This window comes from Camelus dromedarius, chromosome 19 (assembly GCF_036321535.1).
Source record: "Camelus dromedarius isolate mCamDro1 chromosome 19, mCamDro1.pat, whole genome shotgun sequence".
NCBI classification, from domain to species: domain Eukaryota; kingdom Metazoa; phylum Chordata; class Mammalia; order Artiodactyla; family Camelidae; genus Camelus; species Camelus dromedarius.
The window spans coordinates 11,629,889-11,859,278 of NC_087454.1; the positions used below are offsets into that span (position 1 = coordinate 11,629,889).

A 229,390-nucleotide genomic window follows, 5' to 3' on the forward strand; every position below is an offset into this window, starting at 1 on the left:
CAGAGACTCCAATTTCAACTTACCTTTCTCTTTGTAAAACATTCACTGTTCTATGAATCAGCCCCTCAGTGTCTTCATAAACAGAGTCCCATAAGGAGTCAAGAATTTCTTTCTCAGGGACCCAGTCTGATGGCTGAGAAGCCTACAGCAAGCTCCAAGATGACGGTTGTTGCCAGCTGGGCTCAGATTATGGTGACGGAGGCACCCAAAGCATCTACTTTGACCTACAGAATCCTAAGAACTGTATGCAGTGACAAAGGCACCCCTCACAAAGGAGGAAATAACTTATTTTTCCAAAAACACAGAGGTGAGTGTGTGTCCCAGAACATCAGAAAGTTGAAGACTAGGTGGGGAGCGTACAGCTCAGCGGTAGAGCGCATGCCTAGCATGCATGAGGTCCAGGGTTCAATCCCCGGTACCTCCTTAAAAATAAATAAATAAATAAATACACCTAGTTAAGACTAAGTGTTATTTCAACTTAACTTACTGTGTCTGTGGGAAAAAAAAAAAGACCATTAAGTGGCACGCAAATCTAAAATTACCTTTGCCCTTGGCTGAGGGGATTAGAAACAAATGACAAGGTTACATGGAAGACTTCGGGGTTTTTTCACTCCCGTCAACTCCAGTTCATAACGTGTTATGGGCAGAACTTGCCTCCTGGCATTCTCGTGGAGTCCTCCATGTTCCAGGTTCCCCTGCTGGCAGGATGCTGTCCACCCCGAGATGTCTAGTGGGTGCTGCTGGGCTTGAGGAGACAGCCTTTCCTCCAGGTTAGGAGAAAACTGAGACGAACTGCTGTAGATTACAGGGTGAATTTCTGTTGTTGTTTTTCTAACTTGGGAGGTAGGCTCAATATTACAGAAAGACACGTGTGTTAGTGTTAATGCAATAAACTCAAGGCTGAATACAAAGATCTCTCTACATGGTTGTGTACCGTAGCAGCCTCTTCTGTTTTTAGCTCTTAATCCAGAAAAGAATGCAAGAACTCTTATTCATTTACATTGTCTTTTAAAGACTTTTCATTTACATGACCAGAAACTTTTTAAAAATAAAGATTAATCATGTAATTAGTAATTGATCACATAATCTTTTTTCCCTAACGTAGTTCTAAAGCTTGAATATTATTTTCAATATTATTTCAATATCATTTCAATATTATTATATTGGCTAGAACAGGATAATTTTTAAGATAGTATCTTGCCCTCACCTACCCTAGAATTTTTTTTATGGACAGTTATTTTTCCCATAAGTTGATGCCCTAGAAACACAAGTCTAAATTTTCGCTATGACAAAATGTGTGTCCAAATAATGATAAACAAATGTGATGACAGCAGTAATACTGTACTTTGGAAATTAACTGTTAAACACATTGCCTATAGTTAAGTATCCAATATGTCCTAAAGCCAGTGTGCTCTCCCACAGTTAGTGACAAATGACGATGCCACTGACCAAATGCCACTGATCACATAATAGATCACATACTAGTAAAGTGAACGACAATTGGCTTATTGTGTCTTGAACTGTATTTGTAGTTGCCATGATTTATTTAACTATTAAACAGCTGCTTTCCTCCCCCAGCCCCCATTCTGTAACATTCAAATCCTTTCTACTTTCTCGTGGAATTCCCTCTGTCCAGAACAGACTAGCTCTAGTTCCCGACCACATCAGAAAGGCTATTGTGAACAACGGAGATTTTTCTGAAAAGCTTCTGTAAAGCTGTTTTTAGATGACACTTTCATACTAAGCTCTCTTTAGCCGCCCCTCCTGGGTGGCAGGTGCTGCTGCTTCCTCTGAAGACCTTGAGCACCGTGACCACGTGGAGCACACCCCGTCCCACCTGTGGCAGATCGTCCCCACTAATGTTGGTCAGTCTGGACTTGTGACCCTTACCACAGCCCTTCTGCTCTCTGAAGGGGGGTGGTCCTCCCTCAAGAGGCCTGTCCCTCCCCAACATGTCACCAGACAGAACACGGAGAGAAGAGGCTGATGGAAGTGTTGCCGCCCTCCACCTCTGCCTTCCACACGTCCACCACTTAGTAACAACAGCACCAAAGGCATCTGCTGCTCTGAGGATTAAGTGACATAAACATCACAAGTTGGGAACAGTGTCAAGTACACAGTCAACCCCCAATGAATGTTCGCTGTTACTATTACGGTTTAAGCTACAGGGACACACATGCATGCAAACAAATATGGAAAACGGATCTGAAACTAATGGCAGAGTTATTAAAGACAAACAACCGATGCTTTAAAATCCGAATTAGACAGTCTGTATTCTAAAACACACACACACACATACCATCTGTACCAATTAAATACAATAAAGTTGAAAGGGGATATAAATTACAGTTTTTCTTCTTTAAACAGACAATAGTAAAATACTACAGTCAGCTCACTATACACAAAATTCATGACAGCAGCTTTTCCTTAAAATCTCCAATATCTTACCCATTTACTGACGCTAAGAACTTGAAGGAAACAGGTACAGCAGGCTGTACACCTCCTCTGGCTCCCACAATACATTTATTGCTGTACATCCAGGCCAATCGTACAGGCATCTACATGATAGGTACACAAAGTACTTTTGGAAAAACTTCCGCACACATACTCCTTCCGTCTCCATCAGTAAGAGCATCTTACAAATGAAGACAAGGACAGCAGGTTGTCTGTACTCAATCATCTCCTGCGAAGACAGCGAAGTGGGCACCCGTGAACGGTATTTATAGCTCATTCCAACTCTTCAGCATTTTCCCGAATGTCAGTAAAATAACAACGGCAAAACCACACCACAACAAAACCTACCAATCCCAAACAAAACCACAAAAAGACGAAAATCAACACCCTCTCCTCCCCTGAACCCGACGCTCGGCATGTCCTTGTGTTTTCTTAACAGTAATACTGCTCCGTGCATCCCACCTGCCTGGCTGGGCTGAACCAAGGTACCGGTAATGCTGGGGTCAGAGCCCCCGTCACTACCAACGGCCAGAATACCACGTCACATCAGCAGGTGGCAGGCCAGGTGGAAGACCAAAGATCGGGGCTGTGAGATTGTTCAGTGTGCTTATGAAACCAGGGACAGAGAGTGGCAGCACTCAGCCTGGCGGCCAAGGGGAGTATGGCACCCAGCTTGCAGTCAAACACGTTTGTACACATAAAACAGGAGAGGACAGCAGAAACGTTCAGTCTTATGTAAGTTCTTTGGTTATAAAGAACGGCATCCTGTAACCTTAGCTGCAGAGAGGGATTTGCAGCCTCACTCTTAGGCGATACAATCTTTCTCATCTGCTCATGTTCTGAGAGATGGCCCAAGTTTGTAACAAAGTCTAGTACCTTACGATTCTCTACAAACCACTTTTATCCGCATTTTAGTGTGCAGTCTTGTCTGTCGCCAGACATACTATAGATACACATTTCATATACATCATATATATTATTTATAAAAAAAAATTAGAGCATTGACTCCAGACTCTACAGTAAGAACCAATTAAAATTGTACAAGAATAAAGTCTGTTTGAATCTGTGGAGGTTTCTACACAGTGGGGGTGTGTAGTGAGTGCAAACAAAAATACTGCCACTTAATTCATCCAGGATTTTCGGTTCTCTGGAAAAAAGCAGAGGCTGCTGGTTCAGCAGAGTGACAAAGTGCCGCCCCTCCCTGCTCTGGAGGGGAGCGGAGGTGGCCCCGGGAAGCACACGGCTTCTCCATGCTGGTCTGAGGTCCGATCCGGCTGCCGCAGGTTTTAAAGATGGGGCTGGTGCTCCCGCGAGGCGACCGGAACACAGATGCTGGGGCCTTCGGAGGAAGGGCGTGCTGCCTCTCACCGAGTGCCCGCGCTCCCCTGGAATGCAGAGGCTGGTGAGTTCAAGCTCCTGTCCCCCCCACCCTTCCCCACCCACAGGGACCACCCTCGGCCAGACCCTGCCCACCCCACACCAGGGGCTCTTCCTGCAGGGACCCACAGGATCCTGTTTGCTATGGAATCAAGTTCTAGAATTTACACTCTACAAGGGAGAAACCTAGCTCCAAGATGAAGCTTCTAGGAAAAGTAATGACAGCAAGACCCAAAGTTAAAGTAAAAACATGTTATTTCTGGGTCCACGTTCTCAGTCATACCAGGGTAAGAATAGAAGTCAAACTTTAGTACTTAAAAGTTCTCAAAACACTGTCAAAATAATCTATTAAAACCAATATAAGAAAAATACTAAAGCAACTTTTTTTAAAAAAAGAAAAAAAAATCCCCATAGTCCCACATTACCCTGATACAAAAACTATTTTTTGTAAATTCAACTTTTAAAGCAAGATCTTTGGCAGGGACACGCTATTCCAGAGCCTTTCAAAAGCAAAAATTAGGTACTGTTCCTGCTATTGGACAAATAACCCAGGTATTGAAACAAGGTGGGGGGGGGGTGTCACTGCCCCTCCCTTTTCTATGGGCCATGCTTCAAACAGTGCAGCCCCCAGACATCCCACCCATATTACTTTAGCAGAGGGGTTTGTGAAAATCTTATCCCCTTCACTGCTCCTCATACTGAAGCAAAATCTTAAGGTTTGTAGGACAGTGACTCCCAGGAATTTGAATTTTTAAGAGGCATCTTCACGCAACACCCCACAGTGAGTCTACTGTGCATTTAGGTTTGGTAAGTGTTGTTCTAAGGTGAAGACTTAACCCCTGGACTTCCTGACCACGTTCTTCCTGGACTTCTTGGAAGGACTGAAAAACTGAGGCAGGACAGCAACATGGATTCTGTTCAAGAACAGTATAAAGGAAGCTGAAGACTTTTAAACAAATGAATGTTCAGTTTGCAAGAACAGTAATAGTAACTTTATTTTATTTTATATTTTGTTGGGGAAAGAAGACTTTTTTTGAGGTGTAAGAGACCACTGTTTGGTTTTTGCAGTTTCTGTATGCATATGCTGTATAAATGATCACATACTGAAATTTTAAAGACTAGCATGGAAAACTTGGGGGTAAAGAGCCACCAAACTGGAATGATAACTTCCTCAGCAAAACAGAGGGACTGAAGGGCACCCCAATTATCTTGTCCGTCACCGAGCTGCCTTCTGGTTCTGTCAGCTCTTTGTTTGGCTAAGCCTGGAGCTCCCCTATCTCTCACACAGCTACAGCTAGGGTGTGGGACCCCAAATGGGAAGAGGCAGTGGTACCCAGAAGTAGATAATCTCTTATTAATAAAATTCACTATTTTTCTTAGGAATATTGGCAAAACCCACTTTGTTCCAATATGAAAATGAAACACTATAATAAACCTAAAAATAATATAATAAACTAAAAAATAGACTCACAGACAGAGAATACAGACTTGTGGTTACCGGGGGGTGGAGGGTGGGAAAAAATTAAAAAAAAAAAAAAAAAAAAAAAGAAAGAAAGAAACACTATAATAAACCAACCTGGGTAACTTCCAAAGCCCAAGTTTGAATTGCGCAGGATTTCACCTACACTTCCCCAAAGCACTTTTTATCCTATGGCACCAAATGTCTGTATTTTACCAAATCTGCAATGCATGCCTCCCCCACACCGAGCTTTTCAACATCGCTGAAATTGCTGATAATGATAGTTTAATTGGAAGTATTTTTTTTAATGAGACATAAAATAATGGTAAATCTAATCATCAGAAAAATCACAGATTTGATGGCATATGGTACGTGCTACTGCCAAGATATTCTTGGGATGGTCAGTAATTATATGTTTCAGGGAAGGAACACAAGATCGATTGACTAATCCTTACCCACGTGAATGCTTAATTCAACATGAACCCACACACCAGCTTAAAAAGCCACTAGTCCACTAGTATATTTCACAGTTCCACTCTGGAACAAGCAGACTTGGGGACTTGCTCCCCGACCCCAGCCAGCTGGGCAGGATGTGAGCCTGGTCCCCAGGTGGGCTCATCTTCCCTGTCAGAAACACCTCAATGAATCTCTCCTCTTAAGTCACTATTTTCAAGGGCCTCTGGGGGTTGGGGCACAATTAGGTGCCCTCACTGGTAGCCCAGGACCCAAAGGACTGCCCCTGGAATTTATTACCTGGTCATTCTCTGCCAAAGAACACAGCTGGCCAAGGTCCTGTGGCCCATCTGAGACACTCTTACTGTCCAATGTATGTGGTGGGTTCCTCCTACTTGAAAGTTCTCCAGCAGAAGGGTCTGTCAAGCCATCAAAATCTTTCCCGTCTGACACTCCCATAAACTCTGTGAAAGAATGGTCCTCGAGGATGTTGGTGGTGTGCTCTATGGTCACTTCCCTGGGGCAGAATCCTCTGGCTGGCTGGCCACTTTTGCTGGAGCAAGTCTCTTGCTCAGGACATGAGCCGGTCCTACAGAGCGTTTTGGAGTTTTTCTCAGGGATGCTTTGGGATAGTGGGCTCCCTTTGGCTAAGGCACTATTTTCCTTGAGTGGCACTGGAGTCATCTTATCCTTCACCGAGCCTCTTTCTAGTTCTGTCAACTCTTTGTTTGAGGATGGTCTGAGATCATGCACAAATGATGGTCCGGGATGTTCGCTGGAGTCTGTGTCCTTCGTCTGAAGGGCCAGCTGGTCTGAGCTGTCACTAGAAGGGACCACCATGTCAGACAGGGTGGCGTTGGAGGCACTGTGGGAGAAGTAGCCACTGGTGATGCTGCTGGTGGTGGGACTGCGGGCCACTTCTTTCTCCAGGACCTTGGAGTTCATCAAATCCACTTTGGAAGAAAACCACTCTCTGTTCTCCAGGCTGGCATTGTAAACACTGAAGTCAGCAAACTCCACAGGCACGTAAGGCTGTGAGCTTATCAGCTTCCGGTTAAGAGCTTCCAGATCACTGTCCTCCTCTTCAGAGTCCTACAGAAATGAAGCAAAAGTCAGCCGTGAGCTCCTTATAGCACGTGTACTGTTGAGACAGGTTGTAAGTGCTCTGCTGTTAAAGGCATTCACCTTCACGTGTTTAGTGTTTTTTGTGTTTCTGAATTTGGTTAAGTCTAGTCACCTTTTGTGGACACAGGTCTATTATCCTCAGAGGTCTGTGAGTGTGAACCCAGTATCATCCAATATTAAGGAGATTTATTTTTTTCTGTGCTCACTCAATGCTGATAATTAGAAACCTTCCCTCCCCTGGTTTAAAGGAAAGGACGGAAGGAAGTGCAGTGGACTTTTAATTAGTTCCTTGCAATTAGTTTTCAGCTAGATGTGTTTCCTTTCCTAATTAAGTGAGTAGAAGGGCAGCCAGAGGCAGAGAAGAGCTGCCGTTTCATTTGTTCTTACAGTCCGCACCTTGGAGAGCAAAATGCAGGTGAATAAGATGATTTGCAAAAAGTTTTCTGAGCTATTTTATGGGGAGGAAGGGCAGTGACACAAAGACCCCCCCCCCCGAGAGCAAAAGGGCAAAGAACATGATTTCAACATCCATTCTCAGTATTATACTAAATAGTGCAAGTCTGTAAAATACTGAACTAATCTGACTGTTTACTAGGGCTTCTGAGAAGCACGGATAGAGAATTTGACTAGCAGGTGAGGAAGATAGTGAGATTTAAATGAAAATCTCCTTTGTCAAATAGTTTTAGGGTCCTGTTTATAAAGATTGGTAAACATGCAAGTGTGAGCGTTATCAACTTTCAGTCTCTCTCGCTGAGTGAATGATTCTTTTATATTTGGTGGGAAACAATGTAAAACACACGGCATCTTATTTTCAAATAAAAATCAATGAAATTATCTAGTCATTTAAAATTAACGTCATAAGCATCTGATGCCATTGCAAATATTCCTTTTCTCTTTTAAAATGTGACTTTCATTCGACAAATGTTCATCAAGCAACCATTACATGCCAGCCATTGTCCTAAGAACTGAGAATACCAGTGTTGAGCAAAGACAGGCATGGTCCCTGCCCTCAGGGAGTTACAACTGTGGGTCCTCGCTCTAAAAACAATCCTGGATGCTGCCTGGGTGGATGAAATTTCATTCAGTATAACAACAGGGTCACTGTAAAGACCTAGAACCAAAACACTAACCTAACTCATTAAAGTGTCATTTCAGGGGAGATAGAAAGAGAAGCAAGGAGAGGGGGAGGGAGAAGATGAGGAGGGGGATGGAGAGCAGATATGGCTGATGGGAGTTTACAAATGGAGAAAAATTTCATCTACTTAATTCCATAGCAATATTTTCTATCTTATAAGATGCTAAATACCTAAAAATAGCTTAATATTCTTCAGTGCTTCTTGGGTTTTAAAATGACTTGAATACAAATTATTTAAAAGCATCAGGAGCCTTAATTCCTTGGCTATTAATCAAAGGTGACTATCAAATGTCAGTGATAAAGTTGCAGAAATTAGCAAAACAAAACTTTTAGCAACACTAACCTTGCTATCTTATCTTTAGCTGCATTCTAATTAAGTAGCACAGTTAAAAAGGGGGTAGGGTAGAGAGATCTTTTCCCGGGGTTGGAGGGAACACTGGTAAAGGAGCAAAAATTGGACAGAATTACCTGAATCAGTAACTTTTGCTATATTTTCTAGATTCCCTACTTCACTTATTTAGACTCAAAATTGAATTTTAAGTGTTTGTTCCTCTTACATTTCTTTTTGATTTAAGCTGCTTTAATCCCCAAAGCCCAGGAATCCCTAATGCAATTAATTACTAAGAAGTTGTTGCAAGGAAAACCAAATTTGAAGATGCGGATTTGTAACTCGGGGCCCCTTTTATGCCTGAAGTTATTTCTTCTGAACACTGAGGGAAGGTCTGTCATCCTAAAACACAACTCTGCCAAGTGAAACATTCACTCGTGAGTTTAATGTGTAGAAATAGGTATACACTTATTAAAATCCCAAAGATAAACAATTATTCCTAAAGGATTAGAACGACCTTGGCAAAATGGAAGAGTCTACAAAAACCCTATGAGATGAAGTTCAAACAGGGATCAGCACGTAGTTATGCAGTTGGGGTGGGGACAGGGGTGCGAGAGTGACCCAAAGAGAAAAGTGAAAGGAGTAGGGGCAAGTAGTTCCAGAAGAAAGAAAACTGAGGAGCGAGGAATCATTTTCCAGCATGTAATAAAAGGAAGCAGAAAGTCTGTAAAGTTATTGCCTTCAAGGAGAAAAGAGAGGACTTAATTGGTTTAAGCTGTATTTTAAGGGAATTTGGTTAGACATTTTATACCAGAAATATTATTTATCACTGTATCTTAAAGGGGACGAAGCATTTTCCTACTATGTCTGAAGGACCGAAAAAAAAATGAAAGCTCTTCCTAAGAGTGGAGTATGGCGTCAAGTTCTCAGGCTTCTCTATGGCTACAGCCTTCACGATTTGATTTTTGAGATTTAGTTTATGCAGCTGATATCCACCTACAGACAAAATACCTTGATTTTAAAAAGGGATCAAAACCTACATTAAAGCAGTGACCTTCTGCAAAGACGTTCACCCAATTAAAGTCATTTTCACTCCCACTGTAATCAGAGAGATGGTCTCTGTTTTCAGGAAGACCCCACAGGCCCAGGGTCCCCAGGCACTTCTGTCCATGGTACTGAGGGCAGGGCAGACCCTTTTAAGAAGCAGCAGGAGCAGCAGGGTGACTGCATCTGCACTGCCTCTGGGAGCCCCTGGAGTCACTGGGGTCAGCCCAATTCTGCCAAAGGATGGGGCCTTAGTTCTCATGCTCTTGTTAACTGTGAGACCTTGGGTAAGTCACTCAACAAGCCTTGTGTTCCTTCTTCTGTAAAACAAGAGACATAAATCATATGCTGCCTATGCAAGACCTAGGAGAGGGCGAACTGACTTTCCTTCTGCTCTTCTGTCTACTTCATGACTTAAAAAGAGTCTCCAGAGGCTTATTGTTGCCTTTACTTATTCATGGGAGACACAAAGTGCATTTGTGTATCTTCTCAAATTGATCAGACAGCAACATGTTGCTTTAAGAATCAAGCATAGCTTACACAAGATCTTATGGTAGTTCACAGAGAAAAACAATGTGACAATGAATATATATACGTTCATGTGTAACTGAAAAATTGTGCTTTACATTGGAATTTGACACAACATTGTAAAATGATTATAAATCAATAAAAATGTTTAAAAAAAGAATCAAGCATAGCTGTATTTACTATACTTTCTGTGAAATTACATGTTACTTTGGTAATAGATGGGCTGTAAAATAAAAGCAACAATGTCTCAATATTGCCTCTCAAAAATGACTGCCAACTTACTTGATCAGAGTGAACCACTGATTGACCCTCTAATTTTTTTCAAGAGTGGAAAAGGAAAAAGAGAGTAGGGAACACCGGAATAAAGCAGTTTATACCCACTTACAAGAGGAGAAATAAAATGAAAGCTTCTCCAAGAGAAACTAGAACGTCAGACCAAGCCAGTAATGTCCTTAAAATCTACCAAAACATCCTCGAAAAGCTGCTGTCTGAAATATATCAGACGGTCCAATGGTTTTGGAGGTGAAGAGCAGATGGAGGGCTAGACAGCTAAGGAGCATAGAGGCAGATCTCTCAGATAAGAGCCCAGCAAGAAAAATGGTACCATCAAACCCTGCTTAGTGGGTTTCATGGTGTGTTTGATCACATAGAGTCTGCTACTCAAAACTTCCTACATCAAGAGAATCTGGTTCCGTCCTACTCTCTGCTAGCTCAAAGCCCTGAGACAGGTTTTGTTTTAAAATAATAAAAGGAAAGTAAAGAAAGTAACTATGAAGCAAACTGTGAACAGTGGAACGAACTATCTGCTGGGGCTGCCCCAGAAGGGCCGTCTAGCAGTCCCACGGTGGTGTGTTCTACCAAAATGTGTTGTTAAAACAGGTTTAAATTTAGTGCCCATGCACCATGGTGAGAGGTGCCACATCAAAGACAGATATGAGCAGCCAGAGAACAAGCAGGAGTGACCACTCAGCCACCTGGCCTTGTTAGCCCTGTGCTGCAGCAATGATTAATTAAGCAGGGGGAGGGCAGATAAGTGACTGAGCAGCTCATTGAGATTCGGAGAGATGGAGAAGCAGCTGTTGATATGCACCCTTCTCCGGCAGGAATGAGGGTGGGGACTTTGGGACAGAAGGACAGGGAGAACACAGGGACAAAGAGGAGAAGAGTGACAGAGAGGGGAGGGGAAAATGGTGCCTCTTCTTCCCTCCTCAGTGGACAGGAGGAACGAGGTCATTTGTGAAGCTCCCAGCGCCTGGAGCAGGCAGGTGAGGTTCCAGCCCACCTCATGCAGTGTATGTGACCACATATTCTAGCACTGTTAAAGGGCCTCACGCCGACGACCCTTTGGAATGGGTCTGACGTGGAGCAGCCAGGAAAGGAAACGTCCCACGCTCTGCGCACAGAGCCGACCGTATGTGGACGGGAGCATCAAGCTCCGAGCTGCCTCACGTCCTCAGAGTCTAGGAAACCACAGGAGAGTGAAAGCTGAGACAAAATCAGGGAATTCTTTCCAGGCCTGAGAATACACAGTTTTGTTTTTACATTGAGGTATCGTTTCTAATCCAAAGTGCCTGGTACATAGCATCTTACAAACTATTTCTCGAATTTGAAATTTGAAAACCAAGTGCTAGGGAATGAGGCTTTACAGGTAGAGTTTCAACCTACCTGTGGGAAAATACAGATAAGCAATCCTGAAAGCAGGACTGATACCAAGGGAGTTGGGATCTATTTTGCCAGAAAATTAAAAGAGGCCACCTGAGCGGTACGGATGATGGGCGGTGACGGACTGCGGAGCAGCCACAGGCTACAGAATAATCTTGGCAATAGCATCAGGCAACATGAAAAAAGCTTTCAAACACACCCACAGCTGAATGCATGATTACTTACTCCAAGTGAGTGCAATTCCTCTAGGTAGATTAACTTCAGAATCTGGGCAGTGTGTATAGGCACATTAGAAAGATTCAGTGTTAGTTAAAGTGATCGCTGGGTTACACCTTTTAAAGACTAGAATCATTACAAGTGCCTTTTCCCCCTTTTTCGAAGCAAATTTATACTAAACAAATTAAGTAATCAATCATTTAGAAAAATCACAGGTCACAACCATGTTCATGCAAAATTTCATTACCAATGATCATGTGTTTTTTTTTTTTTTTCAAAAAAAGCCAAGACCTAATACATATCTTAATTTCTTCTAAAGTATGTGGATGATTCTCTGTGATGAAAGGGCCTTAAACCCACCACCAGGCAATATGACAGAAACGGTTCCAGCACTTACAATCTTCTTCTCACGTTTGCTATTGTGTTCTACTGGCATGCTGCTGCCATTGCTTCCTGGGGGTACAATGCAGCCAGGGTTATGTGCCTGAGATGGAGGCATGCTCTGCAAAGGTTAAGACACACAGATGCATCACACACAGGAGACGACGGCCCAAATACACATTAAGTCCATGCAAGTTAGAAAAGCAACACCAACACTTCTACCACACGTGAGTAGTGCAGCAAACAATTCTGCAGGCTTGAGTTACATTACTGATGAAATCGGACAAGACTACGTGGATTCTACAGCAAATAGCATCGCTGGATTTATCAAATTGGAAAAAAAAAGCCTTTAATACTTTCAAAACACCTAGGGAACATCTCTTTCTCACGTAAAGGTAATAAACACTTTGGGAAAAGGCATAATAAACACAAAGAAAACAAGGGCAGTAACAACAAGCAGAAACTTCTACTCTGACCCTGTGTGCCTGAGAATGAGGTATTCCAGGACAGGGTCCGTGGAGTGACAACCCACACACGTCAGCGTGCAGCTTCTGACTTGTTAATGCAAACCGTGACTTCTCGGCAGGCGTAACGAGTCCACTCTATCGTACACGGTGCGGACAAGTCAAGCATTTACCTCCTGGCTTAGAAGAGGCCTGGCTTCCAGAGCTATCCTCTTCTTATGCTCCTCTTTTACAGGCATTAGGGGCTTGAAAAACTTTGGCGGCTGAGGAGAGAATGCTTTAAAAGGGCTGACTGTTAAGGCATGAGGATTCTCTGACGTACAACCTGGGGAAAACAAAAGGCATGGGTTTACAGGCACAGAGCACTTTAACCAACACACGGGAAGCGTGGTACTGACCGAGCCACCGGGATAGCCGGTATGACAAAGAAATCAATGTGCTAATACAGTTGACCCTTGAACAACATGGGGTTTGAATTGTGGTGGGTCCATTTACACGTGAATGTTTTTCAGTAAATACACAGTTTTTGCATCCGAAGATTAAGGAGGGCTGGCTATGGGACTTCAGTGTACACAGGGGCTCCTAGAGCCAGTCCCCCGTGGATACTGAGGGGTGACTGTATCTGGCTAAGCATTAAAACCGAGGTAGGCAAAATGGAGATGTAGCTACAAAGTTACAGTCATCAAAGGGCAGGACAGTGGCAAAGAAATCAGAAACCAAATCTTCTACCTTCTTTCAAGATCCAGCTTAAGCACCACTTACCAGATCAATTTCAACTCGTGCTGATTTTCTACTTCTTTGACTTCTCAGAGCTTTTATTATCTACACGTACATTTTGGCACTTTGTCATTTACTAGCTTATTTTCTATATATCTCATTTCCACAGTTGGATTTTAAGATCGTAGCACCGTTTGGTATCTGTCACTATATATAGGAAGTAGAGGCTCAATATTCACTCAATGAATATATACTGTGAATATACTAATATTCTCAATGAGCATATGCTGTGCACATACTAATACTGAATACTGTGTAAGTTTTTCTGCAAGCCACTTGTTCTCTCAAGCAACCCTGCTCCATATGCCTAAGGAAGGACAGCTCTTCTTTCTCACTTTTATTCATTTCTTACCCTTTGGGGGCCTCTATTTCTCCTTCTGTATTTTCCCCTCAATTCACTGGTTCAATGGCACGTGGAAGGTAAAACACAAGGGCTCAGGTCACAGAGCTGAATTACATATCCAAAGAGCGCTGTTCCCTTCAGGGCACTGGGAGATTACATATTTAGGTAGTAATGCTGTCACTGATCAAATTCATTTCTGGTATCGGTTTTTGGAATTCTTTCAGTAATCAGACATACGTTCTTCTAAAACATACCCTAATTAGAGTACAAATCCATGATGGAGGTAGACATTCTTTTGGTAAGGAATAAAATCTAACCAGAATGTAATGAGATTTGTGTGTGTCTCAAAACTGACCTCAAAATCAGGAGATAACATATGAAATGTGACTTGAAAATTCTAAAGTGTTACACAAAAAGCCTATTATAATTTGGATGCTATAATGGATACAAAGCAGAAAAAAAATCAAATATGTGGACAGGATAAGTTCTAATCAAGAAGACAGTTTTGTTCTGCTCCAGAGGCTTCATTGGTGCCTTCCAGGAAGCCCTCTCCTCACCTCTGACTGGAGCTTCATCCCTATGGCTGAGAAAATCCCCACCTCCTTGGGTTGTGAACTGAAACTCCTGAGGTTTCAAGTCTGGGACCAGGACTCACAGCTGAAAGTCAAAGACCTCAAAAAAATGTTGGCAGACAGATGTTTCTGCCCACTCTGTGAAAAATGAAGGGGTCCCCCTGAGCCCAACCGTACCCTGAATTGTATGATGTATAAAATTCTTTTGTTATTCTGAAATTCTTTCGAAATATGGAGAGAATAAATCAGCACTATACCAAAAAAAAAAAAAAAAAAAAAAAGACAGATTTGGATCACTTAGCATTTAGCAAACTAGAATTTTAGCCTCCCATCTTTTTATATATGTCATCTCTAAAAGAACATCCCCCCATGCTTTTCCTAAGAAATTATAAAGAAATAACACAGAAAGCCAATCTCACCACTACCTTCTTTACTTCTTCGAGGTGAATCCCTGGGTAAAGTTCCATAACATGATATGTCCTGGTAACTGGGGCTACAGTCAGACATGTCTAACTGGTTCTCTTGCCAACCCTACAAGGTAAAAACATGCGTTAACTGTAAGTAGTCCCTCTAAAATGAGAAATAGAGCCCAGATTTGAATTTTTCTACTTTTTAGTGGCAGTATGTGCTCTTCTTTATTTTTATTACACAATGTATCAAACATGTAGAAAAGTACGGGATAATATGACAAGTGCTGTCATAACCGAGGTAACCTGGAGTGAATAAATGTTGATAATTTATTATACTTGTTCAAGAGTTTTTAGAAATCATTACAAATAGAATGAAATTCTCTTTTCAACCCCTATAGGTCCCATTCATCCACTTTTATAAATTTGGTTATGTATCTAGGGAGACCAGATAATTTAAAGACCAAACCAAAACACTTTTGAGAGTAAACCTGTTCGATTAATAATTTCTCCTGGGTACTAGGCATAAACCGGGACTGCCTCAGGCAAACGACTTGAGATTTAAAAGGTTCAAGCCAGCATAAGATATTGCATAAGATAAAGGGAGAAAACTCCTCTTAAATATCGTATAAACTTACTTAATCTTACTTCAACTTCTCAGGAGACGGCTATCTCTAAGGACTAGATTTTCAACTTCTTGAAGACATAATCTGTGTTTATACTTTTGAATCATCCACAGTCCCTAGTATAGTAATTCACATACATGTTCAAGAAATATTTGAATAAGATAATGCTGCAAAATGTCCTTAATTTCAAGTTCCTAATTTTCCCCATTTGAAATAATTTTGACCTTGCCATGGTAGACGTATACCTTCTTAAGTCATTTAGACTTAGACCCATAAACACACAAATATTTATTCAATCATGTGTGCTATCATCCTGATATGGAGAGTATCACACTAAGTAACAATGTAACACTCAAAGTTTTCACAGCAATTTCACATCAAGTATTTGAACCTGGAAATGGATGTGTGGAGACAATGATCTGCGTTAGATTAAGATGGAGTGTCCAGAGATTTTAAAAACACCAAGATACCCTAACTTTCCAGACTTAGATTCTGCTAATAACCTGGCCATGCCCACAGGTACACACCTTATCATCATCGTCAAATCCAGAAAGGTCTGGTCGACTAGAGGAGACCTATAAGAGATGAACGGTTTTATCAATGTGGCTTATATATTTAGCATAACTAACTAACTAAAGTATCACATATACAGTTGGAGGCTGATTTTCCTTCCCCTCTTTTTTCTTCCAACATTTATTATTTCCTTCTTTATTTGAACTTATTATAATTGTATTCTAACATTTGTTATTACCTTCTTTAAAAATATTCTAATTTTCTTTTTCTAACTTAAAAAATTGTATCCACAAATATTTCTCTTTAACTGGAACTGCTTCCCTCAAGTATTGGTATATGTATCTTTTTTTATTATCACCTAGTTCTAAGCACATCTTAATTTCCATTATGATCTCTTTGATGCCTAAATTAATTAGAAGACTTTTTTTTTTTCAATTTACAACTGTATGAGTTTCTTACTGACAATTTCTAATAACTGAACTGTGGTCAGAAGAAGTAATCTGTACGAAAGTGATTATAGGGTTTGCTTTTCAGCTTACTGTAAGACCAGTTTCATAAATGTTCACTGTGTTTTTAATCCTTATCTGGCAATTCTTGAGAATGGGAGGGCAGATAACAGTTTTTCTTGAGAGAACCTGACTTTTACTCTGCTGCTTCTGGAAAAAGCCTACTCTAAAGTGGTCCATGGACTGCTCTGTCCTTTCTTCCCATGTTAGCATCTCCCTCATTTGGATTTCCCAGATGGAATGATTTAGGAAGGTAATAAAAAGAAAGAGACAAGGCTCTGCGGGAGGGTCTACGTGGAGGTGGCCAGCGCCCTCTTACACTGATGGACAGCACAGTAAAATCCATCAGCAAAGCTGGAACTGGGCATCTAAACAGACTCAAGAGCGGCACCAGGACTGTTAGCTGATTCTTCCATCCTTAAACTGCATTCCATTTAGATCTCAAGAAACTTCTTTCAAGGATATAACTTTACAGAGAGAAATTTGCAAGATTGCCCTAAAAGCTTGGTCACAGCACCTGTAACGGCTCTCTGGCGTGCTTCCCTAGAACAGAGGAGTGGTGTGGGACGCCCACCCCAGTGCCGAATGTTCTGTTCCCACCTGTAAACCCCAACCTGAGGTCCCCTCACGTGCCACACCCCGAACCCTGAGATAGGTCACGTGGGCAGCAGGCCCTGGCGGGGTGCTCACGTTGTGAACGTTTGGCGTGCTGAGGCTCCTGCGCAGGTGCCGGGCCTTGGTGGAAAGGGCTTCCTTCACCGTGACGGCCTATAAGTTTGAAAATAACATTTACTGTTCTTCCTCTGCTGACAAAAGTAATATATGGTGGCAGTATACATTGTGGAAGATTTAGAAAACATAAAGATCATTTCAATCCTATACCCCTCCCCCCATATATTTAACAAAACTGGAATCTTACTGTATCTATTCTACTTTTTTTCTCTTTTTTTTTTGGCTTAATCTATCAAAAACATTTTTTATAAATAAAGCCAGGAAAACTGCTCAACTAAAAACATGTTGTGGATTTTTAGACAGATGGGCAGAGAAAAACGTGGAAGAAATATTGATAACTGTATGTCTCACTTGCAAAAACTACAGTCAACTTTTATGTTATTTGTGCTTCACTCGTGCAGCAGTTTGGGGAGAATTTCTCCGAAGGGAAGACTTTTCGGACAGACGCCAGTCTTAGTCCGCTTGTCATTCAAAGCACACTTCACATGACTTCAACTAATGACACCTCCCAGGTAGTGCCACTACCTAACGGATTATTTTCACCTGAATATCCCACTTTTCCCACAGAAGTTAACCTGGGGCCAGAACTTAGGGAGACAGTACATGGTTAGGCATGTGGACTCTGGAGTCAAGCTTCTTGGGTTTGTATTTGACTTTTGCCACTTCTTAGCTGTGTCATCTTGGGCAGGTTGGCTAACTTCTGTCAGTCTCAATTTTCTTATTTATAAATGGGAATTATGATAGTATTTACCTTACAGGGTTATCTCAAAGATTAAATGAAATAATGTATCAAAATGACAGGCTCACAGCTTCAGCAGGAGGTATTCAATAAAATGTATTTAAATTTTTGTTACTATTTTGTCAAAGTAACTATCTTGTCTAATGAGATGGCTACTCAAGTTTTCCTTCTCTGATAGATTTAGAGAGAAGGTGTTTGATAAATAAATACATCCTTGTCTGTCTGGGGTGAAGGCTGGTCATTTCACCCTCCAGTCCAGATGCTGCAGGTACTCACCTGCCGGAGCCGCTCAAGGCTCAGAATGTTCTCCACCTGCAGCACGCCCCGGGTGTACTTCTCAATGTATGTCTCCCCGTCTGCCGTGCCTTCATTTTCACTTCTTGCTGCCATGAGGGCCAGTGTTTCCCGGTCCTCAATCTCCTCTGTTGCCTGGCATGACAAGAAGGCAATTAGAATACATTTATATGAACAATACTCTTCTCAAAACTGTGGTGAGAAGACGATTTAATAACCTTTAATGGGAAAAAAATACGAAAACGAATATATGCATGTATATGCATGACTGGGATACTGTGCTGTACACCAGAGATAGACACATTGTAACTGATTGTATTTCAATTAAAAAAAAAGTTTTGAGAATTAATGCATTCTCCATTACTTATATTTTGATAACTTTACAATATAATATACACTTTACCTTTGGTATGTTGGATACTATTTCATAGGTTACACCACAGGAATAAAATATGTTTTTCAATGATATTCGCCTCTTCAAACTCTGGGTGAAACTCTGGTAGAAAAGGAAAGCTGAATTAAGTGATGTGGAAAATATAAATTGTTTAGTATTTTACAAACAGTAAATGCATCTTCACTTACTATGTTTCTGATACACACACGATACTCAGCAAAACAAACAAAAAAAACTGAGCTAAAAAAATCCTTGTCTCCATCCTAAAGGACAATAATGTCCAGCTGTTATTTGGAGATTAGAATCCAGGTGTTTTTGTTTTTGTTTGTGGTTGCTCCTTCCTCCTACTTGCTGTCTCCTTGATCCTGTTGGGGTTTCATCAGTCTATCCTGGCAAAGCCAGAAGAAAACTCAGGAGCAGTGTTGCTGACAGCACCTCTGAGATGAGATCTAGGGAGGCATCAGGTTAGGAATTTTGCCCCGCTTGGACCTTGCATTTAGCCTTTTTCAAACAGTGAAATGGCATAACTCCACTGCCTCGTAGGATTATGGGTCTCAAATCGGTCCAGGTGGAAAAGTCCTTTAGTGGATGACATTCACCTCTGCTATCCTCGTGCTCTGTTACCTTTGATAAATGAGGCCAGGATGGTAGCAGTTTGCACAGCCCCTGTATTAATGCCCCAGAACACTGCTTTGTGATAGAAGGAAACGGCTTTGAGTTCATACACGCAATGGCAGAATCAGGCCGTTACTACCTGTTTGTTGTAAATATTGGCCGCAATCCGTTTTCGTAAGACTAGCTCCATAGCAGCTGGGTGGCTGAGCTGGACTGTGGTCTTCACGATCAGGTAAATCCTTTCATTCTGTGGGGTGACCCTATTCAAGTGGATAGAATCATGCACCGAGGAGTCCCAAGAGGCGGTGGCTGAAACCTAAGGGGAGGGGAAGCACGGGGCCACGGAAACAAGACATCACACACTAGAGAAAGACAGTAAGGGCAGCTCTACTGAATCCCAGATGTTCTTCCTTGCCTTTTACAACAAGCCCATTCTATTCTTTTAAAGTTCCCAGTCCTCTCCCCCAATGCCCAGACCACAGCAGTTTAATGGGAATACAGGCCCACAGGCATGTGCACTAACCTGAAGCCCTCTGAGAGAATCTTAAGGGCCACTGACCTCCTCATCACTGTGCTTTATGATGGGCAGGTAGAAAAACTGGCTGCCATGCTCCTTGGGGAGGATGGAGTTCACGCCTGATGCATGGGGGCCCACGAGCTGCTCGTTGGCACTGAGGTCATCCGCTGGCCAAGTGCAGGGCACAGAGACAAAAGTGGGGGGAGGGTCAGATTTTAAGCAAGCACCCGAAATTTTTAAACATGCTTTTTACAGATGAAGTTAACATGCAACGTATTTTTATTTATTCATTCATTTCTCATTCTGCAGTTGAAACTGAGATTCCTATGCTCACAGCAGCTTTTATCTTTTACAGAAACAACCCCAGGAGCCAGAAAGGTGCCTCTGTGACTCTCCCATAAAATGGACTGAATATATTCTGTATGCAGTACTAGAAGCAAATATTTTCACTACATAAACACACCTTAGAATTTTGATGCTTTCAGATGTCAATTGCTCCTACAACCTAGTGTTAGGTTTGTTGTCTACTTACATAACTTACACTAAAGTAGAGATCTGAGTGATTAAATGATCAATTTAGAATCAAAGTTCTGAGCACTTACGAGAAATCTGAAGACTATCTTCTTCCAGTGCCCTACCCACTGTAGGAGTCACCCTTCACAAGTCTCTATATATAATCATCCAGCCTTTGCTTGTATACCTCCAACCACAGGGAACTCACCACTTGACAAGGCAAGCAGTTTTTTAAAATGCTCACAGGAAGAGCCAAAGCCAACCTCCCTATGTCTTCCATTCATCCATTACTGGTCTTCCTTCCAGAAGAGAGGTTTTCACCATGCTTTGAGGATCCCAGGGGCCCAGCAGGAGGGCCTGCCAGAGCCCGCCTGTCCCCAAACTCAGCAACTCTGCTGCCCTACTCCACACATGTGGTTCTGTTCACAATTTCACTTTGAAAATGGATTTCACTGCTAAAACACATTGAAAACCCTTGTACTAGGTATGACCAAGTTCAATTTAACTGCTATAGTAAAGTACAACCCTTCATATAGGGTTGCAGGTGATCATGTTCTGGAACCAGCACTGTTGGGGGTGGGGAGCCAAGGGCACCAGTCAGAAACGCAGACTCCTAGGCACTCGCAACGTGTTAAGATTCAGAATCTCTGAGGGTGATGACTTTCTTGGGTAATTTCCACGCCTGTTAACTTTCAGAGCAGTAGCTGCTCTCATGTTTTTGTATGCAGTTTTCAATCTCTAAAGTGCTCTCTTTTTAAGAATAAATTTCCACTATGTCTTCTAGTGTCATAGTTTTATATATTTGGTTGAACTAAAAATGTCACCTAGTTAAGGCATGTGCGTGATCAGAGAAGAGATTTAAGGATCAAAATATGGTGGGTTTGAATAGATCACAAGCCGGGATTCACTGTGATAAGCCCTGCAACACCAGGTGTCACCTTACCGTTCAGATCTAGGAAGAGAACCGGGATGTGGGTTTCCATTCCAGGTGGCGGGATCCTAAATGTAACAACAATATTTAATCACAATGAAATATGTGTTTTATATCTTGTAAGGTAATCAAACACCACAGAGGCATGGAAGCAGGAGAGAAACATCGTGGAGACAGAGGTTCTATAAATGAAGTACTTTCACATTTCTTGACGTCCTTGTTAACAGAAATCATGGGAACCACATGACTTACCCAGAGAACTACCACTTAAGTGAATTATACGAGGTTAATTGAAATAGATTATTCGAAGCCTTTCTGAGAATAATTCTAGTGATGGGAAGAAGGGAAGGGACTGTAGTTACTGGGGGCACAGGGGACAGGATCAGAACCCAGGGGAAGTAAGCAAAAGGGACAATATTTAAAAAGCTCAAAGGAAGAGAGAATGAAAGATGTGTGGAAGGAGGCAGGTTGTGTGCAGAAAAAAACAAACTGTATTGTATCAAAAACGGACCCCTCGGCATCAGAATCACCTCAGGGGCCTCTTACAACGAAAAGTCCTAAGACTTTCTCTCCCACATCAGGACAACGAGGGATGGGATTCCGGACTCGACATTTTACAAACACTCAAGATGCTCTGAAATTGGAAGAAGAAGAACTGTCTGGAGAGGGACTCAAAGAACAGGGCAAGCCTGGGAACGAGCTGGCTGTTTATAATAAGTGGCTGGCAGGCACACTGCATGTGATCTACAGGATTCCAGCACACAGGGGACTCTGCAGGGAGAAACACCAGGTTACAAGTTACAGTCCCAGGAACTTGGATTTTCTAGTTTCATAATACCATGACATCAATTACACACCCATTTGTCATAACGGACACAACTAACATCACTGATGTCTCTACGCATATCCAAGAGAGACTGTCTGGGCAAGTATACCCTGTGTTCAAAAGGAACCTGATTTCTCTTTAATGTCGAGAACACATTCTTGTAAAACGAATGAGAATGAGAATAAGAAGCAGCAGAAGCAGTTACATTTAATGAATGAGCACTGTGGACAAGGTGTTTTATATATATATAATATATACATACATATAAATATATGTATTTATAATTATATATATAAATGTATATTAGAGATATATATCTAATCCTTACATCAAGTACCAAAAAGGTTGCTCCATTAATAGATTAAGAATAAAGCCTCTGAGAAGATAAGGAAACTTAAGATGTTAAGTGCTGCAGCTGGAAGCTAAGTCCAGATCCATCTGGCTCCAGAGCCTAAGAGAACCTGCTGTTTCTTCTGAGTATCAGGACTGACTGACTAATCGACTGACTGACCAACCAGTGTGTGTGCAGTGCTGAAGTGCTGACTCTACGTTGGTGACCAAACTGAAGAGGCACGAGGGCAAGTAGGAACATATCTTCCGCCCCTTTCAAGTATCCTTTGGAAACACCCTTCTTTCAAGCCAAGATAGGAGAATTTCTGGAGATCAGGAAACCATGTCCAAACTGCTCTCGCCAAGGAACTGAGGAGTGTGGTATCTGATTCCTGGCCAGTGACACATGCTCTCTGGCTTCCTGTGAGAGGAAGGAGGCTTGCAGGGGGCGGAAGAAGGGGGAAGGGAGCACTGGAGCCGGGCAGCCCTTCTCCGGCAGCCCATGGTACTTAACACTTCCTGTGGCCATCCTGGAAGGTCACTGATACGACTCGCCGCAGGCCACGGCACCAGCCGTCAGGCTTGCGCAGAGGGAAGAGGGACTCACCAGTCGGCAGGCGCCCCGGGGATCCCGCTGCCCGGCGCGGGCACCAGCACAGCATTCCTCTCCTCCGTCAGCCCCACCCACTGCTCCACAAGCCGGGCTTCCCGCTCCACATCGTCCTCCGTCTTCTCTGAAGGACAAAAGGAAGGGATGAGCGCCAAGAGGGAGAAAGTACTACTTCTAAGTTTAAAATAAATCCACTTTCACTCGGTGATGCCCACAAGTGGCTTAAACACCCATGATGTCCCAGAAAAGGATGGGAGGCTTTGAAGTTTAAGCTCAGAGAGGCTAGGACACATGCCTAATGGACCATATGCCAGGAGGAGTAGACAGAGCGCTGGAACAGAGGTTAGAAGACTTGGGTTATTTTACAGGTTCTGCGATTTGGGAAAGTTATTCAACAGATGAGTCTTGGCTTCCTAATTTGTCAAACAGGGATAATACAAGTCAGGTCTACTACTGTCAGACGGATCAAGTGAAATCATGGATGTGACCTTGCTTTATAAAACTACACATCACTTGATAAGGACAGACGATTAAAAAAAACACCATGTACCGTACTCTGCAAAACAAACTTATTTTTCTTCATGCCTGTTATAAAAGGGATATTTTATATGATCTATTTTGAAAGTTCTCTTACCCTAATTCAACTCTGGAGCCACCTGGGCATAGGCAGAGTGAGTTTTCATTAGCAGGCTGAGCACACACGCAAATGGAGACCACACGCGGACCGGGGGGCTGAGATGTTTTACGGAGGGAGAATGTCTGCTAACTTCTGCGTGAGGGGGATTAACATTCATAATGTGTCCTTTGGTGTAGAAACAAACATGCTGAATGAATCATAAAGCCAGGATGAGAAACCAAGGTGTAAAAGCCTACTTCTACTCTAGAATCCAAGTGGCCGTGGCCAGCACACGCAATCCGATCCCTGGCGCTGGGGGGCGGGGAGTGGAGCTGCAGGCTGGCTTCAGGCTGCCCTGGACGAGCCGAGTGCACGGCCGCCGCCCAGCGGTAGTCGGGGCCGACCTGCCAAGGGCTGTGGTTTCAGCAGTGACCCTTTATCTGCTGTCAGTCCCAGGTTCTGAGCCTGGAATACCCCATCTGGAGATGTCGGCATACTGATGGCTTTTGCACTCATCAAAACAAAATTTGAGTTTAACTTTTAGTGTCACAGTTAACTCCAGAATTTTATGAAAACTTACTATTTTCAAATTCAGAGCCTCCGTACACTAACCCTGTCCGGTAGGATTCGCTAATAGCTGTAACTGTTACAAGGTCAAAACACAAAGATGCTGCTGTCCAGCTAAGGGAGGAAACCAGCCTGCCACCATTGTCTAGAAGTGAAAAAGCTGCTCCCAGCAAAGAGTTTAATCTCACATACCTTTTTTATTGCTGACTTTTTTAATCTGTTCATCTAAGTATTCTCGCCGTTTAATGAGGGCATCAGACCACCTCTCTCTCACACAGTTTAAGTCTTCTTCCTGACATCAGGGAGGGAAAACATTTTCCTGTAGAGTGCATAGATAACTATTTCTTTTTCTTTAAAAAGATGTTTAAATTGATTAGGGAACTTTTCATTGGGAAAGGCCATTGAACGTTGCCATGGGATTAATACGCCAGAAAGCAGAGAGGCCTCAGGAACACCGCATGCTGACTGAGGATCCCATTACTCAGAAATCGGAGCCCGTGGATTTCCAGAAGGATAATTAAACTTAAAAGCAAGAGAAGCTCAAACTACACCAGCTGTCTGATGAGTCTTAACGTGGTACGTGCACGTACGTATTTAAGTTGTAGCTATGCCTTTGAAGCGTTAGCGATTCTAAGCAGAAGGGCACCATCAACAGAGCCCAAATCACAGAACAGCAAACGGAATGGAAAACGACAGGCATTTTCACCATTCATAGCTCAATGGCCTGACAGCAGGCATTTTCTGAAATGCAAAGGACAGATCAGCGGGGAATCTTTTGAACTTGCTGCAAAGATTTTACCTCCAACCACTACCACGAGGCTAACCGAAAATTTCCCATGCAAAAAAGCCAACATGCAGCCAGCCATGCTAAGAACCCCCAGAAGCAGCCGCCCGACTTCACTGTGAACCACGTGGCAGGAGGCGCACAGGCAGCCACAGGACGTTAGTAAATGGCGATGCTGAGATCCAAGGGGACACTGGTATTTCCCTCAACATTTGTTTTACTTGCTTGTTTTCTTTCTTAGTAAAATTATGAGGAGGGAAAGAAACCTACCAATTCTATTCAGGTTGCTCTTTGACTTGCCTAATTCCAGTCTAACCCTTCAGACGTTACATTAAGAGCCAGACACCTGAGGACTCCTGAGGCTTTACCTACATGGACCCACTTTCTACTTATAGGAAGGCACACTGGGGGAACATGCTTCTAAAATTTATATAGCGAATCAGTACAAAGACTGGGACCCAAACCCAGGAAACGTCATCTTGGTCTGCCACCCTGACCATGACTCTTATCCCACATCCCCCTGACAGTGGGCCAGTCAGTGCTGACTAGGTAAAATTTCACATTTGCACACATATATATATATTTTTTTTCCCTAGACTTCCAAAAACAAAAAGCTGAGATGTAAATTCTTCAGGTTAGGAATAACTAAGGTTGGCCTGAAAGAAAGGAGAAAACTGACTAAACAAAACTGTGTGCTTAAAGTGCCTTCAGTTTTGCTATCCAGCAAAAGTCTTCAAAAATAAAATGGCAGATTAGAATGATGCCACTTTCTTGGGTGTAAGGCACTAAGCGCAGGTTTTTATGTAGAAGAGACAAGTCTACTTAAAGATGACGGATGAATAAGGACAATTCTTAAGACCACCAATTTAATACAGCGATGGTGGTCCTGTCTAGAAAAGGCTTTACAAGCTAGCAGTTTGCGACGGCATAGCAAAAATGCAGTATCTGCTTATACACTGTGAACTGACAGGGAAGCCTACAGAAATCGTACTGTACCCTTGATTAAGTTTAAAGCCAATCAAAAGCGAGTGAAAACTGCGTATTTCCTGCACTAGGGTCCTCCTCCTCCTCCCTGCCCTCTGCTTGGCGGATACTGGCAATTAGCGGCAGCTGTGCCCCATGCTACAGGATTGACAGCAGCAGTAATTAATACCTGGTAACTATCCATATCATCACCATCCTCATCATCTCTCTGGTAGGAAAAAAATAAACACAGAGGACATGCATTTTGTTTCTCAAACAGCACACAAGGAAAATACTTCTACAAGCTTAACACACACATTACAGTGGATAGCACACACAGTATCAGCATAATAAAACATTTAACGGACTCTCAAACAGTGGGTTTAATTCACTTGTCTACAATGACTTAAAGAATTTAAGATTTTTTTTAATATACAGAAAGGCAGTTATTTAAAAATAGGAACTCTCAGGACCTCTTGGCTGGAGACAGGAACCAACACCACTGGGTCAGGCCTCATTCCACTATTATGCAAACAGCTGTTACTTGTTTCTGGGTGAGCTATTTGAGATTCTGAATGGGCTGAGAAGGACAGATGGCAAAACTAGAAAGGACTTCAGGGAGTCTCTTGCTCAACCTCTTAGTTTTAGCCATGAGGCAGCGAAGGCCTGAAGGATGAAACAATTTAACTCAAGGCTCAGGACGTGGCAGGGTCAGGATGGGAAGCCAGGCCTCTAAGTCTCCCACCTCCACACCCCCTTCTCTGCACCACCCCGTTCACTGCGAAGTCAGCACAGGGGAAAACCCGCTGGGAACCTAAGGCAGTGTACAAACTGTCAGCCCTCTGCACCCGCCAGTTCCACCGTCCGCAGAACCTTCCTGACCCGGAGGGCTGAGTGTACTCAGTCACGTTATAGAAGGGATTTGAGCGTTCTCAGATTTTAGCATCCAAGAAGGGGTTGCAGAACCAATCCCCCCGGGTCCCGAGGGAAGACCGGTTCTGTGGACGACACCACTACAGTAAAAGCACAGCTCACTATCTTAGGTACACGGCTGTATCATTGTCCACTATCTACCCTATCAGTAGCCACACCAGTTAGGTGAGAAGAATCAAAACTGTCCTAAACCCATGGCAATATTTTACAATAATTACATAAAATAAGACTGCTGGCAAAAACACCTGCAAAACAAAACCATCATGTTGAAAACAAAAGGGTTTTAGTTGAGGTGATTTTCCTTGGAAACAAGAATAAAGAAATCCCCATTTGCAGAGGGTAGCCACCCCTACTGGCTCTACTCAAAACGAACACTGGGCCATGTCACAACCTTCTTTCATTCCTCTACTGTTATTGGTGGGTTAACATTCAAACAGGAAGCAAAGTGGCCTAGTCATAAAAATGACAAATTTTTCTCAAGTGCTTACAAAATATAATTACATTATTTTCACATCTACGTAAACTTCAAAGTATACTGCTTTTAAAAAAATGCTTTAAAAATGCTGTTACAGGTATTCTCTGCGTAGACTTTATAAAATACACTTTAGTTTTAGTTTGGTAACCATCATGTTCATTTGGATAACTCTAACTTATTAAACACAAGCTTAACACTGCAGTAATTTTTCTTGAATTAATTCCCCATGTTAATGAATAAAGCACAAATAGCTCTAATTTATCATTATTTTTTAGACTAAGGAGGAATTTCTATTAACCGAAAACCAGCCTGAGCTCCCGTGATATATCACTGTTGTGAAATCAGCATATTCTGGGTTGCCTCGAGCTATTGCATCAAAATAATTCTACAATACTATGTCAACAACCAAAATGGTCCTGGACAGGACTGTGAGCACGGCAGCAAACAAAAATAAAAGGTTTAAAACAGTCACAGTTTAATTTTGTATGACTGGTACTATGCTCATTAAAGAGCATTTAGCACCGGGGGAAGGCGGATATTGGAGAGCTAGATTTTTGACAAAAACCTATTTTAACTCAAGAGGCATAGCTGTTTTAAAAAGAGCACACAATCTTTCTGATGTTCCTAAAAGGGGAACAGTCAGTTGGTGACCCATGTTCGTAGGTCATGGTTTAGGACACACAGACTCAAAAGTTTTACCTAAGATCAGAGATTTCTTAAGCCACAAAATTTTATGGCAGAAAGAGACCTCAGAGAGTTATTAAGTCTACCTCATCAGTTTGGAGAGGAGAAAAAGGGAACTTGAAGTTTAAATTACTCAGTTAATTCAAACGAGACTTAAGAACTCAGGTCTCCCCACGCCAAGTCTGTGCTCTGTCCACTGGGCCCCGCAGTGGCTCCCAGAGTCGACAGCCAAGTGAGGGGCTGGACTAGGTTAAGAATACATACAACCAAATTTTTACTCCACACACAAGGAAAAGCCTGGTGGAGGAGCCTCCCCTAAAACAGCAGACTCCAGCCTTGCGCCTTCATTTAGACTCTCCCAGGTTTTGAGTCGGACGCAATTTTGGCCTGGGATGGGAACGGCAGTGTCTGACAAAGCTGTGCCTTCTTCAGGCCCAACAGTCTAAGCCAATGCTCTTTTTAGCTTTCAGGAAAGTCTGAATTTCAGGCCACTGGGGACATGTTTATTCTCACAGAGTCCTAAACAGTTGTGACTGGTAATCAGATGAATTCTTAAAGGTTGCCATCTTTCAGTTTTTTGAAGATGATAACAGAAGATTTAGTAAAAGGAGATGTAATGAACAAAAATGATCATGAGGACAAGTTTTAATTAAAAAAAGAAAAAAAGTAAAGCTTTGAGAGAGTTGGTTAATGATGCCAGTGTATGGGGGCAATTTTATATTAAGAAAAGTGGATCAGGCCAGGCAGTAATGCCAAATATCCAATTTAATTTGGGCAATAAAACCTGTCTAAAGTAAATGAGCACTATAGCATTAATATGTGCTTATAAATAAAATTATTATTAATGAACACCAAGCCAATAGAGTATTTTAAACCTAATAAAAAGGCAATGGATGGAAATAACAAACTGGGGGCTTGGGGAGGAGGGTGCTGCAGATACAGGGTTTAGGCAAAGAGTTCAGTTCTATTCCCAAACAGGTCTCCATCAAAGGTCACTGACTGCCTTCATTCTGCATTAACCAGTCTTTGTTAGGTACTATTTCAAATCTGTTGGTCTTACCTGGTAACTGTCCAGCCCCCTCTGGAGCTTGGTGGACCGGGCAGTCACGCAGCCAATGCATACGGACAAGATGGCTTCGACCATGAGTGGCAGAGTCCCGGAATGCTGTACCGGCTTCACCGTGACCTGTACTCTCCGGGAATGGCCCTGCAGAGGTGGGGGTGTGATGGGGACAGGGGTGCCAGGGATGGGAATGGCGAGGGATGGGGCAAGAGGATGAAGGAAGGGAAAAGAATTAGGGAACAAAGAAACAAATCACTAGAAAATTCCCAGAAACTGTGTGTAAGGTGAGGGGGACAGGGAGAAAACATGAAACGAGGAAAGACAAAGCTGGTACCTGTCTGAGTTGAAAGACACCTCCCGTGTTGACGTCCCTCGCCTGATGGAGTTCCACCGCCGCGTACTCCCCCAGCTCGTTCAGCTCCAGGATGGAGACCCACATCTCTATCCTGCGCGTGACCTCGCTCCACCTGCAGAACACGTCCCACCAGTGCCGCTGCCCGCGGACGTCGTGGCAGGACTGAGCCCCCTTCTCTGAGCACTACGCGCACCGCACTGTGCTCTCTGAATGTCACACGGACTGTTTTCTTACTGGCCTCCCCAAACAACCCTGTAGTACGGGTTCTGTTTACTTCACTGAGGTATAACTTACACTCAGTGAGCTGTCCAGCTCTCAAGAGTACAGCTGACGCGTTGTGACAGACACACACACCTGGGTACCTTACCCACCGTCACCGTGGGAGGTGGTGTCAGGCCCTTCCCGCTCGGTCCCTACACCGCCCGCAGCAGCTGTGCAACCTTGCAGATTAGCTTTCCCTGTCTTACAGTGTCATTCGGATGGAATCACACAGCACTGTCCTCTTCGAGGTCTGGCCTCTTTGATTCAGATCAGTTTTTGTGATTCATCCAAAGGGGTGTCCACAGGACTTTTTTATACATTGCTGAACAATATTCTATCATGTGACTAATACTACAATTTGTTTATCAGACATTCTCACATTGAAGGACATTTGCACTGTTTGCGGTTTTAGGATATTATGAATAGAACTGCTGGGAACATCCGTGTATACGTCTGCTTATGGACTTAAGTTTTCATTTTCTGGGGTCAATATCTAGTAGTGAGATTCCTGGGTCACAGAAGAGGCAAACGGTTAGCTTTACAAGAAGAGATCCTCCTTTTTTCTCCTATAAGCTTTACAGTTTTATCTTTTACATTTAAAGTCATGCTCCATCTCAAATTAAGTTTTATGTATCATGTGAAGTAAACATCAAGATTGGTTTTTTTCCCTCCACATAGATACGCAGTTGATTCAGTCTCATTTGCTGAAAAGACTGTCCTTTCCCCATGGAATTTTTCCAATACCTGGAAGTTCCTTTTATAACTCCCATTTCACAAAGGAGGAAACAGGCTCAGAGAGTCCTTACTCTCAACTGCTGTCCAAGAGTTAGCCTAGACCCTGAGTCTAAAGCTCACGGCCAAGTACAAACCTGTCATGCAGCGTTCTTGTCTTCGCATGAAGGGAATCGACTTCCCAGACGGAGCTGCCGTTCCCAGCACACCGGTGGCCCCACACTTCGATCGCCAGCGCGCCATCTGAAATGAACTCCAGGAATTCTTCGGTTACGTTCACCACATAGTCCTGGGAGAAGTGGGGGAAGGAAAGAGCGACAAGAATTATGCATCTGTGAAATTTTCTTGTTACCTTTCAACTGTATACAGATTCAGTTCGAAGTATGTTGGCCTGATCCCAACCTTAAAACTATTGCTGCTGTTTTATAGAAAAAAGCAAAGAATATTACATTGAAAGGGATATTCCGAGGTAATTTAATTCAACTCCTTTCTTTAAGAAATGAGGATCCTAAAGAAAGCAACTTGCCCCCTATCATACTGCTTGTACCCACAGAGCTGAATCTACCTTCCCATCCTCCTGGTCCATTCTCAGTTCACAGGACCTCTCTGACTTTCAGCTGGAATGGACTAGTCAGCACATCAAAAAAAAAAAAAAAAAAAAAAAAAAGAAAGAAAGAAGGAACTTCTGACTGTTCCTTGCCATGGTTTAGGAGACTAAACACAGAATTAAGTTGTATACAATTAGCTCCACGATTCTGTGCTCTTGCTCTTAAACTCTCCCATTTCAGTTCTGCGTTGTGAAATGCCAACAGGTGAGAGTGAGGAAACGGATACTGAACCGATTGAGATGTCTGGCAAATCACCCAGAACAAAGCAGCAGGCAAGGAACCACATCGATTTTCTTTCCAGTAGCATCTCAGTGGAATCTCAGGTGAGGACAACTCTGTGACTCTAATTTCTGGGAAGGACTGTGCTATATTGATTTAACCTTATACTATCTACCTTTTTACTTATTTTATATGGCTTTATTTGAGACAGTCAGAATTCTAGAAGGAAAATAAACTTAATAACCAGTTGGCACAATCTACTCATTTCAGAGATGGAAAAAGTCTCAAGGTCACAAAGTGAGTCCAAGGTCTCTGAGACCAACATCTGTTATACCAGCGTTAAGTAGGATGCACTTAAAATTCAGGTTTGACCCTTCTAAATGAGCAGCTTTTTAGAGCCAAAGAAAGATGGGGATACTTAAAGCAGTATTTAGAGAATAACAACAAAACAAAAATTAATAAAGAATTGAGAAACAGATTTGGTGAACTTGGGCTAAAAAAATGTGGGCCGTTTGTTTTCAGAAAAAGAACGACTTGACAGACTTTACATATGTGAAATTTTACAGGTGGTGATATGGATTTGTTTTCTATGTATAGAACCAGAAAGAATTTCCAAAAGAAAGGGTCTTGAGTATCTATGAAGAATTGTCCAAGGCAAAACAACGTGACACAGAAGATAGAGTCTGGCTGTCAGAAATGACTTGCTGGCAGTCTAATATGAGTCAGGAAGGGTAGCTGATGTCACAAAAATAGGTCCAAACAATATTCACCCAAAATTCACCTTTCTCACTTTATATTTTCTTTAAAAAACTCATATGGGACGTTAGAATACCATGCTTAGAATTTCAAAAGAATGAAAAGTATCTACAGCAACTCACATGGTTAGATGTTCACATATATTAAAGTAACAAAAGGCAATTCTGCAATCTGTATGCGATCATATTTTTGTATAAAAATATTTTCTAAAGAAGTTATGCATGCGTGAGGGTAAGAGTGTTGTATCTATGCCCATTTACGTGTATGAACACACTGTTTACCACACACATATAAAAGCTGTAGAGCATAGAAAATTGTTTATTAAAATAGGCAGCAAACTGTCATTGGTCATCAGACCCCTAAGGATTAAGATTTCAGGCAGAAGTCTTTCAGATTTTATTTTAAATACTTTCAAATAATTTGAATTTGTATTAAAGTACATTTTGAGGTTAAAAAAGCCCAATAAACATACTACGTTTATAAAACATTCATATGGGGAAAATCTCTAAGTTACAAGTAGTTGTAAACTGCCCAGGTCGGTTGCCTCCCACGTAGCTCACTTTGTAATGGCATCTGTACCTTACAGTGAGAGAAGGTCACGGTGTACTGCGCATCCTTGGACTGCGGGGAAGGCACCTCTGGGTCCACTACTGGGGCAGCCACTGTGGATTCACACTGGTCCCAGAATGTGTATTGACAGAAGACGAAATTTGAGAGGTTTAAGGGCAGCCCTGTTGCCTCTTTAATTTTTACCTGAAGAGATTAAAAAAAAAATGCATAGTAAACAATCTTACGGTTACCAGGGAAAGGGGGTGGGAAGGGATAAACTTGGGAGTTTGAGATTTAGCCACTAAAATGTTAGCCACTATATAGAAAAACAGGTTAAAAAAAAATCTTCTTCTGTACAGCACAAGGAACTATATTCAATATCTTGTAACAACCTGTAATGAAAAAGAGTATGAAAACAAATATATGTATGCATATGCATGACTGAGACATTGTGCTGTACACTAGAAACTGACACATTGTAACTGAATGTACTTCAATAAAAATTAAATTAAAAATGCAAATATAACTCTCATGAAGAAAACATTAAACTATGCTTTCTTTTCACACCCAACTACCTCAAATTTCAGGGTTAGTGATGAAATAAATCAGTCAGTCATTTACCTGACATCTGAAAATATTTGGCACCATTTCATTAAGGATTACCTATCTGTGATGAAATCTGTACCATGGCTCCAAATCACAGTAGATGAGCTGGCAACAAACGGACACATCCCTCTCCAACTTTCCCAGTGACCGAGTTTCTGATACAGGTGCAACCTTTACTAGAGAAGCACGCCACGAACACAGACTTTAGAAATTCCATACAACTGTCATCAGAAAGTGTGCTTCACCTCTGGAAACAGTCCTGTCCATTACTGTATTTACTGTCAGAAAGTTTAAATTTTACTATGTTGTATGAAAAACTCCTAAGATTTTCTATAAAGCTGTGTTGAATTAAAAAGGTCATCTATCTGAGGCTCGTTACCACTGCCCTCTCACCCGGCACGTGAGTTTCCTGACTCGGTGGATGATCTCCCCGCTGCTGTCTACGACTTCAAGGCTCCCACTCTCACTGGAGTTCTCCGAGGAGTCGTCCTCCACCACGCGCTCCGGGACAGCTCCCGTAACTCGCATCACTTCCACGTGGAGGCGCCCTGCAACCTGGGGCAAGGGAGCAGAGCAGCGTGGGGTTAAAAGGCATCCCATGGACAAAACCGACCTCAGACAGAACGCACCCTACAGTATCTCCGGTGGGCAGCTCGGCTGCGACCACTGGGCCATCTCTGGCAACAGGAAACTCATTTCCAGAGCCAGTCCACTCCATCGCCTGCCCCTGTAATCATCCTGCCTTACTCTGAGCCAAATTTGTCTTTATCCTTGCATTCTGGAGTCATCTTCATCCTTATCTTTCTTCTGCAGGACAGCCCATGAGCAGCGTAAAGGCAGCGATCATATTCTACCTGGAGTCATCTCTTCCCCCCCATCCTGTATCCACTCACTTACTCACTTGATCAAACACCTGGCCTCAGGGGAACACCAAGATAAAGTCTGGGCACTTACAGTCAAGTGGGGAAAGACAGAGAAGTAAAAACCCGGCACCAACAGTGTAGCTAGCCACTGCAACAGAGGTGTGTGCGGGCTGCGATGGGATAAATTTATTCACTCAACAAACGTTTACCAAGAATTGAGTGTGTACCAGGAACTGCAGTAAGTGCTGTGTTTACAAAAGTGAACCAGGCAGACGTGGTCACTGGGCTCACGGGGCTTCTATTCTCTTGGGAGCAGAGAAAGGAGAATGGAACTCACACGGGCTGGGAGCAGGGTGAGGGGGTGGGACCTATTCCAGGAGGAACGACAAACACAAAACAGCGAACTTACAAGGGAACAGTTCCTTTAAAACTAGTTTTCTACCAAAAAGGGGGAAAAATAAATATATACATATATATATATAGAGAGAGAGAGAGCGAGCAAGCTCGTTTCCAGAACACCCTGGTGGTTCTCTGGGTTGGTGCTGGTTAGCAGTGCCTTTCTCACAGTCGGTGGCATAGAACTGAATTTAAGGACAGGAATGAACCTGAAATTTGCATTCTCAGAGTGCTGAAACTGGCCGAGTTATCTTTCATGACACAGGTGAAGGGCGTAGTGACTGGTGCCGTGAAGGTGACACATGCCGGGCAATCTGCCGTCATCTAAAGAGTGAGGCTTATTTTTCAACATGGCTCAGATCCAACTTCCAGAGTAACTGGCCCTGGCACCAAGGACTTAAGAGAAATTAGTTGGTGGTATCTGACAAGTAAGAGAAATACAGAGGAAAGACCAAGATTGGGGGTGGGGAGGAAACACGAGAAATCAGAAGACAGAGTTCTTGGAGGAGGGCAGAGCTCAGTGGCAGAGGGGGTGCTTAGCATGCATGAGGTCCTGGGTTCAATCTCCAGAACCTCCTTTAAATAAATAAGTAAAAACGTGCCCCCCCTCCCCAAAAAAAGATAGGGTTCTTCTTTTGAATTTTTTTTTAGTGTAATTTCGGGGGATTGGTGGAACACTTAAAGCTCACCTGGACCCCTAGCTCTAGACCCCCTAGCTAGGGACTCAGTGACTAGATCTCTTTGCCATCAGAGCTGTGCCCGTTTTTAACATGGGAAAAAGCAACTTAGCCCATTAGTTTCCTAGAGAGAATGTTCGCACTAGGGTGACCACATGTGGAATGTGAGCTGTGTACTTACGTACACAACTGGGAACCTATTTCCTGGATTCACTTCGGGCAAAATGGCATCCTGTTCCCAGCCTGTGCTAAGAGTCACACAAAACAACTCAGTATTTCAAGCCTGCATGTTATTGAAGGACACGCTAGGAAATAAGGGTGCTACTAAATTTAAAATGAAAAACATCAGTTGACGAATGGATAAAATTAAAAAGTTTGAACTTGAACAGTTTCTGAAATGCCTTAGGCCTACAAAAGGCCAATAAATTCAAATAACTGAAATTTTGTTCTTTTAAAGGGGGAGTCAGGGGAGGGAACAGCTTCCCTGTGTAGTGTGTATTTAGCATGCCTGTGGTCCTGGGTTCAATCCCCAGTACTTCCATTACAAATAGATAAATAAATAAACCTAATTACTTCTACCCCCTCCCCCCTCCAAAAAATGGGGGTGGGCGGAGAAAGGTGGGATGGTTAAGCTTATTTTCTTAGCATATTTTGGATTTCCAAAACAATCCTCCCAAGTTGTATCTTGTAAGGACCACTTAGGGGCCAGGAAGAAGCTAGAGTGTACTACAGAGGTAAGAGATTAAAAGAGAAATAAATAGGGGGCACAGAGCTGAATCTGGTTTGCAAAAGATTTCTAAGTTGATTAAAACAAAGAAAATACTTGTGAACCACAAATTTAAAAAAAAAAAGTGATAATAATCTTTTAAAACCATGACTTAATTTTGGTAGTTTCTACTGATACTAGTAGAGAAAAAAGAATGTGATCCTCATCCAACAGTTGGATCCTTCATCCAACTGTCTTGACCTACCTCAAGATCATAACCTAAATCAAATTAAAAAAACAGAAAAACAAACTTCAACCACTCCTCCGAGGCTGGATTGTCCTTACCTCCCCCTGCTGGCTGATGATGGGGACTGCATACTGAAGCTTCACATCACAGAAGAGACACTCCAAGAACACATTAGCCACGCCAATTAGGTTGTGATTCTCTTGGGCTTCATAGAAAGGGTCACCTCGTTTCCCATACAGTCGCTTTACCTGAGTTGGTAGGAAAGAGGTGGGGAAGCGGGGAGGAGAGTAGAAAACGAAACATCAACTTACACAATGCTATGTAAAATCAGTATTTTAAAATGTTTTAAAAATAATCCATTTATTCAAATAAATTGAGAAGTAAAATTAGAATCCACTTACTCAAAGAAATTGAGAAGCAAAATTAGAATCCATTTATTCAAATAAATTGAGAAGTAGAATTAGAATCACGTCACACAAATAAGTAAAACAAAACAAGCACCTGGCAGTCGGGGACTACGTGATCTCCACAGGGAGAGCCCTTCTTGGGTTGCTGCCCCGTCTCCCCGTCACACCCCACCTGTGTGGCTTCACTCCCGGTGCTTTGCCTCACTTCCTTCGCCGAGTCCTCTTTTCCATTACTAGTGCCCCCAAAATGGGCTGTGCTCCCTAAACTTACCCTCAGTCACCCACCCAGCCATGGCCACAGCTAGGGGACCGTGAACACATGCCAATGAGTACACAACCCAGGCCGGCTCCAACTAAGCTGATTTTTCACAGCACCAACAAAACAGCACAAATCTACTCTGTCCTACTTCATTGCACCTGAAATGTAGTAAAAATGCAGCCAGTGAGAACATGCTGTGGGTTCTCTTGTTTTAGTTCCTCTCTGTGTGGGGGTCACATGTCTTATGACTGACCCAGCTGATCCTCTCAAGATCACTTTCACTTTACTTTTCTAATGTCAGTGTCCCAGGAACCACGATAGACATTCACGGATGCACGTGCAGGTGTTCTGAGAATTAAATCACTTATATGCTGTCCTTTAAACATGACCAAAGCTCCTTCACACTTGGTCTCTTTTACCTCAGGAACTCTTTCTTTCCATTCTTGATAAAGGTCTCTCATATCAATTAATTTATTTTCCAGCTTCTCAATGGTCCACACTTGGGTGCTCTTCCCTTTCCTCCTCACTTGAATAGCGGGCTCACTCACGATAGCTCCTCTCTGCAGAATGAAGGAAAACAAAAATAAAAAAAACAAAACAATCCTTGCTGTAACTTATTGGATCGCTGAAGCAGTGTGTATGATCATAAAGCAGCAAGTATGAAAAAACACATGTATACAAAAGAAGATGAAATTCTATCACCTAGGGAATATTCTGGTTTATTTTCAGTCTTCTATGTATACACACATATTTTATTTATTTTTTTTAATGGAGGTACTGGGGATTGAACCCAGGATCTTGTGCATGCTAAGCACGTGCTCTACCACTGAGCTATCCCCACCCTCCCAACACATTTTCTTTTTATCACAATCAGAACCTAACAAAAATATCCATTTCCTATCCCAATCCTCTCTCCACAGTTTTTATATTACGTTCACCTTGTTGTGTTGTTGAATAGTCTTCATAAACACGCTGTATTGTTAAATAGTTTTCATAAACATAAGCAGTCCATTATTTGACTTATTATTCTACCGGTCAACATCATGGCTGTTTCAGATTTGTGGTGTTAATTACAAAGGCCACTACGGTAAGCATCCTTGTACAAAAGCACATAAATCTTCATGGACACTTCTATGAGTATGGGTTTAGAATACAATTCTCAAAGGAGAACTACTGGGTCAAAAGACTAAAATACAGGAGGAAATACCCTGACTCATTCCTAGCTTGCTCGCTGGAGAGAAAAATGAATGGATGAAAAGTGACTTTTTCAAAGTTTCTCCTTAAAGGAAAAACTCTTCAAGTTGAGCTGATGGGAAACTTCCCAATGACTGAAAAAAATCCTGTGTACATAAAACAGGTATCATACGAGGCTTTTTTTTTTTTTTGTAGAATTCACTCTCAGAAAAATACTGTAACAGACACACATTCCCTATTTCAGGAGGCATTTATATGAAAGAGAAAAGCAGGAGGAATTCCTGATATATATTTCTAGTTTCAGTGTTTTAAAGAAAGCACCTAAATTAGTCAGTCCCTCAGCTGCCCAAATCCCCATATTCTGATCATAACATACCTAAGGACATACGCATGCGAGGAGGTCTGTAGGGGAAGTCTTAAAAAGAACGAACGCCCCGCTCACATCAGGGTCTCCTCGTGGGTGTTTTGTGAATGTCAGGTTTACATTTTATCTTACAGTAGCTACTGTTGTACCTCTTGCTGGCACTTTCTGTGAGAACATTCTTACCTTTCTGTTGGCACTGAGGTTTGCAGCAGGGATCTGCAGAGTCACCTGGTAGTCAGTGAGTTTGCTCATTTCCTCTGCTAAGAAGTTTGCCTCCCTCACCAAGGTATTAGCTTTGACCAGCTGCTCCCGCAGTTTTGCCAGGCTTTGGCGGAAGAGTTCATCCCTGGGGCATAGCACGAAAGGAAATGAGAACATCCCAAAGAAAACTGCAATCCTGTTTCTAAGTGAGTCCTATTTTTAGAAAGTGATAGAAAACTCCTTTCAAACGGTATTTTTCAACCTATTTCTGCCAATTCACCTCTTATCCTTCCGTCCTCCCAGCAGGGTTCTGGGGGCTATCCATTGGGAACCACGGACAAGGAGCAAACATGTGGGGTGACTTAATGAACAAACCATGTTTTAAATTATATAACATTTAAAACCAGAAATAGACTCATGGACATAGAAAACAAACTATGGTTACCAAAGAGGAAAGAGGGGGAGGGATAAATTAGGAGTTTGGGATTAACAGATACACACTACTATATATAAAACAGATAAACAGCAAGGACCTACTCTATAGCACAGGGAACTACAGTCAATCTCTTGTAATAAGCTATAATGGAAAAGAATATGAAAATATATGTGTATATATGTACGTATATGTATAACTGAATCACTTTGCTCTACACCTGAAATTAACATTGCAAATCACCTACACTTCAACAAAAAATAAGATTTTTAAAAATACATTAAAAATAAATTATGTAACATTTGAAAATGCCTAGATTTTGATATGGTAATGTAAACAATAAAATAAAATGAAGGAATCCCTTAGGAAAAATAAATGATTATGACTTTTGTGTGCTTTAGGGTGGGAAGCTGGGCAAGTGAAAGTCCTGGGTTTAGTGCAGAGAAAGTGTTTTATTTATCTGATTTCTTTGGTACGTCTGTGGCAGCAGAAATTCTTTTTTTCAGCTCTATCCCATAGCATTTCCTGATAAAAGCTTCTCTAATATCCTGATTGGGTCCAAATCCTATTATATGTTTTCCCAGTCTAACATCTTTTGCCTCAGTAGCCTTCATCATAGCTATAATTTTTCATTTATCTGTATAATTATTTGACTAATAATGTCCATATCCTCTGCAAAGCTGTAAGCGCGCCTAGGGCAGAGAACATGCCCTTTTTTTTTGCTTGTTGTTACACCTAATTTCTGGCCAAGCGCACGGCCCATCATAGGATATTCAAAAATTACCCACTGAATGAAAGAGTACAGCTGAGCCCTGAACAACATGGGTTTGAACTGTGGTTCACTTACAGGTGGATTTTTTTTTCACTAAATACTGCAGGACCGTGTGACCCGTGGGTTGGTTGAACCCGTGGATGTGGCACCTCGGATAGCGAGGGCTGACTGCAGAGTTATACTCGGATTTTGCACTGTGCGGAGTGTTGGCACGTGGTAAATGCTCAAGAAATGGCAGGTGCTATTATTACTATAACATAGGAGTTGTTACTGTTTAGACAGACCCGGGTTCAAACCCTAGCCTTTTCATTTACTAAATGGGTGACTGAGAGAGGATATTTAAACTGACTGTCCTACCTACAAGATGGGAATAGTATTTCTGTGGCTTGGTGCTGTCGGGAGCACTAAATAAAATAAGCACGATGCCAGGGCTGCGGTAAGAACACAAAGAACTTAGCAATAGTTTACTGCCCTTACTGCTGTTGGTACCTTTTCCTCCACCACTACCTCAATTCTGATATAAATGTTTTAAAGTCATAAATCTAAAAAAGTCACATTTTTTAGAAGTTTTCTTAATGTTAATGTTGTATTTAAATGGACTCCAAAGTAAGAGAAATAAAAGAAGAGAAATGCTTTTATGCTGAGGAACGATTCAGATGCTCTCTACTTCCAAACCCAGCAGTGGTGTTCTAACATGGCGGTACCATTCTTCCTGAAGGGTAAGGGGGCAGTGTGGTCTGCAACAACTAACATCCCAGTAAACACACTAGGACAGACAGCATCTCTGAAAGGAAAAGGCAATCACTAACGATCCGGACAGGGGAGTAAGATTTCCTTCTTTGCTACATCTGTCGCCCTTCAATATGTCACGACGCCCGCCCCCAAGACCCCAAGGCCCCAAGGCCTTGACTCTGAACCCCGCGGGTCCCCTTCCTACCTCTCCTCCGCCCACTGGGTCACCTTCTGCTGGGCCGTCTGGCTGCTGTAGGCCAGGCGGTCGGGGCCGCTGCTCTGGGGCTGCCTCTCCGGGGACAGCTGCTGGCGGAGCTGCTCCAGCTCCCGCTCGTACATGAGCCGCTGCTCCTCCAGGGCACTCCTCTTTTCTTCCAGGTACTGTTTCTCCAGCACCTGAACCACGTTTTGAACTGGGTCTGGAGCCAAGAGACAAGGCAAGGTGTCTTCAGTGCTTCTTCCAGCAAGAACCTTGTCCTTCCCCAGAACTGAGCCTTTCAGCATGCTTTCTGTGAGGGGCCTGAGGGGCCCGGTCAGATGGAATCCTCTCAATTTTCTTTTTCTTAACATCTTAGATAAATGCCCTGCATGTAAACTTTCCCCACAGCTACTACGTGGCTTTCTTTAATTTGATGAGCTCATCCTAATGCTCAGACAGATCACTAATCTACAAAAAGCAGATGGCAGTGGAAAAGGGGATGGGATCCTACCCACTGAGAAGAAAAACACGATAAAATCTAAGGCAGCTTCCAAGACAGAGCTACACAAGATTTGATTTTTATGGTAGTCAATTTTTATGCTCACGTAGCACTGGTTTTCATACACAGCAAAGGGTTTATTTTTCTGATTTTAACCACAAATTTATTACTCTTGGATTTCTCTAATGTGGGAGGAAAATTACAGATCACTGCATATGTTTGAAAACATGGATTGAATATATGGTATGGCAATTTCTCAGGTGTTAATACCCGAGAGGGCAATCAATTCACTTGCAAAAATAAAAAGCTATTGCTGATTTTTCTCTTCTGCAGATTTAGAGATCACCAACATACACGTGGGTGAAGAGGTATTAGAAATACTAACAGATCTTGCTCAAAGAGGCCAGGACTATGACTAGTGGTGGTTGCAGTGTAGGCAGGACTCAATCCTAAAGAGCCGACTGGCTGTGGCAGGACATTATCTTGGTGATGACCAATGACTTAGATGCCCTGGAGAAAAGTTAAGGAAGGCAGTGACCACATGTACAAAAGAAAAAGTTACTGACACCTCTGAGTAGTCTGCAGGGGAACAGTGTATTAGACAATCTGGATGGTACACAAGGAAATCACCATAACAGCAAATACTTCCCCAAAGTGGGACCTTGAGGAGTTGTGTTCATACTCTCAGACCAGCCTGGGAGTCACACATTTGCCTGTTATTCGGTGCTATTTGTGTTGTAGTCCTACATACTGAATCTCGGTTTAACTTACAAGACAAGAGTGGGAAATTAAGGTAAGAGGAATTTTTTCAACACCTGTTGATGGCTATTGACTGACTTTACCAGAAGACTCCATCAGTTTGTGAAATAAACATATAAATTGTACTAGCTTCATATAATGAAAAGAGGAAAAAAAATAGCATGTTAGCTTTTAAAAAAATAAGGTTAAATAATACAAAACAGAGTAGAAAGCAATTTTTAAGAAAATCACTAGGGATGCACAGTATAGGTGAGTTGTTTTAATAAAAATGACAACCACAATGGCAATAATAATCCAGCTAGCTCCTGTATCCCAGGTAGAGCACCGTATGCTTTGCATGCATCATCTCATAAAAGCCTTGCAACAAAACTAAGGGCGGACATCCTTCTCATTTTAAAGATGAGACAACTGGGGCTCAGAAAGGTTAAGCAGCTGGCCTAAGACTGCACAGCTAATAAGCAACAGAGTGGGGTTTTGAACTCAGATCAGCACTGGAGTAGATGAACTTAGAAATAAATTGATGCAGTACTCTCACCTCCAATGGTTTCCTCAGAATTAGTACTCTCTGAAAGAGTACATTAAAAAAAACAACACTGTTCTTGTTGACATAAAATTCTAAAATTCATTATTTTTCCAAAGCAGAACAGTTTTCTTCATAGAGCCCTGACATAGAGTTCCTGAAATATGTTACCTGATAGGCCAATGGAAAATGGACGCCTAAAACAAATCCTTTATACAGAGGCAGACCCTGCGTGGGTAAGACCTTTTCCATAGAGTGAAAATCAATACACTCCAAAGCAGTAGACATTCTGACACAGCCCTATGACTTCTGAAAAAAAGATGAATAATACCGTGAACTTTTTTGGAGGAGATCAAAGAAATTTTACATATAAGGGCTAGAGAAGAAAAATTCTCTCAGAATTAAAAAATATATATGTTTCTCAAACAGTATTCTTTTCTCTATTTAGGCTCTAGGTTTAAAAAAGAAAAGACAGGGTCCTCACCATCCACCTATATTTAAAAGAGCTGTATTTTCAAGGGCCCTACCTAAGTGTTTATCAATCTTTTCCAGAGAGAGAAAACTGGAAGACACATCAATTTTTTAAACAGAATTATATTCTAGGGTTTTTGGCAAAAGACACTGGACAAGATGTTCAATCGTTATTTCCACCTGTTAGTCGGTGGTGTGTAGAAACACACATGACCGCACATGGCTGAGACAGGGGTTCCACGCCAACAGACACGTCACCGAGGCTTTTATATACTGCTTTAGCAGCTGCCTCAACAGAGCACCCCTACTACTTGCCAGGCTTCATCAATGGCCACAGATTTGCAAGAGAGAGCAGCTCGAGCATTGCTCCCCGAACCCGCCACAGACCAGCCTGGGAAGCCCTGCCTGGGGACTCGGGCCTGGCCACGCTCCACACAGCCCGGCAGAGGTACAGGGGCTGAGGTTTCCCTCCCCACCCCGATCTCACCACAAGTCTGGAAACACCTTTCTCTTAGACATATTTGATAACATTTTCTTTTCAAATTAACTAACCATTAATTAACCAGTTTCTGGCCTTTATCACTATACAGCATATCCTTAAAAAGATCATCCTACTCACCAAGTCAATCTGACTCTCTGCTACCACCTAGGACAGAAGCTGAAGATGACGTGGTCTGTTCTCAAACAACCAATGAACTATCAAGACAGTGTCTACAGTTTCATTTTTCTCCCTATTGAATGAACTGTTTTGAAACTCAGTGAGTCTGGTGCCTCAGGTCAAGATACCAAAGAGGTAGGTGTTTCAGGACAAGAGAAAGGATCCCATTTACTTTGGGTAAAGCATTTTCTCTTTCTTCCTTAGTTTATTTTTGCCTGGTATGGAACTATGCAATGAGCTCAAACTTACTCATCTGTCCTGAGAATGGAAAAGAGAGAGGGTGATGGTGTAGAGGCTGAAGGGCATTTATGTGATACAGAGAATTAGAATTAATTCATACCAAGATGCCCAAGGCACTAAATTAAAGGGAAGTAGGTCCTCTGGGGTAAAAAGAACCTTTTAATCCCAGATGGAATAATCTCTAGGATCCTTCACCAACCAGCCCCTTAGCTGCTCTTTACTTTAGAGCTGCCACTGACTCTGTGAAAATAGCTGAGTGTCTGATTCCTATTTGAGCCTCCGGGAAGAACGCATTAAGGTCTACAGATACCAGGTTTGCTTTTACTCTTAATTCAAACGAAATGGGTTTTAGATCGTTATTTACTCTAGAGATCTGAAAATCCATGATCCGAGTCTATTACTGGGATAATGCAGGAGCATATTTATCCACCAGCACTCTGTCCTGAACTGTTGTGCTGTCGACAGCAACACAGCCGTTAGTAAGAGTAGCAGTAATAGCAGGGAAACTTTTGTGCTGTTGGACGCATGGGGAAAAGAACGGCCACTAGATTTTCACCACTGGGAAGGCAATGGAGCTGGAACATGGGGACAAGGGGTCATAATTGGAAAGGGAACATTCCCCAATCAAGAATTCAGAGCACCTCTGTCAGGCAGAAAACATCAGCTTCTTCCCAATCACGTTAGTTAGATTTTGTCAAAGCACGTAGCACAGGCACCCATCAGCAGCACTGCTACAACCCAGTCACGCTCCGCCATGCCAACGCCAATCGCTTAAAACCTTTATCCCACTGTTTGTGCAGGAGCTTCGTCTGAAACCACATGAGAGGGAAGAGAATCTTCAAATAGGACCACCAAGGGGATGACCACCAGGCAGGCAGGCTGATCATCGGGAAGCCACCTAGCAGTAGACGTGAAGCACGTGAACACTGTCGGGCCACCAGCATTTCAGCATCGTTATCAGAGAACATCTGTGTGCCCCACAGGGCAGCTCCATTTAGCAGTGAGATTGGATAAAGTATAGGAAAGAGGGAAACATTACTTTGAAATAGAGAAAGTCAACACTGGAGAGCAAGGCCTGATCTGGAACACAAATGGTTAACTCATGTCAACACCATGAGCCAGGCCACCAATGACTAACTGCCTGATAAGAAGACCAGAGGAATTAACAAATATTAAATACTCACTGGTTATTCAGGGGGTTAACATGTATATATACATATGATAATGAGGTAGCAATTGGAGAAAATCAGAAATCCGTGAAGTGGGATGATACGCGATTAAATGGATGCCACCAGCATACTCTGCAGAGTTAGAGAATCTTGTAACCTCATCTGAAGAAATAAGCTCTCTTCCAGTAGACATTCCTCCTCCTGGAGTTTGAAGCCTGCACCCTCTCGTCACACCCTGTATCCATTTGGGCTTCCAAAAAACCACTTACAGGTGACGCTGTTAAATGGCCCACTAATGTGATTCTGACATCTGAACACCACTTGGGAAGGTCTGTCGGGATTCCTCCCAACTCGGCAAGAGTGGACTGAAGCCTGAGTGCCAGCTGTGGTCCACCCTCTGCTGCACTGTCAAAAGGTCCAGTAGCTAATCCTAATTCCTATTCTTAGTGATGTTCTTTTTTTGTTGCTATTCTATGCCCTTCATATAAATACATCATGCTTATTTTTTCTTCTGGCCTTCTCTTCATACTTCATCTTTATAATTAAAAGGGGGGGGGGCGGTCCTTGAGACTAAAAATCCAGAAATAGGGATAAATAAAAAGGTCAACATCTTTATTTCTGCAACAGAATCCCCAATTTGATCTGCCAGAGATCTGACTGACAGTCCTCCAGCCACGCTCAAATTCTTCTCACACAGGCTTGTTCAAAGAGTAGAGTGAGAAAATAAATGTTTAAGGAAAAGGCTCAACTGTGAAAACCAAAATTATCTCCTAGCTTCCCATCAGGCAGAGGCTGGCTACCTCAGGGATCTCAGGGCTCCGGAGGCCCTCCCTGCTGTAAGTTAGGGATGCTTAGGTATTCTGGGTATCCAAGGAACAGATGAATGGGGAAGTGAGGTTGGACAAAGTCCAGAAACTAACTTTCTCAGGTGCTCCAGGATCTTGCCTCAACTATATCCTTGTGAAATAGTTCTGCTAGGAATGCTGTCTTGTGCCTGTGACCTGGGGAACTTTCCTGTCTTGTTTCTGGTTCCCAGGCACAAGCCTGGAGATGAGGATGCTGGGAGATGGGAAAAGGAAAGGACAGACTTACAAACTAGCAAGCAAGGAAAACACTGGTGTGTATTTTACTTTATGCATGTAAGTGTGTATGAAAAGGTAAAGGATTTCCTTTTAGACACAGAGAGGAAGAACTTAAATACGAACACAGGAAAACTTCTGAAAAGAGGGATCTAGAAATAATGCTTTAAGGAGCATCTCTACCTTAAAGATCAGAGACAGGTTCAAGTGTAGGTCAGGCAAAGAGCCTATAAAGTCTTTCATTCCAGCTATCATGTTTGTAAAAGTGACCTGGGCTTATTAAATAGGTCTCTTTGGCTGCATAATTTCAACTGAGTTTATGGTAAAATGCAACTTTTATCTTCCCATTAGATTCTATTTGAAATTCCTCAAGTCATACTCCCTTGGGGATTTTCACACGCTAAAGAATTCAGAAATGATAAGCTCAAAAATGGGACATTTGAAGAGGAATTCCATCACAGTCATTCTGTACTCTAGGACCATGGAAACATTGCCACAGCCAGCTCGGGAACACAAGGTGTCATGGAAGTGACCACCCGCTCTCTGACTATACCTGAGGAAGCAGACCAGGCCCTGGGGTATTTTCATTAGCTCCTTGACAATAACCTTCCTAAGAAATTAGCAATTTTACATGTCTAAGTTTCAGAATAATATGCTGACCCCTTACTGAATGGTGTGTGGTAAGGAAGTGCCCAAGATGGAGGAATCCAGAGTTAGGGTCTTACCGTTACTATTCAGCGTTTTCATGATAACTTCCATCTGTGCAAATTCATAGTTGTAGTCTGGTTCCGAGGAAGCTTCACTGGCTGCATCCAGGTCATGCTCTGGGGGGCCCACTTCTTTCTCAAAGTCTTTCAACCAATCTCGCCGTTTCCTCTTAGGCAAATTAATTCTGTAGGGTTTTTCGCCATTAAAGAACATCAACGTGGTGTACGCTCAGTTAACACAAAAGACGTATCAGTGAAAATATGAGTGACCACAAAGCTGTTACCTGAAGAAGTGGTTATTTCCCCACAGGATTCTGTCCCCGTGCCAGAGCTGGGTGGTGCTGCACACGAGGGTGCCGTTTACACAAGACCTGAGGGAACACCAGGGGCTGTGTCAGCAGTATGGTAAAAGGCACAAAACCCAGACCCAGGAGCCAAAGAGATAACTGGGGGAATTTTTTCTTAATAGATGTATTCGACTAATACCTAGAGAAGGAATAACAGAACTACAGCCACTATTGAAACACACAATCCAGGCGAAGATGAACAAGGGACGCCAATATCCCTCAAAGACAGACGCCTGGACATTATGTGCTCTTGGTGGAGATGGAGAACAATGCCTGTGGAACTGAACCTAATGAAGCTTGTAGATCTAAATACCAATTTAGGAACACACAGGGCAGTGGAAGGTGCTAAATGACGTCATGGATGCAATGAGCAAAATGCTGACTATGGGAAACAACCAGGTGTCTTCTTCAAATAAAATGCAAGGAAAAAAGGAGGGGAGGAGAGAAATGGGGACCCACGGGCTAAAAGAGACCTGAGAGACATAACAATCAATGACAATGGTGGAATCTTATTTGGATCCTGATTCCAAGAAACAACTGAAAAAGAACCTTTATGAGGTAACGGGGGAAATTTGAACACTGACTCAATAGATGACTAGTAAGGAATTACTGTTTATTATTTCAGGTGTGATGGTATCAGAGCTATGTTTAAGGATACTGGTCTTTTAGAGATACAAGCTGAGATATTTATGGATGCAAAGTTATAATACCTGGAATTTGTTTAAAACAATCCAGAGGGGAGGGAGGAGGCAGGAGATGTGGAAAGCATATAAATAAAAATAAAACTGTCTATGAGGTGTTCATTTTTGAAGCTGGATGACAGGTATATGGGGGCTTGTTATATTATTCTTTCTACTTTTTTTATATTGGAAATTTCCCGTAATAAAAACTGGGGTAAAACATAAAAAGAACAGTAAATTTAAGTCCTAAATGGCCACCAAAGAATTGTAAAATCAATCAAGGGAAGGGAGGTCAGAAGATGGGTGAAATAGCTGAAGAGGATTAAGAGGTACAAAATTCGAGTTTTAGTGACAGATGGTAACTCTAATAGTGATCATTATGCAGTACATAAAACTATCAAGTCATTACGTTGTATACCTGGAACTAATACAATAGTGTAAGTCAATTATACTTCGAGAACAATCAAACAAACAAATGATTAGGGTTGGGGAGGACAACTCTGGCAGCCTCTGTATACATCTATATACATCACACCATTTAAAATGACATGCATTGTGTCTCTGGGTTTGTGTTGGTCTATGCACCGTGGACTGGTCTGAAACAAATCTTGAACAAGCCAATGCCCAGCAGACGTTTGGAAGTGGTCTTTCAACAGTGCAGCTTTCCTTACATTGCAACTTTGCTGTAGCTTACCAGCTATCAAAGGGCTGTGAACTCAGTAGCCTAAATAAGTCGCTGTACAAGATTTTCATGGGATTTTCTGCTTATTAGAAGATCGTGTCAGCTGATTTGACACAGTTAAAGCACTGTCACTGTGACTTTTTTTAGGGGGAGAGGGAAAGTCCTCCAGAAATTTTAGCATGGGTAATTTTAGTCTTCTTACAAATGTTTCTTTCACCTAAAAAAGAGATTTTGCTGGCCTTTAAAAGCAAAACGAGGTAATGTGGTAAAGTGCATGTCCAGCATGCATGAGGTCATGGGTTCAATCCCCAGTACCTCCGTTTAATAAATAAATAGATAGATAAATAAACAAACAAACAAACCCAATCACCTGCCCCCAACAACAAAAAATAAAAATAATAAAAGCAAAGCAAAACAAAACAGTAAGGGGATAATGAAAGTTTAATTTGCTAAAAGACTCTCAGGTAAAGTTTGGTGGAGAAAAATAATGAGTATTATTTTCAGCTTTAAGTTTTTAATAAGTGACTTTTCTCATATACTCTCGTTATCTGGTTCCTAATCTTTAGGGGACTCTTAAGCTCAAACTTTCAGAATAAGGAGAATTCACATATGAAAACAATCATTCCTTTGCAGTAATATTTCAAGTCTGGTGGCTAAGTTTTTATTGATAAAAGTACCATGGAAATACCATCTTCAATGTTTTTAATCCGTCATACACAAACACCTTGGTGTGTATATTTTACACTAACACACTTGCTTTATTCTTGCCAATAAAAATGACTCTCAATATTCTGACTCAAGTTTCAAAAGTCTGTCTCCCATCTATTTGGAATTATGGACTGACTTATTCATCTGCAAAAATGGAAAATGAGATAAAAATAAATATGCGTGTCTATATCTATTGTGAAAATTAATAAAAGGAAACCTCAACTAAAGTTGGAGTCAAGAAGCCTGAAGAGGAAATGCCCACACCCTACCACTCATCGCCAGTTGGATGGATTCACAAACAGAACAATGTACATTACCCCAACAGAAAGACCTCAGTCACTGACCCCAACAGGCAGAGACCTACCCCGCATTCTCACACAGAAGGTGCAACCACTGTCTCAGCAAGAGCAAGTCTTCCTTCCTGCCCAGCAACAAGCCCAGCCAATAAAGAAGCTGCAGCTCAATGAGAAGCTGTTGTCACCTGAATTTTTACTTTCCTCCAATGAACTTCCACTTTTCCCATGTTGATGACTTCCTTACCTTATCCCACCCTCCTTACTATGAGTCTTCCATGTTGTGTAACCCCTCAGAGTGTCTATTTGCCGGAGATGCTGCATGATTCACTAACCATTTAATAAAGCCAATTAGATGTTCAAATTTACTCAAAATTTGTTTTTTGACACTATAAATATATACACAGGTACACATACACACATTTTTGTCAAAAGGATGATAACGGGTTTAAAAAAAAAAAGTTTTTTAGAATACTTATCTTTTCTACCTAAAAACCAAACATTCAATAGTCAGTTTTTAAGGAAAATATTTTCCCATTGTTTATTAAGGTATCTAAAAAGCTCCCTAGAAATTCTAAGAATAGCAGTATGATCAACAGTAAAAATGTGTCACTCAGTGTTCTTTATTATTTTAAACTCTGAATTATAATTAAAAAAATTCAGTTCCTCATTCTCACTAGCCATATGGTAATTCTCAAGAGCACCATCTCTTGGTAGCGGCTACCAACGTGGGCACAGCAGACACAGAACATTTTCATAATCTCAGAAAGTTCTACTGGGCAGTGATATTCTAGAACAAAACTAAAAACAGAGCAAATCAGAGAAGAATCTAATAAGCTTCACCTCTCTTATATATAAATAATTTTCATGATCATTTGTATCTTTAGAGGACCCCTATCTAGGTGCTTACACACACACACACACACACACACACAACCCTGAACACACATACAAACAAATCACTTCGCCATTTGTAGTATGCTCTTATTACCATAATATAAAAAGAAAAAGTTACGGAAACTGCCTGGTTTGGTAATGTACCCAAGCCAAGAAATCAGCATTAAAAAGTAATTTCTAGTTGGACACATGCCTGGGGTACTTGGAAGAAGCAAATATAAAACCTCTTTGCAGGAATTTATGCAGCCTCAGCCAGGCCACCAGACTCCTACAGATAAACTGCTGAAGATGAACACACCTAAAGAATCGTGACCTGCTCTAGGAAGCACAGTTATCAACAGATAAAACAAACAGTTGGATTGAAGCTCCAACAACTTCAGAGAACAGTGTTTTCAAACAAAGGTAACAAAATGAGTAAAAATAAAATTATTAAAACACACAATGGAGTAAAATCAAGACTTTACCAATAGAGACCAGGCCTATCCAAAAAAGGACTTCCTAAACTTCTACAAGTGAAAAACAGAGACACAAAATTTAAAACTCAATAGAATGGTTAAGCACAGATAAAACATGAGAGGGAATTGGTGGACTCGAGGATAGGTTTGAAGAAATAATGACTATCCCTTCTTAACCCCATGTCCTGCTCTTGCTGTGTCTCCAATCCCATTTCCACCTTCACATCCAAGATTCTTGGCCCACTTCCTCACCTCCCATTCTTTCTTTGCATTTTTTCCTTCCATATCCACACCTGCATGCACCTAAGCATCCCGTGGTTGTTCTTGTCTTCCTGATTGCTATATCCCATTGAACCTCTTTTAGCTGCTATTCTGACCTCTTCTTTAAATGTTCTCTTCCCTTGGATTCCATCATTTTATCCTGCATCCACTGCCTCTCTGACTCCCTTGTCTCAGCCTCCTCAATGGCTTGTCTTCAGGCTATCCCTAAAACATTGGTTTAACCCTTTCACTATACACTCCAGATCCACTTCCAACACAGGCAACACTGACAATGCCCAGTTCTACATCTTTAGTGTGCAGCTCTACAGCCCTAAATCCAATGTGCAACTGGAAATCTTCACATTGATGTTCCAAGGTATCCCAAAGCGAACTCATTACCACTCAATACCTATCATCCTCCAAACCTGTTCCTCCTCTTGAATTCCTTATTTTGATTTAGTAGTACCATTGTTTATCCAGTCTCTTAAGACAGAAATCTGCGACCATTGCTGACTTCTCCTTTTCTTTTACTAAGTGAATTTCCATCCCGTCCCCATGCACATCATTAAACTTTGCTGACTCTCAGATAATTCTGAAATACATTTTGTTCTTCACTTCTTTTGCTACTTGCTGTGTTCCCATGACAATATCATAACAGTATCCTAACCAATCTCCCTTCCTCCAGTCCTGCAAACCCAGATATTTTTACACTGATCAGCTTTGCAGGTTATAAAGATCACTTTGGAAGAAGCACTTATCTTCCTGTGTAATAATTATTATTTCTATACCTTCTCCACCAGGCTTTGTGTTACCATACTTGGGCATTCCCAGCACAGAGCCTGGAGCAAAGTATACTGAATGGATGAACCAACCACTAGCCTGAGGTCATAGGAAAGGAGGAAACTGGGCGGGCTGGGGAAGGAGGAAGAGCAGGGTAAAAAGACATGGAATTAAAATTGGGTATGAGGAAATCTACCAAATAAACTCATTTTTAGATATAGTGTTAAAAGAGAACATGATCAAATTACCATGTTGTATGTATGTGTTTTATCTGTCAAGTTTATAAAAAGAGCATGAAAAAAAAAAATCCAGAGTTTCTAATGGAGGATGCAGCATAAAGCTAAATTCTATTTGAACTCGGAATAACTAAAAATTAAAGAATAGTATGATTTGACCATTAAATATCTTAACAATATATCATACAACACAAAGCCTACAAATTCCATGAATCACACATGCTATTATTGTTAGTCTCAGTTTTTCATCACTTAGAAGTGTCTGTGGCTAATATTAACAGAATAATTTGAAATGAATGTAGTTCTCTTCATAAAAATGTATGTTCTGAATTATAATGTTGTGCATTAATGAATACTGTTTTAGGACTTCACTTTATACTTGATTATAAAATAATTCAAGACATCATTAAAAATATATTATCCTGTCAATTCTCAAATTTTTACATACTATAGCCCAGTTTAGGAATTTTTCATACAATGAAGTTATCTGATTAACTGCTTTTTAAACAATACAATACCCTGGGTAACAACAACTAACTTTATTCAGTATTTGTATGTCAGGCACAGAGCCAAGTGATCTACATGTTTTGTCTACTATTAGCCCCATTTATCACAAGTTGGAATTGAAGATTAGATAAAAGAAGTATCTTATCTAAGGTCACCCAGCCAGTCAAGGCAGAATCAGCTACCCCGAGGCCAGTTCTCTAAATACTGCTCACACAGTGCTCTGCAAGCAGAAAGCAAATCCTTGAGAACCCAGTATGGCCCTACTTTTGGCACAACTGAGCAAACAGACAGAAAGGGCCAGTCTATTCCTGAAAACAAGACACTTATTTTCATATATTTTCAAATAAGATATGTTAAGCAGCCGTTTACTTCTCTTACCTCGCATTTTCTTTTGGAGTGAGGGTGACCTCTCCATCAGAAGCAATATCAATTTCACAGTGCTCAGGCTGAATTCCTATGCCAAAGAGCTGGATGTCCTGAGAGGTGTCTGCACCCACCCTGGTATGGTCCTGGAAACAGACCATTAAAGAAAAAAACGTACACTGACAAGTAGCTCAGCAAAAATGTATCGCAATCAATTTGAATAACCCAGCGGCATATGCATGACAGTATTAGATGAATCAGACAGGAGATGCGAGACCCAGCGCATCGTAAGTCAAAAGCTTAACTTAATACACTAAATTTAAAATACATTTTAACACTACAGGAAAAAAAGAAAGAAAGAAGAAACCCAATCAATAGGGATTAGCTATTGTTTTAAAATATAAAGAAACCAGACTCGACAGCAGAACACCTTGAGCTTCAATTTTTTTTTTTAATTAAAAAAAATTTTGGGGGGTGGTAATTAGGTTTACTTATTTATTTATTAATGGAGGTCCTGGGGATTGAACCCAGGACCTTGTGCATGCTAAGCAAGCACTCTAACACTGAGCTATAGCCTCCTCCCTGCTTGAGCTCCAATCTTACCTTGACAGACTTAGTATTATTATGACCGTGGTCAAGCCATTTCACAACTTCTTTCTCTCTCTTTCCCTTTTTTTTTTTTTTTTTTGGCAAAACCAGGACAATATTATTAATTTGATCTAATAAACAGAATTCTTTCAAGGATCACCCGAGCTACCAGTGAAAGTGCTTTGAAAACAGCTGGATAAATTCAAGAACCACTAAAAGTAGTTTCATGGAAAGTCCTATTTTCAAGTACATAACTTTTAAAATGATAACAAAGGTTGAGCTGAGTTCTGAATACTGTTTTACATGGTACTGAAGCCTGCGGGTTCTACAATGTACAGATTGGCATGACTTTAAGTACCTCAAACCCCAGACGTATGAGCACTGTGACACCTCGTGACTCAAGCCCACCGCTCCTCCCCTTTGTTTGTTCTGTTGCTCTAAAAATCATCAAGTCACTATGATAATAATACTTCCTTATTCAACAGAGAAAGCATAAGGTTTGGTCTTTCAAAATTAAGACTTCAGAAACCATTCCTGACCCCTTCACCGTTTCCTAAATTAACAGATCTTCAAGTCCCTTAGTGGCCTCTGAATAAACCAGGGGCTACTTAGTTGTTTACTGTTTGTCTCTGGAGAAAACAGAATAGAAAGGATGACAGAAGACTGAGGATACTTTCTTCAACTCTAGCTTATTCTCCACCGCATTCTGCAGAGTCACCAGGCAGGTCAGCATCCTTGGCAAAGCAGCTGAGACCTGCAGCAGTACACTCTGCAGTGATGTCAGTGGTATCACCCTGAGGCCCGAGGGCCACATCCAAAAGGCGATACCCCATCTCCACATTTGAAGGGTGATTATGGGACCAAAAGTTATTTCCTGAGGATGCAGGTGTAGAAGGGATGGCCATGGAAGAACCCTGGCTGTCTAATCTACCACAAGAGTCTGCTTTAGGCTTGTGCCCATCTTGAGATCTCCTTAGAATTACTCAGAAGCATAATGGTGACTCTTCAGAGCGTCTCAGGATCCTTGTTGCTATCACCAGGGACCCCCCTCACACCCTCAGCTGCTCACTCGTGCCCCTCTGATGCCTGCACAGGAAATCAGCCCAACTGCACAGCGCCAGGATGACACAAAATAGCTGGCTTTCACTCCCAAGGGTAACCTGATGATACTCCTAACTCTCTCTCTTTTCATGAGGGCAAAGCTGGGTACAAGAAGCAAAATCATTGAGACAGGCATCCAGACTCAAGTGGAAATCATACAGGAATGAATCTGGGTTGCAACTATCCATTAATATATTCACTTACCTTTAAATAGTAAACCAGAAGTTCATTGAGAGCAGGGTCTGCATTTAGGTTGACTAAGTAGCACTTGTCATCCCCCACCTTGATACCAGAAGTCTCCAGGGAAATCCCCATACTTTCAAGTTGTCGTTGCCTCTCCTGTGCACAAAAACAGACAAAAGCAGGGAAGCTCTATTTGTTGCTCTATTCATGAGCTGTATCCATGGAAAGCTTAAGTCACTGTTTCTGGGGACAATGCCAATGAAATTACACATTCTATTCAGCTCAACCAACTTTACTGAGAGCCTAAAATGCACGACATCTTCTGTTGGTGTCTTAGGGGCACCAAGAGTGAACCAGACACCATCTTGCCCTTAAGGGGCTTACAGTCCAGTGGAGGGGATAAGACCACACAAGTGAATCTAAAGAGGAGAGCCCTGTGCCACTGGGGAGAAACAATGTGCCGCAGGGCTTCAAAGGAGAGAGACTGTGATGGGTTAAGAGTTCAGGAAAGGCTTCAGGAAGAGAATACACTTGAGACGGTTCTTGAAGCGTAAAAAGAATTTCAACAGGAAGAACTGGGGGAGCAGCGGGGTTAAGAGCAGAGTGTTCTTGGGGAAGGGCATAGGAGAGCAGAGAAAAGACTCTGGGCATCCTGGATGGTTTCAGGGGTCAAGAACCCCTAGTAAATGTGGGAAAGTAGTGGGAAATGGGGCTGGAAGAGCAGGCTGGGTTCCTATTGCAGAGGACCTTGAATTCATTCACTTATTCAAGAAATAAATATGTATTTAGGTATTGATCTAGGGCTGGGAACACAACAGCAAAAAACTTAAGTTCCTTCTTTCATGCAAACTTATATTCTAGTGGAAGGAGACAGACCATAAAGAAACCAGCTGTGTAAAATACAGAATTTCCAGTGATGTTAAGTGCTCTGATGTGACTATAAAGCGATGGAGGAGTTACAGAAAGTTAGGTGTGTGTCTGTGGTATCTACAAGCAACATATAAGCAGAGGGCTGGACTAGGTCCCCAGCTACTGATTTCAAGCTACCCGATTGGGATGGTCCAATACTTATAAGTGGTCAATAAGATTAAAACGTTCATGAAATGCACAGTGTAGAGATTCATATCACACACACATACTCACGCGTGTCTACAGATTAGTCCTTGCTTACTATTTTAGCTCAAGTAAAGTTCACACAGCATTTTCTAACAAGCCCAAAGAAGCAAACACACTGAAAAAACTAGGATGCGCCGTCTGTTATAAAGTCTCTGCCAGTCAGGTATAGCTGCGTGCTTCGCCAGGTGATCTAAAATCGCGGAACAGACTTTGGTTTAAATGTGAAGAGCAGGACGCGCTAAAGCCATTTCCTGCACCACGCCTGCACAAATCCACTGCTCTCCAACACTTCTAGCAGATACATGGACCAAACTGTACTTGATAAAAGACAATGAAGTCAGTGTCTGGAAAGGATCTTTGCAGGCTCTGGTTCAGCAGAAAGAGGTCCTCAAAGGTCTTTTTGAGGATGACAAGCGGCGAGACAGAAAAGATGGCAAATGCAAAGAATCGCAGTATTTTAGGCCTAAGTTATCAAGCTACCTGTGCAATTTCTTCTGTTTTCCTCAGCTTCTCCTCCCAAGTCACCGTTAGTTCTTTTATCAGCTTTTCAGACTCTTCCAGCTTCTCCTTCAGTTCAGGGGCCTTCATAGCCTTTAAAATGAAAGCAGAGATACCCGATTTTCTAATTTTTTCCACCATTATATACAAGACAACCCCTTACTGTCCTTCTTAAGCGGTTACCAACAGTCTTTTGGAAGCAATTAAGCCACACACTGTCGGGGGGGTTTTAGACCTGTATTAATCAAATGAAATGAAAGTAACTTTTTAAAGGAGAAAAAGAAATTCCAGTGCCCTGAATTAAACTGATACAAATCATCACAGAGTAATTTTATCCATCATACTTTAATTTCATATTTAAAGACCTAAAAGATGCTAAAGGTCGTCTTCAAAACAGAGAAGTGCGAGAACAAATGACTTAAGTAGGTTTCTTTCTCAATCAGACAGAGATCAACACCCATCACCAACACACGCATTCCAGTTATACTAACCTACCAGGAAAGGTGGAGATTCTTCTCATTCATTTTAAAATTTGAGTCCGGGCCATTTAAACTACTTTTCTTAGAGATGGTAATAAATCTAAGCATATTTATTACTCACTTGGAAACAGGACATCTGGTGAAAAGGGCAGTAATTTCCCTCTGAGTTTGCTCAGTGAGAATAATTAAGGGGTCTAAATATAGATCTATGCAGCCTAAGAAATCTAGGCGGGGGGCCTTTACTTGGCCACAATGTGCTTTGACACCCTAGAGTAACAAGAGCCCCTGCAGAGTGTAACTCTCGTTCGGACAAGAAGTTGAAGTGGTGATGAACTGGAGGCTGGCTGAGTATGCCTGGGTCTCTGTGTTCACAGAGCCCGAGAGGGACATTTAGTGCTGGGTTCCAGGGGACACACATGAAAAGGTGAACCTGCTGTGGCTCCTCTTCTCTACCCTTTGGCCAGGCACTGTTCTAGCTGCCTGACCTGTCACAGTAAAAATGCAGATTCAGAGACAAGAGGGAGGCCAGAGATCATCCTCCTAAAAACAAGTTTCAGAGCCTTTACACTTTCCTCCTAGGATCATGACTCTCGTCAAAGTTTATCAGCATTTTGATGTCTCTGGTGTTCTGCTGCCCTTCTTGGCATCAGTAACAAAAATTATGCTTGATGTACTCAGTGATAATTATAATGATGATCATAACAAAAACAGCAACATTTATCGAGCACTTAGCGACGGGCAAGGCATTGTGTTAAGTCCTTTCCAGTATCAGTGTTGTATTAGGGGTTAGAGACAAAAATAAAATTAATAAAACACAGCATCCTGCACTTTAGGAGCCCATAGCCCGGAAGAAGAGAAAGACATGTAAACAAATATTTACAATGCCACTCCACGATCACCAGTAAATGGAGTATTCAGATCCCTGGCTTTGACTTCTTTTTGTTTGTGGAGTCAGAAGAGAGTGGTATGAAGGAATGTGAACTTAGAAGCCCTAGGTGCACACCCGAGCCCCAGCATGCAGAAGCATGTGAGTGAAGTCAAGGCACTTGGCTTCCATCTCAGTCTTAATATCTATTCAATGAGACAGAGCCTCAACCGGTAACAGCTATTCGGAAAGGAGTATGGTTATTAAAGTCTAAGTAAAGCCCAGGAAAGAAGGTAACAATGCAAAATTATTGATATTGCTCCCTGTCAGCAGCTGATATAAATGAAAACGTAAAAGGAGATTTCTGAATTATTCCTTATGTTTAATTATTCTTGATCATCTTGTCTTCTATGATTTAGTGAGGAGGTGACACAGAACTGACTTCTCTGAAAACGGCAAGGCCCAGTGGGAATATAATCTACAATGCTCATCAAAACAGCACACTTGGTTCTTACAATTTCACATCGGAAGAGATCTGGGCTCAAGGGCAACTGACTGACAGAAGCAAACAATTAGGCAGTGGTAGGACCTCTCCCTTAACTGCCTGCTTCCTCCACTGCCAGGACCTGACACAGCCCTGTGCTACACTCCTGCGGCCCCCACGGTGCTTAGCACAGAGAAGGTGCCCTTCAACCACACGGAGATGAACTGCAAGTGAGCATGTCCTCAGCACTCAGACACCATAAGCCGGGGAGCCTGGAACACAGGGAGCACCAGGCTGACAGTACCTCCGCCTGCGAGAGCTGCTCTCTGAGTTTCTCCACTTCCTCCCGCAGCTCCCGGATGACTTTTGCATTGGGGTCCTCATTCACAATGGCATGGTTAACGATTCTTTTGGCCCGATCTGCGTATCTTAGTGTGGAGAGGGTCTCTTCATAGTTGTCTGCTGCTGGGCTGATGGTGGCGATCATAGAGGTCTGGCTGTTGCCCCCCAGATTGTCCTGCAGAATATTTCAAAGATCATATTTGGAAACGAGGCTCATTCTATGCACAACACACATGAGGAAAGCAGTAAACATGCACGGGTGACATTCTCAGCAAAGACAACACGACATGGAAATGAGTTTGTATTCCACAAATAATTTTATAACAAAATGAAAGGAGATCTCTCTTCATAACAATGCATAGTGCCTGTCGAACAGCATTTTAATGGAAAAGGGCTACAGGAATGAGCTTTCATTCTGCATGTTTAGGAATCAGGATAACAGCATTGTCAGGAGTTCTCTGTGTAGTTATCTCATTAGCTCTGCACACATCTCAGCTGTCACCCCTGAAACAGCCAGTTTCTGGCTGGAAAAGAAACACTGGAACAATGAATTACCTTAAGAAGCCAAGTGAGGACCGAATCCCGATAAGGCACAAATTTGTTTTTACCCTTGCCAGCTGCCTGGTCAGCCAACGATGAGATAACCAACCCCAAGGTTGTAAGTGACCTGCCAAGAGAAAAAGACAAAAGTTAGCTTTATGAAATATTGATTTTGTTTCCATAAAACAATAATCCTTCTAGGTGATAAGTATAAAATATGCTGAACAATAAGTCCCTAAAGTTGATAGAATCAAGTCTATGTTAATTTGCCAAGAGGCTGAGAAAAGGGAAAGCAAGAAGTAACCCCATTAATTTAAGAGAATGAATTTAGAATCCCCATAAGGATCTATTCTGTTCAATCACAGGACCTGTGAAACATACATTTTAGAACCTGGAAACATACATGTAAAAGATCACACTAGAGAATTTTAATTAACTCCAAATATATGTTAAAGGTCTGAACCATTTTCTCTTTGGGTCTAATCTGGGCCATTCTGGACTCTGATTTCCCCACAATAACCATGTAACTTGCAGAGCACCCCTCCACTACATGTTAAAGGTATATCCTGTTCATCTGCTTAAAGCCGGCAAGCTTGTTTCATTATGGAGTGACTACAGTTGAACGAAGGCAAAGAACTACCCAAGCAGAGTCTTGGAAGCCTTCCCAGGCCTATTGGGTCAGAACCAGTGAGCGTTATCTCCAGGCGACTTACATGCACATTAAATTTTGAGAAGCCCTGGCTGAACAATAGTCAAAGTGATACATGCATTTGGGTGCCAGGCCGATGAGTCTCAAAATGTGGCGCTAGGACCAGCAGCACCAACATGACTTTGGACCCTGTTAGAAATGCACATTCTCAGGCCCCACCCCAGGCCGACTGCATCAGACACACATAGTGAGACCCAGGAATCTGAGCTTGAACGAGCCTTCCAGGTGATTCTGATGCAGGTAGAGTCAGAACCACTGGTCTAGGCTAATGAGTTTTCCCTGACAGTTAATGCACGTTCTCTGCACTTGGAGAAAAGATCGCAGCAGAAACAACAGATCTGTGGAGCTGAGGGACTGAGAACACCCTCTGGTTAAGTACCAACTGCTCTTTTGAAAGAAAATCGACTGGATCCCAAGTTAAGCAGCCAGAAGAGAGCAGTCTCAGGGCACCTCCCAGGACTGCAAGGGTGGTTACAATTTATCAGAAAGACAAAACCCTTTGTAAATGGTTAAAAAATTGAACATTTTACCTACTTACAAAAACAAGGAAGGGCACAAATCAGCACGTGACTAGAGTTTAGCAAGTGTAAGGCTACACAGCTTTCTTTCTAGTGTTAACAGTAGATTTCCATTAAATAAAAGAACAGAAAAGAATAAAGGCGTATTTCTCACAACTCATAATTCTCCAAAGGTGAGTCACTGGAAAAGTCATTGAAATACAGAGCAATTCCAAGAGGCAGAAAATGAGCCAGGATTTTAATAACTAACAGCCATTACTGCCAAATGACATAAATATGTACATCATAATTGACAGATTTAAAAGTTAAACAAATCCACCCCAAGAAAAATGAAAACATATGTCCACCCAAAAACTTGTGCAAGGATTCTCATAGCAGCATTATTCACCACAGCCATCATGTGGAAACAGCCCAAATGCCCATCAAATGATGAAGGGAAGAATAAAATGTGGTATGTCCTTATGTTGAAGTATCACAAGGGAGGAATGAAGTTATGATACATGCTACAACACGGACGAGCCTTGAAAATTTGTGGTAAGCGAAAGGCGTCAAAACAAAAAAGGCCACTGTCCTGGGTTGAATAATGTCCCCACCAAACTCACATCCACCAGAACCTCAGATGTGACCTCACTTGGAAGTCGGGTCCTTGCAGATATAATTAGTTAAGATGAGATCACACTGGCTTAGGGAGAGCTCTGATCCAATGACAGACATTACTTATTTTATAACAAAGCCATGAGAAGACACAAAGACACACGGGGAGAACACTCTGTGAAAACGGAGACAGAGACTGGAGTGATGCACCCACTAGCCAAGGAATGCCAGCAACCACGAGAAGGCAGGAGAGGAGCAAGGAGTAGATTTTTCCCTCTGAGCACCCAAGAAGGAACCAACCCTGCCAATCCCCTGATTTTGGACTTTTGGCCTTCAGAGCGGTGAGAAAATACATTTCTGTTGTTTTAACCCATCCAGTTTGTGGTAGTCTATTCTGTAACACTAGGAAACTGACACGTAGTATTGGATCCCACTTATATATGAAATATGCAAAACAGGCAAATCTATAGAGATGGCGGCTGTGGTTGCCTAGGGCTGGGGAGGTGGGGTAAATGGGGAATGATCTGGACACAAGGTTTCTTTTGGGGATGAAGATGTCTTAAACCTAGATTGTGGCGATGGTTACACAGCTCTGTGAATATTATAAAGCTACTGAATTGCATGCTTTAAAATGGTAAAGTATATATGGTATATGAATTACTTCTCAATACAGCTTTCTCAAAAAAAAAATTCAAGTTCAATCACTCCTCCCAAAGGTAACAATTTTAAGAAAGAAAATGGCATATGATATATATGAGATAGAGGAAAAAAGGAGTTCAGTATAAGGGGAAAAACACATTTTTGCTTTAATATAGAATATAGGCCGTTTTCCACATTTTGCATCTACTGAAATAAAATTTTCATTTGGAAACAATTCTTCAGACTATCCCAGATTTTTAATAACCGAACGCAACAGAAATTAATTCCTATAAAGTATAAAGAGCTTAGTGACTCATAGGTCAATATTAGCAACTCAAAGGTTAACAGTGGTCCTACAGAGCTATAATTTATCCACTTAGAGAAGCTAATCATTCATAGGTGCCACGCCCTTTACCTAATAGTGTGCACACATTCAAAACAAGAACTTCATCTAAACCTATTACGGTCCCTTTGAAAGAAAAAGAAATAAACTGAAGAATGAGTGGAACTCATTGATGATTGAGAGGTCACCAGGTTAACCCAGTAACAAGGGGTCCATACCATCCCCTCCTTCTAGGTTTCCCCTAGAAGCAGTGATCCAGCGGCTCTGAGAATCCCAAGAACCATTTGAAATTTTGCAAGTTCAACGTCTGAAAGTTCAACACCAGGCATGTATATTTTGATAAGAATTTTATTTCCAGGAAGCTCAAAAACATAACAAAATTACTAACGATGGATCCTAGGAGCCTGAAGGCAAATGGGCAGCTCACAGGTGTCCAGAATGGGGTGGGAGGTTGCCTTCTGTTGGTTTTCGTTTTTGGTTTTTTTGCCAATTTTAGGGGCTGAAAATGTTACTCTGAGAATCTTTATAATTCTACCAAAGCACTGCTCCTTTTCTGAACCTGTTGGAGGTGGAGATGGTAAGGAAGCTGCAAATCTCCTGAAATCTTTCACCACTAGTTCTAGGGCAGGGGTGGGGCAGAGAAGGGGGAGGGGCTGACTGGAGAGGAAGGAAGACTTTGGGGAGGGGATAACATTTATAAACAGACAGCCATCTAAACAATGGAGAAATCTGGATCAAAAGGAAAGTAAATAAAACAAAATAGGATTAAAAACAAAATAAAAAGGCTTACTGAAAAAAAAAAAACAACACATTGACATGATTCAACCTTCTTTTGCTTTTTTGTTTGTTTTTCTATACCTTTCTCAAACCTACATAGTTTCCCTTGAAACCCTAACCACTAGATTCCTTCCCTTAGGAGCAGATCTGATGTGATGTTGAGTTATTCGTACTGTCTAGGATGGATTTCAAGCTATTTAACCCATGTTTCCAACCATCTTTTTCGGATCATTAGTGTAGTCCTTACTAAACTTTATTAGAGTTAGATATATCTATATATATATATATATATATATATATATATGTTCTTTTTTTCCCCATCTCTTTCTACTTAGATTGTGATCACCCTGGAGGCAGACACTACTGTGCCTGGCTCACAGAAAGCACTCAGTCAGTATTTGCCAAGTTAAACTGAGTCTAGAACAGAACATGGACTTCTCTTTAAAAAGGGCTAATTCTGTGATGGTTTCGGTACACTCTGCGGGTGCTGGCCCAATAACCATTTCTCCCTTCGTACTTGCTAACAGAAACCTGATTTTCCTGGGAAGCATGTGCCAAGCTAAACGCTACTTTCCAGAGTCCTCTGCAGCTCGGAGGAGCCATGAAACACAGTTCTCTCATGAGATGTAGGGAGGTATCACCGGGAGGGGCTTCTAAGTGAGCTCTTGTTCTCCTGATAGAAAAGGTACATTTTTAGCTGACAAAAGCCAGTGGTTCTTTCCCCTTCCTGTTTGGAACACAGATAGGGAGACGATGCCTGGAATGGCAGAGCTGTCTTGAGGTCACGAGAACCATGTGAACACACACTAAGGTTAGTACAGCTGTGTGCCTGACAGCACTTCTGAGACGCTGTCCCAGCCTCTGGACTTACTGAGAAAAACAAGCTCATCATTTGGTTGTCACTGCAGCTGGTTTCTGTTACAGCAGAATACAATTCTAGGCTTTTACAGAATTAGCTGAAAGGTGATGAAGTTAGTGGAAATGAGTTTAGCACTCTTCTCCAGGAAATCCCCACTCTTTATAGGAAAGGAGGAATACAAAGAATATAAGTGGCAAATCATGGGGAAAGGACAGTGCCACCACATGACAGGAGAGGAAAGAAATCTACATGATATCTACAGCATGGGCCTCATTTCCACTCACCACTGTTTCCCAGGGGCTAATGCAAATTATTAAACCCAAATGACATTCATCCAACGAATATCATTCCCAATCTCGTTTCCATTTAATTGCCATGGTTTAATTTAAAAAAGTATATACGAACACTTCCAAAAACACATTTGTTCTAGAGATGTTAATATGTGTTACACCTAGAATTCTGTCATCACATAAGTTCAGGGAATGATGAAGTTACAGAGGATTCATTATTGCAGGACTTCTCAGAGCTTTTAGCACTGTGAATCTCCAAACAAAGGTTTTATAAGAAGCCTTTTTCAAAACTATTTATCTAGGATCTTTTTTTTCCCCAGAGCCACCTGAGAAATTTGTATTTCACAAGGATGCTTTGGGAAACACTGAAGGAACAATGGCACGTGCCCCAAAAGATGTGGCTATTGCTTTCCCAGGAGATTCCTGCTCTGTCCTTTGTGGTCTTTGGTGTGAAATACAGAGACCTTCCTTCAGATTTTTTTTTCCCTCACATGTGGACCCTGCAATGTACAAGTGGTAAATTAACAAGGACACCCCCACCTGCCCTTGAATAAGGGACAGAAGGCCGGCCACTTTTATCACCCCTAAGTACAAGTGCACGTTTGGTTATTCAGGAATACCCATGTACGTGAGGTTTCTGAGAGGACATGGACAAGAGCCATGGGGAATACTCAAGAAGGAAAAAAGGAGGATTGCACCGTAAGAAATACTAGAAACATTGTGCTTGTAACTTATTATAACATAAATTCTATGACAATCCTAAGAGTAACATATATTAATATCCCTAGAACAAGTGTTGAGTAGAACCCATTTTTGGAAACGTTTAACATATGCTTTATTATCGACTATAGTAATTGAAATGGAAATGAGACTGGGAAAGATAGTCATCAGACGAATACTGTTTGCATTTAGTGGCAGGCAATGCTGAGAATAAAGCAGAAGCATTTTCAATTCCATTCCTGGGGTTATCAGAGAGGGTTCTGTGAGCTAAGTGAGTTCTCAGAGCAGCTGAACCAGCCAGACTGCAGCGGCAGGGAAAGGCTTCGTCCTCCCACCCTCAGTAGACAGGTGCAGCAGCAGACGAATTTTCCAGATGCGTCCCCTGAAAAGATGGCCTGCAGACGACCTATCGCCCTAGCCCTGAACAAGCCATGGCGGTGCGGCCACCCAGCGCATCAGCGCTGCGCGTAAAGGAGTAACGTGCGCTGGAAAGCTCTTAAGAGCTTAAGGGGAGATGAAGCTCCTAAATCCATAGCTCATTAAGCAGACACTAATGTCTGGGTGAAGTCCCGGACAGGTCTGCTTAAGAGGATTATTAACGTTCCATCCAAAGAAGCCCCAACAGGAGGTCGAGAGAAAGCCCAGGAAACATGTTAGCGATTTCTTTAATCCTAGCACTCGACTGGCCACTGACTTTAACGCTTAAAAAGGCCTTTGTAGAACTACTGGGCAGCCGTTTCAGTATGTTATTTATTTTACCTTATTTGTACACGCTTACACAGAGCTTACTATGTGCAGCTAAGCATGCTCTAAGCACGCTACAAACAGTTACTAATGAATCCTCATAACAGCCTTACTCACAGTGTCGTTTCCTCAACTGCATTTTAGAGTTGAGGAAACTGAAGCTCAGGAAGGTCACACACTTCGTTTTTGTAGCTAAGAAACTCCAGTATCTCCTCTGGGAAGCCCTCCCTGAAACTTCCAGCTATTTTGTGACCCACGTTCCCACTGCACCTTGCGTGGAACTTTCCACAGCACTTAATGTCTTAACACCCCCCTCCAAAGGTGTCCTTCCCCACTGGACCTTGAACTTCCCGAGGCCAGGGCCTGATCTTACTCATCCCTTTCTTCTTACGCCCAAGTCAGTGTTCGAAACACATTTGCTAAATGGAGCAAAAAAGCGCAGGTCCATTTATCTCTTGTCTGTAATCCTTGGGGCCACGTGTGCTTTGAAATTCAGAATATTTTGGACTAGAGGAAATCCAGTAGATACACTACACATGACCACCTGGGGCAGCACCTCACAGTAAAAATTCATTAACATTTCTACAGTTAGGGGGAGGGTATAGCTCAAGTGGTAGAGTGCATGCTTAGCATGCATGAGGTCTTGGGTTCAATCCCCAGTACCTCCTCTAAAAATAAATAAATAAATAAACATGTCTACAGCTAAACTTATGAATGGCCACACTAAATGAGTAAATAAAGACCATAAACGAAGATAAAGACCTCATCAGAGTTCAGATGCAGGTTCATTAACAAGTGAGCTGTGAAGAAAAACAGAAGAGCACTGGGTTTTCAGAGCACTCTGGATTCTGGAATTGCAGGTGGAGGACTGTCGGCCTCTCTTTCCATAAAGCTCTCTAAGACAGCTGCGCAGAGCCCATGGCATGGTCTTACTGTAAGGAGATGTCCCATTCACTCAGTGACTACATACCAAGGACCACGCTGAGAACTTGGAGGCCACCTGGTGGACACCTGGATCCATGGTGGGCTCCCGGAGCATATGCACCAACTCAGGGAGATGGGAGGGACGTGTGCAGTAAAGAAAACAGCCCTGGACTAAGGTTCAGAGGCAGCTCCACTCCCTTCAAGCCAGTTATTTTGGGAAAAGCATAAGAGCAACTTGGCAAACACTCACAGGCTGGTAAACGTGTCCTAAAAAATAGCTCCACGCTTAAATGCTGGGTTATGTAGCACTTCTCAACAATACCTGGTCAAGAAAGTCGCCCCCCACCTTTTGCTTTTTCAGATGAAGAAACTTACTGCATCTTAGCCTACATGTTCCTTGAGGGCAGCAGTCATGCTGTAACAAATGACCACAGACACAGCAGATTAAAGCAACATAAGGGTATTACCTTCCAGGTCTGGAGGCTAGAAGTCCAGAATGTGCTTCACTGGGCTAAAACCAAGGTGTCAACAGGGCACATTCCTTCTGGATGCTCTAGGGGAGAATCCGTCTCCTGGCTTCTTCAAGCTTCTGCAAACCACCCCCAGCTCCTGGCTCCTGGCCCCTCCTCCATCTCCAGTGGACTGTGAGGTCTTTCTCCCCCTATATCACTCTCACTCTGCTCTCCCACCTCCTCCTTTTACCTGTAAGGAGCTTTGTGATTACATCAGACCCACTGAATAATCCTCTCATCTCAAAACCTTTAACTTAATCACACCCGCAAAACCCCTTTGTGAGGTCTCAGGTGCACAAGTTTTGGGAATTAGGACCTAGATGTATTTGGGGAGCAGGGAAGCAATATTGTGTCTATGATGGTATCTAAATTCCTCTTGCATCTGCAGCATCTAGTGCAGTGCTAGACACAAGCAGAGGCTTATTACTAAATGTCTGCTCAGCTTGTATTCATACGGCTTACATAACTCCAACCATCAGTTTCCTCATCTTTAAACAGATTAAAAATACATATTAGGAACCTCATATGAAAGAGTGCATATGAAAGTGCACTGAAAACTATAAAGAGCCCTAAAAATGTAGATATCTCATAGACTAGTGGAAAGGAAAACATCCATCCATTTGTGAAAGAGCTAATATATGTATAAGGACAGACAGCAGGATGCTCCAGAGAATTCCATTCAATGCAGCAAGCCATCATGGAAAAGAGCCAGTTGCTGGAGTATCTAAATTACGTGATCATGTGGCTATGAGGTAGTCCAGTTTGGGAACCGCATAATTTAGTGTCCAAATTGAAGTGAGCACTATGAATATTCACTCTGGGACAAAAGTATCAATCAGGACTCTTCCAGGCAAACAGAACACTTGGGCACCCCCCGTACAGCACAGCGGGTGAGCCTGGCTCTAGAGCCAAACTGCCTACAACCAAATCTAAGATCCACACTTAGAGCTTTGTGACCCCGGACACGTTATTTATCTGCTCTCTGCCTCGGTTTCCTCATCTGTAAAATGGGGATAACAGACCCATCTCACAATGCTGATCAGATGAGTTATTACATATAGAGCATTGAGAACAGTGCCTGGCATATAGTAAGAGGTCAGTAAAAGTGATCATCATACATCAAGGCCAGCCATACTCTAAATTCCCACAAATCCATAGCACAGAATTCCCAGTGTCTTCCTAAACGCCCAGCCACAAATCTATAGGGGGTGACAGTCTGCTCGTTGGTACCTGCTTCCTCAAACTCCCATTTCTGCTTTCCCATCCTGGTTCTTGCACTCACTGTGGAACGCAGAGCTGCAGTGCCAGTCTGGGCTCCTGCAATGCCTTGTCAGGAAATAGAGCAAAATCCTTTGTTATTAGAGCAGGAGACAGAATGACTGGAAGTTAACCCCCTAAAGAAGCAGCTGCGCAGTGAGCATGGCTGTGTCCATCTGATAGAGGGGGTGATATTTCACTGCTAATTTTTAACTTTTGTAAAATTACAATGCGCTAGCATCATGTTAAAATGCATGCTGCACAAACATGTTCCTGAATATATTACCTCTTGTCACCTTCTGTCCTATAGAAAACTGCATATTATGTCTCAACAGAAAAAAATATTGTAAGTACAAAGGAAACTACTTCCTGCTGAACTTGGAATAATGATCATGCTGTTTATACAGATTATACAAATAATAGCTACAACAATTAATATTTATTCAGTGCATACTACGTGCCAGGCATTGTTCTAAGTACCTTATGGGCATTTAGTCCCCAACAATTCTACAAAGTAGGTACTGCGATTATCACCATTCTACAGTTGGGGAAAATGAAGCACAGAGAGGTGAACTCACTTGCCCATGACAAAGATACATCCAGTAAGCGGGGGGCGGGGGGGGGGTGCCCGCAGGATCAGACTCAAGGAGTCCTGCTCAAGTACATATTCTTTTTTTTTTTTTTAAAGTGTACACACTCTTCAATGCAAACTCTGTCCCCTCTCATGCTGGAGAATAGGGGGACTTCTCTTGCATATCAGCAGCCCCCTGGGATACAGCGCGACTGAAAGAACAAGCCCTTCATTTGTGCCCCGCTGTACCCTCCGTGTGGCATGCCTTCATCTTCTTTGCCCACCCGTCCAACTCCTATACGTCCTGCACAGCTGGGCTCTCCTCCAGCCTTTGCAGCATCCCTGGGCACACTGCAGGCACTCAAGGCAAAGGGTGAGATTTCAGAGTGGCAGTTATTCAATAACTGTTACCTTTTTTGGGGGGCAGTATTGATGTTTAAACAGTATCAGCCTTATAAAGGGATCTGAAGAGCTTCTATTCAGAATAAGCACTTCGAGGGGGAAGGTATATGTAGCTCAGTGGTAAAGTGCATCCTTAGCATGCATGAGGTCCTGGGTTCAATCCCCAGCATCTCCATTAAAATAAATAAATAAATCTAATTACTTCGCCTCTCAAAAACAAACTATTAAAAAAAAAGAGTAAGCTCCTGCAGTTAAGATAGGATTTGATTTACAGAACTGTGACTTGTACTTACCTAAGACGACATGACACAATGACACAATGAGTTTGTACAATGTTTGAGCCGAGCTGCACCATGCAGTTTTACTCAAACGTCACGTATCTCAGTAGAGGCAGGCGGATGTTTTTCTTGAAACCAGTTTACTAAAGCTACACAGACTCTGAACCACCTGTGACTGGAACCTTCTGACCCCTGACCACACAGTAAGCCCCCCCAGACACACAAGAGCTGGATGGGATGTTCCAGTTTCACACGGAACATCCCCAGCCCCCTTACTTGTTAATGTTGCTGCCTTCTTTCAGTCGCTCTCCTGCGGCTCCCGTCTTAGACACCCTTTCGCTACCCGCCAGGTCTACCAAGCTGACCTTGCTGACTTTCTCTCCCGAGTTCTAGTTGTGGGAAACAAGAGAGAAACAACACACGTGAATGTGAAAACTGCACAGGTGACTACACGTACGTCAGCCCTGTAACTGACACCATCCTGCGCCAAGAAGGCAAACTCCTCAAGAAGTCTCTTCTTCTTAAGTGGTAAGCAGGGCTCTTTGGACGAGCAATTTCAGGGTAAGAACTGAAGCTGGGTGGCAGTACAGCATTGTGTTTTGCACCTGGGCTGCAAGCTCACTCAGTTTTCCAGAATATAGGCAGAAAGCTGGAGCTTTTAAGTGCCTATGAGAACACACTGGGACATGAGGATTCCTGCACATTCAGATCAAATTCTTTTTTTCAGGCTAAATGTTGTGGTTTCCTCTTTAATATCCCTTAACAACCATGAGGCAAACTCAGCTGTTCTTAGGGGAATTTCAGTATGGAAGGATACATAGTAAAAACTGTATGGTGACATCATCGTGCTCTTTAGGCAGTTTACACAACGAATCCAATTTTTTTAAAGAAGTTATACGTAAAGGAAGACCTAACAAATTAAATGACTTTAGCAAAGAGGCTCATCTAGTAGGTAGAAGAGCCAGCATAAAATCTCAGCAACTGAATCCAGCCAGGAAACAGCTCACCCACGCAGGTATTCTGAGTTCTTTTACTGCCATCAAAGGTTCCCCCGGTCCCTCACCCCAGACTGCAGGTCATAGAGCGTCTGTGTGATTATGATGTTGAACACAGCATGGGAGCGGCTGCTTTCTTCATTCATGTTGGTTGCAGCTACTGTCCGGGACTTATTTCCCTCAGACATCAATGACTCAATATCCTAGAGGCAAAGCATAAAAAAATGTTATAAGCAAAAAATATGAGAACACAATCCCGCCCACCAGGACAGGACATGTACTAATTATGACCCCTCTGACGCATGTCACCACCCTTCCACGTGCACCTCCCTGCCCCATCTCCACCCAGCCTGGTGTGAGCTTCCACTCTCTCAGTGTATGAATGTTTCCCCCATTCTTCCCCCCGCAATTGCCCTCTTTCACTGTTAATTACCTATTTTCCCTCTGCAAGTTCCTAAGGCGAAAAGAGCTAATATTTATTGAGCCTTCCAGATACCCAATAACAGTGGTTACTTTATTTCCCTCTAACTCTTCCGGACAGCCATCTACTGTGTGCTGATCTGCCTCCCTTCTCCAACACTGTGGCTCTCCAAGGACAGGGACCTTTCCTTATTTGACTTTGTACACCTGCCTTAGAACACCCGGAACCTATGGGGTCTTATACAATGTCTGAAGAATGAGCCTTTATAAAAGAAGTATTTTCCTGATTTCGCACACAAGGACACTGAAGTTCATGGAGGTCAGATAATTTTTCCCATATCTAGTACGAGTTAGAGCTGGATGCAAAGCACAAGCTCCCCAGCTCTTACTAGTAAGCGACAGGAGGAAGTGGACACTGACCCGAGACACTGAGCTACGAGCCAGGCATCTTAGCAAAAGTGCTGACTTAGCGCCTTCCTGCCAGAGAGGGGTTTCAGTTCATTTCCGGATCTCAATGTGTTTAAAGTGGTGACTGCACTCTATTTCTGATTTAAGCAATACTAAAACTGTCTACATTCAATTGTCTGGAGCGGGTTCCCCTGCAGATGAATTTTAGTCACACTGAGTGTGAAGTGATGCAAGAACTGCCACGGCACATCTAAGGAGGGGGGTGAACTTGCTCATTTATTTATCAGCATTCTTCAGCAACAGACAGCAGTTTGTCTTAAGGGCTTTCTAAAGCAATGACAATAAAAGTAGGGGTAAAACATCGAGCCAGGACGTCAAAGAGTAGGACAAGGAAACGGGTCAGTCAATGGAAGGAGGATCCAGTAGGGTGGAAAGGAATGGAAACTGAAGCAGGAGACCCTGTCAAAGGGAAAGGGCTGAATTAATTACCAAACAGTATTCACGTATGTCCAGATTTGTCCAGAAGGACATCCTGGCAACCTCGGGGAGAAGAGTTTCAAAGAGTGGCATTAGTGTAAACACTCAGCAACGTCAAATCGCTGGGCCTCTCAGCCACACTGCACAACCTTCACAACCAAGCAGGTTGAAGAGTGCCCTTTCTGTCTGTTTGGGGGGTGCTGATCCTGGGTTTCTGAGACCATGAATGGTATCAATATGCTGTAAAGCATCGCATAAAAATATATTCAACATTACTTATACACGTCGATTCACTGCCAGTTTTTTAATGACATTTTTTAAGAATGACACTTACCTCAAAACTGGTGACAGCCAGTTGGGATAAACCATCTACATATGGTCCTAGAACTTTATGCTCCCGAACTTTAAGAGACTGTCTACTCCTTTGGGAGAAAGAAAAAAGGAATGAATGAATCAGACCCAGCTTGAAGCTTTTCTTTCTAAAAAGAAGTACTTTAAAAAGTACTCAGAAGCTTAAGATTGCCATTCCGGTAGAATTGCTTTTAACTATCAAAAAATAGTCTAAAAGCTACTTTATTTGGATTAGCAAAACAGCATTCCTTATGAGGAATGTCTTTTATACTCTGATTTCTATTTATAGTAACTTACTATTTTAAAACTTCTATCTCTACTCCCAAACTAAACAGCCAGCGCACAGAATACTAGGTCAGGCTAACTTGCTTTAGTAGATGAACTTCAGCTTCACACAGCAGGGGGGAAAATTAGAAAAAAAAAGAAAATGAAGCAAAGAACATGCCAGAACTGAATTTAAACTTCAGACTATTTTATTAAAAAAAAAAGGCTGTTTTCTAAGCTGACAATTTTATACAGAAAGTGATGTTAAATTATAGTAATTGTTTGTAGTTACTGATATTTATCCTACATTTAGAATTGGCTCTGCTGATGAAGACTTTAGGGCTCTTCTGAATTTTTAAATGCCAAACTTGGTCTAGGACCCATCTGAAGAGCTTATCAATAGATAAGTGAAGACGCAAAGCAAAGCTATGTATTGTGGCCATACTGTGTATGCCACCTTTTTCACGGCATCAGATACTGGTCACCTTTCAAATCAAGAGTCAATGCTAGACATCACTCAAGTGTGGAGAAAAGTAACTAAGAATGACTGAGTACTTCCCAAAGTCTAGGCCTTGTTCCCTAAGAACTTCTCAGTTACCTCACTTAATCTTACAACAATCTCACAAAGTAGGTTCTACTAACTCTGTTTTAAGGATGAAGAATGCAAGGTGACAACAAGCAATTCTGCTGTACCCTAAACAAGGGCAGACCAAACACACGTCTTCAGAGCTGCTTGGATGCACAAGGACCAGAACTCAGCGCGCTCTGTTTGCACAACCAGATTCTTTAACACTCCTCATGAACAAGAAAAAGTCAACCTAACACCATATCAAGGTGTTGTGATGGTGTCTAACATCTGGAGTTCTTGTTACATGGCTAGTGGGAGTGTCAACTGGTACAACCATGTACAGACTCTTGGTACAAACTCCTGCATTTATATACCAGGAGAACCGTCCAAGAGTGCTCAGAGCAGCACTGAGGTGGTAAGAAGTGGAAACCATATAAATGACAGAAGATAGAATAAATAAATTATACTATAATCATGCAACGGAATACTAAAGAGCAGTAAAAATGAATGAATTATTACTTCATATATCAGAACAAGTGAATTATTAAGGGGAAAAGTAGCCATTCACCAAAGGACACATATTACGATGCCACTTACACAAAGTTAAAAATTGTGCAAAATTATGTGTAAACTCTTAAAGAGGAGGAAGACAATGAGAAACATAAAATTTCTAATAGTAGTTACCTTGGGGAGTGGTAGAGACTGAAATAGGATCAAAGAGGAACATACAGGTGGCTTCAGAAACATGGGTCATGTTCCATTTATTAAGCCAAATGGTGAGTAGGGCAGTTGTTGACTTTATTATTCTTCATACCTTACATGTATTATAAATGTTCTTTCATATGGATTAAAGAGTTATTAACTTTAAAGTAAATAAAACATTTCCTATGACTGGGTCACTTCCTTGCCACCCATAATTTTGATCTTATACCTTTCATTATGCCTTTGATTATACAACTGCTAAAAGCATTTAAATTTATTTTTAATGACATGAGAAAGTATTCATCCTGTTATATAAAAAAAACTCAGGATACTGAATTGTATGTAGAGAATAACCTCAACACACACACCACACTCAACACACACACCACACACACCACACACACCACCTGGAGATTTGAGACACAGGATCAAAAAGTACCAAAGGGTTAACAGAAGCTATTTTTGAGTGGCAGGATTATAGGTCATTTTTATTTCTTCTTACATTTTACTTATTTTCTAAATTTTTATAAATATATATTATTTTAAAAATCAGTAAAAATTTTTTAATTAAAAAAAGTAAATGGCCCTCTCCTTTCCCTTTGAATCAAACTCATCTGGCTTTTATCACCTAGTTATAAAAAATTACAGATGCCTGGGTCTCCCTCTGGGTCTACTGAATAGTCTCTATAGGTGAGGCTCAGGCCCACGGGTCCTGAAAACAATCTCCCGAGTGATTCTGACGCACATCCCAGGAAGAAAACGACTTGCCTAGGCTGGGCCGTGTGAATCCTTCAACCATTCTCCCTCCCATTTAGAGGTGCTGCTTTCCAACGTAAATGGAAGGACCAATGTGTCGTTCTTAACTCAATTTTTACGAATGAACCATAGTGGCAAAATAACATCAACATTAAAAAAAAAAAAAAAAACAACCATCCTTTTAAATGGCATATGTGAGCAACTTTATACACGAATATAGTATGAACCATGGCTACTGGATACACCAAGAGGCTCTGAGGAGCTGACGATTTCTCAGTAAATGAACTGAAACCAGAACAGTGACCAAGGGCTCAAATTCACATACTCCCGCAACTTTAACTTCAGGATCATTTAAAATTATTACTCTAATTACAAGGTTAATTTCAACCACTAACTTACCCTTTGGGGTCTAAAAGATCCCGAACTTTCTCATTATAAATTTCCATATAGGACACTTCAACTTTAAAGGTCTGAGACTCATTCTGCTCCAGAGAGATCCTTTGAAATAAAGCGCAGCAGAGCCTGGGGATGAGGCCCCGCTGCTCAGCATTGCCCATCATGGAGAAGGATTTTCCTGAGCCTGGAGAAAGGCAAGCAGAAAGAAAGGAGGACGGAAGAGGAAGCAAAATGTAATGCTTCAACCAGACAAGTGTTCTGCGTCCATCAGCCAAGGTCACACAGCAGAAGTAGCCACCTGGTCCTCAAACCCAGGTCCCCAGACACCAAGGCTACTATTCTTCCCACTATACCCATGGCCTTCATTTCAACTCTCCCTGCAAGATCCGGGGGACATCTCCTTTACAGATGGATGGGTACCAATGTAACCACCACCAATACACAGTCTTCAAAAGTACGTATGGTAAATATCAACTATACAGCATCAAGTTCCATTAAGAGCATTTACCCACCAAATATTTCACATTTGTAAAAGTGCTGTCATATATACTCTCCTGGTTGTCCTGCGATGTGACAATTGGCAGTATTGTCATGATTTATTCCAACTTTAGAGTTGAAATAATGGTGGCTCAGAGGGTTAATGGCTGAGCCACTAGTCTGTCTTTGTTTTGCTTGTTCCAACCAACTGTATCACTAGACTAGGTTTAATAACCTATCATCACTTTCGTATCCTGGTGAAAGTCCTCTGTACAGGATGACACTAGGAGTTTTTCTATAGCTTTTCACTATAACACTTATACTGAAAACTGGTAATTATTCTCTTAGTCCGAAATCAGGTTAAAACTATAATTTAGGAAAATGACACTTAATAGTTTGAAACTAGCTTTGCTCATAAACACTGAAATTACTCAATTACCACAACTGTTGAACCTCCAAAAGAGGATTACTTTTGATCACCTAACTCAGCTAAACCCACGAAGTCAGAAGCATTTTCCCAAAGTGTTCTCTAATTCTGTGTTTTAAGAAATATACATTTGATACCATTGACTGCAAAGAAAAACAGCTACTTACCTGTCTGTCCATATGCAAAAATGCAAGCATTATACCCCTGAAAGGCTTTTTCAAGAATTCCTTCCCCAAGGCACTTGAAAACTACCTCCTGACCTTAAAAAAAAAAAAAAAAGCAAAAAATATAAAAAGAGAACATGGTTTTTCTTGACATATTTGTATTAATAACTGAGCCCGTCATTAACAACATTTTCTCAACCCAAAAAAGATGTTAAGTGTATCGCACAGCTACTGTTTGTAGGGCTGTGTGTTAACAGCTCAATATATGCAATTTTATTGACTTGTCTAAACAAGAGCGCAGTACCTGGCTCAATTTATGATCTTACCCATTGTTTCCATCTAAGTCATTCCTCTGGGCATTACAATTTCCTGCATGGCTATTGTCTGTGGGCCATATGGAAGCATCATTGAAGTTTGGTTTAGTTTCTTCTCCTGAGTTAGTATTAAAGTGTCATTCAACATAAATTGTCTTATCTCTCCATCTGGACTCTGAGCTTCTGATGAGCCAGAAACCACATCATACACATATTGGTGTGTGTACACCTCTGCCCTAGTATGGTGCTAAGTACCTGCCAGGTGCTGAGAAACTGTTCATTGCCGGTAGAGGTGATGAGCTGAGCACAGACACCTTTCACCTGTGTTCCCACAGAGGGTTCAGGGACAAGTTCTGTTCTGTGAGCCCATCTACAGCTAACTGCAACTCTTGGGGGTGTTCTGCCATGTACTATATACACTATGGTAGTGTCCAGCTGAAGAATAGAGGTGTGAAAATCTTTTTAAACACTTAAAGAAGCATTTACTAACCCTCTGAAATTGGTGCCTGACATTTATCCTCCATCATTAGAAGAATTAAAGTAATAATTCTCCTTCCTCTCTGCAGAAACTCTTGGTTTAAGTACCTCTTTGCTCCACTGGAACGAGAAGCCCCTGACTAATGTCAGAGACTATAATCTGTTTATCTTTGTAATCCTAGTGCCTAGTACAAAGTGCTTAATAAATATTTGTCCAAAGATGAGTCAGTTTAATCTTTTTATCCTACCTGACAATTCCTTTCACATTTGGAAATAATGCAACGTAACCTAAGCTTTGGTGTGTATGTTTTTCTTTCATGCATCTGATTTTAGCAGCCTCTTGTTATACTATGACTTATCGTGGATGGAACTCTTAAAAGTGCAAACGTGAAACAAGAAATAATATTGTCAGTCATTAGGTTGGCAAAAAATAAACTTTTGACAGTATCAAATATAGCTGGATGGAAGAAACAGGTATTTTCATAAGCTGCCAGCAGGAGAATCAGCAAATGCAGCCATTCTAAGGAAAACCTCCCAGCACCTATAAAAGGGACCACGCCCAGGCCCTCTGATCCACTGTGAGGCATCTGCCCTAGAGACTCACCCCGACAAGAGACCCCTGTGAAAGGATGTTCTTGGCAGCATTATTTATAATACCGTGAGCTGGAATCAAGTTAAATGCTCATTAGTAAGGGAGCAGATAAGTAAAATGTGACTATTTTGCAAGATGGAATATCACACACCATGTTAAAAAAAACAAAACAAATCGTGTGTAAACAATGCTAGAATTCAAAAACATTGTTGAATAAAAACAAAAAGTTCAGCTGTATGTATAATGCAATAATTTATGTCAAGAAGTGTGTATGGGGGATATCGATGTGTGCTAAAGTAAGAAAAAAAAGGATCAGAAAAAAATATACCAAATTTACATAACCTTATTTCTCAACTTCTGACTTCCATCTAAGAGGAATTTTAAAATGTCAATGGAATATGTGAATTTTTTTTTAAAAGGGTGTAACTGTAAGAGGTTTTCCTAAGAATATGTGTTTGTTGTGAAGACTACCTAAAGATGTGTGTGTACGCACACACAAACATGCACTGAGAAGAATCAAGTATTGTCAAAATTATCCACTAAACACACACTTTTAAAACTGCTTTTATGTTAAGAGTTAAGCTGTTAAGAGTCCTGGGTTCATCAAGAAAATAACTGACCCATCGTGTTGCTGATCTTTCAAAAACATTGATTTTTTTTCTGATACGTTTTCTCAGAAGACCGTTCTCATTCCACATGTATTCCCAAGGCCTATGCACAGGCTTAAATCTATTTAACACAGCCAGAAGTCAGGCTTGTGAGAGCTGATGGTGGTCCTCAGCCAGGCCCCAAGTGCGGTCCGTAAGTCGTCAGTCGAAGGCATTCAAATAGCACTGCTTTCTTGGCACAAAGAGGGGTGGAGCAGTCTCCTTTGATCTTCCACACTGGTGAACAAGCCCCCAGAAGGGGAGTGGCTGAGGGTGGGGACAAGACGCTCTAAGACTTGGCTAGGGCAAACATCCTATGAATTGTAATTCAAAATTTCAATTCATATTTAGTCACCTAAAAAACAGCAAGGGCTTGAGTTGAGGAAAGGATTAAGCTGCAGAGAAGCACTGGGGCCAAGGAGCTTTCACCCTTGCTTTGCAGAGCCTGAAGTCATTAACCAATCAAGAATTCGTATCTGCTCGCTTGTCAGGTAGTGAAATGGAATACTTTCTGGTTTCTGCTCCTGGTGCTGAGTAGGCTGGAATTACGCGAAATTATATTCTCAGTGTTTTTCCAAGGGCAAAACACAAGGTTTCTTTTTCCTTGTTAGGAATGGCCTTTTTAAACCAAAGATCATTAGCTGAAAAAACAAGAATGACTGCTATAGAGCTACATAAAACAGGTTTATGACGTGTCATAAAAAGCCACCCAGGGTGTGCATATTAAAACTACAGTAGAAAGGGACAGACTGGGAGTTCGAAATTTGTAGATACTGACAGGTATATATAGAACAGATAAGCAAGATTATACTGTATAGCACAGAGAAATGTATACAAGATCTTGTGGTAGCTCACGGCGAAAAAGTATGTGACAATGAATATTTATAAGTTCATGTATAACTGAAAAATTGTATTCTATACTGGAAACTGACACAACATTGTAAACTGACTATAACTCAATAAAATAAAATTAAAATTAAAAATAAAATAAAATACAGTAGAAATAAACCAAATGATTAAAGAGTGCTCCAGGACAGAAAAACATAAGAATAAACTTAAGTTTGGCCTATTTCCAAATTATCGCCAATACTAAATAGGATATGAATTAACCTATTTAACTTGTATACTTTTATTGTGTATGCTAAAAAGAAAAAATTAATTTTTTGTCAACTGAACCGTTTACAGCACACTTTATATATTCTTTATCACGGAATCTTTGCAATGCCCAGGTGTGGTTAGGTATGGATTATAACCAATAAAGAGATGGGGGCGGGGCTCTAAAAGAGTGAGTCATCTGTCCAGGATTAGGCCACCAGTGAGTGGCAGGGCCTGGGTCTGTGGGTGCTACTCCCAAACGGGCTGAGCTCATCCGCAATCAGCGGCTCGTGCTGCGTGGCACAGAGAATCAGTTATTCCCACCTCTGTTCTCCACGGTAATTTTTTTTTTCAAACAAACTCCAGAACTTATCACACTGCAGTATTTTTCCCCATCCCCATTTTGTCTCTTCTACTGAATCGCGAGCTTTGAGAACAGGAGCTGTAGCATCTTGGCAGAGTACCTGGCAAAGTACCACCAGGAAGCACTTTTATTTACCGAATTGTTCCTCTGTTGACACTGCTGTTTTCAAACTAATGTGTATTTAATTGGGGGCCCCTCTCCTCATTAGTGATGACTGAGGCATCAAAATATTGTTTATTGAACTTAAAAAGAAACGTTTAATTGTAGAGCTTACACCTGGTCGAAGTCTGGCTGTTTTTGAAATTCTAATGAGCCCCTAAAGATTACAATCATCTTTGTTAAGTGAGGTGCTGGGTTGTGAATAGACGTGTCAACATGTGTAATCACTAATTGAATAATTTTGATAAAAATTACAGATTACACTTTTACAGACACCCATAGTTACCTCCTTCCTACACATTGAAACAAAATATGTGACTGAAAAAAAATATAAACTAGTCTCTTTGATTTCCATTACATGAATACATACACTTTCGAAAAAGTCAAGTTCTTTCAGTTAGATATTTAGTTACATTTGACAGACAGAATATAATTCAGATTTATTATATTTAATAAAGTTTTAGTTATAAGTAGGACAGGAAAAAATTCTGGGAAACATGAAATGGAACATGGAAAAGCCAAAAACAATTATACTGTGTTTCTGGAAAGAATTTTTCTCTTTTCTGTCATTAAATATCTATCCCAAAATGATACATAAAATGATAAATACAAAGAACTATATTGTAAAGTTCATGTATTTTTACAAATCTAAGCAAGACTAGACTCTAGAGAGACTGGAACCCATTTTATCACTATAGCTTCATGTCTGGAGGGAAATTTATTCAAAGACAAGGCATAATGAACACTTTCGCACCCCTACAAAGATACACTAACTTTTTTTTTAAAAGCTGCTTAGCTCCCACTATGTGCTTACCCGATGCAATCAGCTCCCTGCTATGGATATTTAGATGATTTCCCTTTCCTTTATTTCTGCAATATTTATCCTTATGTATGTATCTTTGTGCACTTTTCTATTCACTTTACTAGGCAAACTTCCAAAAGATCAAATTACTAACTCCTCTAGCAATCGTGAGCCTTCTTTCTACACCTTCAATAACACTGGCTATTAGCGTTCTTCTTGGTTTTGACTAAATCAACAGGAAAAAAAAAAAAAAGCCTCTTGTTTTGTTAAATTAAAATTTTCCTTTCCTTAGTTTATTGTCCATTTCTATTTATTCTATAGTAAACTATTTGGGTCCTATGTTTATGTTTATAAGTCAATTGGTTTAGTTGTTAATTTTTTAAAATATTAATTTTTAAAATGCCCATCATATATTAAGGATATTAACCTTTGGTCTATCATACGTTGCACATTTTTTTTCCACCAGTCTGTTATTTATTTTTCGGTCTTCTGTTGTTCTTTGTCATACAAAAGCTTTTTGTCTTTCACATTCAAATCTTCTCTCATCTTTTCCTGTATGATTTTCATCTATGGCATATGTTATGCTTCCAAAATCGTTCTGGATTATTATTACCCCAAATTACACAGCACATTTTCTTCTAGTTTTGTTTTTGATTTATACAGTTTTATTTCCAAACCTGAGTTCTACTCCTTACCAGCTACGTAACCTTGGGCAAGACCTCAGTTTCTTCATCAGTAAAACAGGAATAACAGTTGCTATCTTACTGTTGCTGGTATGAAATAATAAGGCAATACGGTAAAGCATTTACTATAGGGTCTGGCCGTTAGAAGCCTAGAATATATTTTAGTTAATGTCTATAATTAATACCATCCCTTAAATCTTTAATCAACTATAATTCATTTTGGTGTAGAAAAGGAGGTAATCATCTAATTATTTTTCCTTTAATAGTTCCTCCATCTTTGCAACAATTCTGTGAGGCAATCCAATTTTAAAGGCAAAAGAAAAGACACTTACTCTTAGAAACAAATAATTTAAAGGAATCATTTATTGCTCTTTCTCTCACACCCCTAGGGGTCCCACTTTTAAGACTGCACTGACCACATACAGCGGTGGTGGTGTACTCACACTGGAGAGAAAGAAAGGAAGAAAGGGGCGTGTAAACGTGTGTGTGTTTTGGGTCATGATGAGGAGAGGAAGAAGGAACAGCAACATTAATAATTATTCGGGCCAGAATATGCTGACCCATGTTGTTCAGCGGAGGAGGAATATTTACCATTGAACATTTTTTCTTGTAACATTATCTCAGAAAGGTACAGGGGGAAAAACAACTTAATAAATCATATCAATAGAATTATGAATAGAGCTCCCTTTATCCTGGTGCCGCTGTAGCTGTAGGAACCCCTAGCTGGGGTTATACCTAACCCATTCTTTGGTTTCATGGCTTTCAGGCACCACTGGTACAATAAACGATTTTTTAAAAACCTAGTAAGACTGTCAACCGAAGCCTAAAAATGCTGGCAGACACTATACAGGTGCCTGTCCTCCTCAGCATAAACCAGCTCTCTAAACTTCACCCTGCGATGGAGAGAAAATATTAACTATCAAAGACACTTATACAGTCTACTAAGGAGAGTCTGGTTTCTCCAAAAGACTGAAGGGGTTTTTTTTTCCCCTCTTTTGTTCCTTCTATTTTTCAAACACAGCAGTCCCTTTTTTCAGCATAGGAAAAAAAAAAAAAAAAAAAACGACTTGCCAACTGCTCTTCGAAGCTCAGCTCACCAATAAAAAAGGAGCTGTGTGTGCTGCTGGTTGGTGGGCATCAGGGAACCCACAGAAGATGCATCATCCCCACCGCAAGCGTTTCCCGACAAGAGAGCACACTCGGAGTGAAGCGTGTCTGTCTAGGGGAGTGAGTACCAGCCCCGCAGCCCAGGAGGGACAGAGCAGCAGTCCCAAGGGGAACGGGAGGAGCTGTGAGCATCTGTTTCTAGCCCAGACAACCTGAGCAAAGGCACAACACGCTCCAACCCAGGAAGAGCCTCGTGGCTTTTCCACAGGCCCTATGCCAGGGCCGCTCTGCAGACGTCAGCTCCACATGCCTGGCACAGGGAGTCCACAGGGCAAACCTGACCTCACTTGTTCATAACCATGACCAAGATGCCAATTTCCTCTGTGGGGTTTATGATTAGACACCTAGAACCGTGTGGACAAGCCTTAAAGCACAGGCATGCCCAAAGCAACCCACAACAGAATGTCAGAACAGCAGAGCAGAGTCACAGACCTGACCCACCCAACCCTGAGTCACACGATACAGGTCTTTGAAAAGCTAACACCCTAAGTCTCTACACTTGTGATACTCTGTCCCCATAGGGAGTAGCAGCAATGGCCTCAAAGCTGGTAGGCCTGTGCACTGGGAGCGGAGTAACCAGGGTAACTCTCTATCGCAGGGCCCAGACAGCAAAGCAGAGGAGATGAGAAACTAGGGGTGGAAGGGAAAACACATATCACGCATCTGCTAACACTTGACTACCGACGAGGAACCGGGTGAAACATCCCAGTGGGTACGTTTCAGGAAGAGGAAGAACAAAATCAGAGGGCATAACCTTATCTTACTCACAATCTGCACTCCACAAGGCAGCCTCACATAGATCATGGCTGAAAGAAACACTATGTCAATACGAGGCTGGCCAAGACACAGGCACAGAGTTATTTCTAAAACAGTGACATGGAAGAGCAGTCAAGACTTCAACACAATCAATAATTTTGTCACTTTAAACACAATCTCCAGTTTTCCTTCTTTTCCCCAGCTCTTTTCTCATTGGAGTTAGAGTGAAAACAAATGGCTAAGCCTAATATTTCTGATTCTAAATTCCCGGGCCTGCTCGTTTGGGAGGGTGTTTTTCCACTCCTGACAAGCCCTAGCGATTCTGATGAGTCTGGACTTGGCAGGTGGCCCAGCTCCAAATCAGAGCACCTGGACAGCGCAAGACCAGTCAAGTTCTTCACACATACCTAAAGGGCTGAGGAATGCCTAACACGGAGGTTTCAGTAAAGCTCTTTCAAACAGTGCAACTGTCGGAAATTCTTGCATGTAGGGACTTTAAACCTGGTTTACATTCAATGACCAAAAACTATGTAGTTTAGATAAAAGAACTAGGGCTTTAAAGCCTGACTTGATGACACTAGATTTAAGTTTTAATCAGTTACAGAAGTTTGTCATTAAGGGGCCTGGTAAAAGGATCCCAAGAAACTGGGCCAAGGGGGTCAAGGTAGACCAGGGGGCCGTTTTCCGCAGTGGCCCCCAGGAGCTACCAGCACTGCTGTCCTCAGGAGCCTCACTTGCAGCGGGGCGTGGGTGACTCACCCGGATGGGTGTTTCCACCCAGAGACAGTGCTGGGACCAGCCAAGAGCTGGCAGTGAACCACAGCTCCCTGTTTTGTGGCCCAATAAAGGGGCTGAGTCACGGAGGAGGGGGTCAGGCCTGTGGCCCCGATGAAAAGCCCGTGAGGACTGTCTCACAGAGACTCCATTCTGGAGTGATTCAGGAGGGCGTCTGCACATACCACAACTGCTGAGAAAGTAAACGTTCATCTCTACCTGCTCGACGGTGTTTTCCACTGTCTCTCTCTGATACAGACGCAGACTTGACTCAACATCTCTTCTGGACTATGGGGTGCATGATATTGACAGCACTTGAGGGGAAGTTAAAACAAAGCTCAAATCAAACCCAGGCATTCTCAGACAGGAGGGAGAGTGCTATTAAGATTATTCCTGGCTAGGTTCCAAGCCAGAGCACTCCAGTATGACTTCCTTAACAGAGACTCATGCTGGGATGAGAGAGAAGAGAGGAGCCTGGGGTTGCAGTCAAATTCACAGTATCTTTGCACATAATTGTCAGGGACCCAAACCCATATCTACTGTTGCTTTCAGCTCTCTCACAAGCAGCAAGATCTCTCTGAACCACGGTTTCCTTATCTGTAAAATTGGGACAATATTAGATTCTCTGAATTAACCAACATTCCCTCTTCCACCTGTAAAATACACTGACACATGCCGACTGCACACTGAATCACCTAGCTGCTAGGCTACTCTCCGGACTCCAACCAGCCAAGTTATGTTCTTACAAAGGGTCAGCTGTGTTTGCTCCTAAATGGTTTATGTCAGTTGTGTAATTATATAATTAACAAATGCAAAAAGAGAGTTTGCTGTTTCTAAGAAAACTAGGCTAGATGCTCAGGAATAACTTGATAAAAGTGAGTCACTAAAAAACTGTCAAATTAGGTATGGGTGAGGCAATTTGTAAAAGACTGCAAAGGAAAAAAAAAATCTACCAGAGTTCTGCAGTCAGATTGTTTCATAAATGTCTTTTAAGATGGCATGCACCATTTATAGTGGATCTCTAACAAATGTTTCAAATAGTCAGGTACTACTGCTTCTCATAACCACAGGGAAAACGTCTACAGCCTAGATAAACTTAACAGCTAACAACTGTTGAGTATTTACTCTATGCAAGGCTCTTGCCGAGGGCTTCCCATACACTTGGGTAGTAAAATAAGGAGCCAATGCAATATGCCAAAACAAATATTTGGAACTCTGCTTAAAAAATTGGTTCTATTATGGTTACTGTCAGCTTGGAGAACATACATTTTGATGCACAGTTAAATAATATGAAACAGAAATCATTTCTACCTCTGGGCACACAAACCCTCCCATCAAACATGGCTACTCTCCCCACAGTAATAAGCCCACCGCCAGGAGGCCATCAGCTGTCCCCTCATGATACAAAGCAACGTTAGCAGAACAAGAATCAGATGTAAAACATTTCTCCTAAACTGCAGGGTATTACACTGCCTGAAAACCCATCTTAGCAAATCTGAGCAACACACCATATGGCAAGAACGGTTATGTAATTTCTAAGTCCACAGTCTAGACTCTCTCAGGCCAGGGAATGTTTATGGCCACACCGATCCCCAGATATGTCCCACGAGATGGATTTTTATTTTTGGTATGAAGATTCACGAGAAAATAGGTTTATGAGAAATATTCTCCCACTAGGAAGAACAGCAAAAGTGAAACCAGGGTTTCTGGAAGTCAGTTATTTACCAACATGGCATATTTTAGGCAGTGATTAAAAAAAATATTGATATTTTGTCGAGAATCCCTTAAATGAAACAAGTAGTGATTTAAACATTTACAAAGACCTATTATCTGTTACGATGCCCTCAAGCGGATCAGTATTCACCGTAACTTTATAATCCTAAATGTGGATTTCTGTTTATGTGCGTGGTGTTGGGGAGAGGAGGCGAAATGGGTTTACATGGAAATGTCATGCTTTGGGTGCCTAATTCTGCAAGTTACTTCTTTTTTTTCCTTAGCCCTGGCACAAGGGTTTTTGCTTTAAAGATTCAGAATTATGTGCAGACAAGTATTATCATGCCTCTCTAACCAAAATATAGTAATAAGATAGTATATTTAAAAAGTGAATTGTCTTAGAGCATGATTCAATGCAATTCAAACGGCTTAACAAACAAGCTTTTGATTTGCCTCTGAAAAGTCCACGGCAACAGCTGTGTGGCCAGCATAAAATGTCTGATTCATGTTTAACCAGAGGGCTGGAGGAGATCCGAGATCATTCTAGGCCGTATCTCCTCCTTTCACAGATGAAGAGACAGACATTGCAAAGTTTAGCAGTTTGTGGCAAAACCAGGTCTCGTAAATAGGAGCACATACATCTTCTCTCCAAAGGGCTGATGCTACTGTCGGTACCACTGCTCCAAGGTGACAATGATAAATATTAAGTGAGCCCTTCCTGTGTACCTAGTGTGGACTTAAGCATTTACACAAGCAGGTCACACAGTCCTCAAATCAACCCTATGAGATCGGAACTATTATCATCTTTATTTAACCTAAGAGGAAACAGAAGCATTGTGAGAGTCAGTACCTCACCCGACCTTACATAGATGAAAGGTGCTGGGGGCAGGGCTGGAACCCAGGCTGTCTGACTTAAAAGCCCACAGGCTTCCCAGTCCAACCAGCCCACTGCAGTGCCATTACAACTTTAATATAGAATTAACGTATTTCTAAATCAGCCTGAGAGTTGAAGCTCTTACTTGCTGTAGCTTTTAATAAACAGTGACACAAAACATAATTGAGGATTTAACCCTGGACACAGCCCATGAAACGGACAGCCTCGGCCTCTCTTGGCTCTTTCAATCCATGCACTCATCTCTCCCTCTCCCCTCCCCCTCCTGCTCTCTGCGCACCCCCCCCCCCAAGTTTTGAGAGCTGCCTTAAGAGCTTGGATTCAGTATCAATGATGCCATTATTCACTAAGCCTGATAAATAGGTCGGTTTCAGGAACTATGTGCTTCCCCTTCTCCGTTTCCTCTATGTCCCATCAGAGAATGAATTCTTCTATCTTAATGTTTCTATTCACAACTGAAAAGGAATTGCTTCTTTTTAACTAAAGAGGAAAGGAAATCAAATTAGTATAGAAACCAATCAACTAGTAATACATTTACTAGGCAGATTTTTACAAAGAGTGTAACAAAACCTGAGACAATGGAAAGCAAGAATTTTACTTTTTGTTGGGGTGGTCACAGCATTTGTACAATAATGGGGATAGCTAAAGTATAAGAAACTTTCTCCTCACATTTTATAAATTGACACTGCTCCATTGGCCAAGAGAATCTTATTTCAGGGCTAATTGGAACATGGTAATTGATGTGATCAAGCAAACTAAAATTTAGTAAAGTTTACCCTATCAGTGTGTTTAAAAATCATTTTTGTCTTTTAAAATATTTCTGAGCGTACTGTTTATAATGAAGAGCTACAGAAATCTTGGGTTTCACATTTGAATTTCATCAACAGTACTTAATAAAGTTATTTCTAGTGAAAAAAAAAGAAGGTCTGTCTTATATTCAGAGACACAAGTGATACACCGCAGAAAGCTACAATGGTCTCTTTGGGCAGAAATGGAGGATGTAATTCTAAAGAAATGGAAAAGAAAGAAAAACAATCTTCCTAAAGTATTATTTTAACCGTATCACTCCAATAGCCCCTATTTTTCACCGTATCGGTCTACATTTCTTAGTCTTAGTTAAATTTTCCTACTATTGGTTTCAGTCAACATGTACAAGTAGGTCTCCCACAGATTCCCTGCAGGAGGCACCTTCTGCTCAGACCAGTGCCACATGCCATGCTCACCCCACTTCTGCATCTTCGCTTACAGATAAGCCAAATGAAGCATCATTTGTGGGCACCCTGCATGGGCCAGCCCATTAAGTTACCTATTTAACCCTTATAACAATATGTAAGAGACGTATTATCATTTCCAGGGTCCCCATTTTACAGAAGAGAAATTGTAGTTCAGAGAGATTAGACTGTCTAAGAGAACCAAAGCAAGCATCCTGAGATTTAAACTCAGGATGGACTTCAGAGTCCATGTGCTTTCCTTGATACCATATTGCTTCCTCTTGTCTGGATGCCCTCCATACTGCCCTTTGGCTAAACCTATGCTAAACATTTTTTTTTTTAAACATTTTAATCAAGTACCTTTTACCAGTTTCAATCTCACTTTAGGTTTATTTATTTATTTGTTTGTTTGTTTTAACCGAGGTACTGGGGATTGAACCCAGGACCTCCTGCATGCTAAGCACACACTCTATCACTGGGCTATCCCCTCCCCCCATGCTAAACTTTTATGTCCAGCTTCAGTCCCATCTTCTCTATGATGCCTTCCCAGGCAACTTCAGTCTTTCCAGATTTTTGCCCCGCCTTGGCTTTTCTATAGGACTTAAAACTTGTAAAATTTAGAGTTTAAGGATTATCTCAAAATGTTTACTGCTGTTTGTTACGCATTCATTTGCTTTCTAACTTCGTTTTCAAGGGTTTCCTAGGCTGCACACACAGTAGGGGTCTCATAAATACTTAAGGAACTATTCTGAGACTTTCTGGCTTTCTGGGTTAAATAGAAGGAACAAACAACACGGGGCTGGTGAACAGAATGGGTGGCAGAGAGTCATGGAGCAGAGGTCACGGAAGGAAGACTGGGCGACATGATAAAAGACCTTAAACATCATCCAAGGAGTATAGATTTTATCTGTAAGTGATGAGGAGTCCTTGAAAATATTTGAGAATTTCATAATAAGAGTTTTAATTCAGAAATCCGTATTTGACTATATCCTGAGTAACATCAAGAGAACAGAGTGAGAGATTGGGCTTTGTACAGCCACTGCATTTGTCCTCAATCGTTTCTATCACAGTATGAAGCGTTTAACTTTTGCTTACTTAAGTCCAAAAGCACACACCCAGCAAAAAAATATACACAGTGCTGACAGTCAAGACAGACCATTCCAGACTCTGTAGAATTTATTATCTACAGTCCCAAAGGACTGATTAAAAAACAAAAACAACAAATTAATTACAACCAACACTAAGAACTATTTATTCACATTAATAAAATACACTGTTGAAGTTGCTGAAATAATGTTTGGAAAGAAAGGCTAATTTACCCAACATGAGAAACAGAAGGAATTTTCTTTGTTCAAGACTATTAACTGTTGAAGAAAGCCTTATTATTTACCAAGTACGTTCTCAACAAATTTGCTTTACGTGGCAAGGAAAGGGCTACCAATAAATAAAATTTCCTACAAGCAAGTAACTTGCTTGCTTTGCCTTCTAATCTTTTTAAGACCTACATCCTCTCCATCATCCCCTCGCTTTTTTTTCTTTCTTTTTCTAAGTAAATGAGAAAGTCATTCAGCTCATATTCTTATAAGTAGAAATAAGGAGAAAACAGCCCTGTTAAGACTAGATTATCTAAGAAAAGTGGGACACGATCAGAAAGGAAGAAATGAAAGACCTCCTCCACTAAAACAAATGCTTCCCGCTTGAGCTAATGTAGTAACTCCTAGGAAAGGTTAAGATTCCTCTGCGATCACAAATAATAAAGTAAGCAGTCATTTGTATTCAACGGAACAGCAATAAAATGCCTCAAGGGAGGAACAACAGCAAAATGTGAGGCCAGGGGGCAATGTTTCCCTGAGGAATGTACAGTTTTAGCCCATATCACACTGACTGCTTTAGAACACTCAAGAGGTGAGGGGTCCTAGACACCGACACCGTCCGTGCTTTGCTTGTATAACTGGAGCAGCGCATTCTCTGAAAGTCAGTGGCAGGGAAAGGCCTGGCACGTTAAACCTCTTCACCTGGTGACCACAACAGCTTCCATTTATGGCTTGAAGTGGTTCCCCATTCTCTCTTATCCTTCGAACACCTTCGACGACACTGAATACCCCCTTTACAAGGAAGAACCTGAAGCCTAATGAGTTTGCAAAAAAAAGACCTGCCCATGGCTTCTCAGCAAGTGGCTGAGCCGGATGCTGAAGTCAAATCTTATTGACTGCAAAGCCCACGTGCCAGAATTGGAAAGGATGAGTGCAAATTTTTATGGGAAAAACAGAACTCCAGAATAATTAAAGGAAACAGACGTAATGGAAGAAGAGGCCAGAGTCCCAACCGTCACGTGCAGAGAGAACGCCAACTTACCAGCATATTTTGTAGTGTTAGATTCATCCATGGACCAAAAGCAATAATCAAATGCAAATACCTGAATGAAAGAACAAAATATTAAACTTAAAAATTAATTAACTTCCATGAGCAAATCAGACTGAAAAAAAATTCACTGATGAAAATGGGGATGCCTGCTATTGTCTGACTGAAAAACAAAAACAAAAACAAAAAATACCATAGGCCTGATGCTTTGTTAACCCTGAAGTTTCTTTCAGACTAAATTGATGGTTATCTTCTTGTATTAGAGTAAGTTGCATATGAAAATTGCTACTTACCCAGAATTCAAACAAGGAGACATCTTAGCCAAAATTTTTTAAACGATACATTTCTTGAGGAAAAAACAATGACTTCTCACCCAAGTCCACAGTTCCAGCACCTGCTGAAACCCTCTAGCTGGATCTTCCATGGCTTTGCAAGAAATACTCAAGTGATCAACGTTAAACCAGTTTCTTCTAACTTTCCATGATACTACCATTCTAGCATAGCTGAAACTTTGTCAAAACTCCCCACATTCCCGGAAATCTTGGGATGCCCATCCTGGGCCAAGTATTGTTAATCAATTAGTAATTCACTCTTGCATGCATTAGTTTTCTGTCTAGTTACTGAATGCCTGCTACGTACTAGGAATGGCTGGTGCTGCCCCGTAAGGACACTCATCCAATCACTGTTTTCCAGGCCAGTGACCACCACTCATGTTCCGGCCATCACTAGGAAACGCACAGAGCAACTTCCCCAAAGTGTGCTCCAGAGAACAGCAGTTTCATGAGATAGTCCGTGAAATAAAGATTAAATCATGTTGGAAAGGGTAGATATTTTACCCCATTTAAGATTTTCCATGCAATTCTCAATATTAAAGGCTCTACATAGTCCTCCTGCAAATCAACCCATTTAAATTGTGTAAACTTTATATTTCTCCAAATAATTTTGGTGTGGAGATCCTTTCTTTCTTTCTTTTTTTCTTTTTGGTTTGTTTCTATCTCCCAATTCTTTATTGGTTAATGGCAGGGAAGTGAGAAAAAGCAGGGAAGTGAGAAAAGGAAAAGGATTAAGTAAAATGTCATTTATATAGATGACTTTTTTTTTCTACAGTGGCCACAATACCGAGGACAGGCTTCTGTTCTGGTATGCAGTCTGCAGGGGAAATTGGCCCCTGAAGAGGGCTCTAGATGCTTAATGAAGTTTTCCAATGAAAGGAAAGTCAAGTCTAGGGGAGAGGCAGGAGGTCTAGGCCAGTTCAGGATCCAGCAAAAAGACAGGACAAAACAAACAAATACACAAACACTCTCCCCTTCTCAGAAGAGTTCATCCCACACTGTTCCGTGCAGTTGGGTCATTAATAGGATCAGGAGAAGGCTGACATGGTCCAGAGTATACTTGGAAACCATGGAACATTCTGTCTCTTCTTGCTGAACACAGAACATTGAACCTGATAACTAAGATTCTGACTGGAACCAATCAAATGATCCCAGGGTACAATACTGATTTCTTCCAACTAAGCGACATGGCAGGGAGAAGGGCCTACTGACAGGCTGCACCTGGGTGCCTCCTCCCCAGCCACACGGAGCACTTCCTTTCGCCTAGACTGTAGGGACGAGGAGACCCTTTCTTAAGTAATACCTATTGGCATGCCTTGTCTTAACACACGCTAGTGTTTCTCAGCACATCCCTAACTGAGAAAATTGGGTCAGGTGACTCAGTAGCCACTTTCCTGGTCTCCTTGTGACAGCCTGTCCCCCCTTGTGATCCTAGCAGTAAATCAGAGTCCTCCCATGGACAGGGACTCTCTCATGCTCAGTCTTTTCCAAGAGCCCTTAAGCCCTGAGCAATCAGAACCCAAGCGCTCTGACCTGCCATTTGAGACTGGCCATAGGAGACCTTTCCAGCCTACGCCCCCCACCTTCCTTATGCTTCAGCTAAACTTGTCCGTACCTTGGAATTAGTAGGTATAATTCCACTCCTGTCATTTTCTTCATTTCCACCCGTCAAAATGCTTCATATTCCTTTCGGCCCAGTTCAACATATTTTTCTTCCAGGAAGCATTCCTTGGTTAAATCCAAAGGGATTAGCTTTCCCTTTTTTTTTTTTGAGTTTTCGCAGTACTGTTTAATCTTGTTTTTATGACTCCCATCCCAATTATTTTATTTTGCACTTATCATGTATATGATCTGAGCATATGTTTTATCTCTACTGGGAGATTAAGATCCTTGAAAGCAGGAACCAACGTAATTTATATTTGTATCCTGCAGTGTCCACAACAGTTGCTTTATAATTACGTATTAAATGATGATTGGCATTAAGACCTTGCAAGAAAGCAGGTACTTTCCACATCATCAAAAGACTGAGTTATGCTCTGAATAGTTTCAGGACTACACACACTTTAATGCTTTTAACACTGACTCAGGTACACATACAATTTACAGCATCAACCTCAAATCCAAATTCAATTTTGTTACCTATACAAACATTCCCTCTGGTCTTATAATAACCAAGCTTAAAACAAACAGCTATGAAACAATAGTTTCAGCCAACAGAGTGTGAAATGTTTACTGCATTAGAGGGCTCTTCCACTGGCTTGAGAGACCACATGGGCGAAATCCAGTTAATCTTCCTGCCTCAAGGCAGGACTGGACTTCAACACTTCAACACTTCAACATCCTGAGAGATGAAGATCTCTCTTGTTTTTAAACATTTCCAGAAAAGGAGACTCCACAACCTCGTTTTAATGGCATCTTGTAACACTTTTCCTTCTTTCTCAGGACATTTTCCTTTCTTTTTGACCTAAGTCAACTCTCCTTACTTCAAATGGCTAACAGAGGCCACTTTCCAATTTTTAAGTATCTTCACTGTTTTCCTCTAGAGTTGCAATGAATTCCTCTTCGTAGTTGCCATATATGGTAAAATAATAATTTATTTCCTGTATGTTAATGTTGCATACCTAGCTGAAACTTATTTTTGACAGTTTGCTATTTTGCATTCAAGGCTAGAAAGCTAGAGATTTACATTCACAGTAATGTTACTTGAAATAAAATGAAATCCACTCCCAAAATGAGGCTCTACCTCTCATTAATAATCACTCCAAATTCTGTGCCAACTTTCCTTTCTAACAAACCGTTAATAGTTTAAAATTGTTTTTGCACATTAAAAGGAAGACATTTTCATTTTAGGCATTTGCTGCCTCCCGCCCACCTCAAATTTAGACAAATCTTAAAATCCTGCAGAGAAGAGAAAGTCCTGATGGTACTGGCAGACACAAGTGTTCTCTGCTTGCCAAATACTGGCCTCTCCCTGAACCGAATCATGTCTCGAATTTCAAAACCTTTGATCACAAGCATTTTTGAGTGGTCATCCTTCACATCAGTCATGGAGTATAGGTTATTTTTTTACTCAACATTTATCAGTAGGAAAGTTGAAGCCCAGAAATCTGAGGGATTTCCCTAAAAACTCAAAGCAACTGAATAGAAAGACTCTTCTCATTTTTTTTTCTTTAATGCCAGTGATCACCCCCTTCTATGAAATTCTCCAGCACTCTGTAGCTCTGGTGGTGCTAGTTCACATGTGGTCCTACTTTATGCCTTAGTTCTTCTAGCGTGGGTCTCACCTTCAGTCCAAAGGTGAACCTCTTGGGGGCAAGAACTTTGTCTTACGCACCTCATAGTGCCTGGGTCAGCACCTCAAACAGAGCGGCCACTGTATGTAATATGTTTTCAATAAGCAGACATAATACCAGGAGGAGATGGAATGCAGACAAGAACACGGAATGGATGTGAGAAATTTATGGAAAAGCAGAAGTTCAAACTCCAAGACAGATTTTTAGATGTTTCGTTACTTTCAGATGCACGTTTTTGGGGACTATGTTTCCTTCAACGGTCAAATACAGATTTGGTCACTAGATAAGTCCTCTCCGCACCACTGTTCCATGGCTCGTGTGGATAAACAAGTATGGCCATATAAAGCATAATTTGTAGTTTGTACAGAAGTTAGAACAACTGTTTATTTGTTGCTAGAATAACTACTTGTTATGACTGTTACTAAAACAGTTTTAAAGATGTTTAAAATAATTTGTCTTAGGTAGCCGGATCATTTCCCTTGCAACCTTGTTAGTACTATAAATACACTAGTGTTCACAAACTATTTCTTTTCATTGCCCCCCCCAAATTAATTTTAATTTAATCACAAAAGGTTTGTAACAAAAGGGGACATGATTTTCTTAGGTATTACAGTAGTTTTGATTGTCTAATACAAAATCCATTGACATTTCAAAAGAGGTAACAAAACCATTTTCTTGAGAGTTATTCCTTGAAATCTAACTACTTCAAATAAAGTCTTTTTTCCCCAAAACTAACACTTTAGACTAGAGAAATATATTATTTAAGATTTCTAACTCATTTCATTAGAATTCCTAAATGCTTATTTCACCTATTCATTATGAAGTCACTAGGACATTAGTATCTTAACTAGAGAGTAGGAAACAGGGAACTTAATGTACACAACTGAGTGAAAAATATGTCAAATTTGGAAACCAAGTATAACATCATATTTCATCAATGACAGTCAACACTGTAAGGACATTTTTTGTAAAGCCATCCACACCTTCCGAGAGCCTTCAACAAAAAAAGAGCCAAAGGTACAGATGCTTCCCAACTGTCTTTAAAATCTGAAAGCCATTGTCTTCATCGTTCTCAATAGAATGTGACTCCACCTTCTCAGAATCCCACTCCTCCTTCTTAGTTTCCAACTTATAAAACTCAGACCAGCATTTAATTCCCTGCAGCTTGCTGTACACATCTGCTCCACCTTCAGTACTTAAAAATGTTAGCTTTGCGTCCTCGTGAACCACTGAACATCCAGTAAAGTTACTACAAGCTGGTTTTAATAAGGCACATGTGCTGGGTGATATATACTCTGAGGCAAAGGAGTCCCAGGACTTAGCAGTAGAATGCAGCAGAGTCAAAGTCCACTCTTATCCAAAAGTCCCATCTCACTGGTATTTCAGCAAAATTCAATTTGCAATTTTAAAAAATGAAAGAAAGAAAGAGAGGGAGGGAGGAAAGGAGAAAGCATCTCCCAAGTTCCTTGAAGAACAAGAAGGCATCACTGCCCCTGATCCATAAAAACCAAATGTAAAGATACTTTCAACTGCATGACCTCTGTACCCTTCACTCATTCGTTCTACTTGTATGTTTGGATAAAATGTTTAATCCAGAAAGTAATCAACAAATACCTGGCTGCCACTCTTCTCAGTTTTAGGTATTATAGGGAACTCAACTACACATCAGGCATGTTTTTTGTCTTCTAGTTGCTAACTGTCCAGTTACAAAGATAAAACATAAAACAATTATTCTTGAAAATTAAAAACCACATTTTTTTGAGGGTAGAGAAGCAAGATGGCGGAGTAGAAGGACGCTTGTAGCTCACCTTCAACCACAAATACAACAAAACTCACATCTATGGACCCACTCAGCCAACCAGAGCACCTGCTGAACTCTGACAGAACATCGCCCTCTTCAAAAGACAAAGATGCCAAAAATCTGGTAGGAGAAAAGGAAAAAAGGAAGAAGAAAAAGCAAAACAGTGTGGGACCGATTCTGGGGGGAGGGAGCAGCAAAGGAGGACTGGCGCTCATTCGCTGGGTCTCCCCTCTCCAACGGAGAGGTCAACAGGTCGGAGGGGGAGCCTCCGAGGCTCAGATCTGCCCCAAGCACCCCCTGACTGACAGAACTGAGTTAAACAGGCACAAAGGGTCCCCGTGATGCCCAGCCCAAGACGCGAGCTGGCAGCTGGGGCCGGGACAGGCTGCCCAAGCCGGGCGGAAGACTGGGGCGGCTGCACTGAGGCAGCCCCAGGGGACTGCAGGGGGCTGGGTGCCATGGCTGGGAGGGGATACGGAGCAGAACAACCTCGGTTCCCCATAAATTGCAAAAAAAGCAAAACAACACGGCTGGTGTGCCCTGGGGGGAGGGGCACCATAGCCTTTGTCTCCTCAGACCTGCGCCGCCATTACTGGCGCTTCTCCCGAGAAGAGAGGCGGGGCGCAGCCACAGCCACTGTCTCCTCCTATGCACAGAGCCCGGGTGGGGGCAGGGCCAAGACCTGAATCTGCACCCGAGGGCTCCCCAATGTCCTAGACAGGACTGAGACTTGTTTATAGCCCGAGGCAGATAGGATCTTTCTGCCCTGGCACCTCAGAGAACTCACGCCGCCGAGACAAACAAGAAGCTGAGATTTGGTACAGAGCAGGGGTGGGGCTGTTCCGCAGTCTTCCCCAAGCCCACCTTCAAGCCTGCCTTTGGAGCACTGACCCAAGGCGGAGTGGGCAGCTGCACAGAGCAGCAGAGGGACTGGTGCTGGGAGAGGACAGGTGGCCCCCCACCTTCCGGGCAGGAACAAGGTGCTGGGAGGAGGCACGATCCGCCCACCTGCCTCGCCCGAGCACAACATTTGACTGCGGCATCAGGAGGGGGAGTGACCCTCCCGCCCACGGGACAAGAGCTCAGCACCTGACCCAGTGTTGGGAGGGGGCGCAATCTGCTAGCTAACAGCCACTGGGAGCAGCACAGATGAGGGCACCAACAGAGGGCCTCTGAAAACAGCAAGCTGAGTTTGCAAAACAGGGCGAAGACACAAAGACCTCTCGATAAAATCACTATGAGCACACTATCTCCAGGAGAACTAGATAACTGATACTCCTTAAGCCACAATGCCAGAGAGATATGAGCAATATGAAGCAGAGGAACCACTCCCAATTAAAAGATCAAGAGAAATCCCCTGAAAGCACGATCAAGGAAATAGACATTGATGGCCTACTAGATCAAGAGTTCAAAAAAGGAGTGATCAAAGTACTGAAGGAACTAAAAGAAATAGTGTTTAGAGATATAAAATATGTCAAAAATGAAATAGAAGCTATAAAGAAGAACCAAGTAGAATTAGTAAACTCATTTGCTGAGGTGAGAGCTGACCTAAAGGCTGTACAAGGCAGGCTAGATAATGCAGAGGAACGAATAAATGACCTAGAAGACAGGACAACAGAAAGCACCCAATCAGAACAGCTGAGAGAAAAACAAATAAAAAATAATAAAAACAATATAAGGGACCTATGGGATAATATAAAACGTGCCAACCTATGCATAACAGGGATTCCAAAAGGAGAAGAAAGAACAAAGGGGATTGAAAAGGTATTGGAAGAAAACATGACTGAAAACTTCCCAAACCTAAAGGAATCAGATATCCAAGTACAGGAGGCTCAGAGGGTCCCAAACAGGAAGAACCCAAACAGACCCATACCAAGACATACCATAATCAAGATGGCCAGAGTCAAGGATAAAGAAATGATCCTAAAGGCAGCAAGAGAAAAGCAAAGAGTGAGTTATAAGGGAACCCCCCCATAAGGCTCTCAGCTGATTTCTCTACACAAACACTACAGGCCAGAAGGGAGTGGCAAGATATATTCAACGTCCTGAATGAGAAAAAGATGCAGCCTAGGATACTCTATCCAGCAAGGCTATCCTTTAGAATAGAAGGAGAGATAAAGAACTTCACAGACAAGCAAAAACTAAAAGAGTTTAGCAACACTAAACCCATGCTAAAAGAAATATTGACAGGTCTACTCTAAATAGAAAAGAAGCAGGATGCTACAACAATGAAAAACTTATAACTGGAAAGGAGATAACTGCCATGAATTACAAAAAGAATAAACACAAAATTGTAAAAGAAGACATCTAAATCATTAAGAGTGGAAGAGGGAAGCAAGGAAAGCTACTGTGGAAAACAGTATGGAGATTCCTTAAAAGACTAGGAATAGACTTACCATATGACCCAGGAATCCCGCTCCTGGGCATATATCCAGAAGGAACCCTACTTCAAAATGACACCTGCACCCCAGTGTTCATAGCAGCACTATTTACAATAGCCAAGACATGGAAACAGCTTAAATGTCCATCAACAGATGACTGAATAAAGAAGATGTGGTATATTTATACGGTGGAATACTATTCAGCCACAAAAACTGACAACATAACACCATTTGCAGCAACATGGATGTTCCTGGAAAATGTCATTCTAAGTGAAGTAAGCCAGAAAAAGAAAGAAAAATACCATATGAGATCACTTATGTGAGGAATCTAAATAAATAAATAAATAAATACATACATACATACATACATACATACATACATACATACATACATACATACAAAACAGAAGCAGACTCATAGACATAGAATACAAACTTGTGGTTGCCAAGGGGGCGGGGGGTGAGAAGGGACAGACTGAGATTTTAAAATGCAGAATAGATAAATAAGATTATACTGTATAGCACAGGGAAATATATACAAGATCTTGTGGTAGCTCATAGCGAAAAAAAAATGTGACAATGAATATATATATGTTCATGTATAACTGAAAAATTGTGCTCTACACTGGAATTTGACACAACATTGTAAAATGACTATTACTCAATAAAAAAATGTAAAAAAAAAAGAATTGGAAAAGAAAATATAAAACTGTCGTTATTTGAAAAACAAACAAACAAACAAACGCATTTTTCCAAAATCATTTTTAATATCTTTCAATCCCTCTCCAGGCAGAAAGTGATTAACCCAATACTTCTCTCCAGAAAATTTAATTTCATGCAAAGAAATATTTCCGAACATACACATCAGATTTTTTGCTGTGAGTCAAAGCCTACTCTCTTTCAGATTTCTCCTTATTAAACTATTCAGTGTCATCTCAGATGTCACTCCCTTATGAAACCTTTCTGAAGGACACCACTTCTTACTCTGAATTTCATCCCTGTGGTACCAGACTGTGTGAGTGTGTGTATGAGAGAGATTCCCCTTGTTCTTCCACATTGTGAATTCTGAGAGGGCAAGACCTTGGTTTTCCTAATGTTCTTATTGCTCATAATTCCACCAAACAAAAATACTCTCAGAATTTACTTTTTTTTAAATTGAAGTACAGTCAGTTACAATGTGTCAATTTCTGGTATACAGTACAAGGCCCCAGTCATGCATATACACATATATAGAGAATTCACTTGTTAAAGCAACTTCATGGTGAATTACTCTTCAATCACATGGCCTTGTAAATCTGTGCTGTCACACACAATACTGTTTAAAACAGTGCACACTGGTCAGTGGGCCTCCTTCAGCAGTGCTGCAGTGGAGGAGGTGACACTCAATTGTGGAAGTGACGAGACTGGTGTCACCCTATGGACATTATTTATCTGTTTATTGAATCCCCCCCTTTTCCCCCAAAACAGAAACAAGCTCCCCTATCCGCCTATATATTATGTCAAGAGTCAGCCAGCCATCTCTTCAGCTCTGAGAGTTGCCACCAATGACCAAGAAATCCCCTGGGTGTTTTAAGCAGTGGGAAGTCCAGGGGCAAAAGGAAGAAAAAGTGTAGAAGTGTAAGGCACCCCTCTGCCTCTCTGCACCTCAGTGAGCTACAATTCATTTCCCAGACCTGCCTGAATGTCACCTCCTCCAGTGTTTCCTTGACTTCTCTCTTCTGTGATGCCTTAGTCAATAGCTCAACCTCTTGAACACACACTCTACCTAAATAACCGCACATTTTACATTAAATTAGGGTTGTGGGAGTTTAAGCAAAATGTCTACCCCTACAATGCTTGGTGCACAGTGGTAACTCAGTATACGGCAGCCACTGTTGGCGGTATTAACAGGATCCACTGATGGGCTCCTCCCCACAGTTAACAGTGCAGCTGTCACTCACGGAGCATTTACGATGTGCCAGGCACCAACCTAAGTGTTTTACATGCTCATCAAGCTGGGATGTCTCCTGAGTCAGGACCTGTGCTAATTCATTTCTTTAATCCTTTCAGGCATAGACACAGTAGATAGGTACCCGGTATTTGCTGAATCAAATAAAGAGAGAAAAGTGAAAACACAAAAAAGAAGGTTCATATGAGAAGTTCTGCTGCAGTTCACTGAGTTCTGTGGCAAAGGGATCAATGCAAAACGTACTGTGTACTTCCTAGCCCCCAAATCCAGAATCATAAGGGCTTCTCTTTGGGGAAAAACATCCACTGTGTGGGCTTGCTTTGCTTTGCACGGAGGAGTATGTCTTTCTGCACTCATTCTATATACTGTCAGCCTCCCCTCTTGGTACAATTAATCCACTGTTCACATCTGCAGACCCAGCTGCTATTAACAGCCTGTTCTGGCCACTATCGACTTTGCAAACCGAGCCTGAGGTCTCTCCACAAACCTCTATTTCTCCAGTTTTATAAACACTGGCTGGCCAATGTCCTGTTGGTGATTACTTTTTAACTTTGTCAATTTGAAAGAGTACAATTAATATGAAAGACATGCACCAAATTTGTTCACATGTTACCACACTGTGTTATGAGAATTGAATCAGACCAAAAAATTGAAGTACTGTATTTCATGTCATGGTGAAATTTTCCTTCCAATGCCAAGTTTCAACATTTTCCACTCCTTTGTCTCTCTCTCTTAATATCAGAGATGTGAAACATCATAAAAAGGAAGAGTTAAGCCTCATTCATCTGGGAGAAGCTGGACAGAAATTGAAAGGAAAGCCTATGCGATGACCGGAACTGTCTCCACCACTGCAATTTGCAAAAGCAGCCCGGCCAGCACTAACTCCAGCCTGGATTTGAGCATATCTGCTCCTGGGCACCGAAGAAGGAGCGCAAGAGTGATCATCCTCATACTGATGAGTTCTATTGACAGACGCCAACTATACATTTAAAAAGCTGTCAAGTGACTGCTGTCTTTTTGCAAGGTAATCAATCATGTCCTTTACAGATGCCTATATATGCATATCAGACAATGTCAATATTGCTTGACTGTGAAGAAGTCAAAGCATCTTAAAGATTCAGAGCAAGCTGACAGCATCTGCCCCACATCTACAAGCAATGAGGCATGGTTCCTGATCCCAGGGGCTCCACAATCTGCCGTAGGGAAGTACTGTGCTGCAGCACAGCTCGCATTTCTAAGGGCACATGGAGCAGTGTCTCTTCAAAGAATTAATTTTATCTTTGCATTCATTTAATAGGCATTTACTGAACCATTATGAGCTAGTTAGGACAGAAATAAGAGTCTTCCAGTTATAAGGTTCTCACATTCTCTTAGAGGGAAGTAACCAAGAAAAGGCAAGAGCACGATATGTAGAAATCAGTCTGGGTCTCTCTCAAGATCCCTGGGGGACTGGTTCTAGGACTCCCAAGGATACCAAAATCCAAGGATGCTCAAGGCCCTTACACTAAACGGGATAGTGTTTGCATATAACCTCTATGCATCCTCCTGTATACTTTAAATCATCTCTAGATTACTTATAAAATCTAATACAATGTAAACAGTTGCTGTAGTGTGGCACATTCAAGTTTTGCCTTTTGGAACTTCCTGGAATTTTTTTTTCCCCTGAAAATTTCGAACTGCAGTTGGTTGAAGTTCTGGTTGTGGGACCCGCAGATACAGAGAGCTGACGGTACAGGGTCTGGCAGGAATACAAAGATGGAATAATTACAATGCAGGGCTGGGGAGGGGAGGGTGAGGTTCAGGAAATGTTTCTAAGGGAGCTTGAGCTGAATTCTGAAAAACAATTATTCAGAAGACAAGTAGGAAAGGCATTCCAGGTAAAATGTGAAGCTAGCAAGCAACAAATAAGGTGTAAACGGCAGTGGGAAGGGAAGAAAGAGAGGAAGACCTGGGGGAGCAGGCTGAGGCCAGCTCGTGGAAGACTTCATGTGCTTCATTAAGAAGCCTGTGATTTAGCTTGCTGGCAGATGACAGGATCGCATTCCCACTGGGGAATAATCAGAGGCAGCAATATGTAAGATGGACTGAACTGGTGTGAGACATGAGAAAAGGAGGCCAATGAGCAAACCATTATGATGAAGGTAAAAGTTTCTAATCTCCAGCCTCACTGGGATGGGGAGGAGTGGAAGAGAATAGTCACTCTTTTCTCTGTCCAGAACCCCACTCCTCATTTATTCTAGAAATAGCACCTTTTCCTTGGAGAATTATACTAACCTCCATTCCAGCCATTTGGGAACATGGGCTGCTGCCATATTTTTATATGGCATATAACATCACAAATTATATATATATGATTGTTTTGGGGGGCGGGGGAGGCAGGGAAGATACATACAGGGGCTCGAGCTGGGCCAATCACCGTCTCCTGATCCCCTGACCACAGTTAACTGGTCTCAAGTGGGTGCCTGATGGGATATTTTGGATTCGGGACTAAGAATGTCACACCAGTCTTTCTCTAATGACTGATGCTGTAAAATCAGGGACGTGTTGAGGCCACGTTTCTAACCATGCAGACCAGAGAAGCAGACACAGCTGGTCTGCAGTGAGAGAGCGAGAACCTGAAGGGGACACACACAGGGACAGCAACAGGAGATGCGGCGACGGGAATAGTACTAATATTTGAACCCCCGCAGCTTCCTGTCCCTGAGTTCTTCAAGACACCCCAGAGTCTTTCTAATACATTTATCTCCTGGTTCATTTAGTTTGCGTTCCTGGCACTTTCAGCTGAAAGACCCCAACTACTGCAGCGAGAAATACACATGAGACACGTCAGAAGAAATAACTAGGCTTGATCATCCACTGAACATACTGAAAGCTACGAATATGAACAGTCCCATGGAAAAAGCACCCCCCAAAAGAGGGCTCTGAAAATCATCCAGAGAGTTTCAAAAATGTGAAAATAGGAACTAGTTCTCCCAAATCCCAGACCAATATTTGGACAGAGCACAGAGCTTCCATTTATTACTAACTCATTTCCAACTCTTTCAAACACTCCATTCCTTTCATGTTTAATCTTTAATAATTCAGTTTTAAAACCTGCCTCACTAGTTGCTGACGACAATGGGGGGGGGGGTGTGACACAAATGCACAATCGGTGGCCTTACTTTCATGGTTCTTTCATACCGTGATTACTCCTCCCCCAAAAAACTAGTCACCCAAGTAAGATCTAACAGCACATTCAAAAGGTAATGTGTCTGCAGACACAGACTATTTCTTCTTCAACAAAAAAAGACCAAACAATAAGATGCAAATGTCTAAGTATGTACCACATGTTCCCATCTGTTGTCTCCAATAAATGATTACTGTTGCTCATTAAAAAGACAAAAAATTAAACCCAGATTGAATCTGAGTCATCCTAGTACCAGACTACCATGGGCAATCTCAGAACTGCCAGACCAAGACCTCACCTCATCTGCCTACCACCCCCTTGCTGGACCAGGCCTGGTGGTCCAGCACATCAAAGAGGCTGGGCTGACTCTAAGGCCCCAGGTCACCAGGGACAGAAGCACCTAAGATGGTCCAGGGCTTGCAGACATTTATTGTGCAGTCAGATCAAACTGGAAAGACTGACAGAGTTCACTCTGCTGGGGATGACCCAGCCCAAGGGGGACTCATGACACTCTGCCTAGCCCAACAGGCTTTCACTGTTCTGGATTCGGAGATCGGTCAATGCCAAGAGGCAAGGGAGATGGATTTCTTTTTCCTGGGGCCTATAATCCACGGAACCTCAGCCGTCAGCTGCACCTTTATGCATCCAGAGGCATACAGTCACAGTGGGAACAAATCTGGCTCCGAACAAAGCCAGGGAAAAGGAAAGGGGAGAGGGGTAGGGCCCGCAGACACTGCAAGATGAAATGCACAGCACTGTATTTCTGAGGAATTTTTGTTTCTTGGGAGGTTTGTTTTTGTTTTTGTTTTTGTTTTAAATGTGACTTAGAATGACTAAGTGTAGCGGGTTCTGTTACTGTTCCAAATTGGTCCCCACTCTCCCTGTAAGCAGATTACACATCCATGGCCATTGCCATGTGACTGCAGTGCCTCTAGGAGGAGGAATAGAATTCCTGACCCTGCAGACATCAGGCTTGGCCGTGTGACTTGCTTCAGCCAATTACACGTGGACAGAGAGCTGCCAGTTCAGAGCAACGGCTTTCGGGGGCCGTGCCTGTTCTCCTTCTTCTCCCCTCCGCCACAGTAGGAGCAAGCCCCAGGTTACAGTTACGTGGTGCAGAGCCACAGCTGACCTCAGCTGGCATGCAGGGAAATAAACTTTGGTTGTCTCAAGCCACTGAGCTTTTTAAGGTTGTTATCATGCATCACCTAGCATGAACGGACTGTCACACAAAGCGGTTATCATAAAGTGACCCTCGATGGCTAACTACCCAGCATTCTCCACTCACAACGTCCCCTACGTCCTGCAGCCAGATTAACTTCTTGCATGTACAGTTCTGATTATGCAGCTTTTCTATATAGAGATCCTAAATGATTTCTTCATAGCCTACTAGGGTAACATCAGGGTCCCAAACTGTCTATGAGCTGTCTGCTTTCCTGTCTTTTTAATATGCAACTTCCTTTCATGTACTCTACACCCTAACCAGAAGTTGTACTTCCCAAGACATCTGTGATATTGTGAGAACACATGTCTTTGGCTCCCGACACAGAGTTCCTAAATCTCTTGGAGTTTTGTGAGTTACAGGAGGTCTTTTGTCCCTGGCACTGGGTCCCTAACTCCCTTGCAGTTTCCCAGGTGGTGGAGCCGGTGGAACTCCAGATAACTTCCGGATGGGGGCTGGCTGCCAGAAAGACCAAGCCTTGGTTAGATGCCTACAACTTTCAGCCCCACTCCCCACAACCTCCAGGAAAGGGAGAGGGCTTAGAGACTGAGGTAATAATCGATTATGTCTATGTGACAAAACCTCCATAAAAATCCCCTAAATGACAAGGTTCCAAGAGCTCCCAGGTTGGTGAATACATTCATGTGCCAGGAAGGGGGTCCAACTCTATGGGGACAGAAGCTCCTGTGCTTAGGACACTTCCAGACTTCACTCTACATACCTCTTCAGCTGGCTGTTCATCTGTATCCTTAGTCATAAACCAGGAAACCCTAGTAAATGTTTCCCTGAGATTTGTAAGTTATTCTAGCAAATTATCAAACCTGAGGACGGGGTCTTGGGAAGCCTTGGTTTGTAGCAAAGTCAGATGGAAGGGTAGGTGACCTGGGGACCCACTAGCAGTGTCTGAAGGGGCTGAGCCCTGCACCTGCGGGCTCTGTGCTAACTCTGGGAGTTACTTTCAGAACTGAAGTGACTTGTAGGATACTCAGCTGGTGTACAAAGAGAATTACTTGGTGTGGAAAAACCCACACATCTGGCGTCAGGCACGTTTTGAATAGAGGACCAGTGTTCCTTCAACATCAGTCACTTTGTTTTTGTTCCTCACAACCATCTCCACTCCTGTACCATCTTCTGCCTTGTGAAACCTACCCCATACGTGAAGGCCCTCCTCAAGGTGCACTTTTAGCTAGGAAGCTGTCCTTCCTCCGAAGTCACAAAATATTGGAACAATGAATGATGGTGTTTACCAAATCCATTCTCCACTACCTACAGTGCTGTCAAGGCTCAGTCTCCTCACCACACTGTGACTGCCAGAGAGCAGGAACCACCAGTTTAATCACCTCTTGAGCCCCACCGACTCCTCAGACGATCCTTTCCACAAGCGTTCTCAATTAGTAATTGTCTGATAAATGACTTTTGAATGAATACGGTAAAGATGTTTCTGAGGAAGAATGCACAGCAGGAAGGCCGTGCTGTCGTTTAGGTCGTGCAGCCACAGCACGCAGGGACCCAGCTCTAAGGGCAGAAGTGTGAGGGGGACAGGAGAGCACCTGCACTGACCAGGGGACAGAAACAAGCAAAAGCCTCAGGATGGATGCTGAAAAGATGTTCCGTCCTCAGCCATATGTCTGGCCTCAGACAGCGCTGTCCAAGAGAACTATGACCCAAGCTACCTATGTAATTGAAATTGTCCCTGTGGACACATTAAAAAGAGATTAAAAATTTTTAATAATATTTTCATCTAATCTAATATATCCAAAATATTTATCTTATTTTTTTCTTCGCCCTAAGTCTTCGATGTCTGGTGTGTATTTTACACTGACAAAACATCTCAGTTCTGAGCAGCCTCATGTCACATGCTCAAAAGCCACATGTGGCCATGGGTCTACTGTACTGGACGGCACAGGTCTAGAACTCATCTCATTTGGGGCCCACACTTAGTTTTCAGAAATCCACAAAGGGAACGATTAAAATGATGGTGGTCCAGGTTGTAAAACAAGTCTGAATGAAACTGCACTCCTGATGGCTTAAGCTGTTCATAGTAAGATTCCCGCCTCCTTTCTTCTGAGCAATTTTTGTAAAGTCAGGTTTTCGGTACAGTAGTAGGACCCTTTAAAGGATACTGCTTTCAAAAAGTAACCATTTTATTTTGTTACCATGTCAGCTTCTACTGCTCATGATTTTGCCAGCAAATTTATGTCACTACAAGAAGGATTAAACACCTTGAAGTTAAATAGTTTCTAACAATGCTTGCAAATAAAATAACATTTAAAGTGAGTTTAATTAACAAGATCAAATTGTTCACATGAATCTTACGCTAACTCGTGGAGGTATTAAAATGATGATCATGGCTTTAAAAATGAGCAAATTGAGTAAGAAAAGAATATGATCCTAAACAAAGTCATCTTGCAGATATTAAAAATTTCCCCAAACTCTTCCTTTTTACTCTTTCCTGCTTTCTCTACTCCATGAAACCAACAAATAGAAAAACCACTTTACAAACATGTGGGGTAACAGAGAATAGAGGCGCCCAGAAGGCCTGGAACTGGAGCCAGTGGGTGGTCTCTCCACCAATTCATTCCTCAAGCCTCAGTCTCCTTGGTCTTAAATAAGAGGATCTGAATGGTCTGAGTTCAGAAATTTCTTGCAGCTTCAAAGTGCTCACTTGACACACGGAAGGTGCTCAAGTAAATACTGAGGGATGAAAAAGAAAACAGAAAAAGGAGTAAGAAGTCATGTGTTTTTCTCTGCATGTTTCACGGCGGCTCCCTAGGAAAGTAAGATATTTGTGCCCAATATGACAAAAGTATGAAAAGTGAAGGGTCCAAGAACGTGCCAGACATTCGGAGGGTCAACAGGGAAACCCAGAACTGGGCTTCTGAAGCCAAAGCTACTGGAACATTTTCCTATTTTCCATCAACAGGGCGTGCATAGTGCATAATTAGAGACCTTCACACACACGTGTCTTCTGCCTCTGTACCACCTCTGCCAAACTCCAGCGTTCATGAGAAGGTGGCTAAACAATTCTCCCCTCTACTTCTATCTGCAGTACCTCTAAGACAAAACCTTGGGCTCAAAACCATAGTCACAATGATAAGGAAAAACACACTCACGTCAACTCTGAAAATTAGGAGACAAAGGCTCTTTGTTTTAAACTAATGAGGAGGCATAAAGTAGGTGTCTCCATGTTCGTCAAAAAGTTTACTTTTCTTTTTAAGGAAAATCGAAAACACTTCAATAAACATTGCATAATACGCTACTGATGAAAGTATTAAAAGGTATGCACTTGGCCCATACTGATATAAATGCTTCTCTGCTCTAGAGTCCAAGTTTATAAAATGTAACACCAAAGAGAAAAAGTCCAAATACATAGTATGAAACAATTTATACAAGCATACATTTGTGTAAATTTCCCTTTCCATCTTCACATGCTACATACACATGCAATACAAAAAATATTCAGTCTCACTTTTAAATGTCAACCAGAAGAATATCATTTCCTTGCCCTAATACAACGCTAGAAAAAATAACATTTAAAAACAAAGGAAACTCAGTTCAGTCAGAACAAGTGCATGTGTCCTCCATGCCACCACCAGCAGCAGCATCACACGAGTGCCTGGTTTCTCTTCTGAGTTTCCACTGACTCTTCCCCCTCTTTCCATTTCCCAGAGCAGGCTGGGTCCCAAGGCGCTGGCCTCTATTCTCTCATGATTTCTTTCCCACTTCATTCCTTCTTCCTTGACAACATAACAGATCCTTCTTTCTTTATCTCCTATCTCCTTTCCACAAGAATTTGCCTGACCTTTCCAAGGCCGACTGCAAACCTCATACGACCTGCTCGGCATCTATGTCAGGTGATTTGCCACCGTCTCCAATGCTACCCACTCTAAAGCTGAACCCATTAACTGCTCCCTATACCAAACCAGTTCTTTCTTCTTTTGTTCCTGCTGAATTTTCAGCCACTCAGTCGCAAAGTCCAGGTTCATCTCTCACTCTTCTTGCTGTACTGTCTTCTCCCACATGCTATCAGCATCCGAGTCCTGGATACTTTATTTCGGCAATGTTTTGATAATTCTTCCTTTCCTCTTCTCCAGCCTCATGGCACCGCTCCAATGCAGACCCTCATTACCCATTTTCTGGCACATTTTATTGAATACCATCTCCAGGCCACCTACTGACCAAACCCAACTCGTTTTATGCTGTTTTCAGATTAACCTTCCAAAAGGGAGCAGAGCCTAAGGCCACTGTTTAACAGGCAATAGGCACTGAATGTATCAAGGTCCAACCCTGGCATCAAAGCCTTCTACAGCCAGACTTGGTTTCAACCTCTTTCTAGACATGCCACCCAGGAACCCCCTTCATGACTGAGTAGTCCAACTCTGTGCTTTGTCATTCTCTGAATACAGCTGACACTCATTTCTCCACCTCTTAGAACGTCTACAACCCAAAGACCAAATCTATGTGGGATGTTAATAAAAAGGCCTTGTGCATTTTTCACTAAGTATATCCCTAAATATTTAACCTTTCTGAAGGTACTGTACGTTATTAGGCTGTTGTTAATTTTAATTTTCTAACTGTTCACCCTAGTATAGAGAAGTACAATTTGTATTTTGACCTTTTCTTGCCACCTTGCCACTTGTAAGTTTTAGAAGCTTGTTTGGAGATTTCTTAATGTTTTTCAAATACATGAGTTTATTATCTACAAATAAAGATGCTTTTGCTTCCTCCCTTCCAATATGAACTTCTTCTGTTTCTTTTTCTTGCCTAATTGCACTGGTTAAGAACTCCAGTCAATGCTGAACAGAAGTGGCTAGAGCAACATCCTCACCTTATTCCCCATCTTGGGTAGAAAGTGCTCAGTCTTTTCCTATTAAATATGATGACAGCTGTAGATGTTTAACAGATGCCCTTCACCATTCTGAGGAGGTTTCTGTCTACTACTAGCCTCCTGCAAGTTTATATCATAAATAAGTGCGGAACTATGTCAAATGCTTTTTTTCTGCATCTACTGAGATAATCACATGTTTTTTTCTTTTTTATTCTCTGTTAATATGAACCATATTTATTTTTCATAACTGATATTATTTTTTAAAGCAGTTTTAGGTTTACAGAAAAATTGAGCAGCTAGTACAGAGAGTTCCCATCTTCCCAAACACCACTCCCCACAGTTTCTGTTGTTATTAATAACTTCCATTAGTGTGTTATATTGGTTATGACTGATAAACCTATATTGAAACACTATTAATAACTAAACTCCATACATTAAGGATCACTTTTCTGAGTTGTACAGTCCTATGTGTTTTTTTCCTTTTTCTTTTTTTTTTGGTGGGGGTTGGTAATTAGGTTTATTTATTCTTAGGGAAGGTACTGAGGACTGAACCCTGAACCTCATGCACACGAAGCATGTGCCCTACCACTTGAGCTATACTCTCCCTCTACAGTCCTATGAGTTTTGATAAATGCATAATGTCATATATTCTCCCTTACAGTATTATACAGAATAGTTTCACTGTCCTAAAAATCCTGTGCTTCACCCATTTATTCATCTCTCCTCTTCTCCCACTCCTCCTGGCAACTACTGGCTCCCCCTACCCCTCATCTAGCAGAAGGGACCCAAGTTTGCACTGAATCTCAATTAGGATTTAAAGTAGATCTGGCATACTGTAAGTGCTAAAAAAAGATAGCTATTATTAATAGTAGCAATGAAAGCAGCATTCTAAGTGTATGGTTCCAAGGATAGATATAAAGAATGTGAGACTTTTTCCTGCATAACGGTTGGAATAGTGATAACTCAACCAAATATTCAAAATGACAGCCCCTCCCATCTCCTAATCAGCACTCCTACTTTAGAATATCTGTTAGTGAAATGCACAAAATCCTTACACATCACAGAAACAGTAAATATTGCAGGTAGGTGATTATTATTTACCATTGTCATGAAATTAGATGTAATTTCAGTAACTGCCCAAACACAGACTACATGAAAAAATATTCCTTAGGAAAACACAAATTACTGACAAGAGAACCAAGTTGGTGGTGAGATCTGTATGGTCCAGTGGGCATTTCCTCTTTGGGGTCAGGCCAGAGAGGAGCACCAAGATCACAATCCAGCCAAGAACTTGGGTCTTCTTGAAAATGGAAGAAGAGTGCCACTCTCACAGCAGAGTGGTCCCTGGCTCAGACTCTAGCAAAGTGGCTCTGTCCGTCAGTAGAGGGAACACACATAATTTAGCTAGACTTGAAACTTCTTTCTGCTAAACTTCAGGAGGGTCCTTCTGGGGACCTGCATTCTAGCATCACTTTGATCTAATTTTAATAACTGAGACCTCCTGGACCACACAAAGAACTTGCAATCACACAGCAATCCACGTGAGGACTGGTTTCTTTCTGTTTCACCCTTATACCCGACCCAAGGCTAGGTCGCAATCCTCTTTGCCTACCCAAAGTATAAGAAGTTTACCAAGGACTCTACCTCTGAAAGACCCTGAATTCCAACACTTTTGTCCCCCTAGGGTCCCCAGACCCGACAAGGCTGCCAGAAACACTGTTCTGCCATTAAGCTGGTTTTTGTCTGAATGGCAAACACCCAGACACCTCGCCTCTCTACATTTTCACCTCCTCTTAGCTTTTGGTCTAGTAATTCCTGACTAAGTTGGTATTCCTCCAGTGTCTTTGAGCACAGGTTTTTAATATTTTGTCCAATCCTAGCTGTCCTTCATTCTGCAAAAGTCAGAATAGGACTCTTCATCCTATGATTTCCACAAATATTTTCCTCTTGTGGCCTTTAACACAACTGATTTTATATTACACTGTGCATATGTTCCTACGCCCACCCATTAGAATGCTAGGATCGGGTCTGATTCATGCAACACTTATCCCCCTCCCAGAATGTTTGTTAAATTGAACCAACCTGTCTTCTCTGATGCTTTTGCTAATTATTCATGTCAAAATCTCATCCTTTTAAATCAATAAAATTTCATGCTTATATAATCATCATTAAAAATATCTTTTCCTTTCCCATTTGCTTTCAATATTTACCATATCTGCAAGAAAAGACCTTATCTTCTTAGTGTTTCTTAAAATTTGACTCTACTATGTCATTTATTTAATTTCAAGATGATCTTTACACCTTCCAGATGTGCCTTATGGCACATTTACTTTATTTTGAAAATTTTTGACACTTCTTAGGAACTATCAAGAGGACACCTAGTAAAACCACTAATGTATATACTGGATAGAAAGAAACCAGAACATTTTCTGTGTACAAAGCAATTAATAACTTTTTAAAATGCATTTTTGTGCCTCTTTTTCATTCCAGTACTTTTCCTTCACTAAGTAACCATACGTGGAATAGCTCAGGACTTCACTGCCTTTTTCTGTAGGGAAGAATTAAATACATCACAAGACTGTTTAGAAACCTCTAGGGACCAACAGCAAGGGAAGGAAGAGCTACTTAAGGGGAGCTCACATCTTTCTGGGTAGCAAAGACAGTTCTGTTTGCAAATTTGTGGGATATATCCCCATCGATAACTGCTCGAGGAGAACCTTCTAGTCCCCCAGATGTGGCCAGGAGGCCAGCACTTTTACTTCTCAGCATCATGTATTTCCTCTTTTTAAAAAAGAGTTCATGTTATTTGTTCAGTGTATGCCCTCCTTACTGGAGTTGCAACTCTCAGTGCCACGGACAATTCCTATACTGCCTTCAGTAAACATAAAGGATAACATGCAAAATTTTAGCGGTTTCAATATTCCAAAAGCTTACGTAGATTCTCCATCATAACCCCAGAGGTAAGTAAGCCTAATCTATTCTGGATTCCCTCCCCTTACCCCACATCTTATATTCTGACCACATAATGCGTGTAGGTGTAGTCTGCCTTGATCCCATCTCAAAACCCAAAGCCATAACCAGCACCACTGGTCAGGCGCTAGTGGTATTTCTCCTGCCTTTTGGCACTAAGTGTCCCTTATACCCAGTAACATACTCACTGGTAATAAAACCAGCCTTCAGTTATTCAGGAGTTGGTCATTCAGATCTCCTGCTTCTCTTTCTTTTTTTTTTTTTTTTTCCTATCTACCCTCTAACTTTTGGGCTTCTCACTGGCACACAGGCCATCGAAAGCTGGCCAGAGCAAGGGGCATAGCTCTAATTAGTGGACTTTGTGATTGGCTAGAAACTCCAATAACACATAAAGCTGCTAGATGTCTGGAACTCTAAAAGTCTGGAGAATTCTTCTGGTGATATCAAGCATTCTTCATGGGACCCAGGAAAAGATGGTTGGTCCAGTCAAAAACCATAGTTACCACCTGTTTGTTTTTTGTTGTTTTTTTTTTTTTTTCTGTTTTTCAGATGGTGATATCATATAGTCCTCCACTTACCCAATCAGTGAATTGGGACACGTTACTTCCTCTCTGAGACTCATTTTGTCATCAATAAAATAGAAACAGTAACTAGACAGATTTGTTCTGAGGACCCAAGCATTAATTTCAACAATCAAATAATGCATGAAAGTGCTTTGTAAATGCAGAGGAGCATTCGACTTTTATATCATCACCAACATTAACTGCTTGCTCATGGTTTAAGTTTTACATTGGAATGCTAATTTTTCTTCTTAAAAGCACAGGTGTTTCACATGGGTTATTATGATGGATAAAATTCTGGATTTTGTGTCACACTTGGCCAGCATGCATGCCAAATTCCATATCAGTGCTTACCTTGGGAGGTTTTCTTAATGACGGAAACAATAATTTTCAGCAGCAGAAGTAGAGAGCGTTGTCAACACAACAGCCACACATCGGAAGGAAGCAATGAAAGAGAAAAAACAAGGGTTACTCAGCATCTTGATAACATGATCTGAAAGATATTCCACTTCCCAAAGATCAGAAGCCAAATTCACTTCACTGCCTGAAGTGATAAACTCTTTCATTTGCTCAAAAATATAGTAAAGGGCATGAGTTTCTTTCCTGGTTTAAGAGAATGTATCCAGCCACTCAGAGGTATTTTTAATGATTCTAAAAAATGTCAACAAAAGAGTATAAGAATAAAGAGAGATGCTGCAATCAGACTGTATGTGATCAAATTCTCTAAAATCAATTTTCATAATTAAATTTTTCTTAAATTAGTATTAACATACATGTATTTTCCTTCAATTAATACTCTTAATTTATACGGGATTTTTTTTTCCCATTTAAAAACCATGGTTCAGATGATAATCTTCACATATTTCAACCTTGAGTAGAAATTTAAAAGCAAGTCATATCCTTCTTCATCACCAATCACACTGCATTTTTTCCCCATTCATTTTTGCATTCAAAAATGACTGAAATTGCACCCCCCCCCAAAAAAAAAACCCTGAAAAGAAAATAGCTTTCAAAGTAACAAACCATTAGGCTATCTTTCTTTGTAAATGTTTTCGCTGTGCACAAAATTAAGGAGCTGAACTCTGATTTTTATGGTATGTGATCTTATCATGGGACCTTGGCCTTCTTGATGTGTTTATTCTTAATCACCCTCCAGATCATCAATTCAGAAACCATAAAATGACTGTTAAATAGAAATGGGGTAATTTTTCCCGTGGCTTTACTCCTTCTTCATGGGGAACAGAATCATGAGAATAAGAAAATGGATTTTCCAGGGCAGAATGCACGGAAATCAAGAGGCACAGGCAAAAACAGCCTCCTGCCCTTTCTCCACCGCTGCGTCCAACATGCCTCACAGAACTCTGAGGGCCCCAAATAAAAACCCAGTGCTCAGTAGAAAGGAAAGAAACTCCATGGATTCCACAACTGGGCAGAGTCAACTCTAACTTCCAAATCTAAGGAAAGAAAATCATGACATTTCTTACAATGATGAAGATTAAAAAATTATCTTCTTGAAATTCCATGAATTATCTAAAAAGCAAATGAGTCCTTATGTCATGACTCCTGACAGGCACAACAGGAATCTGATTTTTGCCTTCAGGTTTTAGAGGGAAACTCTACCTTGAAAAACTAGTATCTCTGGCTGCTATTAAGCAAGTCTCAACATTGTGTGTGTCTATCCTTTAAAACAAGAGAAACATTTATAGATGTCATCATAAAAATGCATGAGTGTTTTTAATTCTAAGAAAACCTTGGATCTTTGCTCTGCTCATTAAGCTTGAGGTTTCTACCAAGGAAATTTCCTGCACTGGGACAACTGCTCTAGAAGGCGTCTGTTCTGAGCAGGCAGAACAATAATGAACAGCGCTCTGACAAAGCCTTCTCTTATTTGCTTGCTTTATTTTTTAAAAGCCATTTAAATCACTGCTCTACATAGCAGGGTAAAGAAAAGCCACTTGACTTGGCTTATAATTAGACAACCATGTGAAACAGCATGGGCCAAATTAATAAAATATATGTTTCACATTTAGGCTACAATGAACCGAGTAAGCTAATGGGATGGGGGTGGAACGTGCGAACAGGAATCCCAGGGGTCTCTCCAGGGCTCTCCTGTGCTTCACAACTGTACAATCATCACCCCCAGCAGCAAAGAACAAGTGCTGGTTTGTAGCCAGTAGGATACTGACCTCTTTAGCTGTCCTTTCCTAATAGAGCTATCCTTTCCTTCTTGACATTTCAATACTGTTTTCTTTATTCTTATCAGGAAACCAAACCTATTTCAGCATTTTAAGTACTTTACAGGTGTACCCCTTTCACTTAGAAAGATAGTACATACTATGGGAATGCCAGTGTAATTCTGCTACCTTCTTCTGTGTTTCTGAGGATGGTTTAAGAATAAATAAGAGACCGGGATGCATGGTAAAAAGGCAAACCACTAAGTGAAGCTGACGCTCCCCAAATTTCCTCATCATTGAGTTTAGAACAAGGATCCTGATGACAGAAGGAAAAGTAAGCCATTTCGTATATCACTACTGTACTTCATTAACTGGTAATTTTTTCTTGAGGTTTGAATTAGGTGATAAGCAACTAACTCCTCCTGTTTCAGAACCACAGTTTACCGCCCCGATTCCCAGAGATTATTTATCATTCTTTGGTAGCTGTGAGGAGAAAATTTTCCAATCTGAGTAATACTGATACTATAACCAAATACAGCATGTTATCCTTTGGCGGGGGGTGGGATCTAATGTGATAATATGATATCACGTTTTTTAATGTGATAAAAAAAAAAACTAATGCAAGGTACGGATAAAAGTTTCCATACACGTATCTATGAAAAAGAATGAATAATATAAAAATCTATCAGAAACATAATGTTAAATATATATATATTTAAATTACAGCCTTTGTTGATTATATCAACGAAGTCTGTCAACAAAGAGTTCCGTCTAACTCTCAGGTCCATCCAGCCTACTGCTGATACCCGTGCAGCTCACTGACACAAAGAGGCAATATTCCTGGCTAAGCAAACACCTAATGAACTACGAAGAATATTCCTTCACATCTAACTGACCCACAGGCACAGGCTTGGGGAGAAATAAGGACGGGCAGTTCTATACTGACGGTAGCTCTACTTTGCAAAACATCAAAGGTTCCTTCCTGTCCCAGGACAAGCAAGTCGATGGATCTCTTCAAGGCCACCCACATGGTGTGCATTCCCCACACAACTTGTGTGATTTCCACACCTTTCTCCTGGTCTGCCTCCCGCCGCTGCCCAGTCAAATTTTCCCACTACCCAACACCCAGCTCAAGGCTCCACTCTCAGTTCCTCACCAATTGTCTGAGACCAACTTGGCCTTCACCTCCTCTGTACCCCAGGACTCCTATGGTCAACAAAACAGCTTAACGCTCACTGGCCCACACACAGACCTGCAGCTTTTGGTAACTCTGTATTTTAATCTCACGTACCCTTAAACCTTGGAAAACAGGGGCCATGCCACATACTACTTTCATGATCCCGGTCCCACATATTTATACAGAACTGAAGTCATGCTAAGAAATCATGAGTTAAATATAATCTAAACATAGATGTGAGGATTTTCTTCCATCACCACCACAATCCCATAATCCCAACACCGGGGGAAAAGACTGCATTTAATAGCAGTGAAGACTTCAACAACTGTCAGAAAATGCAGACTATTTCCAATGTCTTAGTTAAAAATAACGGCTTCTCTAGATCAGCAACTCATACAGAGAAGTCAATGGGATGTTAACAAGGGTCAAGCTCTCAAAAGCTTCAGAGGTCAACTAAGTTCGACAACGCAGTTTCAGTTTGATGAGATGAGAGGAGACACACACAACGCGGGAATGGGACTTAAAGATACATTGGACCTATATCAGGCCACGTCTTGAAGTCAAGTCAGATCCACTTGATGACCAGAGAATCAAGGGACTGTTCTGCCACCGAGCTCAGTAGTCTGTCCACAGAAAGAGACAGCGGGACATAGGATGACACAGGGTTTAGGATTTTGTTGGATAGATGGGTAAAAAGGTCCATCTTCAACCATGATTTATTAACCATAGTTTGAAGGTAAGTTTATACACTTGTGTACTGACAAAGTAACATATTCATATATTTAAAACATACAACAAGCACTTCTATGAGTTATAAAAAGCAGATGGGGTTACATACACATTTTGAAGAGCCTTTGAAATCAACCACAAGAATGTAAATGCCAAAAACATTAAATTCCATGACAAAGGCTGGTTTGAAAACCTTAAAAAAAGTTTTAGAATCAGCAGATTACAGAGCTTATAGGAAGCTACAGCAAAATCTTCTGAACACTGATGATGCGGATTCATTTAAAGGAAATTTACCGATCAGAGCAGATGTTTAACACCAATGTATCTGGTTTACTTGGAAGAGTATGTCTTCTAGAATCTACTGGGTTTAACTTAAGATATGTTTAATGTCATTTTTCAATTGTTTTCGCCCAACCCTCTATTTCCTAGAAGACTTTGATCTTGCAACCTATGAATTTTCCTAACTGTGGTGCTTTCCAAGAACTCAAATTCCTGTGGTCGGACAGAGGCTGCTATGATTCAAGGGGAAGACCCAAAAGGACACAGGTTGGGTTGAGAAGGAAGTAAAGTCAGAAAGAGGATGACAGACTAGGGGAAGGCAGGCAGACAGTGTGTGGATTGAACTAAATCCCAGCTAGTGCCCGCAGAGAATTGGAGAAGTTGTTGGTGTGGGAAAACCCCTGCACATTTGGTGGCCAAAAGTATTGAAAGTACAGCAGAGAAACAGGTTTTTTTCCTTTATAACGGTTACTATCTGGACGAAATCTGGAAATATCTAGCCCCTCGCTCCTCACAGTGCAGTCTGAGGGTTGGTGGCTGGCAATCCACATGACAAATGGTGGCAGGCCAGTTTGTTACTGGTTTTAGAGGAGATAAGGACTTCCTCCACGGTACTGGCCAGTCTAGTCTTCCTTTAGACGTAAAATGCCACCCTTCTCCAATATTTATAAAACTATCCATCCCTGATAGACTGGAATTTAAAAGGAAAAAGAAATGACCCTTCCGAAAGTTTTTTTTTTTTTTTTTTAAAAACACTGCTGCCCAGAAGCCAAGTAGATGTTTTGGAGGAAATTTTCATTTCTATGTAATCAACTTATTAATTTAAAAAGATTGCTACAATAAAATGCAAAACTTGAGGTGAATACATGAACATAATCCACAGTAACTATTAATCCAACGCAGTCATGTTCCTTCGGTCTATATACACTTCCAGAATTAAAATGGGTCCACAAAGCAAATGGAAAGTTTCACAAGTTATGCGGCATTATTTTATGTAATTACTAGCCACTGATAAAAGCTTCCCTGCCTTTTTCCCCCCCCATATTGTCAAGGAAAATACCTGATCTGTTCCTCCTAACTAAGAAAACACAGCCAACTACAGCTGTAGGCTGCAGGCCTCCGAGAAGCCCAGGGCTGTCTCCATGGAGGGTTCTCGCAGCCACTTCACGGAGCTCCAGCCCCTCATTGCTATGGCTGCAATTCCCAGTCGGGCGAGCCTGGCAAGAACTCACACTAGATTAACCAAAACAAAATTGAGCAGAGAAAACATGGCTCTTGTGCAATTTTCTTGCTGTATCTTCAAAAGTATCATGCAGCGAAGCTTTAAAAAAAAAAATGCAGCACTAAGCACCAATTCTCGGTTTAAAATCAAGAATTCAGCACCTCTGTGAGGCCATTCTCAGGCTAATTCTCAGTCTATCTGCTACTGCTAGACTGGACCCCAATTAATATGTTGTTTGGAAAGAACATACATTTAACTATCTGGTTTTACTCCTATTTCCAAGCTTAATTTTCTACTTACGAGACAGTTCGTACCTGGATAGCATATACGTATGACAGCATGCCTGTCACTGCATAAACAACATTTACATTTTCTACATTAGGGAGTCAGAACCAGACATCATGCTATATGCAACATCTTCACAAAAGCAGGGGTATTAGCTGCATAGCAGAGACAGGTAACAGTCTTTTATCAGAGCTGGTCCCCCATGGTGGCTAAGAGCAGAGATGCAGCAACCAGACGGCTGGGGTTCCATTCTTGACTCCGCCACGTTCAGTGATGGAATTCTCCCCCTTTCAGCCATTTATGTTACCTATAATCTCTTTCTTTCCATCTGCCATAGAAACAGCCGCTGTTGCTGATGCCAGATGCTTGTGGACTTTGAGAGCCCGCAGGACCCACCACCTTGAGGGCTGCGGGATCAAGGCATCCCTGACTCAGCAACCCACATGCACTGTAAGACATCTGTGCAGAACCGTTAAGTTTCAGAGTCACAAGAGTCAAATCACGAAGGCAGGCAAATTACAATTTAACCTTCATTGTGGACAGCAAACTGTTGGGAACAGTTTGATTCCAAAGCCCACATGTATCTAAAAGCATTCAAGGCAGGATCCATGGATCGATTTTAAATTATATCCAACCACAGCACTAAAAAGAAATGAACTATCAAGCCACAGAAAGACACGGAGGAACTTTAAGTGCATATTACTAAGGGAAAGAAGCCAATCTGAAAAGGCTGCATATTGTATCGTTTCAACTATATGACATTCTGGAAAAACACATGCATAAGAAACAACCTCAGAACTACATACTGAAAGAACACAGATGTCCCACAAGGTCATTTATGACAGTCATCCTGGAAAGGCAGCCTATTTTTATACAAATAACTGCGAATATTTATTTTACTACTGCAGAAAAGTGACTGTTTTATTTTGGTTAACCACTAATTCGAAAGTCCTCTTAATAAGGATGTGTTTACAGGCTTATTTACTGGATTACTCGACAGCTCTTAGAGAAGCAGGTATTGAGGAGGGAGGCTAACTTCCAAATCTGGGTGTCACTGGGCACGTGTGTCAGACGAACCGGCTGGGTGGCAGGTTTCCGGAGGCTGCCTCCCTGAAGGTGAGCGGCATCTCTCAGAGACGAAGGCATTCCATCCCAGGGCACGGGCTCCCTCTGTCAGGGCTGCCCTCCACACGGCTGGCTCCCCTCAGGGGAAGCCTTCAACTCTCCATATTAGCACCGCTGCCTCCTGCACCACCTCATCCGCTCGGCCCCATCACTACTCTGCTCACTTTCCTCCTGGCACCTTTCACCATTTTAAACCATCTCGTATATTTATTTGCTTACTTATCTGCACACCTTCTCCCCTGGATCTAACATTTTTAAGACCCACGGAAATAGGGGCTTTCTTCTATCTGGTTCCCTGTTATGGTCCCAGTGCCTAGAACGCTGTCAGGCACAAAACAAATTAATAACTATCTGTTAAGTGAATGAACGAAAATATGAAGTACTTGGCTCACATCACCACGTTACTAGCACCATTTGAGACAATGACGATGTTCCCCTGAAAAACTCTACTCTTTGAGGTTTGTCTGAAGACCAATCAAATATATATATGCAGCGTTGTCTTTTTACAAATGCTTTATTAGGGAAAATTTCAAAAACATGCAAATGGAAAAGGACTAGCATGACAGAGCATCACATAACATCACACCACCTCCCGTCTTAGAACATAACACAACAAACCCAACCTCAACAAGTATCAGTACATGGCCAGTCTTGTGCAGATGAGGAAAACCCGATGCTCCTGAGATAAGGCTACTAGAGGATTTCATGAGTTCTATTAATGTCCGAATCAAGGTGGATTCACATTCCATTTGGGGAGACAAACTAGTAGGTTATACACATCCACAGGGCTCACCTAGGTTTTGCACAGTCCTGAAACTAGCAGGTGCCTCTTTCCCCAGGGACCTCAGCCCTCTTGTAACCAGAAGAAAGCCCATGAGCACCAGAAACAGATGTTCAACAGCCCCAGGACGTCAGCCATGCCTCCACTTCTAAGGCATTCATTCTGGGGCTGCTGCACTCACTCCTGTCTGACCTGCTCCATTATCCAGTTTTCCTGCAGCCAGCAGACAGGACAGCCAACACGCGAGGCTACGGAGGGAGGTGAGAGCAGGACGGGTCTCCGTGACAAGAGATGGAAGCTGAGAGCGACTCAAGCTCCTCTCACCACACAGAAAATAACAGATGCGCATAATCATGTCCAGTTACCTCTGGCCTCTGCTTAAGACAGAGGGGAAAACAGGGCAACGTGGTTATGGTCTGGTGTTAGAAGGAATAGGTGCCAGTTACCTGGGAAATTTACTCACATTAAAATACTTACGGGTGGGAAAATCTGAGCAGCAGGTAGAGCTGAAAAAAATTTTATCAGAACAGGAGATGTTTTAGATAAGGGTTATAGTTAATTTTCAGTTATTCAGAATTGAGCTTCTCTGGTGTTTGTCTAGTATTTTGAAAAGATGTAATTAGATGTTTTCATTTCAGTCTCCGTGTCTTTTCTATGTTCCAGGCCAAGAGAACATAGAACAGCAACCAACAGAAGAAAACATAATCCTGACAAGGCCGCAGATAAAATCTATCTACTGTGTCCAAATCAGCAGGCCTTGTACTTGTCATAAAACATGTCTTTAAGAAAAAAAAAGGATAAATCAGTGTCCTTGGCATCATCATCTTCACTTCCCCTCACTCCCAAGGAAGAAAGGAGGGAGGGAGAGAGGAGGGGAGGGAAGGGGTAGAAGAAGGTAGAAAAACTTTGTTTTACAATCATTTGGAAGATCAATCATTTCCTTCAGTGTTTTTATGCACGAAATCTTTTTCTGCCTGGAGACATTAACGAAAAATTTTGGTTTGGGCCCTTTTTGTTACTCTCCAACTTTCGCAGAATATAATTCCAAGGGCAGTAATATCCTTTAAAAGCTGAGACCTTATTCTTTTCATCAGTTTAACAAAACTCATTCTTTGCCCTACTCTCCTTCATACACACACACACACACACACACACACACACATTTGGCCTACATATTCTAAATATAAAGGGAACTGAAAATAAGTTTGCCTTTAAAAGGTCACATCCTCCCGCAAGATAAATGGACATATCTTAAGGTGCTAGAAGATTCTCCACTGCAATCTTGAGATCTAGTAAATGGAGCCAATGTGAACAACAGAAAATATATGAATGATGTCTTTCCCAAGAGTATTCAGAGGAGAATTTTTACTGCGAGACACACTAAGGCAGGGGAGGCAGAAGTAATCCAACGTGTTTTTGAACTCCTGTCTCTCCTAGCCCCCACGTAAATGTTCACAAAGCACGACAGAGTATGAAAGCCTCTGAGAAGTCTGGCAGCTAAGAAACTGATTTAAATTTATTTTACTGCAGAATTATTTTTCCCTGTGTGGCAGCCATTAACATCAGTTCAAGGGAACACATTTCAAGGAAAGCTGAACAAATCTCAACTAACAAAAACCAGCTAATATAGAAAAACATACTTATACATTCCACTTTATGAAAGAGGAAAAACCTACTCTCTCACTCAGAGACCTGCAATGACACCTGTAACCCCTTAAACAATCTTTACAGAAAAGTTTTCTAAATTTGAAAATAAATGCAACCAGCTGGGCTTTTTGTTAGAGCTTCTGGTCATTTCCACAGGGGTATTTCAAACTAAACAATGGGAGTGCCCCTTAATTGACTCCCTGGGTAAGAGGCACAATGGAACAGAACATCTGCCAATTACTGATGAGAAACAAGGTGGGGAGGGGAGGGGAGCGGAAGGGAGGAGAATGCCCTTGGAAGCTGAGTGCAGGAAGAAGAAAAAGCCTCAGTATCTTCCTGTGCTCTGAAAACTAGCCTGGTCCTACCTGAAACATCTGGGTTTCCAACTGACTCCCGAACTATCTAGAGCTTTAAAAAAAAAATAAAATAAAAGAGAGAGATCAGCCCTTAAAAGGAGTGTGGTGCTCACAGGGAAGGGCTCACCCACAAGATTGTGCAGAAACTTGGCTATGATTCCCGATCTAGGAGAATCAGGTCAAGAGCTAACAACTCCTAGAGAAGGCAGCAAGTCCATTCTCTAGAAGGTCCCCAGAAATAAGGACATTCAGTACTCCCACCAGTGAAAGCAAGCCACTTGGAATTTCCCAGCACAGACTCAAGGAATTTGGCCAAAAAGGGGTCAATCCCTGAAGCTTTAAATGGCAAGTTGACTTGCTGAATGTGGGTTCCAGACTGTTTTCCAAAGAAACAGCAAAGAAACAAACCTAGAGAATGGAAAATAAACAAATAAATGGTGGCAATCGATATAACGCAATCCTTTACAGCAAACATGAACCACAATTACCACACATCAATGTGGATAAATCTCAAAAACATAAATGCTGAAAGAAAGAAGTCCCCAGATAACATATTCAGTATGATTCCACGTCTATGAAGTTCCATAAGAAGGGCAAAACTAAACAAAATATTGTTTGGGGATACATAGCTAAATGCAAAACTGAAGAAAGAAAGGAAAAAAGGAAAGGAAAGAAGGAAGAAGGAAAGAAAAAGACAGAAAAAAGAAAGGAAGGAAGAAAGAGAAAAGCTAAATAATAATGAACACAAAAATCAGGAACGTGAGGTTATTTTGAAAGCAATACTCCTTTCTGTCTGCTCTTTTTTTCTTAAGCACAGGTAATCTGTTTCTTCAGCTGAATGGAAAATATTGGGTGTTCATTTGTATTATTAGTGTTTATGTATATCTTATACACTTTAAATATGTGGTATATTTCAAAATTTGAAAAATAACCAGTGATTCTCCTTAAGTCTGGAAAAAAAACAAATTTAAAAAAATGGAGTAGGTGAGTCAGGAGACTTCTACTGGGGGCTCATCAACCACGGCAAGGTCAAGAATGCCCCTGGAATTCAATCAGTCTTTGCAATTAAAACAGGAAATTCCATGACACCTTCCCTGTTCCAGAGATTTGGAGGCTGCCAGGCATGAGTCCCTGGGGTTTTTTGGTAGTTGGCAGTCTAGATTTTTTCATGTTTGTGTAAAGACAATACGTGGTGATTAGGAGTGATCCTCCTTACATAATTACTGCATTAATGTACACAAATTTCCAAGTGAACCACTCTGACAAACGACAAGAGACAGCAAGAAGGCAGCAGACCAAAACCTTCCACCAGCTGCACCTGAAGGTTCACCTAAAAGCTCGTTAACCCCTTCCCAGCGTCCCCAATTCTCCAGTCACCTTTCACCAACATCTCAGCTGGGAATGTGCTAGCAGTCTTCGTGTCTGATCTCAGATGGCAGTGAGGGCAACACTCTCAGAAACCTTCCCCTAAGATTCATCTAGCTTAGCAGCCTCAGGAGGGTAATAACCGGTATTTACACAGCAAGCTCGTTCAGGTCAGCCATGTCTCAATCCTGTAGTATCTTCTGCACCGACCTCAGTGTCTAATAGATGGCAGTGCTCAAAAATCCTTTACTTTAAAATAAGATTCTAGAATGTTAAAATTAATTCCATTTAAAACTTTTTTAAAAATCTCAGGAGCACTGAATAAACATCTGTTAAAACTGAAAGAAACCATCATGAGCAGAAATTACATTTCTAATTACATAATGTTTGAGATACCATTTATTAACATGCTTAGAAAAGTCACATCTGTAGGTTCCAGCAGGACCCGTATTTCATTCGGAATATTTTCTAGCCATTAATTACAATACTCATTAGCGGGGCTTACAGGAGACATTTTGGGGATTTTCTGCACAACTTCTAGTCTTGGACTTGAAATAGGTAATGCTATGGGCCCAGTTCAGTGTGTTAGTGTGCCTCGTTCTCCTTTTGTAAGATTTAAAAGTTTAAGTTTCTCCTTGGATTAATTGATAAAAGTACTTTTATAAATGAACGCTGCAGATTTTTTTGAGTTACTCGAGTAATAGGACTTGGCAGGTAAAATGAAAAGTCCATAAGCAATAAACACATTTCTACTGAGGATAGCCTCTCTTAAATAAAGCTCGCATTTAGGTTTTGCCCAAAGGAAAAAAAATTCTGTCCCCCTTAAACACAACAGAACAAGGACAAAGGTTTATAGGAAGGACAGCACTAAGAGCCGAGAAGATGTGGATCAGAAAGATCAAGACGGAGAAAAAAGAAATTTAAAAGAAGACTATTAGGCAGCGAAATCTCCCATATGTAGATGGAAATATACTCAGCATAATAATTATTATACTCCACAATTTTTTTCATGTACTTCTGGTTGTAGGTGGGTGTGAAATGAACACTTAGCTGGCTCAGACGTGACAGCAAAAATGCCTATAAAGCCTGGATTAACTCATCTCCCCCACCCCTATGACGTACAATATCTAAGAAGACAGGAAATATATTTGGATGTGCTCTTTAAAAATGTATTATATTTATACATGAACTTCATATTCAAATCAAATTAAATTCATCCCCTCCCTCTAAACGTGCTTTCCCAAAGGGAAAAAAAAATCAACAAATATTTCAAATCCATCCATCAGACATCTGGGAGGAGACCGGTCAAGGTGGAGGGACTGACAAGAGCAACAACACTGAGGGGCAAGTGCATGCTTGGGGACGAAGACGTTCAAACGTCTTGTTCAGGACATGCTCTGAAGACAGAGCAGAGGGACTTGCTGTGACTGATGTGGGGTGTGCAGGTAAGAGAAGGATCGGTGAGAAAGCCAACATTTTACACCTGTACAAGAGGAAGACTGGAACCACCTTTCACTAAAATGGGAAGACTGTGAGAGGAGTGAGTTTGGTGGGGAAATCGGGAGTTTTAAACACAATAACTTCGAGATGCCAATTAGACAAGTAAGTGGGGAAGGCAAGCAGGCGGTGTAGATACACAAGAGGTTGGAGTAAAGATGATGCGTAAAGCTATGTAGCTGGATGAGGTATTCTACCTTGTGTGGATGGCTTCTCCATCACTTTCGAGAGTCTAGTGGGCGTTTCACAACAGAAAGCGAAAGATTCCGCATGCACTGAACTCAGGAGAGCGCATAAAAAACACATCCCTGTGAGCAGGGGTGGGTCATCGACAGTATCTGCATCTGTTCCCACTGCATTCAAGCAAAGTTCATCATCTCGACGCTTAATTAAGAAACAGGTTCGATTAACTGCAGCCATTCTCGGAGGGTGACCATGAGAATAATGACAAAGGCAAACAGTGTTATCTCTTAGCAGGGCTAAGGGACACTTAATAAAGAGACATTTAGATGTCAGTCTGCCCTGGAAATTACCTACATATAGAGAGAAGAAGATGCGGCCAGTAGATCAGAAGGACATCTGTTTGGCAGTACACACAGTGACATTTACTAAAGATGTCAGTTATTTCTACCCTGCCCCTCACCCAATCCCTATGAGAACCTGCTGCGCCTCTGGCATGGGAAGAGGCAGCTGTATTTATGAACCCTCGTATAAACGGCTCACCTTATAACGAAGATGTCAGAATAAGACATGTAATGGAAGTGGTCATTGTGCCCAAGTTCCTATTAATTCTGAAAAGAAAGACACTGTTTACCTTCTGTTAAAATATAAGGCTGCCAAGAAATTCAGTTCTTATAAAGTTCCACAAGCTCCTAAATTTATGTATTTCCTCGTGTATTTCTTAGAACACATTTAGATAGTTTTTCTGGTATTCAAAACAAAGTTTAGCTAGCTGCTTCTTGACTAGAAGGCATTCCCTATGCCACACTCACTGAGAAAGCAGAGGACCAATAAGGAGACATTCATGGATGTAAAAATCACTTTTAAGTGTGCAGAAACTGGAGGATGCTTAAGTAAGCGAGGCTATATTCAGATGAACACCTTGTAGTGAGAGCTGAAAGTGGTACCTTAAAATGTAATCAGAACCCAGCAATTCCACTTCTGGGTACGCACCCAAAAGAACCGAACCAAGGACCCAACAGATCTTTGTATATCCATATGCACAGCAGCATTATCGGCAATAGCCAAAACATAGAAGCAACCCAAAAGTCCATCAACAGATGAATGCATAAACAAAATGAGGTGGATACACACAATGGAGTATTACTGAGCCTTAAAGAGGAAATTCTGAGACATGCTAGACCATGGATGAACCTTAAAGACATCATGCTAAGAGAAATAAACCAAAATCCAAAAAGACAAATATTGACAGACTGCACTTACGTGAGGGACATAAGAGTGCTCAAGTTCATACAGACAGAAAGCAGAATAGCGGTCCCTAGGGCCTGGGAGAGGGAGTAATGGGAATTTATTGTTCAATGGGTACGAAGTTTCTGTTTGGGACGATGAAGAAGTTCTGAAAATGGTGATGGCTGCACAGCGCTGTGAGTGGACTTACACCACTGAATTGCACACTGAAAATAGCTAACATGGTAAATTTTATGTTACATACATTTCACCTCAAACAATCGAATCAGAGTAAATAGATCAGGCCCTACTTTCATAATCATTGGGTTCTGAGACAGATAAGAGAACAAGGTTTCTCCTAGAAGGAACAGGCCGGTGGTAACACAGGGGAGGCCAGCCCAGTCAAGAAGACTCTCGGTGTAAACCCACAGCCCCGACGGCACCAGAGCCCCCACCTCCAACGCCCCAGGGGCAGACGCTGGTAAGTAGCAGCAACGCTCCCACTCTTCATCATCATCAGCCAGGTGGCACGTGGAAGTGAGACTTTCAAGAGAGAAGTCTCTCAGAATCATCCTACCAGGGACACTGGGTCAAAGCGCAGGCTGCGAGGAAATACTGTATATGAAAGCTGACAATCTCCTTCAGGAGCTGAGGCTTCTATTTCCCAGGTTAATTTAAGCATGAAAAGAAACCAATGTCACGGAGGCAGTAAGCTAGGCCTGCTCATCTCACCTTCATCAGACCTTGCCCAGTCCAGCTGGATGAACCAAGACCGACAGCACTCACGTAAGTATACGCTTCTCTGCAGCCTGAGTATTTTGTGTGAACATATTCTTGGAGCTTCTTTTCCTTTTTTTTTCAATTGAAATATAGTTGATGTACAATCTTCTATAAGTTACAAGTGTACAATATCATGATTCATAATTTTTAAAGGTTATACCCCATTTATAGCTATTATAAAATACTGGCTACATTCCCTCTGTTGTACTATATATCCTCGTGGCTTATTTTATACATAATAGTTTGTACCTCTTAATCTCCTATCCCTATGTTACCCTCCCCTCTCTTGGGAGTTTATTCTCCAAAATGTTTGAAGTACTCAAAGCCAGTCTTGTATGAAGTTCAAAGAAATCTTTTCACATCTGGTCAGAACAGACAACTGGAATCAGGACACTCTTAGGAAGCCTGGAGTGGTGGTGGCAGGAGGTCCAGGTAGCTAAAAACCAGGAGTTTCGGTGAGACGAATTAGAACCTGGCAGTATCAGTCTGCTTGCTACATCAGAGGCCACCACCAAAAGGACACCTTGGGAAACAGAAGCCACAGTTAGTTCCACTTCACTGCTCAGAGTGCTACTTAGGGATCAGAGGGAAAGACAACTGAGAGTTCATTTTATTCTGCTACACACAGTCCTCCCTCGGTGTCCGTGGGGGACTGGTTCCAGGACACCCTACAGATACTCACATCTGCAGATGCTCAAGTCCCTCATATAAAATGGAGCAGGACAGTCGGGCCTCCATGTCTATATACTTCAAGTTGACTGCAAAGCAGTAAAAAGCCTCACTATAAACACTTTCTCTTTGCTGCTCTGTATCATGTTGTCCGAGACATCTTAATATTAGGGCAGTACAAAGCAAGAAATTCTATCTCCCGCCTCCAAGTAAGGTCATGTGTGTTGAAGGGTAGCCGATTATGCCACCCCCAAAAATGTTTCTTTGGCATAAGGATTATTTTGAGAAACAGCAGATTCAAGAGAAGCTCAGAAACCAGAGAAGTCACCCTTTTGTTAAGGGACATCTACATTTATAAAGGATATGTAAGATTATCCCTCTCACCATACCAGGAAGAGAAGGATGACTCTAAATCACAAGAAACTCTTACTGGAAAGGGCCTGGACGTAAATCTGTCTAGCAAATTTTACCCTTGTTTACACTGTTCTTTTCCTGGAAACTTCACTCAACGGCCCCACCATACACACACACACACACACACACACCTTTCTTTTGTCTTTAGCTGAAGATAGTATTTAAGGTGGTGGCTTAGGCCACCTCAGGGAGTCATTCATTTTTCCTTGGGTCTTTCTCATGTAAACATGTTAATAAACTCGTGCTTTTCTCTTATTAATCTTTTATTACAGGGGCCTCAGCCATGAACTTAAGAGGATAAAGGGAAAATTATTTTTTCTCCCCTACAGTGTTAAATGTCATCAGAAGCTAACCATCCAAAGAGTTATAATGTTTAAAAAAAGGCATTAGCGAAAGAAGTCACATCAAATCCCAAACCTCAACTTCAGAGTAATTTGGGTCACATGAATATTTTAAAGGTGAATTTATAAGGGCCAGCGTATAATGGAAATGCTGAGGAAGAATTTAAGGTAAGACCAGACACTATAAATAACCTAAAAGCTAAACACAAGATTACAAACAACTTGGTCGTGTGAGCATTCCAGAACGGGCTCGCGTCATAAGCAATAACTCAAAAGAATTCCTCTAACAAACAGAGCAGCTCTTCAAGAAAAAGTTACAAGACTCTCATAATTAATTTTCTAAATTATTAGCTGCTTTGTAGAGATTAGAATAAAGTGTATTTTAGCCTAAAAACCATATTCCAGTCAGCTGGTGTTACCTTTCTGACCTCCCTCTCCAGCAGGAACGAAGCCCCACACGTGCGTGTCTTAGCCAGCCTTCATGACAGCACGAATCCTGCAGCCACAATGGTCAACAGCACACACCTGAAGGGCCGCTGACACACAGGGAGACTCACTAACCCTTAAGTCAAAGAAAAGGAACTAAAAACAGTAATCTGCCTGCAATGCTTAAAAAGATGATACCATTTGTGAAGTATATTATCCTTTTGTTCTTTGAAAGATAAAATGAATTAACAGGTACCCCAAACTTGGCCAGGTGCTAAGGGAACCAGAAACAGAGCAAAATCACCCCTTTCTTAGGAATGCACAATTTTTTTTGAAATTTTCATCAGTATACCTCAAATCATTACAGGGTATTTACTTAGGAATTAGATGGATGAAGGGTCAAATTAGCAGGAGCCACAAGAACTTACAAGGGAGGTCACCAAGGCCTAATCCTAAGCGAGGCAGTAAACAATGAGGTGACAATTAAATTCCTCAGGTAAGAGGTCATTTTTTAGTATAACAAATTTATGAATTTCCATAGAGATTGTAACTGCTTTAACTTCCTGGAGACATTATAATTGGAAAGGAACTTAACGGTGTTATCAGGAAAAACACCACTCAGAAACGATCTTGCCTTTCCTAAAGTGTCTGACTTCAGAGGTCACACAAAGGCTAATCGGTGTCCCTGCCAAACTGGCTGGGCGGGATGCTAGATGGACCAGAAGGACCTGGATCTGCCAAACTTTGCCACAACCTTCTCTAAAGCACAAGGACCAGGAGTTACATAACTCCCACGAGAGACCACGGGGCTGGGAAAGTGCAAGGGGCGATGGTGAGCTCACTGCTCAGACCACACCACTGCCTTAGAGTTTTGCAGCATTTCTAAGCAGCTTGTCTGTTGGATCTCAGTGACAACCCAAGGCATTCACAGGGCCAATATTCCCATTTACACACTAGGGCTTAATCCAAAGGGGCTAAGTAAGGTGCCTCACATTTGATAGATGCAGACCTAGAACCTAGTTCTCTGGATTCTAAGTCCAGTACTTTCTCAACTAGCATATCTAAGAGAGGCCCTCCCTAAAGCATCAATGAAACTCACAAACATGCAGGATACCTTGCCGCTCTCTCGTGGGAAAGCACTGCATTCTTGAGGCTTTGTTTTTCATGTTTGGTATGAAGCCCATGTTATTTTTAAAACTGTAAGGGGCGAACTATGGAGAGTCTTTTCCATGATGAAATGATAGTTCAGTGCCAAGCTTTTCTGGGTTGGTGGCTCGCTGACTGGTTTATTCTGAGGTCAAGAGAGTTAGATGATCATTTCGGTCTTGACTTACTTTTGTTGCCTTAAACAAATTCTTTACTCTTCTTTCGGATTCTGAGGAGATCTTCCCCTTCTAAAGGATATCAAATACAATTTGTATTCATGAAATAGGATCCCTTGGGATCTTAATAGAAGTAATACGGTATAAATGAATGATATTCCAACTCATAGGGCTATTGGGAACCTATTGAACACCTAGTGGTTAGCACCATGACTGAAATAGGGACTCCATGTGACAAATATGCCCCTCTAAAAGCTCACATCTTGAGAAGATAAAATAAAAATGAGGGGCACAAAACACTGAATTCTCGAAACTTCGTTTTTATAGTGCCAGTTGTATAAGACTGGACGACAGAGAACTGCAGAAACTGTATGTGCTCATGAGAAGAGAAATACCAGAACCTCCAAAAAATTCTTTAAATGCTGTTTCTTCTGATGATAACAATAAAACTCAGTCTTTGTGGGGAAAAATACAGAAAAGTATAAAGATAAAAATAAGGAGCCCTTCTAATCCCATTACCCAGAAATAACTACTGTTAACATTATGGTGCATTATCCTTGTAGACTTTTTTCTATGCTTCTCTTTCCCACAATGGTTCTCAAAATGTGGTCCCCAGACTAAGAACATCAGTATCTGAAAACCTGTTAGAAAAGCAAACTTCCAGGCTCCAACTCAGATCTACTACATAAAAAACTCTACCGGTGGGACCCAGCAATCTGTATCTTAACAAGACCTACACAAGATTCTGATGCGTGCCAAACTTTGAGAACGATTGATGCACGCCCACCCCCCCACCCCTACACACCTTTCTCTCCCCAAAATGGGGTCATGATGACTGTTTAAAATTTTAAACCCATATTTGGCACCAAGCTTATATGTTGTAAGTTACCTAAATATTGCATAAATACTCTACTGTATGTCCAAGTGTCTTCTGCATGGGTGAAAAAATCATGAAATGGTTCATATAACAAATGCAATTAAACATCAGAGTCAGCCAGACTAAAACACTGATGGCTGAATAATAAACAATTCAGTCAGCAATGTGCGGGCCTAACAAAACCCACTTTTAAAAATCCCTAAGTAGTTGCATAAGGTTTTTAGATCTAAAAAAAGGAAGGAAGGAAGGAAGGAAGGAAGGAAGGAAGGAAGGAAGGAAGGAAGGAAGGAAGGAAGGAAGGAAGGAAGGAAGGAAGAGAAAGAAAAGAAAGAAAGAAAGAAAGAAAGAAAGAAAGAAAGAAAGAAAGAAAGAAAGAAAGAAAGAAAGAAAGAAAGAAAGAAAGAAAAGAAAAGAAAGAAAGAAAGGAAGGAAGGAAGGAAGGAAGGAAGGAAGGAAGGAAGGAAGGAAGGAAGAAAGGAACGTCTGTATTAGCTTCTGTGTCCCGTCCGCGAATCTATTTTGGGGTTACTTAGAAACGTGCTTTTGCTTTCCAACATTCCAGCACCAGAAAACAGTGCCCTGACCCACCAATCTGCACACACCGGAACTGTCACCCGAACACTCTTGCTTGTTGTCACCTTGGTCCCACCACACAGTCCACTACGTCACAGATTCCAGAAGAAGCAATGCCAGCTCTGGGAGCCCGTCTACAGGCCAGGGCCCCTGAGTCAGATAACAGAGCGAGGGAGAAAGCAAGGAAGTCTGAGAATGAAAGAGAAGGAAACCGGAGGAAGCAGCACCGATATCCCATGAAGATTTCGCTGAATTTCGCCCAATTACTCATTGAGTTCTGGAACACATACGTTTCAGAACTCTTTACCAGCCCCAGGGGAACCACAGCAGAGTAAAGGAGGAGGAAAAAAGTCAGGCTGTTTAGGTGCTCATGATTATCAAAAAGCTTCACTGGAAAAACAAAATCAATTCATGGTAAGAGAAGAGTATGTGCAACATACATTGTTACTTCATAGAGCAGGTAAGCTCTGTGGTCTTGGTCATGTTGTTGAACTTCTCTGGGCCTCAGTTTCCTCTTCTACCGGAGTGATATGACTGGAGAAGGTGAGCAAAAGATGGCAACAAAGAGAACCCAAAACAGTGCAAGTATAAAAAGATTTTGCAGCATCTGTAAAAGATTCATTAAACAGCACTCTCTCCCCTCAACAACAAAGAAGAGTACATTCCAACTGCGTTCTCCTTTGTCAGAAACTCACAAGTTGAGCTAGACACGGCACAGGATGAAAGGCATCGCGGAGAAACGTCAACCTGCAACAGAGCCAGACTGCCCAGGCCCGGGGGCCAGGTTCCCCTCTTACCAGCTGGGTGACTTGTGCAAATCACTTCCTCCCACCACTGAGCCTCAGTTTCCTCAGCTGTGTGAGGATTACGTGATTCTGTAAAGCACAGAGAGCAATTTCCTACCTGTATGTTTCAGCTATCATTATGACCAATAATGCTGTTAGTAACGTTGGGTGTTTTCAAGAGATGGAGGCTATGAAGTGGCTGTGGTCTGGAAATGTCATTAAAATGTAATGTGTATGTCAGAAAACATAAAGTATGTGCCTAGATGACCCGGGGCCTCCAAAAAGGCCGAAAATGGATCGAGCCAGGTAGGTGGGCATACTAGTCCTGAACCCCAGCAAGGACTACCTATCATACTGTTTACTCCAGCAGAATCTTTCAAGGGGCAACTTCTCAACTCACACTAGAGGCAAAGGAGCTCAGAGCAAAGACTCAAGGTTACAGGTCAGAAGAGAATCTGGGTTCAAATCCCAGCACCTTCACTACTGAGCTTTGCGACTTCCAACAAATGGCTTCAACTGAGACTTACAGTCTTCATCTCATCAAACAATATGCTTTCAACCACCCGAGGATGGGAACAGCCACGTTAACAAGTGACTGATAAATGTTAGTAATAATAGTGAAGTCTTAAAAAGGGAGGAAATACACTCAAATAAAAGCTCCAGTGAAAGGGCACTCACCATGAAGGAGGAAGAGAGTGAATCAGAATATCCAACCTTTTTCTACCGCGATGCAGGAAGGGGAGCGTGTGTGCGGTCTGCAGGCACCAGGGGGGTGAAAGCAGCCTGTGTGAAGCAGAGATGACCCGAAGGAAGGACAGAGGTACTGAGCAAACCCGGGCCAAGCCGCAGAATTCACAAATTTGCTCAGAGGCTACCCTCCCTGAAACCAAAAATCATGCACTGAAACATTTTTTGTCTTTGGGTTACAAAAATAGCTTTGTCTCCTCTGTCGTAGCGGTTCTGTCTTGCTTTGCTTTCACTGCAGATTTTTGCTTCTTTAAAAATTTAACCATGTCACCTATATTAATAATAATAGCACTTTATAGTATGAGACATATGCTGGGACCAAAATTAATGAAGCCATCACTTCCCATATCAAGTAACTGGGAAACATAAAGACACTACACACCTTCTCTCATGAAGGTTTTCCCGACCCATAATTTGGTTGCTCTGCTTACCAGGAAGTAATGACATAACTAAGAGTTTCATTCATGGGAAGCCATCTTATTTGAGTCTACATTAAAATCATGTGTTGTTGTTTTTTTTTAAATGGCTGTTTTTCCTGCAGTAGACCAATGTCATACACAGTTCATGAGAGAATGGCTCCTGAAAACAACCCCCCATAGCAAGTCCTGGTTAACACAAGCACAATATAAGGGCAGAAAACTAACGAGATTGGTCACAGGGAGAACGGCTTTAAGAGAGTGAGAAAAAGCTGAAAGAAGGAATGGAACCATCATAATTAGCCTTTGCTCTGAAAAATAAAACCATATTTATAATACATTTTATGTGAAAAAGATGAAAAGTTCTGGTTTTGACTTCAAGCAGATACTTCCTAAAATTAATCACAGAAAAAAAGGGGATGAAATTGTATGCTCTTCTTCTTAGGAGAGTAATTCAATCAGGCTCTTCAACCTCATTTTTCACCCTTAGACATTTTATGTTATTAACATGTCCCTTTAACTTGATGAACTGGATAATAAATGGTTCCCCTAGTTGGGTGAAGGGGAGGTTTAAATTTTAAAAAAAGGCAGAAATGGATTTTTAGAACCAGGAGAGGGAATAGGCGCCTGCTCTGTCCACTCCACTCATCGACCTGCTACTGCAGTACTCCCAGGAATGATGCAGGGAAAAAAAAAAAAAAAAAGGCAGGAATATATCTTCAGTCTTTTTGTGAATTAGAATTACTATCCTCCTACAAAGACTTTTAAGGAAATGACACTCCATGAGATCAATAACTTCGCGAATGGTAAAAATCTCACTCATGGACTGTCTGAAGTTCTGCTCCAAGTTCCAGAACATCTTCAGTGCTGTTTATATTCTCATATATGGAACAGTGCAGGCTGGACTGTGCTACAGTCAAACAGGGAGACCGTCTACGAAACTTTCAGTCAGTCCTCAGAATGCAGCATAAGCTGCTCTACACACTTTACTGAGAGTCGTGTGAATGAGCATCAATGACCAATTCTGAGAGCAGTGTGTTTACACTGGTCCAGTTAAAGATTGATGTCCTTCTGGTCACAACTCTACAGTGGGAACTGTTAATCAATATTTGAAATTTTTATACCAAATCTTGATTCGACCCTTTTCCAGTTCCTATTAAATTTAGAAAGTGAAACAAGAATCCAACAATTTGGATGACTTCACACTGGTTTTCACTATTAAAAACAACAATAAATTCTTCAAAGAGAAAACATTACTGGATTTTTTGACCATGTACCATTTTCTCACTTCTCTTCCACTGCAGGTCTCATGAAGTAACCCAATCACAAAAGCACATTAAATAATACTATTTAAAAATTAGTATCATTTAAATATGCAGAATATAAGAAATAAAAAGTTTGGACCCAGTGAAATACACACTTGGCCTAAAGTCTCCAGGATTCTTGGAATAAAGAAAATAATAAAATAAAGAAGAGTTAAAAAGGAGTAGAAATCAGAATGATCGAGCCAGCGATTTAAATTTTTTTTTTTTTAGTGGAGGTACTGGAGATTGAACCCAGGACCTCGTGCATGCCAAGCATGTGCTCCATCACTGAGATACACCCACCTTCCCCTGCAATTTAGATTTTAAAGTTTGTTGATTTCCTGTATGGAGGGAAAAAAAATGCTGTGTATATTTCCAAAAGGAACAACGTTAGTAAACTGTGTTTCTAGGTATTGGTGAAATGCAAACCCCCCAAACAAAAGCAACAGTCCAAGTTTCCTTGATCCAATTTTACGTTAAACACAAAGCATTAGAGACGCCTTTCTTCCAATAGGAAATTTCAACCAGTTCAACCTGCTAGCTGAGCTCCTGACTAAAAACCTGCCACAGTGGCTTCATAAGCACATTTATCTCAGTCAGCTCATGGAAGGTCTTTCAGATCTATCTTTCAGCTCAACTTTTATTTTATTACAATGCAACGTAACTATGGAGACATAGGATGTAGTTATATTTCCTCTTATAAACAAAGAGAGCTGCTTTTTACAACTCAGTTCCCTATAAACTGTGTCATTTAAGGTCAATTTTATTTATTTATTTCTTAAAGAATGGAGGAAACAAGCATTTAAGTGGAAAAGAATAAAAAGAGAAAAAAAATTTTTTTAAATAAAATGCAGGGCAGATGTTCTGTGTAATTACAAAGGAGGCTACATTTCGGTCACTACTGCCTGATGGCCAGAGGGCACTGGCCTTCTTCAAATCCCTAAGTGACCCTGGTGGGGTGACACAGAGCCCAGGCTTGCAGGTCTCACTCACCAGCAGGTGGTCACAAGGGAAACCTCAGCCAGCTGCTTACCAGTGACAAGGGAGGCTGAACACCACCCATTCCTAATTTAGGACCTCTGGACACTCCCCATGCTACATGCTTCTGTGGCTGGAAAGCCAAATGAAATATTCTGGCAACATTCTAATATCATAAACACAGACTCCCCAATAATGTCATGGTAAAAAGACAACATCTAAAAAGGATACTCTTGCGCTAACTACATATCATAAATATGACCAATGTCCAATGCCTAATGGGACCCATTTTTTTTAAAGCAATACACAAATATAAACATATCAGTCCCCCAGGGATTAGAACCCCACACCCTACAATCACATAGACCCTGTACAGGCTTATTAGCCACAACACCTTGCAGGTTTCTTCACACCTTCAACTTCAGGTTTCTTATCACTATAAGGGCAACAGCAACTTCACCTGCTGGGTCAATAAGTGAAAGTTTATTTTGGGGCTATTTCTGTCATTTTTCCTCATTTACCTGGGGAAGACGGAAGAGTACTGAAAAGGCCAAAATGCTAATGGTGGTTCTCTCTTGGAAGTGGGACTGCAGATATTTTTTTTCTGTTCCTGTCTGTGCTTTTCCACAGTTCTCGAATTTTCTACAATGAACACTCTCGTGCCTTAGTAATCTTTTCTTTTAAACTAGTCACTCTCCTGAATAAATATCACAATTAGATTCTGAAGAAATGTTTATTCTCTTCAGGGAAAAAATAATGGTTCCTGCTTGACCTCCTCGTGTGTTTGGCAGATAATTCCTGCTAGGGAGAGCCAGTTTGAGGCCCAAGACAGTAGGAGGCAGAAAAGCCCTGGGTTCCCGGGGGGGTTAAGTGTCACTGACCCCCTGGCTCAGGGAGAACTCTGCTGCGGGGAGGGGAGTGCCGGGAACCCCGGGCATACAACCCTGAAGGGAGCTGGGTCCTCAATGCACCTGACGAAAGCAATGCATCTTATATCTTTCTGTCCTCACCAAGTGATGAGAAGCTCAGGAGCTCAGGCAATAGGCCTGTGCAGAGTATTTTTTTTAAAAAGCATCCAAATGATTTTAACAAGTAGGCAGGTATGGAGAATGATTACCCTGGCAGGTCCATGCACCTCTAAGCACCAAGCCCCAAAAGGAGAAAAAATTTCAATTCTCTCACAATTCAGGGCTCTCCCCCTGATCTACAGAAGAGGGGAAGGGGGAGAGGGGGAATGACAACCACTGACAGTTTTGTAAGACTGTACCTGGTAAACAAAATTCTTTATCTTCTTAGATTTACACAGGCACATAACAAAAAGCTGGCTAATTTCAAAATTCAAAAGCTGATTTATACTACAGCTGATACACCGATGAGTATAAATGAGGCTTTTAAAAGATGAATTACTCTTTTCCAACCCAATTCTAGAGATAAGATAGAATCTGATGGCTTACTTGGCTTTAAGGAGACCTTAAAACCACAGTATCTCCTGCTCTTTAAACCTCACCTCCTTTCATCTTACAGCTGCACAGAGGTTATTTTAAAATGGAAACAGAAATTTCCTCCAGTGAGAGGAACATAGAAGACCCCACACAACCAACTCAAATGAATGCGAATAACTAACAGTGACTTCTTATCACGTACATAGAAGTCAGTGTTAAATTGACACTATTAAAACAGTTACTAACGTTGTTCCTGGGCCACCTCGTCACTGACTGTCTAGAAAAAACTCACCATTTCCCCTTCACTCTCACACTCGCAGCACTTCTGACACCAGATCTGGGGGTTCCCCACCAGACAATTCTGACAGCATCGGCCTGGAGTCAGCATCAGACCCTGCAGTTACAGGCTCAGCCCACGAGACGGCCCCCAGCCAGACGCAGAGGCACACAGGGAGCGGTCCACGGGGTCCCCAGCGCAGGAGCTTCTGTCCCCGTGGAGTTGGGATGCATCGCCCTCCTGCCACACGGATGTGTCTGTTCATCAGCCCAGAAGCCCTCTGCACCCCAGACTTTTGGGGTTTTTTACAGAGGCTCCATCACATAGGCACGATTGATTATTAACTGCATTTCCAATCCCCTTTCAGGAGAAGGGTGGGAAGGGGCTGAAGGTTCCAAGTTTCTAATCATTGCTTGGTCTTTCTAGTGACCAGCCCCCATCCCAGAGCCCACCAAGAGGCCCCTCATTAGAACAAAAGATGTCCCGATCATCCAGAAAGTTCCAAGGGATTCAGGAGCTCTGTGTCAGGAACCAGGACAAAGGCCTATATATAGAGATAGAGATAGAGATAGAGATAGAGATAGAGATAGAGATAGAGACAGAGATAGAGATAGAGATAGAGATACTTATACACCTCAACTTTCAGTAGCGCAGTAAGGTGTCCCTCCTCCCCATCCTGAGCCTCACAACTGGGATGGGCTTAAATGAATGCGCTGTTCTATGCTTCCTAGTCCCAAGCAGTGCTGTAAGAAGAAAAGGGAGGTAAAAGGAGCTGAAGGTGCCACGTGCCAGGCCTGGTGCCCAGTACTTTACACATACTGTTTCATTTAATCACAGTAATCCCATAAGGTGGCTACCATTACCCTCGTTCATCGATGAGGATCATCCTGAAAGTCAACAATCCCAACTGGACTCACAAGTAAAATTAATGAGCAATATGAACACATTATTTCTTAAAACATATCATTCATTTTGACAAGCCCAGCATAATTTCTACGAAGCAGATATATATATTACATTCAAATGTGACTGCATTTCCCTCAGGAAAAAAAACAAAAAAACCAAAAAAACAGTGACTAGGAAAACGTTTGTTAAGGGAAAAGAAAAGGGAGTCTGGATTCTGCACGGGCCGCCCACAACCCGAAGTGAACCGCAACCAGAAGTCTCCGGTAATTTCAGGAGTTGTTATCACCAGCTGGTCCTGAACTCGAGCGCAAGCGGACTCCCCGTCTGGCTTTCCTCTGAGTAGCAGTGGCCTCTGACTGGAGACACAGTATGTCTAATTGGGTTGTTAGGAAAAAGTGACCATCAGTCTCTTCGTATAGTTATGGGAAGCAAAGATGCCTTCGAAGTGGAGAACTAGGGCAATTTATTCAGGCTTTGGGTAAGTGAAATGAGAGAATTCCAGAGACAGGCACCAGGACTTCAAGCGTCAATATTCACTTGAGTGTTAGTTGTACAACGTAAGAATGGACAAGAACCTATCCTGCTTTGAAACAGATTACAGTTCAGTTAGGAAGCAGGGTGCCTGACACACGGTGGGGGCTCAACAAAGACCTGATGAATGAAGAAAGGAAGGAAAGGTAATAAAACAAGCATACCAAAAAAATAAAAAAAGGTACAATAAAGTAAAATGTGATCAATGCAATGGGAAAAGTATGAAGTGCTGCTGGGTTTGGAGGGTGGAGACATGGCTCCCAGCAGAAGAAATCAGGAAGGTCTTCATGAGGATGGAGTAGACAAGATGGTCCTGAAAGATGAGGGAACTTGTCAGTCTTCCCTCTCACCTAATGAAGAATAGGGCTTATTCTGTTATGCCAGCCTTGAAACATATGCTTATGACTTGATCTAAAATTTCATGCAAACAATGAAGCACTAACTGAAATATATTTCCCCCTGGAAATTTGGCAACTAAGTCTCACTGAAATGTCAGAAACTAGTATCTCAGTCTTCTGAGTTATAATGGATTCAATATGATACTTAAAAAAAGGTCTCTTTCCTCCATCCCCTTGCTGTATGTAGGTTTCCTTGAACCATTATCTTGGAGCTGAAATTCTTTAGAATCTAACGCCTGTGGAGGCTACATCTTCACCCAGCAAAGAAAAAGCAGTGTTTTAATATGTGGGATGTACTCAGTTATTTATTTACTCATTTCATAAAACCATTCAATTTAGTCAACCAATCACATGAAATTTTATAGTCTTGCATGTTAAATAACCCCAGGATGATAAAAGAGTCATTTAACTCTAATACATACACAATTACTATGCAAGCAAGTTGGCACAAATTCCTTCTTCTTTAAGACCTCTATTATTTGTTCCAATAGAATAAAACTTCAAAGGAAAACAAATTTAAATCTTGGAAAAACTCTAAGGTGCTCTAGGACGCTTCCCCCCTCCTCTCCAGCCCTCCCACATGCATCTGCTGCATATTAACAACAGTAGAACAACAAAAGATATCTATAAACAACATTTCCTGCAAGGAAGACATGAGACATTCTGATGCATATCTTAGTAACAGATGTTTTAGTCCATCTGAGATCCAGTATTCGACAAAGCAGTAATGATATACTTCACTGTAACACAACAAAGAAATGTAAGTTATACTCGATTTGTTTTTATTTATAATCGCTCCTCAAGGCCATTCTAGCAGAAGCTTATTCAACTCTCTTGCTGTCCCTGAATGCGATCGTCCTTAGCTTCTGACAGTCTAACCATTTGAAATGGAAATGAAGTCTCACAGAGGCTGTCCTGGAATGCTGCATTCAGATCAGAACACTGGCAGCGATGATGGAGTCCACTCTCCTTTCACATGTATGTATTTGCCCAGGTCAGCACGGGTCGTCAGCTGCCCAAGGCAGCCCGAACAGGAGCCCAGGTTTCTGGATTGCCAGTTATAACACACACACGTGCACGATGACCATGGCAGCCGGAGCTTTTCCGGTGAGGATACATTGATTTCCGTTAAACAAGGAAGCCCTGACTAAAAATAGAGCTTGAATTTCTTCATGGTAGACAGGCAAGAAAAAAATGAATGGTTCATGTATACTTTTTCTCCACTAAGCTTTTAAATGTTTTGGTATCATTTTATGCTTATTTCAAAGAGGGGTTTAGAAGTTTGCGTGAATTACCTGATGGGTTGGTATGGTATCTGTATTCACGGTAGGAACTGCTCTTCATAAAGTAACGGTGACATTTACTATACCTGTCTGTAGTAGGCATTTTCCTAGACTAAGTAACTGCTGCTGGGTTTGGTTGTGGTAGTTGTGGCAGTGACTGGTAGTAATAATAAGGATGGAAACAACAAAAGACAACATGACTGAACTTCCTGTGCCCAGTACTGTTCTCAGAGCCCTACATGCATTTACTAATCCTTTAATCTTTCAACACTCAGGCCTTATCTCCTTTTATAAATGGGGAATGGGAGGGGAACAGAAGGTTTTGCAGGTGATGAGCCAGAGAATCCTTCAGTATTCAGCCGAGACCAACTGGATATAACACTGGAACAAAAAACTGAGATGAAATGTATTGCAGGACTTTCTTTTAAAATAAAAATTTAATTGAAGTCCTGCTGCTATTGCCATCCAGAACAGTGCTTCTTAAACTTGAATATGCACACAGATTACCTGTGAACCGTGATAAAAAAAAAAACAAAACAGATTCTGCTTCACTAAATCTGGGGTTGGGGGCTGAGATTCTGCATTTCTAATGTGCGTCACACTGAGTAATGAGAGATTTGAGCACAGAAATTATTTGCTATGAAGAAAGCATTACTGTTTACCTGATTTTACACATGGGAGAAAAATACTGTTGGGAACCTAAGATTCAACCTAACTAGGGGTCAAAAAGCAATCACTTATATAGTATACTCTGTCCTTCCAATGATTATTTCCCTTCTTTCAAGATGCACCAGCAGAATTAAGTGAGCACTCCCATTCCTCCTTTCCAGACACAGCTGACATGTTTTCAGAAGCAGCTCTCACAGGAGGGACATATGTAAAATACAGCTGAAGGCAGGACTTGAAGTAATGGCTGCATAATTAACTTGACATAAAACATGCTTATTTGCATTTCAAGTCCTACAAGTTTTTTTTCCCCTTTAACAAGAATTCCTCAAGTTAGCAGTTTTTTTATGACGAACTCTTAATAGATTAGGATTAACATATGTGATTCTAAATCATTAAAGAAGTTTTAATTGGTCTTTGAAGGATGGAATCCATTCTGCTACCCAAATACATTATTCCCCTGAAACCCATTAAGAAGCTGGTTTGCTCTCACCTGGATTTCAAATTAGTCTGGTTCCATGAACTCTGGTCTAATTATATTTTAAAAAGAGAAAGAAGTCAAGGACATTCAAATCAAAGATTTTGACCTTCTGGGGAAACTCTAATTAACTAAAAGTATCTTAGTTGTTGTTATGGGGTTTAACTGTCTCCTCAAAATTCATCTGTTGAAGTCCTAACCCCCAGCACCTCAGAATATGACTAGATTTGGAGATGTGGTCTTTAGGTTAAAATGAAGTCATTACAATGGGCCCTAATCCAATAATGACTGGTGTCCTTATAAGAAAAGGAGCTTAGGGGACACACGGACACACACACAGGGATGACCATATGAAGACACAGGGAGAAGACGGCCATCTACAAGCCGAGGACAGAGGCCTCAGAAGAAACCAACCCTACCCACACCTTAATTCCAGACTTCCTGGCCTCCAGGAGTGTAAGAAAATAAAGTTCTGTTACTCAAGTCACCCAGTCTATGGCACTTTATTACAGCACCCTGGAAAACGAATACATTTGCTTTTTGCCTTGATTCTGAATTCAGAGTAAAATACAGCAGAAACTCACTATACTCATATACATATGATTCAGAAAAAGATGGGCTGTACACACGTCACCATGAACATTATTACTGGAAACGCTGGGCACAAGGAGGCCCACGGTGAGAATAAGAAGGCTTTGCCATAGGTACCAAATCACTTGTTCTCTTTCTACTCAACGATGCAAGGTATTCTATGTCAATGCACATACTTCTGTTCACTGACATTCAGACCGTGCCACCAGGAGAACAACCTGAAGCCCATCTAGATTTAAATTTGGGTGTCATTTAATTAGCTATATACAATATCTAATAATTAGCTATATAATCTCTAATAATTAGCTATATAATCTAATAATTTGAACCCTACCCATCTCTAAAATGGGTACCTACTTCATAAAGCTACGGTAAGGATTAAATGAGATAATGTATTTCAGAACAGACACTGGCTGACCAGCTCTTCCAGTACACAGTGGATGCCTTTCAGCCCTGGTTAGTAGATGTATCAAACACAGTCAAAGCTCTCCTCTCTTATGGACTTACTTCAGCAGCTGGACAGTAAACTGAAAAAAGCAGATTAAAGCAGGGAATCATAAAAACTGATACTAGTACTTCTAAGCATTTGTATGTTAATTTATATCATATGTTCATTCATTTACCAATCTTTAGATGTGAGGCAAAGGCCATTTCTTTGAAAATGGCCTGCTGAATGGAGTTCTGGTTGTTTTTCCTATGTAAACTATACCATGAGGCATTATCAATTTTTGGTTTCTGTTTCTCTAAAGATAATCAAGAACTAAAAGATCTTTGAAACACAACCTGAGTGCAGAAGCTTCCTATATTTTTATAATCCCTCTTCCTTCCTGAACTTAGTTCAGCTGCATTTTTTTTTAGCATAGTCGTTCTCCAACATCAGCGTGCTTCAGAATCACCTGGCGGGTTTGGTAAAACACAGATTTCTGGGCCTTACCCTCAGAGTTCAGATTCAGCAGGTCTGTGGCAGGGCCCCAAAATATGCATTTTTAATGGTTCCCAGAGAATGCTGATGGTGCTGATCTGGGAACTGCATTTTAGGAAATCACCTTCACTGATTCTAACTTTCAAAGAAAGTGCATCTTTCTGCATTCATATTTCATTGACTTACATAGTATTTAATTAAATTCCATAACTTAAGGGACAAATATTACTGATGCTAGGTAGCTTACAATTCCACTGGGAGGAATAGAAGTGCTTGGGGATGCACCTGGAATGTCCAGGGACATTCCACTCATTATGGACATCAGTTGACTTGTGTTACAGAAAAAGCAAGGAGCACCAGTTAATGCAATGAATTGGTTAAATGGAGACCAGTTAAGAAAACTTCAAATGCATTAAGCTGATGCTAATCACTTTCTTGCAACCGCCTTCAACATATAGGAGAAAAGAATCATAAGCTAGAAATACACTTTTCTAATAATCACATACTTATTAAAGACTTTTCTCACTACTCAGCATCTCAAGCTATAGTTATAGCTTGAGGGTGATCCATCCAGATTTCAATTATAGGTATAGAAATTCCCTACTGAAGCCACGACATGGGAACAACCTAAATGTCCATCGACTGATGACTGGTTAAGGAAGCTGTGGTGTATTCATACAATGGAATACTACTCAGCCATAAAAAAGAACAAAACAACGCTGTTTGCTGCAAATTAGATGGACCTGGAGATCATCATTCTAAATGAAGTAAGCCAGAAAGAGAAAGAAAAATACCATATGGTATCACTTATATGTGGAATCTTAAAAAAAAAAAAGACACAAATGAACTTATTTACAAAACAGAAGCAGACTCACAGACATAGAAAATAAACTTACGGTTATGGGGAAGGAGATGGGAAGGGATAAATCAGGAGTTTGAGATTTGCAGATACCAACTACTAAATACAAACTGGATAAACAACAAGTTTATACTGTATAGCACAGGGAACTATTTTCTTTTTTTTTTTTTTTTTTTTGCATAATGTGCCCTGGTTCCTTTTCTTTTTTTTTTTTTTAACATTTTTTATTGATTTATAATCATTTTACAATGTTGTGTCAAATTCCAGTGTTCAGCACAATTTTTCAGTTATTCATGGACATATACACACTCATTGTCACATTTTTTTCTCACAGGGAACTATTTTCAATATCTTACAGTAACCTATAATGAAAAAGAATATGAAAAGGAATACATGTATGTATATGTATGACTGTAACATTATGCTATACACCAGAAATTGACACAACATGGTAGACTGACTATACTTCAATTAAAAAAAAGAAAATTCCCTATTGAGACTTTACAAGTGAGCCTTACTATCTTTATCCCTGTCATCTTCTGAGAAATCACATGTCAAATTTGTGATTCAAGACTTTGTGTGACTTTAACTTTTTTTTTAAAACCTTACCCTTTTTCCTAGAGGTTCTAATCAATCCATACACACTACAGTTCTTCAGATGAAGACCTGGGAGAGTGGAACTTACTTGTGCCTTTTTGGGTTCAGTGCGCTCCAAATCTGTTTTCATTCAATTAAACAACAAACTTATATGCTAGAACACAAATTACCAGCCCCCTACCCCAACATCCTTCAGCTATGTAGCAGCACTGGTAAACCAAGAAGAGGTTAACCAACTGTGACAGCTTGTCAAGACCTCGTGAAAGGTTCATCTCTAGTTGCACAAATGTGAACCGGTGGCCAAGGGCAAAGAGGCCGCTGCCCCTGGCCTCACTCCTCCCAAATACGACTCCTGTGTCCCAACTACATGGGCACTGGACCCCAGGGCTATTAAAAATATACTAGAAATTCTAGCTCACTTTCTCTTCCAAAAATCTAAGGAAAACTTGTCTAATTTACTCATTAAATATATGTCCCACAATTTTTGCATCTGGCTTGTTTTATACTTGTTTCTTATTTTGATCAAAAGAAATGAAAGCTATAAGGATCAGGGAAAAAAAATTACTAGCAAATAATATGACCAACTATAAGGAAAGCCCAAAACAATCTGCAAAGAGATATCAGAATTAAGGAGAAATTAGTAAGGTTACTGCCTATAAAAATCAGTATATACTAGAGTCAACAGTGCTTCTAAGCTACAACAAAAAGACTCAGAAAAAGCAACTTTAAATGACCACTTGTGGTACATTCACACAACTGAATACCATACATCGATGAGAATGAACAACCTACACTTACAACTAGATGATCACAAAAATAACATCAGGCAGAAGGAGCCAGTTACAGAAGAACACAGCAAGACTCTACGACTCGTTTCCATAAGTACAAAAACAGGCCAAACTGACCCATGCTTTTGGAGGTCGGGACAGCGGTAGCCCTTGGGAGGACAGCAGTAATGGAGAAGGAACACAAGGACGGCTGCTAGGGAACTGCTCATGTTCTGGGTTTTGATCTGGCTGCTGGTGCTTAGCTTTAAAATTCAGCATGCTGCGCATTTATACACATAGAAAAAAATGAACATATCATGTAATAAATTTCCATGAAAAGTTTTTTAAAGGATACCACTTACCATAGCAAAAAATAATAATAATAATTTAAGTACCTAGGTACAAATCTAACAAAAGCTGTTTAAGAAGTTTATGAAGACTTTTAAATTGAAAGTTTCTACTGCTAAAGAGGAAATTGAGAGATAAATTCTCGGGTTGGCAAATTCCATACTGTAAAGATGTCAGTTCTTTACATACTGGGCTACATGCCCAAGGCAATCACAACACAACTTCTTAATGGAAACCTCCAAGAAGGACCAAGCGAATGCTGAAGCAGGGCAAAGTGGGGAAGCTGGCCCTGTGGTTATCAGTAATGCAGAAAACACAGTACTCAGGGACAGACACACAGGGCCCTGAAACAGAACAGAGCTCAGAACATGATCCTCGGTTATCTGGAAGCCTGATAAGACACAACCAGTATCACAGAGGAGTGGGAAAGGCTGGACTACTCAATAAACAGTGCTGGGGCAATAAGTTATCTCTGTGGAGGGAAAATTAATCCCTACCTCAGACCATATTTTTTAAAAAATCAATTTCAAGGATGTAAATCAAAGATTTAAATGTGAAAGGCAAAACTTTAAAATTTATATTAGATAATACAAAAGAGTATTTTTATGACCCTCAGGTAGTAAAGGACTCTTTTAAACAAGACACATAAGATATTAACCTTAAATAAAAAGAGTAGGTTTGAGTACTTTTAAAACTAGAATTTCTGATAATCAAAAGATTAAAACCAAGTGAAAAGAAAAACCACAAGCTGGGAAAAGATATCTGTATTTGACAAAAGAGTGATATGCACAGTATGAAATAACTCATAGGAATCAATTAGAAAAAAAGCAAAAAAAATAAGCCAAGTGGGCAAAAAATGAGCAAGCACTTTAAAAAGAAAGCAAATTAATAGCCAACAAATTAGTTCTGAAAGAAATGCAAATTAAAACCACAATTGACATAGTATTTCACATGCTCCAACTGATAGAAACTTTAAAGTTGGATAATATTAAGTAATGTCATTATCACAAGTAGCATCGTTATCATATACTACTGATGGTGATCTCACCACTTTGGAAAATAATTTTATACATAAATAGAAAAATTTAACGTGCATACATCCCCACAATCCAGCAATAATGTGCATAGCAGCATTGTTCATAAAAGCCCAAACCTGGAAACTACCCAGATGTCCATCAACAACAGAAGGATAAACTGCAGTATATTCATACAATGGAATACTGCACAACAGCAGAAGTGGATCAACTGCAGCTACATGCATCCACATGGACGAATGAATCGCCAAAAAGAGTTGACTGTGGACGTGACTGCACAGAGGTACACATTCACCAACACTTAATCAAACTACACACTACATGGATAAATTTTACTACATGCAAGTTATTGTACCTCAATAAAACTCTCTCCTCCAAAAGCTGAGCAAATAAAATGGGGAAAAAAGCGCAAGGAGTATCATTCCATTTACAAAAAGACCAACACATGGCAAACATAAAAGTAAATGTAGTTAAGTCATACAGAAAATTTAGAGAAAGAAGTGCACAAAAGTCAGAAGAGTAATTTCCTTTCAGGGACAATGGAAAGGGATGGAATTAGGAAGGTCATACAAGGGGCTTCAGAAGACAAACTGGGTAGTGATACAGGGTATTTCAGTTTCTTAACTATTAAAACCAAACATATAAATGATACACTCCTCTACTATATATGCAATGTTTCAGAAAAAAACTTTTACCTAAAGGAAATTTAAATAGTTCTATTTTAGAGGGCTCAACTGAAAGAGAACAAATTTATCTTAGCAAAATGTGATAATGATAATTAAGGCTAGCTACTTTGTCTTCAGGCTCCTCCTTAACTTCAAAATTTCACCGACTCTTTAATTTTCTAATTTTGGTTATAATCTTAGAAAATATACCCTTAAATATTAAGGGATAAAGGGCTGAGATGTATGCAACCTACTCTCAAACAGTTCAAAAAATAAATTATATATATATATATGTATAATATATGTTACATCTATACATACAGAAAGAGATATGACAAAGCCAATGCGGCAAAGGCTTAAAATGTGAAAGTTTGCTATTCTTGCAGCTTGACATTCTTTCAGTGATTCAAAAAAAAAAAGTTTTAAAACTGTTGCCCAGGGGGGCGGAGGGTGGGAAGGGATAGACTGGGGTTTCAAAATTGTAGAATAGATAAACAAGATTATACTGTATAGCACAGGGAAATATACACAAAATGTTATGGTAACTAACAGAGAAAAAAATGTGACAATGAGTGTGTATATGTCCATACATGACTGAAAAATTGTGCTGAACACTGGAATTTGACACAACATTGTAAAATGATTATAAATCAATAAAAAATGTTAAAAAAACTAAAATGCTGCAAATAAATTGTGATGATTTTGAAGTATATTAATTTTATGTTAAAATAATTATTAAGAACTTTAAAGTAATTAAAAATAAAATATTGGAATATTAAAAAAAAAAACTGTTGCCCAGGGAGAGACTAAAAACTCAGCGTAAGAAACATCACTGGATACTGAGAACACACCTTTTATGCCTCTACCCTATTCTAACCATGTTGGATTATAATGAATCACATAACTGAGTTACCTGCTCCCTCCCCCTGGTCTCAGATGAAGAGGTGCTGGGATGAGCAGAATGACGTTTCAGAGCAGGACACTATTAAAGTGTCTTAGTCTAAAATCAACTGTCATCCAGGAGCGAAGGGGTTTCTTATGACACCGAAAGTGCAGGTGCTTTGGGAGGGGACACTGTAGATTCACAATTTCTGTTTCAAAAGAATACTGCTTTCTTTGGGGAATAAGACATACAAAAAGACAAATATCTCCTAACTTCTGAAAACAGTGATAGAAATCAATTCACCCTCTCAAGCACTGTGGATTTTCTAAAGCAAAATAAGTCACGCTGCATGAAGGGAAATGTTTTAGTTCCCAAACTTGACACACCTTCGATCGCTTGTCCTCTTTTACAGCATAGAAGGGCCATGCAGGAGAATACAAGCTCTCTGAAAGCAAAATCCATACTCTAATAGATACCTCTTGACTGATGATAAATAGCTTCTTGTTTTACAGTATTAGATTCAAAATGAATACATGAGTCAAATGCACAATATAAAACAAAATGACCTAAGGAAAAATAAGACCGGATGAGATGAGAGTGCACACCACCGCAAAAGAGGTGCTGAAACTCGCCGCCGACTATACACCCACAGCTCATTAGAAATTTACATTAGCCTCCTCTGGGTCAAAAAGGCACTTTGCATAGGAAATTTATCATGCCCTGGTTTGCCATAAGTATAAATCTTTTAGGGAAAAGCCACCAGAGTGTGTCATAGCTCATTGATAAGTTAATTACTAGTGAGACAAAGCACGTGACCAATGGCTTTGGGGGAAAAGTTCTGCTTAATATTTATCACAGTAACCACAAAGGCCTTCCTGCTATGAATTAAAGCCAGCCACAACATTTTAATTCTGGCTACCAAGTGATTAGAGAAATAACAGGCAGCTGCTGATACAATTCAGCACTTCGGTATAAACAACTGTGACAGTCTGGAGATTTTGGCTCTCTAAATGTATTTTAGTATAGGAAAAGAAAAACATGCTTAAAAACACAATCATAAAACATACCTGACACCAGTGTTCTTAATTTTCTAGAGTTGCGGAAAGCTTTGAAATTCTGATGAAAGATATGAACTCTCACCCTTGGAAATTGCACGTGCATCCATAAACACATCATTTTACATTTAATTTCAGCAGGTTCACTGACCCCAGTTTAAAATGCCCTGCACCACACAGGCTGTCATAATACTGCATGGGAGGCAGGGAGGGAGAAGGAGGGAGGAAGAAAAGAAAAGAAAGAAAAGGAGTTCCAACTCAAGCTTTTATGCCTAAAGAATGACAGACTAAGAGGCCAAAACTAAACACAGTTAAGAGACAACAAAATATACTACTGGTGGACTTTAAAAGTTATCATTATAATAGGTTCATATTAATAAAATTCACTAATTAACCAAAGTAATAACATTCCTACAAAATGCAGCCACAAACTTATTTTAGCTAGCTCCCTTCTTCCTAAACAAAGACTTGCACTAAGACAATTATTAATTACAACCAATTTACTGGGCACTCACAATGCAAGAGTCTGTTGAAAACAAAAACTATTGACCCAAATAGTTTTCCTAGGATATAGTCTGCAGCATACTGCTCTAATTGTTAAACTTAATCCTTGTTCTTTTGTAAATCCTTGTTCAAATGTAAATTACATCTGGCAGAGCCTCAGAGTGTGGGGTGTCTGATCTTTTCTGTTGATTTCTGTAAATACAAAATTACAAATCTCTCTTCCTAACATACAAGGAAAAGAAGAGCTGTGAGCAAGCTGATTCCCTTCTAACAAACCAGAGGGGATTTGAACAAATCTGAATGCAAACTTTTATTTCTGATTAGGGAGGCAGAAGATTAAAAATATAATTACTCAAATACCTGAGATGTTATAAAACAATTTATTAATGGATTATCAAAATAAAGCACTGTAATTATGGATTTCACTGGTCAAATTTACCTTCTTATATTCTTTAGGATCAACAGACAGGAGAACATAGGCACACAAACACACATTCCTTTTTTGTACTCTATTTTCTGGATGAGTGCCCCACGGAATTTTAACAAAAGCATTATTTACTCAACAGTTGAGCATCTGACAAAATTACAAAGCTAAAACTAGCTCTCAATCTTAGGAATTTATCTTTATTTCTCTAATAATCCTCAAGTACACTTTTAGTCGTACCGAACCAAATCCAGATGCAACATTAAGAAAATACTTAAAGATTAGAAATACCCCTTAGTCATCCACCTAAAAAAACCCCTCTAATTACTGAAGGATTTTAATTTTTTTCTTAATTTTAAATATCTTAAAAGAATACTAAATCAAAACTGCAATGAGGTATCACCTCACACCAGTCAGAAAGGCCATCATTCAAAAGTCCACAAATGATAAATGCTCAACAAGGTGTGGAGAAAAGGGAACCCTCCTACGCTGCTGATGAGAACATAGTTTGGTGCAGCCATTATGGAAAACAGTATGGAGAAGCTGTGGTATATTTATACAAAGGAATACTACTCAACCATAAAAAATAAAATAATGCCATTTGTAGCAACATGGATGGATCTGGAGATTGTCATTCTAAGTAAAGTAAGCCAGAAAGAGAAAGAAAAATACCATATGATATCACTCATGTGTGGAATCTTAAAAAAAAAAAAAAAAAAAAAAAACAGAAAAAAGAGGACACTAATGAATTCATTGACAAAACAGAAACAGACTTGTGGACATGGTAAACAACCTCGTGGTTACCGGGTGAAAGGGGGTGGGAAGGGATAAATTCGGGAGTTTGAGACTTGCATATAATAACCACTATATGTAAAAACATAAAAAAAATTATTCTGTATAGCACAGGGAACTATATTCAATATCTCACAATAACCTTTAATGAAAAAGAATATGAAAAGAATATACATCTGTATATACATGACTGGGACACTATGCTGTACACCAAAAACTGACACATTGTAACTGACTATACCTCAATTAAAAAGAAAAAAAGGAATTCTATTGGCTGTGAATAACTAAACACATGGGCTCTTCCTAACCCACGCCTAAGGGGCTCCACACTGCTGACATCACTTTATACATCTGCTCTGATGGAATTCTCCCTATACTTCATTTTTCTTAAATAACAGCTCTATTGGGATATAATCCATACACCAAAGAAGCCACCCAGTTAACATGTACAGTTCAGTGTGTTTTGGCATATTCACAGAGTTGTTCAGTCATCACCACAACTGACTGTAGAACATTCTCAACACCCCAAAAGGAAATCTCATACCCATTTGCAGTCTCCCATTTTTTCCCCCAGCCCCCTAGGCCTAGACAAGCACCAATCACTCTTTCTCTATGGATTTGCCTGTCTGGACATTTCATAGAAATGGAATCATATAATATGTGGTCCTTTATGACTGGCTTCTTTCACTTAGCATAATGTTTTAAAGGCCCGTGCATGTTTAGCACACATCAGTATGTCACTCCTTTTTATTCAAATAATATCCCACTGCATGGAGAGATCACATTTTATTTATCTAGTCATCAGCTATTGGCCATTTAGGACCTCATTTTCATCGAATCTTTTTTTCTTAGAAAAAAATTTCTTTAGACTTCTATAAATATTTTTATATGATTTTCCTAGAAGCAATTTGGCAGTCTGTATTTAAAATTTCAATGTTCACATCCTTTTACCTAGGTTTTTACTTTAAAAATGTATACTAAGGAAATGGTTAAAAAGGCAAAGATGAATATGTAATGATGCTCACTGTTTATAGTGAAAAATTATCCATCTACATCCAATAATAAGAGAATAAGAAAATAAATTATCATTCATCCATATAATGAAGTATTGTTAAAAAACAGTTAAAAAGAATGAGGTAGCTACATATGTATTACCAGGGAATATGTATTACCAGGGAAAAGAAGGAACTACTCTGTTAAGTTAAAAAGCAGCTTAGAGAATTGTTCATAAACATATATATATATACATACATACATACATACATATATAGCTGTCTGAATACACACTCAAACTCCCTCTCTCTTTCTCAGTGAATACACTCTAAACTTTAAAAATGATTGCCCTTAGGGAATAAAAAGGAAGTAGGAAGTTTCTTGTTTATCACTTATTCTCTTATAACCAGAGGGAAAAGCGAAAAAAAAATTTTTTTTAAGTCCCTGTGTGATAGGTACCACTTAAGTGAAATTGCAAAAAACTCTTGGAAACTAAACAATTAGATCAGCATTTTTGAACTGGTATTAAACTTCTATGGTTCAAGGACATCTTTCCTCCCTTTTTTGGGTGGGGAAGGGCTAAGGACTTCCCAAATCCCCTCATTCCTCAGTTGTGGAACAGTCAGTAAATGCAGTTTACTAAACATGCTACTGGTATTACACTTGAAGTATAATATACAACACAGTAAAATACAGTATTAGGCTTCTCCAGAAAAACTTTTCCTAGTGTTTATTCTAATTACCTGATATTGCATTCTTTTCAATGCTCTATCTTCCTTTGCATTATATTTAAGAAATTTTCACCACAGACAGAATTATATTGATTCTATAACCAAAGCTTAACTGGCTATTACATGTATGTTTACAAGGACTTTTATACAATTCTTTAAAGTCAGAATCACTGAACATGAGAGTCAGCAGAAGCCTCAGATATGATCCAGTCCAACCTCCTCAATTTACAAACTGGGGCTGTTTCTGCAGATGTTAAGCTACTTGCCCAGGGTCTGGCAGTCAGCAGCCAAGCCAGGACTAGAATGTGGGTTTCTACTGTTTTTATTTAAACACAACCACAACAAACCTCTCCTACCAATTCATCTAACTGCCACTCTGCTCGCTTTCATTTCTGTAGCACTCAGGGAAATAGCTGACAGGACAAAGTTTCATGTGGATTTTTCTCCCCACACACCAGTCTGGACATCTGGCTAAACAAATTACATGGACAGAAAGTAAAATCTTCCCTATAATTTCCACAAATATATTTGAACAAGTATCTTTCTTGAGCAAACACAACAAGACGCATTCACTCCATGTTTCACATCATAAATACAATTTCTTAAAAGTAAGTATTACTTTAAATCTTATAGTCTAGCAATTTGAGGGTGGACAGTAAGCAAAGTAAGCTGATATAGGATCAGTGCTGGGCATCGTCCTAAGCACTCTTCAGGTGTTAACTCATGAAATCCTTACATCCACTTCAAGCAGGTCCTGTCATCTTCATCTACAAATGAGGAAACTGCAGCACGGAGAGGTCAGGTAACTCGTCTAGGGTCACAGATGAAAAAGCTGGCATTTGAACTCAGACAGTCTGGCTCTGGAGTCTGTCCCTTTAACCACTATCCTATGGGTCCATTGTGAGGAAGGTGCAGAAAAATCCCCCATGTGTGCATGCTCTTTCAAAGACTGTCGACAATGCAAGTCTGAGTGCACCTGCCTGTGGTCCTTCCTTCCCAGATGAATTAGCAAAGTCTGATCCACCATCTACTTCTTGCCTAGCGCTGTAAGAACAGCCAAAATAGAAACAAGAAATTGAAGACAGGATCTCAGTAGGTAAGAAACTAACAATCTAACTAGGAAGGCAAGTCATGCTTAAATGAAATAATTAGTGAAGGCAGTGCCAGGGTCATCACAACATCTGGAGACATGATGCTTAGGGACTATCTAACAGCCTGAGAGAGGTTTTTTCCTTCCTATTCACATTGTCATGAAGCTTACCATCACCATGGCTCCCATGCTTTTTCAAAAAGATTTAAAGGAGCACTCTGAAGTCTTCAGCCAGTCTTCCTCCAGGAAACATTCACAGAGAACATTTTTAACCATGAACTGTGTCTAAAAACTGTCACAAAATCCGGCTATTGAAGCAGCCTTCTGTCCGATAACCTGACACAGAAACAGAAAGCTCTTCATACAATAGACACCCGCCTCTACAAATCACTAAGCTTTCATTCAGTTACAATTTTACCTGGTGCACCATGAGGGACTGAATCAAAGCACAGTCACCAACTATTCTAATCCACTGTAATTTGTCTTCAGTGATATTGATCTCCTCTATCACTGTCTCCAGATGGTCCCTCAAATCCACCTAAACTCCTCAAAAGATACTGAAGTGGCCCTGCAAAATCTCCTCCCTGGAAAATGGTATCTCTGGCCCTCTAGGCAGAAAAATTTCTTGCAATTGCTCTTTAAGAAAACTTATATTTGTACAGGGGGTTCTGCACAGCACACATATAACTCTGTATCTGGTGAAAACTACATACACCAGGCTTCTGAGTATCTAAAATCGTTAAGCAAAATGTCTATAAATATCCTAATACATAGCTTGTTTCTTATAACATTGGTTCTCAAGCTATAAATAGTGGAGATCATTCTCTATAAATGTAGTACAGCTATTATTTGAATTTTGAGAGGCAAAGACTACAACAATTGCATACTCTAACAGCAATTTACTTTTTGCCATCTACTATCCTCAAAGTATTTCAAATTGCAAACTTCTGTTCAATTGCTTCATCATCACCTTGAATGTATAATGTAGTGTTTTCAGTTAATTCTCAGTGTATGATTTATTCTTTGTATTTTAATTTCACTTACTCCATCTAATCCATTGTCATGGTTTTACTCACCCTGACATCAAATTGATTTTCATCCTCTATTTATTTTCTTTTCTGTATAAAAATCCAATTATGAAATTATTTGGAGGATGCTAACATTTTTGTGTTATTTATCTCTAAAAGAAAAATTAATATGTTGGGAGCTACATACAAGTCACTGTTTAAGGAGCTACATACATCTTCTCAGTCCTTCAATGTTTATTGTAAGCCTTTGTGCCAAGTATACAATGACAAGTAAAACTGACATGATGCCAGAGGCTTCATGAGGCCATCTAGAGACAATGACGTTCACAGAGCCTGCATGGAACACGCGGCCATACTCGCACAAAACCATGCATTTCATGTACCTTTGCAAATTGCCCTTCATTAATTGTGCTCCGTTATGTTTGGGAGCTGCAGTGCAAACAGAGTTTTATAAAATATTCAGTTGCCACCAAAAATAAAATTCTCAAAATACCAGATGTTTCCCTGCATGAACACGTACGAGTCAAGAGTTTGGGAAGCAGGAGAGGAAAGAATGTATTCTTAGAAAAATAAACCGGCTGGAAACAGGCAGTCACTAAACAACCCTAAAATAAGATGATCCCAACATCTTTTGTATCAGTAGTTTTCTCCCCAACAAGTAGAGACCTACCCTGCCTGAAGTAGAAGATAGATCACTTTCAATTTACGTTTATTAAACCTCCACATTAACCCAAAACTGAATATGAACATTCAGGACATCTAATGGTGGTTACAATATTACTACTACCTCTACACCTACATGCAGTTCCTCATGCAACTCAAAGTTCTCAGTTCCCACCAATCAACGTGCCCTCCCCAGGAGGTTATGGTCACTAGGAAAAGTTGCATCATGCATTCACTTTGAATGGCATTTGTGATCCCCCAATCAGGAGAGAAATGTTAGGGAGTTAAAAGTTGCCAATGTGTTACCGCATCCTGTTGATTCTTATTTTGTAGTTGGCTTTATTCTTTTGATAACTATGTAAGTTTAAAAAGTTAGAGATCTAATCTGTTCTTAGAAACAATAATTAGTACATATATGAAAACCAAAAAAAAATGTGCAGTATACTGCATATATGTATTTACATGCAATGTAATGTGTATGTGCTGTCGAACTGTAATAATTCTACATAATAAAACTGAAAAAGGGGGGAAAAAAGGTTGCCAGTGTGGTAGGATCATAAGAAAAGAGTGTGAGTCAATGAAAAATTAAAAATAAAAAATTCTTCACAGCAAAAGAAACAATCAACAAAATGAAAAGGGAGAAAATAGAGTGGGAGAAGATATTTGCAGATCATATATGGGATAAGGAGTTAATATCCAAAATACATAAAGAGCTCATATAACTCAATAACAACAACAAAAAACCCCCCAAACATCTGATTTAAAAATTGCAGAGAAATGAAATAGACACTTTTCCAAAGAAGATATTCAAATGGCCAACAGGTACATAACAAGATGCCCAACACCACTAACTGTCAGCAAAATGCAAATCAAAACTGCAGTGAAATATCATCTCACACCTGCTAGAATGGCTTTCATCAAGAAGAAAAGAGATAACAAACATTTCCAAGAATGTGGAAAAAAGGGAACCTTTGGACACTGTTGGTGGGAATGCAAATTGGTACAGCCACCATGGAAAATAATATGGAGGTTTCTCAAAACATTAAAAAGAGAACTACCATATGGTCAGGCAATTCCACTTCTGAGCACACACCCAAAGGAAATAAAAACACAAGATACTGAAGAGAAACATGCACTCTCATGATTATTGCAACATTATTCACAATAGCCAAGATACGGAAATAGAAACAACCTACGTTATGAATTAATCAGTCATCAATAGATGAATAGATAAAGAAAACACACACACACACACACACACACACATTAGTCAGCCATGAGAAGAAGGAAATCTTGCCATTTGCAACAACACAGATGGACCCTAAGGCCATTATGCTAAGTGCAATAAGCCAGACAAAGAAAGACAAATACTGTATGATATTACATATGTGGAATCTAAGAAAAGTTGAACTCATAAAAACAGAATAAAATGGTGGCTACCAGGGGCTGGAAGACATGTTGTTTCAGGGAACAAATCTGCAACTAGGAGATAAATAAGTCCTGGAGATCTAATGCACGGTATAGCAATTATAGACAATACTGAATTATAAACATCAGACTTGCTAAGGGACTAGAGCCTAATTACTGCTACCACAAAAAAGAAATAATTTTATGATGTGATAAGAGGCACTAACCAACACTACAATGGCAGTCATACTGCAATGACTGCGTTTATCAAATCAGCACGTCAAATATATTCCAACTTTAAAATTCTTTGGGAATGGAGAGTCATAAAAAATAACTGTGGATTTTACTTTGCCTGGGACTACTAATGGATCACAAAGGTTTGTTGACTGAACTTAACAAATGAATATAACTAAAAATAACCATGCTGAACTTCAATACCAAGACCTCTTTGTTAAGCAAAACTTTTTCCACAAATAATGTTTTTCTTGTATACTCTAAATATGCAATTATGAATATAATCAGGTTGGCCAAAAAAGCAGCAACTATTTTAGAGTAATAACCTTCAACACTATTATGTGAGAGGACAATCATATCGATCATGGTTGGAGGGAAGTTACAAGAAGCCCCCTTCCTTTCCCCCAGGAGATGTATGAGAATATCACCTCTCAGAGGGATGTGAGATCTTTAAGTTGATCCAAAGGGGCCATGGTTTGAAATGTTTGAGAAATACTTTCTACGTCATTCCTTAGGAGAGAAATGTTATTCCCAGGAAAATGAGGGTAAGTAAAGAACTGTGGTGGAACTGTGGTGTCCATGACAGAGCAGTGCCTGAGAAACAGTAAAGCAAACGTGAATGGAGCTGAGAAGTGGCTCTACCACTAAGGAGGGAGTTCAGAGGACCACAAACCATCAACTCCTTTGTTGTGCTCTTGAGTGCCCATCCTCACACTAGACACCTTTGATGCATCAAAATAAAAGAAGCTAATAAGACTTCTTTCAAGAAGCTTACAATTTTAATTATAAAAATGCAAATGAACAAATTCATGATAACATGGTTAAAATTATCTAAATAATGTCAAGGGGGGTTGGAGTTAAGACAAGGGCCAGAGAAAGGAGGATGTATTCTGAATTATCTAAAAGGAACTAATGAACATGAGTCTGAAAAGGAGGCTAAAAGAACATTTCACTGGAGAAAATGAGAATGTAAGAACTTGAATGTGCAATTTAATAAGTATCTGGACATGGTCAGGGGACAGACTTTGTTGGAGGAAGGAGTGAGGAAACTTGATAAGGATCTGAGATTACCAAAGTAGGAGGTAGCAACTGATGTGTAGATGATAAAGTTATTAAAAAATGAGCTAAACCGAATCCCAGCAAGCAAGTCAGGGACTTGAAATCACCACAGAATTGGCCCAATAAGCACCAAACATATTTTAAGCCCTTTATATTACCCCTTAATTAAGCCTGACCCAAGAGAGGCAAACTACATTTACAATATTTTACCAACCGACTGCCATAAATTAAACAGACAAAAATAGTCCAGTCAAAGTGACGGTATTTAAGTTTGGGGGATTTAATGCACAGTATGGCAGTTAGAGTTAATAATATTATATCATATACCTGGAAGCTGCTATGAGATCAGACCTTAAATGCTCTCACCACAAAAGAGAAATGATAATTATATGGTGTGATGGAGGTGTTAGCTAAGCTAAGGTGGTGATCATTTTGCAACACACAAGTCTATCAAATCAATATCTTGTATACCTTAAAGTTACACAATGTCCTATTTCGATTGTATCTCAATAAACCTGGGAGGGGGGATGTGACTGCATTGACAGTAAAGATGTTGCTGAGAACACTGTTCACTGTAACACTGGACATCACTGTAAGAGGATAAGGAGACATTCAAGGCTTAGTAATAAGAATAGCTGTTTTATTTTTGAGCCACCAGTTTGTTTTCTTTTTATAGACAATCATATAACTGACAATGTTTTCCTTTCTGCATGGGCTTCTAGGATATTCCAGCCAAATATAAGGTCCACCTCCAGCAATTCCACAGACTTTACAATGTACACTGGTCATCTTACTTCCAGCTTCAAATTATTTCTCTTATTCTCCTCAGGAACCAAGCCCTGTGTTCCAGTCTGTGCCCTGGAGCGCTCAGTGTTTCGTTGGTGATTCTTTTATCCACATTTTAACGTATTGCAATTGGGACACATCTTACAATCGGGGTTTAATGGCTCAATTAGTGGCAGTTTTTCTTTCTTTTGTGGCACCTCAACACTGACAAGTCTTATAATTGACAGCATTTTAGATTCAGTAAAAATACAGTAATAAATTGGAGTACAGGCTTGAAGCAGCCACAAAAGGTTAAGCTTTTCCCACAAAGGCTGAGACACAGGAGAGAAGCAAGCATCAAGCCACAAAAGAGGCCATAAAGGAGAAGAGCACCCCTGTGAAGGCATCTGGTGATGGAGGCCAGACAACAGAAGACACCAGCTACAGGGATGGGCAGGGCCAGGAAGAGGCAGGAGCCAGAAGGGAGAGCCAGGCATAGCCGCTGTACCTCGGCCCTGCCCTAGGGGAACAGCTGATGCTGGTGTGGGGGCTGCATGAATGTTTACCTGAGTCTGGAGGTCATCCACAGGTACCTTGAGACAGCTCAGCCACAGAGAGCTCAAGACTGTTACATCTACTCTGATCTGACAAATTCCCTGTGGTCCCCTCCCCTCCCTCTGTCTGGAGCCTCCACTGTTGCAGGTATAAACAGCCAATCTACCCCTTTCAATTTAATAAGAATCTTGCTCATGCTTGACTCAAATCTGATTTCTCCAATTAGTTCTGACTTATTAATGGCAATGCAGTGAGTAAGATGAAGTTTACGTTATCAGCCACCGCTGGAGTACCTTCCATATATGTATTTGAGTCAGTTATTAAGATTGCAGGTCCACCTGACCTCTCTCCTACTATAAACTTAAAGTTCACAAGGACAAACATTTATCCCATATAGTAAAATTATATGACTGGTGGCTGTAGACATCAAAGGGTTTTGCTTCTCTTTTGACACTGTGACCAATAAAAGTGAGGTCTAGAGAGGCAGTAAGAGTGGCATGTGGAATAATGTGGGAAGGAAAAGTTTTATGATACGAACAATGTATTACCAGTGACTGCAAAAGGGCCCAAGAGAACTATCTGGGTGATGGAAATGTCTGCATCTTAATGGTGGTGTTTACACAGATGTATGTAGCTATTAAAACGCAAGGAAGTATACACTTTAAATGGGTGCATTTTATTGCAGGTAAATTAATACCTCAATAAAGTTGATTGTAAAGAATATTATTCAGGAACTAATCATTCAGTTTAGAGTAAAACAGCTCCATTAACTCTCCTCCTTCTCTTTTAGCTGCTCATATTGTAGCCACCTCACTAATTCTCATCCAACACATTTGAGAAATGGTAGACAAAGTGAAAATATATGCAAATAAGTCAACTTTCCTACTTTTTTGAAGCTATGAGCATTCACTGGCCTTAAAGAGTGGTGTAACAAGTCTTGTCCGTGGTTCTCTAAAGTTGACATCAGGAAACTGTACCTGTTTCCCTATTGCCCTCAAATGTAGAAAAAGCAAAGAGCAATAAGTAAGTTCTGGACCCCATCATTAGATAAAGTGCAAGTAAACCAAATTCATTAAAACAGCAGAAAATGTCACTGTTACATGGAGGAAAATATAAGTGGAAAGTTGTCAAACTGAGCATACACTGTAGCTGCTTTCTTGAAGAGAAACCCAGAAGTTTAAGATTTGTTTGTTTTTTTTGTTTTGTTTTGTAATAACATATACTGGACAAAAATAATACTAACCCAGCAAATTTTTCATGGGGTTAGGTGATTGCCATCTGTAGATACTCAAAGTTGGCTTGATTTTATCCCAGATAGATGTTTTGATAATTCTGAAATGTATATATATTAAAAAAAAAAATCAAAGGAAACTCAGATGTCCCAACTGAAAAGGCTAGATTAATTTTCTCTAATAGTTCTTAGTTTTGGTCATGTTTAATTTCTAGATGTTGTTTGTCTACAAATTTAATTAGGTGGCAAAGAAATATTTCCACCAAGGCTAGACATACAAACATTTAAAACATGATTATCTGAGAATAGTATTCAAGTATTAAAAATCATCGGTGGGAGAGCATAACGGTTTTGTTCTATTTGATTCAAATCTGCTAAAGACCATTTCATTGGCCAATATTTCAGCTATTATTAAGAGAAACTCCATTTGGACACAGAAACCAGTTGCCTGGGCCTTACAAAATTTCACATGGCTTTTACTGAGTCAAAAGTTCCATTCTTTTTTTAGAAGCAGGAAGGGGGAAAAAATTATTATAAGTGACTCAAAACAAAGTAATTTAACTATGCTTCATTAGTGTGACATTTTCAGAGCGCAGCCACTGACGACATCTTTGAAGCTAAATCTTGTTACCTATTCAGTAGCTTTATTATCAGGGTTGATATCGACCTTGTGGTTTCATTTTAAATCTATATTTGTGCTGATAAATAACACATTACCTTATGCATAATTTTAGATTAAGGAATAATCACAAGCTCATCAAATTAGAAAGTATAACACTGGAGCTAAAAACTTTCAATAGGTAAGTGGTATGATAAAGGTAAGGTTAAAATTAAAATTATCAATGTCAGCTTACAAAAATAATCTGTATGTATGTGTGTATTTTTAATTCCATCTCTTAAGTGACCTAACATAGCAACTTTAATACTTATGAGAAATGACCTGGTGCACCCACTGGAATTTGTCTCTAATGTTCTTTTCCACTAAATTTTTTTATAGCTTGACAGAGTAAGTATTTAAGATTCTGGAACATATTTTTGCCCATGAGCAAGTACACTTTCAGAAGTCTGAGGAGTAGCTGAAAGAACACAATTCAGAAGATTCTTAAATTCAAATTGTCAAGATGTGACAATTTGAGCATTTACCAAAAAAAGGAGGGTTTGAATAAAAACTGGATCTAATCCAAATATGGTACAATGTTTGACTGTTTCAACACAGATCAAGCACAGACTTGACTGCACCTCCCGTCAAAGAACTTTGAGAAATTATTTAAAAGTGTTTTTGTTCTTATCATCATTATTCCTCATACTATTTCAGTATCATCCCTCTGTCTTATGGTTCTTCCTACTGCATTAATAACAACGCACTAATAAAAATGGCTAAAACTTATTACTTACCATGTGCTAGGAATTACTGCAAGTGCTTTATCTCTTTAAAACAAAGTTGGAAATTAAGGCTCAGTGAGGTTAAGCAGCTTGCTCAAGATCACTCAGGTAGTAAGTACAGGTGTTGAGATTTACCCCCAGGGAGCCAGGACTCCAGAGCCAGCGCTGCTAATGTTGCTTGTCAACAAGGGAGGGGAAATTCTAAATAATCTGCAGGTCACACTTGGCTAAGTAGACGTTCTATTCCCTTTAGGGACGAGCACTTTTTTGGGGAAAAAGTAGTCTGAGGAGGGGGAAACTTTGATGAAGAGATGTCTTAAAGGTAAAGCAACACACACACAAAAGTGTCAATGAGAACTAGGACTCGGGCCAACGCTTAGCTGCACTTGGTATTTCTAAAATTCTAGACAGTGTTACAGCCTAGAGGCAGGATGCAACTGCTGTGTTTTCATAACCTTATGAAATAAGTGCTCCACTCAGCATTATAAAATATCATGCACGGAAAGAGGGAAACGCATCAAAAAATCAATAGGATGATGAGTAAATTTTATTTTACATCTCCCTAATATCCTATATTTTCTAAGTTGTTTAACAGTCCATGTGGCACCATTTTTATCATTAGAAAAAAATTATATTAAAAAGTTATTTGAGATTTCAAAAAGAGAAGGAAGAATATATGCCTCTTTTCCCCTGCATTTGGAAGCCCTCAGCTATGCAGACGTTAGCTGTGAGCTCCTAAAAAGTCAGCCCCACAGACACCTGGGTTAAAAAAATAATAATAAAAGTAGAATCGTTTTGTTTGTTACTCTGTCATTTTAAAAGTGCTGTGAAGAAGGAAAGACAGCAGGAGCCCTCCTCACACTCAACTGCTCAGGAACTGGAAAGCTAAACCTGCCTCAGGCAGAGAAAACTGTCCGATTTCCAAAGCCTTGCTGGAAGCCTGCAGGTTCCAGCAACCTGGATGCCTGGTTACGTCCAGAGTCGAGGAACACCTCAGCATACAGACTGCTGTTGGCAACAACTCCCAATAAGCTGCCCTGCCTCTCAGTCCTGCCTGCCAATGGGCCTTCTGCCTTTCTGCTCTGATCTATCAACCACCAAGGCTCAGCCATGGGACTATTCCTAGTGAATGTTTGGGAATCATTACGAGATGTATCAAAAGTAACTTGTTGATAGAGTGCTTGCCAAATAAAGTCTGGGCGGCTGATTTAATCAAGTCTGTACAGTCTCAATAAAGACAGCAATGTCTGCAATGGCTTAAAAATAGAAGTAAAAGCAGACTCAAAGCTTCCTTGTAGAGCACCACTCTCACATGATTCCCATCCCAACGTGCATTCTTGGACAAGATGCTACAAACTGCCCACCACCCTCAAGGAACCCCTGGGGGAGTGACAATCTCAGGAGCATCATTTGATATGTGTGCTTCAGAGTTAAAACAACTACTAAAACACTGTCTCAAGGACGAGCAGAAGATGCACTATCAACCCAGGATATTGCCTAGGAACCAAAGGATGAGAAGTGCCCTCACCCACCAAGAGAAGGAAGAGTAGGTGGGCCAGCAGCCCCCGCCACTCAGGGAACCAACCCAGGTCAACAGGCACTGAACTCCAGGCGAAGCTGGAGGAAGGAGCACGGGCAAGCCCCCAGTATCCTCCCTCCCTCTCAGTCAGACTGTCCCTCCATCCCTTGACCCACCCAAGTCTGGGACCACACAACCTCCAGGGCAGGCAACAGCTCTAGTACTACAGGAACTGAAATAAACGCACCCTCATGACTTCACTAAGGACAGGATTCTCTCCTGCTAGTCACCTGGACAGAACTCGCTGCTGAGGCTCCAAACAGGCTGTGCAGCAGACATTAACCACGGGCACTTTGTCAAAGTCCTTGGCTGAATCAACCTATGCTTACATAAGTGGTGCTGTCAGCTATGGCCTCAGGGTGTCAGCCCCAGGCAGTGGAGTCAAAGTCAGTAAGCATCAAGGGCCACACTTGTACTGGTGTTATCCAAAAAAGTTGTGTGCAACAGCACAGAGCCTGTTTCTACGTAATAATCAAATGCAAACTTGAACGGTCTCATAGGGCCCGGACTAGAGGTGGCAGAACCACAAGGGACGTGACAGAACAGCCCAAGGATCAAACACAAACACTCCAGCCAGAGACCCCCATACCAGGCACAGCTCTTCTAGTAAAACGCATATCCGGATCTTTCATGGTACCCGACCACCGACATTTAGAGGGTACCTACCGGGTACAAGGCAGGAGCCAGCTGTTGCGGAAAAGGAACAGGGAAGACACAGAAGACCTTATTGAAGGTCTTCTTATTGAAGACCAGGGTTCTGCCCCATGCTTAGATCTAAAAGGAGCAGTAAGACATTTGCACAAATGCTTCAGAGTGATGGACCTGGTTATTACCTTCCACTCACATATCTGGAAACCTTTACCCAGCACTCCATGACAGAACTCACAGAGGTCTAATAACCGTCAGTAACTGAACACAAGGCACTTTGCAAATACTGTTCTGCTTGTAAACAAAATAAATTAACAAATAAGCACACACACAAGCTAGCACATGTTCGCAGTAAGCTGTGCCTCAAACCTGCAAAACACTCTAGAAACTAGCGGAGAAGGACCAGAAGCCTGGAATAGCCCTTCACAGACCTGCGGTTCCTGAGTCATGTGGCAAGACCCTGGGACAGCCTCCTTGGAGCGTGCCTGGCCAGCTGTCCCGCCCTCCCAAGGGGGTCAGCTGACCTGTGGGGCGGAGGTGGCAAGTGGATGGTGAACTTGGCTACGGTACCCGCAGGATTCCTATACGTGCTCTCTCTCCTCTTCACCGGCCATAGAGCTTCCCAACTGCCAACAGTGACAAAGTAGATGGGAAAGTTTACTAAAATATAAAGTGCCAAGCTGCCTCTCAAAAGTCCAGTCCAATGCTAAGGCTGCAGCCTGCTCCAGATGAGAAACAAGTGCTTCAAGTTTGGAAGAGGACATACCCCGAAGATCATTCGCTAAGCTATATAAAGCAGCGCGGAGCCCTATTAGCATCTGCCTGCTGCCCTGGTCAGAGGATGTGAGACATCGGGCAGTTTCCATCTGACTGGCCTCCACACAGCAGCCCCAAGAGCAGGTGGCACCAGACAGGCCAGGGCTTCTGCCCCCGCTAACAATTTTCACGCAGGGATATTCACAGTCAGGGCTCCAGCGTCAGGTGGCTGCGTGTGCTGATGTAATACCCTGCTGTAAAATCAGGAGTCTTTATTAAAGGGCCATGTTCTGCAAGTGAGAAGCCACAAGCAACTGAAGAGCTTTCATGAAAGGCAGCTTTTCAGAAAACCATGAACGTGAGTGGTGTTATTTTTTCCCAATGTATACGCCCCAAAATGCACATCAGTTTCTGAACTACAGCTTCTCTCAACTCCACCTCACTCAGTAAAGGGGAGCCCACTCTGCCTTAACGACCCAGAACAGCTCAGGAGCGAGCAGTGCAGAGGGAGGCCTCAGGCACAGGACCGCAGGGCTCTGGCCAGCAAGCATCCTGCATCACAGACACTACAAAAAGTAAGAGTGCTCTGCATCTACCTCGTTCCACCCAAAGGCCTGATGACACAAAGGCAGAGGAGATGCCAGAAGAGGTAGCTTTGGTTTGGTTAAGTTTCTACATGTTCAGTTTCTAACAAGAGTTTTCAGTCCCCCCATAAATACATTCCTCCTACTCATCCAACTCAAAAGCAGATCATTAACCAACCTGCTTGCATGTTCACAGCAGCCCATGCAGGCAAACACATGTGAACAAGCTGGCCTTCTGCAACACTTCTTTCTGTCTTCATTCAGGGCCACAGGTTTTGGCCACATGGATGGAGGAAGGGCACCAGAATGATCAGGGGAGTGGATTCAAGGCTTTTAAATGGCTATAGCTTATTTCTGCTCACCAGGGCTTATCAGTGACGTTCGTATAAAGAATTTACTAAATAAAAGGCACAGAGAGGAGTCCCCTGTCACTAACGCCCAGAGCCAGGGTATCCAGGATCCAGACACTTAAGTCAAAGACGGCATGAAAACTGATCAAGAACAAATAAACACCTGGTAACTGAAGCAGGCAAATTGCTATAAGCACGTAACTGACCTGAAATCTATTCACTTTCATATTGTCATTAGATCACCTCTTTTTGGAATTCTGAAATTAAAATGTTCCTCGGCATTCAGAGTCCTATCTGGAATGAAACTTTCCGACAGGATCTAATACATGCTGAGTAACAGCTGTTCAGTCTTGAAAGCTGACTATCAAGTCAAAGGCTTTATCTTTTCAATTTAAAATGGAAGATATCTAACACATACCTCAGACACTTTAAAACATTCCAGCTACGGAATAGGGTGCACACACGGAGCCTGACCTTGTCTCCCCCACCTTGGCCTAATGCTGACTCCAGATCACCAAAGCGGCTTTGGGGAGGGCCTGGAAAGCCAGGACCCAGGCTGATTCAATTCCTTTAATCCCTCTCCCTCCCCACCGTCCCATCATGCTCTTCGCTTCCAGGCGTGGGACAAGGGGGAGCAGCATGAACTCTGAGAGCCTGGGCGACCTCAGGGAGCACAGCTGAGAGCAGGGTGAGGCCAATGGGAGAAACACGGCTGTATTTTCGCCCCCATCCCGTACAAAGCCACAGGCCGGGAATGCTGGCTGAAATGTTCCACATGCAGAGGGAAAAAGGAGAAAAGCAAAACACACATGATGCTCGTTTGTGTAAATGTACAACGTATTTAGCACATGAAAACTTTTCATTATCTTCCTCTTTAGTTTCTGTTTATTTCTGAACACAAGAAATTGGATAACCTGACCAAAATTTCTGAGGGTGTACATCTCTTCCTTAAAAAAAAAACAAAAACCCCACAAATATGCATACATTTAGGTTTGCAAGTCTGTATTTTTTTTAAATGACTTTTAAGAAAATGACTAGTAAATTCAAAAGAACTCGAATGTTTCTATGAAGTAGCCTAAATACATTTTCTGAATTTTAGTGTGTCAGTGAAAGACCACCAAAAACCAAAAGATTACCAATAAACTGATACCCAAATAAGAGAGTTCAGGATAAAATACATTCACTTAAGGGGTGCCAGAGAACCAGATATATAAGTAAAACTATTTCTCGATTTTGAATTTTAAATAGAGAGGCCCTGAGTCCATGTCTCCAGTGTGGTAAACCCCGGAACAGGAGTCACCAGCCTGGGGATTGGGATAATAAAATCAGTTTCCTCAGGAAGGGAGAAAAAAAAAAAGCACAGAAACCCAGTGTTACTCAACACAATGTTTCAGTAGCTTCAGATGCTCACTGCCTCAGAAGATGGAATGACTAGGGAGTGCGGAGCATCTACAAATCCCCTATGCGAACTAAAGCCTGGTTCTTATATAGTAACCATATATCCAATTAATAAACAATAGAGTACCACAGACACTTAGTGAGAACGTACTGCGTCTAAGGTAACAAAGGACCAGCACCCCCTCCCTGGAACCCAGAACTGAAGTTCCCCGACTGGGGCTAAAGTCCCATCCCTACAGCCCAGAGCAGGTCTCCAAACAGTCTCTCTTGTTATTCAGATAGTTTGGCAATGGGTGAACCTCCAGGGCAGGCAATTTGCACTGAGGTTCCCCGCTTCAGATCTTATTCCAGGACTCTGGTGCACCCTCCCATCGCCAGCCCCCCATTCTTCCCAAACACACTTTTAAAAACAAGCCAAAATTTTGTCAAGAACATCTCACTGTTCAATGTATTCTTCACCCAAATGAGTGACTGCCAAATGACCAGACTGGGGAACACCTGTTACAGAAGGAATTTCCCATTCAACAAAATTCACCACATCTATCTCCACAGAGCAGGGCTCCTGTGGTCTGTAGCTGAGACGTGGCAAATGCCCAACTTAACGTAGCAAAGGTGGTCCTTCAAACACATACTGCATGAAGCGTCCACATTTAAATAAAAAATAATCAGAAAATCTGTAACAATTAAAAGCAAGAATTTTGAGACTTCCTTTTTCAGTTGCTCTTTTTAGGTGTTTAAAAAAAAACTTCATTTATAAAACTTGGAATGAGAAAGCCTAGGTCAACGAGCTTTAAGTGTCCCCCATTAAACTGTCAATGTTTCACGTATGCTCTGTGCCAGGAACCCTGCTGATGTAAGCAGGTAGGGTAGGGGGTCCCCGGAGAAAGAGAATCAGGCATGGTTTCTTTGACAGAAGAGAAGCCATTTTTGGCCTAAGCCATTTTGTGATCAAAGCTTAGCCACAATGCTTCCCCTTGAACAGGTCTTGGTAACTATTGGTCTTAAGGGAAGTGAGGGAATGCTGGCACAAAGGAAAAGCACTCAAAAACATAGTGCAGCCATAATACAGAGTCCTAGCACCTCCTCAAGGGATGTAAATAACAATCTGATACATATCTTTGAGTTCTGCAGGAACTAAAGCCCTTGTCCATGTGGAGGCGGGAATAATGAAGCTGACTTCTGACTTTCATCAACTAAAGTTTGGACTCTGTTGACCTGTGCCCCAATTTTATGCTGAATTCTCCTCTGCTCAAGCCCCTTCATGAATATGCATACACCATACAAGGCCCTTCACAGGTATACATGTACCCTTAAAACTTCCCCAATTCTGCTGTTGGGGAGCCACTGCTTTGGGAAAGATCCCCCGTGTTCTCCTTACTTGCTGCAAGTAATAAATCCTTCCTTCTGCTGCTCTCTCCTTGGCTGTGTCTTTTGGCTCAACACCCACGAAGAGGTGTACCCAGCTTTTCAGGTAACACTAATCCTCAAAATCCCTGTAAGGTCTTTCATTGTTCTCATTTTACTGATGAGGAACTCTGGCACAGAGAGTAAGGGGACCTGCCTGGCATTTCACAGCTTGTACGTTGCAGAGTCAGTTTCAAATATAAGCAGTTTGCCTCCCAAGTTCCCTCAGTGGCTCTGGACCACACCATTCAGTGACACTACTTGATAGTGTTTTACAAATTAGTTATTTCCACCCAACTGATAGCCACAGAAACATGCAAAAGGCAAATAAAAGATTTCCTCTCCTTGAGAGTAAAAGCTCTGGCCCAAATACAAGGTAATTTACATACTTATGAAAATTTAAACTTTATTTAGGCTAACTTTTAAATAGATGGGTAAGGTTATTTCAATGTATCAAACTACAAAAGCAAAGATGTACCCTGCCATTCAAAAATTCAATTACACACAGATAAGGAGGATTCTCTGTTCAATATTTAAAAAGAAAAAAATTAGGGGAAATTATTTCCACTGCATAATTCATCACAAAAACGCAGACTAAGCTGTCATCCCAGAGTGGGAATACTATTCTAACTAACAAAGCCAGCAATACTTTAAGGCTTCAAAACAAAACAAAACAAAACAAAACAAAACAAAAACTTGGTTATATTACCATGCTAACGTTACCTATTTGTTACAGTAACTCTAGATCAAAAAAGCAGATGTTTAAAACTGGATAAGGCTGCTCAAATTTAACACCAGTATCTTGATAAGCTTTCCCTACCACACTCCTCCCTCCTTACTCAAAACATTACCCTTGAAAGGAGTAATTTTAAGGATCTTTCTCAGAGTAATAATGTAACCATCCCCTGTTACAATTTGTACAGTGAATACTACACTTTAATTAACTATATAAATAGAAGTCGTTAAGGATCAAGAACAAAAGGCAAAGCAAAACAAAAAACCCTAACAGTCTGTTATCCAATTTTAAAAAGAGCAGTTACAAGTTCAGCTACACATCCTAACACATTCTCTATTGAGTTGGTGTTACAAATAGGTGGGCACACAAAGCATCAATCTCTGAGGGCTTGTTTTATTAAACTATAAAATGTAAGTACTCTTAAAGGCTTGTTAATCTGTTCAACAAACTACATGAGGGTTTACTGGACGTGGCCCTTCCAAAACATGGGATAAATCTACTCAGTACTTGCAACAGAATGCCTGAGCAGTTCGCCATGGTTTGCCCTTTCTGATTTTCCCCTGAGGCTCCCAGCTTGAGACTCACGAATAGCTGTGGTCATTCACGGTGGTAGGGAGTGTCTCTTCAAGACAACACAAAGAGCCAACAGCAAAGGGTAAAGCTTCCCTTTCCTCCAAGCCTTCCTTCCTGTTCCCTGTCTTTAAAAAGAAAACAAAAACAAACAAAAAAAAAAAAACAAGGCTCTGAACTTCTTCCCTCAAGGGAACTGCACGCAGATGCTTTCCTCACACCTCTTCTAACAGCAGCAAAGCTCATCACACCTACAGACCAGACTCCGAAGGGCCAGCCGGAATCAATAACTCCACTCTTTTTTCAAAAGAATGGGTAAGAGGACACAAACCAGAAGGGAAACACACACAGACACACAGACACACAGACACACACACCCCTGTCTTTCTCTCTCCAGAGTTCATCTCACAAGCAAAGAAAAGAAATACTGGGGATTAGTCACAATTTTGGTAGAACGGAACCCTCAGAAACAACGAGCCGCCCAAGGGAACTTCAGGCTGACAGCTCTGGAAATGTCATTTCTCCACCCCTAAGTACACATACTTATCACATAAAACAGCTGTTTGCCTACAAGAAGAGCTTAAAAATCACTGGTTCCCCAAAAGAGCACAACTGTACAAGATAAAAACTAATGGAAAGGTCTAAATCAGAAGACTTACAGTGCCCTGTAGGCACACGTAAAAGCTGCTGTCCTAGCTGAGACAGGGGCTCGCAGAATGTCTGTAAGGAGCCCAGGCTCCTCAGCCAGCTGGTAAGGACTTCGGGTATCTGGAGCTGGTGGCTGTCTTATTTCACTTGCCGCCTCCAATTCTCCCATCAGCTACTGCAGGCAAACAGAGCCTCCCAAGAGCAGTCACCCTGTCCTCCCGAGTTTTCTGAACATGCTGACAAGAAGTAAATTACAATGCAACCCATTTCAGCCCCTATAAATGTTACCTTCTTACTCTATTTGACATGTTAGTTGGGATAAATCTGAATTTTACAGCTTAAAAAAATCTTACAGATTACCTAGTTCAGCCCTCAGTTTGACAGATGAAGAAACTCGGACCGAAAAGGATTGACGGCTAGCTCAAGGAGACACACCATGTCAGTGGCAGAACCAGGCATCACCCAGACTTCACATCCAGTCATCACGCCATCCTGATCCTCCACAGAAATGGGGTCCCCAGGGCTCTGCAGTAATACAGGAGCTGAGGCTGGGATCACCACATAGGTACAGGACCTGACGCAGGGAACTGTGGTCCATGCACCATTAGAAAGCTGAAAAACCTGTGTTTCTCGAGAAGTCAGGTGAAGGGGTCAGGTGAAGGGACAAATACCCTACATGCAGATAACTGAGGTAATTTCTTCGCAACCCCTGCTATAATTCTAGTAAAAGTAAGTAAGAGGTATTCTGATTAAATCCACCTGGCTAGAGACCAGGAGGCTTTTTTTTTTTAAATGAGAGAGAAGTTATTTAGCATTGTAAGGTTTAACTTTCTTAATAATACATACCCTTGGCACAGGAAGACCCTGTTTAAGTTCCATAAGTTGCCTTAATGAGGTAAATATTTAGGCTGACTTTATGAGGCTTTCAAGACACTAATTTTGAGAAAGTTAATGGTTATGAGAATTTGCATACATGATCACACTCAAAATAAACCAAAGGACAAGTTGTGAAACTCGGCTTTAAAACCTGACTTATTGAACTAGGCCAGGGCTTTTCAACCTTGGCTACACATGAAAATCAACTGCCAACCATGTGAGTTAACCACCTTGGACAGTCAACCCGGTCAAGCCTTCAGATGACTCTGCCCTCAGATTTCTAGTCTTTACAGATGCGACCCCAGGGATGGTGGAGACAAGTCATATCTACTCCGTCTGAATCTCTGACCCACAGAATCCAGGAGCAGATGGTGGTTTCAGACCACCAACTTTGGGAGTGATCCGTTAAAAACAACAGTAACTGGGACACGTGGGAAGCGTTTAAAACGCCCAATGCCTAAGGTGCAGTACAGCCCAATTAAGCCAGAAACTCGGGGAAGGACCCAGGCATCTATTTTTAAAGCACCCTAGGTGATTCTAACATGCAACAAAGGTAAAGAATCAAGTCCAGATCTGTTCTGTCCAATACGGTAGCCACCTGCCACATGTAGCTGTTTAAATTTAAATTAATGAAAATTAAGTAAAATTTAAAATTCAGTTCTTTGGTTGCACTGACCACATTTCAAGTGCTCGATCAACATGTATGGCTAGTGGTTACCATACTGGACAGCAGATGCATAAGACATTTCCATGATCACAGAAAATGCTATTATTGGATGGTGCTACTCTAGAGCAGTGATTCTCAAAGCCTCATCCTGAGCTAACAGCATCAGTATCACCTGGGCACTTGTTAGAAATACTTTCTCAAGCCAAGGTACTGGATCAGAAGCTTTTGGGGTGGGGCTCCCCAAACGATTCCAAATGACTCTGATGCGCACTCAAGCGAGAGAATCCCTGGTCTTGTTATAGCGCATACAACGTCAGTTCTTCCATGACCTAGCTCACACTTAAATCATAAAATTATCAACTTTCAACTCTATTATAATGTAAGAGAATAGTTCCTGTAGTCACGCAATTTCAAAGATGTATTTTTGTATTAGCAAGCTCGCTTGAGAAGAAATGCCTTTCAATTAGCAAATGATTTTTTACAAGTTGCATGAAGATGCTCTCAGTTATTTATAATTATCAGAAACAACCTAAAGGTCCAAAAATATAGAAATATGGTTAAAAATTATGAAACTCAACAGACTACTCAATTATTTAAATTATTAATTGTGCAAACTATGTTGCATGACAAAACACCAATGGGAGAAAAGCAAAACAAAACTGTCATCACAAATATTTATATTATATGGATAAAGACAAAATGAAGGTGGGGGAAATAAAAAATAATGAGTTTGTTAGGCTTGGCTGGACAACGACCAGCCCCCCTCCTTTTTTAATTCTGCCATGCTGTTACCTATGCAAAAAACATTTTAGAGTATCTAAGGAAGCAATCTTTTTAAAAGATACAATTGAGCTTTGATGTGAAAAGTCCACTGCAAGAACAACTTGGTAAAATAGACCTACTAATTAATCGATGTTTCACTGCACTGTGCATCTCATAGAACCATGAAATCAAGACCGGATTCAAGCAAATGATGGCTGTCCACCTAATCCTGAGTTCTAATCCTGGGAGTCTATGAGAATTTCCCCTCTCTACCTTTCTTTTTCAACCTTAGTTCTTACATTCAAATATGAGAAAGACGCATTTTTACAACAAAATTTTAGTGATGTGAAAACCTGATGTTTTTTTCCCTATGTTTATTTAGTTTCCACATCATTGCTGGGTGACAAAATGCCAAACACACTAATTTCCGAGGAAGAATTTCTCACATTTCCTTTAACTTAGGTTATATACACACATTGCTTTGGATGCTTACCCTACGATTCCCTTACTTTCAAGTAATTGAAAATAAGAACAAAAATTTCTGCAGAAAGCAAGTTCCATTATACTCTCCTCATGATAAAGCTTTCCTTTGTAAAACTTATAAAGATCAGAGTCATAAGCCACTCACGTATATTTTTAAAACCACATAGATACACATAGTATCAGACATAGATACATAGATACATACACACAAAGAAATGAACCTTAATATACTGGTATTGAAGGACAGAAAAGACATTTGTGGACATATACATAAATAACATGCACTTTGTGTGTATTTGAAAACACACATGAGAAATTAATGACTGCAGTTACCTTCCTTTTGGAAAGGTGAGGGGGTGGGAAGAGCAGAGATGACAGCAGGGATGAGAGGGACACTCTGTACCGTACATCTGTTTAAGCTTTCATTTTTAAACTATTACCTATTTTAGCAAACGAGGGGTTCTCTTCCCCCTTCCTGAATCGCCTGGCTTCTGCATCCTGTTCCACATCCTGCACGCACGCATGCACACATAATCACCCAGAAGTAATTTGCAGCAGGTATACTTTCGCTTTCTTTGCCAAAGGACTTTCTCCGGATCTTAAAAAAGCGAACCTGTACTCTTAGCACCCACACGACCAGCACAGATGCCACCTGTCTTTGCAGGATGCCAGGACCCTGCGTCACACCCACAGCCCCCATCACACTGTGAACCATCCCAGTGTAGAGGGCCTGCTATGTGCCAGGTGCTGTTCCAGCGCATGGGACACAAAGGTAAGTAGGAGGAAGGACCTGCCTTCCTGGAGCTCCCAGCCTCAAGGAGAGGAAGAAAAGACAGAAGAGGAAGCAGGTCATTTCCAAATGAAATGGTATATGTAATGGCAAAAGTACAATCTACCTAATCCACCACATTGTGCTTCAACTATTTTTTCCTTTCTCTTCCCACATCTCTCAAAGGTGAGAGCTTCTGGCATAGGAACGGGGTCCACAGTGATCTTTGCCTCCCCATGCCAAGCATGGTACCCACATGATCTGAACTTCATAAATGTCTCCCGCAGACTGATGAAAAGGTATTTCAAGAAACAAATTCATATATATCTTTATGTTTCAGAATGACCATTGGTATACACATCAGCAATCAACCTAGACCTCTTAGAATTTCAGGACCAAAACAAATATCTTTAACCTGAGAAGCCCTGTGATCTTCTAGTCCTTAACATGCAGTCTTGGCTTTGCTTCCATAAAGGGGGAAAATTATGAAGGCTAAGCCTATCTGTTTCTTTTCCTGGAAACCAATGCACTCTTGCTAGTAGGACTGAAAACTTTTCACCCACCAACTTAAAATTCCAATCATGGTTAGTATATTAGCAGTTTCTTGCAATTTTCAGAAAAACAGTCATTCTCAATTTGACACAGTTTTTCCAATATTAATTTAAAGACTTCTTACACTTCAAATCTTGGACTTCTAGGTAAGGAAAATAATAGTCTCCCTTTGCCCTGTTCTCTATCCCTAAACAAATGATAGAAATGAATTACAAGCATAACATGAAGCATTGCCGCAATTAATCAACGCAGAACCCAAGGGAGGAACTGTTTCTATTTTTAAATGTACTGTTGCTTTAAGGAAAAACCCGGTGGAGAAATATGAGACCAAGCTGCATAATGAAAATCAAAATGCACTGGTGTCTCCATCCTTGCAAAGACAGTAATCCTAGCCTGCAAGCATCACTGCTATGTTGACTCCTCCCAGTTTGTCTATAAACTCAATGACAGGTACCCATGCAGATTCGCAAAGAAAGGGCCCATCCACTACTCAAAGAATCGTTATCTGTCAGGAGGACAGAACAAGAGCACACCCATGTTTCAATGCTATTCTTATAGCTCCAGATAAGGGGATACAAACAGATGGATAAATCCCCATGTCACCCTTCAAATCATTACTTAAAAGATTCTGATTAGTAACTGCAGTGGTGGCCTTAAAAATGATCAGCTGATTATTTAGCATTTCTAACCAACTGTCTACAGTTATAATTCCTATCCAAATTCCACAAAATAAAATCTGTTTCTATCCACAAATGACAAAGCTTCATTTCATCAAACAGTAGCTAACAGTAGCACTCCTTATGGTTAAGAGTGACAAGGAGCAGGTGCCAAACCAGCAAGGAAAACAGAGGCCACCGCGACATAAGAGAATTTAACATTCTACCTGTTTCCTAGACTGCTTTGAAGAATCTGAGCTGGCAGAATTTTTTTCTGAAACAATATAAAAATATTCAGTTTGGAGGGAAAAAAATGTTGACGATGCGGGCCTCTAACTTAATATGTAAATATTTTAATTAACTCAATGAGTTTTTACTTACTGTTACCATGAAATATACAACGACATTGCTATAAATTATCTAAAATACTATAAATATTGTAAATGTACCTAAAAATATTATCCAAGAATACATCCATTACTGAAAAGTATTTAACACATTTTAAATACAACTTAGTTATTTACAATCACCCTAACAATCTGCTATAGGAAGCAGAATGTTTGTACACTGGATAAAAACTCTAGCCTCAGCAAAAAAGGAAAGAATACTCAATCTTACCTCCTGATAATTTCTCCCCCCAAGTTTAGCAAAACTATGCCTGAGCACCACACGATGACAGAATGAAGGCAGTTGCTTCCTTTAGCAATAAAGTAACAAACCTACTTCAGGGTCTCTCTTCAGTGAAAAAAATCTCTGAAGAGCAAAAAAAATCACTCAATTGTATCACATCAATCAACAGGTGACTTTTAGAAAAATGAACTCATGTCTCAGAGGAATTAATTTTGTCAAATCTCGCCGGTTTCTCTTTCCTATTTTTACAAGCTACTGCATTGCTATACTGAACGAATTCCAACCGTTTTCTTCTTAGGGGCTTACCAGAAAAATGCCAAATATTCAAATTATTTTAGGGCATTTTCCCATACTGCTGCGTGGAATAGAGCAGAATTAATAAGGATCCAACAGTTACCACTTTTCAAATGCAAATATGTTGCCATCTAGTAAATGCAGCCCCCTCTTAAACATCCCCACCCCATGCCTACTCGGCTCTGGTCAGTACTTTTGTTCCCTTGAAAATCAAAATTCGGGCATTACAGGCAGGCTTTATCTCAACCCAGCACCAACAAAAAAATAGATTTTAAATGGTCTAGGCCTGAGCCTGCTTCGTACCAAACGTTTTGCTTTATTGTGGGAGTGTTCCCCCCCCCCTTCATTTTAACACACAAAGTTCATCAACAATTCTGCCAAATAAAGCAAACAGTACTGTGGTGGAAAGAACCAAGGGCACTGGGTTCCACGAACCAAGCCTTGGGGTGGTCACTTGCCCGCCTCAGGCCTCAGTTTTCTCATCTGTAAAATGTGGGCGTTGCATTAATCATTTCTAGGGTCCCATCTGGTCCCACTCTCACTCTCCGGGTGCCTCGAAGCCGGCCGGGGACACAGCGGACTGGTCCTGGCTCTGCCCGGGGTGCCCTGCCTGATGCCGCTCTAGATGGGAGGGGACAAGGGGGGAGGAGACAAGAGGGGGAGACAGAGGGAGGAGAGAGAGGAACTTGGACTTGCAACAGCTTCAGACAGGAGCGTGCGACAAACTTGAAGCCGTCCTCTTAACAATAGGAAAGAGCACTCCCATTTTCCTGGCTCAAACTTGCAGGAGACGCCGGGGCGGGATCCTCCTGCCCGCCCTCTCGGTACCCGCTTTACCTTTCTCCCTGTTTGGTGTTAGAAGGAGGAGGGTGCAGGACCGTTTGATTCCCTTCCATCTCCACCACGCACTTGGTGTTCAGTTCCAGTTCTGAAAGCAAAAGGGAAAACGAACGCTGCAAAGTCCAGCATCCGTGCCCGCAGCCCGCCTCGGCGCGCCGCGCCGCGCCGGGCTCTCCCCGGAGGCGGCAGAGCCGGGAGCCCGGAACCGGCGCGCCGGGTCCGCGCGGCCGGTGCGGGCGCCGGCTTCGCTCGGGCCCCGCCAGCCCCGCGGCCCCGCAGTTTCCAAAGTTGCCCCCGCCCTCGGCCCGACCACAAACGAAAACGAGCGGAAAGCTCCTCACCTCGTCGGTTCAGGGGCCGGACCCGGACGGCAACTTTTACCTTGGTATCCGACATGTTGGCGGCACCCGCTCGGCCCGAGGCGGCCCCTCACTGGCCGCGCCGCCGCCGCAGCCGCAGCCGCAGCCGGGCGCCCCCCGAGCGCGGCCGCCGCCGCGGTTCCGCCGTGTGCTCCGAGAGGCAGCGCCGAGGCGCGCGGGCCATCCCGGGGGAGCGCGACGCGGGGCACGGCCGCGGCCCGGGGAGGGGCGGGCGGGCGCGCGGGGCGGGGCGCGGCGGCGGCGGCGGCGGCGGCGGCGGCGGGCGGGGAGGAGGCCGCGCAGCCCCGGCCCAGGCGCCGCTCTAGCCGCGCCGGCCCAGACGAGCGCAGAGCGCCGCGGCCCCTCGCGGCCGCCCCGGGCCCGGCCGCGCCGCCATCTTCCGCGCCTCGCGGCGCCCGCGCCCCGGCGGCTCCGGGAGGCCCGGGCCGGCCGAGCGCGGCGCCCACCGGAGCGCGGCGGGGGCGGGTGCGTGGACGGTGGGGAACGGCGAGCGGCGCGGAGCTCGGGACCGCAGGCACCCGGCGCGGGGCGCCTGGATTCCCCGGGCCGGCCTGCCCCTGCGCCGGCGGGGACCCCACGGGCACCGCCTTGAGCCGCAGTCACCTTCTGCGGCCGGTGTCACCCGCAGACCCAGAGCCCTTGGGCGTGCCGGGTGGGCAGGCCTTGCCCACGGAATTAAATACGCCTCAGCCGAAATGCCAGCACGCCGCCCCCTCCGCCCGCCCCACACCGAGCGCGGCGGTATTTCCACATCCTTGTGGTGAACCGAGGCTAGAAATCAGTCTGTGCATCTACCACCGAAAGAGTGTGTGTTCGCAAATACTGCTCTCGCTTCCTTCCCTGCCTTTGCACTTCTCTTGCGGGAGAGATGTCAAGTAGGCTGGGAGGGTCATTAACTCTTACAGAAGAATTTAATAGCAGTGGATTCTGTCGTCCTGCCGAAGGCCGACCTCGCTGCCGGGGCGGAACTGGGTGAATCTGATTTATTCTGTGTCGTTCAACAAGTGCTTATTGGGCGCTTACTGTGTGCGAGGCATTTTGCAGCGTACAAAAATCTAAAATCCCGAGTTTAGGTCTGGGGAAGTCTTTACAGTTTGCTTAAATGTGGAAACTCAATCATCCATAAGTTCACTGAAGTTGTATTGGGGGCCAACTGTGTGCAAGGTGCTGTGGAGGACACACGAAAACCTGAATCAGGTTGTGCATCCTGTCCTACAGACGCACACTCTGTGACGGGGAAAGTAGCACAGAGCCAGGTACGACGCTAGACAGTGTGGCAGATGGCAATTCTGTCTCCAACAGGTGCCCAGTTCTGGGCTTGACTCTCCCGCCTCCACTCTTCTTTTTTCACACTCTCTTCCCCCAATTCTCTGTCAGATCATGAAAGCCTTCAATGCCTAAGAAATTTGAACTTTATTCTAAAGGCAATGGGAACTGAATGGAGGCTTTGGTTTGGGGGACTGACGTGTTCAGAGCCTTCCGAGGAATGACTCATAAATGACCATCCAGAAGGCTGCTGCAGTCTTCTTGATAAGAGGCGATGATGGCCAGAACAAAGCCAATGGCCACGCAGATGGAACACAAAGAGCAGAGGCAGGACTTACTGTGGACAGCAGAGTGAGAGGACTTAGCAGCCACCGGGATGTGAGAATGGAAGGTTGCAAGGGATGGAGGACAGGGTCTGGGAGGATGCTGGCCCGTAACACACCATAAATAGATAAGAAAAGGTCCTAAGGTGAGAGGGCTATCATTAATTTGGTGTTGCTGGTTAAATAAACAGTTTACTTGGGCTTTTTGCTGAGTGGTCTTTCTGCTTTGCACCTTTCCTACCTCTCCAACTTTAAAGCCCAGATTAGCCCTCCCCTCTTCGTAGAGGGATTTGCTAAAAGTCTCTTCTTCGAGACCGTGTTTGCCTTAACTCATTTGAAATTACATCTTTTTAGAGTGGGAAAGTCCTTTGGGGGTCTTCTGGACCCTTCTACAACCTCCCCCAAAGTGGTCATCCCTCTGTTTGAGTATGTTTGCTGGCAGAGTGCTCACCACGGGGGACTCTGTTCTCAAGTTCTACAGTTGGAGAAGAGCTCCTTGAGGAATCAGATTTGCCTCCCTGTGAATTCCAACCGTCGATATCAGCACTGCCTCTCAGAACTTCCCCACGCCGAGTCAAACTCCTCTTGTGCATGACAGCCCTTCAGACACTTGAGGATGGCTCTCCCGCTCTCCTGAAGACCTCTGTTCCACAGAATATGCTGTCCCAGTTCCTGTGGTTGTATAACACATCCTCCCCCAAATTAGCAGCTTTAAACAATTTGAGAAAGGCTCATCTGGGCAATTCTGGCTCTGGCTCTGGCTCTGTCACGAGATTGCAGGCAGATGGTAACCGGAGCTGGACCTGTGGGGAGCAGGGCAGAGGGGAACAGCTGGAGCAGGACAGGCATTTCTTTTCCTCTAGGCAGTTTCAAGATTGCTCCTGTGATCCTTCTGCGCAGGTGGCTTTGAGCTTCCTTACTGCATCGTGGCTAGGTTCCTAGAGTGAGCATTTCCAGAGTACTTGTGGACTCTCTGTTGGCTTTTATGACCTTACCTGAGAAGTCCTGTAGTGTCACTCCTGCTGTAGTCTCACAAACCCTCCCGAATCCCAGGGGAGGACTGTAGTCCCTTCATCTCAATGGGGGAAATGTCAGAGTTAATCTTTTAAGAAGATCATGTTGGGTGGGAGATATTTGTTGCAGCCCTTTTTGGAAAATACAATTTGCCACATCATGCGTTCTCTCACTTATCCTGGCCATCCTTCTCTGAAAGAATTTTATAATATAGGAATCTGATGGGCTGTATTTGAATCTTGAATCACATGTAGCCTGGAATAAGTTTTTAACCCTCTTGCCCCACCCCACCCCCAGTCTCCAGCTGGTTCCTGAGTAAATGGGGACTCTGAACTCCGAGCCCACAGGACACAGAAGACACATTTTTTGAGTGAATGCGCAACATACAATGTTCCACTTTTTCTGAGAACTACTGTTTCCTCTCCCCACCAACTCCTACCCTTGGGCTCCCGGGCCTGAGCTACCATATACCATAACCCCACATTCCTGGTATAGCCAGTGGACCCCAAGGGTCCTGCCACAAGCTGAATCTCTCAGATTCTTCCCCCTGGAAATCTGGGCTTGGGATTCAGAGGGTGGTGACTGAGGGTGAGACCCTTGGAATCAAACTCTCTGGTTTGAATCCCTGAACCTTCCCTTTCTGAGCAAAAAATAATCTGTATTAACTATTCTGGGCCTCAATTTACTTATTTGTGAAATAGGATGCTGGTGACTGATGATAGAAAAAGGACCCACTGCATAGGGTTGTTATGAGGATAGAATGAGTTATTACCTGCAGAATTCGCACTCACAGCACTGTGAGTGGAAGCTGGCACCTCCCTGAGGTCAACCGGAGGGCTGGGGAGGGGCTGTATTCTTCACAGTCACAGGGAGGCCCAGAACCCTGCTCTGAAGTAGAATTAAGAAGCCGCTGAGCAGGACACTTAAGGAAGTGAGAGCTGTTTGGGTTTGGTTTCTGAAAGTTTCTGAAAACCTTCCAGTTTCTCCTGCTAGGCTCTAGCAAGGCTGAACTCCATTCCTGCTGCTAGATTATGTCTACAGTGAGGATAGAATGAAGCTGGAAAAAGTGCCAGTGTGACTGAGAAGACAAAAAGAAGCTCAAAGAACAGTAGCGATGGTATTTTGTCAGCATGAAGAACGTCAACAAATGACGCAAATAAGTCCGTTCAGCAGGGGAGTGCGTAGAGCTGGACACACAGACGGTGGGCACCGTGAAGACTGACCGGCAGCACGGTGCGAGGAGTGAAAGCGTGCACTTTGGGGTCATGCAATCCGGGTTCAAATCCCAGCTCTGCCACGTCTGTGGTAGCCCCTCAGATGTGCAGATTACCCTCTCCAGGCCACAAAGGGAACCTGTTGTCCTGCCACGACTGGTTCTTCAGGCTGACCTGCTATGAAGGGGTGGGGTGGGGGCCTTCCCAGGGCCCTTGCATAGAAAGAAGTTCCCAAAGGGTGGGAGGGGAGCTTGTGGGAACCCGAATCTCAGACATTTGACAAGCAGAAATCCAAGGGGTTATCCATCTAAGAAGTAGCCATAGACTGGAGACCAAGGATTTTAACTGATTGGATTTCTTAAGAAGAATCTGGAACTTTCTAATGCACCCAGGCTTGGTTTTCTTCTTCTCTCTAATTGAAGTGAGCAGTTAAAAAAAAATGCTAATAAAGTGACGGACGTGCTTTTTTTCCAGCGGCAGCTAGGGGAATGCTGGGAGCTAGACAGCGTCCCACTCTGGAGTCAGCCTGAGGAAGAAGAAGCCCAGGGAGTAGCGAGGCAGCTTGTTGGGGTCATGGGCCCCTGGCTGCGTAGCAGTGAGGGCTCATCAGAGAGCTGGCCTAGACAGAGAAGAGCCTGGAGTGGTCCCGGGAGTGGTCCTGGGAGACGGACGGGCTGGTGGGGCTTCCCTGATAGCACAGCCTAGCCTGGACATTCTTTTCAACCATCTCTACAATCCCCCAAAGACCAGAGTAACCAATTAATACATCTGCTGTACCCCCCAGTCACTAGATGCCCCCCAGTCTGTGCATTTTACATGTGTGCACTTCTCTACCAAAAGCTTGTTAATAGGGCTTTATGTTAGAAACCAGAAATGCCATGGGTTCTGAAGAACTGGCAGACACCTAATGACAAACATCCCAGGGACTCTGGAATCATCCGATTTCAAGCTCATTCAGCCAGAAGGGGGCTGCCAGGCTGATGCAAAAACTGCTAATGGTTTAAGTCTATAATGGATCAAAGAGTAATGATGGAGCAGGCAAATACTTAAGAGGCTTTCTATAAACCTACTCTAACAACTGTCTCCATCAGCCTAGACTAAGTTATGCCATGGTGACCCAACATCCTCCAAATCTCACTGGCTTACAAAAACAAGGCTTTCTACCTCCCTCATGTGACTTGTCCATCACAGCCTGGTTATGACTCTGCTCTTACCATGGTCACTTTGAGTCTCTGGCCAATGAAACAGCCCCTAGCTGGGACGATGCCAGTTTTGAGGCAGAAGGAAAGGAAAAGATGGCAGACCACACAATGGCTCTTCAAGCTTTTGCTCAGAGATGGTGCCTATCACTTCTCAATTTTCATTGGACAAAGCAAATCACATGGTCAAGCCTAACCTGATGGGGCAGGGAAGAATAATTCTCCCCTAAGGAGGGTGTGATGTTGTCATATAATAAGGAATGTATATGCACCCAACTTTACACTGAAAAAACACACACATAAATGAACACCTCCATTCATGCACTATCTCCTGCATTTCAGATTATTAAACCCAGGAAGGATTCCCAGAATGTTGATTACCAGATAAGAATGTATTTATACCTGTGACAAATTGCTTCCAAAAAGAGATGAATAAAAATGTATTGCCATCAACATAAAAGTATGGCCATTCCAATGCACCTTTTGTGTTATCATTTTCTATCAAATAAAAGATGCCAAATGATTTTTTTAAAACAGAAATACATATTTTGCTGTTCATTGTGGTTCCTGGCTCACACTTCCTAAAACTCTTATAATTACCTAAGTGATTAGAGCCTGGGAGCATCATTCATGATAATATTTGGTTTTTTATCCTTCATTCCTGAAATAGCTCCAGAGCATTAAAGAGGAAAGGAGGTGATTTTGGGAAAGATAACCACAGGATGAGGTCTGGTTGCCAGGGAAACTAACCACGTGATTAGGAGGTTGGAACTGAAAGCTCACCCTCCCTACCCCCACCCTTACCTCAGGGGAGGGGAGAGGGGCTTGAGATTGAATCAAACACCAATGATCAATGGTTTAATCAACCATGCCAACACAATGAAGCCTCCATTTAAAACAAGAAAAAAAAGGATGGAGTTGGGGACACCTCCAGGTTGATGAACACATGGAGGTGCTGGGAGAGTGATGTACCTGCAGAAAGCCCCGTGCCATTTCCCATACACCTTGCCTGTGTGTCTCTTCCATCCGGCTGTTCCTGAGTTGTACCCTTTTATAATCAACCAGGAATATAGTAAGTAAACTGTTTTCTAAGTTCTGTGAGCTGTTCCAGCAAATTATCGAACAGAGGAGGGAGTCACAGGACCATGCAGGATGACCTGACTTGCTGTTGGTGTCTGAAGTGGGAAGGGGGGCAGTCTTGTGGGACTGAGCCCTTAACCTGTGGTATCTTGTTATCTCCAGGTGGATAGTGTTTGAATTGAGTTAAATTGTAGGATGCCCGGTTGGTGTCTCCTGAAAATTGGAGAACTGCTTGGTGAGGGGAAAAAAAAACCCCACATACTTGGAGTACAGATGTTTTCAGTGAGGAGGGAGTAGACAGAAGACACTGAGTTTTTTTCCTTTGGAGAAGGGCTCCAAACCATCTACCATAATAATATTTCAATCTTGCAATAGTTCACAGTAGTGAATATTTCTTAAACATTGACTATTTCCCAAGCACAGTTTTATAATTTAATTCTCACAGTACCCTAGGGGGCACATGCTGTTATTATTATCCTTCACATGATAGGTAAAAAATAAAGAGAAAATTGAGATAATCTGTTTAAGGTCAAATACCTGGGAAAGGGTGGCCTTGGGATTTGAATGCACACACAAATTGAAACACACATGTGAATGATTTTCCTAAGAAGAATAATGGATTTTCCTTGATTCACCTCTATTTGTCCGGCACAAAAAAACATAAGATAGGCAATATAAGTAATAGTGTAACTATTACACTTTACAATTTAATGCAGTATGTAGCTTCCATAAAAGTCACAAAATACTATAGGAAACAGAATATAAAATGGGTTATGATGGGGCATTAGTAACAGTGTTCAGCCTGGAGAATGCTCTTGTCAATGAATAAGCAATGATATATCAATGATATATATATTTTTTAAAGCAACAGTTTCCTTTTAGTCAAGTTAATATCAAGTCAGATAATTAATAAAAAAATTCCATGGGAAAGTCGCAAACTAACCTTGTTTGGAGTCAGTTAAAGGCAGCTGTAAATGAAATAATATTCACTGTAATAATATTCAGCTGTAAAGAAAATAATATTGCCCTCCCGGGAAAGTGAAAAAACCTTTTTCCTTCACTAAAAGATTCAGGATATGCTTCCACTCCTTAGAACTATGATTCCTAGATCCGAGGGCCTCCTTAAACGCTTCTACAGATCTCTGCTGGCAGGGATTGGAGTTGTTTCCCAGAAGATCTTTAAGATAGAAGGAAAAGAAAAACCTGCAAAATCTTTCTCCAGGCAAAGTGCCTTCGTGGGAGCCAGGAGGAGCTCAGGTTTCCGCGTGAGGCGCTCCCTGACGGGTGGTTTCTTTCCCGAGCCACTGGCTCTGCTTTCCAGGTAGCGCTGCAGGTACAGGTTTGTAATTTTAGAAAGCATTTCCTAAAGACTTTACCAAAATTCTGAGACGAGTGGAAGAAATACGGCTCTAAAAATGACTGTTCCCTTTTGAACAAGAAAACCCCACATTTTTGCGGAGGGAGTAATGCACTGTAGTGGCGGAGGACAGATGGGTTTCCAAAAATAGACTGTAAGGCTATCGAGACCCTCGCTGTTATGTGACTGCTTTCTCTGCAAGAGCTAAACTAAGTTCAAGCGTCTATTGACCTTAAAAAGGCTTTCGTTACATGTGTATTTATTGCCTCCACAGTCTGTGAAATCATTATTACAAAAGGTCAAATATCTTCATATATTTGACAAAGAGAGAGAAGAGTAACCATACATTTTCCTGTAAAAGTCTTTAATGCAAAACAATCAAATCCAGTGTATTTGGGGGCCAGAGAAATTTCAATATTGATTGGATATTAGATGATAATTAAGTAAAATTTGTTTAAAACTGGTTAGTTTTGTGAAGTGATAATAGTATTTTGGTTATGTCATTTTTAAAAAGATGCACACTGAAGTCATTAAAGGCAAATATGATATCTGGGATTTGTTTTAAATACTTTATCAAATTTGTACCACAGATGACGTCAAAGTGGCTAAATATCAGTTAAGATAGGTGATTTGTCATGTTGGAGTTTATTATAACATTCTCTTAACTTACAATGTTTAAGAATATTACATAATAAAGTGCTCTAAAAATAAAAATAAATACAAATAAAAAGCTTCCAAAGGAAAGCTCTAATACTAAAAACAGGTAATTTCTCACAAAACAAATAGATGCATTATGCAGATGGAAATAATAATGAACCTAAAATAGGTCATTTGCAAATCTAGTGCAAAGCAAGTTAGGTTTTTCAATGAACTTCATCGATAATTCATGATCAGACACAGTGATGGCATTGAACATAGAAGCATGACCATGATAAAGAAATCAGAAGGTTAAAATAATATAAAATGTTTCACTTACATTAATCCCAAAATGCACTAGATTAAAAAAAAAAAAGGAAAATCAGAGGGTTTTTTTTTTTTAGCATTTTGGGTGGGATAATTTGTAACAAAAATTGTTCTTACCCATGTAAATGAACTATAATGTTATCTTTAGTGTTGGTTGATTTTTTTTTAATATATAAGTTAAATTTACAGATTTTCATTTACATTAGTGGAAAAGTAAAACTAAATTGCATAAATCCAATTAGGAGTTTATATTTCATTTGTGGGTAACACAGTAGCAAGAGGATCTCACATAGAGCCGTTTCCCTGTGGATGCAGTTGTGTCTTAGGACAAGTTGTGCAGAAGGATGCAGCTGGGGAAGAATGCTTCCTCGTGACCCACTTCACATCATCGGTGGACTTCACAGATTTTTCTATAGTGGGATTTCAGCTTAAGTCACAGGCTTATTCTGGCCACTGCTAGGATGCAGGCACAATCAGACTGTTTTCTAAAAACCTATCAGGACCACCCTGAGGGATGTGGATTTGGAGATGGAGCTGAAGAGCCTCCAAGGACAGGATTCATTCTCCATAGAGAAGAAATTAGACACAAAGCCTTAGTCACTGGAAGAGGGAAGGGTTCTGAGCAGAACGGCATGGGTTATAGTCTAATTCTGCATCAGTCAGGGTATCCCAAAGATGAAACAGAGGGCCCCCTTAAATTAGGATAACTTGAGGAGGGTTTGGGACCTTTTATGGGTGGGGGGAGAACCTCAGGGAGAGTCACCTAGGTTAGAACCAGCGGAGATCTGGTCACACTGAAGGGGAGTACAGTCGGAAGATGGAAGGAGTTGGGAAGTGAAGGCCACCTTGAGAGGAGCAGTGTGACATTAGTGTCCACAGTATTTTTTTGTTGTTGGGGAGAGTAATTAGTTTTACTTATTTAGAGGAGGTACTGGGGGATTGAACCCAAGACTTCATGCATGCTAAGCATGCACTCTACTACTTGACCTATACCCTCCCCGCAGGTTAATGTTTTTAAAATCTTCCTTACATTGTGTCACTCCTATGTTCAACCCCTTCCCTGCCCCGCCCCCAACACAGCCAGAGCTGTGGAATTCATCTCAACTCCTTACCAGAGTCCGTGGGGCCATCACCACCTGGACACTGCCTGCTTCCCAGCCTTACCTCTGAGCACCCTCCCGTCACCCTCAGCTCAGCCACACTGGCCTTCCTGCTATTCCAGAACATTCTAGGTTGGTTCTCGAACCACGGCCTTCATCCTAGCCTCTGTCTGGAAGATTCTTCCTCTCATTCATGTCAAAGCTCAAAGGGCAACTTGGAAACACCTTTCCTGACCATCTGTCTTAAATAACTATCTTTATCCAAGCACCTTCTGTCCACTTACCCTGGACTGTGGTTCCCTATATTCCTGGGCACATATGTCTCTACGAAAAATTCCTAGGATTGCTGGGTCAAACGGGTTGTACGTTTAAAATTTTGAGAGGTGCTGTGAATTGCCCTCTTTAGAGGTTAAACCAAGTTACACTCCCATCAGCAGTGTAGGAGAATGCCTGTTTCCCTCTGACTTTGCTAACAGAGGATGTATGATGGTTTTGAAAACACATCACTCAGACTTCGCCCTGCGGAAAATGTAATTACTGCCGTCTTCGGAATCCACCACTGCGCACGCGCTGAGGCCAGGCTTCCCACGGCTCCTCCCAGCCAGCGAGCGGCTCAGTGTGGCCAGGACCTAAGGAAGGTTTGTTCCTGCAACATGTGGGATTCCTCTGTAGGTGTTCAGCTCAAGGACTCTCCATCAGCCTGGCCAAACTCTGTTAGAGCTGTGCCGCAGCCTGAGACTCTCCCTATCCAGTCCTTCCTCGTCCTTCCCTCTCACCTTCCTGCATCGTTGGCTAAGGTTCTCTCTGCCTCCTCCAGCTTTCCTTTTGCCATCAGTGGAATTCTCCTAATCCATCTCTTGTATGTCTAATCCCATTTTGGTCCCTGCTTCTCCGAAGACCAGCACTAATGCAGCATGTTGTTCTCTGCCAGTATGACAGGTTAAAAAATGAGCACATCCAAAAATTCTTTTTCACTTTTTTAGCATAATTTTGACTTGCATTTTTCTTATTATGACTGAAGTTGGGCATGCTTATTTATTGAAGGACCATTTATATTTTTTTTTCATAAGATGTCTCTTCATCTCCTTTGCCCATTTTTCTATTGGGTTAATGGTCTTTCTTACTGACTTACAGGATCTCTTTACATTTTAGGGAAATTGGGCCTTTGTAAAATAAACCACAAAAAATATTTTTTACAGCTTGTGTCTTCTGTTTTTGTTTAAGGTGTTTTTTCCCCATGCAAAAGCTACTTATTTTATGTAAAATTAATATTTCTATTTTTTTCATGGCATCTGGATTTTGTTTCACATTTTGAAAGTCCTTTGCCAATCAGAGAGGATTTTTAAATTCCCCCATCAGTACTTTTATTTTATTTTTAACATTTAAATCTTTAGTCCTTCCTTCTTGAATTTATTCCAGTATAGCATATTAGGTAAGAATTCCAACAATTTTTTCCAGATGGCTACCAGTTGTTCCAACACAATTTATCAAATTATCTTTTTCCTACTAATTAGAAATGCCAACTTTATCATATAGTAAATTTCCATTTGCACTTGGGTCTTTTTCTGTATGTTTCATTTAATTTGACTGATCTGTCTCAGAGAGATGCTTTGGCCTGTATTTTATTAGTCTAGTATTATTTAAAAAACAAACAGGCAGATATCCAAGATTCCATATGAATTTATTCAAACTCTATCCAGAGCAATATATCCAACAGATCAGTTGTTCTTTGGGGAAAATATTGTAAAATCCTACATCTGCTTAAATCCAGTCTTCATCATTTGCGGCTGAAGTCCAAACCATAACTGCTATCAGTATTGCTTGTTTTTGTGGGTCAAGTTAGGATATTAGTGGACTGCGCTCATAGTTAAGGTAAGAAATTGATCCTGCTGTTTCTCTGTTCACCTTCTTACTTGCTCCCAAAGACTGGTTCTTGGTTTTGTTTTTGTTGTTTTTCATCAGCTACCTACATTCACTTAGTCTATATTCTTACCCAAACCACCCTTTTGTCAGTACTCGTGGGGGGTTGGTTTGTAGGCAACTTTGAGACAGCCCTGAGACTCTGCTTTATAGAACTCCAACCCTGGGGAGTGTAATTGACCAAGGATCCCAGCCTTGTGCTCTGAAATCCACTGAAGTACATGTGCTGAGGGGCTGCCTCCCAAGGGCTGTCAGGGACTGAAGGAGGCAAAGATGCTAAGGCAGGCTGTTTGCAAGAAACAGCTGACTCTGGTTTTTGGATTACCCAGTGGCCTTGCAGAGCCTTCCTTTAATTGCACAGCAGTCAAGGACACTTCTACCCAATCTTCCTTCCTTCGTGCCTTCACTTAACTCAGATATGCATGACAATCTGACAGTCCTCCCAGCCTAATGCAGCTTTCTCCGCATTTTCTCTCACACACAAATTTTTCCTATTAAAATCCTTGCACATTTAATGCCATTTGGACATCTGACTCTTGCAGGGCCTGCACTGACACAAGCTTCCTGTTCTTGTAGCCATTAAATGTATTTATTGGTACTTCTACATTCCCATCATAATTGTGGTTATATGTTGGATCCTTGCTCTTGGCCACCGGCTTCAGTCTCTGGTTGTGCATTAGGAATAGATCTTTTTCTCAGTTAAGCACAGTATCCTGCCTCTGAACTACAGAGATGCAGTCAGAGATCATTAAATCTGTATGTCAGTAAGTTAGGACTTTCAGACTTTAGTGCTCATATAGTGAGGATGAATGGAATATTCATCTTAAAAACAATTGCCTGACTAATAATACAAGAAGTAATTTCAACCTGGGTTTCATAGGGTCTGTACCCAGAGAACAGCTGTTCCTAGGGGCTGAGATCACCCTGGTGTCTGTAGGTGAAGCAGCACTAATGCATCATCTTGATCCACCCAATGATGAATAGACATACCCTTGAATTTAGCTAAATATCCACCCATCCTGCCTTTTGAAAAGATGTTGTGTTCCCAAAGCTATGACTTAATTGCAAACATGCTTCCTCTTTTCCATCTTCAAGGATTTGGATTTTATAAAGAAACCAAGTGTTATCTGAAGGTTAAAGCTCAGTCATTAATCCTTTCTCTGAGTTCCAGGAGAGTGTTACTAGTTTCCAAGCATGAAATGCTCACAGGAGAGCTGCTGACTCCCAGCCTGACCAACCCTTTCACGCTGTGGAGTGTAGGATGAGCAGTCGTTCTGGAATGCCTCCGAGATGACTTCTGCAGGTGAGCCTTCCCTTTGAGTGTCTTTGGGGCTAGATCAGTCATGTCCATTTCATTGCTGATGAAGTGTTTGTATGACAAAGACTGTTTAAGTAGTTTACTTCACAGCTCTGATGAACACGTAGTATTTGAATCCTAGTATGTCAGTTACAGACATTTATCACCATTAAAAATTCCTGCCTCTTTCACTGTGCAAAGGAGAATGTACCTGAGCAACATCTATCTGGGTGGGGTTAATCTGAGAAAGAATTTAGGGAGGAGAAAATTACACAATCTCCAATTTTTCCAGAGAGTCTGAATTTTTACCAGGTTTGCCTCAGGTTTCTGTCTGTTTACAGACCACCCCAGTGTGGTACTCTAGCTGAAATGATGTGCCACTCAATCCCATTTTCTTGTTTCCTGGCCATTCATACTGCAGTGTCAATGGGATGTATACTCATCCCAAACTAAATTCTCTAGCAGGTTACCCTAGATACGGGGCCTGCTGAGAGCCAGTGCTGTCATGTCCGAGACTGGCCCTGCTCACTGGAGTGCGCAGAGAAAAGCCATTGCCACCTACAATGAACTTGAGTATTAATGAGAACACCTAAAACTGTCTCAGAACTTTCACCGTCCACCATTTCATCAGTTTAAAAACGTTGCAGTGAAGAAATTCTAATAAAAAAGGGGGAAAATCTCCACCCATTCTCACACCACTTTAACTGTGCATCTATGTTAAAACTGTGAAATGCATGCTAATCTGTATTGACATATGCATGTCGCGGTCACATAGTTGGATCGTAGTGTATACAGAATTGCATGCTACTTCTTTCACTCATTTCAGTGTTAAGATATAACCATCCCATCACACTTATTCTTTTCAGTAGCTGCGTAACGTCCCATCATTGATATGTAATTTACTTCATCACTCCCAACTGTTAAACATCTAGGTTTTCGGGGAGGGGGGTTGGTCATTGATTTTTTTAAATGTCTTATTAATGCCACTGTAAACATCACTAGATGTTGCTTTTTCAAAACATATTTCCCTTGTGATCAATTCCCAAGAATAGTTCTAGTAAATCAAATAATATAAATATTTTAATGACTTTTTATAGGTAGCCAAATAGTCCTCCAAAAATAGAATACAGTTGCGGGTTTACTGGTATAAATAGCATATGACATATATTTTAAAAACTAAATCATTATGTGTTGCTATCAAATATAAAGAAGAATATAATAAAGTGCCAATGAGCAGTTCAAATTAGCAAGACTTAAGAAGGAGCAACACACAGGACAGTCAAAAGGCTTAGAGAGGGCTGCTCTGTCTTGACTGAGGAGGCTCTGAGGGTAAGAATGTCATGTGTGAGGTATTAACCAGGCTTACTGGCAGTTTCTTTTTGAGAAAAATCAGAGTTCTATTGGAATTGGGAGGAGGTTGTGCTATTAGCAGCAAAGAAATTCCCATCAGGGGAATTAAAGCAGTGGGGTCTAACAAGGATGGGTGTTAGATCCAGACAGACATGGGTTGAAATCTCAGATCCATTTTTCTAACTGTGGGGCCTTGGGCAAGTTACACGTCCCTTCTCAGGCTCAGGGAGAGCTTTGTAAGGATTATAGATGGTACCTGTGAGGAGGAGACACATGATCACTGTCATCATCCCCATCATCAGGAAGAGTCTATCCTTATTAGTGGCAGAGCTCATGGAACAATCTAAGATTGTCACAAGGTGGGTTATCAGAACATAAGGCACACAAAGGGCTTCAGAGGATGAGGAGGTGACGAGGAAGGAGAGAAGAAAGAGATGGAGAAAAAGGAGGACGAAGTGGGTAGAGGAGTGGGAAGTGGAAGAAATAGAAGAGAAGGAATTGAAGGAAGAGGAGGAACCAAGAAGAGGGAAGAAGAGGAGGGAGAAAAGGAAGCAGAAGAGAAGGGAGAAGGATGAGAATAAGGAATGGGATGAAAGATAAGCCTGTGAATTAGGCGCTAAGGTTTGTCCTTTGTGATAGCCCTCCACTAATAGCCCTGCAGGGGGTGTTCTGAAAGTTTTGGCCATTTGAGTGCAGTGCAGTGCAGTATCTGTATCTGATGTGGGGGGAAGAAGCTTGAGCCAGGGTGACCAGTGTTACAGGGTTTTTAGTAAGTGGCAGGTCTGCTTGCAGGGTGACCTGTGAGGTTTAGAGCAGGACCCCAGACAGTGACTGGAAGCACTGGGACAGGGCTCACTCCCTAGAGTGGATGGTGGTGGCTGGGTAAAGTTTTCAGGAATAAGACGAGAGGACTGAAATTCAGGCAGGCCTCAGTCTCAAGAGCAAACTGGGGAATTAATCAGGAGGCTAGGGCAAAACTACCCAGGTTTACAGACTGGATAAGAAAGGCAGGAGTTGGGGAGAAGTAGCAGAAGATGCCAAGACATTGCCCCACACCAGATACTGGTTAAACATTGAAAAACAAATTTTTAATATTTCCTGAGAGTTCATTCATTCATTTCTTCATCAATTTTTGATTGAAGGCTGGACACCATGCTTAATCCTGGGACTATAAATAGCAGAAAGTCACTGTATCACACCTAAGGAAATCTCAGATGTGGGAGACAGATACAGAAATAAAGAGTGACCATTGCAAGGAATCAAAAGATGCTATGATGAGCTTTACAATGGACATGAAGCTTGAGCTGAGTCTTAAAAAATGAACAGAGAGAAACTGGAAACCTCATACACTGCTGGTGGGAATGTAAAATGGGGTAGCCATTGTGGAAAACATTTGGCAGTTCCTCAAAAAGTTAAACAGAATTACCACTATACCTAGAAATTCCACTCCTAGGTATATACCAAGGAGAATTGATGTCTACACAAAAACCTGTACCTGAATGTCCACAGCAGCATTATTCATAATAACCAGAAAGTGGAAACAACCCAAATGTCTATGCACAAAGTGTGGTATACCCATACAATGGAATATTATTCGGCTGTAAAAGGAATGAAGGGCTAATACGTGCTACAACGTGGATGACTCTTGAAATCATGCTGATTGATAGAAGTCAGTCACAAAATGCCACATATTGTATGACTTCATTTCCATAAAATATCCAGAATATAGATGGAAAGCAGATTAGTGGTTCCAGGCGCAGAGGGGAGGGGGAAAAAGGAGAGCGTCTGCTTAATACATTTGGGGATTCTTTTGGGGATGATAAAAGTGTTCCAGAACCAGATAGAAGAGGTGGTTGTACAACACTGTGAATGTACTAAATGCCACCAAATTGTATACTTTTTAATTGTTAATCTTACGTGAATTTTACTTCAATGAAAAGTGAATAGAGACTCACCAAGTGGACAAGGTGAAGGAGGCTGTTCTACAGAGTTCATATATATGTTAAGGCCCAGAGGCACAAGGAGGCTGGATCATTTGGAAACATGAAGAATTTCAATGTGACTAGAACACAACAGAATGTAGTAGGAGATGAGACTGGACATGTGGGTGGGGGCCAAAAACTAAAGGGATATTTGAGCTTCATTTTGTGGAAACAGGCACCTCCTAAACCAAGGCTTAAAAATGGGGCAGGGCTGAGACCATAGGTGGAACATTGTCCAAAGTTAGGGTGGCCAAAATGTCTGCTTATCGTTGTTCACAGAATGTTAGAAACGGAAGGGACTTAGAATATTCAGCCTAGTCTTCCCCAAGGTGGGGTCATGAAACGCTGGTCTTGCCTGGTGCTCTGGAAAGGAAAGAGGCTGTGTGCCAAGTCATTCATTCACCGCTGTGTCCCCAGCATCTAGCGCAGTGCCTGGCACATAGTAGGCACTCAGTAAATCCTTGCCAAATAACTAGAATAAGTTTGGGGGAGGCTGCAGGCTCTCCTTCCCTCTTGGAGGGCAACTAAGCACATTAGCAAAATAAGGTCCCTGTAGAGACCAGTACTAAGGAAATCAGTTTTCACTTCCATTCATTCAGCGTTTCCCCACTAACGCGTCACATTTCTTTTTCACAGTGCTTATGCGTGTCCTGTAGATCTAAAGCTCTCAAGAAAAGTTTGGTTCATCTTCTTTATTGTACAGGTGAGTCACAGCATGCCAGATATGGAATTTTAAGCCAGGCCCAACCACAGTGAAAGTCAGAAGTATCCAAATTGCAACTCCAAGAAACTCCGAGAAAAATAAGACCTAAGATTGTAATAAATGTTTTGAGGGGCAAATTGTCCCCTGGTTTGGATGGAAACAGAGATGTCTGGGCAGCCTTTCGTTTTTCCTGCCAGCATAATTGGAGCCATTCCTTGGCTGAGGAAAAGCTGTTTACACCCGGATAACCTCTGGTCATTGATTCAACTTTCTTAGATTGACAAGCAATTGGATTCTTGGACTTACTGACCCCATATCAGACGTGGACTCGTGACACATCAGTTTTTCTCTTCTGTAAAACTGAGCTAAGAGACTACCTACCTCCCCATCAGAGGATTTACTCTGAAACATTAGAAACTTAAAGCTTAGATGGGTCTTTCACTTAGATGGGCCTCTTTTACAATTTGTTGTAATTTCTGTATTCAATTCTAAACGAATATTTGGCATAGTCAGTTTATATGCTCTTTCTTAAAGAGCCCTTCTTCCCAACTGTGTGCACTTCTGACCGCATGCAACTTGGATTCCACACTCATGAGGCGTGTTAAATGACCAGACCGGCAGCTCCTCGAGGGCAAAGAGTCCCCTGCACACAGTATTCAGGGTCTATCTGACAATCAGTAGGAACCCAAGAAAGATTTGTTGAGGCTGACTGTTTACAGACATCATGTACATTAAGCACTTGGCAACCGGTCCTCACTACATGGAGTGTTTATAAATGAGCATCAGAGGCAGAAAGGAAAATCGCACCCAAAGGTGATTCTATGCAGAAATATGTAAATGTCATTGGTTTTGAACCAGCCCACAGTAACTATGAAGAATATTCAACATCACAGGAATAAGTTGCAGATTTGGAAATGTCCACTTGTCCCTCTGCTCCAGAATGAATTTGCTCTTTCCACCCTTTAGTGTCACTTAGTTTATTTATATATCCCTTCTCCTTCAGAAGGTAGCCGCTGCAGTCTGCCCTTACCTGCGAGAGTGTGACAAAGGGCACTTTGATGCAACGTTAATCACATTCTAAGCTTCATCCAGAGCAGGTGAAATCATTAGAAGAGCAGACACTCTGTCTGACGTTCCTTAAGAACGTCGGGTGATTTTCTCATTCAGGGATGATCCACATTCTTTATAGTCATGATGCAGAGTCTGAGGACTTTGAAGGAAGCCAATCAGGAGACAGTTGGAGGAGTAGGAATAGAGGCATGTGTGTTTGTGTGTGCGTGTGTATAGTGTGTGTGTGTGTGTGTGTGCCCTCTGTAAATGGAAACCTAGCGGAATCCTCTGTGAATAGTAATTAACCACAGCAGTCAGTGCCTGTGCTGTTAATACAGTGAGCACTAAGGCAGCGCAGGCATGAGGGGCCCCCCTCTCTTTCCTCCTCCGCACCTCCCACCCTCTCCAGAATCCTTCCTAGAAGGCATTCACCCTTCTCATCTTTATCCTAAAGAATGGCTGGAATGTGGGATGGCTGGAACGAACCCCTGCCGTTTATTAGTTCCTAAACACTGCTCCAGTCTCGTCAAAGGAAATGAAAGCAGAGGGACAGCCCAGCTTACAAACACTGGGGACAAGATGTCAGTGCCATCCACTGCTGGACTGAAACACTGGGCTATTTATCACACAGGGCCCCATCTGTTCAAGGCAGAGGAATGCTATTCGCTTGGGGAGGAAAGGAAAAATTGATAGCAATATTCCCTAGCTTTTTCATTAGAGGGGTGAAAAATAGCCTTTCAAAAGAAAGACACATTTATATTCCAACTGAGTTATGAATTTAAAAGCATCACTTGGCTGAGGCTTGTTACCTGCGTTAGCCAACCCTAACATGCAACAGGACCGCAAACCTGTGAGAATTCTGTTCTGTGAATGAGTCCCTGAGTCTTTGGCAATTTTCTGCTGGGGGGAAAAAAAGAAAAAAAGATTTGGCTCATTATTTTATGGTGAGCAGAATTCAAAGGGCAAAATAATAATGACTTTCAATAAGGAATGAGAGCATTTGTAGCAAACATGCACACGATCATTTCAATTCCCAGCGAGGAGCATCTTTGAAGATGATTATCCAAAATCAACTAAATCCTCCTTTTATCCCCAGTTTTCAGAAAATTCATGATGATGTGCCCTGGTGTAGGCCTTACTGTTATTGTTGTTGTTGTGATTATTACTGTCATCATCATCGTCATCATCTTCGTCATCATCTTCGTCATCATCTTCATTATTATGTTGGGCTTCTGTAGTCCCCTTAAAACTGGGAATTTATATCTTGCAGTTCTGAAACATTTCTTTATTATGTCACTGATAATTTTCTCTTTTCTGTTTTCTTTATTCTCTCTGTGAATTCTCTTAGCTGAATTTGGGGCCTTCTGACATGGGTCTTTAATTTTCTTGATTTTTCACTCTTATTTTCCATCTTGTTCTATATCCTGGGAAATTTCCATCAACATTATTATTCAGCATTTCTACAGAATTTTAAAATTTCTTTAGCCTATTTAATTTAGCCTATTGACTTTTTATTTCCGAGGGGTCTTTCTTGAATTTTGTTCTCTTAGAATCCTGTTCCTATTTCTTTTGTTCTCTAATATTTTAGCATCCTGTTCTTGTTTCTTCTTATTGCTCTTGGGGATATTAATTCTAGTTTTTTAAAAAATTTTTCTTCTGTTCTTTGCATTGCTTTAGTTTATTCTGGGTTATTTTGTTTGTTTCCTATTTGTTTGGTTGTTTTGGACTCTCTCACTGCCCACTCACTTTCCATTACCCATGGTTAGGTTCCCTTCCTCTGGAAATCTCTCTTTCTGGGCAAAGTGAGCAACTGGAGATGCTATTTGATCACTCAGAGGCCTTCCCCTCCCCATTCTCCTCCACGGCCACTTCTGAGTGGGGCCATAATGCTGCAGCTGCCCAGCTGGTACCAGCATGTGCTGTGAAATAATCTATAAACCATTCTTGAATTTTTTCCCCTCAGTTCATTACATATTGGGAACTCTGGTGAAGCCATAGGTATGGGATGAGGAAAGGGAGCAACAGAGCAGGAGTATGTGTTTCTTTAGCCAGGACTATGGTTGATGCTTCAGCCGCCTGGTGTGACCCTGCCTTCTCAGAATGGCTCTATTTGGTTTTGGACTGGACTGAGTTTCATAATCTCCTACCTGGATCCAAAAGCATTCGCAAAGGCACTTTCATCCATGAATGGATGCCAAATTATTGTTGTGGGTTGGGTTAGGGGGAGGGGAGGGTGGATAACGAGCAAGGGATGTCTTGTTTGGCATCTTGCTGATGTCACTCCTAAACGCCGAGATTTTCTGAGGTTCTGCAAAGCTTATGAACTTCCTGCTCATTTTTTACAGGCATACAGGTTTGCTGAAATATTTCATCCACAGTTGACCTTTCTACTGACTTTCTGCTTGAGTATTTGTCTCTTTTTTTCAGTAGCTTTCACTGAAGACAGAATTCTAAGATGACAGTCGAGATTTCCACCCCTTGGTGTACACACTTTGTATAATCCTCTCCCTCTTGAGTGTTGGTGGGGCAGTGAATATTATGGGACATCACTGCCATGATTAGGCTATCAATTTGTTGGCTTTGAGTTAATCAAAAGGGAGACTATCTTGGGTGAGCCTTGCCTAATCAGGAGAGCCTTTTAAAAGAAGGTGAAGCATCAGAGTGATACTCTGGCTTACCTGGATGAAAGCAAATTACCATGTTATGACCTGCCTATGGAAGGATCCACCTGGTTAGCAACTGAACATGGCTCTAGAAATTAAAAGAGGTCCAAGCCAACAGCCAAGAAAAAACAGAGACTCCAGCCCTACAACTGCAAAAAAGTAAATTCTTCAAACAACCAGAATAATCATGAAAGAGGACTCTAAACCTCAGATAATAAGTCCAACCAGCACCTTAATTTTAGCCTGGTGACACCTTGAGCAGAGGACCCAGTTAGCCTGTACACAGACTCCTAACACACAACTGTGGTATAATAAATTTGTCTTTGGTTAATTACCCATGAAATTTTTCACAGAAAAAGTACAAATGATCCTAAAATTTATATGGGATCACAAAAGACCCAGAATTGTCAAAGCAATAGTGAAGAGAAAGAAAAAAGCTAGAGGAATAACCCTCCCAGACTTTAGACAATACTACAGAGCTACAGTAATCAAAACAGCATGGTATTGGCAAACAAACAGACATATGGATCAATGGAACAGAACAGAGAGCCCAGAAATAAACCCACAGACCTACGGTCAATTAATCTTCAACAAAGGAGACAAGAATATACAATGGAGAAAAGACAGTCTCTTGAACAAGTGGTGTTGGGAAAACTGGAGAGTGGCACGTAAATCAGTGAAATTACAACACTCCCTCACACCATACACAAAAATAAACTCAAAATGGCTTAAAGACTTAAATACAAGACAAGACACGATAAACCTCTTAGAAGAAAATATAGGCAAAACATTCTCTGACATAAATCTTAGCAATGTTCTCCTAGGGCAGTCTACCCAAGCAATAGAAATAAAAGTAAAATAAACAAATGGGACCTAATTAAACTCACAAGCTTTTGCACAACAAAGGAAACCATAAGTAAAACAAAACGACAACCTACAGAATGGGAGAAAATATTTGCAAATGATGCAACTGACAAAGGTTAATTTCCAGAATATATAAACAGCTCATACAACTTAGTAACCAAAAAACAACAACAACAACAATCCAATCCAAAAAGGGGCATAAGACCTAAACAAGCAATTCTCCAATGAAGATATACAAATGGCCAATAGGCATATGAAAAAATGTTCAATATCACTAATTATCAGAGAAATGCAAGTCAAAACTATAATGAGGTACCACCTCACACCAGTCAGAATGGCCATCATTCAAAAGTCCATGAATGCTAGATGCTGGAGAGGGTGTGGAGAAAAGGGAACCCTCCTGCACTGCTGGTGGGAATGTAGTTTGGTGCAGCCATTATGGAAAACAGTATGGAGATTCCTCAAAAAACTAAAAATAGACTTACCATATGATCCAGCAATCCCACTCCTGGGCATATATCCGGATGGAACTCTATTAGAAAAGCTACATGCACCCCAATGTTCATAGCAGCACTATGTACAATAGCCAAGACATGGAAGCAACCTAAATGTCCATCGACAGATGACTGGATAAAGAAGCTGTGGTATATTTATATAATGGAATACTACTCAGCCATAAAAAAGAATAAAATAATGCTATTTGCAGCAACATGGACAGACACAGAGATTGTCATTCTAAGTGAAGAAAGACAGAAAGAGGAAGAAAAATGCCATATATCATTCATACGTGGAATCTAAAAAAAAGAAAAAAAAGGGTACTAATGAACTCATCTATAAAGCAGAAACAGACTCACAGACATAGTAAACAATCTTATGGTTACTGAGGGAAAGGGAGTGGGAAGGGATAAATTTTGTAATTTGAGATTTGCAAATGTTAGCCTCTATATATAAAAATAGATTTAAAAAAGTCTTCTGTATAGCACAGGAATCTATATTCAATATCTTCTAATAACCTTTAATGAAAAAGAATATGAAAACAAATATATGTATGACTGGGACATTGTGCTGTATACTAGAAACTGACACATTGTAACTGACTGTACTTCAATTAAAAATATATTTTTTAAAAAGTTTGTGACAATCTGTTATACAGCAATAGACAACTAATACAGTGGAGTTTCAGAGATAGAGGAAATACCTTATGTCTATAAAGTAAACATGTTTTTATTTACCAGTATCTTTTCTCGAAGAAAACCACCCAACTCTATGCAGTGCCAGTGGGGATGTCAATAGTGGTGTCCCCTCCTTCCAAACTATAAGGGTATATGGGTTCCACCTAGCCACAGTGATTGTCTCAGGGATGGTATGTGACCTCCATCTTCCCAACTCAGAGTCTCTCCTGGAGACAGAAGCTTGTTTCCCTCTGGAGTTGTTAAACTGGAAATAAAGAAGTTATTCTGCACTTGAAGTGAACCTATGGTGGCTGTATAAGTTATTTTCTGTTGTGTTTCTGACATCACAACCAAAGAATTCTGACAAATACAGTCCATTTGATAGATTGAGAAACAATGTTCAAGATACTGAAGGTTTCGACTAAAGTCCTATAATGAAGCAAGTATTTAGGTACTTACTGTCTAACCAAGAACCAGAATTGTCTGGCACATGGAAACTGTAAGACTGCTTGCTTATCCCACCTGCCATCCTTACATATGTCACTTGGCCATAATCGTGTCACCATCTTACCTCCATTTGCCCTTCTTATCTTCTGTTCGGTTATGTTTTTCCTCTGCTTCTGATTACATCACAGAGACAAGGCAAGAGCCAATTCTTATTGTAACAATGCAGCTGCCACCAATAGCAAATTTATCTACACTCAGCCTGATTCCTGTGCACAAAATCATATACTTGACCAGGAATGAGTCTTAGAAATCTTATGAGTACATTTCTGTCATTTTATAAATGAGCAAGCAAGCACCCAGGATCTCATCCTAATGTAGGCAGCTTTTCTTAGAAGTGTTGGGAATAGACCACAGGTAACCAGATTTTTAGTCCATGTCTCCTTAAAGGAAAGTTGGAGGATCCTGGTATGAATGGTCACAGTCAAGGTTATTGGTTTCCCCTACACAGCTAACTGGCTCAGGGCTGTCTCCCACCTGGGGATAATTGGGAGAAAACACTTTAGATTGGCTTTGCTCAAGGCTTTAGATTCAAGTTGCTCTCTCCTTTCTTTGATGCCTTTTCCTTAGGCACGTCTCTCCTTGCCTCTTCTTGCCACTAGAACACTGAGATCTAGCGGGATGATACTAAAATGAGGGCTTGGAGCAGAGATGATAAATGGGTTTCAACTTGTTTATCACTCCAGTTATTTTTTTGTAGTTACAGAGAGCCTGTTGTGAGGACCTTTAAGATTTATCCCTGCATGGCAAAAAAAAAAAAAAAAAAAGCAAGCAAAATGATTAATTAGTAATGTATTCCGAAATGGCCACTGTTTTAAGTAGATTCCACAGAAACTGACTCTGCGATTCAGAGAGTTGCTTGCAGGAAATATCCTTGAGAACAACACTTGTAAGGAGGTGAGGGAAGCCATATGAGACATTGCAACAAAGGCCTTAGCCAATTTCATGGGGGAAATCACTGGAGCAGGGTTGTCCCAAATCAGGCAAAGTGCCAGGCCTGAACACTAATCCCTTTCCCAGCTCTTCCCAGCACTGACCCTAGAGGGCTGTCACCTTGGGTAAGGCCATTGTCAGAGAAGGATGCAACTGTAAGCCATCAGTGGCCAGCATTCCTAGCATGTGTGAAAGGGGTCTGGGTAGCATACCACAGCATCCACTACAGCCACAGAAGTTGGACAGGCCATGCATGTAAGGGATATTTGTCATTCTGGCCTAGGGAAGAAGGATAAAGAAGTTGTTCTGCACTTGAAGCATGAGCCTTAGCCAGAGAAGCAAGATAAGACAATGCAACAAACAAGGTCTAGTCTAGCTCACTAGCTCAACCCTGGGGGAGACAGACTGAGATGAGGATGGCCCAGTTCCCGCCCAGTTTAATAGAAGAGGTGCTGTTTTAACTTGTCTAGAGGATGAGTAGGGTTTTGCCAGACAGGAAGGGAGCTACAGGGAATGAGCAAAGGCATGAGAACACAGTATCATTAGGTGCTGGTATCATGGAAATGTTTACACACTAACATACTTGTGTTTTAAAATTCTTCTCTGACAATGTTCTAGGTCTAAGAGGATAGATTGGAAGTAGAAATGAAGATTTTTAAAATTGAAGTATTTATAGATTTATAACATTGTGTTAGTTTCAGGTATACAGCAAAGTGATTCAGTTTTTTTTTTCAGATTATTTGCTATTATAGGTTATTACAGGATATTGAATCTAGTTCTCTGTGCTATACAGTAAGTCCTTGTTGCTTATCTATTTTATGTACAGTAGTTTGTATCTGTTAATCCCATTCTCCTAATTTATCCCCCCCCACTTCCCTATCCCCTTTGGTTAACATAAGTTTGTTTTCTAAGGCTGTGAGCCTGTTTCTGTTTTGTATATAGATTCATTTGTATCATTTTGTATATAATTAATTCACTCTGTATGATAATCTGTAGGTGCATCCATATTGCTGCAAATGGCAATATTTCATTCTTTTTTATGGCTGGGTAATATTTCATTGTATATCCATACCACATCTTATTAAATTATCTATTGATGGGCATTTGGGTTGTTTCCATGTCTTGGCTATTGTAAACAGTGCTACTATGAACACTGGGGTGCATGTATCCTTTCAAATTAGAGTCTTCATCTTTTTCAGATCTACGCCCAGGAGTGGAATTGCTGGATCACATGGTAGCTATATTTTTAGCTTTTTAAGGAAACTCCATACTGTTTTCCACAGTGGCTGCACCAGTTTACATTCCCACCAACAGTGTAGTGTCTCCCTTTTGGAGACAGACATTAAGTGTGGCACACTGTTGATAAACAGGCAGGATTAGTGGAATTGGAATGGAGAAAATTAATTTAAATGGTATTTGATGAGAAGGCTTTAGAGCAGCTTGGTGCTGGGGGTGAAAGGGAGAAATTTTTTCAAGAACAACTTCCTTCTGAATTTACAATCCTAGCTATGCCATTGACTAATTGTATGACTTTGGGGAAGTCTTTTACTTTTTTTAGGGCTTCAATTTCTAACTCATAATATAAAGAGATTGGACTAGATCAAGACTAGACTGGACTCATGATGTCATCGTCCCCTCCTATATCAAAGGCAGATATCACTAACTGAATGGAGTCCTTTTCCTCACTGACCTGGGGCAGAACTCCAGGCAGCCACCACCAAAGAGGGGATTTGGAAGAGCTGAAATCTACATGCTTGCCCTGGACATGATCATCTCCAAGGTTATTCCCAGCTCTAAAAGTATGATTATAAATCATATCATCACATTCTTTAGGTTGGAAGTGGATTTAGAAAAACTACTATTAAATAAGGACTCGTAAGTAGTACTTTTCTTGAAATTATATGAGCTTGTTCCCACGTTTGGGGGAATTGATTCTAACAAGAGAAATTTCTCACAGTCAGAGTGTAAATAACAATCAACACTGCACAATGGAAATGACATGTGAGTTCCTATAATTAAAGAAGATACTTAGTTCCTTAGTTCCTATCGTTTTCACAACTATATTCTCAAACAAATTTGCTATCTAAAATATATGTAAAAATACTAAGTGAAGTAAGCCAGAAAGAGAAAGAAAAATACCATATGATATCACTTACGTGTGGAATCTAAAAAACAATGACATAAATAAACTTATTTACAAAACAGAAACAGACTGACAGACATAGAAAACAAACTTACAGTTACCAGCGGGAAGACGGAGTGGTAAGGTATAAACTGGGAGTTCAGGATTTGTAGATACTAACTACTATATAAAAAATAGGTAAACAAGGTTCTACTGTATAGCACAGGGAACTGTATTCAATATCTTGTAGTAACCTATAATGAAAAAGAATATGAAAGTGAATATATGTGTATATATGTATGACTGAAACATTATTCTATACACCAGAAATTAACAAAAACATTGTAAACTGACTACATGTCAACAAATATATATGTTAAAAAAATTACAACCCTTCTTTGAACTCAATTTATTTGCTTATTTATTCTTTTTTTTATAAGACAAGGTACATTTTACTGTATATTAATCCTGAATACAAGTCAAACAAAATAAAGAGCACTGTGCTTATAATATTTTTAAAGGAATAAGGAAGCAGTTTCTAAAACTCAAGTGAAAATATTCTTTCTTCAAATAGCAGTACATCTGCAGATTTTTAAAAAAACATTTAAGTAATTGTTTTCAGTACTGGCTACCAATAGCCTAAAAAAAGTAAAAGAATTGCCACTAATCTATTCTTATCACTTATGTTTCTAAGACTTAGGGATGTTAACAGAAGTGAAAGTAACTAGGATAAACCAAAATTATATACACCCTTAGGAGTCAGCTTTGACTCCTTGCTCTCCTACCCCTTCTCTCCTGTTCAAAAGAGGATTGGGAGAAAGCCCTGATTTGCAGCATTTGCCTGTTTCTGTGGTGTAAATATTGTCACCATCATGACTGATTTCAAGTAACAGAACAGAGTTGGGAAGCCATGTGCCCAGTCAGCCCTCCTGAGCTAGTAAGAGCGGACTCCAGCCCAGCAGCACTGGTTCTGAGCCTCCTCTTTTCCCTCTGCTCTTGGCTTTGCTTAAGCTCAGACTGTTGGCCAAAGAAGACCTAAAGAAATATTTATTTGGCTACCACAGTATTTTTTTCTTTTGATGGAGGTACTGGGGATTGAACCCAGGACCTTGTGTGTGCTAAGCATGCGCTCTACCACTGAGCTACCCCACCCCGCTGCCACAGTATTTTTCATTTGAATGTAAATGTCTTCAGACAGAGCATGCCGTCTTTCCTGGCCACAGAGTCCACTAGTTTTAATGTCTTCACATCAAGCCCACTTGGCTCCCAAGTCATCGAGTTTGCAACTCCTGGTTTAGGGTATTGTCATCTTTCATTTGTCCTATTGTTTCTTTTCTAGCACCACCTGCACACCTCTGTCCCTGTCTTCATTGCTGTCTACTGAAAATCCTCATGTATTCTCTCTAACCCTGAGTCAAGAGTTTTTGTATTTGTCTCTGATCCTAAGGGCTTAACAAATGCCCAGTATATACCAGGTACTCAAGTGTCAATAAATACATAAATGAATGAATAAACAGTTTCTTATTTCATGAGCACACTTGTGTACAAAGCACTGTGCAAAAGTTAAGTACCTTCTAAGATATAATTCCTTTGACATCTGAAGCTATTTGGGCCTGAAGGTCCTCCAGAATAATGCAAGATATTTAAAAGTTAAACAATAGACAAATGAAAATGTTATGCATTAAATCAGATACACTTTAGTCTATGGGCTTCTATCTACTATCAGCATTTTTGCCCACATTAAAGATATCCAATGTTTTTAAAACAGTCACATTATCTGACTTTCAATAGCAAGCAAATTCATAAATAGTATTATGCAAATATAGTAGTAATAATAAAGTGTTATATTTCTAAAGAATTTTGTAAATTTCTGAGTTCTGATTTTATCCACCCCTTTTAATTCCATACAATAATAATATTATTGAATTAGGATTGTAATTTTTTTAACATTGAATTACTGAGACAGGCATTGTGTTAAATGTTGCATATACAGCTAATATGCACATGAAGAGATGTTATGAATCACTAGGGAAATGTAAATCAAAACCACAATGAGATACCACTTCATGTGTGGCTGTCGTAAAAAAGACAGATAATAGCAAGTGCTCATGAGGATGTGAAGAAATGGGAACCCTCATACACTGCTGGTGGGATTGTAAAATAGTGCAGCCACTTTGGAAAACAGTTTGGCATTTCCTTAAAAGGTTAAACATATAGTCACCATAGAATCTAGCAATTTTAATTTTAGGTATATACCTGAGAAAACTGAAAACATATGTCCACATAAAGTTTTGTACATGAATGCTTATGGCAGCATTACTCATAATAGCCCAAAAGTGGAACAACCCAAATGTTCATCAACTGATGAATGGATAAGCAAAACGCCATATATTTATTTACTAGAAATTATTGGGCAATAAAAAGGAATGAAGTACTGATACATGAACCTAAAAAACGTTATGCTAAGGGAAAGAAGCTAGACATAAAAAATCATGTATCTCATGATTCCATTTATAGAAAATGTCCAGAATAGGCAAATCAATCCACAGAGACAGAAAGTAGATTAGTGGTTGTCAGGGGCTGGGAGAGGAGGAAATAGGAAATGAGTGTGAATGGTTACTGGTTTTCTTTTCAGGGTGATGAAAGTGTTCTGAAATTAGATAGTGGTGATGGTGAACAACATAGTGAGTATGCTAAAAACCGCATTGTAAGTTTAATTTGCATACTTTTACAAGGGTGAAATTTATGGTACGTGAATTATATCTTAATAAAGATGTCATTTAAGGGGGAGAGTAGAGCTCGATGGTAGAGTGTGTGCTTGGCATGCACGAGGTCCTGGGTTCAATCCCCTCTACCTCCATTAATAAACAAATAAAAATAAATAAACCTAATTACGTCACCTCCAAAAAATTGTTTTTAAAAAGATGTCATTTAAAAATGGGAAGCGATCAGAAAGGTTTAAGCAGGAGAAGGGCATTTGTGCTTTTAAAACCCATGTTGGGGGTGGCGGTGGTGGGAATAGCTCAGTGGTAGAGTACATGTTTAGCATGCGCAAGGTCCTGGGTTCAACCTCCAGGACCTCCATTAAAAAACGAGACAAACAAACAAACACCTAAAAAACAAACAAACAAACAACAACAACAACAACAAAAAACCCTGCCGCTATGTGGTAAGTAGCTCGGGGATGGGTGGGGGAAGTAGAAGTGGAGATACTAGTCAGGGATCAGAGCAAGAGTCACAGTAAGAAACCAGAGTGTCTGAAATGGTGGCAGCTGTAGCAAGGGAGACACGGAAAAGCTTGAGATATAGTTTGAAGGTTGAACGCACTAGATTTGTTTTTGGATTAAACGTGGGAAGTGAGAGAGCAGAAGGCGTTAGGAACGATTCATAAGTTTCTAGCTTGGACAACTGAAAGGACAGCAGTGCTATTTACCACTGGAGAAAATCCACTGATGTTTCACCAAAGCGCTATCATTAAGTTATACTCTAAACATTTCATAAAGAAATTGAGGATCAAAAGTTATTCATTAAAATTTCCCAAATTTCCCAAACCAAAGAGCAAGTCAGGGAAAGCATGAGTGTTGGGACTCTGTTCCAGTTCGGAAGCCCATATGCTTTCCACCAGGCCATCTGCTACTTGAGTTCTCTTTATTCTACCTGAAGATACTCATTATACATCAAGAAGTTGTATTTAAGAGGATAACATTTTCAGAAGATAAAGCCAGTTTTTAAAAAATAACTTGAGGTACATCTTTGACTTTTAAGAAAAAAAAAAAGATGAATGTGCACACATTTGTGGCCTGATTGTTGACTAAGTTGAAGAACTTTTCACCAGGGAAAAAAATAAATTAGAATTTAGCATTCACATGTGACAAAAGAAAACGAGAGAATCATCATTTGTTAACTTACAACATTTCTGATCACTAAATGTTAGAATTTAGAAGACAGTTCCACAGTTCAGTGGGTTGGACACACAGTTTTTGGTTCTTTGACACCTGAAAGTATTTGTTCTCTTCCAATGCTGTTTTTTAGTGCTTTCTTTGGCTTGGCACAGCCAGCTTCTGTTATTAACTTTCACATGCCACTGTGGACAAATATTTCATTCTTAGGCTAATCAATGTCATTAAAATAGAAGAAAGAGATCGTGCAGATGCCCTAAGTCTGCTCCCAATTATCAGCCAAAGAGAAAGGGCATCCATAAGGGAAAATGAGGTCAGTTCTCAGAGAACTGAGAAGACAAGATGAACGTGGAGAGAAAGCTTCACACAGAAGCAACTGAATTAGGAGTTTGGGATTAACAGATGTATACTACTATATATAAAACAAATAAACAACAAGGACCCACTGTATAGCACAGGGAGCTATATTTAATTTCTTATAATAAGCTACAATGGAAAAGAATCTGAAAGTATATGTATGTATATGCATGCGTATGTATAACTAAATTGCTTTGCTGTACACCTGAAACTAATGTTGTAAATTAACTACACTTCAATAAAAAATAAAATTAAATTAAAAAACAAAACAAGAAGCAACTGAAGTAAGTGTCCACCACGTGAGGATATGTGGAGAGGCCAGAAAGGTCTGGCACTGGACTGAAATCTGATCTCTGCCAGGTGAGATTCTTATACAGACTCGTGAGGTTTATAATCCTCAGAGCTTTGCCACCAGCCAAGACTACTTCAGCTTCGCCATCAGTACTTTGTACTAAAGATTTCTCCAATATAAATTTGTGTTGTAATATTCAATACGCCTTTCAAACAGTAACCCACCTCTGCCTCTCCTGCCCCATAACAGAGAGACCATTTCACTTCCTTTTCCCTTTTTTGTCCTCTCTCTCTTTCCAGCTTGAAAACCGAGAATTAAGGAATTATCAGTCATTTCCATGTGGATTCAGTGGAGAAGAGAACATGAAACTCCAAATGTCACCCACATGCTGAGGGTGGGAGAAGTGTTTCCGAGAAGAGCTAAAAAGAGGGGATAGTAAGGGACAGCAAGTTTGATTGGAAACAAGGAAAAGATGGCGAAGGACATGAGGAAGTGGGGCTACAGGTGGGTGAGAGTTTCCTTCTTCTCAACACCTACCAGACCTGTGCCCTAGCCAGCCTTTCACTGCCACTCTTGCACTCCAGGTGTTAGGAGTTTAGGACAGGAGTTCCGTACAGTTTGAGAAGCTCAGTAATTTTCCAGACAGGTGCTGCCATGTACATCTCCTGTTTCTGTGAAGGTTACCGTGTTTCAAGCGCTCTCCAGTGAGCCTAGATTGTGTTTTACTGAAATCCGCCAGAAGTTTAGGCTGGACGAGGAAAGCACCATCCAGCATACGATGGAGAGTATATCATTCTGGCTCGTATACTCTGGATGCAAGAAAGACCCAAAAAATAATCTTGACAAAAATGGGTTTTATTATAACAATTCATAGGCACTGGCCCTGAACCTGGAAAGGATCCAGGAACTGGGGCTGCTCCAGTGGCCTCCTCCCTGCAATCTCTCAGGGGATGCTTGGTCCCTCTGCTTCTCTCCTTGTTTCTGGGAGCTTCTTCTGCTTATTCATAGTTTCTACCCCTTCTTACCTTTGGCTCGGCCCTCATGGCCCAAAGCTACCGTGGGCATTACTCTATGCATCTTTTTGGCTCCTGTCCTTCTGGCTGCCAACTCCTTTTCTTGCTACTTTTTAGTTCAAATTGCTAGCAGGGAGAAGCTGCCTGGCCATGCTCAGGCTAGAAGTCACTGCCAGCCCAGGCACGGTCCCTACCTGTTTAGGTCAGGGATACTTTCCTGGTCCTGTCAGCCATGTCCGGGAGAGGCAGGTGGGAAACGGGGCTGCCTGATTCTACCACTTTGACAAGCGATGTTGGTGGGCAAGGCCCATGGAACCCGCTCAGCTCAGCACTGCCGTTCCTGGAGGTAATGATGATGGGGCAGTAAAGACTGAAGCTGCCTTACCCGTGCTCCCCTCCAGGAATTTCAAGCCAGAGCGAGTCACCCCGTGGGAATCCCATCCTGGAGATGGCCAAAAGCTTCCATTTGCTTCAACGTTGATCTCTTAGACTAGGGAAACAAGGTAGCTTAAGCAGACTTTCCCGAGAGCTGGCCAGCATGGAATACACATTCCTACACATGTTTTTTCAGTAGTGCTGTGGCCCCAAATCCTCCCTGGTCTTCTTAAACGTGCAGGGGTGGGGCCAGCACAGCCACCTCTGTAGCTGTGTAGGCTGTACATTGCACAGCTCCAGGGAGTTCTTTTTTCACGTCGTCATCTTTATCCTAGCCTCACCTCTGCCCTCCAGGCCACTCACATTTCCCAGGAGAGAGAGAACAAGGCCACAAAAAAGAATTCCCTGTTACTCAGCCATTAAAAAAGAAAGAAGGCCATTTGCAGCAACATGGGTAGACCTAGAGATGATCACACTAAGTGAAAAGTCAGACAGGCCAAGACAAATACCATATGACATCACTTACATGTGGAATCTAAAAAAATGATACAAATGAACTTATTTACAGAACAGAAACAGACTCACAGACATAGAAAACAAACTTATGGTTACCAAAGGGGAAAGCGGGAGGGATAAATAAGGAGTTTGGGATTAACAGATATACATTACTCTATATAAAATAGATAAACAACAAGGACCAATTATATAGCACAGGGAACTATATTCAGTATGTTGCAATAACTTATAAAGAAAAAGAATCTGAAAAAAAATATGTATATAGCTGAATCACTTTGCTGTACACCTGAAACTAACACAACATTGTTAATCTACTATACTTCAATTTTTAAAAAGTTTAATTAATTAAAGAAAGAGAGAGAGAATTCTCATCCTTCTTAAAAGGTCCTCCTCCAAATACACGTACATGGTAGCCCATTTCATCTTCCTGTGCTATGTGTGTTCTGGACCACAGTAAAATGCTTTCTGACTCAGGCGGCTGCTATGACAAAATACCACAGAGAGAGCAGCTTATAAACAAGCTGACTGGGAGGCCCAAGATCAGGGTGGCAGCCAGAAAGGGTCCTCCCTTCGAGGAGGGCCCTCTTCCTGGTTCATAGTTGGTGCCTTTCTTCTGTGTCTCCAAGTGGTAAAAGGGGCAAGAGATCCCTCTGGAACCTCTTTTATAAAAGCCCTAACCTCATTCATGAAGGCCCCACTCTCATGATTTAAACATCTCCCAAAGGCCTACTAATACTATCACCTTTGGGGATTACGGTGTTGACACAGGAATTTGGGGGCACAAATATTCAGACCATAGCATGATTTTCCTTTCTGGAGGTGCATTAAGGAAGTGCGCCCCAGCTGCCTCATGATTCTAGTATCTGGAAGGGTTTTCTTCCTAGGGATGATGAAGGGGATAAAACTTAAAGTGGACCAGGCGTGGAGGACAAACCTAACCTGCTTCAGAGTTTTAGCCCTGCCAGCCCTGACACAGGCACTTTCACATCACCACCAGCACAAGAAGCGAGCAGCCTGGATCCGTGTGGTCCAGGATGGGAGCCGCCCAATCTGGGGGTTTCACACAGAAGCCCATGAGCTCTCCTCCTCTCCAGCACTTCCTGTCACCCTTTTCAGGAAAGAGAGAGGTTGCAAAAGCTGGAGGGATTACCATTGGAAGTCGATTCCGGTAAGGCTGGAAAGGAATCTGTACTTCCTTTGCATCATTTTACATACAGTATCCGTATCTGTTTGGTTGACAAAGAGGAACGGAATTCCTTTTCGCTGATATTTCTTATCAGTTCATTTTTCTCTGTTCCTGGAACACATCTAGCATTTTCTGCCTCAGACTATGAAGTTCTCTGCTTTGACCTCTGCCATGTTCAAAGCTTAGCAAAATGTAATTCTCCTTAGGCGAAAACGTTAAAAAAAAAAAAGTTTTACTATGAAAAAAATTTTAAAGACAAAAATAGAAAGAATAGTATAATGGTTTAATATGCCAGTAGCAGACTGAATGGTGCTCCCACCCTCTCCCCAAGGCACGTCTATGCTCTAACCCTGGGAATCCATGAATGTGACCTTATTTGGAAAAAGGCTCTTTGCAGATGGAATTAAGTTAAGGATCTTGAGATGGGATCATCCTGGGTGATCTAGCAGGCCCTAAATCAATGACAAGTATCCTCATAAGAGACAGAAGAAGAGAGACAGACACAGGGAAGAGATCATGTGACTATGGAAACAGACATTGGAGGGATGTAGCCACAGGCCAAGGAAAGCCAGGAGCCACGGGAGCTGGGAGAGGCAAGGAAGGATTCTCCCCTACAGCCTCCAGAGGGAATGTGGCCCTGCTGACACCTTGATTTCAGACTTCTGGTCTCCAAAATTTTAAGAGAATAAATTTCCATTGTTTTAAGTCCCCAAGTTCAGAGTAACCTGTTTCAGCAGCCATAGGAAATGAGCACACCCCATAAGCCCAACACGCAGATTCAAAAGCACAATTCTGTCTTATTTGCTTATTCTTTTTCTTCCTTTCTTTTGTGCTCTCTCTTTCTTCTAAAGTGTTTTAAAGCAAACTCCAAATATCATGCTGGGCATTGGTGGTTCAGTGGTAGAATTCTCACCTGCCAAATATCATGGCCTTTCACCCCTATATGCTTTAGGATACAACTCAGAATTTATGGACATTCAAAATTTTAACCACATTGCCATTATAACAACTACTAAGTAGCAACTAACTAAATACAAATAAGTCGGTGGTTTCCAAAATGTCTTTTAATATCTTCCTTTAATTCAATCTCTGAAATCTTATTAGACATCACTCCTCTTTGAATTACCCTTCATTTCCTAGAAAAGAATTGCCTGGGAGTAAATGAATTTTTACAGGTTTTGGCTTGTAGGTGTATGGGTGTTCCTCCCCACTTGAGGACGAAAAATTCTTGGAATTCTTTCTCTAGTTAAAAATAAAGACTTCTTTTTCCTTTACAATATGAGCTTTTGTCCAGGATTGACTTTCAGAGGCTTCACTTCAAAGTCATGTTGGAGGTGGACAAAAATACAGTCATGACAGAGAAGAGCAATCTGGATTCTAATATCTTTCCCCCAAGTGTAGAAGAGTATTGCTTTGAAAAATGAAATAAGATGGAAAAAGAGGTGAATACCAGAAAGTTAAACTCTATGTTGGATTTTTTAAATGGTCCTTTCTAAGTTTCTCTTTTCTCTAAAAAATGTCTCCACCAGCCGAAAAATGAAAAATTCTGTGCTCTGAATAATTGCATTTGGCAGTCCTTTCAAAGAGAAGTGTGGTACCCGTGGGCTGTCTCATGTTTTCTCTTAGAGGGGTATACTCCTTTGGCATTTTTCCTGTGATCCTAAAATTACTTTTTTCTTCTGAAGAGATTAATATTGAACCTTTCCTCTGCCCACTAATGAAAGAGGTTAAGGGTAAATTATTCTTATGAAGAGAGGATCCACAACCCTTTAGGGAATATGTTGTGAGAAGTACAGTTAGGATCCTTTGAAAAATATACTCTCCATATCCTGAATTACTATCTTAGAAGCTTCTTCATGCTAAGGTACCCATGTTACAATTTAAATACTCTTTGGAAAGGTCATACCTTTGCTTATTCTGAGATGTGCTGCTGATACAAGCAAGACGGGCAAGATTACCGAGGCGGACCAGTAGCTGAGAGTTAGACTTAAAAAAATTGGGTACTAAATATTTTGGGGAGAAGGAAGAGGGGGTTGTGCCATAAGAAGTACAGAAAGTCAGTCTGGAAAACAAAGAAGTGTGAGGATTCCAGAGATAAAACCCTGCAGATTCTTCTCCCTTTGTTCCCCCTTCAAACCCCATGGCCTGGGCTCAAGGCTGACTTGGCCATGAGGGCAGTTGCTAAATTCAACTTTTTCTGTCTGAAAACAGTGGAAGCTCATCATCTGAAGTGGGTTTAGATCTTCAGATCTAGCCAAGTGACTCCCCCTCCTTTGTCTCCACTCACATATATCCTATGAATAGCTTTCTTTCAACAAGGCAACTACACCACCCTCCTCTAGACTTTGAAGCCCTTGATTTATGCAACTTGTTGGTGCGTGCTTAAATGAAACCCTTGGCAGAGTAGAAAAGCTTATTCAAATCTCTTTTCTTGATAATATTTTCTTCTATCATAACACATTCAAGAGGAAGAAGGGCTGTATCTGGCAAGCACACGATTTATAGCATAAAGGGGCAAGAACTAAGAATGACGCAGCTTGGGTTCCATCACTTACTTCCCTTCCTTGATGACTTCTGTTTTAGTGTCCTCAGCACTCTACCAGAAGGAAGGGAGAATAGGTCAGCAGACGTCTTTCAAAATACAGGAGAGGTCCAGTTTCAGTGCCAACACATAAAATATTTGAAAGTCATCATCACTCCTGTCCTTACTACAAGAAAAAAAGATGAATAAATTGAAAATCAATGACTTTTCTTAGACCTAGCAGAGAATGAGGTAAGAAGGCAAACTACTAGCCTAAAATCTGGAGCGATCTGTGAACACCGAGAATGGCTGGGATAAGCTCACCTGGAACAGCAGCTGCTGGAGCCATAAACTGGGAGAAATACTTAAAAGGTAATTTTGATGAACTGCTAACGGTTGTGTGTGGATTAGCTTGAGAGTGAGAAACTCAAGGGGGTGTAGTCTCGGGGGACACCCCTCTCTACTTGCATGGGTTTTACTTCCAGGAACCCCACCAAATTCTCAAGAGGAAGATCTGAGAAATGTCACCTCATATTTCCCACAGTGAGAGGTGAAAAGGAACCATCCCGAAGCTCACCTAGGGTATTTTCCATGAGAAAGTCCTGTTCTCTAAGGTAGCAACCTGACTAGAGCCTTATCTACTTGGAGGAGGGGCAACTAGCTAACTCCAGTCCCACCTCCACCCCAGCCCTCTTTTTCCCCCAAGGGGAAGAGAAAAAAGGATAAGAAACTTTTCTGAAGGTCACGGCCCAGGGACCCAGGCCCAATAAAAGATGAGATTTAATTATAAGATTATAGAGTATTTCCCCTCCTGCACATCTTACCATCGAATCAGCAGGGCTCCCACATGATAACAACAGGTTACAGCTAAAGAAAGTGAAAGACACAGACTCCATTTAAGTTCTTAGGGCAACCCAAAGAGAACAGGAGAGGAAAAAAACAAGACACCAGAGGAAACTGTAGCCTCACAGCTACAGAAAACATCAGACACCCCAGTTCCAAGCCAGATTAGGATAAAATCTCACAGTAAGTCTTATTCGCTGCAATTCTTATTATCTGAAATAATCAAGTCCCACTTTCAGCAAAAAATGACAAGTCATGCTAAAAGGCAAAGAAAAAAGAGACTAACTAAGCAAGAAAATCAGACTCAGACATGATACAGATTTTGAAATTATCAGATAGGGAATTTGATATAACAATGATTAATACAGCAATGTCTTTAATGAAAAAAAGTAGACAACAAGCAAGAATAAATGGGTAATGGAAGCAGAGAGTTGGGAAACCTAAGGAAGAATTAAAAGGAAATGACAGAAATCAAAAGCACTAACAAAGGATGCTTTTAATGGGCTCATCAGTTGACTGGACATAGCTGAGGAAAGTATCAGTGAACTTGAAGATGTGTCATAAAAACTTCCTAAGCTGAAATGTAAAGGGAAAAGTAAGAAGTTTAGAAAAGAACAGGATATGCCAGAACTGTGAGAAAACTGCAAAAGTTGTAACATGTGTGTAACTGGAACACCAGAAAGAGAAGAGAGAAAAAGAGGAAGGGGCAGAAGAAATATTTGAAGTTACAATGGGTGAGAATTTCCCCATATTAATGACAGACATGAAACTACAGATCCAGGGAGCTCAGAGAACATCAAGCATGATAAATACCAAAAATCTGTATCTAAGTATATCATATTCAAACTGCAGAAAACCAGAGACACAGAAAATCTTATAAGAAGCCAGAGAGGCAAAAACCTCTTACTTATAGAGGAGCAAAGATAGGAATTATATCTCACTTTCATCAGAATCCATGCAAACAAGAAGAAAGTGGAGTGAAATATTTAAAGTGTTGAAAGAAAACCCCCAACAACCTATAATTCCATATCCAGTGAAATTATCCTTCAAAAGTGAAGGATTAAAAAAAGACTGACTCAGACAAACAAAAAAATGAGGGAATTAATCACCAGTCAACCTGCCTGTCAGAGATACTAAAAGTAGTTCTTCAGAGAGAAAGAAAATGATATAGGTCAGAAACTCAGAGCTACATAAAGAAAGGAAGAATACTGGAGAGGGATAAATGAAGGTAAAGGAAGATCTTTTATTTTTCTTATTCTTAATTTATCTAATAGATAATGGTACACAGTAATAATAGTAATACGGTATTAGATGATTATAGCATATAGATCAGTGAAATCAATGACAGCAATATTACAAAGGAAGGAATCAGAAATACTCTATGAAAAGCTACCTGCACTGTCCTGGAATCTGTGTAGCATTATTTGAAAGTGGACTTAAGTCAGCTGCAAATATGTATTGCAAATTCTAGGTATCCACTAAAAAAAAAAATTTAAAGGAAGTATAATTGATATGCTAAGAGAGGAGAGAAAATGGAATCAAATAAATGCTCAGTTAAAACTAGAGAAGACAGAAAAATAAGGTAAGATTAAAAAAAAAAAGAACAAGTGCAACAAACAGAAAGCAGTGACAAACATGGTGGACACCAATGCAAATATACCAATAATCACTCTATATGTGAATGGTCTAAATAACACCGATTAAAAGACACAGACTGTCACAGTGGATTAAAAAATAAGACCCAAGAAACCTACTTTAGGTATAAAGACAGAGATAGGTGAAAAGTAAAGGGGCAGAGAAAGATAAACCCATGGGGACACTCATCACAAGAAAGCTGGGATAGCATATGAATTTCAGACTACAGAACAAGGAAAATTGCCATGGAATAAGGTATGATATGATAAGGAGCTACTTCTTTAAGAAGACGTAACAACCCTTAATGTCTATGTGCCTGAAAACAGAGAGCCAAAATACATGGGGCAAAAACGGACAGACCTGCCAAGAGAAACAGATGAATCCACTAATGTATTTGGAGGCATCAACACCCCTCCATCAGTAGTTAGTTGACCCAGCAGGCAGAAAATCAGTAAGGACATAGCTGAGCTCAACAGCACCATCAATCAACTGGACCCAGTTGGTATTTACAAGATACAGTTTACCTGACTTTAAACGAAATTGGAAATATGCAAAAACATCCTTAAGAAAACCAGTAAGTTTAGATGCGATTATTCAATATACAAAAGAATCCTTCAATTTACTGAAGTGTGTGTCTATTCTTTATTGTACCTAATAATTTCTACAGATTTCCTTTAAACATTTAAATGATGAACCCATTTAGAAATTTCCAGTTTGCCTTATCAGACATCAAATGATGAAATAAACCATCATAACCCCCATAGGTATTTGGAAAAGTGAATTTCAGAAGCACCGGTGGATGTCAGGTGATGTGAGCAGTATACAGGCTCCTAAGGAACTCTCGCCAAAAGGCTTATGTTGTAATTCATGGGGGTTTTCCCCTCCTAAGGGAAGGAGACAGTGACAGAGGGGTAAGCTTCCTCCAAACCCAAGGTCCCACTTTTTTAGCGGCAATTAGGGAAGAGAGTGCTTAGAATGGTCCTTCTCCAGGGCCTCCCCGCTTGCCAGACTGATTTTGTCTTGTTAACGCCTGACCTTCATTCATTCTTCCAATAACATTTACTGAGCACCTGCTGTGGGCCAGGCGCTGCCCCAGATGCCCCAGACTCTCACATCAATTGGTGGGTCATTAACATCAATATATACATCAAAATCATGATGACAGATTAGAAAAAAATGAAAATTCTCAGCACGAGTTGTTCACTCAAATTTGCATGTATTTATCAACCATATGATTCTCAGCTGGATGGAATGAAGGTCACAGCGAATCAAAGCCAGCTCTTTATCTATTTCCTCCCCTCTTCCTGTTCCCTGGCAGCCGGGAAGCAGAAGTCATAAGTTAGCTAGCTGGGCCTTTTTTTCTGAAGAACTTAATGAAAGTTTCATTAAATTCTTATTCAACTTTTCTTTTTATTAAACTTCCATTAAGTTCTCCCAGCCACCTCGAATCCTTGGCAAGCTTCCTCTAGGACTTTAGGCAACTGTACTCATTCATTCCTTCATCCTTTCAGTCCTCACTAAGTGCAAGATGCTGTTTTGGGGATTATCCAAAATGCGAAAATAAATAAGCCTCAGCCGTTGCCCTTTCGTACTTGGCAGTTTATCATTTCCTTCCAAACTGTTCCTGCAAGGTTGTTACTTGAGTCCTGCATTTCACAAATTTGGTTACTTTCACTTAATTATGTTTTCTTCCTCATTTTTCACATCTTTTGGAAGCACCGTCTGTGATATGGGAATAATAATCTGTCTTTGAATGTGTATTTGTAATTCCACAGTCATCAAAAACCAAACCAAAACAAAACCCTCCTTGGCACAGACTTAAGAACTGGAAGATCTGGGTGTGAGTCCCATCTATACCTGTGTAGCCTTGGACCAACAGCTTATCCTCTCTGAGTCTCAGTTACTTTGCCTGTAAAATAGGACTAAATATTTCTGTTTTACCTATTACATGGTTGTATGTGTATGTGTATCAGATGAGCAAAGGTACCTGCAATCATTTTCTACAATATAAAAAAATACACAGACGTAAGTTATTATTATTAAAACTTTGTAACGGAACCAACATCAGGGTTTGCTGATGTGTACAATACAAATGCCACAGAAAAAGTAACTAAGGGCAGAATTTGGCCCAGGGCACTTAGCTACAGCATTTTTTGGTTTTGGTTTTTTTAAGGGCAGAAGGAAAAAAAATCAAAGGCTTTTATTCAAAGCAGAAAACTTCCAAACAAGAGTCAACACTTGCCAAAAACACGGTTCCTAAGTGGATCTCTTTGAGGGAAACTCAGAGCAAGAAGGCAAGCTTCAGAGAGTAGAAACTGAAAGAGAAAAGTCTTTAATGTTATCATCTTCCTCCTCCACCCTTGCTTAGAATTCCTTATCTAATCAACTGGAGACACACATCTTAACAGTCAAACAATAAAAATGGGATGCAGTTTAATTATGGATCATTACAGAGGCCAGAAAAACATTCAGGTCAGGTGGCTATCACAGTGTCCAGAGGGCACTAGACTCCCCTTTCACTTCTAAGGGAGCTACAAATAAAATAGCTTCTCCCCTGGACTTCCGAAGGGTTTTGTGGTTAAACCTGGCTAAAACACAGTGCTTAAAAATTACATTTTATCCACAGAATCTAGCAAAGAAGCAAAGTTTCTGCTCAGCTCCCCTGTTATGAATCAGCAAGGAAAAGGGAAGGCCATGAAGAGGGGGAAGGAAGGACTCCAGCCACTCCTGATTCTTCCAGCTTGGACTCCTGTGTGTGACGGCTGGTTCCAGAAAAGCAGAAATAGGAGAGGTTAGTGGAGGTCTGCTTGGTGTAAGAGATAAAATGAGAAGTGGTGAGAATTAGAGAATACAAACTACTTCAATTAAAAACAAAGAAAAAACCCTCAGGCCTATTAGATTGGCTACTATCAAAACAACAATAACAAAAATAAAATGTTAGAGAAGGTATGGAGAAATTAGAACCATTGTGCATTGTTGGTAGGAATGTAAAATGATGCCAGTCCTACGGAAATAGTATGGTGATTCCTCAAGCAATTTAAAATAGAATTACCATATGACCCAGCAATCCCACTTCTGGGCATATGTCCAAAAGAATTGAAAACAGGATCTCAAAGAGATTTTTGCACACTTATATTCATAGCAGCCTTAGTCACAATAGCCAAGAGGTAGAAGCAGCAACCCAGTCCGTGTCCATTGACCGATGAATGGATAAGGAGAATACATGCTGTATATATACATTGGAATCTCATTCAGCCTTAAAAAGGAAGGAAATCCTGTCACATGCTACAACACGGATGGACCTTGAGGACATTATGCAAAGTGAAATAAGCCAGTCACAAAAAAAGACCAATGCTGTATGATTCCACTTACATGCAGTACCTAGAGTCGTCGGATTCACAGAGACAGACAAGAACAGGGAGGAGGCAGTAAAGCGAAGTTGTTGTTTAATAGGGCCCACGTTTTAGTTGTGCAAAATGAAAACGTTCTGGAGCTCTCTTGCACAACAGTGTGAACAGGCTTAATGCTACCGAGCTGCACCTTTAAAATGGTTAAGATGATAAAAACTGATATGGTAGGTGCTTTTAATGCCATTAAAGTATTTCAAAGGAAAAAGAGAAGAAAAGAAAAACCTAACTGAAACCTCACTGCCCAGATTCACCTTACACTAATGACCAAGACCTACGCTTATAAGGTTCCCATGCCTGTAAGGTCCAAACCCTTCGAAACAACATTCGAGCATTCTCGGAGGTGGGCCCAGTGACCCGTCCCTTCAACCTTGCCTTCTGCCACCTCTCACAAGACTCGCGTTCCACGTCCCTGCTCTACACGCTCACCTCCACATGCCTTCTCACTCGATGGCCCTTCCGCGCAGCACACTCCCTTCATGTCTGCCAGACAAGGTCCAGATCCATTCGGATGTCCTGCTGAGCTTGCCCTCATCGCCTGGTTTCGCTAAGTTTGTGGTTTTGTCACCCATCACGTCCTGCGCTGTGTGCTATGTGTTTGTGAACACACCTTCTCTGAGTGGCGGGCAGCTCTCCACAGGCAGGGTTGGTGCCTCAGTCACCGGGCATCTTCACAGCACCAGTAGCCAACAAACGTTTCATGTAACACAAATCACGTCACTCCTCTACCGAGGCTCCTCCAGGGGCCGCAGTGACTTTTATGATGATGTGACAATTGACTGATGTTTTCGCGTTGGCACACTCTTTAACCATTTCCTGTCAGCAATGAAAGCAAAGGTCATGTGCGGTAAGCGCTCAGTTAAGTCTTTAGATGCTGGCAGTGTGTAAACTGACTTTTTAGTCCATACGTGCCATTAATTCTCACACTGCTTCGCAGGGAGCTGTAACACTGCAGCAGCAGGACTCCCGATAATTTGCTACCTGTATTCCATTATGAGCCTCAGTCTTCTAGTCAGCCCTCTCCCAACATTTTATTGTGAAAATTTTTCAAAAGTATAAACAAATGGAAGAGAACTTTACAGTTAATCTCCATACACCTATCCCCAGGATTCTGCCATTAGCATTTTAGCATATTTGCTTTAATACTTAACCTCTGTCCACCTCCAGTTTTCTCGGGGGCGTGGCTGGACACAGTGTACTTCACTGATGGTACATGACGAGGTGGGGTTCTCTAGCCCTTCCCTGTCTTCAGGAAGTCTGGGGTGGTAACTGTTGAGGATGGAGATTCTCAGGGTGTTGGGGAACTCAGGGCTTCTCTCCTCCTCTCATGATCTCACCGCGGCTCGTGGTCCAGGGGGCTGTTACTCTTCAGAGGGCATGTGGACCATAAGGCCGGCCACGCTGTTGCTGTAGCCCAACTCACTGTCATAGCAGGAAATGAGCTTGACCGGGCGGTTGTTGAGGGTAATGCCAACCCTTGCATTGAAGGTGGGAGACTGGGTGCCACTGTTACAGCTGCAGGAGATGACGTGGTCCTCAGTGTAGCCCCAGATGCTCTTTAGGGAGCCCTCTGATGCCTGCTTCACCATCTTCTTGATGTCATTTTTGGCTGCCTTCTCTAGATGGCAGGTTTGATCCATGACCAACATATTGGGGGTGGAGACATGGAAGACCAGCCAGTGACCATCCCAGCCTCTTATTTCCCTGCAGGAAAATTTCCGAAAACTGCCACTTTTCTCGGCCCTTTCCATCAATTCCTAAACGTGCGGAGGCATTTTGTGTGGGAGGAGTCAGTTGACTCAGATTCCTCTGTTTCTCAACATATTTGTATTAACGTAGAAAATCTGTTCACATGAGGAAGTGATTAAAAGAAACGTGGGAGAGTGTTTCTGTGAAGATGGATCTGCCCTGAATGACAAAATATGTCACTTAAAATTCAGATATCGACAAGAAGAGGGAACTGTTTTCATCTGTTGGCCACGCCAAAGCATTTCACACCTCAGGGGGCTGTGCTCTGAACTGACAGGGAACCCCCTCCCTCAGAGGGTCATCACACCTATTCAAGAACTCCTTCTACTTTCCAGACACAACTTCAATAGATAGCCCCACTCCTTTCTCTTATCCTGCAATAATCAAATAAGATTGTTTCAGCCTTGTCAACTAAAAATATCCTTCCAACCGAGTCTCTAAATATCAAGGAGTTACTGAATGCAGGTAGAAAGTCAAGTTTGAACTCTCTAAACTTGAAATGGGAAAAACAAGGACCTTCTGCACAGGAAGGGAAGGTGGACGGGGTGAACTTCAGCTAATTTTACAGTCAATGTGCTGGTCAGAAAGTGTACGGAGAGCAGCAGCCAAAAGACTTTTGAGGAAATAATGTCTTTGGAAAAACCTGTGCAGAAACAGCATGCTGATTGAGCCAGACGGAAATGGTTGACGGGGTCTCTGTGGTGGATGCAGATTTAGACTTTTAGCTTGAACACTGCTATTTCCGCCCTCCTTGCCTTTGCTCAGGGTGGCTCCTCTACCCGCCCCCTTCAACTAGCCACTCGCCCTCATCCCTCTAAGGCTCTCTGTAGACGGAATTTCCTCCAGGAAGACTTCCCTGCTCTTTCCCACTGCCCCGTCCTGAGTTGTGCCCATGATAATGATTAAGCACCTCTCCACAGTGACTGCTTCCCAAACTCACCAGGTGCCCATCTCTGAGTGTTAAAACAGACCATCTGGTGCTGCTTCCTCTTACTGGACCGTAAGCTCCTTGGGAGCGGGTGTGATGCCTTATTCATCTTTAATCTTTGCATGTAATTGCAGCTTCTTACTAAACCTTTGTGGAGTGACTATCTGGCCTCACTTCCTGATCGCCTTCTCAGGGAGATCGCCTTCCCAAGGACTGGCCACCACAGCCTCTCTGAGGCGGAGGATGTAAAGGCAGGGGGGCACTGCCTGCACAAAGAGCTGAGAAAGTGAATGGAAACAGCAGCTGGTCAAAGCTCGAAGGGGAACATTTGCTATCAGACCACACCCTTGGACTTGGCTAGTTCTCCTTCACTTGAGGGTGTGTCACTTCCTCTTGTCAGATGTCACACACCCCCACCCCAGCAGGAGGGGTTGTTTGCTTCTATTTTGAATGAGGCATGAAGTGGGTGCCTGGACGGTCTCTGAGCCTCCTACTGAGTGAAAGGCTTTCGTTACAGACATCATGGTATCTCAGTATCATGGATGTAAATGAATACAGGGTCTGAGGGTAAACAGGACACAGCCACACTGACTTTCATCAGCTCACAATCCCCAGGCTTTCCTGACAGATGCAGAAGTGGACAGACTCTGGGAGCTGACATAGGGATGGGCTTTCGGCTAGAAGTGGATTCAAGTTCTAGTTTCTCAGAGTTTTCAGGCAGGTCACTTAGCCTTGCTCAGTCTTCTGCTGATACCTTTAAAGTAGAGATTATAACACACCTAACTTTGCAGTATTGTTGTGAAGTTTAAATGATGTAATTTATATACAAGGTTCCTAAAAGGAGATAATTAATACATGTTCCCTCCTCTGTCTCTATACTTGTTTGGCTCAAGATCAATCAGCAGCTGACCTCTGGCAACCTTCCTTTGAAAACTGCTGCTCCCTCCTCAGTGGCTTAAGAATCACCTTGTTAGAAGGCAGCTTCCGGGTCCCACCTCCAGAGATTCTGGCACAGTGGGTCTGGGTTACAGCCCGGGAAGTTTCATTTGTAACAATTGTCCCAGGTAAGTCTGAGTCTGTTGTCCACACTTCCAGAAGCATGATTTGAAAACTTCAAAGTCTTTCTTTGTCTGAGCACTAAGGCTACTTTCCTTTCAGCAGCAAAGCCCAAAGAAAAACCTCTTTAAGCCAGAATATGGAATTACGTGCTCCATCCTGGGAAATGTTGAGAAAAACAGACATTAAGCTGAGGAGGTGGTGGGAGCGGTGGTAAAGGGTGAGGAAAGCTGGCATTTTTCACTGGCCGTCAGGGCATGCGGTCCAGGCTCCTCGGGGAGTGGTGAACAAGGAGAAACAGAGCAGGTGGCTTATACTGGATGTGGGTTTGCAAGAGGGGAGATGGATGGGGCTGGAGAGCTTCCAGCTTATACTAAGTCAGCACTTGGAAATATGGCTTTATTATTTTCACTTAAGGGGTGTCAAGTCCCTCTGCATCAGACCCACTCAGACGTAAGTGTCAGCACTCACATACAACCATAAGCCCAGCTTCAGAGACTCCGCTACCACCAGGGGTGTAGGGCTGTCTAGCCCCAGGAAGGCGTAAGTCTATCCTTATGGAATATCTATTCTGATAGAAGCAAGGAACAGAGACATTGTCTTGAACAGACTTAAACCCTGGATTCTCATGTTAAAAGTCTGACGCTCTACAGCCCAAGGTTGTCCGGTTTCATTCAGATCCCACGTGAGACAGAAAACCAGGGAAGCTGGACAAGCTGTGCTATTAATAGCCAGACCAGAACTGGAAGCACCCTGAACTTAATCCTGTCTCTGCACTGTGGTTTTGGCCAAGTCCTTAACTCTGGGTCAGTTAATAGAGTTTAGATGCAACACAAGACGGGAAAGGAGTTGTGTTCATGAGAACATTCTGAGTCCAAAACACTAAGTCTTTAGAGATTAAATTTAACACCGTGATGTGACACCTGAGCCCAAACGAGGAACTTATGTACACAAATGGCTGGCCGGCGGTCCTTGCCAGGTCACCTGATCCTCCGGTGGGTAGCAGGGGTAACTTTCTTTAGCCTCTTCTTTCCTGGATCTAGATGTTACCAGATCAGGCGTCATCCCCGCTACAGTTTCCTTCAGCTGTCCCCGGGGGAGTGGCTTATGAGCAGGCAGTGGATGTCACCATCTAGTGAGCCCCAAAGGCACGGCTGGGTCGAGGGGTACCTGGGATATTCTGTCGGCTGGTCACGGTTCTCTGCCCATATGCTGATTAGCGTTTACGTTCATTACGGACAAATCCCAAGACACACCAAATGCTTAAAGATGACAAATGATCAGACAAGAACCAATCATAGGAAGGTCTGATTCCACGTAAAATAGTGATAAGGGTACATATGTCTCTAGGAAAGCCACTGAAGTGGAAGATCCTAAAGGCATACTTACCATCCACATCTTGGAATCTGTTTTCCAATTTATTCTTCCAGATAGTATCAAAATTTGAATTGAACAGTAATGAATATAAAGTTTGTCCAAATATCCACCTGTCAATAATTCACACCTGGCCTTTGAAATTGCTCGTTTCAGCAGGGAGGGTGCAGCTCGGTGGCAGAGTGCATGCTAAGCACGCACGAGGTCCTGGGTTCAATCCTCAGTTACTTTCATTAAAAAAAAAAAAAGAAATTGCTTCTTTGGCTTTGCGGTCTCTATAGTGAAACCACAAGCCTGAAACTCCTCAAAAGAGAGATTTGCATAGAATGCCTCTCAGTTTCAGAATGAATATGAAAAATGCTGGGGGAAGAAAGTGCGAGGAGAAAAGCGATGAGGTGTGCGTGTAGCTGGGTCGGCATCAGTGTTGGTTAGACACTGTTTATTCTACAGCAGCCCGGTGCCACCTGAACCTGTGCCACGAGGTCTGTGAAGAACCTCGAAAATGAGGAGATTTTAAGTGTGAAAACTGTAAATGAAGATAAATCATACCCATGTGTAAAATATGTTGAGAATTAGTGCCCGAATTTTGTGATCACAACGAGGCAAACACAGACAGCCACTTACTCAGTGATCATTGCTGTGGCTCTTAGCCAGGGAGGCCGGCTCTTCTGCTCGAAGGATAAATGCCCACACAGACAGAGGGCGGCTCGTCGGGAGAGAAAAAGCTAACTGCGGAGCTGGGACCGACTTGCCTGGAGACGCTTGACGTCCAGAGAGAGCCTTCAGCTGGTCGGGCCATCTGCAGAGCTGTTCTGCTGCTGGGCTTGCGCCTGGAAAGAGAGGGGGACTCAGCAAGGGGACAGCGGCTTCTGCGGCACTTCTGAGCAAGCCCCTGAAGGCACCTGTGCCAGCTGCTCTCTCCCACGAGCCCGTCTCGAGGTGTGGGGATACTGAGGTATAAGTAAGTCCAGGCTCATCTGGTTGTACCCAAGTTGGTCATTCTTCCTTAAACCTGCCACAGACACTGTTTCACTGCAGCATTTTACCTCCAAATAAGGGCCACATGTGAATACACTGAGAAGAAGAATCATAACCAGAAATGCCACCAAACAGGAATTTGGAGGCTGGGAGAGAGGATAAGAATTAAAGGTAGGAATTTAAAAATTGGGGGGAGGGTGTAGCTCAAGTGGTAGAGGGCAGGCTTAGCATGCACGAGGTCCTGGGTTCAATCCCCAGTACCTCCTCTAAATATAAAGAAAGAAATAAACCTAATTACCTTCCCCACCACAAAAATCCCTAAATAAGTAAGTCACTCTTCAAAAAAAGAATTTAAAAAATGGAGACCCAGAAAGAAGAACACCCAAGAAAAGGGCAGAACTGAATCATGGAGAAGGGGTGGCTATTCAGCCTTGGAAAAAAATGTGAAAATGTAGGCAGTTAATACAGCATTTCCCAGAACACTAGCCCTGGGGTCAGGTAAGTTTGGGAAATACTGTGTCCTATAACGAGCCATCCCCTATATTTTGCAATTTATAATGCAAAATAGCTTATTAATGGCTTTGAGATCTATTGTAATAAAGAAACCCATTTAACAAATTTATTTAAATACAGAACCTCTTTTTCCACATTGCCCCATTCTAGTGACATCCTGCAGGACTAGACTTCTACAGCACACATATGTTATAGTGTATTAAGTAAATGTAGCAGCTACGAGAAAAGTGTTTACTTAGAGGAGGAGGCATGATATTACGGGAAAACCAAACTGGGTTCGGAGTCGGGAGAGCTGGCGTCAGCTGCTGACTCTCCCCAATTCTGCATATCTAGGTAGAAAAAAAATGCTATGTGCAGCTTATACTGCTGAAAATCCAAAATCAGAGAGAATTCAAATGGCAGCAAGGTTTAGGATTCTGGGTTTTCTCCCAGAAGATTAATCACCTGTCCACGTTACTTAACCTCCCCAGCCTTCAGTTTACTCACTTAGAAAGTAAAGGGGTTAGACACCAAGATTTCTGTGATCCTGCCAAACTTTAAAACTTAATGTATCAAAGGAGCTCTGATAATCTGAAAAAAACAAAAAAACAAAAAAACCCAAACCCTTTCCCCTGCTATCAGGCAATTTTCCTCACACTCCTCAAAAAAGCCAAACAATGTCTTAGCAAGTTGACTTCCCACTCAAAGCCCCAGGGGGCCAAAAGCATTTTCTTCTGTTGTGGATCCCTGAGCACAGACCGAAAGCCAGCTTTGTGCCGCCCTGATGCACATGTAAAGCCCCGTCCTTGTAACGTGTGATGTTTTCTAGAGGCCTCTGCCCTGGACTCTCTGGAGATGCCTTTAGATGCAAGTCACAGACACCCAGCTCACATTTTTTTAAGGAGAAACAGGGAACTTCTCAGCTCAGATAACTCTGACATCCAGGGTTCCACCTAAAAGCTTCGGGAGCAAAAAAATCTGGGGACCCAACAATGTCACACAGCTGTCATCTTCCTCAGTCCCTTTTCCATGGGCTCTGATGTCAGGCAGGCGTGCCCCTCACGGGTGCCAGGATGGCTTCCTGCAGGTCAAAGCTTCATCGTCATTAACTGTTACACTTAAAAACAGAGGTATTGCCTCACCCCCAAATAGTTCAGGCAAAACAATGATCGCTAACTGTCACTGAGCACTTACCACGGCGTCTAACGCACACACACACTTAGGCCCCACAGCTCTCGAAAGTGGGTACTATTCAACGTCCATCCTGCGGACAAGGAAACTCAGGCTCAGAGAGATCAGTCTGTCCACTTTCCGTACGTGTGACCTTGGGCAAAATATTTAACCTCTCTGTGCCTTAGTTTCCTCACCTGTAAAAATGCCAACAGCAACACTTTCCTAGGCTGTAGTGAGGATTAGATAAGGCTACGCAAGAACTGAGGGACGGAACCCAAAGTGTAGTCACTGCATCCAACAAAAAGCCAGCCATTCTTGGTACCATTTCCTATTCTCTTATCCTCTGCCTCTTTCCTTGTAACGGTCCCCCCAAATTCAGTCTCACACACTCCATTAGATCAGATAGAAAGTGTCATAGTGGATCACAGCCATGGCTGCAGAGAAGGAAGTCTGGAGCAGCAGAGCTTGGGCAGAGCTGGGACCAAGATGGAGCATCCATATTGGGACAGTGGAGCTGACGGCAGGAGCAAAGTCAAGGCCACTGATTCAGCCTAGATGGGAGCCAGCAACGAGGGATCTGCCCTGGAGGGCAATACCGCACACACCAGACAGGAAAACCTTTAACTGGAAGGCTCTCATACCTTCCAGCCTCAGGGTGCGCCAGGAGGAGAGCCGCAGGTGGGAGCCCATTCTACCCACGAGGGAGACGGTAACGAGCTCACTGGCTGGGAGGGAGAGCGCGGAACCCAAGCGAAGGTCATACCCTGACAGGAAGCCTTTCACTGATGGTGATTACACGAAGAGATGGTGTTAAATATTATTTATAAATTATTTGGCAAGTTTCACAATAAAGATAGGATCTTATGGACAACTTAACATACACCCTAGCCAAAAAAACCACTTCTTAATTCAGTTGTGAAATAGCCCATCAAACTGACACATTTTTGAGGGTGGCCTCCATCCGAATTGGAGAAGTTATTCTGGATATCCTGACCACACGATGGGCACCTGGACCCAAAACTATTCTCAGGCTCCATATTTCTCTGACATTGTTCTTTAAAATTAGTCAACATTTCTGACCTCTTTAAACATAGTTTCCCATTTGCTAAAAATAGCTACCAGGGGGCTGGGTATAGGTCAGTGGTAGAACACGTGCTTAGTATGCACGAGGTCCTGGGTCCTGGGTTCAATCCCTAGTGTCTTCATTAAAAAAAAAAAAGCTACCAGCTGGAAACTTGCAATGTCTTTATCTTGATTATTTTGCCTCTGCTCGATCCCTTGGTGTGCACAGGAGCGATGCCACCTGAGTTGCTGAAGTCGGGGAAGGGGAGGACTCAAGTAATAACCACAGTGCCAAGATGCCCAGCAAGGTCCTGATTTAACAGCAGGCAGGCCTTGAGCATCAAGGGACGTCAAGAGCACAGGAGACAAGAGGACACCTCCAGTGACGAGCATCTCTGAACTAGGGAAGTATTCGTGATGTCAGTTTGACTCCTCCCCTAAAATCTGGGGTTGCCACGATGATGGGGAAGGATTAAATGTGGGAGAGGATTATCAAATATTTCACTGTGGGAAGGATTTTACTGTAACAATAAATAAGCTTTGTTCAGAAAGGGCACTTTTGACCCGGGCAGATATTAATCCATTTACTA

At 41.5% G+C, this 229,390-nt stretch overlaps 1 protein-coding gene across 1 annotated transcript; it reads right to left on the minus strand.

The window, feature by feature from the left end:
- Positions 1–5,365: 5,365 nt before the first annotated feature.
- On the minus strand, positions 5,366–177,981 carry KIF13A (kinesin family member 13A). Its single transcript, XM_031435159.2, is given in 40 exon segments — positions 5,366–6,036; positions 6,038–6,835; positions 12,179–12,283; positions 12,800–12,951; positions 14,744–14,849; positions 15,879–15,926; positions 17,061–17,138; positions 18,118–18,270; positions 18,539–18,631; positions 19,284–19,460; positions 19,704–19,828; positions 21,118–21,173; positions 22,869–22,995; positions 24,247–24,346; positions 25,992–26,030; positions 28,954–29,100; positions 29,291–29,423; positions 30,442–30,593; positions 32,467–32,640; positions 33,436–33,597; positions 36,030–36,179; positions 37,017–37,157; positions 38,339–38,501; positions 40,499–40,712; positions 46,613–46,779; positions 46,879–46,965; positions 52,819–52,949; positions 54,697–54,831; positions 56,272–56,382; positions 58,422–58,634; positions 59,015–59,126; positions 69,413–69,525; positions 70,200–70,334; positions 71,771–71,858; positions 74,477–74,657; positions 75,545–75,637; positions 89,543–89,603; positions 112,404–112,416; positions 177,486–177,576; positions 177,830–177,981. Coding segments are annotated over 40 exon segments (5,418 nt in total). The 5' UTR covers positions 177,885–177,981; the 3' UTR covers positions 5,366–5,997.
- Between the last annotated feature and the right edge of the window lie 51,409 nt (positions 177,982–229,390).